Here is a 277596-nt window from a genome sequence, read left to right as displayed (position 1 = left end):
GTTGTCCCCCTATAGACATGTAACCTTAGTTTTAAATTCCTGTGTTCAAATATAGCCAAAAATAATTAAATCCACCATGATTTTTCCTTTATTTTTCCAACTGACATCAGGAAAAAGGACAAAAAGTTCAGGCACCCATGTAAATTCCTCTTCCTCTATAAAACCATGTATAATTCAGATTATTTTAAAGAATAATCCACATAGAGTAATTCTTTTTATGGTTTGAAAGAGTTAGCATCAGCTCAAATGCTAAGCAGCAAAATCTCTTCATGAACACCGGAGAACTGAAGCATATGTATTTATAGGCTCCACACCACTGCTTTCATGGACAGGCCTGATGTAAGTAACCTCACTAGAAAATGTCAAATGTATGGACTGGGAGTAGATAAATTCAACAAAGCTGAGCCAACAGTTTGTTCATCAGCTTACAAGAAGAGTGACATCCTTCTCTCTGTCATGGAGGAATATTGTCTCAAAAAGCAGTCAACTGTATTTGAACTGAGAAGGAGTAATGTGATATATTTTGAAAAGTTTACGTTTGAGCAGAAATATTAAAAACACTCACCAAACCAACCTTCAAGTGATGCATATTGTATTGTAAGAACAGGATGAATACAGTATAAAACTACCTCCTGCTGTCAGCTTTATGTATCTATGATAAAGATTAGTGGCATTTGTTCCAGACTTAGAACACCTTTACTTTTGTCCCCTACCATTTCTTCCAGTACTTCTCTTTCTTTTCTGTCCTTAATCTCACTTCTTTGTCTACTTATCCTCAGTCCCTCTTGGCCATCACAAAGAAGAAAGATGTGAACAAACTGTATAGGTTGATGGAACATGTGTCCTCATAGTCATGGCATAAAGGAATTCTGGTCTGCTAGTGTTTGCTCAACACAACTTCAAGAAATAGTTGTGGATGGAAAAGAAATTAAAAAGACAAAATCAAACAAAACAAAAGAAAGTAGAATCTTAAAACACCTATCATCAGTAACAACTTCATCATTTTGGTTTCATTATATAGTACTTCCTCTACCGGTGTTCTGATTTTTGAGTTTCACTAGGCATAGCAGCTATTCTTTGTAGACTAAAGCTCTTAATAAAAAGATACTTAGGAAAAAACTCTTCACTGTGAGGGTGGCGAAGCACTGGAACAGGTTGCCCAGGGAAGCTGTGGATGCCCCATCTCTGGCCATGTTCAAGGCCGGGTTCGATGGGGTTCTGAGCAGCCTGGTCTAGTGGAAGGTGTCCCTACCCATGCTACAGGAGTTGGAACCAGATGGTCTTCACGGTCCCCTTCCAACCCAAATCAATCTGTGATTCTATGATACCATATGTGTGTGTTTGTACTCTACATAACAGAACCCATAGAATTTGTAAAAATTAAAAAAAAAATGCTTTGTATGGAACATTACCTGTGGTTTTCGTTATGGTTGTTGAACTACATATACATTTCATAGTATTTATAAACAAATCAATATATATCTATAAGCAGATTGCATGCAGCTGTTTAATTTGCAGTTTATTTAACCAAAAGTGATCTTTCTAAAGGTCAGATAAGGAGACAATATATCCTATCCTATAAGATAATTATTCATTGCATAATATAATATGCCTTCAAATTACCTTTATGCCACATCCCATATTTAAGTTTTGGAACAGTAAATAACAACTTATGTTCTGAACCAGGCAACTTCCCCACAGAAGACATTCCAATACTGTAAAGACTTAAGAATGCAGTACCCAACAAATTGTTCTTCTGAAATAATTTTAAGGGGGTTTACAATAATCAACATAATCTTTACTTGCAAAGTAATTTTTATTAATTTTTAAACATTTGAGGGTTTTAGATAACTTTCTTGTATTAGTGGAGAAATTATATTGCAAAACAGAATGTAGGATCTTCAAACTGGAAGACATTTGCTAGGTCACGGAGTCCACTATCTTGCTATTACAGGAAACTCTATCTTATAATCCCTTGCAGAAACTTTTCAAGCTCCATCTTAGTGGTAGCTTGATATGTTTACCCCCTACTTCTCTCACAAATCTGTTCCAGAACTTCATTGTTTTGGTGGTTACAAACCTCCTTCTAATTTTCAGACTAAACTTATTCAAGAATCCATTTGTTTTTGTGCCAGTGTTCATCCTTTAGCTTAAATAGCTCTTCTCCCTCCCTGGTGTTTAGCCCTGATATATTTATAGACAGTCATCATATTCCCTCTCAGCCTTCCTTTTGCTAGACTAAATACAGATTTTTTAGTCTCTTCTTGCTCAATGGATCTTCATTCCACTGGTCATTCTACTAGGCTTTATTGCTAGCCATCCCAGTCTGAACTCATGTCTGAATGTGAGCTCAAATTCCCATAATAATCCATTTTAGACTAAATTACTACATTGTACAGTAGATCAATATTTCCATGTCTCCATGAAATATTGCAGTCTTGGGTGTGTACTTGACTTTTTGCATAAGTACATTAGATAACCACCATCTCTTCTAGTGCTATCTATGTTCTTTTCTACCACTCAGTTACTGGGAAAGTTTTCTGGTAATAGCAAAATTTTTTTAGCCTCCAAGTGCGTGACCTTGCATTTTGTATTATAGCAGTTTGTTTCCATTAGTTCACTCATCATGGTCATTCATTGTTTTTCCATATGACATCCCACTGCAGCTATGTTGATGATGCTGCCTAGTTTTGTGAAACCAGCCACTGCAATAAACTTATTTGCTCTTCTTCACCAAACAATAAGATAAATCCCAAGAATAACTCCCAAGGAAATCTACTAGAAGACACTATTCATTTGGGTACTCTCCTGTTTGGTACTACTTGCTGCCATTTCCCTCTTTATGCTCTGGAAAATATCACCTTATCTCTGTGATTCTCAGTGTGTACCCAAACTCTTCTGCTACTCAGTCCCTCTTTCCTTGAAAGCTCTCTACTTAATTATCCTTTTTATGGACTATCTTAGCACCTGCCCCTTTAAGAAAGGGCAAATAATTTTAATTTCAAACTTCTGAGCTCCTCCGTTCGATTGACTTGATTAACTAGGTCTTATTTTACCAAATTTGCCTTATGAAATCAAGGGGTTTAGATACAGACTTGCTTTTGTTTTCTTCCCATGCAATTTACACAACATCAACTTTAGGATCATTTTCTACAACCAGTTTTTCTATACTGTCCTGTTCTCAAACTGTAAGCCCAAGTCTAAAATAGCATGATTTCATGTTGGTTTAGTGACATTTTCCTGAGAAAAGCTGTCAGCTATGACATTCATCTATATTTGGGGCCCTGCCACCATTAATAACATTTGTTCTCCAACCTACTAAATCAATTAAGTAAAAAAAAAGGCGAATAGCTTTTTTGCCACTTTAGTGAGTTGAAGTGACTTATGTGTCAGCCGGGTACCAAAGCCCCCACAAAGACAGCACAGAAGAGTGTGCAGCCTGAAGGAGGAGAGAATGACTCCATTTCAGCAGAGGGAGTTGTTGCATGAACCTAGCTTCTCATCTTACCATAACCTATCTTTGGAGCAGCATCTGTGTATATATTCCTATATATAAAGAAAATCCCCTATTCTTTCTAAATCCTATTTCTTTCTAGGTTTTCACTAGTGGATCTGCTAGTCGATCTCAAGAACTGTTTGATCCCAAGTATTAATCAAGTACTGGATTTGGTAATTTAAACCTTTTCTGGTTTGCTAAACAAGATCTTTCTGCTTAAGAGGTTGAAGACCTCCTGTGGGTTGTGTAAGAACAGTGCTGAACGAAGGAGCTTCTGTGTACCTTCACCTTCGTTTCTTTCCATTAAATCTGGCATACAATATTCCTGTTTTTATCCTGGTATTTCTCATACTGAAGAACTTGATCAGGCTCCGTGGTTTCACCACAGGGAAGTTGCTGCATGATAAAGCTGCTGCCAAAAGTAGCAGTCCTATCCTCTCCTCAGTGACTGGCTATAAATTGATGTCACCTTTCTGTGGTGACATGAGCATTCATGCAGCTAAAAATTGGCCAATTTTCAATTGGGCCAACACATTGATCTCTCTGCATGTGCAATCAGATGAGTGATAGTGCCTGATAAGGGGGTGCAATGGGAAGCACAGGGGAATGATGTATATCCCATTTTTGAAACAGCACTACTAGCCTGCAGAAATTGAAGTGATGCTACATATATATAAAGGAATGAGTAGATTTTGGCTGGTGACCTGGCTTTTGCTTTATACCAGTAAGATCCACAATGTAGTTTTTAACTGGTTCTTAGCAGTGTTTAGAGCTGTCTGAGAGAAAAAAACAAACTTGCAAAATAAGAAATTGTGAAGTGAATTTTATTTCATAATGCTTAAATTTGGTCAGTTTTTAAAACATTCTGTAATATGTTTCTTGTAGTAAATCTAATTTAAAAATCAAATTATTAAAAATCGTAATAAGATTCTCTTACTGCAAATCACTGTGATGATAGTTTGGCACTATTTTGATGTGTGCTTCATAGACAAAAACTGGAAAAAAAAGTAATTTTTTGGTGAACTTTTTCATTTTCAAAGCAAAGCCATTTTTCTTCAGTTTCATTTAGTGTCTGAGCCTGTTCTAGCAATGAACAAAGTTGCTTTTTTAGGCAACTTGTCCTTTCCTGTTGGATGAGGACTGTGCCATAGTCAACAGTACCTTCAGGTTGGATTAATGCACTGCTCTTTTATATTCTAAAAGGCCATTTGGAAAAATGAGTTAGGGCAGAACACAGTCAGGGCATTTACTAGAGCACCTTTCCACCACAGCTTTGTTAGACTATAATGTAGATGGGTGAATATTCTAAACAGAATATTGCCAGGAGACTCAGAATATGTCCTGCACAGAGCCTCACAAAATGAGAAGACTCCAGCCCTACCTTCCACAAATACAAGATTTTGAGATGACACTCACATAAGACTCCTGACTGACCTGACCATTTCTTCCTTTAAAAAGACTACGGACTTGGACTTTGTCTTGTGACCAGAAAACCAAAATTCTCACTCTTTAAACATCTGTCATCATGGTGCAGCCTCTTTTTCACATACAGAGGTTTTTTCTTCCTTCTTTTTATTAAAAGTGCTTTATCCTCAAATTTAGACCCCTCATTAGTGCACTGCCACCCCCAGTGCTAAATCTATTGTGGTCTTTTCATTTTTGTCATCTTTCAAAAGTCCATCAATTCCTTTTAACTTTCTAGTGTCTCTTAAGGTACCTTCCCTTCAATCTCTTGCTCTTACTCTAAAACTATAATTTCTTCACAAACTTTTCTTCATTTAGTTCTAAACCATTCTTGTTCATCATAAAGAAATGTGTTATACATGAAAAAGAAATTGAAGCAATAGAGACTTTGCAAAGTCTAATGCTTGCAGGTTAGGAAGTGCAACATTCCCATGCAAATTCAGTTCTAAAAAGCCAGCTGTGAAAATCACAAGGAATTTGTGACATGGCTGTTAAGAACTGCCTTCCATACTCTCAGCTCTCTGAAGCTGCTTTCTCCTCCTATCCTTGAGTCCCACTGCCTGTGTTCAGCTCAACAGGCAGCTCCTTGTCCCACTTTGTCAGCTTATGATGATTCAGACTCAAAAATCCCCACCCTGTGATCCCACCTTTAAATCTGCTCCTATGCTTTCTACCCCTTGAACTAATTATTAATTGACAATGCGCATTTGAGCATATGCATTATGTCACATTCCTAAATTGCACTACTACTTCTTTTTCACATTACCTCTGTCTCAGTCAGTATATAAGGTGAATGACATTCACAAATATCCTCCTGCATTTTGTTTATACCCATCTTAGGGTATTAACTTCGTGCTTTTTTTGAGAAACGCCATTCCATGGTGTAAATAATTTTCTTGGGATGGTGCAATGCTTGATGCATGTATGTGCTAGGGAACAAGAGCGTGGAGTGAAAGTGCAGCCCTGCAGAAAGGGACATGGGGGTTTTGCTTGAGTCAATAATGTGCTCCAGAGCCAAAAGGGCCAGCTGTATCCTGGGGTGCATTAGGCACAGTATGCTAACAGGTCAAAAGAAGTGATTATCCCACTCTGTGCTGGTGTGGCCTCACCCTGTGTACTGTGTGCATTTTTGGGCTCCATGACATAGGAGGGATATAAAAATATTGCAGTGTATTCAAAGCAGGGCATCAAAGACGGTGAAGGGTCTAGAGGGTAGGACTTAAGAGGTGCAGTGGAGGGTTTGTTCAGCTTAGAGGAGACTGAGGGGTAACCTCATTGCTATCTACAACTTCCTAAAGAGTGGGAGCAGAGAGGGAGGTGCTACCTCTGGTGTCTGGTAATAGGACATAAGGGAATGGCTTCAAGCTGCATCAGGATAAATTTAGATTGGATATTAAAAAGTTATTCACTGAGAGCGTGGTCAAGCACTGGAACAAGCTCATGGCCCCAAGCCTGTAGGTGTTCAAGAAGGGTTTGAACAATACTCTCAGATAACTTTTAAGTTGTTGTGTGTGGAGTCAGGAGTTGAACTTTATGATCCTCATGGGTCCCTTCCAACTCAGGATATTCTATGATTCCATGGTTCCTTTGACATCTATCACTAGCACATGACAGCTTCACAAACATTAATGCATTTATCCCCATTTTATACACAGAGAGCATACAATTAGTGTCAAAAATATGTGTTATTTTGGCTGCCTGTTTTGGATGGCTATGTTTGTCAAGGATATAGCATTTATTTCTACACTTTATTTGGCAATCACATCTGACGTCAACTTTGTTTGCAGTTGAGAAGTCTTCACAGCATGAGGCTGGCTGCCCAGAAAATGAAAAATAATTATTTCTCATCGCCTGTCCCAAAACTGAATTAATGAGCTTCAGCCTCACACAGGATCTATTGAAACAAGACAAGGAGATAATCCAGTTGTTCAGGAGATATTCTTCTGTCCAAAGAACACAACTTTTTCTTCATGAAATCAGGTGCCTCAGTCAGTGTACTCTGTAGCTTTTGTACTAGAAAAGATAAATACAGAGAGTCATACAATCAGCAGGCTACTTCACATCTTCTTACTCTGAACACTAGATGTCCTGTGTACTGAAATAAGTGAGGAATGGCCTGTGGTACAAACAGAATGTGATCTCGCAGATAAGAGACTGTGTTTTCCAGGAGTTTGAATTAAGTTTTCACAAGTAACATGAGTTTGAGTGCTCTCTATTTTTTGAATGTTTTAATGTCTGTATTCTTAAAACTTTCCAAATTACTTTTAGGAGTTAACTAATCCAGAAAAACAACCATCAGAAATTCTGTCTTGTTGAAGCAAATTTATATCTCTGGGGCTCCTCCAAAAAGTTCAAAACTCACAAGTGTGTAGAACAAATTCTGGTGACATAAGCTAATAGCAAATGAAAGCAGGAGAAAAATATAATCCATAAATTCTGTGCAGCTCAATCATTTGGGAGAGGTTGTCTCTTTACCAGGTAACTCAGGAATCCTGGATCCTGAGCTGCATTCAAAAGGACCATACATTCCTTTTTCTTCTCCATCACTACCTGCCCTGCAGCCCATGTCTCAGTCTTCCATTTTCTCACGTCTTAACTTCCAGTTTGAAGATGCACATCCTGGCACATTTGAGGCTTATATAATAGTCTCCTATCTCTTTGAAATGTTGTTCCAGCTCCCACTCTTTCCTTATCTCAGTAATCATTCAGTCGCTTCGAGCATATCTTCTGACATTTATGTGTTCCAGTGCCGTTTCACTGCTCTCAGTTCTTGGCATTGTGGCAAGCTGTTCAGGAATAATGACAGAGTTTGGACCTCAGACTGGAGCATATCAGTATGTATGTAATCTAAGAATTTATCAGTCATAAGCTAACTTGTGCAAACAGAGACTTTTCAAACTTACGGGAACATAAAAACATAAAAGCAGTCAAACCAAAGGTTTGTTTAGCCCAAAATCCCATCTCTCACAGTGGCCAATGGTGGACATCTAGAGAACAGCAGAAGACAGCAATAGAGTGATACCTCCCAAATATTCTCTCAGCCTCCATCTTATCACTTTTGCAAATATAGGTCAGCAAATAGAAATCAGGAGGGAGAGAGGTAGGAAACAACAGGTTGCGTAATTGCCATGGATCATAGTCATTAAATACATTGGTTTCAAGGTTTCTTTTGGAACAAACAGGACATTTTTGTGGATTTCTATGAGCTCTGTCCCATGGCTTTTGGTTAACATTATGTTACATTTTAAAGATTTGGGATTTCAAGATGCCCAACCTTGACCATATTATCAAAACAACCCACCCAGCCCAAAGTCACTGTTCTGCAGGAGAACAGTTGATCCACTGAAGTAGGTGGCTTGCTTCTCAATTAGATACCAATTAACTGCTAGACAAGGAATCACAGAACCACAGAATAGAATCATAGAATATCTTGAGTTGGAAGGGACCCACAAGAATCATCAAGTCCAACTCCTGGCCTTTGTGGAAAATGGACTGGCTGGTTATGTCAGAATAGAGAGATGCTGTGAGATGGTGGAGAATTGATGAGGCTTATTCAGCAAAACCACAAGCTAAGCCACTTGTTCATCTTGCACCTGAGCTTGAGCAAGGATTAACAACTGAATGGTGTCTGGGCTGAAGCAGAGGGCCCACAGCCCAGTGTTGTCTCAGTGAGGTGCAGAAAAGCACCCACGTCTCTGTGCCAGCCCTCAGCCTCACTGCCCCTTCACCGTGCACAGCAAGCCTTGGTTCAGATCTGTTCCTCTGAGGAGACAATAACGGGAATAAAGACCTGGTGAAGGTCTGATGGCTGCCACTGCTGCCCCAGACGTGTGGAGGAGCATACTGAAGTTCCACAGTGCTGCCTTTTTTCAGCCACAAGTTAGGTAGCTCAGTTTGATGAAGGTAATCAACGACCCTCATTATCCTTGTTTACATATTAAAAACCACACCTACCAATACAAAGATAAGAAAACAGATGTCCCCCTACCCCACATCTATGATGGCAGCAACAGGCAGCCAATGATTTTTGACTACAGTCATTCACCCATTTGTCCAAGTATAAAATTGATATTTGAACTCCTCCACTATGGAAGGACAAGAACACAACCCCACGCTGCAGACAAATCGATGGGCTTGCTCATCTCCCCTCCCCAAGGCAGGCATAACTCTGCATTAAGATTTGTGTCTCTGTGTTGGAGCTTACCTGGGAACACTTGTACACAGAGTTATGCACTTATATTTTGCAGGTCTAGTGCAGTTATCAGCAATCTAACTAGAATCTATAACCTATTACTTCAGTAAACTATGCTATTTGTGAAGCTGTGATTTTGAAAGTTCTTATTCAATGTGACCAGACTTATAGTGTTGAATTGGTAAACTACATTATTCCTGAATCTGTGATTTGTGAATGTTCTTACTGAATGCAACCAGACTTTAGTGCCTAATTGGTCATAAATGAGAAATTAAGCTCAGCTGCACCAAGCCTCTCTGATCTCTAAGGGCTAGTTGGAATGCAAGGGGGTTTATTTTCTGCCAAATTTCATATACTTACTGCAGTAACTCTGCACAGGACAACCCCAAGAATCATGCTATGTGCCTGGGAGCATTGTTCAAACAATTATTTGACTGTGTCAGGCTTGGCGCTGTGACCACTTCCATGGAGAACCTCTAGCGCCCAACCACACTCTGGGTGAAGAACCTTTTCCTTATGTCCAGCCCAAACCTTCCCTGACACAGCTTCATGCTGTGCCCTTCAGTTCTATCACTGATCACCAGAGAGAAGAGATCGGCACCATGAGAAGGTCTCCCCTCAGTCTCAGGAGGAGGTAGAACCTTGATGTAGCACATGAAAGAGGAAGCTTACAAGCTTACAACCTACAGGAGAAAGTTTCATCTGAACTTAAAATATTGTTTCTGATAAATCCCTTTATAACAATGCCAAATGCCACAGATTTTAACTCTCTGCAGTATAGAGACCTTTATATAGTATATAGACCTTTAATTTAATTTAATTTAATTTAATGGATAAGTGTCAACAGACACATTTTACTGATTGAAGAAATTGGGTATGAAACTCACTCTCTAGTTATGTTGGTAAAACAGAAGTAAAAGCGTGGAACAAGTAGAACTGTGAACACACCTATGAGGAAAGATCCTAGGCTGGAAATTGCTCTACAAAGATACTCTTCAACACACACAATGTAAAATGGCTGGAGATAATTAGTGGAAAATCTCCATTATGAAGAGCTATTCATCAGGAGATTACTAGGGAATCAGAGAGCAAAAATTAATGTAATCATGTATTTCATACAATCTGGGAATGGGAAAGAAATGAGTTTCAGAGTTTTCTTGCGCTATACATGATTGGCCACTGATAATAGCAGCAAAATTTATGATGGCATAATTTACAGAAACTCTTGCTTTAACTTTTGTGGGGACCCAAACGTAAGAGATGAGAAGTCACTTTCCACTGTATACAAGAGTAGCACATGTGATCCAGTAAGACATTTATAAAATGCAACTGGAGGTCTTCCTTGGTTTTGACTGTAGGCCACTTAGTTAATGCTGTTAATCTGTGAACATGTCCTTCACATAAAATGATATAATCATTTAGTAAGAGAGTGCAAGGAATAAATAGACATTTTAATATTTCTACATGCAAACTCATCAGCTGGAAGAAATTTTACCATCTTTAGAGTCCAGGTGCTCTATTCTGGCTAGTCCCAACTGGGTCACAGTGAAATATGATGCTTCAGCACTGTCTTGTAGGCAAGAGGATCATTACAATCCTTAAATTTAAAAAGAATAAAATATTAAGAGGTGGTAGGAAGTTATATTACAGCTGTACTTGGCAAAGTTGTGGACTAATATTGAAGTGACCACTGGCTGTTCAGGGTAGTTGATGCTTACTAATTCTAAACACCCAATGTCATGAAGCCAATCTGTAGTGACACCGTGGTACTGAGAAGCTCAGGTGATTTTAGCTTTCTACAAATCCTGACTTTACTTAACATTTCTCCTACAGGAAACTTATATTTGGTAGTACCAGAGTACCTTGCTCCTTGCCTAAATGTGGAGGTCAGATGTAATAGAACAAAAAAAAAAAAAAAGACGCAGGCTGCACTGGAACTACTTTTCAAGACTTGGTATGGATTCTTCATCACTACAAATGTTTTAAGATTTTTTTTCCCCCTATAAGTTGTACTATTACTCACATGAGAATTAGTTCAGAGAAAGTCTTCATTCTATGTTGTTTAGGCACCCAAGGGTCTATACTAGAATCAGCAGAGGAGAGACAACAGCCCTTCCTGGCCTTCTGTAAGTAAAGCCATCCTGGATATCCTTTTTTCAATAATAGGGCCCAGGTAGTTTAGCTAGAATTAAGAAGACAAATGGAAAAATGTCCTGTGACACTTGAAATACATATGGTCTAATCAGTTCTTCAGAGGAAGACTGATGAGTATCATGTTACTTTTTATTTAGATATGATTATCATAAGTAGATGGCACATCAAGGAATAGTAGAAAAATTCAGAATGTAGAACTGCTAAAGAAGACTTACCATCACTTTCTTGTTCTTCTGCTATAAAAGAAAAATTAAATTTTTTGTATATTCCTTAGAATATGTATCTTTTTATTTCTTTGGAAGTAAGTAGGATTGTGTCAAGAAATAACTGACTTCATTACCAGTTTTTGTTCTGGAGGAAACAAATCAACACCCAAAATTGTAGGGAAACCCACTGACTAAACAGAGGTATTGTATTTTCCTCTAAGCAGCTTTGTGTTGTTTGTTTTGTTGTTTGTAGCAATTACTAATTTTGGAGCTTTTCAAGCATGATTAAATTCTAATATAAACATAGCAGGAAAAACTTGTGGTTTATTTACAAAGAGCAGTTAAACAGTTGACCAGTTATTTCTCCTGAACTGGGTTGCATTTCTTAATTCTAATTTTCCTCCAACAACAAACAGCAAGAGGCTTAATTTTCTTTACAGTTACCTAGATGCAAATTCAAACAGATATTTTAACTTAATTACATTGTTGTCAATGTCTAAATTTGCTAGACAAAATAATCTGATTCAGACATTTTTGTATGGATTAATGGGTGCATTAAGAATTCACTGCAGTTCTGTATGAAGTCTGCCACTACTGTGAATATCATAATCACAGTAAATGTATAAATACAATGTGGTGATTTCGGAATTAAAATGAAACTATTTTACTAGAACTAGAAGCAGAGAGGTAAACAGGAATTTATATGACGCAAATGAAATTAATGTCAAAACCTTTTTTTTTTATTGTAAGATGTGCACTTCTGTAATAAACATTTCTTGGTGTATGGAATAGAAGTTCAAAGTGGTTTAATTTTCTTTCTTTCACTGACTCAGAGGTGGGTTCAGAAGCTTCACAGAATTGCTACCCCTCCCAATTCCCTCAGTTCTAAAAACTCTAAAGTAGGTGCTTCTCAAGTAATGATCACTTTTAAATTTCAGACTAAATGTGATTCATGTAAAAAAAAATAGAGAGAAATTACAGCATTTTCCTGTTTTAGTGTTCTCACTTTCCAATTGTCACTTAGAAGCTGATGTACTGAATATTCTCAGTTGTATACCAGCTGAGGTAGTGATTTTCTTGTACGCTTGGCATTGGCCAAGGAAACCATGATTACTCTTTGATTACTCTTCTTTGCTATAAAATGAAGGAATTATTTGATAATAAGTGATCGTGAAATATTCAACCATGTTCATAATTTTAAAAAATACTCCAGAGAAAAATGGAATTAGCTAACCTTTTAGAAAACATCAGTATGAAATTTCTGCATAGCACAGGACTTTTGTGCAGGAACGCAATATTGCTAATCCAGTGTATTTTGCATTATAGAGAAAGAAACATAGAAGTTAAGTGCTTGGACAGTACTCATTTTATATGCAAAGTTAATAATACGGTCCTGAGATCAACTTCCTTTGCCTGAAATACTGCATATTTTTCCTTATTGGCTATTCATAAGCATTGTTCCAAGTTGAGTCTAGCCAAAGTCAATGGATACTGAAAGCAGAATTTTGAAATTAAAACACTTAAAATCGTATGTATATTAACAGCTGAAAATATTTCCATCTACTATTTCCCAACAAGCAATAGAACATGCAAACAGGTCACAGCAAAACCCACAGGTTTTCATTTTAAATAAGATGCTGAACTCAGGAAGACAGAACTGTCAAAGGATTTAACACATTAAGTAGTCAGTCAAGTGTATGTCCACTGACAAAGCTAAAAAGAACCAAAGAAAGTTCTCGTGCATGCAGAGGGCTGGCGTGATTTGGTCAAGAACAAGTGCCACTAATGGCATGGCAGGGGAAACAATACAGGAGCAGAAAGCAAATCTCAAGAATACCAGTAAGGACTCAATAAGAAAAGCCAGCAGCATGATTACAACTAAAATGCAAAGAGCAGCAAAGAATTGCAATGCTCATGAAATGTATGGGCTAGATGTCCTTAAAAGCAGAGGCAAAGCTCTAGGATCAGCTGCTAAGTTGTCCACTTGTCAGGACTTGATGCAACCAGCTACGGAGCTGTTTAGCCCAGAAAGTAACTCCCGGGGCAATTTCACTGGAGGATACAATAGGATGTGAGCCTTAGCACATTGATGCTACTTGGATTTCTCAGTGGCACAAGTGAGCAACAGCACCTCTCAGCTCCACAATGTATTTTGCAGCTGAGCATGGTTTTAGAGGGAACAGAGTAAAGAGTTTAAAACCAAACAAAGTAGAAATTCTGCTGTGGACTTATGGCAATATTTCCACCTGAATATGAGGAAGAACTTTTTTACTGTGCACGTGGCCAAGCCCTGGAACAGATTGCTCAGAGCAGTTGCGAAGCCTCCCTCACTGCAGATATTCAAGAACAATCCTGTGCCACGCGCTCTAGGATGACCCTGCTTGAGCAGAGAGGTTGCCCCAGATGACCCACTGTGGTCCCTTTCAACGTTACCTATTTTGTGATTCTGTGAATACCACTTGAAAGCTTAATTCCATAATGAAAATCTGGTTTTAGACACTTTGACTATATAGTATGATTTGCTAAAGTTTGTTTCTGGGAATTTTAGTCATTGAAGCAGCTCCATTACTTAACACTGGGTCAGAACAGCTACATTCAAATGAAACATTATACAGTAGAGAAAAACTGAGTTGGTTGCAGCAGACCAAAGTTTTCAGTTGCCCTTACATTTTTGTAATCTGAAATGATGCTTTAATATCATAGTACATATTTGCATATAACTTGTCATCCTCCTCTAGAGACAAGAAAAGTAATATTTTAAAATATCTTAAGACGATATTGAAGGCTTTTATATTTTTAACTCTTACCTGTGTAGAACACAACCATGTTTACATTGAGAAGTTCTGAGAACAGAAGTGTCACCAGTATCACCAGGCGTCACCAGGAAAGCATCTTACTTCACCTATACCTAACATCTACAAATTTTAATTTTCAGTGTTGGAGACAGCTCCTTTGTAGAGTGACAGCTGCATCCAGATGGGCTCTTTTATCCACCACTTCATAAAAAGAGTCCACCTCAGCAGGGGTGCTAATGTGAGACTGGGTGAGAAGTTGGGAGGGGTTCAACACAGACTTTCTACCCTTCTTTGTAATTGCAAAAAGGAATACCTAAAATAGCAAGTGTCCCATTAGAGAAACAAATGTTTTCAAACACTTGATAATAAAGAGATAAAAAGTAATGAGCAGCGGAGAGTGGACTTCTCACCTTTGTATCAGTGATGGCAGGTGAGATTATCAAGATACACAACTAGAAGTGATTCATCTGTTGTGTATGGCACAAATGGAATCCTGTGGAAACAAAGAGGTGCAATATGAAATCAAAAGTGTGATAGTGCTGGCTAACATAGATGTTATTATGTTGAGGAAAAAAAACCAAACCGTACTCCATCTTTATTTGCTTAAAATTACAGTTTAGAATGTACCAAAGATAGTGTGAAGTACCAGAACAGTTATTCCTGGCAAATTTACCTCTGTGAGTAGTAAAAATGACACTCATTACAGAGGTAGTGTAGTATCTTCTGCAAATAGAAATTATAAAGTCAAGGAGAATGACAACAGCAATGCGTGTAAAAGAAACTGTCTCGCACCTTTGGGAATGGCTAATTACTCTGCAGCAGGCTGTTCACATTGAGTGACCAGAATGGGTCAGCATGTGACAGTATGCCATACCAGCTCTGTTTAGAACATCAGACAAATATTCTGGCACTTTTCAGATACTGATCAGAGAATGAATAATTAATTCCATTTCAACTACTGTGCTGTATCTTTAGGTGCAAAAGGTCTAAAATAATGTTTAAGTATTCTATGGAATGAACTGTAAATTGTGAAAGTAATAAGGCCCACAAAGAAGAATTTCCTGAACAGACAATAAGTTGCAATGGCTCAGTTCACATATGAATAGTTCCAGCTGCTTTTTGAGGAAATGGTATCAAAGTGACACATCAGCCTCTTACCCTCCTGCCATGAATGGATTAGTGAAATGATTCATTCAGCCATTTGAGAAAGCAATCTGTGCTCCATTCCTGCATGGTATTAAGCTAGCTAGCTCAAGCTAGTTACCAACACAATAATCTTCTGTCTGTAGAAAGGCACTCTGGCACTACCCTTTGTAGGACTTAAATTAAGACCTCACCGGGATGTCCTAATCCTTAATGTACAGAAGGATACTGAAAATAAATGTTATGACTGAATAGTTACAGCTAAATCATCAGAACAAGCAGCTTTCATGTTGCAAAAAAACCCAAAAAAAACCCCAAAAAAAGATATTTTGGAAGCATTTGGAAAGGTGGAGTAATTAGGACAGAGACTGATCCCATCCTCTGCTTCACTAAGCTGAAATCTCATAGAACTAATTAGGTTGTGAAGAAGATATGGAATGTTAAGGCTGAAAGAGATCTCTCAAGGTCATGTAGCCCATTGCTGTAACCCAATGCAAAATGAATTATATCTTTATCATTCCCAACCTGCTCTTTAAAACTTAAGTTAGCTTGGTTTTAAACAAACTCTACAGCCTCATTAATTGCAACACCTTCAACATTCAAAAGTGAAAAGAATAAGAGAGATTTGTCTTTACAAACAAACCATGGGTCTGCTGATAGGTAAAAGCTAGATACTGAGAGGTCAAAGAAACAATGGGAGGAATTCCACTTGATGCCTTGAGAGGCTATCTATAAACAGAGACTAGACAAGAATAAGGGAATAAAGGTAAGTATTTATTTGAAGGGCCTTCAAAGGTACACCCTGGGGAGCCAGAGGCTACTGCCAAAATGGACCCCAAGATGGATGACGGGTCACGAGTTCTTCACACTTTTATAAGTTTGGTTTATTTGCATATCAGGGTTAATTCTCCAATTAAAGCTTCAGTTAATGATGTAATTTCCCCAAGCTTGCCCCCCCTTTTTTGAAGCTTTTGGTTTATACTTTTGGGCCTAGGATGGTCTGAGTGTCCTTGGAGAGCAGGCCTGGGGAGGCTTTGTTATGTCTACCTAGCATGAGAGAGCAGAAGTTAACAGGCTACAAGGAACTTCAGAGCAACACACTAGGCAGTACAGGATTTGAAAAATATGAAAGTTAAAATCTAAGGCATCACACTGATTGATGAAAGGAGTGAGAGGGATTTGTCTTTACAAACAAACTGTGGGTTTGCTGATAGGTAAAGATGGATGCTGAGAGATGAAAGAAGCAATGGAAGGAGCCATAAATTCCATAGGAAAAGAAAAATGGGGGGGGTATACATTAGAAGGGAGTCTGTATTAAGCAAATCGGGAAGCCTGTACCTCTCAAGTACCTCAGCCAATGGGGAAAGAGAGAGGGAAATGCAGTCGGGAAATTAGGATAAATAGGAGGCTGCGCCCTCCAAAAATTTGAGAGACCCCAGGGGAATGCCCCATGGCCTCTCCCTTTATTCGAATTAAGTAACAGGACTCCTCTGTCTCTTTTTTGGACATAAACCTCTGGTGTTTGTGGATTAATTTTCCTGAAAAAAATTTTCTCTATCATCCAATTTGAATATTTCTTGCTTTTTCAGAACAAATATAAACAGACTATATTCCTAATTTCTTTCAGTCCTTACTTTCTACAGCTCTAGTCATTCTTTTGGTTTTCTCTGGACTCTTTCTAGTTGATACATGATCTTGTTCAGAGCCACGAATTGAACATGGCATTGCATTAGATGAGTCTCCAGATAATTTCTCTGATTTACTTTTTTGAATTTTAATCCTGACTAAACACAGCTAAAATCTCTTCCATTTCTGTGCAAAGTTGAAGTTTCTATTTAACTACTCAGGTAGTTTTTGAAATAGTGAAGAATACTGAACCCTGGCCCTGCAGGAGTCCAGTGTGTATGCTGTCCAGACAGTCAATAACAACTCTATTAGTACAGTTTTGCATTATAGTAGTTTCATTCAGGTCGTCTTTCTCCAGGTTATTTATTAGGCTCTCACATACAGGAATATCAAACCCATTACTTAAGTCAGTATACAAAACATCAACCAGTTCTTCATCTGTAAAACCAGTTAATCTGGCACAGAAAATAATTGAGCTACCTTGCTATGATTTGTTTTATGCTGGCTGTAACTTTTGTTCTTTCTGATTCTTACAAGTTGTTTGTTCCAGTATTTTTACAGGAAAAGACTGGTTTATCATTTCCTGATTTATCTTTCCCCATTTTAAATGTTTTCCCTTTTCTAATCTCTCATTACTTTTTAGAATTTGTCAAAGCTAGCTGCTAACTACTTCACCTATACCCTAGACAGAGGTTTCTTAGGTGCAGACAGTTTGAGAGTTCACAATTCAAAGTATTTTCTAATCTACTCGTGCTTATTCTTGGCTGAATACTTGGTCCTTTAGCTATGGGTCTTGTGCTACCATCTGATTGCAACTGATCTTGATGGTAGAAGCTGATGCAAAAAAAAGGCATTGAACTCTCAGATCTGTTAATAACTTTCTTGTGTATTGATCAGTGGGCTAATTATTTTCTTAGCTTGGTATTGCTAATGTATTTAAATTTTTTTGGTGTGTCTTGGCCTCTCTGATTTTTGTACCTTTATATTTATGCTATATATTTTTCTTTCTTCCTTGGTAATTTGACCTATTTTGCACTTTCTCTGTGTTTCCTTGTTTAAGAAGAGCTAATGGTTTAACCAGGTTGGTCTCTTTGTACAGTTACTGTCTTTCCTACACAATGAAACAGTTCACATTTGTGTACATACATTATTGAGGAACTGGTAGCTTGCCCACAATTTCTGCCTGCTTTTACTTCCCAAAGATCTTGAATTCCTATTTTCTATTTCCTCCTTCCTAGGTTTTCTCCTAATCTCACATTTTAAACCAGTTCCTCAGTTGGTTAAAAATGTATATTGTAGAAGATTCCTTCAAGGTGCTTTCTCCTGCTGCATGAAAAACTGGACAGTCTGTGTCCCATTGTGTTCTTTTCCCAACAAATAACAAGCCTAATTAATAATCTACATTATTATCAAATAGTTGCTCTTAACCACTTGCCTACATGCCCACAATTAGTTACAACTTTCGGGTTGCTGGTCTGTGATAGGTTCCCACAGTGGTAACACCCATACATATTTCCTTTATTCTTTGTCCTGAGATCTTCAGCATAAGATGTCCCTCTACCATCTGCAGCTCATAGGAAAAATAAGCCTTTGCTTGTTTCCTTATCTATGTCATTTAACAACAGGTTTTATCCCATTCTAGTTCCCTGAAAAATAACACGATCTGTTACTCCAATTTTATGATAATTTGAATTATGTTTTGGGATTTAAAGGTCTTTAGACACAGTCATATTTAAGTGGAGAAGTGAGGAAAGGGGGTGTTCATCTTCTAAACATCAGGTGAAGACTGAAGATTCATGAGTGCTTATACTAAGCATGAATTGTCAGGGGTTCTGTTTATTTTAAGATATCCTCATCATCCTGTAAATTTTTATACTGCAAAGACTCAGCAGATTCCCTAATCCTTCTTATGCTACAGTGGGGGTCAGCAAGTTCTCAGCCGAAAAGACCTGTCTGATAAATCCCAGTGCAACATCCGTAAATTTCTGGGGCATCATCTCCTAGCCCTTGAAGCAGTCTATGGACTCAGATATATCATGACAGGGGATTCCAGCTTTGCTGTGGGTTCTCTGCTGGCGTAGTGGTGACAGGAGCTGCCTTCTAGAACATCCTGAATTGGAAGGGACTAAAAAGAATCATTGAAGTCTAACTCCTGGCCCCAAAAGGTCACACCCAAGAATCACACATGTGCCTGAGCACCCTGTTTTCTACTCCCAGACAGGCCTCAGGGGATGACTCCACTCAGGAACAATGAAGTGACTATAGGAATCCCCATCTCCCTTCAGAGCAGAAGCAGGAGCAGGAAGGGGTATGCATAGATAGTACTCCTCTGTAGCCAAGCTATTCATGTGCTTTAGTCTGAAAGAAGTAATCTGTGAATTCTTTTGTTCACACAGCTCTTTCACTAAGTGGTTGTTTCCTCTCACAGCTCACATTTCTTATTTAGGCTTAGAAACTACACACCCTCAGTCAGTTACACCTAATTTATGATTGCAGTATTTCCTTCAGAACCACATGACTGGAAATTTGCTTTTTAAGTTTTAAATACACATCCAAGGGTTTTTTTAGAACATTTTTGCAGGAGGTATACAGCAGGCACTGGGATATAATATCTATGCTTTAATCATACCCTAGATAAAGTTAGCTCTCAATGTCCCAGAAGAACTCTAGAATGCTTTATTCGGATCAGGTAGATTTTCTATCACGTTATTTGTTGGGCTAAGAATTGAATAATCAACTGATTTTTAAATGTGACACCTGATAGTTCCTAATGAACTTACTGGCAGCTGTTAATTACTGTTGCCCAAAATCAAAGTATGCATTTAGAAAAATAAATATGGATAAAAGACACTAATTTAAATTTCCATTAGAAAACCGACAGTTTTAAAGGAGCTATAATATAACTATACAATGAGTTACCACACCAAACTTCCCTTGCACCCTAAGAATAAATAATGAACTTTCCATGTAACACATTCTATTATGAGAAGGAAAATTTACTTGAAACTGTCCTTATTTAAGTAATTTTCACAGTGGACTTGCTCAGAAGCATTCTGGTTTCTTTAATCTTTCTCAATCTTTATACAGTACAGCCAAAATTGTTACTCGGGTGCTTTAATTAAAACCAAACCAAACCGTCCAAATTAAATCCAGCAGGTGAATTTTGAAGACATGCTTCCACTGCTTGACTGCCAATGGACACAGAGAGCCCAGACTCACCTTCTGACCTTTAAAGACATTCTGCACAGAAAGAGGTGCTAGGCTTCCTGAAGTTGGCACCTCCGGAGAGTTTGCAGGCTTTTATACAAGTTACAGCAAAAAAAAAGTTGCACAAAACTTGCTCATTGGTCAGCTTGACCAATGCGTTTCTGCACATGCTCCAACTGTTCACTATAGAGGCAATCTGACATTATCATGTCAGGTTCCTCTCATGGGTGTAATTTTAAACAAGGTATTAATCTTTAGTTATCTTTGGACAACCTTCCCCTCTTATTCCCAGTCTCACTAGACAGGAGGTGATCCATCCTTGGCTTGTCATTCTTGTGGTATCTTGTCGTGATTCTCCACTTTGAGGACCAGAGTATTGGATCACAAACATTGAAGCCAGGTGATGCAAACTCCTGAGCTCACACAAACCCACTCCAAAACTTCAAGTGTGTGTAAAAATGTGAAGGTTGACTCTGTCCTAGAAGATTTGATGTTGGATCAGGTTATTATCAAGCTACTTTTGACTCCTTGCAGAATGAAGCATACTTTGGCCTCCTATAGACAGTATGAAAAATGACAGCCATTATAAAAGAGGTTGTATCAAGTGCTATAGTAGTGTGATGGAAATTCAGTGTTTTATTCATGCTTGATCTGTATTAAATCCGAAGTGAAAAGTGATCCACTATGCACAAATTTGGAACAAGATCTAAGGCTTCTCCTGGTTCAGGGAAATACTTCAATGAATGACCAGGATGCTTCTTGCACTCATTATAATTACATATAGTTTTATTTAATTACACCTCTGTTTAGGTAAAACATCCCTTTCATTATTTTTCCCAGGACTTTTAAGGGTAGAAGACAAGCTAGAAATAGGTCCTTCTGAACTAGTGGATCTAGATACTACTAGGTATTTGGCTATTACACTTGTGGCTATATAACTTGAATATTTTGGGTTGAAGCAATTTTAAAACACATATCAGTGCTGCACAGCATTAGGATTTTTTCTCCATCATCTGGAATTCAGAACTAGTCTGCCCAACTTTTCAAGTCAAACAAATTTACTAAAATAAAAAATACAGGAATAAAACCAGAAGTTTTAAGATGAAAGCTTAATTGTTCTGACAATACAGTACATTTTCTATAGGTAAGATTGAACCAATTAGATTGCATATTTAACTACAGTAAAAAAACAGGATTCTAGAGAAATAATCACAAAATTGGGAGACATGCACCAGCTTCAGCTGAGTAAATGAAACTATAATATTCTGCCACTTAGCAGTCAATTAAGTAACCACAGTTACTTTTTACTTTACAGTTACTCACAGTCAGTATCTGGAAGGTGAGTAGAAATGGATTTGTAATTGTTTAACTAAGAAGAAATGTATCACTTTAAAAAATACATTGTCTGGAACACCTGGTATTTGGGATACTAGGTACGTGTACCAGGGTGTCTTTGTAGGTAGGTAGACAGTTGTGACCAGTTCCATACAGATCTTTAAACTTGCTGAATCAAGACAAATGCAAAGGCAGGACACATACTCCTACAAAAACATCAACAGTAGCTCCAGTCTCCAAGAAAAAGCAGGCTGATGAATGTTCTTCCTTCATCATTATTTCACTGTGCAGCACAACTAGCTGACTGCGTAGTGATGATTTCCAAACCACTTTTTACTGTAATTCCTGTCATTCTACATCAAATAACTTTGCATATCAAGAAGGCTTCTGTAATCTCTGAAGGTATTTTTTCACTGAAGACTTCATTCAAGCTTGATCTCTCTATGCCATTCACCCATTCATTTAAAGCTACCCAGAGAGCAAGTTTTGCAGTTCTATTGCTTTCCACAAGTTTAGAGAAAGAATAAGAGCTACCTTTGATGTCCTTACTGCACTCCTTTGTATAATGTAACCTTTTTCCACATTTCTACAATGTGCTCAGTTTTCCTTTTTGTACCATTTATTCCTCTGATCCTCAAACATATCTGTTGGAAGAAGTAGCAGATTCATACCAGAATATGGAATATATATTTTTAATTCTTGATTAACCAAAACCTTTATCACACTCTCAAAATGATTTGCATCTGAGGATGCTGGGATAGGCTTCCCTGGAGTGATTTTGAAATACAAAAAGAATGTTTTATAACAGTAAATACAGTGCTTCTTGCAGGCAACTCCTCTCTAGGTTAAACATTCACACTGTCTGGACAGACTGCAGTCTATGTTCACAGATTTATGTGTATTTTTCACCCATTTTGCACAGTATGGTCTTCTGAAAGTTCACTTGGCAAGAAACAGTTTTTGCTAAGTATAAAGTGTGAAATCTGGCAATAAAGTTTTAAATTAAACCCAGCATTTTTCAGCCTACGTATTCTGGCAACTGCTGTCTTACTAAACAATATAAATTTCTAGCCAGTATCATGTGTAGTCTTACAGCCATGTCCACCACCAATTTTTCAGAGTAACATACTCATAGCTACTGAGATACCAGGTATCACAAGGCAACAATGGATGGGCAGGGATGACAACTCCTCTGTTGAAGATATGGAGAATATGACCCAGAAGAAAGAATAAATTGAAAAAGAATGTACTCATTCTTATGACATTATTATCTTTCAAATGTATTTCCCGTTGGATAAGTGTCTTGTGAGAGTAAATACACCAGGGGGAATCCTGGCCAAGTCACCATTAAGGTAAGCGATGCTCAGTCCTGTTGGCAGAAGAGGGCCAAGATGTCTTGGGAGACAGTTCTCAGCCCTGACACTTCCAGGCATGAACAGATGGATCAGTGTAGACTGAACCTCTTTACTATATATATAAAGAAGATAATATGTGTCTGAGTACTTAAATGCTTTTTGAGTATGAATCAGTTACAGGATTGTGTAAATCGATTACTTAGTCTACAAGTTAAAACTGATTGTGTTGGAACTTATCTATACAATGTGTAGCCTTAGACTCCTGACTTTTGTCCTAATATGGAAACGAGGTGGATCGTTCAGACTCCTGCACTGTTGAAAACCACTGGGACCTCCAGCACTGCATTCTTCCCGCATCCCGTACGGGGCTGTGCTCCCTCAAGGACCGTTTCCCAGTACTCCCAGAGGCGAAGCAGCGCCCTCTGCAGAGGACAAAGCCACAGTGCACCAGCCCTCTCTAAAAATAGCATCCAATTCCCATACTTCTCAAAGGGAATGAAGCCACTGTTGCCCCCAGGCCTCTATTTTGACAGTTCTGTGGCCGGTGGGTGGGCTGGGCCTGCCCATGTGCCAGGGCAGTGACCTCAGTCCATCAGGAACAACAGCACGGGCCTAGAAAATGGCAGAACAAATCAGCCCGCACTCTCAGGAAGAACAGGATGTGCTGGCATTGTGGAAGGAATTAATTATTCATTAGGTTCCTCACTGGTGACTTTATCTACCGCCTCTGCTAAGCCTTCAGTTACAGCAGAAAATAGAGTAATTCAGCAGGGAGGTTGACTATTGGCGCTAAGTAAGTATTTTAAAAGGCAACCTCTAGTAGCATATTTGCTAAAAGATGAGGGATGAGGATAAGAGATATGCAATGGTATGTGAGGCTATAGGGATGTAGTATAAAGGAGAGAATTGCCATATACATAACAAAAAATGTGTGGTTTTCACACATGAAAGAAATTTCCACTTCAACCTGGCAAGTGTAGCTAGATCTCTTGCGGTTTGCATAACCCAGCTCCTTCTCCCAGCTCGCTCTGCTGCTCACTCACAGCCAATTTTTGTGCTGATTGAAGCATTTTTTCCTTTTAACACTGTTCATCCTTCTGTCTTTTATGGGAACATTCACTGAAGTGAATGGTGTGGAGGGTACTAGTGTGTAACCCATGCCAGAGATAATAGCTTCAGCCCTCAGTGTATTTTGATATTTTGACCAGCCATCTCCCCACCATCCAAGCACTCTCTCTCAGGCATCTCCCATGAACAGCAGAAGCATGAAGCAGTGATGGTGATGTTTCCATGCTGTTGAATGAAGACTTTCATCCTGTCAATGCACTTATTCTGTCATTTGGCACATCCTGGTTCCTCACATTGCTCACACATCTTCTTTCTTCTTTCCTTCCACATAAAGGCAGATTATGTTGCATTTGGTTTTCTATTGTCTGTGTTCTAGACTTGGCTTTATTTGTCTTGATGGGTGGGCTGGATGTCACTGTTCTCCAGTTATTTTCCTTTTTGTTCCTATTATTGACCTGTATCTGTAGCTTCCTTATATTACCCGTATAACAATGCAGCTTGGAAAGGTTGCTATTTTTCAGTGTAAGAAAGAGATGGTTGTACTCACCAAATGCTTAATTGTGTGTACCTAATACCAGGTCTTTTTGTCTTATTATAGCAGGAAGTCTCCTTTGCCTTATCTTCTATAAATTCAAACATAATCTTCGTTGTTCTTTTTCTATTCTTAATTGAAAATAGGGAATCTGTTTTCTAGTCAGTCAACTGGTTACCAAACCAAAGCTAATCAAAGCTAGTCAGTTTAGTCCCTGATGGTTCAAAATTGATTAACAGCATTCCAGGTCTCAACTTCTCATATTCTGTCTTGCAGCTGTCTGTATGGCCAATTTTGCCTGTGCTCAAATTCTTCCCAGTGCAAAACCACTTACATTCCACTGCAATGCACGGTAGTACCTTGCCTAAGTGTGGCCACCAGCCAAGTTTAGGTGACCTAGTTCAGGACTAAATCATATAAAGATCCCACCTGGTTAAATAAGAAAGCAAAAGTAAAAATAAACACAAGGAGGTGATTATTTCTTAATATTTTTTTGAGCCATGAGAAATACTGAGAAAGAATACATTTTTTGACCCAGAGAGCTGAGGCAAAAGTAATCAAGTTATTGAGATATTATAAGCAACCCTCTCTGACCAGACCTATTTTCTATACACAGGCTCAGAGATAGCTCAGAGATCCCTTCACACTTGGACCCCAGGCAGTCTATTCTCTCTTCCCATCAAACTGGCCTCTCCATTTTAGGGCTTCGCTGAAGCCTGACATGTCTTAGAAAGTGTGTGCACATGTCTGAGGATGCTCTCCTCACTGTGTTCTGCATTCATCACACTCAGCATAGTGTGTCAGAACTGGGCTAGTTTAAGAAAAAGTATCTCAAGTGTTCTGGCTGCAGTTCTCCATTGAGTATCCAACAAATAAGTTCATCTGCAAAAAGCTGAATTAGTGACTTTTTGTGACCTTATAGTTCCAGGTCTGATTATATCTAGAGGAATTGGACACAGGACATTCCAAGACCCTGGGTTCCAGGTGCTTCTGCATCATCACAGTTTTTTCAAATGTCATGCCATTTCCCATATATACAACAGAGGCATTCATTCCTAGCCTAGCTAGGCTCAGGCACATGGGTCCCACTGTGCAAACACTGTGGGCTGCTGGGTTTGCATGTGGTCTGCTTTGTACATGGCAAAGTAGGTTACATGGAGGATGCCTCTGTGAGCACCAGATGATCGTGTGAGCAGATTTGCAGAGTCAACGTATGGGTATCTGGCTTTGAGGTTGTTTATTTTTTTCTTTCTGGTCCTGTTCCTACATTTGGTCCTTTGCCTTATAAAAAAAATGACCACAGTGTCCCAATTTTTCTCAGAATTGGAACATCTAATGAACATCACTTGCTTTGGGGATTTGTCCTACTCACATTTCTGCCATAGCATAACTGGGATTCTGTGTGTGATAATACACTAATAATCTTGGGAATTTATACTTGAAGAATTTCTTTCATTTGAGATTTCAGAGTGCTTAAAAGTTAATTCATATTACATTACATTACCCATGTGAACTAAGTAAATATTTTCCTCGGTGGATATGATGAGGATCATATCTCAGATATGAGATGTCTCAGCCTACAGATTGGTAGGCTGTATGTCTTGTGGCCTTATTTTGGAAGGTAGTACGTACTTAAGGCTTCTACTGATTTTAGCCTCTAGCTTTTTAAAATACTGACTTAAATAAATTGACCTATCATCACACGATGATGTGTTAAATGTGTTCACATCAAGTATCTGCCTTTGGTCTGACATTCAAACAGAAACCCTTCTTTAATTCCCTTTACAGTCCTTAATATTGGGAAAAAATATACCAGGAAAAAAAAAACAACCCACCACAACCCAAACCAAACAGGATCTCACATATGTGTCTCATCTAGAAACTGGTAAGGTGTGTTGTTATGTTTTAAATTTCTATATGGGAAAGTACAATTTCTAACAGATTTCTTCATTGCTGAGCAACAAAGCAATCTTGCAACGCTACAGATTTAACCAGTGCAGGAACTGTCATACATTGTGAGGAGCACCACCAGGACCTGTGGGAGCAGCTTATTCCAGCCTGTAACTAATCAGTCACTAGTGCAGGGAAGCACTCATGGCAGCAGTTCCCTGCTACTAGGCTTAAAGGAGATTCCAACAGGAATAGTAGCTGTCTGGTTGGAGGAGAGTTGTCTTTAAGTGCAAGAGGTTTTCTTTGAGACCACTGTATCACTGCAAGGCTGCCTGACCTTCCAGCATGTACAGCAGTTTACTCTATTTGTTTGCTGAATGAGCTAAACTGTCCTTGAATTTACTCTGGGATTAGAGCTTGTTTGAGAGATTAACTGGGGAGCCTGTGGCCTTCTTTATTGCGGTCTGAAAAGATATATATATAGATATCAGGACTATACCACACAACTTTGGACTACAACTTTGGGCAAAAAAAGTGGGTCTATATTTAAAAATTTTGCTAAAATTTTATTGTTAATTTTACTATCGTGATTCAGTGCGTTACATTCATCAACTCCCTGCTTGGTAGCTGAGCTACTTCCTTGACCAAAGGAAGCTCATCCAAAGATGAGCTGGGAGCACGAAATACATGCTCAGGTCTCATTTACTCCAGCCTACAATTTCAGCTCAAGTTCACTTTGATGAACAGTGTACTGGAAAGCTGTTTTGAAACTTACCTGAAAGATGACTGGCATCGGGATAGAAAAACTTTAGGCTGTAGCAGGATCTCCTCAAATGCCTCAGGCAAGGCTTTTACACAAACAGACTCTGTCATGTTCATGAAGGTGGATACCTCCAAATTCCAGACATGGAAAGAGCTAGTACTTTAGGGAGTGCTTCTTCCCTCCCTCAGGTAACAGGAAGCCTCCAACAGGTGCTGTTTGAGATGAGGCTGGAATGGTAATGCCACATTTATTAAGCACCAATGCTTGCTTAAACATCCTTTCTGTTGCTCCTCTTCTCCCCCTCCTTTTATTCTTTCAGATGGATTAGTTCCCCCATCCCATTCACATGTGGCTGTATAAGCAGCAGTGTAATGTGTCAAAAAAACCCTGCAGTAAGAAACAAGACAGGGACAGTAAAAAATGTCAGGTGAAAAAATGGAATGGAGACTACAGAGCAGTGTAAGTGGTGCTGCTGGGCATGGCCACACTCACAAAAACTAGATACCCAGAGTTTTGGGGGGGAAAAAATCTAAAAATGTTTGACATCTGATCTATGTGTGGTATAATTTTACACATGCACCTGAATTGACAAATACTGGATAGCAACTATTAGCAAGTTCAAAACATCTTAATGCCATGTTATGCAATGTGAAATTAGACTTAATTTTCTGATACCAATTTTAATTAATCAACTTTGAGATTATATATTTTGCATTACTTTTGTTGTTGTTTTTTTTTTAAACAGTAAAACTGTACATCTGCTTCCTACATTTACTTCCTAGACAGGTCAACACTTTTCTCTTAAACATTTGGCACGAAATACCTGTCAAAAATAGTACAATGAATAAGACAGGCCTTGAGGTTTCTCTAATATGGCAGTTCCTGAATTCCTGCGTGCTACACTACAGACAAACCACATTCCATCTTAAAAAAATTTTTTTTAAATTTAAAAATTAAAAAAAAATTAAAAATTAAAAAATCAAAGTTAAATATTTTTTAAAAGTGTCAAAACAATACTCCAATTCATTTTTTGTTTCCTAATTTTTTGTTAGGTAAAAATTTTAAGTTATTGAGTTTTCAGGATGGTAAAATATTTTGACCTGTAGAAAATGCTCAAAGATTATAAATACTATTTCTTCTCTAGCTGTAAGAGTGATTGACAGATATGAGTGAAATCCAAGAGGTTTAGTTAAAAGTATTAGATAAACTCCTGAAACTGAGTTCACACATTCCTAATTCAGTTTAAATTTCTTCCCTTGACAAGTACAAAATTCAATCCTGGAACTGGAAAGCAAAAATAAAGACCACAGAGAAATGTCTCATACCTTTTCAGATCATAGTCACTGTACAGACTATGTACAGTAACATTTTCAGCCCCAGTGGCATTGTGTACGTCAATGTACGTCAATTCACAGAGAAATAGCCTTATGTCCCAATTTGAAAGGAAAACCAAAAGAAAAAATTACTGCACAAATAAGAATCATGTAAGAAAATTTACAGAATGCATTAACTTAATTGGAGAGGATACAAATAATCAAATGCAAGAAATATATTTTGCTACGGATTGTAAAAGAGATGATTTGGAGTAAAAGAGAACAAAAACCCCAACCATTGGCCATCTACTGTATTCTACGGGATCTCCAAGTGAAGCTCTACTGCCTGATGTGCTGACAGGACATGAAACAATCATTTAGAGATAAATTAAGGGCTGAATATATTTGGGGAATACTTCCTTAAGTCTCTGACTTCCTGCTTGCCTTAGTACTTTACTGTCACTCTTCTACAGAAAAGGTAAAGACAATATGCTAAAAATATTCAAAAAGGAGTGCATTGTATGCATTGATTATATTAGTGGAGAAAGTCAGGTAACTTTTGTTGAGCCTAAATGTCCATCTGACAAGTACCTTCACAGACAAATATATTTTCATATATTTTCTGTCCTTGTTTCCTTGAGACCAATGTTGTTTCAAAGAATACTACTGCCTAGCCAAACATGGATAATTCCAAAATACAGGTCTTCAGTCACATTAAAAAATCTATTAATACGGCATGAATTTAGGTGACTACTAATCATATTAGGTTAGGTTGTACAGATTTTATAAATGTGATTCATGTACATTTCAATCAAAGTAAAAATAATGAAAGGATGCTGCTGAATTCTGCTAGTGTTAAGAAAAGAGAACAGAGAAAGGCGGCTTTCCCACCAGGTTTAAAAATAGGAAATCCAAGTCGTGCTGTCCATCTGGAACCAGAGACATGTTATTATTGTAAGTTTGTGATGTTTATTTCCACTTGAATTGTTCTATTAAAGTGATAATTCCAGTATTTGTCACCAGATGGCACTGCAACGACATGATCCCGTAATCACTCCTCGTACTCCATTAGTGGCATAATGAGGTCATCCCCAGGCAATCACAAAGAATGCATGACTGTTTCAGATTGCATTAAGCCCCTCTTCCTCCACTCCGTTATGTTTGCACCATCAGGCTTGCTGGCACAGCTATGACAGTTTTTAATATTCTTAGCCAACTGGCGTTCGTAAGAAAAGCTCGGTAGTGGAGAACCAATACCTACCTTAAAGTTAATTTGCCCGGATATTGCCATGAGCAACACTGAAGGCAAACGCTGTCTTTAACGGCAAGAGATTAAGCTCCCACCTGTGTCAGGTCATGCACAGAGGTTTGCCTCAGTTCCCTGGCCTTGCAATTCTGGATAGGATCCCAGCCTCAGGCTGTCAACCTATCTGCCTATCTCATTCCCTATTTCTTCAGTGCAGTATTTTGTGTTTTCCCTTGGTTTCTCGAACAGAGCATCCTCTTCCATGCCCTAATTTGCCTCTCAGTTCTAGTGCTCCCTGATACATTCTGTCATGACCTACCACTGCAGTTTGAATTACAAGTACTGATCCTAACTGTGACTCATTGCAGATTATAGGAAGTAAAAGGAAATAAACCTGGGAGTCCGGAGCTGTGTTGAGCACTAAGCTACAGTTGCCTTTTGAGAAGAGTTTCAGCACAGGAGTGCTGGCATCTGAGCAATCACATTGAAGTTGTGCAAGGGTAACTACAAATAGTTTCAGATTTTTCTTTGCAGATCAAGATGTGTACCATTTTCAATTTTGCAGCATTAAAAGCTCTCATGGCTTCCTTTTAGAGGTCTGATGCATTCCTGGTATTCAACAGGATGCAGATATTTGGTAGGAAAGTAATGCTATGATATAGAATATTAAAGGCTAGGAGAGTTCCTTCTGACTATCTCACATGGCACATGACTGGATGGTGTGTGACAGCCAAAACTCCTGATAGCATGAGCATGTTAGCATACACCAAACATAACCAGTCTCTGTAGCAGACAAAATGAAAAATACTGCTGATTTTCACAATTCTGTTCTCTTTTTTTGCCAATAAATGTTCTTATCAATAAGGGAATAGTGATTGTACTATAGGTACTCATGCATATGCAGAATATTGTATTTATGCTAGTAAATTTAAATACAAAACCATCTGTGAGGTGATAATCCAAAACAATACACGAGTAAGAAAGGAGAGTCTGGCAGTACATGTAAAGACAGAAATAAAATAAAATGAAATGAAATGAAATGAAATGACAGGAAGGGAAATGAAATGACAGGAAGGGAAATATGATGACATGAAATGAAATTGTAAAAACCCAAAATTCTTAAATGAAGTGAAAACAATTAAATGGAATTGGGATGACAGGAGGTGCATTGAAATGAGCTGAAACTTCACAGAATGATTTTCATTGAAATCTTGAGATTTCATTTCCTTTCATGAAATGAAGGATTTTCATCATGGCAGGGTACCAAGATTACTCACTCTTCACTTCTTGAATCAGCTGTGGTGGTGGGGATCTCAGCAGCAGCAATTAGCCGCCCTTAGGGTTCAGGTTAAGGTTCAGAGAACTGCAGAGCCTACAGCTCCAGGGACACTGGCACTCGAAAAGGCAGTGCCGACTCAACACTTTTTAGTCTGTGCCACCTATGGAGAGGAGGACCTCTGCAACAGTGCCAAGCTGCCACTAGGGTTAGGGCTAGGGTTAGGGTTGACAGAGTAAAGAGCCTCCAGCTCCAGGAACACAGGGGCTGGAAAACACATGCCAAGAGGATCATGGCAGGGCCACATCATTTCTGCCTCAACACCTTTCACCTCAGGGCCATGCACAGAGATGGCCACATCAGCTGCAGCCCCAAGCTTGTTAAAAGCTTAGTGTGAAAAAAAAAGAAAATTCTGAAATGAAGTGAAAACAAATAAATGGAATACAGTGAAATGCAGTGAAACGAACCAAAACTTCATGGAATGATATTGCTTGAAATCTTGATATTTCATTTCATTTCATGAAATGAGGGATTTTCATTTCATGAAAGGAAATTAAATGAGAAATCAAGGAATTAAGTGAAATGAAAAGACAGGAAAGGAAATATAATGACATGAAATGAAATTGAAAAAAACAAAAATTCTGAAATTAAGTGAAAACAATGAAATGGAATGGAAAGAAGTGCAGTGAAATGGGCTGTAACTTCATGAAATTATTTTCATTGAAATCTCGAGATTGCATTTCATGAAATGAAGAAGTCATGACTGTTTTAAGATCTTTAACTAAATTCCAAGTCAAACTAAACTTTGTTAGTCAAAATCAATGCTGTCTGTTGTGGCCTTTTGAATGCCAAGTTGAATAAATTCAGGCTTCCATATAACCCCTCAAGAATTACAGAATGACTGCAAATTACCCTGTGATTATAACTGTTTCTCCCCCACACTTCTGAAATTATTCATGTAGCTCAACTGCATTCAAAATATTAAATATAACAATACCAAACTTATGGAGAGTGTCTGGAACAGCCTAGGATATCTCTTTCCATGATATAACTTTGATTTAGTAAGCCATAAAGATTTCAGTGGATGTTTATAGCAGAAGGAAAACATTGGAACAAGAATTTTAAGGGACCCTCTTTTCTCCTTTGAAAATATTTATTGGTTAACTGGTGTCAGTGGCAAGGTGTAGCAGTCACCAAGCCACTAAGACTCTGGGCACTTAGGGAGATAAACTGTCTGGGGCTCTTCTGATGACTGAGTAAATTGTGAAGGGATGTGTAAATGAAGGTGAGGAAGTGACTGAACACAGCAGATACCAGGTTCTTTTTGTATGTTACCCTTAAATGTTTGACTGTAGGGCATGTGCAAATAGCTCCTTCTCAAAAATGCTAAAAGAACTGCAAGCATTATGGTTGTACTGTGAATCTGACTAATTAAGATAATGTATGGATCCATGAGCACATTAAGTATATATATACTTTCAGATATATTTCCTTCTTTCTGGAAGGTGGAATTTTATTGTTCTATTTTACTGAACTATCATTTTTTATTGAGATATTGAGATATTGCTACAGTTAAGGAGAAGTAAGAATAGCATGGACTTTGTAAACACTCCTTGCTCTTCCTACTGACCTTTTTATAGTACACACGAAATCGTGGTCATGTATTTCAATGGTTGCAGCTCATACTACTAACCTGATTTGGAAATCTCTGTTTGAAAACCATGACAGTTTTATTAAACTACATTAGTAAAAATTTAACAACCAGACTATTTTGTATCTCCTTTTTCCCATCTACTGATGAGTACACATCTACAGTGTATAGTCGCATCATTTCTAACATATATTTCACTCCCTTTTCATGCTTACCCATTTTAGAAAGTTATTGGTTTGCTGTAAGTTGCTTCCTTTTTTAACACTTGTGTCTTAACACTTGTTATTGAATCCTAAGTATACTAAAGAACATTGTTCTTTGGACAGTCAAGATGATTAAGCTTTAGGGATCCAATACTGCTACTCTAACGCTTCCATCATGTTCCTACACTGCCTAACTTCCTGCCTTTGCTGTGAGTAGATATCCTTCCCTTATCATCTGTATTTTCTGAATTTCAGGGGTTGAAATCTGTGTTTAGCTTGATGCCCTACACCCACAAGTCTGCTTCAGAAAGAGAAGAACTTGTGTCTTCTCAAGGTCCTTGAGCAAGCTCAGAGATAGGAAGAAAGGGACTGAGATCTTTGTTGTACCTCAAGTGGTACAACAAGACAGAGGAACTTAAAATATTCCTCAATAGACAAAGAAACCCCCAAGCAACACATTCATACCTGTTGTAGAATTAATTTGTTCTTGAATATCATGCTTGATATTGCTTTTTCCAAATAACAGTATATGCCACACACTAGCTGAAGTAACTACTAACCTCGTAAGATGGTCTGGACTTTTTCAGTGCTAGAGTTGTATTAATGAAACGAATAATTCTGAGAAATCATGCACTAGTTGTACTACTGGTTGAAGCACACAAATCAAACCAAGCAGCTGGGCATCTGGCAGGAGAGCAAACCACAGTCTTGTGCTGCACATGAGGGAGATCCACAGTCTTTGCTACAAGAAGGGGTGCCCGAGGAAGGAAATGTTTGACTTCACTTCTCTCAGAAGAAAGTAATTCCCTTTATAATGAAAGCTCTTGCTCTGTAATTGTCCTGGAAGCAGTGTAATAAGGCCTCTCTTCACTCATTATCTGTCTCCCACATCTGCCTTGGTGAATGCTTTTGCTGCCCTCTCTGTCCACAGGTCCTCCCACGCTGCGCCGCAGTGCCCGGACAGTCTTCCCTGGCTTGCATCAGCAGTGGTGTGGCCAGCAGGACCAGGGCAGTGACCGTGCCCCTGTACTCGGCACTGCTGAGGCCATGCCTCGAGTGCTGTGCCAGGTTCTGGGTCCTCGAATTCAGAAATGACACTGAGAAGCTGGAGCGTGTCCAGAGAAGGGCAACGGAGCTCGGGGAGGGTCTGGAGCACCAGGGTCTGTGAGGAGCGGCTGAGGCATCTGGGGGTGTTTAGCCTGGGGAAAAGGAGACTCAGGGGAGACCTTCTCACCCTCTACAAATGCCTGAAAGGAGGCTGTAGCCAGGTTGGGGTTGGCCTGTTCTCCCAAGCAACAGGTGATAGGGTAAGAGGACATAGCCTCAGGTTGCAGCAGGGCATGTTTAGGTAGGACATCAGGAAAAATCTCTTCACAGAAAGGGTAATTAGACACTGGAATGGGCTGTCCAGGGTGGTGGTGGAGTCACTGTCTGTGGAGGTGTGTGAAGAAAGACTGGACGTGGCACTCAGTGCCATGCTCTGCTTGACATGGCGGTGTTCAGCCACAGGTTGGAGTCGATGATCTCAAGAGGTGTTTTCCTACCTGATTGATTCTGTGGTTCTATGAGTCCCCCGGCTATCCCCGCCGCCGCTTCAGTGTCTCTTATGTCACGCCTGCCTCCCTCTCCTGCAGCGACCAGACACCCCCCAGGGTATCCCACCCGGCTGCCTTTCCCTCGGGAGACGCCCCAGCGAGGGGCTCCTCTGCCTGGGGAGGGGCTGAGGAGACCACTGCTCTAATACAAGACGGCTGCCCCCTCAGGCAGGAGGGAAGGACGGATCTCCACGGGCCCGGGGCAGGTTAGCCCGTGCGCCGGTGCTGAGGCGGAGCGGCGGAGGCGCGGCCGTGAGCGGGAGCGGAGCCGGGGGGCGGGGCTTCCCGCGGGGCCGGCACAAATCGCCGGGGTTAGGGGCGGCGCCATTTTGAACTGGCTGAGGGTCGGAGGCGGCGGCTGCTGAGCACGGTTCCGCGTCCCCTGAGGGAGAACCCACGAGGAAGGAGCGGATATGGCCGCGAATAGGAACTTGAAGCAAGTGCGGATCGAAAACAGCTCCCCAGCGGCGCCGCTGGGCATGGTGGGGGGTGGCGGCGGCGGCGGCAACCTGAAAGGGTTGCGCGGCCTAGAAGCGGAGAGTGAGGCGGCGGCGGCGGCCATGGCTCTGGCGCCGAGCAAAGAAGGTGGCGGAGATGAGGAGCAGGAGGTTGGGTTCACCATCGATATCAAGAGCTTTCTCAAACCTGGCGAGAAGAGCTACACGCAGCGTTGCCGGCTGTTCGTGGGGAATCTGCCTACTGATATAACCGAGGAGGATTTCAAGCGCCTTTTCGAGCGCTACGGGGAGCCCAGCGAGGTCTTCATCAATCGGGACCGTGGCTTCGGCTTCATCCGCCTGGTGAGGACCCGGGCCGGCCCCTGGGGCTGCCCTGTCACCCTGGGGCTGTCTCTGAAAGCGGGTGGCTTCGGTCCCTTGTCCCCCGCCCCTTCCTCTCGTTTTCGGCGGGTGTAAAAAAAAAGCAACATCTGCCTCTCATTCTCTTCCTCCTCGCTGCTAGCGGTGGTTCCCCCGCCTCTTCTTCCTTCTCCCCCCTCCCCTGTTCGCCTGTACACATCCAAGCCAGACCCCTGCGTCCAGAGTAGCCCTCCCAGCCCTTGGCGTTTCGGTCCCCGCCTCACCCCATGGCACTTAATGCAGCTAATTTTAAAGACTGGACGGGATTGTTTCCAAATACCGCTGCTCGCACATCGTGAGCACAGAACATAAAATCACAGATTTTCAAAGGTTGCGGACCGCGGGTTGTTTAAAGTACTTGTGCCCAGATAAGACTGGATTTTTAGGGGTAATACAGTATTTGGTTAAACATTCAAAAAAAGGAATCATCCGAAAAGTTTATGATACTGTATTTAAATGTTAATTTAGTGTGCGCGCTCAGTTTTCATGATTGCTCTGTTTAGAATGCACCGATTTGTATCATTCTGGGAATAGCTTTAGAATGCTTTTAGGTGTCTAGTTATGATTTTTACATATATTTTACTGGTTAGGGTGTTTTTCTCTTTTTGGTTGTCGTCTTAAAATATTTATGGCATTCTGCCGTGCATCTTTTACCCTGAGAATTCCCCAGCCTGAAATAGCAATTTTCTGGAGGAAGTGCGATATATTTACATCTCGTTACTCAGTTTGTATGGAATAGAGATTAGGTAGAGTTTTTTTTATGTGAACTTCCCTCTTCCATTACGTGTAGGGAAAATATATATATATATATTTAACAGCTTGCCTAGCCGGTTGAACTGTGATGAAAGATATAAAGAAGAATTTCTTTAAATGTCAGGGATTGCAGGTATCAAACCTGGTGAAGATTTTTGAAGTGAGAAAAAAGGTAGTTGTTGATTTACACTGTCTCATGGATGGGGGTGCAGAAAGCCCAGAAATGTGAGAAGAATGAATACATGAGCAAAGAAGGTAATTTCATTATTTGTTGATGAAATTTGAAGTGGACATCCATGGAGAGCAAGTGCGATATTTTCACTTATTTAAAAGCAAAACAAAAACCCAACCCAAAACACCTTAGATCCTGTAGTGTAATCTTTGAATACCATTTCCTGCTGCGTGGAGTTAGGGATGAAGAATTGAGTAGGTAAACGTGAAAAGCATCAAGTTTTCAACTCAAGACCTTTACAGAGCAGCACCATCATAATGAGAATTTGTTAAGTCCTCTAATGCACAACAAAAAATTTGCGCCTATGTTGTTTTTTAGAATAAACCATAAAGGGTAATGAATGTTTTTTTTTTTTTCAATCAGAGGGCAGAGACTTCGTTGGTTTGTTGGGTTTTTTGTTGTTGTTGGTTTGGTTTTTTGATTGGGGGAAAAAAAAGTTGAATGATCCTGATGCCAATGTGCACAGGTGAAGGAAAACAACTTTGCTACTTTTCGAGGGGGGGGCACTCAAAAGTGATATTTGTTGTATTTGAAAATAAAAGATAATAAATATTTTATATCTTGATAAAGGAATCTAGGACCCTGGCTGAAATAGCAAAGGCAGAACTTGATGGTACTATTTTGAAGAGCAGACCACTTCGAATTCGATTTGCTACCCATGGAGCTGCTTTAACTGTGAAGAATCTGTCACCTGTGGTTTCCAATGAGCTGCTGGAACAAGCATTCTCGCAATTCGGGCCGGTGGAAAGAGCAGTCGTTGTAGTAGATGATCGTGGCAGAGCTACAGGGAAAGGTTTCGTAGAATTTGCAGCAAAGCCTCCAGCACGGAAAGCTCTGGAAAGATGCAGTGATGGGGCATTCTTGCTTACAACGTAAGTTCACAGGTGTTTGTTTGAACCAATGAATGCTGTATAGGGCTCTAATGGCCCCTGCTTTGCTGATGTGTAAGTCCCTTCTGGGGTCCCCACCAGTTGTGTCAATAATTTTTGCTTTTCCTAATGTGAGCAGAAATTGCATTCATGGTATTCCCCATTTCTTACTTTGTTTTCAAGATCTGAAAGCCATGAGGTTAGAAATTCAGGTGTTTTACATGAATACCACAAATATGCTTGATTTTTTTTTTTGTTTTTTTTTAAGGAAAACCATCTTTCTCTGCTTACTGTTTATAAGATTACCATATGAGAATCTGAGAGTAAAGTTCTGGGTTTTTTCTTTATATGCAATATTACTTTTCCTTCTCTGTATAGTAAGGCATTTTCTATTGAGATTTTATTTTCATTGGTTGCACTCTTCCTGATCCCAGTAACAAAGTGACAAAATAATATTCCTTTGTTTCTTAACAAAACAGTGCATGACATTGCTGATATTTCTGTAAACTAAAGAAAGTGTTTCTATCTCAAAAATTTATGTGGCTTGTAAGGCTAGGATTTTCTCCTTGCTTTAAAATGAAGACTGAGATTCGGAAAAGGTTTATATTAGTGATGTTTGGAAAACAATCTATTTCAAGGACAAGCAAGCTTGCAAATAGCAGCACTTCTCTTGCATCTCATATTTCTCTACTTGCCAAAGAGGGTTGTTAACTGCTGTACTGTAACACAGTTACAAGTGACATTTTCGAATGCTTTCTTAAAAGCTGCATGAAATGATACATATTTATGGTTATTTTTATTTTTCTGATTCTCACTGGGAAAATAAGGCTGTGGTTCCACAGCATGGAAGCTCGCTGCCATTGAACGGGGTAACTTGGAGTTCTTTTCCTGCCCTGACTGTGCTGTTCTTCTATCTGCTTGAGAACTTCATGATACTTCCATAAGCCACTTGTGCTTGCTAAAACAACAGAAAAGCATTAATTCGTATGGGGGTCCATTGCAGTCTGTTTAAGCACAGGAAGGTGCTTTCTAATGTCAGGTCCACCAGAGAATAAGTCAGGAGAAAATGCTGACAGGAGCAGATGGCAGGTGAATAAGGTGTCTGGAATTCAAATTTCTTGTGATAATTTCTTAAATCTTGTGTGCTACTGAACTGATTTGGTGGCTACATAGTAAATTCAATCTCAATACATCTTTACTGTTATCAGGAGGTGCCAGCCATTTGTTCTTATTCCCTGGCTTTCTTGGCATTAGTAATTGAGTGGAAGTGTGAGCCAAACAAGGGAAGTAATGTAGTTCAGTGTTACATGGGTGCTATTCTTGGCATGAGAGATGTGGCAGGGAAAAAGAAGCTGGGATATGAGGGAAGGTTTTTCTTGTTTTACGAGCTGGATAGATCAGTTGAATTGAAATGACCATCTAACAATGGCCTGAGTGAATAAAAAGCACTTGATGATTTTCTTGCTTAGGTGACATGTTCCCTAATGCAAAGTTGCATAAATCTGCCGCCATCTACTTTCATATTTTCCTTCAGAGTCTAAAGTTTTACCATTTTTAACTGAAAACTCTTTGCCTGATCAGAATCAATTCCTGTATAAATGTATCAAAACTAGACATTCAAAACATTAGCGTTTTGACATTGTTGTTTTACATCATAGCTTGTTAGCACCACAGTTCAGTTGTATTTAAATAGCAGAACTGTCAGCAATTGCCATGCAGATAGCATCAGAAAAAATAGCTGCTGTGTTGTGCCCTGTGATTCCAGACTTCATCTTTTTAATCTAAACTTGATGCCCAGAGTAAAATATATTGGGGGGTCATTTGTTTGTTTGGTTTGGTTTTGGTGGGGTTTTTTGTTTGTGTTTTTGGTTTTTGTTTGTGTGTTTTGGTTTGTTTTGGTTTTTGTTTTTTTTTTTTTCAGAGGGCGACTGGGGCAGTAGGGGAACATCTGCAAAGTGAAATAAAGGCATGGAATATAATAAATGAGTGCTGGTGTTTTGAAAATCGTGTCTCTAGTGCTCTGCGTTTTGTAAGCTCTGCTCCCAAGACTGATGCAGAGAGCTTTTTACACAATTCAGAGTTGTTACACTGCTCTCTTTGGCAGTACTGGCTCATGCTTGCCTCTGCTTACTACATTTCAAGGAAACTGTTTTCAGAGATAAATTAGGATTCTGATTTGTGAGCCTATGGTTGTTCAAAGAATGGGTTTTAAATAACTTAAGCAGAAATGTTTTTCTAATTATCACTGTAATATTAATACCAAATTATCAAGCTGTTTTCAGTTGTAGATTAACTTGCAAAACTAAGTTGTTAAAGTCAGTAGAAATATGAATAGGTTGTCCTGTTCTGTTTTGGATTTGTTGCTTTCCCAGTACAGTCATGGCCTCTGGTGCCTCACTGATGAAAACAAAAAGGTAGTTCCTTCCTCAGTATTTTGTAATTATTGGTAGATGGTTTTGGTATTTAAAAAAACCAAACAGAACTGTATCAAGTAAGTTGTAGTTTCTAGGCGGAATAGCTGGATTTGGGCATAGAAACAATTATTTTTCGAAGGTAAGTCTTAAAATCGGGATTCATTGGAATTCTGTGATTTAAGACAAGGCACAGGAATTGCATGTTAGCTTTCTGGAGTGTTTCTTTATAATGCTAAAATAAGTTGTAATTGCTTCATTAATGATTCAGTTATTAAATTGAAAATGTTTTCCAGAACACCTCGACCAGTTGTTGTAGAACCAATGGAGCAATTTGATGATGAGGATGGACTCCCAGAGAAACTAATGCAAAAAACACAACAATACCACAAGTAAGTTTTGGTTAGCTTTATTTTATAAAACGTGTTTTATGTACTTAGTTACCTTTGTAAATATACACTGATTTTTACTTTTGAGTTTGTGTAGCAGGAAGTAGTGCTTTGTATGTTGTGCTGTTTTGTGTCAAAGGATTAAACAGGACTTTCTCAAATTTCCTAATCACAATAAAATTCAGACTTGGCTTGTTGGTTTAACATTCTGTGCATTTACTGTAGTAGAGAGATTCTTGGCCTACACTGCAGTCAGTGAGAGCTTGTTGCCAGCAAACTATAGTCTTTTATGGATTAGGGGTGTGGTCTAATCCTGCAGAGATTTTGAATACCCACAGATCTTTATGTTCTCTGAATAGCCCCTTAACTGTTCACAGCCTCCCTGGCCTGTAAATCTTTGCAGCTTCCACAGTTCAGGTAAAACTTTGAGCATGACATGAGAAAGTGAATCTCGATCATGAGATACAAGTCCCCTAATCTGAAAATACTAATTTTAATATTATAATTCGTCATTCATTTTGCTTGAATCTAAAGTGTTTATTCTGGTAAGACTGTAGAAGACCACTTCTTAAAAATTTGTCACTGTTAGGTACAATATTAGTGTTAGAATGGGAAATGCAGGCTCATTTTAGTGTTTACAGGTTCTGGCTGATATTCTGTGCTGTCTAGTAAAGTTTGATATTTATTTAAATAACTGGTTTTATGAATTGAGTACTTGCTTTAGAAGGCTGAACACAGATAATCTAGTGTTGCAGCTTAGTATTTTGTACTGATGTCAATACAAATTTTTATCTTAAAATTAAATAGAATCTTTTTTTGGACAATTTTTGGAAAATAGTCTTTTTACTTGTCTTAATGTCTGATTTAAGCTTTGTCTGGTTAAGAACGTAGTCATCTGACAGGTTGATAAAAAGTCAGATCTACACTTGAAGTGATTGTTTATACATTCTCTGGCTGCTACAGCTGTTGATCTAAATGTGTCCTTTTGTACATTTTTACCGCAAAATTTTTATTAGGGAAAGAGAACAGCCTCCACGCTTTGCTCAGCCTGGAACATTTGAGTTTGAGTATGCTTCACGGTGGAAGGCTCTTGATGAGATGGAAAAGCAGCAGCGTGAACAGGTTGACAGGAACATTAGAGAAGCCAAAGAGAAGCTAGAGGCAGAAATGGAAGCAGCTAGACACGAGCATCAGCTAATGCTGATGAGGCAAGGTAAAACCAGATAATCTACTAGTATAAAATTTGTTTTGTCACAGACTTTTTTTTTTTTGTGTAGCGTATTGAGCTGTTTACTTGGGCAATTTGCTGGCCACTATTTAATTAAATGTATGTAACTGAGAAAAAGGAAGGAATACTTTTCTGTGCACATATTCCTTGATGATTTGCAGAAATTATTTAAGAAACTAAAAAAGAGGTGATTGTCTAAGTCTGTTTTCTTCACTTCCTAAATTTGTCTTTAGGAAAAAGTTTACTTAGCCTGTTTTTCTTGAATAGGCACATGTGCTTCCAGTGTAGAGCTGTTTTTATAAGGTCTTGTACAGAGTATCAAGTCTTATGCAGAAGATAATAATGTGAAAACATAACTATGTAATAATATAAAAAGCATAAAGTCTTAGAAAGAGTGTAATAACATAGAAAACTGTTCTGAAATGCTTGATAGTTGTTGCAGCACCTGAAATGACAACTGTTTCTTGATTTATTTTCCAAGAAAAAATGTTGACACATTAAGTTTCCTTGTAAGCTTAAGAGGTGTATGTTACAGGTGAGGAATGTGCATGTTAATATGATGCAAGAATACTGCTGTCAATACACAGTACTGCCCTCCCTTGGCAGTTAGACACACATTATAGTTTTGTGTGTATGCGTGACTGAGATTTGTAATGATGGTTAAGATACAGTGCTTAAGATACAGGTTGGATAACTCTCCTGTTGACTTATCTAATTATTAATATTTAACAGTGCTAATGATCCAGTTCCAGAAATCATGCTCTCTAATTTCCTTCAAATTTATTCACCTGTTGCCTGTAGTTGAGGGCAAGATTAGAGATTACTTTTTCTTAAATTCATGTCTTAATTACATGTTAAACTGAGACTAGGTGACTGTGGTGTCTTAATTGAGATAGAAAAGCTCTTGATGGTAAAACATGGGAAAAATCTTAGGTATGTTTTTGGATATTAGGGTTTCTTTTAAGGAGAACATGAAGGAAAATGTATTCTTCTTTTTGAATATTTGTTAAATGCCAGCTTTATATGAAAAAAGAGAGAATTATTCCTTCCATTAAAGAGCCACTAAAACATTTGGTGCTGCTATTCCAGTGGGGAAATGTGGGGTTTTTTTAGTGTAGGAGGAGTTTTTTTCCCCCTAACAGTTTGGTTAACAGAGTACCTCTTTGGTAGCAGATAACTTAGAATTTTGTTAAGATAGTTACGTTTCTTCTTAGTCACCTGCCGACATTTAATTTTCCAAGCTCTAGAGATAAGCAAGTATTCGTTCTGTTTTAGTCTTCTCAATTCTTCAGTATGTATGAAAATACGGTGGTTTTTTTCATTTGTATGTATTTTCAAAGATTAGCTGCCTTTTGTTGCTCTGAGCAGTGTGGGTCTAAGTTCATGCCATGCCAAGAATATTGATTATATTAATGAGATTGCATCACAGGATTCTGTAGAAAGATGCAATGAAGATTCTAAAGCATCAGAACCTAGAATTATTGTTTTTGTATCCCTGGTGCACAAAGTCAAACTTAGATGTATTGAAGCAGTCATTAGGAAATAAAATATCATGTTTTAATTGTGTAGGAGTTAGAAAGAAGGCAGGAAGGATGAGCTTACTGGTCCATATACTCTTGCAGGTGAAGGTTGTGTTGAAACTGCTTTACAAGAGCTAGTAGGACTTGAACTCTAGAACATGTTGGTTTGAGTACTCAGGTTCTTGTTGTGTGGTATTAATTCTGAAGGTAGATTTAATTCTTTGATATGTGTAATTTTTCACTTTTAAGTGTCATATTTTGACAGACTGAGTCAGAAGTAATTTGTAAAGCAGAATACGTGTTTCCATGTGTAAGTAAATTGCATGGTATTTCTGATCTATGTACTGGTGGTATGCATCAAACATTTGTGAATACTCTCTCATAATGATGGTTAAATAGATTATGTAAATGCTGGAAAACGTGACTGAATTTCACCAGAAGCTTAATTTTTTTATCAATTATATGGAAATTTGGCATTTATTTTTCATCTTTAGAACCTAAAAAAGCAGCAGCTAAAACTGCTTACAAGTCTTTGTGGAATTGATATTCCAGTTTGTAGGATTAACTTCTGAGGTGAGAAAACCTTCACCTTCTGCTCTCTCCTATGTAGAAGGTTGAAGGTAAAAGTATAAGCACAAGGAAGTGCAGAGGCTAATAATAATGCTCTCTGTTTTCTTTTTTTCCCACAGCTGCTTTAGTGCAGATTTTTTCTGTTCAGAGAAATGGCCTGTCAGTCAAGAATACCATCACTGCAGGTCTTTTAATATGAATGGCTCTTGTTTGGCAGAGTTTGAACTTCTATATCTGTATTTTCACACGGCCTGCTAAGGCTTTCTGTCAAGATTTTGCAGTTGTCAAATGATACTGAATCATAATTTGCTATGTTGAACTTTAAAAATACTACCAGTTTCAGGAAAGGCAGTAATCACAACTATGCTATGGAGAAAAATTAAAAGAACACTGAGGAAAGTAGAGTGCTATGCCTTAAGAACAAAGGACAGGAAATGATAAATTTGTAGTAATTAGTGGTAGAGAGAAAGTAGGAAATTTTGTGCCTGTGTGCACAAGAAATAGGGAATGCTGCATAAATTTGAAAGAACAAAGAACTGAAAAGGAAACATCTTTTCCCACAGTGGACAGTGTTGCATACAGAATGGGTTAGTTTTTGATCTCAGTAATACTCTGAAGCAACCCAAAGGTTTATTTTAAAAGGAAAGTACATTTGTACTCTTGAAATAACTTAAAAGCAAAAAGAAGTGTGCTCATGACACTGCCCAACGATCAGGATACCAGTGGCCAGGGCTTCTGTGGCAAGCATAGCTGGAAAGAAGCAGCCCTCAGACTCTGTGATTTGAGTGATTCTTCAGTGTAGTCATATTCCATTGAAGTGTGAAATGTGTTAATTTTGCAGAAGAGAATAGAAAAGCAGTCCTGTAAAATGTGATTGAGAAAGGACTTCTAATGTCAACAGAGATGTTGTGAGAGTAAAAATCTGATAATCTTCTTTGTTCAAAAAGAAAACAAATACATGATATTTTGGCAAAATATACTGGCCGTTGTAGTTTTTGGATATTAAAGTAAAATTTTAAGTTGTAATAATTTATGCTGATGCAAGTTTGAGGAAAGTGATTTGCATAATTAAAAAGGTATTTTAATTAATATAGTGAAGAAATGTGTAGAGAAAATCTGCAGAATAGTTGAACTAAAGCATAAAAGGCATGTAATGGGCGGTATGGTAAAATGTTACTTGTGGTTTCTATAAATAATATGCGGCCAATATCCTATGAAGTTAAAAAATAAAGAACTGCTTTCTAACAAATGATAAAATTAATATTCATTGAAGAAAGCATAAATTTCCAGGCAGAAATCAATAATGTGACTGGTCAGCAAAAGTAATTACTATGAGTTATGCCCTGCTTTTTAAGATCATTTTAAGTGCTTCTTAAGAGGCTATGGCTGGGCCTTTTTTGTGGGGTTAAAAGCCCAGTCATTGGTAAGTTGCAGTAAGCAGAGTCCTGATAGATGTCCATGGAGGTTCAGACTTCATGCACCTGAAGTTCATACCACTTCTCTTTTTCTGTTGTGTGCCACGTAGTGGTCCGCAATAGGTAGCGGAGAGTATGAAAGTCCATAAATATTGCGATGGTTTTCTTAGTAGTGTGATTTTAGCAGTATACAGCATTGTGAGAAAATTGATGCCCTGTCCTAGATGTAAAACCAGGATGTGATTTAATGGATCAAGAGAGCTTTTTTCCTTTTCTTTGAGAATTTAAGATTTCTGTTTCTGTAATCTGCTCTGGAGGCTTTGCCCATTTTGTACCTTTTCTGTGTTTGTAAGCCATGGATCCAGTGTTTTTTTCAAGTACTAGACTTAGCTTTATGGAAAGAGATGAGTTAAATGCATTGAAAATTTTGTTTGAAAAATGGAATGTTAGAACTGTAATCTGACAGTAATAACAAGTCTTGTGTTGCCACGTTATTGATTGACAGCTTTTATATTTAAATACACTTTTAATCCTGTTAGATCTCATGCGTCGTCAGGAAGAATTGAGGCGTTTGGAAGAACTTCGAAACCAAGAACTTCAAAAACGCAAGCAGATACAATTGAGGTATTTCGTCTTCTACTGCGCGGAGGTGTGGCATGCAGCCACTGTAGGCCCGCGTGAATTTAGATGTGTTGGCTAAACTTGCTTTTCAAAAGCATAATGTGTGATGTTTCTGATAATGTTAATATAATGCTAATATAAAAGAGTGGTTTCAAGTGCTGCTTGATTTCTTTCACTTATTTCAGCACTGCTAGTTTTGTTGTAAATTTCTTAGATTTCTAACTAGCATAGAAATGTCTTAGCCTATTTCTTTTGTTTCATATTTATTTTAACGTGACGGAAGCATAGCTGTAGTAGATAGGAACATGCTTCTAAATTTTATGGGCAGTGATCTGCATTATAGAGTCATAGCATTGCAATCTTAAGGTCTGACAAGGGATTTTGAAAGGTATTTTCACTTGATATTCTAGTATGTTGCAAACAATTTTTCTTTTGAGATCTAATTTATGCAAATAATTGTTTTAATGCCTCTTCTAAAGTTTAAGAAAATAGACATAGTGTCATCGTATTGATTTATACTTTCTGTGTTAAATATCACAATAAATAAGAAAGAGCACAAACACATGTCAGAATTAAAAATGTGTCTTTTGGCAGTATTGAAATGTTTTAATCCATAGTGGCTTTTTAAAAACTGGAATATTTAACCTGTTTACCAATATATAGCTGGAAGAGAAGGTATAGAATGTATTGGTATTGAAATTACTTGTATTCCAGTTTAAAAAACCCCCATGAAACTTCGAAAGTACTCAAACTCCTGAAGTTGAGTAGATTAGTGCCTTACACTATGTAAAAAATAATTAACGACCAACTCTGTTCGTGTACTTGATCTTACCTCTTGAGACTGAGTGCAAGCCTGAACAGGTCAAGAGACTAAGCTGACATAATTTTGAAAAATATCCTAGACATGAAGAAGAGCACAGACGTCGTGAAGAAGAGATGCTACGCCAGAGGGAACAGGAGGAATTACGACGACAGCAGGAGGGAGGATTTAAGCCAAATTTCATGGACAATGTAAGTACAATTCTATGGTGAAAGATGCAAAAGAATTTTATTATATTATTTTTATACTAGTTATTGAACTGCCATCTTCTTGTTGGCTGTTTTCTCTTCAGTATTTCATCGTTCTCCTGAGTGAATTGCTACATATTCAGTAGTGTAGTTACTCTCTTGTATGATGACATCACTGCTATTTTTCCTACAAGCTGGTGATGTAACACTTCCGTTAAGTGAAGATGTTCAGATACTAATTCTTTTTACTTGGGAATTGAAATGTTTCAGTAAAATAATTTTTCTAAGTGGGAGGTGATGGGAATCACCATCCTGATGTTTCCATCAGGAAGTGTGCTACTCTGCCTGAAGGTGTAAATTTTAAACCAGTTCAGGCTGTTAAGCTTGTTTGAATTACTGGTTTTGGTTTATACTTCACTTACTAAGAATAATATACTTCAGAACAAAAAGGGCAGTGTTAATTTCATATGGAGCCTAAAATCACTCTCCCTTTTTGACCCTGTGTAAAACTAGATGTGGAGAACATCCAAATCATTATTAAAGGAGACTGAAAGATTATGAAGGTGGGGGAAAATTTGTCCTCCTGCTACAATCTGTAAATTATTTATATTAGTAATTTAGGTATGCTCTGCCTCTGAAGACTCATCCTGCAGGACTGACAAAATGGTGCTATCAGAGGAGTCAGCTTCTAAATTATGTTGGTCAAAGGGTATGACTTTTTTTTCTACCGACGAGATCAGTTAAATGAATGCAAACCATGTTACAAATGCTTTTACTTTCTCATGAGTAGGATACCTTTTACTGTTACAGTTATTCCTAGTGAGGAAACAATGAATAAGCAATTCACACAATGCTCTTTTACATTATTAAAACAACTGTAGTCTGCAGGAGGGGATTTTGCTCCCCTTCACAGGTGCAACTCCATACATCAATCAGAAATGACCTGCTGGTTTCTCAGCTACTTCCTGTGAAAGAAAAACCTGTTTTATATTTTATACCATAAAATTTTCTGTAGGGTTGCAAAGAATTTATTATGTATGTTCTGAGGCATCCTAAGAGATGTTAGAAAATAAATGTTTTCCTGTTCTCAGCAGGACATTTCCCCCCTCCTCTGCCCCTTAGTGTTTTTAGTAAAGATGGGGAGGAAGCAAAATAGTTCCTTTGATTTTACTAACAGGTACCAGTTGTTTCTGCTCACTGTGTTTTGAGGGACTTGCTTTCAAAAGCAGATGGTAATTTATTTCCCTGTGTTCTCATTCTAAAAGAAAACTGCTTTCAGCACATCTTTTCTTCAGGCTGATGAAGACCAAGTATTCAGAACTCATACTGTCCTGTAGTGTGTTCCAAATACTATTAAGCATACTTGGGTAAATAGTATGTAACAGTCATCTGATGTAATTTAGAAATAGTGCTTACTGATAGTGACTTCTGTAGTGCCAAATGTGAAATTTCGTTTCAATATCTTAATGTAGCATCTTTTGGGGTTGCCTGACTTTCTGACCCTGTAAGCTACTTGTCAAAATTTCCTAGCTCATCTGTGAGATTCACACTTCTTGCTGCAGAGAGGTGCAGTAATAGGAAGCTGGGGAGCCAACCCACAGCCCTGGGATGGCAGTAGCTCCCTCAGATTTACTGCTGTTAGGACACTGTGGCCTATGTTCTGCAACTTGGAATGGGGAAAACTAGATAATGTTGGCCGCCATAGCCTTTACTGGTTTTCTTCTTACAGGTGTCTTGAGATAATAGTATTTAGTCTCTGTGCTTAAATTGCTTGCCACAGTTTGTCCATCCTTGTTGCTTATCTACATTTTTAAATTCCAAACCCTATATGAGTAGAAACTGTTAAAGTCGGTGTGCTGGACTTGGCAAAAATGTAGAATAAAAAAGGAAGAGGAGTGGTTCAAATGGAAAGCACTTCAATCACTATACATAACTTTTATGATTTCTATACATCAAATTTTTTGGAGGGGAAAGGTAAAAGGTGGAAGACTGCTTTTGCACTCTCATGCATTATTGAAATTGTGTGTTCATCTGGACCTAATTAATACACTGCAAGAATATATAGATGCAGTTTTGCAGTAACAGCTCTACCAAAAGCGTTTTAAGTTATATATAAAGGAATATAGAGTACAGGTGGTGTTGTTTAAACATCATATGAAATTAAAGTGGCATATACAATAATACATGAAAAAAATATTCTCTAGACTAGTAATTAGTATTCTAGTTGTGTCTTGCCTTAGGTTTTACTTCTAATGCTCTTTAAACTTTAAAAGAGGAAAATTGAAACAAAATTGCAAGTGATGTGTTTACTTTCTTTAGCAACAGTTTCTCATCAGGGCAGCTGTGCGACTAAGCATGCCTATCATTTTATAGATGCTTGTTGTTATATGTTTTTAGATAACTGCAGTTATGTAGTGTGAATGGGAATTGAAAAAGCCTTTGCATTTTGCAGCAGACAAAAACTGTAAACCTTTTCTGGAGATTGCAAAATGACACATCAAATCTGATTTCCACTTATAATTTCTTATACAACTAATTTGTTTTTATTTGTTCTTACTAATACTTGTTTGCCATGAACAGATTCCATCTTGCACTTACTTCTACTCTCAGATTACCACTATACATGTACTGAGAAAGTTATTGTCTATTTTCAGAGGTTAAAAGTTGACTCTTGGTGAGAATTAAATTTTTTGATACTGTTGGATAGTTTTTTACCATTCGGGTCTTGATAAGCTTTTTTGGCATAATACTGACAACATATTGAAGTCTTCTGACAACATTTTATTTAGTAGGACAATAATAATTGTTTCTAATCCTTGTTTTTGTTTCTTAAAAGCTTTGAAAAGTAAGCTTCTTTCAATTATATCCTATCACTTTTTACTGGTCAGTCTAAAACAGGAAGATAAATGGTAAGTGTGATGGCAACCAGAATTGGACCCTCTTATATAAGGCTGCAGGATTAGGCTTTCCCATTGAAAGTTTTTTTCTGTCTCTTTTCCCTAACTAACTAAACTTGGATTTTTAAAAAATATAGCTACTTTAGAAAAACATCTTGTAGTCAAGTTTAGTGCAGCTACCAGTTATTTGATTTTGTTACAGATGATAAAAATATTTTCAGTGAGAAGATTTCTTTTCCTGAAGTATTCTTGTTGCTGCTGATGATGTACATTACAAATTTGATTGCATTGATTGTTAATCTCATGGGCAGCCTGGTGATGCCTAAACAATTTATTAATCTAGTTGTGTGATCTCTACTAGATAAATTATTAATAAACACTTTCATACTGGATAGGGTTTTTCCCTTCCTTTCTAAAAGTCAGTTAGTTGAAATGTGCTGTTGTAGCTCAATAATTTATATGCATTCTGATTTCACAGTGGCTTAATTGGGAAACTTGTTTTCCAGTAGTATTTTGCTAATTTTTATTTTGCATACATTCTTCTGGCTGAAAGAGGAACTTGCTGATGGTGATTTATTTTTCAACAGCACAAATATTTTTTAAAAAGAAAATACTTCTGAGTGCCAGTAATACATTAATTATTTGAACATGCAATGGTTATTATCCAGTTATGGATGGCTTGCTTAGATTTACATTGTTGAATCTCAATCAGAGCTGTTTTACAAAACAATTCCAGTTCCAAGACATGCTTTTATTCATGTCACCAACTTAGTGGCTTGGATTTGGTATACTAAAGTAGTTTCCATGTGTCTAAAACAGAGACCAAAATATATAGGAGTCGTAGTCCTAGTTTTGGTGTGCATGGATTTAATTCTGTAGTAACACTGTGAAATAGTGTTGGGTGGGTATTGCACTTAGTGAAACAATAGCTGCAATACCAGCCTAAAATTTACAGCTCTTCTAACTGATGGTTTAAAGAGGGAATTGAGACTTCTGGATGTCCTTGCCCACCTCCCTCCAAGGAAAACCCCTTTTTGAATGTGTAAGGGACTGTTCCTTGAGAATTCATCAGTTTCAACTTCTGAATGCTTGCTGTTTTTTCATGTAAGACTTTGTATATTAAATACTTTTCTTTTTAATCTCATAGTCTTTTCAGGAATTATTTCTAGATGTTATTTTGCTTTCCTTTAGTTTTTCTTGCAGAGGCACTGTTCTCAAGTATGTTGAGTAATTATCAGCATAAAGTGTCAGCTGCTAAAGCAGTGGAGGTGCTCCAACAGCAGTGGCTGTAGTGGACTTGGATCAAACGCTGTAAGACAGATGAGAGCAAGAAAGTAAAAAAGCACATTGCAAAACAGCAATGAAGTTTATAGCTTTAGGAATGCCATCCCAACATCATTTTTGTTCTAAGAATTTGGTCCTTTGGAGCAGTTTATAAATGCAGTTTTCCATTTCTTACTGTTTGGAGCCCTATTGAGGCATGTCTTATCCCTCACTTCTATGTTCACTTGCAGGTTAAGCATTAGATGTGTTTGAAACAAGATTATCAGTTAGATTTCTTTGAACTTCACTAATTCAGGAGTAGATTTCTGCACTTCTTGCCTCTTTAAGTAAATAGAACTGTGTTTTCATCCCATCTTCTCATAGCATTGTGCCCAAAAGCTCCAGTAATGTAAGCAGTTGGAATTTTCACTGAATGGTGAATTGTTTCCTACCTTACTCAAAACTAAACTAAGGCAGATGCCCAATAAAAAAATTAATAAAACTTTTCTAAGAATCTTTTCAAATTTGATATGTTTTCTAACAATAAATGTTGGTTATTTTATCCTGACAGCCTCATATACATAATGAAGCTAATGGTGGTGAAGTTTTTTGAGTTTGTATGAATAAAATCTCAATTTCTTACTCCTTTATAGAAGCTCTTTTATAGAGCGTGATTGGGTGAGATGAATTGCATCCTTACTGTAGTCCAGCATACATAGCTCCTGTGTGACGCCTGAAAGGCTTTTTAAGGTAAAACTAGCTTGGAAAAAGACAAATCATTAAATGTAGAACGAAAAGACACCACCCTGACAAAATACTCCTGCTTTTCTTGGCAGTGGTTTTACTTAAGCAATCAAGTTTCTTCCTATGCGTAAATCAACATAGGATAGGCCTTTGAGCAAGCAGTTTATAAATATGCAGTTTGTGTTTTTGTGGGCAGTCCTAGTTTTGGCAGTAGCACTAAACTATTTTTATTTTTTCAGGAGTGATATGCATCAGTAGACAGATTCATGCATTTCTTCTGTTCCTTGGTGTTTCAGATACTAAAGTTGTTGCTTTGGGCAAGAATAAAACTTCCTTAACAAGCCTTAAAATACTCAATTTATATTATTTTCAGAAACTAAATAAATTATTTTCAGTCTTTAATTACATTGTCTGTCAGGTAGAAAAAACTATTTAACTGTCATATCTGCTTTTAGTATGAAAAAGCATTTTACATGAAAATCAATCCAGAACTTCAGGTATCTTTTTGTAACATATTATGTGCTTATATACATTAAATGAAGGTATTTGTGGAATAAGGTCTTTTGCTTGTAAGTATTTCATGATCATTTTAGGATGGTTCATAATTGGTTTTGTAGGTCATGTTTTTATGTATGTCAAGGATGCTACTTAAAGTAATTTTTCAGTAACGGAGCAAATAATTGTTACAATATTATGTTTCATTTGTAACTTTATGTTTCTGTATGTGTGAACTGTGAGTATTTAGGCAATGTGATATTTTCGTGTTACGTTTAGGAGACTAATCTTTTGCTCTGTTGCAGTCATCTTCTAATGTTTGCACAAAGTGCTTTGGAAAATACTAATATGTACTTTATGTGAACTTGCTAATAGAACAAGCGACTATTCACAATTAATTTTTATACTTTAATGTGCTGTCAAGTGTGCATAAACCTCCAGTATGAATTTAGGTGCTGTGGTACTGCTTTTAAGCTTTCCCAAATTTGTTCTTTTCTACAGTAATTGATAAAGAATTTTCTGTTAATATTCTTTAGAATATCTGGTTTTGTTTATAACCTTACTTTCTCTCAGTAAGTTGATGATGAAGAAACTAAAATAACACTTTCCAGATGCTGCTTATGGAATGGCAAAATGACATTAGTCTTTGTCAGTCTTGGTGTTTCATGAGGCCTCAGCTGTAGCAGATGCCATTTTTGTTCAATTATTGATAGAGGGACCTCCAATGCATCTGTGCTTGTTTATAGAATACTCCATCTGCATACTTAACTTTTGCTGTTTCATGGATTTTACAGATAAAAATGAAAAAATTTAATCAAGAGCAGATTTAATAAGTCTATATTCTGTATTTTAATATAATTTTTGAAAATTGTTGCTGCTCACAATTTAAACAAAATCTACTTATTCAACTTAAGTTACTTGAATAGAGTTCTTCAGTTTTTCATATTCTGACAAGTAAGAATAAGGCTTTTATAAATAACTTAGAAAAATTCTTTGATGTGTTTGATAAATGCCGTATATATTTGAAGAAGCTAAAATTAATGTTTGCCTTAATAATTTTCATTTTTTCTTCCTCAGCTACTGGAGTTAAGTTTGACTTGGAGTTTGTACACGTATTTACCCAGACTAAGAAGAAACTAACTTTCAGTTTCAGTTGTCTGCTTGGTACCTATTTCAGACTCATCTACCTCTCTAAATCCTATGATCTTGCTTGGTGGCCCTGAGACTTGTAACCAAAATAAGTTCCTCTGCTTAGAAAAGTTTGTCTTTGCTCAAGGGATCTGTGTTTAAAGAAAGAATAAAATGCCCAAGAAGCAATAAATGAAACTTCTGTAGAAATACTATTTTTGGATGTGAGGAAACCTGTTAATGCGTATGTAGCATAGTGTGAGGGAAGCCTGTTTAGCGACCTGGTTTCTCTCTCAAGCTAGTGCCTTCCAAGTTGTTTTTTTTCTTAATGTGACCTTTTGCTTAGCCTCTAACATTTTGCTTCAGTTGCTCTCACAGAGCAGAAAATTTTAATAGTGATAGTGCAGTAAACCGATAGAAATAGAAGCAAATAGAAATTAACTTAGTGCTGTTGCCTGTCTACTGATACCAGGCTGTTATTTTTAAAATTAAAATATTTATGACTTTTCTCATGAATATTTCACAAGCCTCCTTGTCAAAGTAGTTTTTCTCTTGTTATTGGAGGTAGTGCTTGTTTTGGGTTATTAAATCTTCCATGAGGAAAATGGAGTTTAAATCTGATACTTCTGTCTTCCTTCAAGTACACTTTAATTGTGCAGAGGTTGGGTATTACTTTCCAATTAATTAGCACTTTTAATAAATAGTGGGTTCTGGTAAGATGACGAGTTTCGGTAGAGCTGGTTTGTAACTGTAATGATGGGGAGTTCAATAGAAACTAAAGCTTGAAGAGTCAATTAAATATGGCTAAGGTTTGCCATTCAAAGATGTTTCTGCCTGAACATAATCTTAAAATCATAGCATGGTTTGGTTTGGAAGGGACCATTAAAGGCCATTTAGTTCATTGCCTCCTGCAATGAGCAGGGGCATCTTAAGCTACTTAAGGTTGCTCAGAGCCCCATCCAATCCACTCCTTAATGTTTCCAGGGATGGGGGATCCACCACCTGTCTGGGCAACCTCTTCCAGTATTTCATTGCCCTCACTGTAAAAAATTTCTGCCTTGGATCTAGTGGGGGGTCTATCCACTATTAGTTTAAAACCATTACCCCATGTCCTATCACAACGGGCCCTACTTAAATATTTGTCACCATTACGATTTCCTACAGTGGCTTCTGGCTCATTAGTTTAGGCTTAGAATTGTGTGGGATGAAAGAGTGTTTGTATTAGTTTTGTTCTATATGTGATATGAAGCACACTGCTCTTACTACAGGTCCCAAATGCAGTTTGGGTTATCTGCTTGTGACAGGAGAGCTGGTAGTTTTCTGTTCCAAATGCAGTTACATGAAAGATCCAAAAAAGACAGTATGATGTTGAAATTAGGTTCTTCAGGCTTTGTTTATCTTCTTACATGCTTCTGGTTTTTATAATACATTTTAAATGTTATTTACTTACAGAGTCTTCATGTTTGTTTCTCCCAGCATGTCTGAATTATTAAACATTTCTTTTAACTACAGGGGAACTTCTGAGTTTAGGTGAGAACCAGCTATTCATGTTTGTCCCTATTGTTTGGGTGGTCCCCATTGTGTCCCTAACATTAATTCTGACCTTTGGGTCTATTGTACATAAATAAAATACTAGTTTTTGTTGGATATTTTTGATGAAACCAGATACTGTAGCTTAAGAGTGTGTGGACTTGGGTTAGGGTATTTAGCTAGAAAGCAATGTTTTTTAATCTGTTTGGATTTATTCTGATGACCAGTTTCTTAAATTTTTGATGCAAACGCTAGAATTGCCTGGTAGAATGTATTATTTTCATCAGTCAGAACTTTGTTTATGTAAATGACAAGCATCTTCCTCATTCAAGTCTGCCTCATATTGTTCCAGTTTTACCGGAAATGGCCTACAAGTTGTATAAAATAACTGTGCAGCTTGGCTTCATGCAGAAAGTTTCTCTGATGCTTCTCTGTTTATATTTCCGTATGTTTTAGTGTGCTGTATGTGTGGACAGGCCATAAGTTAATTGGAGAAATCTTAAACATTGTACTATTCTGGTTGTAAGCAACATCCATAACATGTATAAAAGACACTGTATGGGTGCTAGAAGTTTCTCCTACAGGACTTCTTTGTAGCATTGCAAGACTTTGGCTTTCAGTTTCTTTTTGACAAATACTTGCATATTCTAATTACTTGGCTACTTAAATTAGTTATGAGATAGCAACTACAATTGGACTGGTTTTTATGTTATAATTTAGTTGGCATATATAATATCTACTTGGTGAGGAAAAATTGTTAGTACAGAAGTCTGGCAAAGAGTCACATTTAGTGCACTGTGGCTATAACTAGTGGTGCTTTTAAGTTGATTTTGCAGTCTTATAGTTGACACTTCAATTAAGAAGTAGATTTTCACATAAACATTCCATGATAAAGGGTGTTCTTGGCTGATTAATTCTTCTACGTAAAGATCGATGACTTTCACTACGTCTTATCTTGAATCTTGCATTTGGGGAAAACTCTTCTTTTGACTCAATCCAGTGTTCACTCTTTTTAATATTTGTATAGATTTGGGTTTTGGGCAAGGAAAATGTAACAATTTGGGAAATCTAAAATGCAGCATTGTTCTATAAAACCTGATTTTCAATTTAATATTTTAGTGCATTTCTGCGTGAGGGTACAGTTAGCCCAGTCTTTGTTGCCAGTTAAGCAGTACTTCAAGTCAACACCCACCATGGTAAATAGTGGAGTGTATCTTGAATAATTTGTAACCTGCCAGGTTGTCTGTTTTGATATTTATCCATTCTTGACATTTCTTCAGCTCATATAAAACCAGAATAATTCTAAGATGCCACATGAAATTATCTAATATGCCTCCGAAGATATGAATGTATTGTGAATGTAGTGTAATTGTTACATGTCTCGGTTGTGAACTTGGTCATTTGATGTATATTTCTTCCAGAAAGTACTTTTGTGGGTAAGTAAACAGTAAAGTGCCTTTGAAAAATCATTTGTATTGTGTTAAGCCATTGATCTGTATTTAATTTATATTTTTAATTTCTTTACTGTTACTGAAAAGAGGAGGCTAATAGAAATGGGAGAAATGTTTTTTATGTGTTGGTTCCATGAATCTAAGGTGGCTCTTAAGTCCAGCAGAAGCAGATTAGTTGGCAGAATTGAGAAGGTTGCTATTAAGGGAAGTGATGTAATCTTACTTTTCAAAGGATTTCCAAATCTGTTGAAGGTGGTTACCTTCTCTAAGCACCTTTGTCTTGTGAAAAATTATTTCTGAATTTTAGCTTAAAATATTTGAGATGCAGATTTTTACCTTTCTTATGAGCCTTAGTTGTTAAATAAAGGGGAAAATCTGCCAGAATACCTTTATACTTGTTTTCTCTTAATCATCAACAGCAAAGACATTTGGGAAAAGTATCCTTCTTTGCAGTTACATCCTCAGAGAGTGCTTCATATACAGTGAAGGGATATGGTAGGATTTTTCTTTACCTGAACAGATGATACAATGATGATTGGAGGCATGGCATTAAAATGTTTGGATTTTGTTCCTAGCAACTGTGTGTATATATATATATATATATATATATATGCAGTTTGTTTAGGGCCTGATTTTACCTTCTGTGTACATTATTTTTTTGGGATGATGAATAACTTTTACAGCAGAGAAAACGAAATACATTTTTAGTCAGTTTTATAGATATTGTATATACAATGTTTTACTGTATTTTAACAAATGGAAATAAGAGAGGTGGGAGAAAAACTCACAATTATATTAATACAGTGGCTTAAATGCAATATTAAAATTGTGAAGGAGCAAGTAACTGCAAGACAAAATAATGAAGCAGAAAAGATGTGAATTGCAATATGGAACCAAGTTCTATAATCAACAGGATAGGTTCCATGGCATATCCTGGCTTCTTTTAGACTATCTTCTTTTTTGTTAACAAGTTAGATTGTAATTTGAGTTTTTGACGTGGAATACATTCCAGAAGTATGAGTTCTTATGTAAAACAAAGCTGTTGCATTGGTGTGTGTTAAATAGTATTGTCTTTAACCTTTAGGATTAACCATTTCTTTAATCTTTAGGACTATTAAATGTTGCTGGTTAGAGATGTATCTCCTAAAGGTCTTTGTATTGAGAGTCATATTAGTGCAATTAAACTGCTTTCTTTTCCAAAACTGTCAGTGTAGACCTGACTTAAACATCATGTGAGGATTGATGCATTAAAAGGAAGCTAACTTTAGTTGAGGTTGGGTTTTGCATCCAGCTGTAAGAGAATGACAAAACCAAAACATTCTGGGAGGTTCACAGTTGTTTAACACTTTACTGTCAAAAAGCCCTCCCAAAACCAGCAAGTTGTGTATTTTGCAAAGTAGAAGCTAATTCGGCCTTAACAAAGACAGATCTTGAACTGTATTCCATTTTGTGAAGATCAGAAATGGCTGGTATTAAAATAAAGGTGAATGTGAGACAATATGTAACTGTGTAACTTTCTGAAAACCATTTCTCCTAAATCTGTGAAAACAGAGTATGTGTGCTCTTTCTGTCACAGACAAAAGTGCAATCCATTTCTGTCTTTTACAGTGTTAGGGTTAGGTGATGCACTGAAAGGCTTTTCAGTACTTAGTTAATGAAGTTGGATAATGGAGTACTCTCCTACCCAATGTTTTATTAATCTGTGTAAAATATACGGGGATATGTTACAGGGTGTATTAAGACAGATGTTTTTATTATGTTGTGGTAGCTGTCTTGCACATGAATATAAATTTAGTATTAGATTTTATTACAGTATACCTGTGATTTTAAGACATTGTTCAAGGTAATACAAGGTTCTTTTGTATTTTTAAAGAATAACTTCAACTTACAATAGTAAATACTTTGGAGTAGTTTTAATTACATTTGTTTAATGTTGGATGTTTTTTCTCTGTGGGGTTTAGCTGCTGAGGACTATCCTCAGCAACTGATGCAGAAGGAAAATGAGACCCTACAGAAGTTGAAAACTGTTTGTTCTCAGAACTAAAAGAAGAGAGCAAAGATGTAGTGCAGAGAGGTTTTCCACAAATACATTGCTATACTTTTGCTGATAGTTTTAAAAGAAATTCCCCTATTCTAGTAAAACTCATACTTCCTTTGCAACCTTACTGAAATAAGGGAAATACTTACAAAATGCACTGGATTAGTAATAATTTTTTTTTCTGTAATTATAGTTTTTACTACCATTAGGAGTGTTTTCCCAATTTGTAGCATTTACTGGAATATGTGTATCTGATTTTATTTCATGCAATGTGTATTCCTGATTTTGCTGATGTGATACTTTTTTACTTTTTTTACTTTTTAGGGTTTTTTAGTGTTGTAACTTAGTGAGTCATCTCCATCAGCTTTATTCCTGACTTGAATCAGAAAGCAGTAAATTGCCTTTACCTCCTCTAGCTGTCTTAGTGTGTTTTCATTTGGCTTCCTATTTAAAAAAAGGACTCTATAGTTTACTGCATGCTGTATGCTTTATAGCTACATTTACTTTCGTTGTTATCTAGTTTAAAGTATTTGTGTAGCTGTGAAGTAAGAGAGCGTATATTTTTCTAGACTCTAGGGTGAGTGCTATCACTCAGTTCATAGTTTTGAGTTTAGGCTGGAAGACATTTCTGGAATCATGTAGTATGATGCCCAGCTCAGAGTAGGGATCAGCTCTGAATACAGACTTCAGTGCTCAGGAACGCATACAAATTGTGTATTTTGAAAGGTCTTTTTTTTTTTTTTCATTTAAAATTACTTACTGCTATTATATGAACTGTGTGGGGATAATGCAACTTCAGGATCTTGCATAGAGATCTTAATTGAGGAACAAATCAAAGAGGGAAGGGTGACTAGAAGGGGTGGATGGAAGAGAAGCCTTTTATTACTTTAACTTCTTGCCAGCAGCTTGACTTCCAGTGAACTTGTTACTGGAGTGAAATAGTAGATTATTCTGAGGAAAAGACAAATAATGCAGAATCAAAAGTATCCCCCAAATTCTAGTTTTGATTGCTAACTATCAGCTTTAATAACTTGTATGATTTATGTCATTAAAATATAGATGTCTTTCAGTGAGTTACAATTTATGTAAGGTTTAAGGGCCTTATGCCACCTCAAGAGGTTTTTGGAAATAATTTTTCTTTTCTAGAAGGAACTTAATGAAATAAACTACACTAGAAGGGAGTAATGAATTCTGGTAAGAGGTACAGAAATATCATACCTGTTTTGACAAAGATACAGTCCATTACAGAATAAAATTCGTTTTTTGTGTTAATGACAAGTGAGAATCAACAGCACTCTTGATTGCATTTTGCACTACACACACAACCTAGATAAAGTGCTAATTAAACTATTGATTTTAATTTTCAAGTTTATGAGGCAAGTGTTCTTTTCTTGCTAAGGCATTTTTTGGATCCCGTGTCTTAGCATTATTGAGGTTACTATATTATGAAATGTGAGTAAATAGTTGCATGTTAATTGGAAAGTGCATCTTCTGGCCACCAAACCCTTGAAAACTGTCGTCTTAACATTTCTGTTGATAGCGTGCTTTTTGCTGTTCTAAAATTTTCCATGCTATGTTTAGTTCATACCATAATTTTTGACAGCTTTGTTACCATGAATATTGCATCACTTGGAGACAAGATTAATTTTCTCTGGGCTGCTGCAATTGCAAGGCCTATTTTTAAGGAAAATAGTAGCACTGGTTTGTCAGTTAAAAAAAATCAGATTTATGACTATTTGTATTTTTACTTGCAGTGTGAGAAGGAATTTTCATCTGATACATTGTCCTGTATCAATTCTTAGGTGTTTTTCAAAACATTTAGTTTCATGGTTTTGTAGAACAAATTAAAATATAGTGTAATATATTTAACAAACTCAGAAGAATCATCTTGGCCGTTCTCTGTATATTTAGACTTCTCTGTCAGTGGTGATTGAGTTGTAAGAACATAGCACATGATAACGCCTCAAATACTTTGGAAATCTGGTTTCAAATACTTGGTAAAAAGGGGAGAATCCATACTATATTAAATGCAAAATACATATTTTGAAAACGGAGTGTATTCAATATTTTGGTGTAGATCTACTTTTTACATTTGACATTAAAATTAGTTAGAATTGTGAGAAATACAATCTTTAATGCTTCTCTCTAAAATAATTAGCAAGTATAATCCTATAGTTGCCATTGTAGCAGTTTTTCTAAAAAGATTACTCAGATGAATTGGACCTTTTTGAAGGTTGTCTGCATTAGTAAATTCTGAAGTATTTTACAAGAATCCTGGCAACAAATAACTTGGAAAGGTTTGAGTTGTGTTTTTTGGTTTTGAGTTGAGAGATGTTTTTTGTTTGCTGACTTTGTTTTTTTGATAATGTTTTTTTCGGGTCTTCAGAAAGTTTAACTTACTCTTTCCTACATATTCTTTGTCTTATGGCTTTCTTTTCCCCCTATAATAGCATATCATTTGTTTTTCTTGTTCTCTTCCTGTTAAGATTGTTTTCCTAGGTACGGGTGACTTCAGAGGTTCTTAATCACCCCACGTATTTCTCTCTTAAGAGTTTAGCCCTGTTCTCGTGCTGCTCAGTTTTAACTCCCTGTTATGGGTAGTTATGGGTGGCTTTGGGGAAGGGGCTGAAGCAGGTTGCTACTGAACAGAAGAATGGGAAGTCATATAGTGAGGAGAAGCAGCTCTGAGAAGGTAACACTATCATCTGCAAAAGGCTTGAGTATCCGAAAATGAACCTCTCAGGAGGGCTGGAATTACCAACCAGCACTGGTTCAGCTCTTCTGTCAAACTGCCTGTGTATTCCTTTCTGTTATATTTTGGGCAAAACCCATGGACTAGTTGACCTACCTTACCTGTAGTAACATGGTTATGCTCACATAGTAAAGAGCTGTCTAGGACACGATTTGTGTGTGACAGGACTGAATTTTTATTACCACCCAGGTCTCCTCCAGATAGATGTTTGAATATCTGATTCTAATGACATTAATGATATGTACTGCTGGTTAACATTTGAAATTGACTATTTTCTCTGACAGGAAGTGTAAATTTGCTAATTCTGTGTTAGGAGTACAGGAGAATTTCCCTGTGCTGAAAAATCAAGGGAACATGATATATTTTGAACATGGAACAGTAAGAATAGTTAGAAGTAGCAGCAGCATCTTAATCTTGCAGGTGTGTTGATAAAGTAGTAGGCAGCAGAGACCTTAAGGCACATTTAGGGATCTTGATTCTACAGCTGAAATGTTTTTTATACTGTATTAATTCAACACTGAAGTTAAAGCTAAAAAAAATGGCAAATAATGACTTCATGGTTTTTCTTACAAATGTTAAACTAGACCAAAAAAAGGGAGGTTCTACCCGTCTTTTTCTGTACTTCAGTGAACTGAAGAGTGGTAGCATTTCAAGGTAGCATTTAAAGATTGGTAGGAGGAAGACTAGTGTGTTTTTTAAAAAAAGTGTACATCAGAGCTTGCATATACTTCTGTCCTTTACAAAGAAAAGAAATTCTAGTAACTAGTGCAGCTTTACAGTTCCATACTTAACATCCTTATCTAGCCAGTATTGTACTTGGCCTTGCCTAATGGCACTTGTCACATTAAAAAAACCCCAAATACCAATCAACTTGCAGTTGAACCTGAGATGAATCAAGTAAATTATGTGCCTACTGTAGAGTCTGGTACTTAGCTTTGTAGCTGAGTTTCTCACAACTGTTCACGACGTGTCTGGTTTTCACACAAGGATACAGGTGTGCATGTGTGCTCACACTGTCTAGTGTAAACTGGTAGCCATGGTGTTCCTTTTGGTCTAGGGATTGACAGTAGGGATGATACACCACTTTCCTTTCTACTTTCTTATGTCAAGACTGAGGTGTCCAAGCAGACTAATAATCAGTAAGGTTGTATGCTGATTTTTGACTAACTCATGGCAGTTTATGGGTATGATTGATCCCAGCAGGGCTGCTGATTTTACTTAAAATGCCAATTACTGTTACTGTGAAAGGTCTGTCAAAGTAGCTGCATGTTCTCTAATAAATTTCTAGCATGGGTTCTAGGTTGAGAGGAAGAGATCCTCCTTAGTGTTCCATCAATGGCCTTTTTTAGCTAGATCTTAAAACCTGCCTGTGTCTTTTAGTTACGAGGCCTTGTTTTTCCTCTCCACATTAAGCCATATTCTTTTGAAAATAGTGTGTGCTCTTCTGATGTTAAGTACTTTTTCTAGGTTAATTTGAGTTACTACAAACAAAACTGTTGACCTGAGAGCTCTTTATCATATATCTTGTGGCAGTTTCCTATAGCAGGATATTTTTGTAAACCTATTGGTTCTGTTCTGTCATATAGTGGTGTCTGCTGCTTCAAGTGGCTGAAGATAGAAGACTCATTTTTGGTATCCCAAATATGATTGACCAAACCAGACTTTTGTGAACCTGTACAAATACTATGAATGTATTTTGATTTATTAATATTTCCATGTAAAAGTCACTTATAGACTGATTTAGTTGCCTAGTATGTGGATTTGTTTTCAAAGTACATCCGAATGTAGGCTCTTAAATCTTAAGTGGAATGGTTTTTCAGAATGAGGTAAATTTTTTTGTGTTTTCTTATTCTCAGCATATGTGTGTTTACTCAAGAGCAGAATACTTGTTCACATTCCTGTAAAAAATTAAGGAGAATTTTTAAAAATAAATTTCCTTAGTTTTTGTTTTGAACTGTGATTCTTTTTCTATTTAATCTTTTTGATGTAAACAGTAATCCTAAAATCCCTTGGAATTGTCTCTGATAGAGCATTTTGTTTTCCCATAAGTGATTATTTGGGTGATACTCTGGGTACTATTCTTTGAGTATTGTTTAACAGCACGCCTTGGTTTATGTTTAGTAATGTCAGAAATCTTTTGCTGTTGGGTGACTGAGCATCAATTGAATCTGGATCAATTTGATGTGTTATTTGTCTGTTTAGTGTAAATGCATGTTACAGTTTCTGGTGATACTACAGTTTTATGCTGCTTTAAAAGGATGGTTAGTATCTGAACTAACATCAATAGCAAAGTATAATTCATTAAAAAAATATGCCACCACCAAGTTAACTCACAACTATTGGAAAAATAATGAATTGGTAGGTTGAATTTATGTACCCCAACATAATATATCCAGGCTTGGTTTTCAATCAACGCAAGTGTTTTTGTGTCATGAAATCAGAGTATTATTGAACCACAGCCTTTAAGCAAGTACTGTAGTAAGACCTGTTTATTTACAGGTAAAATAGAAACATATTTATTAATTAAAAACACTGTGTGAAGATGGATTCATTTGCAGTTGTTCACGTATCTGGGAGCTTTAGACTGCTGCATCTGATAAATGAAACTTGGGATATTTAATCTTTAATATGCAAAAATGTACGGCATTGTTATATTGAACTTATTAATCCATTTGGTATTATAGAAACCAGGAGTATAATTAGCTTCATTCCTTGTACTATTTTTAATCAATGGAAACTTTTGAAACTTTAACATTTTTATTTTCATGGAGTGAATGGGAATGTTTTAAGTTCTAAGAATGATAGGTTGACCATGAAAACTATGTTTACTTTCAGAGAGAACAGGAAATGAGAATGGGTGATATGGGTCCTCGTGGAGCAATAAACATGGGAGGTAGGGATCTGAAGGAAAAAGGCTTCTGTAATGTAAATTTTTTTTTCTTTGGGACTGTACATGTTACTCAAACACTCTTAATTAAGTAATTAAGGAGTAAGCAATATTAGGAAATAAAAAAACCCCACCTCCTACCCCCGGTGTATCTTAATTGCTTTGACTATACATGGCAAAAAATGATGTGCAAGTTGAACAAAAATCAGGGAAAGGTGATGCTCTGGGAGTTACCTGATACAAAAGAGGAATTTTATGTTAAAAAAATATTTGGCATTATTTTGGAGTGACTACCTATTCAGAGAAATTGTGACTGTCATTGCATGCAGTGAAATGATGTAGAGGTTAAAATTGGCAAGTTCTTCTTGACATACTTTGTGAGATAAATGGATAACGTGCTTAATGTTCTACCAGTTTGCTCCAAGTCTCTATTTGCAAGTATTCTCAGTTAGCTCTTGCAACTTAAAATACTGTCACTGCTAAAAACTATTACTGTGTAATCTAGAAGAGTATAATAACTAGTGCTTGCTCCATATATGCAGACTGAAACAATTTGGAATCTTACTTACCCAGAATATCTGCTTTTAAACAAGAGTGAAGATATTTCTTCAAAATCACCAAATCTAACTAAACTGTGTGAATTGTTAATCTATTGGAAGCTTCCTAATGGTAATTTAAAATAAAGGTATAATTAAAAGAAAAGTAATAAAACTATTTCCCCCTATATTTTAAACTTGAGAGTACATGTAAAACTTAGTAAACATTTCACTTGACCTTTTGAGTATTGTGAATTTATAGAGTAATGAATCTGCTTTTCAGATTTTAAAACGGATTATTCACAATGTCCTTGCATTTATTGAGACTTATTTATGGCTGAAAAATAAAAATAGGCTTGTGCATTCAGGGATGATGAAAATTATTAAAAAAAAAATCTGAAGAAAGACATTGTGCAGTTATTTACAAATATTAAACTGAATCATAAATTAAAGCTTAATTTTTTTATTTTATAGTTGTACTTTTGCATATTATTGCAGCATACTTGAAAATTTCGTTTAATTAGAAGACTTCATAAATATTGATACTGTGCCAGTTGTCCAGATCCACAAGATAACACTTTTTACATGCAGATTTTAAATGTGTATTTACTGCAGTTCTTAACAATGATGTTATTGGTCTTGCTTTCTAAGTTTTATGTTAAGACTTGATTTTAAACTTAATACTTTTAGAAATAAATTGTATAATTCCAAAAATGTTATAGTAACACTGAACTGCTATTTTAAAGTATCCATAGCAAATAAGTGTAGCATTTATTTCTGTAGAGCCTGGATTTTAAGTTCATTTCTCCAGCATATTAACTCCACTGGTACAACCAAAATAGTTGCTCCCAAAACCTTGCAGTAGACCTTTAAATAGTATGTCTTTTGTTGTTGACAGTAGCATCCTTTGTCAACATTTCTGTTGGAATTATAACTTTATTTTTAACTGACCTTACCTGTGCCATTTGTGACTTTTTATAACGTGGGACTGAGGGAGCTCATGATAATTTCCTTAGAAAGCAGAGTACCTCTGTGGCAGATTTAATAAGTTTTGGGCTGACTTGTGCAGAACTGCTCGTTTTTACAGCTTTCTGTGACAAACAAGTTCTGAGAGAATATGTATGCCTCATCAGAGCACTTAACTGGATCCGTAGTGCTAAGTACAGAGTATAAACTTTAATATAGAAAAGGCTTTTTTGGGGAACTGTCTCTGCATTGATGAGGATTAATGACTGGCATGTTGGTGCATTTCAGACATTTAGAGTGGACTTTTTCAGCCCTTCAGTTTGCAGGAAAAAGCTTTTTTTTTAAGTGTCTGCATTGTGGCACGAACACTAATGACTGTTAGTCACTAATTTCCATCTGTTGCTGAACATGGTCCTGTAAATTAACTCCTCACATCAGTGTCCCACCAAAAAGAAAGGACAATCAAGTGGTTAGCTCTTAGGGTCTGCTTTGGAGATAGGAGGATTTTGGAGGACCTCTGACTTGCAGCTAATATATAATATACAGCTAATTGTAGTGGCCTCTCGCTGCAAGTATGCAGGGCCCCACTCTCTCTTTGCATTATACTCCATAGTTTTCCTCCTTTCAGATCTGCTTCTGCCTGAAACAGGATCAGTATTCTAGAGGTTTGACAGTATAGGTTGCTATATGCCACCTGGGTGCATTTGTATGATATGGAGCATGAGAACTTTGTTGCAGCTGACAGATAAGTGACAGTACCTGTGAGTGGCCAGCTGGCTCAGTTTAATTAGGCTGATAAACAAGCCAATAACAAGTAATTTAGCACTTAGTTAATGGTGCTACTGCCTGCACTAAGTGCTGCTACTGTCATGATAGTCCTGCAGAGTGCCTCTAGCCTCTGAGAATAAAGGTTTCTCCTTACACTGGCAGTTTACACTTCTTTTCCTTCTATACTAACTGAATGGGTGACAGTAAAAAACCATTTTAGAGCATATGCTGCTGTAATTTTCTTGAATTGTAGCACGGTCTTCCACCTGCTACATGAACTGATCATGTGTATGGGTAGGTGAGAAGCATCCAACCTGAGTGTACCTTTGCTTTGACTTAGTGTTATGGGGAGAGGTTTGGGAGTTATTCATTACTAAGCTCAAAGACTTCTGCTTTTCAAAATTAGAGGATTTCTGTCACTTGTAATAAACTTGCTCAGCACTTCTCATGTGCTACTGTGTAGCATGCATTGTTTTTGCTAAGGAGTTTGTGGTTGGCATAATGTATATGATCAAACCCAGGTCTTCAATTTTAGCAGCAATATCTTGATGCCATGATTTCACTGGCTGCTGTGACATGGTGTACTCAAGGCAAGTAATACAGATGTAATTTTGCATACCTGCAGATAGTCGTAGTGCTGTATCTGTGCCAAGTAGCCTCCTTTCAATGATGTGTATTTATATATTCGTTACTAAAAAAGTGCAGTTGTGCTGAGAAGTGAGAGGGTTTATTTTTAAAATATAAACAACAGGCTTATTAGTTTAACAACATGTCAGATTTCTTTATATTATTAAAGTGTGTACTTAAAGTGTACACTAAATTCAAAAGGTATGCTTTCTTCCATTATCAAATTTTGAATGCATACTTTGGGCTGAAAAGGATGGATTATTATGGGGGGGAGGGGAATGCATCACCACCAGCCTTGAAGTTGATATTTCATAATAGTAAGATGTGAGGTAGATAATCAGACCTTTTTCTTTCTTATAGCAACATGTGAAAATGCTGTGAAGGCATTTTTACCTATGTGTTATGATGTTAGTGAGGACTGGCAGAGTGATGCTTCTTAGTGTGATATTACAGCTAATGATCTCCTCAGAATATGTTTTCAAGATTTTCTTCGGCCTCTTGGATTCAGAATTTTGGAGAAGATCGTTCTGTTATTTCAAGTTCTAACAAAACTACTTAGTTTTCTGGTACCTATACCATAAGTAATTACAGCTAAATGCAAGATTTTATTTATGCTATATTACTAATAGTTGGTTGTGAAGTTGAGTACCATCCCTGTTATTGCTTAGGCTAATATACTGTACACTATATCAATTAGCATACTACTGGTAGAAGACTTCTTGCAAATGTACATTTCATCTGTTAAGATCCTGAAATAGCCAAGTTTTCTTATAGCTGCCAATATATGTAAAATCACTTGAGATTTTTGCTAATTTGTGGTGTGCATACTGCATATAGATGCAATATGAACACTTTGGTTCCTGCACCGGAACTGTACAGCTATATTTAGCTGTAAAGGTTGGGATTTTCACATGAGGCAAATTATGCAGAATAATAGAGATTATTTAAAATCTGTTTAAAAGCAGATGATTGAGATAAATGTACAGTCTCAAAGAATATGTATATTTTTTTCCAGTATTTGAATCTTGTACATTTGGCTTTTTAAGTATTGTAAATTGTTTGTTTGTTCTTGTAAAATTAAGATAGGACAGCTCTAAGTATAGATTGTTTTGCATAGATGCGTTTAGCCCAGCACCTGCTGGTAACCAAGGCCCTCCTCCAATGATGGGTATGAATATGAACAACAGAGGAACTTTACCTGGCCCTGCAATGGGTCCTGGTCCTTCCATGGGACCAGAAGGAGCTGCAAATATGGGAACACCAATGATGCCAGATAATGGAACAGTGGTAACGTATCACATATTTAATTACTTTGAATAGCTGTCATGTCTCATGGCCCATTTTTGTTACCAAAGGTATTTTCACGCTGAGTAAGAATATATTATGATCTGTTTAAAGTATTTGATAAAACCTTGTCATGAAAATAATTTGCAACCCATACGGGAAATATTTTTTTTGCTATTACTGTGAAAACCCTACTTCCCTTAGGAAAGGTAGTCTGTAAATTTAGACTTTTGCTCTTCTTTTCCTTAGTAAAACTAAATTCTGTGAATTAGCTTGTTGGGGTTTTTGATGAACAGTTAAATGTTGGAAGGTACAAAGTGTGAAGATATCTTTGTGTAAACTATTTAATTTTTTAAAGCAACTTTAGTGTTCTTTGTATTTCTTTTCTAACACTGTTAAACGCATGAGATTGACAGTAATTATGCTACTTAGAAAATCAGTAGCCAACAGCTATTGATAACTGTCATATCAATACAGGAAAAAGAATATTGCGCAATTGCCACGGGTAATAGGGAATGTCTTCTATACATCTGGAGTTTTTAATCAAGGGCAGATAGGCGATTGGGATGCAGTTAAAGCACTAGCCATTCTTGCTTTGTTCTCATAGGCAGTCATTTTTCCTAGCTGTAATGTCTTATGTAGAGAAACAACTATATAATTTAAAATCTGACTTTTACATATTTTTTCAGTACTGTTCTGTTACTAGATACTTGGATTAGTGGTGGTGTGACCTAAAGGAGAATGTAGTATTAACAGTTACTCTGTTACAGTTTTATTGGAACACAGAAGCATTTTGTAGCTGTGGTTTTTTTACATATAGCTTCTCATCAGTATCTGTCTGTGATTGAGAAATCTGTATAATGAAGTTAGAACAAAATCCTTTGTTCCACAGAGGAAAATGAGATTTCGATTTTGCACAAAATATATTGTAGGTCTGGTCTTTACCAGTTAAAAAGGAGAGGATCTTACTTCACATCATAGGAGCCAGCTCATTTTATCAGTTGTGTCATTTCTCACAAAGTGGGGAGGATGCTATCCACAAAATACTGGATTTGGAAATGCTTTTGCTGGAGACCACTGGTCACCTGAAAACATTCTCTTGTGATTATATACACTGAAAAAGAGCTGTATGGAAAAGAACATGGTATCATAAATCACGGTATCTAGCTTAAACTGTTGTTTTTCTACAAAAAGTCATTCCAGGTATGGAAATGTAGGAAATATACTGACACTTCAAAATGCATGTTTTAAAAAAAATCCTTTTTCATTCCATTTTTTTATGCATGCTTCTGAAGGACAAATTAGATTTTAGCTTTTTTCTTCATTTTGGACTTTGAAGGTTTTTAACTTGGGGGTCAGGCCCCTACAGAAAGGCATAGCCTTATTGTATTGTTGCTGTTGTTAGACACTTTAAAGAGCCTTTGAGGGCTATCTACTAAAACACTGTAACAGTTATTTTCCACCGAGGGAAATGAAGAATATGCTTTATAGATCAGAAATACAAATTTAATGTTTTTAATTGGATGTTTGTCTGAAGACTTGAAGGGAAAGTCGTAGCAATCTTCCTTTTGTTTCACTGCAGTCTTTTGAAACATGAATTGTCTTTGCACATAACGTTTTAAAAGTAGCTTCCCCCACTTACATTAGTGTAGTCAGTTCATTACAGCAGTTTTCTTGTTAGCTAGAAAGAGGGGTCCTTATTGGAAAGAGGACTTGACTTTTTGTCCAAAAATAATATGGTAAAGGGATCAGGAATATGTGATAAGTTACTTGTTGAAATTCATATCCATGGCTAACCAGCTGGCATGCATTAAGATAATTTCATAACAGTTTTTACCCAGTGCTACAGATTTAAAGGTACTTTGGCTCAGTAGGAGATCTTTATGCAGCTCTTGAAGTAACCTTTCTCTTATATAATGTTAAACTTGAAACAATGCACATACATACAACCATGATCTAGGTTGCATGTATTTTTATCTATATAGATAGAATGCTGGGGTTTTAGTTACATATACATATATATATGAATTAGCAGACTCCAGAACTGCTGAGCTCTACTGCTGTTACTGGAGTTAGGCTTTCAGAAGAATTATTTTCTGGTTCAAGCATATAAATAAAGTGCTGGTCTTGAATGTTCTTGTTGAACTTTGAATACCTGGGGAGTTAGTGTAGATCTCCGTACAGAAGGAATTTCTTCTGAAAGCGTAACTGCCCTTAACTGGTGAATGAGGAGTTGTTTCCACATCTGATTATACCATGGATCTATGCTTTTAATGGTTTATGTTGAGTTTAAATTTCACCATGTGGGGTTCTATTTTTAAACACTTGCATAAATACTGAACTGTAAGTGCTCAGATGCATGTTTTCTGTTTCGGGTCTTAATTTCTAAGTAAATAAATCTGTGTAAGCAAATAAATATCCTGTGTAGGGATATATACCTTTACTAATATTAAGCATAGAGCTAAGGAAAGTAAATATGGAATATTAAATGGATTTTTACCTCACACTGATATTTCAGAATGAGCCTTAGTTACATAACAAGTTTTTTATAAACTAGGTGTAGTCCAGTTACGCATTTTGTCACTATGTACTTTTGTTTGGACAGAATTTTAAAAGCCTTAACTAAAGATTTCTGAAGTGCCATACAAAAGGCTAACTCCAGGTGGAATGGACTTGAAATATCCATAGATATGTGGGTATAGTAGTCTTAAGGCTATTAAAAGAATAAATATTCAGTGTCTAGAAATACAAAAGCTGATTTCCTCCCCGCCTAGTTTGATAATGTTTCTCTGTCTAATTTATTTAAGGGAGAAGCTTTGTAGTTGGTATGTGAGGCACAGTAGGGCTTAGATATAAAACTGTTTGCTGTCTCCTCTGTTACGTAGAGAATATACATTGCTTGAGATGTGCTTGTAAGGATGAAGTTACATTCAGCACCAGAGTTGGTCTTAAGTATTGTTTTGAAGTTTCAATTTACTTACAAAGTTGGAGCATAACATTAGCACTCTTTAATTTCCAGCTCTTTTTCCATAATAACTAATTGAATTGCTCCTTTCTTCCTTCTATGTGTGATCCTGATTCTGCTGGACTATCTGCTGAACTCCATGACAACATCACTTGTGGTTTTTGTTGTAACTCATATTTGGCATGTTCCAAATGGACTTGTGTTAGCATAATGAGAGATTCCCTCAAGGAGGCCCATCCCAGATGGGTTCACCTCTGGTTAGTAGAACGGGCTCTGAAACTCCTCAGCCACCAATGAGTGGTGTAGGTGCCGTGAGTGGTGGACCTGGTGGCTTTGGTAGAGGAAACCCAGGGGGCAACTTTGAAGGACCTAACAAGCGTCGCAGATACTAAATCTCAATTAATTCCTTACTGTTTTAGAAATTCCAGTAAAATTATACAGTGATATGCCTTTATAATTTTAACTGTTATCTGGAAACGGTTCTATTGTTATTGTAGTCTTTAAAACAGTTTCTTTTGTAAAACTCTTTTTGTATTCAGTCATAGGCTTTGTAGTATAGAGCAGAAATGATGCGGATCATTATATAAGGCAATGTGTTTGTGACTCTAGCAAAATACAATGTGTGACTATGCTGTAAAACATGCAGTTATCTGATTACAATAAAACAAAAATCACTGGAAAGGATTTTGGGAATGTTATTACTGAGTAAAAATAATTCTATGCTTAATTATAAGTGGCATAATTTTCATTTTTTCATAGATTCTACTATGTGTCAAGAAAGTTCCATTCTTAATAGTGATTGTTTAGCTAAACTGCATGGTGCAGTACATACTATGAGAAACTTAAAACACAACTGCTTTTGTTTTGACTTTCAAAGAGCATAAAATTTTATGCAAAGTATTCTCAAAGATACTGTGTCCTTGCTTCTCAATCCACCATAGCAAACTTAGTCACAGTAGGCTTTACAACAGAGGTTATCTGTTAGACAAATTATTAGAAAATTTACCTTGGGGGGGAAAAAAAAAACTTTGGAAAGGAATCTGTATGTATGCTTTATTCACAACAGTATGAGTGAATTTACCTAAACCGTATTTATAGAGGAGAAAATTGGTTGTGATCTCTTTGTGTTCTGCTGATGGTTAAAGTATCTTCCCATTGCAAGGAAGGAGACATTTCTGCAAGCTGGTCAAAAGCTTTCCACTGTGTTTGCACATCATTATTAATAAGAGTACATTTTCCCCAGTGGTTGGTTTGACTAGAACCACGTCTGTTATCAATGAGTAACTGTTTAATTAGGAAGCAAATACATGTTTTCCAGTGAAAGTAAGTGTTCGCTTATAGTTGAGTAATACACAATTAGAAGGGTTGCACATGAGTATTCCTCAGAATGATGAATTTGGAAAATGCCCATTTACAGCACAACTCATGGTACATTTGCTGATGGAGTTTTAAGATAAAACTAATAGTAAAGCTATTGGGAAGCTTATTCTGATTCTGCTTTTGTCAGTCTTGGAAGATGATGGAAAAGACCTATTGGTTCTATTCCTACAATGGCAATATGTAGGGATATTGGTTGGTTACTGTTACTCTTTTTCCTGTGCAAAATGCTTGTAAAATAGTAGTGTTCTTTTTTATCAGTTCACTCACATTTTCAGAGGTAGAAATTACTAAATTTTTTCTGCATGAATAGTTATATTAAATTGGTTAAAAGCTGATTTGAAATAACCTGGTGTCCTAATAACATCCAAATGGTATATACATAGCTCAGCATGGGATGCAAGCAACAGAGAGGTCATGTGTGTGTTACTTGTTAATGTAGCAGTGATAGTCTCAGTGGATGGAATTTTGAGCAAACAGTTAACAAGAAAATTGCAGCATTGCTGGCATTTTGGAAATACACTGTTATTTAAATTGCCAGTTTTATATGGCTTAAGATACTGTTTTCAGACAATTCAGGAGTTACCTTGTGTGTAGGTCCTCACTTGTGACATCTGTACTTGCTAAGCATTTGCCTTTAGATTGTCTTTAATGTTGCCATTTTTTGCTTGACTTGATACACGCCACACTTTATAGTTTGTAATACAATACTGAGTTACCTTTAGAGTCTGACATACTCTTTCTCCTTGGTATATGTATCACATTATAGCACTCATTCTTAAAATAAACCTCAACCAAACTGCAAATGGTTTTACTTGACACACTGGTCCTAAACCTCAAGATTTGGGAAAATTGCTGGTTTTTCACTGCTATAAACTAGAGTTTACATATAGCAACCACTTAAGCTCTCTGCTCTAGTGTCCTTCATTCAATTGAAAATGCAGTATGCATTGGTATCTAGTAAGGTGTCTAAATATGAGATTACATTTTTCTTGTCTTTTCTGCCCTTGTACATGATTTTTTTAGGGGATTGAGAAAGTACTGGTGTGAATTGGTAGTTCTAAACTGTAAAGCTGTACAGGGAACATGTTTTAAATACAAACTGAACTAGCTTCAAAAAGTTGGTTCATTTTCTTCAAAGGAAAAGGCTGTGTCGTTCAGGCCTTTTAGCTAGCTCCTGTATATTTGTTTAGCTGTGTAAACCCTCCTCCTTGTAGTATTTGAGTATGTTTCAGAAGAACATTAAATATACTGAATCTGCAAAAGTGGTTCATTCTTTCCATGCCAGCTTCATGCTATTTTAAGTGCATGTTTGCTGGACTGTGGTTTTGGTAGCAAGTGGAGGTATGCATGTATTTGAAAGTTATTAGAGGTTTTATTTAACTTTTGTGATTATCATTCCACAGTTGTGACCTGCCCTTCCTGTAAACCTCTGATTTGGATGGCTCTGCTGCATTGTAGCAGTGGATTTGTCAGCTGTCCTTACTGCAGAAAATCATTCAATCTATTTTTAAATGTCCATGAACCAAGTCCTAACAAATAAATACTGAAATGTTGACTTTGGGCACGTTGTAAAGATTTCATGAAGAATGCCTTTTGTAGCTGATGACACGCTGCTAAGTTCAGCTCTTAAAAGCTTTCTTTGGGCTGCCTGGCTCAACTGTGAAGGCAGTGCTTCTTGTTTTGCCAAATGTGGTAGTAACTGATCCTAGCTGTACAATAAACACCTAATTTTGTTAAAAAAGGAATGGTCCTAAATTGTTTCCTAAAGATGTGGAGATGTGGCCAGCCAGTGTTTTTGCTTGAAGGTTCTGCCCTTTTGCTAAAGTGATTGATTTTTCTTGTTCCTCGTCTGGTTGATCAGTTTATCATTTTTTCTGTGTACACGTCCTCAACTACCTTTGCACTGTTTCACTGGAAAGCACAGTGAAGTCCTGACTCTCTGCTGTATGCTATGCTGAAACAAATAGGCTTGGAATATATATGAATCTGCCAATTACAGTGCACTTACTTTTGTAATGTACTTACTGAGTTTTTACATTATTCCTGAAATTTCATATTCCTAATCTACCTAATTTTCCTGTGAGATACAATTTTAGTACTTAAAGATAACAAAGCTTTACTATACCATTTAAGTTAAACATGCCAGTACAAGCTTGTCTAACTACATTTGTGTTTGTCACCTCAGTCACTTGAAGGGGAGCTACTGGATGTTTAAGAAATAAAAAAAAATTCATTTTGGTTGTCCTGACCAGTGTTCTCATTAGATAAAGGATGTTGATATCTTGGGAAACTTCATGGTGATCCTAATATACTTTACTGTATTTATTTCCTAAGGAAATCATGAATTACTGTGGATTACCTAGAAAGAAAATTCCTGACCTGCAGTTGTTTTATTTATTGTCCACATAATTTTTATCCAGTTGTACATAAAGATATAATAAGCTGGAGATTCTTACTAGAACAAGAAGTTAAAATAGATGGCAAGAAGATAATATGAACTAAATACTGCATTAATTTAACTGTAATCCAGAAGGATTTTATACTATGCATTCTTTTAAGGAGCATTCTGATCTAAGGTATGCTGCCACATGTTAAAATGTTATACCCAACTCATTTCTCTCTTTTCCACTCTTGATTTCAGCTATAGAATAATTTGTTATTACAAATTCTTTGCAAGGTACTAAGCACAAACACAGTGACATTCATGAGCCATGTGTTGCTAAACAGTTGCAATCTACCTTGAGATAACTTGGCTCAAAAATTCTGAAATAACCAATCTAAAGGCAGATTCTCAAGTGAAAACCAAAACCCTGTAGGCCTTTTGAAGGGAGAAAATATACTTGAAAGAGAGATGTTCAGCAAATTAATGGTGTGCTCTGGTGACATGAAGTTCATTTTATTTAAGCATGTTGCAGAAACAAATTTTTTGCATACTTCTTAATTTATATATTTCTTATAACAGCTTGTATCATGATTTTTCCCTTCACAAGTCAAACTGAAGTGTAATCAAACTACTAAAATTGCGTGGAAGGCAGGGTAGTAACTAAAGTCAGTTTATGTTGGACCACAAATGTGAAGGGATTCTAAATGCCATTCCCAAGACTTGAAGTGTTGCATATCCACAGGTGGTTTTAGAGTCTGCATCCAGCATCTTTTGTTAGCTTGTGCTTGTGGCCAAGAGTGGGGGACTTCAGAGAGCACATACTTCCAATGCAATTTAATTGTCTTCTCAGGAGCCCTGAAATTACTAACATGGGCACTGTGCTGTCATCAAGATGCAGAATAATCTTGAAGTTTGGTGCTTTCCTTGGGCTGTTACCTCGCTCCTAGAGTGAGGGAGTATCAGTCCAAACTTCCCTGATTCATGAACAGTAAGGAGGGAGTGAATGTGGCCTGTGGGAAATGCAGAGGTTGGACATTACTACTTTAGATTGTTGGCTATTCAGTGCTAGTTTGGTGGCAAATGTTGAACTTGTAGTAACCCGAAAGCATTTGTTTTCTTATAAATTCACCTATTGAAATGTAAGAACTTAATAAAAGGATTCACTAAAAACTTGGAATACCTAATGTTCCCATTGGACGTTTTTATGTTACCTTTCGTTACCTTTTCAGATACACTGTGAAGTAGTCTTAGCAATCTCACCAGTTTAGTGTGTTTTCTTAATAGTTTTGGGTGTTTTCCCATAAAGTATTTTAAAAATCATAGCTGTAGGCCTTTCAGGTGTGTTTTCTCAGTAATCCATGAAATACTGAAGTTAGTTATAAAATTGTCTAAAATGTTACTTGTAGAATAAATAAATGGAACATTAAATTTTCATGAAAACAGTACTTTTTATGTTTTTAAATGCGTGGAAACAAACCCTCAATTGTTCATTTCCAGTGGGATAGATTTAATAGGTCTTTTCCATCTTGAACTTCCTTAAGATACTATGAAAATTAATATAGCTGAAATTTGGAGGCATTCTTATTAATGACCTCAGCCTTTTAAAAGCAGCACAAGACAAGTTTCTTCAGAAAAGAGTTTGGAACATCAGCCCTTCTTTCCTAATTGAAGGAACTATTCGGAAAACCATTCAGAGATAAGCATAGCGTACTTACAGGTAAAACTATTAAAAAGCCCCTCTGCTCTAATGTAGTGATTATTATACACACAAATCACATTGAAAGAATGAAAGCAACTTTGTAAATGTGTGTAAAAACTCAAGTGATTTGTATGTGGTCTCTTGAGTGGAGAATAAAATACTTTATAATAAGAGGTATGAGATTCAAAAGGAACTGGACTGTGTTACTACATACACGTGTGGATAAGGTTTTTCCATTTGTGTTGGTAAATGCTTTGTCTAGAGCTTCCATTGTTCCTAGATTTATTAGTGTGCTTTTATATCTCAGTTTCTGTAGAGTAAAGCATAGCTGTATAATTTGATTGAATTTACATGCTAATTGTATGCGGGACGTTAAGTGCTCGACTTGAAAGAATTGCAGTGAGAATAAAGATACTGTTCTTGACTTTAAGTAAAAACTGCGTGGATCCTTGAACAGGAAAAAGTGTGGAGGGTCCTGTATGGAAATTGAACAAAAAAATGGGAGAGAGGGAATAAAGTAACATAATAAAAGTGAGAAAAGTGTGGTTTAATTTTATATCTACAGCAGATTCACAAAAATAACTTTGAGTCTTGTTCTACATGAAAACCACAAACCAACTAATTTTTAATAGAAGAGGTGGAAATACCAGTTACATTCATGTCTTGGATTTTTTGAACTGAATTTAGTTTTGTGCAGATGGCCAAGGAATAGCAGGAAAACTGAAATGAATCAATGTTCTAAAACAATTTTAATATTCTTGGGTTGTAGGGTGGGATCACTGCAGTTGGTTGTATCTCTTCTGTGTTGTTTTATGTAGGACTTGATTTTGTCGCTGAATACAGCAACTGTATAGAGCATGTACACACCATGTAAGTATGAAACAGCTGGTATTAAGGTCATTAGCCTCTCATCAAACCAGTGAGAATCCAGTCTTACACCTGTGTGCATCATAGACAGAGAAGCGCCAAACAGAAGACCATGGTAAAGAAAAATTAAATAGTACATATCTATTAGCAGTGATGGGATGGGATGAAGGTATTTTCATTAATTTTTTGCTTTAATTCACTGTAATCAATTTCTTGTATGACAGGGAAACTAATTTTATTATCAGTTAGTACTTGAAAGAAAAAAATCCCCACTAAAACAGAACACCTCTCCCAAAGAAATCCCCAAGCCCAAAATACCTCAGTGTACAACCCAACCCCAAGCAAAACATGTTTTCCCACTTTAAATAACCGTATATACTTAAGCAAGGTGGAAGACAAAATAAATCTAAAAAGATGTAAAAAACACAAGGGTTTACTGTATTTATTTTTGCATCTGTTAGCTCTTGATGATCTGTTCATTTTAATGTGTTGCTTTTTAAAAAAACATGTTCCATAACTGTTCATTATTTGCTATAAAAGGATTTATTTTACTAAATTTATTTATTGTTACTGAATTTTAAATATTTTTATATAGTGTAAAATTGCACAAAAAACCACTGCATAAACCAGCTATTGCAGTACTATAGAATGCAGTCTTTGAACTGCTAGCTGAATTGATTTTTCAGGCTGCATACAAATGTTTTAAATATTTGTATGCTAATGGGAATTAGAAATATTTGTGTGCATATTTAAAATAATCCAGTATATGCATTGCTGCAGATATGAATAGCCTTTTGCCCTCCTTGCTGCTTGGTCCTGCTTCCTCTGTGTCCTCCTTGCATCCCTGTGCCCAAGCAGTGAGCAGGTAAAGGAGACTCAGTGAGAATAATCAATTCTGCTCATTTCAGTGTGGAAGGAGAGAAGAGCAAGGAGGGGCAGTAGGGCAAGACTCTTCATAACTGTGCATACATAGGGCATAGGGTAATTGGCGGTGTAGACACAGAACGTAGTTTTATCTACGTTCTCATTAAGTGAGTTTGGAAGAAATACATAACCTAGAACAAATGGGTAAGAAGCATGTTGAGGGCTCTGGATGTCTGAATAACACGGTTATGGTTTACATTCTTGGTGATAGCTGGTCCAAGAGGGGCGAGTATTTCAAGTCATGAAGAAAAAAATGTACACTAAAATGTTGAGCCAAATTTTATGTGAGCTTGATCTGTCTGTTCACTTTCTGCAGTTACCAAGAAGGTTACATGCAAGCCAGTAAAATATGGAAAATAGTGTTCTTCGTGATTTCTCCAGGAGAGATGATATACACAGTTGCTTTAAAGAAGCAAGACTATTCACATGTACTTTTCCTTGGAAGAAAATATATAAACTGCCATTACAAAGATGGGAAATACTGTCTTTTAAAGTGCTAACATTCTTCATTCTTTGACATAATAGCGCTGTGTCGTTCCATATATTATGTTCTGCTTTTAAGGGGGAGAGCATGTGAAAGGTAAGCCCCAGCTCCAGTTTTAATCAACTTCAAATAGAAAGCTTTTTCCAGAAGGCACAGAAGGGAACCTGTAATAATGAAACAGTAGTTCATCTTCAGTTTTGTTCCGGTGTGGAACATTGTGTTTCTAGAACTTCCAGCATTGTACCGGTAGCAGTTCCACATCTAACATTTTCAGAACCAGAGCTGTGCCAAATCATACAAATAAAGTTTTTGCCTTAGTGTGTGAAGAGTGCAATTACTGCAATTCAAAAATGGAATGTTCAGACTTTTGAAAGAAAATGTATGAAAGAATTGTCATATATTAAAGTGATGGTTTAAAGGTGAAAATTGTAAACTTGGCAGCAGGGATGGCTATGCTTCTAAAATTATTTTGGGATATGTGTCAGTTGATCATTGCCATGTTATACTTTGTGTAGTTTTTTGTAATACCACTTAATGCATGTTTGGCATCATTCTTCCATCACACTTGTGTAGTTTCATATATTATTAACACTGATGAATGCAACTGTCTATAGATGGGGGGTACCAGAGCATTTGTTTCGTATTATGTAACTTGTTTAGGAGGGGTTTTCATTGCTAAACTTGTTTTCTGTCTTGTGTTTACTCTGCATGTTCTGAGCAAAATACACTTTTTCTACTTATATGGGGAAAAAGTAGCAAGTCATGAAAAAGTGTTTTTTTAGGAATGTAAATGGAAGTCCTGGATGCTTCTTACTGCTTCTAAAATGACAGCTGTCTAGGAGAATGAAATCACTTGGTATACTTTCTGCTTTATTATTCTAGACTTCGTCCTGCTTACAGCACACACTTCAGAATCATTATTCAAGGTTAAAATACCCCGAAGTTGAATTTCTGTCTGGTTTTAATCCTGTGTGTGTACAAGACAGTAAATGAAACACAAATGTCTTGATGTTTGCTCTGAATAGTACTCTTAATTACCCACATAAAGAAAAATAATTAGTTTGAGTTTCATAATTTTAAAATATTTAATTAGCCAGTCCTCTGGTGGTGGGCTGGGGAAAGCACAGATTTGTGGAGAAATCATGCTCTTGTTTTCAGTTGCATTATGTTCCTGGGCATGCATTTTTTACTCTTTACATTGGGAGCATTTGTTACAAAGATTAAACAAGAAATATAATTTGTTGTATTTTATCCAATTATAAGTATTAGTTCATTGTTACATTGTAAAAATAGAATAAGTTAGTTTAGGCAATTTTGCTTTACTGGAGGTCATGGCATGTAGCATAAGTATCAGAAATAGGGTAGTTCAAGTGTTAGTAGTTACTGATAATATGTTGTGCCTTTAAGCCTGGTTGGATAAAACCTGATACATATTGAGCATAACGATGTTTTAAAACTCAGTGCCCAGAACCCTGATGCTGCACTTGCATTTCTGCTTTATTGCTGTGGTAGTCGCAAAAGTACTCACAGGTTTGAAAGAGTTCATCTAGATATATGGGAGAGGGTAAAGGATTGATTATTGTATGTTGCTTGATTCTTGAGGTCTTGCGTGGGAAAACTGGTATTGTAGAATCTTCTTTATATGATTGCTTAAAAATCTACTGTATTTTTTTAAACTGCCTTGTATATTTAAAACTGTCCAGTGTGAAGGAAGCCAAATGGTGTATCTTTAAAGAATGTGGGAAAACTATTTTACTAGACGTCTTGAGCTCTAAATCTTTTACCAGTTTGACACTGAGGACATGGTGTCTTAACTGTAACCTTATGCTACAATTATGGTGGAAATTGTGCAAGCTTCTGCCAAGCTTTAGAAGTGAAGTGAGGATTTAAGGTGCCATACTGACTGTAGGATTGGGCCAAATCATTTGTATTTGACGCTTGTCACTGGCTTGCTCTGGTTACCCTAATCCATTCCTTTTAGGATTTTGTTTCCTTTTCTGTATTCTAGGTTTTCTTTTGTTGTAAAAGGCTTTTAAGTTTTCCTGATGATGTAGAAGATATGAGCTGTATGAAACTTTATTTGGGGGTTCTAACACTAAATATGATGGAAATGGTTTAAAGGAAAGGAAAGATGTTAGATGCACAGTAAAAACCGGTTCTTTCTATGATGTGACAAGTTGTTACATACCTTTTCATATGTGTTTTGTTAGCATGTATCATGTATGTATGCTTAACCCGTTGTGTCTTTAAAAAGAATTTTTTGTCTCTCTAAGCAGGGGGGGAAAGAATCTGTTCTGGATTAATTCAATTTCATAGTTTCACTTTTGTTTAAGTACACAATAATTAAGTGACAGAGAGTACACGAGAGCTTAATAGATAGTTAACCTTTCTGAACTCACAGATGTGTGCAAATACTAATGCAGAAAAGTAAAAGTAGATAAGTGCTCTTCATGGATTTACAGAGGGGGGAGATACTATTGTGGAAAAGCAGGAAGATGTGGTTTGATCTCATGTTTCAATTTGCAGCTTTTAAGAATTTGGGAACTACCATAGAATTAAAACCCCCAAATATGACTCTTATAAACTTCATCTAAAATTCTTAAATGTTGTTTCAGAGTTCTGCTATAAACAAAACTAGTTCAATGTAAACATTCAAATAAAATACATGCTTTAATGGAAAAAGTAATTCTGAAAGCCTGTGTTTTATTAAGATGACTAGTGTTATTTGGAAAGTTAGGTGTATTTTCTTGTATCTTTACTTTTAACTGCATAACCTTAAAGGAACAGAGGTGAAATTAATGACATGCAGGGAAAGGCTAAATATGCAGGACAAAATTTCCTGGGAAAGGACTGAAGTTCAAATATGTATAACTTACATAGCAGTGCTTCCAGTAAAGAACTTCTGTTATGAGTTTAGAGAGCTCCTGCTTAGAAACAGGTGCTGCCCAAATCTGGTCCTGCTCTTATTGCAGGAAGATGTCATCTTTGCCTTGATTGTGACAAACCAAGAACAGGATTATCAGGATGTAAGTTTATGAAGAACATAATTATCTTGCCACAGTCATAAATCTGAATGGTTGAAGAGTCAGCCAGCATCTTCAGATAAGCTTGTTTGCTGAGTGGGTATGTGTACAGCTGCATGATTGTTACAGCCTTTCCAGGACTTGGAATATGCCTTTGGTTGTTTCAGCAGTTGCTTCATGTGCCTCAGTTAATGAAGTTCATTTATGGCTACAAGGATGCTTTTCAAAGTCTTCATCTTTTCTGCTTAGCAAATTCTCTTGGACAGTGACATCCACCGCAGTTGTGGGTTGAGAGTGGTGCCGTCATGGGGTGCTTAAATCAGCATTTGCTCCTATCAGCTGCAGTTGCCTTAGTTTATACCTGTTCAGTCATTACAGTGCACTTCCAAACATTACTTTTCATTAATTGAATTTGTATTCTCAGTGAGGTATTGATCTGAGCAAGTTTGAGTAGAAACTTAAGAAAATACAGTCTAGTTACATTTGTACTGTCAATGACACAAATTCCTTTAATAATTCCAGGTGTGTTACAGAAAATTAATCTCTTGGATGGTTCTGATTCCCTAATTTTGTAATAAAGATACTCAGATTTTGTTCTGCTTCCATTTTCTGAGGTTCATCTTTAAACTGTTTGGACATCTGCATTTATTTTAGCTTTCACAGCTTGATGTAAACTAGAGTCACTCAAACTTTATGCATAAATGTGTCCTGTCAGAGCATACTGATCAGTCAGGTGCTGATCAGATGTAAGATTTTGCAGAGCCCAGAATGAAAGTAAGTTGACCAAAATAAGTTGTTAAATAAGATGGAAGTAAAGTTACAAGAAGACAAGAACAAGATTGATTAGAATAGGAGAGGAAACAGCTCTGAAGGTAGTCTGTAAAAAGTAGTGCAAAAGAATCTGATAACGAGTACATGTTCTGTTAACCTTTTAAAGAAATGGATGCATCAGGATGTAGAACTTCAGTTTGAAATGCAGATTTCTTTGGAGAAGCTACTGCTTGCTTAAGTGGAGTTTGTTTTTCAAGACATTGCAAGTAATGTTTGTAGTGTATTAGAACGGATGTTTTTTACTTGTGTACATCAAAGGTCACAAACAGGTAACTGAAGTAACAGCTTTTATGTTTGTAGCCATTTTCTCATTAATGTGTTGATATTTACAAATTTGGCACCTGAGATAATTTTGATAGCTTGTTTGTAAATTAGTGGTTTTAATGTGAGAGTTACAGTGCGAGCTTGCACTTCAAAATCTGAATGAGCCATGATGAAAAACAGTACCAACAATCAATCTCTTTAATTAAAAATATTTAGTTTTGAATATGATTCCAAGTTACTGCCTTTGTATATAAGATGATATCAAAAGGGAGTTCCCCACTTCTCACGATGTGGTCTTGGCCTAGTCCTGTGCAAAGAAGTGTCACCGCTGAGGCCTTTACTTTGCTCTCAAGTGAAGAAAATGATAACCAACTAGAGTGTCTTTATGGGAGGGTATATGGTGGAATGGTTAATAGTGTTCCTAACACTCACTAAGATGCCTGATCTGTTATTCAGACTTGAAATTATTTCTAATATAGAGCTTTTCAGTCCTCTTTGTTACATGTTAGTAGGTATTTCTTTTGCTCTACATATGACTGCTGAGCTTAAAGCTTTTTAAAAAATGTTTGATATTAACTTAGAAAGCTGTTTCACTTTGGGTAGGAAGAATAGCTTTATCTTGCAGGTAGTAGTGACTTTACTAAAATAAGGAATGCTGTACATAGAATTTACAGCATTCTATGGTACTATAAAGCTGAAATAAATCCCGATAGTGCAGCTTTAGCAATATGTCCAGTTGTGCAAGGAAAGGACAAAAAGCCAAGTTTGAGTCCCAGCTTGCCAAGCAATGAAGCTTGTACAACAGTTGCAAATAGAGAAATTGTTCCTTTATTCAACATTGCTTTGTGGGTTTTTTGATAAACAGGTAAGTCTATGTCAGTATAGCAGTATGTGGTAGAGCATTTGCAGGTTACCCTGCAGTTTATTAATGCTGTTTGTTGTCTTTGTCTTGAAATACAGGTTCTGTTTCCTGTGTATTTCAAATCTAATGTAAGATTTTCTGTTCTCTACCAAATACAGTTTTATTATGGTGGAAGCCAGAAGTTGGTATTCTGCATTTGTTATAAAGTAATCTGAGATGGAAGTTGTCACCCAGTAGAGTTAGTACAGGAAGGAAATTACTTAATTGCACAAAGAATCACAGATCTTTTGACAGGACCAGAGACAACAGGTACAAACAGAAACACAGGGTATTCCTTCTGAGCATCAGGAAACACAGTTTTACTGTGAGGGTGACCGAGAACTAGCACAGGCTGCCCGGAGAGGTTATGGAGTCTCCATTCTTGGAGATGCCACAAGCCATCTGGATGTGATCCTGGGCACTGGCTCTACGTGGCCCTACCGAGCCAAGAAGTTGGACCAGATGTTCTCTAGAGGTCCGTTCTGACATTAACACGTCCATGATTCTGTCTTCTAAGCAAAGCTTTGAATTTATTAAACTTTATATGAATGAACGAACAGTTAAACTGTATTACATGCTTAGGTACTTGAATCCTTCCTTACTAGGTTTCATTTCAATGTAGATGTATGTATTTGGTAGTATTGTTAAATTTTACATTTTCAAATGAAGCATGTCAAAGATGAAAGCGCTCTAAGTGAATCTTGAGTTGTTGTTAATAAGGACTGTGTGATGTCTTGCCCTGCCCTTCCCCCAGCACAGTCTTATGGCTTCAGAGATTTTAGCCCCACAAAGATAATCAGTTCTGCTGTCATTATTTTGGAAGAGGAGGTTAGGACACTGGCCTAACTTGGCAACCTGCTGCAAAAATGACAGGTAAGGAACTTTACAGGAGGGAATGGGGAGCATTGTGTGACGTTCTGTCAAGCCGAATTGCAATCACTTCAGAAGCTGTGTATTAGTGAGTTTCACAATTCTTTAGGAATACTGGGGTTTTTTTAAATTGAAGAAAATTGGATTATGCACAGTATAGGAAGTTTTGCATGAAACTAGATTCCCCTTTAGTTTTTGGAAGATCCGAAATGTCCTCAAACTAGAGAGGTCATCACTACTATATATAAGTATTTTTCTATAATACAAAGCTTATGCTGATTTTCTGTAGTCTTAAAACTAAGATATGAGAAAATTGTCTCTTAGGCTTTGCATATACATATTTTTGATACTTTAAAACAATTTTAAATTATTTTAAAATAAAAAATCAGTCTTAATAGAAGTATGCCTATTTAAACATCCCTAAAATCTTAGTGGCTCTCTTAACTCCTTGTCTAAGTGTAGACTTGTTTGCATAGTATGTAGCACAATGGTATCCTGACTTCTGTTGAAGTTGTAGAGCTGTACTGATCCTACTTAACTCTGTGCTAGCTGTGCTGGTTTAACTATATCTTGTTTAGCAGACTTTTCTAAGTCTGTTTCTGTGATAGGTAACCTCAGAGTTTCTAGAACCTGGCAAAACTATCTCATGAAATTTTAACTGTAGCTTCCAGTGCAAGTGCAGCATTTTCAGATGCTTTTCATCTGTCAGGTTTCTTAAGTTTTCTTTGTGAATTCACATCTATACATCATTATTTCTAATGATGGGGGTTAAAGGTTATTCCTTTCTTCCTTTAACAGTTTTGTATGTTTTAGCTAAAGTATCACAAAATGCTCAGAACTTCACATCCGTGTAACATGTCATGTGAGTTCTGAATGGAGAAAGTTATATCGTTACTTGGACATTTTTCCAAGTTGCTCAGCATGAACTCAGTCATTGAAAGTAAAATTCTGAACATTGAAAGATATTTCTGCTGCATCAGTGACAACATCTGTAAAATGGATAATTATGAAAATCACTGATGAGCCAGCTATTCTGGTGCTGCAAGTTCAACTTGAAATGGGAGTGTCATATATGGGAGGGGGCTGTATCAAAAAAATACAGGATTTTGTTGCTGTTTCATACAGGATTATCTTAATGACTCACAGTGCACAAAATTTTGCAAAAAGTATAATAAGTGTGTATATATATATATAAACCCCACTTTGATTATATTATCTTGCATCTAGGAATATAATGACTTGCAAACAAACAATTTTTATTGATTTTATAAAGTGCTTACAAATTTCAGTATCTTCGAATTCAGACCTTGCTAAAGCTGTACAGATGAAAACTTTTGTGTCTTCTGTTTAAATACTTTCAGACATGCTCATCATTCCCTAAATACTGAAGAAATTATCTGATTTCTGTATGGTGAAGATTTGCAATACAAGCAAAACAGAAACAAATGTCCCTTGATCACAGATTGTCACTGGCATGGGTTCATTGTCTTACCACTAGTAACTGCCACCATTTGTTCTTTTTCAAAATCTGATCCCAGAAGAGGAATATTACTGCATTCACATTCCTCATTCTGTGTAACATGCTAACTTCAGGTACCCTACACCTTATAACTTGAAAGTTGTGGAATAGATGTAAAATACTTTTAATAATCTTGCAAAGGAAATTGAATGCCTAGTTGGCTTAGCTTAAGTAGTATTTGCCCTTTTGTTTCTAGGAACTTAATTCTCCTTTTGAGTCCTAATTTGGTAATAGTATTTTTTTTTCCCATAAATGTTTACTTGCTTCTACTTCTCTGCAAGTATGTGCACTTAAGAGAATTTGACAAACACAAGATTGGGAAAAACTGTGTTGCAGTTTGTCTTCTATAATCCCTGGCAGTGATGCCAGGTAACAATTGATTTAGTCTCTGATGGTTTTATTGTCCTCAGCAGGGACTACTCATAATTAAGATGAGCAGGTTTGGCCAGACTAAAGTTAAAACTAAGAGAAGAATGGGGAGGATAAGATTGCTTGACCATTTAAGAATGTCTAGCACTGTGCCTTCTGTTAGTGTATCAGCAGCCAACATTGTTATCTGTTACCTTTTGATAGGTAAGCCTGAACAAATGCAAACATGAACACAGCTCTGCGGATCAACTCGGGTTCCCTTTGGAAACCCCAAATAAGTGGCCACAAGGGATTGTGTGTTTTCCTGAGAACAGCTCGGCATTGGAGTTCTTCTTTCTGTGTGCTGGATAGTGGTTCTGCTACTCTCAAAATGATACCTGTGCCTGCTGGTGCAAAATGCCATATTTGTCACTTCAGTGGAAGTCAAAATTTACCTGTACTGCTGTTGTGTGTTGCTAGGTAAATTTTAAAGTAGACCTAAAATAAAGGGGGAAACTTACGGGGGAAGCTCTTTGTTACAGTAGCCACCAGAAATCTTATTAATTAAAAAAACTGAAACAAAAAAATCCCCTCAACCAAATCACAAAACCTGTTCTGTCAGTCAAGCTGGTGAAGCTGCCGAGCATCCGTGTGCAAGGTAAATGTGAAGTGTCCTTCGGTGTTGTAGTGTCACAGCTGTCCCTGCTCAGAATTAGCACTGGTGGCCTGGAGCCTGTCCCACACAGCTGGTCTCTACTGGAGATACCCTGTTACGCTGAATATGTGTTACTTGAGATAGGTGCACTTAAGAGCTGGTTTTCAATTTTCCTTCATAATGGCACAATATATGCACAGTATATCACTCAGTTTGTGTGTGATGCCTCTCTTCTCTTCAGAACAGGCATGTTTATCATGCTGTTAGCATTGGAGACTATTTCAGATTCATTTTGCTTGGCACCATACCCACTTCGAGCTTTAATTTAAAGAAGAGCTTTATCATATGAATGAAAATGCAGCCTCTTACTTTGAAAACAACTTTCTGTTGTGTTCCAACTTACTCTCAGAAATCACATTTTTCATCACTGGCTGCTTGGATACATTCAGCTCTAACAAAGAAATTACTGCTAATCATAAACAGTGGAGTTTGTATAGGTTTATACAGGGTAGAGAGGTCAGAATGATTTTAATTTTTTGAAGAGAGAGAATACTGAATAAATAGTGCAGAGGCACATTTCTAGTAAAAACCATACACATTTAAACACTCTCAGCAGTCTTACTGGCTGGTTTTAGAGCTTGTCATCAAAAATATACCATATTTATTTGGCTACAACTTTGTTACTAATATCTACTGGTTGCCAAGAATATGTCTCACTGCTTTCTCTTCAGTAAATCTGGGTGGCCAAGAAAGAGAAAGTAATATACACTGGCAGTTAAAGAAACTGGAGAGACTGTGTTAGGCCTTGATGTTTCTTGATCGGGGGGAAAAAGGGGGAGAAACTAATCACTGGGTTTTTCATATTAAAATACAGACTGAAAGATGTGCTGTTTGTAATTTTTCCCTTCCTGTTAGATGGGTACATACCTATCAATAGCTACATTAATTTCACCACATCAAGGTAATGTCTCAGGACACTAACACTCGTCCAGATGACAGTTCCAGCCGGGTCCCTATGACTGACAGTTCATTACTATAGCTATTACTGCATTTGATCTGCTAAATGATTGTAATATCAACACTTGCAAAATTATAGCTCTAGGTAGAAAGGGTTAGTGGGCTGTGCTCTGTCATTTGTGCTTTAGGAAGAAAGTATCTATCTTGCTGCATGTCTGGTACAGAATAGATAACAAAACTTTTGATCTGATAGCAAGCTGCACCATGGGGTGGGAGGGGAGATAGAAAGGAACCAAATGGGAGGACTGACAAATTAACAGCACATTTAATAGGTCTCAGACATTAAATCATGCCAACTTAAAAGCGGTATTTATTCTGAGCTGCAAGTATTGGCCTGTTTTCAATGGTGTCTGATAAGGTAAATGTTACCTTTATTGTAAATGTTTGTGGTTGTGTGTTGTAATTTACACGTATGTCACTTCTTGAGTTGCTTTTTGGGACCGTTCCTGAAGTGAAGCCAGCCTGAAAGGTGGAACCTGTGTGTGGCTTTCCGAAGGAATTCTCTCTGTAGCAAATACTTTGCAGGGTGTGCTAAGTTTTATGATCATCAAGCAGGACCTCAAAATGTTGGAAATTTGTTTTAACAAGTCTTTACATGAGAGTATGGGGAGTTCTTCACCCCTTTGTGCTGCTGTAATCAGGATCTTTCCAGGCAGTCTTCTCCGTAGACATTTCATTAGGGTTCTCAGGCTCTGCAACACGTTTCTGTGCCTGAGTAAGGGATTATGCTAAGCCTATCAAATATTGCAGTGCTCACATCTTATTTTAAGTTGGAGACATTTATGGAGAAGAGGTGATTTTAATTCTAGGAGGAGGGAATGTGTCTACAGGTGAGAGCTGTTTTGAAGCCTGAATGGCTGAGGCATAGAGCTGTTGAATTTTAAACACTTTGGATAGTTGTTTTGCATGTGTACTCTTATGAGAAGACACACAGCATGCAAGATGGATACCCTTATTAACACTTTCATTTAGGCATTTTAATAGAATTCCAATAATTTTAATTATTAATTAGTAAAAGTAATAGGAGTAATATTGACTAGCTGTTCTTCCAACTGCACTTACTGCAAATACAAGCAGATCTGTTGCAGAAGTTGTAGAATTATGGAAGTCCTACACTTTTGCATCAATTTCTAATGCTTTTAGTATTAAAATGTTATTTTAATGATACTTGTATGCAGTTCTGTTGTGAGATGTTATTATAAAGTGGGACAACATTTTACTCCAGCTCAGTTTAGTTGTATTATTTTGATAGATAACTTCACCCCTAATAAATAATGTCTGTACAACAAGAGGCTGCAGAAAGAGGAGGAGACTGTAGTGAGACCTGTTAGTTCTCAAGTGTAACTAATAACTCGGTGTTGTGTGCAGGGATCCTGATCATTTTAGTGGCACTAATATTAGAAGGATGAAATGTCACTTTGGCCACGTGCCTTGGCAGGCCTAGAAGACAACATGTAGTATGTCTTCTGTCACATGAAGTATGCATGTTTTAGAAAACCTCCAAAGAGAAATGACTTGGGGCTCTTTGGAGCAGAACTGCACTTAAATCTACTCCAAGCAGAAATCTGAAAATCTAGGAACTTGTTAATGTTCTTGGAGCAGCTGTTTAACTGCTGAGGTAGTAAAAATTTAAATAAAATCTGGGGACAGATGTGTGGAGAAACAATTAAGTGGTAAGAATGGGTAGAGAATAAATGAATTTTTTCTGGTAAACGGAAGTTTTATTATGGTTTATTACTCCATATATAATGGGTTTTTAAAAGAAAAGCTACTGCATTTTCTCTTTTAAATGTCAGTTATTTATTGTCTCTTTATTTTTTAGGTTACTATTAAAATCATAAAATGCAGATGAAGACTGGCTTGTGCAGAATCCTTCTGCTATCTTATGCAGACAAAGGGAATCCTAAACCAGGTTTTAGTACAAGGTACGTATTAAGGTACGTGGCTTTATCCAGCAATTACTGAAACCGGTACCCCATTTTTTATTCAGATTTGCGATTTGATGTAGTTGTTCTTCTACGCTTCAACTAATACTTGATTTCAGATAATGTAATTCCTGGCATAATTCCTGCCATGTTTTTAAAGGACTTGAAGCATAATGTACACAGACAACTCAAACTCTGGCCAGCCACGTGTCTTGCATCCAAACCCCATAGTGCCACATTAATATGATGCCATGTCTGAGCTGCTGGATGTTCCTGATACATTGCATTCAGAATCCCATTTGTTCGTACTACCAACACAGCAGTTACTGATTCTGAACCGTCTTTGGCATTAATCAGAGGGCTCTGGTCTGAAAGGCTGTGTCCATGCACTCTGGGAAGCCTGGGGCACAGTTTGGTTTGCATGCACACAGGTGTGTAGTGCCATCTGCCCTAGCTGTGGGCAGCATCTCAGTGGGGCTGATAGACAGCAAGGTTTTAAAGGGAGTCCTATGCAGCTAAGTTCAATAGTTCTGGTGGTTCCAAAATTCCAAAATATCAGTTGTTTTCATAAAGTAAAAGTAAATTTAAACACTGGTGGGATTTGACCAAGATGGTAAAGCAAGAGAAATTTGTGTTAATTCTCCTGTATTTGTTTGGCTTAGTAAAAGGACTGAGAGCTGTCTCTGTAGTTGTGTTAACAGTAAATAAGAGAACTGGATATATAAAGGACAAGAACAATTTATCTATTTTGTAATCACATGTAAAAGGTGCCCCTGTCCATGGCAGGGGTTCAGACCAGGTGATCATCCCTCTCCATGTGCTGGCAACTTTCTTTGTAAAGCAGGATACCTTTGGCTGCCTTTGTGGCCAGGTTGCACTCTTTGCTCAAGGTGGTTCTTGGACTTGGTGTTCACCAGGACCATCATGTCCTTACCTGCAAAGGGACTTTCCAGCCAGTTGGCCTCCAGCCTGTCCTGGTGTCTGGGATTATGTCTCCACAGGTGCAGGATTTGTCATTTCCTTCTGTGGAATTTCATGAGATCCTGTGAGCCCATTTCTCCAGCCTGTCAAGGGATCACTGGATGGTGGCATGACACTATAGCCTTAGCAGCCACTCCTCTCAGCGTTGTGTCACCTGCAGACTTGCTGAGGATGTGCTGTCCCATCAGCCAGGGCAGAAATGAAGATCTTGAAAAGGACTGGCCTCAGTACAGGGATACTCTGCTAGTCACTGGCGTCCAAGAGAACTTCATGCCACTGACAACCTTCTAGGCCCATCTGTTCAGCCAGTTTTCAGTCCACCTCATGGTCCACTAGTCTCTCAGTATTATGGCAAGGTCAAAATGGTAATTGGAGACATTATGGTAGTGCCAAAAGATTTCCTAAGCCAAGGTAGACAATATCCACTGCTCTTCCCATGTCTACTGAACTGGTCACCTCATCAGAGAGGCTCTCAGGTCGGGATCCTTAAGAATTTGCAAATGACCTTATTTGTAAATCCATGTTGACTGCTGCGCACTTACCTTCTTGCCCTTCTTGGTCTGGAAATGGTTTCCTAGAGCAGTTGGTCCATCACCTTCCCAGGGCCTGTAGTTCCCCAGGTCCTCTTTCCTGCCCTTCTCAAAGACAGGAGTGACTTTCACTTTCCCCTGGTCCTTGCACACCTCTCCCAGTCACCATGCTCGGTCAGCAATGGAGAGTGGCCTCGCAAGGCCAGCAGCCAGATCCCTTAGCACTCATGGGAGCATCCCATCAGGCTCAGCACGTGTGACTTGCCCAGTTTGTGTTCCCTAACCTGGATCCTGTCACCTTCTTGATACTGGGAGGGGCACTGAGGAGGTGGAAAAATGGTTGCATACCTTGTTTTGTGGTCTTGCCTTGCGCTTTACTAAGGAGTCCTGTTATTTTCTAGCTGTAGTAAAATCACAGTATAAAAGTTATCACACAATAATGTGTAATATAAACCAGACTATGGAAATAAGCAAGCTACAAGCATTTACTCACAAAATCTAAAAAAGAGAAGCTGCTAAAGCTCTTCATCAGAAAAGTAGGAGTAACAGAGAATTAATTTTTTCAGAATTTGATTCAAATGGGATGTTTTTTATCCAGAGGACATTTGGGAATTCAGTCTTGCTTGTCACTACACATGAGAGTGCCACTGTGCAGTTGGGAATCTCAGTGTTTGGCAAGTTTCCCAGGCATCTCAGAATTTTTCTGTCAAATTACAGTTTCCTTCCTGTGATGGTCAAGGTTCCTCAGAGATACAAGTGTTCCTTTCACTGGCTAAATAACAACTCCTTGTCTCAATGAAGTGATAAAAACCTTTCTTCCTCTTTCCACATTCCTCACTTGTGTGTGGACTTCAGACTGCAGTGTGAACCTGGCTGACAAAGTGTAATGGCCTGATAAAATTGTGTTAAGTGTTGTGCCAGGCTGCCTGTTCCTGGGGTTCCTGAACAGAGGGAGCTCCAGGTAACCTTGGGGAGGGCTCTTTGAAAAATTGCTGACATTTCTCAGCTCTTTATTCGACTGTATTTGCTGATGTGTTGCTCTGTTATTTGCCATTTGAGTCTTCTGAAGTGCTCTACTTTGATGACAAAAGTACACTTTCAAGGAAGTTATCATTTAAGTGTCTCTTGTAACTCCTCAGCCTGAATCATACTGACTTCTTGGATATGTTCCTCTCCACTGACTGCATTAGGTTTCAATGAAAGCCGCTGGTGGCTGGACACCCTCAGAACTGAAGACGGCGGTTACATTTTGATGATGTGCAAAATGCTGCTCTGCACCTTGGGAGTTACAAGGACCAGACCATCGGGTGAGAATGTAATTGTGTACCTGTTAGAACTTCTGTAATGGTACATTTTGTGCTCAGTTTTCAGTTTGTTAGTACTATTTTTGTGCTTGACACATGTATCTTTTTTTCTTTGGTATCTCTCTGTGCTCTTGGGCACACAAATAATGCTATTATATAACAAAATAGTAACTAAATCTGTCACACCTGGCTGAAGGTTGGAGAAGGGTGAACTGATCATTCTCACTTAAGCTGTTTTCTCTCTGCTTGCAGCCAGGCCGGACCTGTGAGACCTGAGGGCAAAGGGCTGTTTGAAATGATAGAAAGGGACCCAGCCTGGAGGTGACGTGTCCCCCACCAATACCTCAGCTTGGAAAAGACATGAGAAGAATGTGAATACAACATCTGCTTGTGAGCTCCAAGACCTCTTCCTGCATGAGGAGACAAGTTACAGCTTTTGTGATGTTACTGTCTTCAGCCTCTGACACAGAAGGTGGTGCCAGTCCAGCATTTCATAGTAAAGCTGATGTTGGCCTACTTTGATGTAACCGAGGTACTGATGTCCTTTTTGTCTAGACTACACTCAAAGCAGATTTTCTTTCTAGAAACAGCAGTGTTAAGGGAAATAAATGGGTGTCAGTAAAAGGATTAAAGTTTGTACATGCTACAAGAATAATAAGAGTAAATGATATATTAAATGACTGCTCCTTGGTTTAAATGATTGCTGTTGGACTTAAAAAATGCCTTTAAATAAGTACAAAAATATTTTCAAGCCATACAATATATGACAAAAAATAGGAAAGTGGTAGGGTTTAAAGAACAAACAGTAATGTGGATTGTGTTTATGCTGCAGTAGTTCAGAACACAAAAATATTAATTACCTAGAGAAAAATTATATGAGCCAGTGACAACTGAACAGAACTCGAAGGAAATGTTAATCCAAGGGGAGATTACAGCTGCAGCAAGCTGTCTGTACAGTTGAGTAGGAAGTTACGCTACAAGTACCTGCTGTCTTAATGTAACCCAATAAAAAGATGAAAAAACATGAACGAATAATGAAAAATTACCTTTATGTGGTGTGATTTGAACATTGGCCTGTAATGTATCACCAGGGGTTTTTTTCAGTGTTTCTACAGCTATTGTAAAACTGTTTCAAAGTAAATGAGTAACAGGATATTTGTTTTCTGTTTCTGGAAATCATCAAGGCAGTGGACATGAACTGAAGGCTTGACAGGAACCTCACCCAGTTAAGTCCTGCAGTGGGAACTGAATTAAGTTGATGCAGTTGTAGATCCTGGGCACACACTGGTGGTGAAGCAGCTTTGTGGAGGCTGATCTGGGGCCCTGAGGGACAAGTGAAGATTAAGGTGTCCAACCACATGCTGGGCTCCATTAAAAGATCACGGCTGAGCAGGGGCCAGAAGAGCAATCTCTCCTCTCTGTTCAGCACTTCCGAGACTGCAGCTGAAACACTGTGCCCAGTTCTGGGCTCTTGAAGACAAGACAGATGTGGGAACAAGTCCCATGGAAGCCACTGGGTGATCACTGTTTCAGTGCACAAGTGTGGCACCATACCACTAATAAACACAGTGCAAGTCAGTACTCTGTGGCTGTACTTACCTGGACTCCCTGCACCGTGGAACCACTGGTAATCATTTGGTTTCAGGAAGGGTGGATGCAGGGGACTCGGTCTGGGGGATTCACTTGTGCTTTTAGGGATCTTAACCCTGCTATTCACAGAAAGAACTATTCTGATACTGACACAGCAGAGCTGACAGATCCAGGAAGGTGAGGGAGCTTTCAAAGCCTTTAAATCTCCTGTGCAAGCTTTTCCAGATGGGAAAGTCTCACCCAACCTCATAAAGGCTTTTTGAGAAAAACAAACTGTCAGCACAGCCTTTACAGGTGGGAGGGGCTGGGACAGCACTCTTCCCCACCCCACGCCCACTGGATGATTGTATTCAGTGTAAGACATGCTGCTGCTGTAACAGGGCTTTCTTCCCCTAATTCATCGTCTCTGTTCTTGGCTAGGGAAAGTCTGTACAAGTAACAGCTCCAGGACCCAAGACTTCTCATGAGAAAGTTGGAGTCTGTGATACAGATGATGTCAGCACATGGGTAATCATGTCCCCTCAAGCTCTGGTGGCCCATGCCCACACAGTTGCAATGAATCCAGTTTTGGAGCGGGTACTCATCTCCCTGTGTATGTGACAATGTCTTAAGTTCCCATGCACATGATTTGGGTCATCTCAGCAGCAGAGCTGTGTCTTCCCTTAAGAGCAACAGGCACACCAGAGGAAGGAGGCAATGGGAAGGTCTGACACCGCTACTATAATTGCACCAGTGCCACCAGTAGCTGATCAGAGGAGTTCCTGACACTTCAGATCATACAGGAAGTATTACAGAAATTCTTGGAAAAAGATTCATTTGTAGCTATCATGCATGACAGGTGAGACTTTGCTGTGGAAAAAAGGTGACTTGAAATCAAAAAGAACCATCTTTTGCCTGGTCCCTTCCTCCTGGCTGCTATACTTGAGGTATCTGAGATTTGAGAGACCGCTTTTAAACCTTAATTTTTCCTGCTGCCTGTTCTCAAATTTGTAGTGTGTGGTGTCTTTTTCAGGTATTTTTTTCCAAACTTCTCTTTGTCCCTCACTCAAACATTTTAAGACACATTCAGAAGATGAAAAATACTGTCCTTGTTTACATGGGACACAGAAAACCAGGAATTCTGAAGTGTTAGGATTCAGTGATGGGCTTGCAGTGCATGCCCCTGCTGCAGTGGCTTAGAAACATTGCCTTTATAGTTCTCTTGCCTTTTTAAAAGACAAGACTCCATTATGGACTCCAGCAAAACTAAACACACTGCTCCAGGAATGCATCCTGCAGGGTTGTCAGTGCTCCCATGATCCTGGGCAGCCACCAGTCTGACAGACTGACCGAAGGAAAGACATGTTATACTGGCTGTTTTCCAGTACCATATGGAAAGGCACATGGTGGTAACAAAACTACAGCAGGGACAGACAAGCAGAACATTTTGGGACAGCTCCTGTGTACTTGGAGCAGTCCTGGGGGCTAAGAAGGCAGCTGAATGCTGTGCTGTCTCTTTCCCATATTGGAACAGCTTTCTTAAATTCAGACTGATCAAAACCCATCTTGTTTTTGCACATGGGTGCAGAAAGCACAGAAGACCTGTGACAAGGTCGGCTATATCACCCACCAACCTTCAGTACCTGTGAAAGAAGCCAGGAACAGCAGTACTGGTGATGGAGCACTGGAGGTAAGGACCGCGAGCCTTCAGAACCATTTGCTACCACTGCAGTTCATAGGAACTGCAGCTGCAGCCCTTGCTGGTGGCAGCAAGAAGAAACTGAGCAAGTACTTCACAGGTATTTCTCCACAGTGCCTAAAGAATTGTTTTTTATTGTAGCTACTTTCTCTCCATCCTTTGTCCACCAAAACCTTTTTCAGCAATTGAATTAAAACCATACAATAAAAATGGACAAAACCCAGCTTCAAACAGCTTTTCATACACTTCTTAAGCATCTTCAATGGGGATTCTGAATTTATATTGCCAACTAAAAGAGGAAGACGGCTGCAAAATATCCATCCCTTAATAAAGCATCATGAAAGCCAGATTTCATTCCCATGTTCTGTAGAACTCCTCTCTCTCTCCCAAGTGCCTCAAGATAAAAAACAATACAATCCCCCAAATCAGCAGCCTTTGACAAACTACTTGCTCTATCAACTCTTGGAGCATTACTAGACATTTTTAGGTTAGACTGTACAACAGTTTCTAAATAGCATCTCTAGCATTTGGACATTTGTTCAAAACACCTTTTATCCCCGCCTGGAGCAGCTCCAGCATTTCCCACTGGCAGGTGCTGTACAGAGCTTGTCCCACACGCACTGTGCTGCCACACGTCCTACACCGGAGTAACTGCAAGGAGCAGCCACGTACATGAAAACTGGCACTCCAATGTAAGGAAACACGAGTGTCCCCTTTCCTTATGCATCATCCAGGGTTACGCACAGTGACTAAAATTTCAGCTACACAAAGTCCCAAGTGCTGGCAGTGACATACCTGATTCTCAGCCAGTGCCTTTCATGCATCTCAGGTGTTCACACTTAGCAAAGTGAGGTATCTAACATATTTCAGAGAGGTGGAGGTATCAAGTCTGTTCAAAACCCAAACTTGTTAAGATTTCATCAATACTGTGCAAAAACATAAGCAACTATTCTAAATGAAAACAGAAATGAGGATTTGTATGTCATGCTGCTGTTCTAGTTTTATATAGCTTAATGTGACATTCCACAAAATTGGTGTCCTTTGCTACTCATTTGGCATCTCTTAAATATGGAAGATTTAAACTTCCAAGAACAAAAAATTAAAAACTGGTTAATTGAACTTTGTATTAAAAAGTCACAGTTCTTAAAAGGATACTTCATACATCTGCACCATTTTGATGGTGAGCCGTCAAAATCATCAAGAATTTATCCACAATAGTTTTGCTAATAATATAGGCACATAGTGGCATGTAAACTACACATGACAACTAGAACAGCAAAGGCACGATCTGGTTTGGTTTTTCCTACCTTTCAAGATGTTGGTTAATTTACAAAGAAAAATATTCTATACTCCATGCGGAAGTATTACATTTATATTTTACAGCACAGGACCATTACAAAACTGCTGTCATCTGATAAAATGGGTCACTTAAATAAAATAATAATAATAATAATAAAATAAAAATATAGCAGCTTTTTGCACTGAGGAGCTGAATTTCTGAATTAAAGGACAACACGTGTTCTCTCATCTGTCAGGTTGAGAACATCTGAAATTCTCTATGTATCTTCTTGTCTACAGAAAGCACTGCCTGCACACTGAAGGTAGTTAAAAGTTTTCTGGTTTGCTATTTTCAGCTTTTGTTTGTTTTTCAGATGTCACCTAAGACTGCAAAAGTTAAGATGTCTGATAAACTACCAGTTACTTCTCTACTACCAAAGCAGGTTTAACCAGTGATTTAACTGGGAACCTGACTGCAACCCTCTATGAACTGAGCCTGTTCAGATGTCTTTGTTCACGCCTGCAGACTGAACTCTGTTAGTTCAAAGGGAATCACTCTAAGCATAACTGCTGTCTCATTGAGAGAAAGGAACAGCAGCAGTTTTAAACCAGAACACAGCCCTCAGCAACTTAAAAGTTAAACCTAATGCAGTCATTTTAAAGTGTAATTTCTGCCCATGACTCCAATAATATGACAGTTCTGCATTTCACATAGAAACGTTAGAGTAAGTAGAAAACTTTAGTTTACAAATGAAGATGATCTTTAAAAAAGACATTTCATGTAATTACCTTAAATAGTTCTTATATGCACCATTCCACATTGTGGAAAAGCTGAAATATGCAGTCTGGACTCCACAAGTTAAAGAAAAACAGAATTATATGTATTGGCACAAATACTTACATCTACATCTGTACAAAGTAAAAAAAGCTGACAACCCTGTCCCACCAGTGCAGCATATTCAACTGCTCTCCAACACACACTTCCTGTGACTGCCAACAAGCAACAGTGAGCTGGGAACTGAGTCCTCACAGTGTGGTGCCAAAAAGTTCCAAACTGCTTTGTCAGTCTCTGAACAGAGGAATCAGAAGAATATCCAAAAAAGTGTCAGTCCACTCAGCATGCTCAGAGGTCACTGTAGCTGCACTCTGTAAGCTCCTATGAGCAGCTTTACCTGCAAAAGCAAACAAAGGTTTCCATATCAACGCTGGTCACCGGTAATTTCTGTGTTAAACACTCCTAATGTAGGAATGGCACAAGAAAAGGCACACAATTGCTACTGAGTGAGAAAGGAAAAAGGGAATTACAAAGTCCTTAATAAAATCAGTTTATAGTAGCCCTACTGAAATATGGATGGCTTGTTAAAGGACTCCAGTAGAATACTGCAGCATCAGGTGGTGTTTGAACAAGTTAGCCCCAAATCTGAACCAGACAAACATACTTCCATCTGAATACACCTTTTTCCACTTAAAAAAAATTAAAGGAAAGTACAATAAAAGATGTAAGAGTATAACTTCAGTGCAACTTTTAAATCTAGAGATCTAGAAAATTTACTGGTGTGTCTTCCTAGGATAAAATAAATGCTACCAGAACAGGATTCATCTTGCAACATGTAGTGGGGAGTATTGCCCAAACCACCTGTAAAATGCAACAGACTATTTAAAAAGCAGAGTGCATACCCTAGTAAGTATTTCCAACACACAAGCAAAAACATCTGTATGAAAAAAAAAGAAGAAAGGTGGACACTCCACATATCTTTCATTAATTCATTATTAAACCATTAAGTCATTAAATTCACAACATAGATGGAGAAAATGAATGTTTAGCTGGAACATTAGTTTACCCTAGTGCATGAATTACTCTGACTGCAGCATAAAAACATACAATTATGACAGAACTAACCCTTGGCAATGCTCCTAAGTTCTGGCAATGTCACAGGATGGAACTGTAACTGATGGAAACTGGGATAAGGAGACAGTGGAAAATCCTTAGTTTTACATTTGCAACATACAGCTAGAAGCATTCAGACTATGGAAGAGTTACTGTACAACAAATGAACATGCACATTTAATTTTGAGAACCTTTTGTACCTTGGCAGTAGGAGCTTCTGTCAACCGTATGAAAAGCTTGTTAAGGCCTGCAGTAGGGCTGAAGGAATAAATAAAGTGACTATCCTACAAGGAAAAAGAAAATGGACAGAGTTAATGGTAGGCTATGGCTTAGAGAGCTGTGTAAGAGGACTAACAGAACACAACATTTTCACTTACGCTTTTTTTGAAAGAACATTGTGTATGATGCAATCACCGAGAAAACAAGAGGACTTCAAAATTGTGCACAGTGATGCATTTAATAAATTTAAAAAAACCCCCAGAAATTAATTATTAGAACTCTGAGGTAGGTTGGTAAGAAAATATTTAAGAACTTACTTGGGTCAAAAATGTGAGAGGCTTGGTCAATAAGAGAAGAAGCCTCAGTCCCAGAATCACAGAAGGGTGGAGGCTGGAGGAAACCGCTCCAGGGCATCTAATCCAACCCCCTGCTCAAGCAGGGCCACCTAGAAGCAGGCTGTCCAGCACTATGCCCCTGACTTTTAAGTCATAAATTTTTACAGAATCTAGCACAAGCAAACTTTATAGTTCTCTCCATATACAAAGAAAATTAAGTTTCATTTTAAGAAAAACCTTATCATGATAAAAAATATGCTTCATCACAATACTGTAAATTCAAATTACGGCACTGAGATTTCCCAAGCTGCTCCAGGAAGACTTAATGAAGCAGTTTTACAGTCAATCAGTTATATGAAAAGATTTACCAAAAATACAGGGAGCTGGAATTTGTCGTTTAAAACCACAGCTTGTACACTGCATGGTCCACAGAGCCGAGCAACAACTTCTTTACCAAAGAAATTTGAATGGAAAATAAAGAGAAGAATTCCAGATCCTGAAAGGGAAGGCAGTTCAGTCACATGAATTTGAAATGAGATACAGTATTTAGAACTGCCTACACTGGACCTTTGAAGACAGGCACACATACATATACATAAAAACCGTTACATGGTGTATATATATATATATATATAAACAAACGAACATGCAAAAATCCCATTTCCCAAGGCAGTGGATCCAGAAAACTTGGCTTGGCCACCAAGTTAAGGACTTTTGGCAGCAGAAATAATTTAATGTGGCTATTAGAAAGGACTGCAAAATAGAAACAGCAATCCTCAGCACAGTTCACTTCTGTGGTCTCGGATTTACCCAAAGAGAGTTACGGAATTTAGTGTGGTTTGGGTCTAGTCAAGAGAATAGACAACTGAGACAAGTCAATTACAGATCTTTATGAAATGCACTGAAATTCAATAAGCAGCAACTTTAACTACCCACAAATGCTTCATTTTAATACGTAAACTTACATGAAGTTTCTTAATTCTGTAAGATGAGATACCTATAATCAAGAACTGGAAGACTTACCCAAAAACTCTGAAAAACCAGAAAACTGAGCAGACATAACCACTTTCAATCTTAGTTTAAGTGGATTCTAATAGTCACACTGATTTATCACTTCAAGAAAGATCAGTATCAGTAGGTATTTCCCTGACATACTCATCAAAAATGACTTTTAGCTAAGCCAAGCAGCAGAGAATAGCATCTGAATTCCTGGAAGAATAAAGAAACATTCCCAAATACCTTGGGAATTTGATTCCCAGCCTTTTCAAAGGGTTTGTGGGCAAAACTAAGTTGATTGCAGCTGCTTCCTTTTCCTATTATTTCTAGGCTGCATTTGTCTCAGGGCAGTGCTGGAGCTACATTCCAAGCCTCCAGGACATGACCTACTGTCTACAAAACAAAAGGGTCCACAACAAGATTTTCTCTATTCATCTAGTAAGCCTAGATTTTCCTGAATCATTAATTCTAAGGTAAAGGTAAAGCACTCCTTTCCTGTAATGCCTGTCACTGAGCTAATGTAACCCATGAACAGAAAGAAGCTGACACTCTGTACATGGCAATTAAAAAAAAGTTTAAAAAAAAATACACACAAACCCTACCCATAATACATCAAAATACAATTGCTCTCCCTATGCTCCAAAATTAGGCATTCTTAATGTCATGTACTGCAAACTCATACAAAAATAATTTTGCATAGGAGATAATTTAAGACAGGCTTTAAATATATTGTTCTACCTCTTTTAAACAAACAAAACCCCCACCACCACAACAAACCCTTCCCTACCTTCTGGCACGTTTTGTGGAGGTTTATAGTTAAAATCCATAGAAAAGTCTGGCCCTTCACAGAGACGATGACACGCAATTGGGAACACTGGCTCCAGCAAAGCAAGGCGGGCTTCAAAATAACTCCTGATGGTATCTTCTGCTACTTTTAAGAGTCTGAAAGACCAAACAAGTGAGGCCTGTGGTTCACACAGTAAATTGTTTTACCAGACATAGGCTTGGTGAGAGCTCACACACACACATAAAAAAAGGATTCCAGATGACCCTTTTAGATTCCTGATTTTCAGGAATGAATGTCTTCATCACTAGCATTGATGCATAGATGAACCAGAGGTCCCAATATTTTGTTAATAAAATAATTTATCAACAATCTGTTTGTGAAATTCAACTACTGGGTCCAAAAAAATAAAATATTAATACAAATGCACTACAGTAGATTAAAAAAAAGAATCTAACTAGCCACATATTTTGAAGGCTTTTTATAAGGAAAGATATCCCAGAAACATCAATATATACCTGGTGGGTGAACAAACATCACCACTTTCCCAGCCTGACTGAATTATCAATCTGCCTGCAAGTACAACATAAAAATAAAGAAGTACATCCCTGTATAATTTTACTGGCAATACTACTGGAAAAATGCAGTTCCCAGTTAAATTCTGTGAATAACACGGTGAAAAAGTAGCAATACTACCAACTAAAACAGGCGAAGTGGGGGGTTTGTTTGTTTTTTGGGGGGGTTAGGGAGGCAGGGGAAACAAGCAGCCCAGCCTTCAAAGAGAGACCACATTTCCCACTGGGGTCTGGCACCTTTGCAGGCAGGTTACTCAGTAATCCTCTTCAGAAAGCTGTTTTGTCAGAAATGGGTTTTACATGTTTTAGCACAGCAAAGGTCCCGCCTGTGGCAGCTTTGTAGCTTTTTCAGTTCTTATTCAGAGCACACCTCCCTGCCCTGCTAACTGAGACTATCATCTGCAGAATCTAAAACTTTGGTGTTTCACTGGAAAGAAACAGCAAGAACTGCCATGCCAAAGCAAGCCCCAAAGCCCACAGAGCCTATTTTCCAGATGCTTGACAAAGCCCTATTAAAGATGAGAAATTAAACAGTCCTTTTTTGGTACACTGTCCTATTTTCCAGCAATCTGATTAAGAGCCATCCAAAACTAGAAACTGCAGCCAAATCACATCTCCTTAGATCTACTTAATCCCTTCTAAAATCCCATGTATTTGTGACCACAGCATTCTGCAACGAGACCCATGATTCAGTTTTGCTGTGCAAAAATATTCCTCCACTTCAAACCTATCACTAGATCATTTAGTAGAATGTCCTGCAGAACCTGTCTCATGGCTTTGGGTTATTTTCTGTTGTTGTTTTCTGATTTTAGATTTTGATCTTTTAAGCATTTTATTTTCAGTTCCACTACTACTATATTGTCCTCCTTTCCAACTGACAAAAAGCACTAAACTGGTATGCTCAGGTAATGAGTCTAAAAGCTTCCTGAATTAGCAAGAGCTGTGTTACTCCCTGTATAGTTCACATCAGCACAGTGGTACCCCCTGGACATCAATTTGCATTCATCAATATTTAATTTCAACTGCCACTTCACTGGCAAAATTACATGGTCAAGATCTTCTGAAACCTCATTATTTGGATTAGCCAAAACTAAAGGTGGCAGATGTCACATAGGAAACAAACCAGAAAAGGCATCAAATAGTGAATGAGTGACAAAGTCTCACTACACTGAACAGCAGACACCAGATCACTTATCTGAATGCTTGCTGTTACCTTCAACATCTTAACTAACAAGTCGTGATTTGCTTCCCTGAGCAAGAATGAGCATACTCCATTCACCCACTTCAGCTGCCCCTGCTCACTTTAAGAAGTTTCCTGTGTCTGAAAAGTAATTATTAGGCTTTATGCTTTTAGCACTTTTGTTTTTCCTTTTAGCCTTCTACAAGAGAAAAACATTCCTTAAGTGTTCATCTGCTCATGACAGAAGTTTGATACAGTGATCTACAGTATCAACAAACCTTACATGGCACTAAAAACACTGGCATCATAATACTTTCCTCCTGGTATGAAACTGGATCCAAACATGTTACTTCAGCAAAAATCAGCAGCACAAAATCTAGCTGGAAGCCAATCGCTGCTGGTGCACCCCCACGATCAATGCTGGGTCTGGTCCTGTTTAACACCTTAATTAATGACCTGGAAGATGGTGCAGCGAACCCTCAGCACACTGGCAGATCAGACAAAACTGGGAGGGGTGGCTGAGACCCTCTGGTGTATTTCTGTCATCCACAACATACCTTGACAGGTGTGACAAGTGGGCTAACAGAAACCTCATGATGTCCAGATATCTTTAAAAAGTTTCCAAGGACCTGACAACCTCTCTGAGCAGCCTGTGCCAGTGCTCCATCACCCTCAACAGGGTATTGTATTTCCTGACACTCAGAATGTAGCCTCCTGTGTTCCAGTTTGTGTCCATTGCCCCTTGTCCAATCACTGGGAACCACTAAAAACAACCTGACTCCATCCCCTTCACCCTGTCGCTTCAGGTGTTTTTTGACTGATACACATTGACCATTACAAGGCAGTTTCTGTAAAGACAGATTTAAGAAGTCAGCTCATGGGAAGCACAGGAGATCTGAGGTAGAAAACAGCCAGGGCTTTCTATACACTGGAAGAGAATAAGCTTGGACTACAAACTACTTCATAGATTGTCTTAGATTACATAGATGAATCATTAGGACTAAATTATGATGAAACAAGAAAGAAATCTTGCACTGAGACAGTGTTCTTCCAGCATTAACTATGCATTCATGGCAGAATCTCACCTGCCCCTGAGACCCTCCCTGAGTCTTCTCCAAATTTCAAGATTGCTGGTTATCATTTTCTGCCCATATACATTAACTATCAGTATTCCTCCAAATGGATATCTGAAGAGCTTGCTCCTTCTCTGTATGTCTTAGTTTAGCTCAGTGTATTTTCACATGACCATATGACATGAACACTTCACATGTCACATACCATGCACTGCTCTTCAGCCATTCTGCATGATGATGATGATGGTGATTTCCATCATCTACTGGTATGGAAGCTTTATCCCTAGCACTTTCAGCTCACAGTTGACGTTTAAAGGTCCAACGACATCACAACCGCCTGCACAGACTTTTCATGGTGTTTGTACTTGGTGTTCTTTTGTTTGATTTTTTTCCTATGCTTTCTAGCAAGGTATTTTATTTGGCATGCCCTACTAAGAGCTTACATTCAATGGTCCAGTGTTTATACACTTGTAAGTTTTCATGACTGCTGTACCTTTAGTTAAAGGAATCTTTCACTTCTAGGAATTACCTTTTTCTCCTTTCCATACTATTACTCAGTGGTTGAGCACGTGTATGCCAATTCTGTTAGCTCACATGATTTTGATTTCACATGATTTGTTAGTTAGCTTTCTGCCCAAATCAGATCTGTTTTCTTTCCTGACATTTTCCCCTCTTTTCCTTGACTTAAACCAAAATTATGACATGCCTAGTATTGCAAACTTCAGCAGAACAAACTTCCAAGTACAGTTTACTCACGTTTCCAAGTGGCTCTTGAGCTGCTCATATACCAGTACGTTATTGCACTGTTTAGCAAAATGCATGGCACTGTTCTGATGCTTGGACAAAATGTTGCAGTCAGCTCCGCTTTCAATCATGAGCCGCACTATATCAGAATTCCCTCTTTTACAGGCCTGTGTGGAAAGGGAGAAGGTGCAAGGACAGAAAACAGTGATAAACCCATCAGAACAGAGCATAACGTGAGAGTAAGAAGAACTGCAGAAGTGAATTAAAATTCAAACTTTGTTACAATTCAGAACTATTAACTATTTGCTCTGTGAATGGTAACACAACTTGAAACTCAGGAACACACTCCATAAATATTTTATCTTTATCCAGGCAATACTACAGACCCAATCCTACAGAAGCAGCAACACTCAGGATTACCAAGCAGACATAATTAGAAAAAAAAAAATTACAAAGCAAACCCCAAAGTTGTGTGAAAACATCTGATCTGCTGGAGTTCAGTAACTGTACATTTTCTTGCAATTGTTTACCTGAGTAAGTATGTTTTTGTAGAACTATTTAGAAATTACTAAAGTAACATTTCCAAGTGTCTGTTTTTCTATGCATCTCAGTTTAAAATGGTACTCTGGGTATGCAGTATATTTACAGAATCTGTCCCAGACTGGTGTGTAGCTATGTCAGACAGCCACTGTTATCCTCTGTGCAAATGTTCAAGGCTGTTCCCTGTTACTTACAGCAAGAATTTCAGGGCACATCAACCAAAGACTTACAAAAGCCCAGGAAAATCTAAAAAAAGTTTTACTTTGAAGAATGCAAACACACTCTTGGTCACTTGTTTTCAAATACTTCATGCAGACAAATTAGGGAAAGGCACAAGAGATACAACATTTTTATCTTTGTGAGGCCTTTCAAAAGTCAGCTTCTGAAATTTATCTCTGCTCTGAACTTTGATCTGTGCCTTCAATCCATAAGCTTCCATAAATAGAACAACCCACCTGTTGTCCTCAAACCAAAAAACCCAGAAAAATCTCACACCACCTGACAAAAAGGAATTGAGTGTTAAGATTTTTTTTTCTCTGGTAAGAAAAGTATGAGAAAACTCCTAAGGTTAAATAAGAGTGACTTGATAAACACACTGATATGTTTATCCACAGAGAGCTAACCTTCTACTTGGTGTTCTTTTGTTTGGTTTTTTTTCCTATGCTTTCTAGCAAGGTATTTTATTTGGCATGCCCTACTAAGAGCTTACATTCAATGGTCCAGTGTTTATACACTTCTAAGTTTTCACAATTGCTGTACCTTTAGTTACTGGACATGAAGATCCTATTCTCTGTATCTACATCACAAAACAAACACCTGGAATAAGTCACTGTAGGCTGCTAGTCAGTTTGTATAACTGTGCATCAAAGACTATTAAAAACTTTAAAAACAATGAAGGTCAAGACTGAAGTTCATGGAAGTAGTCAAACTATGAAGAGATTTTGGATTGAAGTGGCTGAGGAAACCACAAGTGAGTTCTTGTCTTCAGAGAAAATGCAAAATCCCCACACTTGTTAAGCCTTACAGAAGGCAGAACAGAAACAATACCACATTGTCTGGGCAGGAAAGCTTCTGTAACCTCTTTGGCAAACAAACTACACTAACAGCCTACAAATAAATACAGCAAGTTTATCCAAAGGGGAACTTTGGTGAAATTCATTGACATAAAGAAAAAAATATTAAAAGCACAGACTGTTTTAAGAGTATTAGAATTTTCCTGTTACAACAAAATTTAAAAACAAAAAAATCAAAATTTCCTTTGTGACTGGGGGAGTAATGGTGCAGAACAGGCACTGGGAATTAGACTGCAAATTGGCTATTTTATTTTTGGCCTGCAATAAAACAGCAAGTGTCAATCACAGTAACACACAAGTGAAAGATTTTCCTTTCTGGAATTTCTCTCTTCCTACTGACAATCTCATTATCTCAGCTGGAAGACCACATCTGCATTTCTCTGAGCCAAACAACGGAACAGGATGATGAGCCACTGCATGCTGAAGGCATCTGTGTTTATTGTTTAGATATTACAGTACCTTAAAGGAATGGATTAAAACTCTGCTTAGAGTAACTATGAATAGTATTTTTATTTCAAATATGGTACGTGTTCCTGAAATGAATTCTACAAAGACGTTTTTAGTTTGGCAAAAGTATTACTGTTAAACCATGTAAGGACAAACACGGAATTTACCTTCATTAAGGCAGTTTCACCACTGCTCTGCTGCATGTTCACATATGCTCCAGCTTCCAGAAGAATAGCTACCGTTGTTAGAAAATTCTGGGGAAAAAAACAAACCAAAACCACAACACAAGTAAATAAAAAATATTCTGATTTTGTTTCAGAATGTAAAATGACATTTACTTAAAATTCATCCATAGAATGCAAAACATGAGTCATGACACAATTAACACTGTTCTCTCCCATGGCTAATAAGAGCAGTTCAGACTTAGGCAAGTGGATGGCCGTAATTGTTTACAATTCTTACTTTTTTTCTAAATCTTGCAATAACAAACATCACAAGAAGGAAGCAGTGTATTTGCACCTGCCACCAAACTGGAATGAGGCTCCCTTCTGGCCTTCTATCTCCTGTACATGGGGAAGCACATGGACCAACCTGAACAGAAGAGTGCTCTCATGAAACCCTGACTTGCTCTAACTTACTGGTTTAGCTGGTCTTAGTTTGGGAAGAGATTGCACTCTGTGGGATCCACTGCCCAATTGCTTTAAAATAGCAAACCCTGTTTAATCAGAGATTTTCTTTCTAAGTCTATCCAGTTTGGATTCTGTATAGCCAGATACCATAACACGCAATTCTAGCACAAGAACAAACAGACAAAAAATTCAGAGATACCCTCTGCCTCCACTTTTCCTCCTATGATATTCTCCGCTCAGGGCATGGTTTGTGATCAGAACTTATTTACACTACAATAACCACAGCTGCTGAAATTATGCCATTTAAGGTCACCCTGTTGTATGTTGCTAACTACTTTTTAGGCATCATCCAAAGGTAAAAAACTGTGTACCACCTTTAAACGTAAGTAAAAGACCCCAGAACCCCAAATACAACAATAACCAAGCCAACCTTTTCAGCTGCATGTATCAATGCAGTTGTTCCATTTTTCTGTCTACCATTAACTTTAGCTCCTTTCCTGATTAGCACCCGCAGAAGGTCATCGTGCCCTCCAGCAGCAGCAAGCATTACCAGGGTCATTCCACTTGCATCCTGGAACAAGAATCATTGCCATGAAAAAAAGCAAATACGTCAAGATAAATCAAAGCTGCAAGACAAAAACTATAAGCGCATCAAAAGGTTTCACAAAGATTTCCCTCCCTGGCAGAAGAATTCACACATACATGGCTGCCAGATACGAGCAAACTATCACCTCCCACTTCTCTGGTCTGCAGGTCTCACACTCCGAGCTCCATTATCTGCAAAATCTGTAACATTTGGAGGACCAGAACAAGAAGCAGGAAACCCAGAATGAAGCAGGAAGAAAAGCTGTAAGGTATTTGAGGGTGGGGAAGACAGCAAGACCATGGAAAATAGAAGTCAGCACCCCTGCAGAAAAACCACTATGGCTCAAGTCAGCTGCTCCCACAACACTGCTTTTTGATTTTCTCAGTGTAAGTGCAAAGACAGTTTGTGCAGCCAGTCTCCTCACTCATTCCTGCATTTTTCACCAGACCTTACAACTCACAGAACACATGCTAGCCTCAGTAGTTCCTTTGGCATTTTCCCTACTATGCTACATAAGTCTTAGCACAATGTGGAGTTCTCAAAACACTACGTAATACAACTACCCAAGATCACCAGTGAAAATACTGCTACTGGAGATTTTAAAACTCAAAAATGGAACTAGAGTACTATTTAACAGGAAAATAGATCCTTGAAAGTAAACCCAGTAAGAACACAGCTGATGACAAATTGGCAGAAAACTAATTATAAAGTGAAGTGGTCCCTGTGTGTCAAACAACTTCCAGGTTTTTGGGGGTTTTTAGAGTTTTGTTTCCCATGTATAATGTTTTATGCAATTCAGCCACTTGAACTGATGTTCACTGTTCCTTATAGCATGCATAGTTCCACATTTAGTCAGTTAAATACACCAGGCAAGATACCTGGAAAGCTACTCGGATGGTTCTATCAAATTTCATTTTTTCTTGGAAGAAATGTATAACAAATACTGAAACTTCCAAGTCTCTACTACTTTTTGACACCTTGTGCTTTTTTACCTAGGTGAGATGGAATTCTGCTACAACAGAAGAGGGGAAAGCTTTTCAAACAAATCAAAATTTGTATTCTTCCCTCCTACTGTCTTCCAATACTTCTACTGCAGAAAAATTACCTCTTGATCCAGATTATATTCTTTATTTGAAGAAAGCGCCATTTTCACTGTCATGTAGTCTCCACTTTTAACAGCATCTCTCAGGAGAGCTAGAAAATAAATTCAATGCTATTATAGGATATTTCCCTTTGAAATGTCAGCTAAGAAATACCCCCTCTTCCCAGAAAATACTCACTACTTGATATTGGTTCTGTTGATACATGATTCTCATCTTCTCCATCAAGATGCTTCTGGAATTCTTCTAGTGTCAGCCATTCTAACTGCATGTCCATACCCAAACTTAGGACTTGCTGCTTGCCATCTATTATGTATTAGATTTTGTGGAAGAAAAAAAATGTAAAATAAGTAACAAATTGCAAATTTTCAAGCTTGCCCTTGCTTCAATGATCAGCAGCTTAACATATTACTGCTGCTACTTTTCATTCAAAAGAACTCTGGCAGCCAGCATGGAATGGTTCTCAGCAACAAAGGCTATATTACAAACAAACATAAAATGCTTTTACTTGAAAGAAACTGTTCATTTGTTGTAATAAATAAGGCTGAAGTGATTAAGGGAAGGTGAACACTCCATCACTGTAGTAGCATAAACACCAGAAACACACTGAAAAGGTATCAGTGAGTTTCAAAAGAAAACTTCATTTCACCCCCTGCAGAGGCAAGAACTGGAGCACTAGAGATGCAAGAAGGAATGCAGAAAATCTCAACTACCAGTGTTCTCCATTTGACACAAATCCACTACTTCTCAATCACCTTCTGCAGTAATGCAACTCCATGTGTCTGTTTCATCTCTTTTATTTCTCCTTCCTTGTACACCTTGCTCTTTTAATTCTTCTATGAATTTATATTCTAGCAAAGAGTCTTCTCTTTTGCAGTTATTCTCAAAATATTCACTTTTTTTTTCTGAAACTACATTAAACAACTCAAGTGTACTTCTGATGTCCTTAATTCCTAGAATATTAAGACAGTTACCAAGAGTGATTACTTGAGCCACTAACAACTATTACATAACAAAATTTAAGTAAATGACCAGCATCCATCTAAAAGAGATCAGTTCTCCTTCTGTAAGTATTGGAGCACAGGAGCAAGCTTAACATAAGACAAAAGTCAGGGAGAGTTAGTCCACCTCCACCTAGCCTGGCAAATCTGAGTTCTGACTGCTTTCAACACGGTACCATCTTCCTTTTAAGAAATGCAGCCTAGAATTATGCATAAATTACTACTTCTAAAAAATGGTTCAGTGTATCTGTGATGACCACACAAAGGACAAGTGCTGCAGAGAACCAATCATTAACAACAATGATTAATAAACAATCTATGCCACTTTCAGAGAAAGGTGTTTCTCTAGCAATAGCTGTTTGAAGTATCATAGCACCTTCTATATCCATTCATAATTATCAAAGGTGCAGCTACCTAGTTTTCCTCAGCTCATCCTCATCAAACTAGTGAAGGAATTTATCCTGAAGAAAGTAATCCAGATTTGTTCTGAGATCAAGAGCAGTAATGCTAACAATCCATTATACTATCAGGGATAGAAACAGAACGTAGACATTTTTCACTGTGTATCAAATAATCCAGTTCTGGTGATATTTTACAGGTTGTATAATATAACTCATCCTTGTGGCTAGAGCAGGAGGCAAGAAGTTTGTCTGATGGGAACCTCTCCAGTTTTCCTGAACAGAAACACTAGATATGCATAATATTGTCAGCACACTTCTGAAAATAGTCAATAGTTGGACGAATTCCTCTAAAAAAAAAAAAAAAGGGTTACTATTACATGCCAGAGAAGCACAGTTGTCAATATTAATTTAGAAAGGGTGAAATCTTGACTTGTCTACAAAAATGTCAGACTTCTATATACTTCCATACTTCATACATGAAGCATATATTAACATTCTCATGAAGCATATATTAGCAAAGCCATTAACCAGAAGACTTTTGCTTCCTAAAATAAAAGCACAAGTCCTTATTTCAGGGGGTGGGTGTGTGTGGGTGTGTGTGTGTATGTGTTACAAACCTATACAATACCCTGTAGAAATAGGAAGAGAATGCCCTGAAGAGTCATTCCCTGCTCCGTTTTAAGCAGTTAACACTTACTTTTTAGGCCCTTCTGTTCTTTTCTGCTTTTTTCTTCTTTTTCAGATTCTTTTTTTTGAGATTTTTCTTTCATTTCAGTTTTCTTTACTTCTTTTTCCTAAAATTGAGAACAAAGATCAAATTTCAGTGGTAGAGAAAAAATGGAAAATAAACTCCTTTCACCACTCTAACAACAAAGTATATTTACAATGAATAACTACTATCAATACAATTACTACTACTGTATGTAACAGACTTGTAGACATTCCTGAGAATTAAACAGGTGAGTCAGGAGTTAAGTCTGTGAAGGCTTCTTCCCTAACAGAAGAGGTATTATTTCCTGAACACAGTTACTTCAATTCATATTTTTACTGCATCCCAGCCATTCAAGTTGCTTTATGGAAGAGCTGCAGATATGCCAAAAACAGCACTTTTGAAGGAAATTCAAAATGATGAACTTCTCATTTGTTCCAAATACTGAACCTGAATAAGAAGAATGTAATTATTTCAAAGTATTTAACAATTTTGTGGCACCATATTTGAAGCATTATGACAGCATTGACTTGAACCTCAACTGAAAAAACTTGACATTTGGACACAAAAGGTTCCAAGCTTTCCAACTTACAAAGAACACCATGGCAACAGTAATTTGTGAAAAACAGACATTCAGCAAAATCCACCCAAACTCATGATATCCATGCAGAAGTCAAAGCTTAGCAATATCTAGTATCACAGAAGAACTTTACTGTAGATGTAGATATATAATCAAATTTGCCAAAATGGAATTCAACTGTCTCTACCAAAGTCTACCCTTCTCCTCCTGTAATCTTCTCTCTCCACTCAGACAGCAAATTTACTGCCGAGTAGGTTGGACACTAACCTGGCACAGGGAACAGCACTGGCTCTCTGAAAAACCGCCCCAAAAGAAGTCCTCACAAAAATTTACATATATGCTACCATCTCTCTGACACAGGAAAAACCTTAATTAAAACAGATTAATTGGGTGTATCATTAGGTTTTAGCAGAGCTGAGACATTTCATTGTTTTCCTCACCGCCTCCCTTTCCTCCACAAACCTCGGCTTTTGATAGCTGACGTGATTAATGCTAACACAGACAGCTGTCAATCCTGGCAGATGCTCAGTATTTAAGAGGAAATCCATAACTGATTAAAGGGACTACCAGGTATTTGCTACAGTGGGCTGTTAAAATCAGTAATCCTGAATTCTATTTCAGATTTCTAATACAGATCAGATGCACAATGTACGCATTTATTTTTTGGGGTAAATGAAATGGAAGGAATGGTTCAGCATGCAAACTGACCCCAAACAGAAAAGACTGTGTTATAAATTGACATGGTTGCTGCTCTATAAGCAGCGTTGCATAAGGAAAGACAACTACCTGAAATATACATGACGACTTTCTTTGAAAGATATCATCTGCTTGGGCCAACAATTCAGTGAACAAAGAAACCCCTGCTGAACTCTCCACCAAACCCACCATGTAAGTCCACAGCTGCTCCAGAGAATAACTAACCAGTTACAGAAAACACTGTTTAAGCCTTCTACACTCAAAAGAAGCGAGGAGCAGAATGCCTTCTACACTTCCCTGGTACCTCAGAGCACGACCTTCCATGGAGCACAACCATAAAAAAAGCATAGAGACACATTACTGAGAATGCTGACTGAAGAGCCATAAGCAAACCCCCTTTCTTCTGCTGTTGATTTATTCATGGTCAAGGTGGCAGGATTTTTTTATACCACTGGTAAACAGAACAGAATTCCAAAGATTTTTCCTATTCTTCTCTCTCTCTCTTACAAACACTATAGCCTCAAACTATAAGTAAAATATTTGGGTAATAAAGGACCATACCACTTCAACTAATTAAATAGCCTCTGACACTGGCCTGTGCCTCAGAGTAATTCCTTGTTTTCCAGAGCTTTCACCACTAAGATCCTCCAAAAACACTCTTTTGTGTAGCTCTACTCTGAGATTAAGCCATGTAATACTCTATCCCCAAAATAACTTATTTAAGGTGACCTACTCCACACACACAACAATCATAAGCAGAGGACCACTGCTGAACCTGCAGAAGAAACTTTCTACCATGGAATTATGGTTTCAGAAGTGGGATATAGGCCAGTAAGTATCAAGGTGTTTTGGCTGCAATTCTGTTAAATCAGAACATGGTTGCTCTGAGCAAGCAATGTTTTACGAACTGCAAACTGTATTAGAACAGTCTGAAGCAGCTGAAAGAAATTATATTCCCAGAAACATTACAAAAAATGTTTATTTTTGTCATAATTTTTTTCTTTTGCCTTTATAGTACTGCTTTTCTTAAAACACTACTGCATTAAAGAAGGAAAAATAAATATGCTGGTATTTGCTTACCTCATTTCTTACAACAGATACAGCATTTCTATTTAATATGAAACCATGTCATGAAACTAAGCATTTTCTATAAGCTCTCCAGGAATTCTAACAAGGCAAGCCTGCTGCACAATTATCTGGGAGACCTGGGCTTAGAAGTGGTTTCAGCACTCCAGTTCTCAGGTAGGTGCTACCACATGTAGGCCCTAATGGACTGGCTGCCATCTGAGAGAGCAAGTTTTGCAAGAGCAATGCTGTTCTGTCTTACTACACAAGCAGAAAAAAGCCAAATGAGGAAACTCCTGAAGGTGGGCATGAACAGAGCTAAAACCAACAGCATGCCTTGGAAGAACAAGAAATTTCATTCCAAGATGGCATAGTAAACAGAAGAAATTTATCCTTTCCCATTTAAATATGCCCTCCTCTCTAAAGGGGGGAATGCTTTAGGAATGTTCAGAATCCAGAAATTTTCCAGTCTCTGTTATACACTGTGCAGTGGGTTAAGATCATGCACCTCAGTACCTTTCCAATTTTTACTTTTCTCTTTACCATCATGAACAGTCAGGGTTTGAGGTATCTGTACCTCGAAGATGACTGATTTTATCCCCAGCCCCAACCCTAACACCCTGTGCTTACCTCTCCAGGTGAATCAATGGGCTTACACACCCTTTCATCAGTGCTCAATTTCAAACCCTTCTGCACTGGTGAAGGAGCAGGTGACACCTTCTCCAACTCTCCTGGTACTTTTTCTTGACCTGTTTGCTTTTTGTGCATGCTCCTCTTCTCTAAATAACTACCCTGAATTTCTGCTTTTCCACCTTCTTCTCTATAGTCTTCTGCTTTCTGAACTTTTTTCTTCTTTCTTTTAACCCTAGCATCAACACTATCATCTTCATTACTTGCTGATCCATCAAGACATTTATCAGTAATGGGATCTTTTTCATCAATTTCTTGTTCTAATCTCTCTTCTCCACTTACTACCTTTTGTTTCTCATCTTTATTTTCAGAATTTAAGTTTGAATTTTCATTATCAGTTCCTTGATAAAATGTATCATCTACAGTGCTTGATTCTGAGTCAAACTGAACATCTCCATGCTTCTCCTTCTGTGTTTTTTTATTTTCTTTAGAATCTTCTTTAGGTTTTATTTTTACATCTTTAACTTCTCCCTTCTTTTTCTTGTTTTCTTTAGCATCTTCTTTCCTTTGCTTCTTTGGGTCCTTTGAATCCTCCTTGGTTTCTAAAGTCCTTTTTTTTGGCTTTGAATCTAAAACCAAAGTATCTGAGGCATTTTCACATTCTGTTCTAGGTTTTTCCTTGAGTTTTGCAGACTTAGATTTCTTCTTCTTCAGGTCATCTGAACCTTTATCCTCTCCATCTTTTGACTTCTTCTTTTTCTTCTTTGGTGAAACATCATCTTTTGTTTCACTTTGCCAGTCACTGTCAGACTCTGCTTCAAATATATCATCATTTAGAGATAGTTTCTAAAAGATAAAGAAAAAAAATTAAAGTTTTTCCTTCCCCAATAAACTATCACTTTGATACAAAGTATACAAAAATGGTAGTGGTCATGCTTGGGAAAGTAAATTTTTAAGCACTTTAATATTTTGATCCCTGCCAAGGTCATTCATCATTGCCAAATTGCAGAATGGGATAATACAATTCTAGCTTACTTACCTAAATTACATTACTAACTGCTTGGATGAGAATCAGTACACAAACAATTCAACTAAACCAATTATACATCCAACAACCAGATTCCAGAACAGAACTAAATCTTAGCAATTTTACATCAAAAATAATTGATCTGATTTTGTAGTATTTATCTACAGGTTTCCCAGAAGCAAAGTATCAGTTTTCAAAAAGGATCCTTACACTGCTTTTTTCAAACTAACTGAGCAGTTAAAAAGAAGAAAAGAAAAAGCCATATTCTGCCCTCTGGCAACTAATCTTTCTGCATGCCTCTCTTATCAAACTTAACATGTAAAACCTCACTGATCTCCTACAGAAAGCAGGAGGGTGATTAGAACAGTGTGCCCAGCTTCAGTGACAAGACAATATGCATGTGGGTAGGGAAAGGGGGTTATTTATGTTGTCAAAAACAAACTAAAATGACCATACTTTACTTATACAGTCCCATTAAAAATGGAAATGAAGTTTAAATAGATTAAGTCTACAAGCAAACTTGTCAACAAAAAAATCCCTACCAGAGAACCACAACAAAATTAAGTTTCCCAAGAAACAAAACAGTTTTAGATGAGACTCCTTAAGTCTTCTTAATTCCACATTTCAAATGCCTTCCCTTCTCCCCTCCTCTCATTAGCGGAGTCTAGATAATGATTATGTCTTCAGTGTAAGATACTGAAAGTTGAAACACACCTGTATGTCTTTTTTAACAGGTTTAGGCTTATTATCCACAATCTTTTTTCTGAATTCAAGCAGCACTTCTTTGCAGTCTTCCAAGTGAACCTCTGGTTCCCACGTATCATCATCAGAGGTGTATCCTTTCCACCGCACTTTATAGAGAATTTTACCCTGTAAGAAAAACCCACAACATTTAATACAATACAGCATAGTATTGCATCAGCTAGTCAGTTCTTGAGGATCTCAGGGGATATACAGTTTTGTGTATATTGAAATTAGTATCTCTGTAGTTGGAGTAGTTTTATCCAAAATAGTTGCAGTATGTAACATTTGTTCAAAACCACAGCTGCAATGTACATATCATAAATTCCCAGTCATTTTATCAAAATTGATTTTCTGACACTTGTGAAACTATTTTTTAAAAAGTTTTGGTATTTCTTCCATAAAAATTTCAAGCTTGATTTTTTTCTCTTTACTGAATAACTTGATATAAACCCTTAAGACTTCTAATGAATTAACACCATTCACCAAGCTTTATACTGGAATTCATAATTTATGCTTTATTTGTAATCAATTCTATTTTTGATAAACTGAAATACCAACAATTAGGAAAAAACCCCGGCAATGAGATCAAGTTAAACCTAGACAAAAATCTGCGTGTGCATCTCAGTGGAGTTACAAAGATCTTGGTAGAAGATTACATACAAAAATCTGAGACCAATTGTTTCAACAGTGTTTAACTTCACTGAGGGACAAAATTGCACCTTGTAGCTTCTATCTAGTTTTTTCTACTAGATTAGGAAGTTCTTTACCATTAAAAAATTATTTTTTTTAAGCAAATGTACTAAGGAAAGCACCTCTGGAGAGGCAAAATAGTACCACGTTCTTTCAAACATGGACTGATAATGCTCTGAAAGACCTTACAGTGCTAACCAAGCCTGGAGAAAGAAAGCTTCAGAAGAACTGCATTTGGCACTTACTGTTAAATGTACATGCATAAATTTTTTGCCTGAGCATAATTAACCTTTGACCAAGTGTATATACATGCCACTAAACTTTAGCAACCAACTAACCAACTCTATTTACAATCTTCTGTATTTTGCTTCACAGACATCTAAATAAATAAATAGCCTATATTCAAACACATTAGTTTAACAGTTCTCTTAAAATTTAGCTTAGCCCTACTCTCTTGATTTAGGAATTAAGTTTTCAAAATCATATTTGCCTGTCTCCTCTTTCTTTCTTCTAAAGGGGTTACTTACGAAATAAGCAACTAGTAACTTTCTTATTACAGTCACAGAGTGTGTTAGGTTATAAGAGATCTCCAGAACTAACAAGTAAAACGCCCTCCCGAAGCAGGACTGCCTGCATCAGGCTGCTCACATACCTGCCAGTCAGTGTATCTATGCAGGTTTCCCTGTGTTCCACCTTGTGTCCACTGTCTGTCTCACCTTTTCCCTGTGCACCCCTGAGAAGGATGTAACTCTGTCCTCTCTACATCCTCCTGTTAAATAGATACAGCTATTACAATGATCTCCCCTGATTCTTCTCTTCTTATGGCAAAGCAAATCCAGCTCTCAGCTCCCTAACTGTTTTCATTATCCTTCTCTCTGGTATGTGCATGTCTCTTCTGTCCTGGGGAGCTCAGAACTTCACACACTACGCTGGATGCATCTCAGCAGTCTGAGAAGAGAGGAAGAAGCATCTCCCTCGATCTTCTGGCTACGCTCTTGGATGCTGCTGGTCTTCTTTGCTCAAGAACTGCTGACTCATGTTCAACTTACTTGTCTGTAGGGACTCCCGGCTCCTTTCCTGCAAATCTACTTCCTAGCCAGCTGGACTCTCACCTGTCTGGTGGCACAGGATTATTCCATTTCAGCTGCAGGACTTCTCCTAGCTGCAGTTAGGTGCACCCTTGTAACTCAGGCAAAAAATGAGCTACAAATCCTTTTTTCATTAACTGAGAAAGCTGCATAAAATAAAGTGTAATGCTAATGCAAGACCATTTGGCTGTTGAATGAATACATCCCATACATGGAGAGTGACAGAAAGATGCAGCTTAGGAGAGTTATACAAACTTCAGCTTAAGTGAAAACAGAAAATACTGATTTGCACACTGAAGAGACACAGCCTTCCACTCACCTATCAACACTTTTACTCAGTATTGTTATTTTTTTCCTCTGTTATCCCTTAGAAAAAATACAATGCTTCCCAGCATTTTTATACTGCTCTAGCTTCTGTGAAAACTAGTGATGGGCTAGATCCAGTTTGTATCAAAAGCAGTACTACCACATCATTAAACATCAGAGTTAAGGTTTCCCACTTCCACTGGGGAACATCACAATTTGCACCAGAGCCTGTTGCTTTATTATAACTGAGGTGCAGTACAAAAGGCTTTTGAGATACACTGAGAGACTACATTTCCAAACTTTCACTGCTTGTTCTCTTAAGTAGGACGCATTAATGTTTTATTTATCCACAGGTCTAACTCCCCAGCCCAATCCCAACCCAGGAGTGCTGTCTCTCCTCCTACCGCTACTATCAGACCCAGCAACACCAGTACTGTGAGTGAGAAGAGCTTCCCTGTGCGAGGACTGTCACTTCTGTTGTGTAACACAGAACACCCGACCCGCCTCATGCCACGCTGGACAGTGGCTGACTCAGTCTGTGGTGCCACATGGCTTTTCCCAGCCATTTTGGAAGTTAGAACTCGGTACAAGTTCCTGCCTTGCCCTGCACTTGTGAAGCCCAGGAGCACAGGCCCTGCTGCAGAGCAACCGAGAGGGCACCTGATGCATTTGGAGCTCACCCACAAAGCCACAATCAACATGTGGTGGTACACCCACGTGCTGAAGCTCATTGCACTGGAGAACTCAAGCACATAGAGCTCAGAACGTGCTGCAGAACAGGCTGCTTGGAGGAGGATGGAAAAGGGACACCCTGTTACCAGCATGTGCCAATGACATTTTTAAGAGATGGTACTTGATGTATTCCAGTACTCTTTATTGGTATGTCTCACCACCACGACCACTACCACCTAAACCTACAGATTTTAGGTTCCATCACTTGGCGGGGGGGAGGGGAGGGGGGGGTTGGTGGAAAAAGAAACTAAACGAAACAAAACGAAATTAAACAAGAAGAAATCCTCTTGTTTTCAAGTCTGACTTATGTTGACCAACACTTCACACAAGCAAAGCTATAAATACGGTATTACCCTGAGAGCATAACATAATTTTAAGACATCAACATATTTCAGCTAAAGTGCAATTTAATAACATCACAAATATCGAAGACAGTGCTGATCTGAAGGTTCTCCAGCCTAAGGGTTTCAAGACTCTCATGTTTTACATGGAATTGACAGAACTTTATAATGTCATGTACCAGAATGAAGCCTAAAATGAAAAACATAAAACAGTTAAAATAAAAATCTTTCAGGCACAACATCATAAAAACTCCCTATAATGATTATTTTTTCTATTTGAGGTTTAGGAAAATTTTTCAAGAACTTCAACTAGTCTAAGTTGCTTTCAAATAAACAAATTAAGGTTTGGTATTTCAGTATAAACAATACAAGATCACTAGAGCTTATTATTTTAATTAGAAGAAGACTCTTATTTTAGGAGGTCTTCCCCTGTTTTGTAACCCAGTGAACAGTCTCTGGCAACATACCTTGAAAACAGCTCTAAGTTCTCAGTTATAGTCAACCCTGCCCATCTCTGCACTAAAACATTTCACATCAAAACAGCAGCGCAGTTCAGCCCTAAGAGCCAAGAGTAGTTTAACAATGCAGACAAACCCCAACAACTTAGTAAAGAGATATCTTTGGCTGACGAGATTGAATCTGGAGTAAGGGACAAAAAGCGTCCTTGCACCACTGTGCACAGCCTATTTTAGATTGCAATTGTAACGGGATTACTCTTTACGCGTGGTCCTCGCCCAGTGTAAGAGACCCGCGCACTCACCCCCTCGGTCTTCACGTCAAGGATCTTCTCCACCTCGAACACGTCCTCCCCCTCCTCCTCCTCGTCCTCCTCGCTCTCGCCGCCGCCAGCCTCCCCGCCGGCTGCTACCGCAGCACCCGCCGCTTTGCCCGCCCCGCCGCCGTCTCCCTCCCCGTCCTCCCCATCCTCCGCCGCAGCGGCCGCCGCCGTCTCCTCCTCTCCCTCCGCCCCCTCCGGCCTGGCCGCCGCCGCCGCCTCGGCCCCGCTACCGCCCGCCGCCGCCATCTTGGGCCGAGTTTCAAACGACAATGGCGCAAAGCGGCTGCGACATCCGCGGCCGGGCGCGGGGGGCGGGGCAGGGCCGCCCCAGCCAATCGCCGCGCCGGCAGCCCGTGACGCACGGGGCCTCGTGCCTTCCGCGCGCGGGGCGGGGCTCGGAGGGGGCCGCAGGGACCGTCACGGTGCGGCTCCCGGCCGTGGGCGGGGACAGCTCCCTCGGGAGCGGGCTGCTCCCTTGGGAGGGGGCTGCTCCCTCGGGGGGGGGCTGCTCCCTCGGGAGCGGGCTGCTCCCTCGGGGGGGGGCTGCTCCCTCGGGAGCGGGCTGCTCTCTCGGGGGGGGGCTGCTCGGAGCCTCTGCGACCTGGCCTTGGACACCTCCAGGGATGGGGCAGCCGCAGCTTCTCTGTGGCCTTGGACACTTCCAGCCGTGCGGCATCCGCAGCTTCTCTGGGCAGCCTGTGCCAGTGCCTCACCACCCTCACAGTGAAGAATTCCTTCCTAACATCGAGTCTAAATCTCTCCTCTGTAGTTTAAAAGCATTCCCCCTTGCCCTATCACTATCTGCCTGTCACTCCTCCTCTTTTTTACAATCCCTCTCTAGGAACAGGAAGGTGCTATAAGCTCTCCCTGAAGCCTTTTCCAGGCTGAACAACCCCAACTCTCTCAGCCTGTCTTCATAGGAGAGGTTTGCTCCAACCCTCTAACCATCCTGGTGTCCCTCCTCTGGACTTGCTCCAACAGCTCCGTGTCCTCCCTGTGCTGGGACCCCAGAGCTGGATGCAGCGCTGCAGGTGGGGTCTCACCAGAGCAGAGCAGAGGGGCAGAATCCCCTCTCTGGCCCTGCTGCCCCACGCTGCTTTGGATGCAGCCCAGGACACCTCTGGCTCTCTGGGCTGTGAGTGCACATTGGCAGCTCATGTCCAGCCTCTCATCCACCAGCACTACCAAGTCCTTGCAGGGCTGCTCTAAAAGAGTTCTTCTCCCAGTCTGTACTCATGCCTGGGATTGCCCCAACCCAAATGCAGCATCTTCCACTTGGACTTGTTGAATCAAAGGTATTCTTTGCCCTCAGCTAGATGAGGTTTTGGGGAAATGCACAAGGAAGATGTACATGGCCACCTCAGGACAAGGTCCTGCTGTGGCATTGATAGGGTTTCTTACTAAGGAAAAAGAACTGCTTTTAATTTCATAGTATTTTGCATGTAAAAGTAATTGGCAAGTGTAGCTTTTTTTAATGTAACATGTAGGAGTGAGAAAAAAAGTCTTGTAAGAAAAAGCAAATAAACCATACACTATTTGCTTATTCCACTGCCTTTTGCTAGAGCCAGAGTGTGTTAATACATTGTATCTCAGAAACAGGTCCTTAGAGAACGCACATCACTGAACCAAAACTTGGGTTTTAGCATGAATATGTACCTTCCACACATACATACCCATGCGGGATATATTGTTGCAAGAGTGACAGCTGTACTGAAGAAAAAAAAAAAGTCTTCATATTTTTGCCAGCACTTGCTTTCTAAGGTAACTCTAGTAATGGAGCAATTGACCATGAAAAGACTAAACAGCAGATTTGGAAGCTAGTTTATCATTGTCTGTATGAGGGAGTCTTTCTAGTTCTTAAGAAACCCATATCCAGCTCTTCTCAAAGTGTAATACAAATATTTCCTTTGTATTTTTACTAAAAGAGCCAATCTCTTCCATCTTGAGAACAAGGATTCAGATCACCTTAGAAACAGAAGGACATCAGGATATCCCTCTTGGCAATGTCCTCTACATGATCAAGTGTATCTACTACATCCTTAGCACATTTGCTTAAATTCTCATGAAAACCCCTATGAAAAAGATTCTGCAGTTGTCCTTAGTAACCTCTTACTTCTGTGTAACTGCTAGGGAGCATTCTTCATTTGCAAGGGCAGTATAAGGCATTACCTATGGTACTGTGGAATCTCCTGCGTCTGAATATTTTCAAGAGATGGACAAACAAGTGTGGAGTATGTTCCATACACACTTGATTGCTGCTGTCTGCCCCGGAGGTGCAGCACCGCCCCGGGACTGGCCAGACAAATCCAGACTTGTTTTAACCATGTGCTCTGAACCCCTTTGTTCCAAGCGCGGGTAAAACTGAAAGTAACTCGGACTCCCCCGAAACAGAGTCCGATTGGCTGGTTATCCCGGGTCCACCCCTAGTTCTGCCCTTTCCCTTCCCCCGAATAAAAGACGGGCCGAGCAGGCTCCGCCCTCTCTAGCCTTGGCTCTCTTTCTGTTAACAACTGCTCCTGTTTCTTTCTCGGGACGGGAGGGGTAAGACAAACAGGACTGAAGCACAAGCTTGAGCTGTATTTCTACCTCTTTGCTTCTGCTATTGACATTGGCTTTACAGCTATCACTTGCTGCATTTCGGAGCCACCGAGTCGCTGGATTGCCCGTGCCGTCTCTCTGGGCAGCTCGGGGCTGTCTAAGGCGCGTAAGGGTGAGCTGAACGACTGAGCAGGCTGAGAACATTTGTCACTTGATCCCTCAGTGCAAGCCATTGTGCTGTCTCCAACTACATTTCCTCAGATCACAAAGTACCAAAGTGTTGCTCTGTGCAGCTCCTTAATTTAGAAGATGTAGTGTCCACCCTAGGACAAGTGTGTTCATTGAACACCTGTGAAAAGCCCATTAAATTAAAATTAGTCTGGTTTTGTTATTAGGCTTTAGTGTTTGGTCTAGTATAAAACACAATTAATTTGTTTGCTTTTCATCAGCATAAAATCAGAATACAGTGTTAACAGCAGGAAGAAAAGAGAACTCTTTCCTCCTAACAAAACTGACCTATGAATTCACAAATTGACCTATGATCAATAAGAAAAGCAGTGCAGTAGAAAAATATCTGTTCTGCTGTTTGCATTGCAAGGCACACTGTAGGAATTACAAAACCACCCAATTAAAAACACTGATATGTTATAAAGATATTTATTAGTTCCTTGTTTATCACACTCTTGTATCTATCAAAACATCTCCTGCCATATTAACTGAATTGTCACATTATGCTTTCTTTACTGTGCCATTGAAGTACATGAGAGTTTTGCAGAAATCGAAACAAAGATGTTATCAAAGTACTTTACGATGTGCAACAAACCAGAATTTAGAATAAAAAAATTAAATATTAAGGTATTTTAAACAGTTACAGGTAAGTAAAATATGACATATATGTAAAAACAACACTTACTAACTGTAAGACCCTTTGTTTCCATACCTTAAAGTGTGTGACTGTGAAAATTTTTATTTAGTAACTATAAGATCAAATGTCCTCAACTTAAACATTGTTTGTAAAACTGCAAGGAAAGCTAACTCTGTTATTAGCTTAAAGAAAGATATCATTAAATATTTTATGTAGAAGGATAATTTATGTTAGATAAACTTGATACCCAATATCTTCTTGGTAGCAGAATCACAGTCTTTCCTAAGTTCAAGTTGATAGCAAATAGATGGAAATTGCCTTCTTACCAACTCTATTGCTTTCTTGATCAATGCAAAAGCACAATGAACACCACTGTGAAATGAAGTTTCATTAGAATAAAATCTTCTAAGTCCACCAAAGGAGCAGGAAAAAAATAAATTCTTCTAATGATAATTATTTGAAAGACAAAATTTTCTACAGTATGATGATCCAGCATGTATAAAATATTATCAGATGCAGATGAATAATATAATTCCTCAAAAGAGGAAGGAAAATTTCCATGGCTCTCCTGACTTGTTTCTGTATCCTTTGCCTACATGCCCTGTAAAGTACGAAGTGTGTAAAGCTTCCCCTTTTAGCCCAAGGAATCTATTATATATTGGTTATAATATCCTTTAGTATAGCTATTGAACCTCTATAACGATATTAGTCTTTGTATGTTGAGAAGATTTATATAAAAGTTTTTTTTAAAAGCGCACCTTCAATTAGGTGAATCTTCCAATTTCATTAGTGTTTTGAAAACTATCCCTTTCAATTCCTTTGTGCATCGTATGAACTGTAGCACAAGAACAGTAGCAATCAATGACAGTATCTTTTTTTTTCCATTTGGAACCAAGGAAGAAGAAAAAAGAAGCAACATTACCATTTAAATTATTTCTTGACAACAAAAATGGTACTTTCTGCAAAGTACTTTAAAGCAGCATTTGCCTAATGCCAGTTAATTGCTTCACCATGGAACCACTACTGGGGAGGGAATTCACTTTAGTGGTTTGTCAAACATGCGCCTGGGTTTCACACTTTAACTTGGTAATGGGTTATTGGGAATTTTGCAGTTTGTGTTTGGTTGGGTTCTAATCTACTTCTGGCACTGATTAAATACAGCACTAACCAAAACCTCTTGCCCTAAGTAATTACAGCTGATCCTTTGGTGCCAAAAGCATTTTCCTTTTCACTGAATGTTCTTTGGTCTAAGTGCAGCCTTCACTTACAAATTACAGATTTCCAGAAGGAAGGAAGTAATTTCTGCTGTGAGCAAGCAATAAGAGGTATGAGACTCCAAAAGGTATATCTAGGGGGAAATAATATTCAGATGTGATTGTGCTTGTTATTAGGGCAAATTTAAAAATAGACTAAATAACAGAAAAATCTTGAAAGCTGGCCTAAAGGAAAAAAAAAGGAAAAGTTGCATGTTAGAGTTTTGCAATGATAAGCATTCCACACAGAAAGCATTCTTTAGAATACAACCAAAGTGATTTACTTACTGTAGTAAACCCCTTCAGTGTTGCCAAATCATGTATGATGTTCATTGAAAATGAAGAAAATTCTGTGAAATCTGTCAGTAAAGATTGATTTTAAGAGCACTAAAATGTTAAGCATGGAGCAACAATATGGAAACACAAGCTTAAGATTTATGACTTATCAGAATAGAAGTATTACATACTGCCACACATTCTTGGTCGTGGTTCAGTGTGTTATGCTGGCTTGATAATAAAGATGTGCGTAAAATTAAGCCATGACAAGTAGGTAACAGCTGGCTTGGGTGAAAAGGAAATAGAGGAACTCATCAGTGCCAAATTTGAATATTCATTCTTTCTCTGAAAAAAAAAAATTTCCAAGACATGTAAAGCAATTGGCTTTCCTTGGTGCAGAGCTGAGCCTGCCATAGAATTTGAGCAATCTATTAAAATAATAATTTCATTGGACAGCTGCTCTTCAAATGCTGTTTCAAACTCTGGTTGAAACAGAAGCATGCAAGCTTACAGGAGGAGAAGCAAGATCGTCAGGGGAGTGGACAAATACTATTTCATTACACGTGTACCCAAACATCTTCATTATTCTTCTTTTGGAATAAAAGCAGAATATAGCCGTAATTTAGAGTTTTAACAAATATATGTGTCATTTATTTTTAATGCCTGAAAAGTGAAATTTCCCTGTCCTTTACCTATAACCCAGGTATCACATGAAAAACTGAAAAGGGAATTTGATGGTTTCATGTTCTTATTCAATTTACTCTTCTGCAAACAGCACTGATTCCAAATAAAAAAAAAAAAATCACAGATATAATCTTTTAGAGTCATCAATGCCACCATCAGTTTGTGAGAAGTACTAGAATTAAAAAGAATATGTAAACCAGAAGTACACACTGTCCTTGCTAAGAACAGAGATGCTATAAAAAACAAAGGTTTTCAAAAATGGAACAATGAAACGCCTGAAGAAGTTAAAGTGTTTCCACTAGGGAAAGAAAGGTTTGCACAAATAAGAAGCACTTTCCTTCTTTCCTTGAGGGAGGTGCTGTATCATTGCAGTCATCAGAAAGAAATCCCCAAACGAATACATTAAAACTAAGCAGCACTGATGAAAAGGAAGAATAAGAAAAGACATCATTGCTGGAAAGAAAATATTATCTGTCATCTTACTTATTTTAATCAATTTCAACATTGGATGGACAGATGAGTCATGTGAAGGCTTTGCATTTCACCTCTGCAGCATTTTATCTTACCTAAGAAAAAATATAAAAAGGAGCTGAAAATAACTAAAAGTGCCAGGGACTTCACAAAACATGTGGGATAGTAAAAACCTGGAATCACATATTTTAAGATATTCTCTTGAGTTTTAAGTGTATTTCTCAGGCAAGGAGTTCCTGTGAGTGAAAGTAAAAGGGGTTGGAATTGATCTTTCCTTTCCTACCTAACCTTTTACTAATGTTTTCCAGTGGTGATAATGAGCTTTTCTGTGACACAGCCATACCTGGATTCTGTTTGTGGGTGCTTCAGAGTGCTAGAAGTGCCAGCTATGTTTTTTTCACTTTTTAGTGAAAAAGATTCAAATACCTTTGAGAAAAATCACTGCAGCAGCAACAGCTACAGGAGAACGCAAAATCTTCTAGGAAGGCCAGATGCCTTAGAATAAAATACTGACAGATTCTGTAAATATTTGTGTGTAAATTGTAAATACAGTCCTAAAAATGTAACGGTTTAATAATTTGTTTATATTTAAGTAATATAGCAATTACATGACTCATAGATGCTACTTAGTTCCAGCCTCAGCTGTGACTTGTTTGTTCACATCCACTGCTCCAAATGTAACATCTGTAGTGAACGCTCTAGTCACATTTCTAGGAAATAAAAACAGGAACACAACAGTTAGGAAAAAACTGGGATTTAACAGAAATGATTAGACACTGTTAAAACATTTTATGTGTATGAAGCAAAGGATAAAAAAAACCCAAAACATTCTGTGCAACTGAAAACAAAATTTATTTCTGGAGAATGCTCAGCTTAAGAAAAAGGATCAAAATGCATTGCCTTCCATGGTGTGAAATACTCATCAAAACTGAACCGTTCCTGTTTATGATGTTTTAGCATATTCATTATTATGTCATGAACGGTACAAGTTATGCATGATGTCTCTCATTTTGTTGGGATGCTTCTCTACCTGGTTTTGAGGTAGGTAGTCCTGAGAAAATGAGATATTTAGAACAAAACCTTGTTAACTAATTTAATTGCAGCCTGGCAGTTTTTTTCTAGAAGAGGAAAAAAAAATCACTTAAATATTTATTTAATAACAATATAGTGAATATTAATTATTTTGTAAGGACAGAGAATGACAACAATAGATTTAATAGAGGTAGTCCCAAGGCCTATTCCCAAAGAGGTTAAAGAAAGTCTACAAGGTTTCCATTTATATATTACATTCTTTAAAATATCATTGACTTTCCCTAATGCATTTTTAGATAAGAAGACAAACCAGAAAGGCTGCAAGCACAACAGAAATTTTCAGCTGAGAAGAACAGAGAACCAAGCTGTTTGCAGAATGAACCGTGCACAAAGCGAGAGATGAGGCACAAGTATTTCCTAGGATAAAACTTCCATTTTAAATACACCACAGAACTGTCAAGGCAGAGGCATAGCTACAGTGAAATTCATTTATCTTTATCTGTACAACTGTTTAATACTAGATGGTATCTCAATACACATATCCATGGAAAATCCACTAAATGAAGAGAAAAGAAAAAAACATGAATGGCACTCCAGGGAAATTGATATTTAATCTGCATGCCATGATATATCCATGAGAAGGAGCTATGTTTTCTCTCCTTTTAAACTCTTTAGATGGAAGTGGGGAATACCAAACTAGTTAGACAAATTTTTGTTCCTAGGCTACCCAAAGAATAACCACATTGATTCATTATGGGTATTCATAGCTTAAAAGGTTAGAAAGGATCAAGAGGCCATTTAGCATGATCTCCTCTATAACACATTACATTTATTTTCTAAAGCAAAGCTTGATAACAGCCAGCCAGACTGGATTTCAGAGAAGGTGAGTTCATAATTTTCCCTGGCTAACTGTTCCAAACCTCACTTGGTAAAACTGCATGTATTTTTTTCTCTTTTTTAGCTTTCATTTGCAGACCTTGCTTCTTAGTTTATTTCTGCAATGACATTAAAAAAGCAATTTGATAGGTCTAATAATACAAACAAGGTACAGAAATGACCCAAGATACACATGATGTGGAATCACCTCCCATTTTGCAGACAGAGGTCAATATGTGCAGGCCAAAGCACAGACAGAGATAACTCAAAATAGGAGATGTGCCAACTCAGGTCAACTTTCTAAGTCCTACAGGAGCAAATACATCCTCAGAGATAGTTACAAGGCCTTCTACCAATCACAGCAAGCCTAAGTTTATGGTTTAGTTGCTTTATGACAAGAATGATTACAAACAATTATCCTCTAACAAAAGGGGAGAAATTAAAAGGAAAACAATCATAAGCTTACTGAAGTCTCTTGTGTAACTACATTTCCTCCAGGCACAGAACTTTTGCTTCCTAACAAGATGTTATTTTAAGATTGTGCTTTAACAAATCTGCATGTTTTCATTCAGTGCTTTTTCCTGTTGCCATAGTGAAACAGAAGCTGGCATATGAAAGGAGATACAGCCATTCTGAAAACTCAGTGCAGTGACATAGGTGATTTCGATCACCACTGCAGAAGATGGAGATTAATTTCCAACACTTATTACAAAAATATCCTAAGAAAACCCCAAAACAAAAACCAGAAACTAGCTTTAATTATCTCATTAAATCCTATGTTTTCCAAAACGATAATTTAATTAGTGTACAGAGGGACTGAAACGAAATGCTAAGACAGAAACTACTATTTGTTTTTGATGCAGCATAAGGAAAAATGAAACTATAATATGAAATGTCAAACTTTTAATAATTCCTTAATTTCTGGCAAAACTTGATGAATGGTATCAAATGTATGGTCCAAATGAGTTCTAGTAAAAAGAAGTTTCCCAACAAAGACATGAGCAAGGAGTCTGTAACTGGACAATTGTAAATTTTCTGGCAGGCACTAAGCCACGATATTTAACATACTGGTGCATCTCGGTCCATTTGTTAAGCTCCATCACTCTGACTGATAGCTTTTTGGTATTACCCATTCTTTTGATTCAACACTTTTCTTTAACCTATGAAAGATTTTCCCAAGCTAAGTAATTTAATCTCTACAGACTGAAAGCTTAGCCAATATTCTCTTAAATGACATGACTACATTGAAATACTGCTAAGTGGCACAACAAAAGACATGAGAGAAACTAAGATTAGTGTTGCACATCTTCATTGCTAATTAAGTGGTTTCAGATTCTGAGATCGAAGGAGCTACATCAAAGGCAAAGTACAATAGTATTTTATAGCTCCAGTGATGAGTTTTCCATTGATAAAAGCTTCAAATCCACAAACAGCAGCTTTATTATCCAAAGAAAAGATATATTTAGTTTCAATTGATTTACTGTTTTAATTGGTGTAAGGCTGTAACATCACTACCTGAAATTAGTATTTTTTGTGCAATATTTAAATTGTGATTAAAACATCAACACTTTCAATGTAACATTGCTTTTCACTACAAAATGTCAATCAGCATGCCACACTTAGAACTTCTGGTTGTACTTGAGAAATGAAGGTATAATATTCATCAGTGCTTGACAAATAGACATCTCCAGAAATATATAAGGAGGTGTAGAACTTGTAATCTCTAAATCATTAATCAAATTTCTTCCAGAAGAAGAGGAAAACATGACCTAAAGGTTGTTTGATACACTGGCAGAGCTGGAGGTTTCAAGCTATTGCCTACAAAAGACGTTACCACTGCAGTATGTCTATAATAGCACAAAAACCAGTATGTGCTTTGTGAAGCTACTTTGGCACTGAAATCCCTGGAATACAAATTCTTGTGCAGAGACACATGTGACAGATTTGTTGAAGCCATAGCTCCAGCATGATCAAGACTGCTTGGGGCAGGATGTAGTTGAAAGGGGAGGAGATTGTGGAATTATGTTGCAGGATTGGAAAAGACTTGTGACTTGACAGAATGTGTTCTTAGGGAATATGTACTAAAAAACAAGTTAGCCTGCTTGGCTAACTTTTATTAGCTTATTTTCAGGTTAGAATAGCAACTTCTTCTGGAGTCATTGATATTTTCCTTGTAACAGCTAACTTAAGTTGTCTAACCAAAGTCAAAAACAAAACATGAATACATTTCCAGAAACCTTCTATCATCCTAGGTATTTCTTATGGTTTACGGTTCAGCCAAGGAGGTCTTTCAAAGGGCACAGAATGCATATGCTGCTGCAGAAAGTTTCTCTACAACAGTCACTTGATTCCACATAGGCAGAAAACAGACTTAAAATAAAGCCAAGCCCTTCACTGACCAAAGAGCTTTAGGTATTTGTTTGACTATAAATCTCTAAAAATAAAAACTATTTCTACTCAGTTTCAGGACTTGCCTTCATTTAGAGATTGAATTCCCCCCCTGTCCCCCCCCCCCCCCCCCCCTTTTTCTTTCTTTTTAATTTTTATTTAACCAAATAATAGCATTTTGACTAAAAAATAGCTTAACAAATGGATTATTTTTTCAGGGCTGAGTTATGAAAAAGGACAACAAATAGTATACTCTACCTGGGCTACAAAACCTATTTATCCTTGCCATGATAAACACCTTCCAGAGGGAATGGATTTCCCAGTCTCTCCTGAAGACCATTTTTTTACAGGATTCAATAGATTTGCACTTGGTAATGCATAGGCTAAATAAAAAGTTTCTGAAATATTAGAAAGCTATTTTTTGAAATATACACTAGGGAAGGATGATTGAAACTAATCCTATATCAATGGCTCACATTCATTTATGCAGTTCAGGACACAAAAGTAACAGTTTCTATAATGAAAACCTGTGCTGTGCACTGCTGAGCTGTGGGCTGTCTGCCTAAGGGACCATGAGCTCAGGATAGTTCTTTAAGCTCTTACAAGGTCTTTGTTTAGAATGTTTCATTTGAATTATTTAAAGACCATCTGATGATTTATGTAAAAGTACTTCCTTTGCTTCTCTTGAAACATGCTGTGGCAGGAGTTGCAACTGTTGTTGGTAATTATGCCTGTAGGAAATCTGTTAAACAGATGCTACACAGATGCCACATGGTAACCACTAATTTGGTAACATCCCCAAACAAACGACAAATTATTTTTTATTATGTTAGCTTCAAACAAGTACCCAAAAAAGAGTTCTGATAAGCATTTATGAAACTCAAGGAGCAAGTCAATATACAAACAGAAAAAAATTCTTACTAGCATACTGTAAATTACATTATAAATGTAAAATGATGACGACTGTGTCCATCCTAATTGCAGGCTGAAATGGTTTTATTTGATCTTCAGCAAGGCAAAACTTCTGGATATCCTTTGCCAAAAGGAAGAGGTATCTCTGCCAGAATCTATGGAATTTATATTACAATTGCAATAAAAGAGGGAAATTTGTGTTTGCTCTGTACTTACAAGAATGATGTAGCTGTCAAAGTTCTGACTGTCTCTCACCTCTCCAGAGGGCCTGGCAGCGTGGGCTCAGTGCCAGCCTTGTCAGCACAGCTGTGGAGCCTTGAAAGATTGCTGTGAGAGGACTGCAAATTCCTGCCCCTCATTTGTTCACGTGCCTTTGAGCTTAGGCTCTTACCCATGCTTTCTCAGCTGAACTATGTTGCCAGTATGTCTGCATCCAGCCTTCCACCTCCCTGGTTCTGTCCCAGATCCTCATGGACTCAAGTTCCTGGTTTGATCTTGGACCTGCAGACGAGCCACCATGAGGAGGCCAAACAGACTGACCCTGGCTACTATCACTAGCACTCACAGCCACCTGCTCTTCCTATTTGAGTACTGCACGATCAGAGCCACTGCCAGTCCTCCCCAGCAGACTGAACGTTTCCTCGCTAGTTTCTGCAAAGACAAGGCAATGGAATGATTTGCAGCACAGTAACTCTGTGATCTCCTGACTGACTGAACTCCTACCCACCTTAAAAATGAAGGAATGGACACAGGAGCTGAGGGGGAGCTGTGGGGCAGTCCCTTGGAGACTGCCCTAGGCAGACCAGCTGTGCTTAGGCCAACTGGAAGGTGTTACCTGTTTAGATATGCTGGGTAACTTCTTGCTCTGGCAATCCAGGAAGCCCAGGGAACTCCCCTGAGCAGTTTATGCTGTAGGCAAAGGAGGAGACCAAACTGTACATGGATTGGTAATTTTAAATAATCTCTGGAAACTGTTCTGGCGTATGCAGGAAAGGAAAAGGTACACAGAACAGCCTATGCATGTAGGTACAACAGCTCAGATATATTTTGCATATAGTTTAAGATAATAAACAGAAATTGATGATGTATGTGCTGGAGTATTTGCTAGGGCCAGCTGGAGGATGATTATAACAGTTCCCTGATTCTCCTTTGATCCAGCTGAGGATGCCCTCATAATGACTGCATTGGAAGCTCTTGTCACCATTTGGAGAGCAAATGGTCCTCCTGATGAAAGCACTGAATTCCCCCCATGAGTGTTACTCTATTAAGATTCCAATAAATTTTTTTTTTTTCAAACTTACAGCCTGTGACTAGTTATGCAAAACATCCTGTCAATTTATCTAGTGAGTATGTTCAAAACTGGTGTACCACAGGGGTTTCAAGCAATATGGAAGCTACCTGCCACAGGTCCTATTTTCTAGATAACAACTTTTCGGAAACGATGTAATCTATGTCAGTTTGGTGATGTCTAACTTGATAGAATTCCATCAGCATCTTTTATAGTGCCTCATCACCAGTTCCCTCATCCAGGTGCATTTTTAACTTGGATTTAACTTTTAACTTCATTTTTTAAACTTCATTTAACATTTTTAACTTATTAACTTCTTCTTTGCTCACCTTTAAGAGATTGTTAAACTGAAAGCTATTGCAAAATTGCAGAAAGAGCACAAAACAATAAATACTGAAAATGGATCATTTAATTCCACACTGAAATAAAACTTTAAGTCTTATTAGTGCAATATCCATGAAATATATTATTGCAGCTAGAATATGAAAACACTATTTAACAGTTGGATATTATTCTGCCCTCATACTGGGCTACTTGCAAAGTATCTCAAGCAGAGCTAAGAGACGGTAAAATAACCTCCCTGAAATAAAGTGGAATATAAATCAGATTGAAAGATAGTAGCATGGTGTTGATTCATATGGTCAGCTTCAATGTATTGATGAAATAACATAAGGAAGATAATAAATTTCTTACTAAATATTTAAGTGCACCAGATAATCCTAAAACACACATAAAGTGCAACCTACAGGTGAAATGAAAGAAATGAATACTCTATTATTTTGCCCTCTCAAGGCAAGAGGAAAAAGGCAAAATGCTCTTTAATTTACATGAACCACAGGCAGCAGCTAGTAAAATGCTGACATAAGAGACTGCATAGCAATGTCTTACTGCAGTTCAGTATTTATCCAAGAACTAGTCTCTGTCTCTCAAATGCCTTTGGGACAAAACGAAAGGTTAATCTAACTGAACAACATCCTACTTCTTAATTATTGTGTAAATTTTGGTTTTTTACTGAGATTTTTTTTCCTTCAATACAAATGCTATTTCTCTTGTAAATTATTTATATAGTGAAAACTGTTTTATTGTATTCTTACAGATTGATGCATTGAGAATCAGAATCTTTTATGTCTCTACGGTTCAGTTCTTGTAAAAGCTACCAATGATTGAATGTTATTTACCAAATATTTATCAAATTGCACCTACCTGAAATATGTTTGGAATCTTATTATACAAACAATGCACATCATAAGAAACATTTACCACAAATAGCATTTCCTTGTGTCTTTGCTGATTTATGCAAAGTAGACATTACGGTTTCTTAGTACATTTATACACTATTGCTCATGTACTCCTTACTCACCAGAACCCATATAAATATGTATTATTTCCACATCTAAAAGTGAAAGGAATACTCTTCTGCCATAGCAATTGAGGAACAGCATCAAAAGTGAGTTTCATATAATAAGATTTAGGTGAAGTCATTCCAGAATTGGGGACACTCTACTGGCAAAGCTCTTCCAATTTAAGACTAACATAATTTTGCCTTCAGTTATAACAGAGATCAACAACATTCTTGCCTGAAACAGTGATTTTCTTCTTCTTGTTAAGTCATAGCTGTTTGTTAGGTCACAGGAACTCAAATTACATGAATAAAGATTATCCTCTTCAATGTTTAGATAGCAGAGTAAAAGAATTGAGGTATGTGGGAAAGGTGGATAGGCAGTTACTCTTAATAACAGCTGTAATAGCCAAAGGCCTTCAGCAGTAGCTGTGTGTTAGTTACATGTCATCTGATAATGCAACTATAATTAAAGGACTATAACTAAAACTATTTTTCCATTACAAGAGAATGGCTGACTGAAGGATGGTTGAAACCTGCTGCATGCACTGCCTTCTGTGATTATCTTCTTATGTGACTTGATTTATCTCATGAAAGGGAGCCTAAGAATTGTGTAAATTGCTGAAAAACAAAAAAGAGAGTCATCTTCCCTAGGGAGGTACAGCATGGTTTTAATGTCATTACTCTAAAGCAAAATTTGAGATAAAAGTCTCTGAAGCAAGGATTGGAACAGACTGCATGGGAAGTGGTTGAGTCAACATCCCTGGAAGTATTTAGAAGATGTGTAGATGTCACACTTAGTGACACGGTTTAGCAGTACACTTGGCAGAGTTGGGATGGTTGGACTTGATGATCTCAAAGGTCTCCTCCAACCTAAACAATTCTATGATTCTATGGATTTGCTGAAGTACAGAAGTAACAAAAGTGTAATTATGAATCCCAATCTGAAACAGAATATACATGTTTGCTGGGAAAAAATTACTTCTAACAGCATTTACATATTCACTCTCACAGAGTAACAAGAATTAACTTACATCATTTAGGCTTATGTTATTTACTGATTCAATTAGTAAACTATCCAGGCCCTTCACTGAACTATCAGGTACATGGACATAACAGTCTGCAGACCCCAAATTCTTAAATTAACAATAACATAACTAAAAGCTAATTCAGGGGTGTGTTTCTTTATTCAGAGTTTCCCCTCTCCAACAAAGAGAGAAGAACAACAGCATGGCAATTTTAGCCAGAGGAAAAAACCCTTCCGGTTCTTTTGTGGAGAGAGAATACTGTTCTTCATTTCTTTATATGACATTTAAGTACTAGAGCGTCACACGCATTAAAAATGTAAATGGACTATTTTCATTTAAATATTAAATCAAGATATGATCTCTACAGTTCTTGTTTCTCTACATGAAGGTAAAACTCTACAACACTTGCATCACTTGGTATTTTCCTTCTGAAATCTCAGAAATAAGTATGGCACTTACTTTGTGATTAGGCACAAAATTGACTACCGTTTTCTTTTATGGATGCTTTCAGCCTACTCTTCTCCGGAATATGTAAGAATTTCACTATAATAAAGAACACACAGTTTGCAAAGATTGCCACTGCCATCCTGTTAAAAGAAAAAAGATATTTTTTTTTGGCTGAGGAAACTTCTGTTCCTTGTTCCCACTATCTACCTAAGTAGTCGCTCATATTCTTGCAATTTAAGGGAGTTCCAAAACAAATCCCATTTTATCAGCACGGTAATCAAACCCACTCCAAACATATCTTAATCAGTTTTATTCATTCTGTTTAATTATGTGGAAAATTTAGTGTGACCTACATTTTCAGTAAAAACATGGCTTGAACTAAGTGCAAACTCCTGTCTTAATCTCTTGCTGCTAATACATGCTCTTAGTAATGTGGAATTACCTTAATTTGAACTGGAACAACCTTGCCTTCAGTTCTCCTTTCACACAGAACCATTATAAAATACCTCTGTTTCAAGAATGCAAATAGCATTTCATGTTTCCACTCACTGATTTATAATCTGCAACTATTTAAAAAAAACCCCAAACCTACTGCACAACATCTAAAATGAACTTTGGAAAACTGATTGAGACTAAACCCAACGCAGCAAGCACACAACACATGTCCCAACTAAAACAAAACCCCCAGACCCAAGAAGCCAGTATTAATCCAGATCTGTTTTCTGATAGAATTCACCTCTGATCTACAGCAAAAATTTACAGAAATTACTAGTGTAGCAGTGGAAGTGAGGGTGAGGCAGGGGAGAGATGGAAGTAGGAGGAGTGCTGCTCTTCTCAGCAGTGTCAATCTAAATCACCTGTAAAACAACTTGAATGACAATTGGCTGCATGCTGTTTGTGACAAGCTATGCTAAGATACGAGGGACTGGGAATGTTTCATTTAAACAGGAGCAGAATTTATGACAACAAAATGTCAGTATTTGGTTAAAGTGATTAAAATATATCATCAATGTATATTTGTTTTCCTGGACATTTATGGGTGTCAAGTTATTTTAAAAGCTGATTTTAAAAGAATGATAAACGTTGCGTAAATGAGCACACTGCACAGAGCACTGACCTCTTTAAATAGCATATGAGCTCCTCAGCATGTCACGGGGCTCTCTAGGGTTTCAGAGCCCATCAGTGGTAAATAAGTCTTGAGTGCAAGCTAGCTGGTCTTATGACTGGGTGGGTTCAGACAGAACAAAGCCAAAAACAATGCCCCCATTCAACTTATTTGAAGCACAGTGCACTGTTTAGTTTTCTCTGAAAGGCATGCAGAGGGTATACTTCAAAACTACTCTGAGAACTTAATCAACCTTAGGCAGCTCTTCCTTTGGCTTAGAATTGCATTGCTGCTCCAAGCCAAACAAATGCAGACACACTGCTAATGCTGCAGCAGCTAGTGCGAGGAGAACATACGCTTGCAAAACAAAACATTCAAGTCATAAATTTTTTTCTCCAAGGAATGTCTGGATCCCAGTACACCGTGTCCATATCTCTTCCAGAGGGTTTGTATCAGTGTCATGGGTAGAGACTTTTACTCTATTTATATTTCTGAAAAGTCTACCTGATGATGTAGATTTTCCAGAGTGACCTAAGGCCAAGTAATTTTATTTGTGAGATAACTGGACAGAGCTGACACTCTAGAATACTTGGCCCCTCTAAATTCATCCTGGACCTGCAGGATGAGGCAGAAGAAATCAGAAACTACTTGTTCAAAGGTAATGTGAAAGGAATGCAGTTCTTGTGCTTTGCAAAAACATCTGATGTTAAACTTCCCTCTCTGTTGGAGAGGCCATTTGGAACAAAAATGCCTTTTCTCTATCTCAATGAGAGTTCCACATAGACTGCAAATTCTGATTAAGCTTCTATCCTTCTATAAATAAACAACACCTACACTAAAGACTGCAAAAAAAAAAAAAAGGAAAGCAGATACTGTTTGAAGTACTCGTGTTAATTTCCTAATTCACATTTTTCTGCCCTATGTATGTGCAAATGGGGAAACATTTATTAGAACATTTTCTTTAGACTAAACCAAATAACTTAATTACCCAATAGGTCCTTCTGGCTTTAAAATTATTGGTAAAATTGTGCCAAAGCCTTTACAAGGTCAATAAAAAAAACCCTTTGCATCAAGCCTGCAGAAAGATTCTGCTGTAGTGCAGAAAGAGAATAAATTAAGAGACAGTGACAATGCAGGGGAAATGTTTAAATGGCACTGACATCAGCACTTCACAATCTGATATAAGGTTATGGTTGGATTAATTTATCAAGGGCTAGGTTGAGAGGAGATGATTAGGATAAGGTTTCAGATTAAAAAAAACAACTCCAAAAAAAAAATTACCCTGAGGTAGTTTTAGGCTAAGATTGAAAGCATGTTAGCTACACTGCATTTAAGGAATATGTTTATTTTCTTACTCTCTGACCTATTTGATTTTCAATGTATGCACTGTTTCTTCAATGCAGTAAAAAGGAAATCAGATGGCCAGCTACTGTGGAATAACATAAATTATTAGGTAAAAAATAAGAAGTACTTAGTCAAGGAGAGAGAGCAACATAATCCATTTGAATTTGGGGTTTCATTAAAACCTGGAAAATTAACACCATGAGACACAATTTTACCTATGTCTACACTTGATGGAACTGGCAACTCTGTAATGGTAGTTATGTGCATTTATGTCAGGTAGATAACAGATCAAAGGGCACGTCAGGTCATTATATACCTATATATTGTGGCTCTTGGTTTTGGTTGGGTTTTTGTGCATTAGCAGTGCTTCTAGCATAAAAGTACTCTCTGCTCACACACACACACACACACACACACACACAAAATGGGATAATGCAGTCTCAATCACAGCCAGCATGGGTTCATGAGGGGAAAGTCCTGCTTGACAAATTTAATTTCTTTTTATGACAAGGTAACCCACCTAGTTGATCGAAGGAAGCCAGCTGATGTAATGTTTTTGGATTTCAGTAAAGCTTTTAAAATTGTCTCTCACAGTGTTCTCCGGCTGAGGGAGGGGATTGTCCCTGCTCTGCTTTTTTTTCTCAAGGTGTGGTCTTACCTTGAGTTCCATGTGCAGTTTTGGGTGCCACAATATAAGAAAGACATTAAACTATTAGAGAGCATCCAAAGGAGGGCCACAAGGATGGTGAAGGGCCTTGTAGAGAAGCCGTATGAGAAGCAGCTGAGGTCACTTGGTGTGTTCAGCCTGGAGAAGAGAAGACTGAGGGGAGACCCCATTGCAGTCTGCAGCTTCCTCATGAGGGGAAGAGGAGGGGCAGGCACTGATCTCTTGTCTGTGGTGCCCAGTGACAGGACCCGAGGGAATGGCCTGAAGCTGTGTCAGGGGGGGTTTAGGTTGGGTATTAGAAAAAGGTTCTTCACCCAGAGGGTGGTTGGGCACTGGAACAGGCTCCCCAGGGAAGTGGTCACTGCACCAGCCTGACAGAGTTCAAGGAGCATTTGGTCAATGCGCTCAGGCACAGGGTGTGACTCTTGGGCATGGTCCTGATGAAACACAGGCCTCACTTGACGTAAGTGACATAAGCACTTCAGCATAGGTATGAATTAGCAAAAGATTTAAGCATGACTGCTGTGTCTGACTGCAAGCAGGGAGCTAGCCCTAGCAGGCTCAAGTGGTAAGAAGGGAGAGGCATGTTAGCTGTCACAAAAGGCTGGAACAATGCAAAGTCATAGGGTTTGTTTTAATAGATAGAAAATAGAAGAATGTAATCAATAAAGTACAGTTATAGAAAAGCATAACAGCAGTTAGGTGAATGTGAGGAATATGTTAGATAGGAACTATGTACTGTGTTTGTAGGCCTAGGATAAAGAAACCACAACTTATGTGCACTCCAACCCTTAAAACTGTAGCTTTTAGATAAGCAAACAAACAAGGGCAGATGCCAGAATTGTAAAGTATAAAAGCCTGTGTAAAATGAACCACAGTGAGACATGCACAGGTGCTAATCCCTGCAGGTTCTCTGGACACCAATAAAGGTAGATACTAGCCCCTTTTTTCCTATTTCCCTGGAGAATAAAAATTCTTAAGGAATTTTAGCAGTGTTTGGCTTTACTGGTTTTGAATGTCAAAATTTCCAAAATTCAAAATCAGAATTTGTATTTGAATTAAAACTATTATATTTAATGTGTGTGTTCAGAATTGATTAACTGCTAATAAACACTTTTATAACTGGAATACTGTGTTGTTGCAGCATCTAATAAGAAAGTTATGCAAAGTGTAACTGTTGACAATTTTCACTGGTTTAATTCTTATAATTTTATGTTGCTGGAGATCTGTAAGGTCCCAATAGCCTCAAAAGGATTTCACACAAGCACTCAAGCTTGTACTTCATGATCAAACCACAAAGTCAACACCTCTGCCAGTAATGGATTCTATTTTTAGCACATGGAGGGAGCAAAAAAAAAAAAAATTATCACCCAACAATAGATCATCAATAATCTGTAGTTGTGTAAGACCATAAATGTGCAAGTAAATCGGAGAAAACCCCAAATCCCTCTACTAGTATTTTCTTACTAAAGATGTCAAAGGGACTGAATGTGATGCTGTGGTTTAGAAAGCCACAAGTACAAATCCTTCTGTATTCTAGCACATTACCTCATCACTGTTAATGCAGAATCCAGTCTGAGGACTACCCTTTAGACAGTATATTTGTAACTTTGTAAATTTGTAAACCGAAGTCCAGGAAAAATGGTGGGAATATAGCAGAAAGAGGCCTACAGGACTAGAGAAACAAACGGCGAAAATGAAAACTAGTAGTAGGCACCTGAAAAGGCTGTCCTGGCCTTATACAACCCAGAGCTCGGTGTTGTACCTGCCCACAAGAGCTGCAGGACCAGGACACAGCCGGCGACGCTCCCCAAGACTTTGGAGCGCGATGCTCTATCGCCTTCTGGAGTTCAGAGGAAAACACTGATTTCGCTCAGTAAGAGCACGCCTAAAGCACAAAACGTCAGAAAGCCTGGGGGTGCCTTTTGCCCATTTATCTTTGCGTTCCTCCCGCCAAGCTGCTATTTAAAGTTTAAAAGGGTGTGAGTAGCCGCAGCTTAAGCACGCTGGAAGCCTTCAGCCTCGCCCCAGCAGCAGAGCGGCGCCCACCCAGGAGATCTCTGCAAAGGACCACCAGCGGGGAGGCCCCGGGACCCACCCCGAGCTGCGGGGCGCCTTCGGGAGCCAGGAGCAATCCCGGCTCCAGAGCAGATCCCGCCGCCGCTTCCCGCCCGGACAGCCCCGGCACGAACCACGGCACAGCCGCCCCTGTGGATGCCCGTCAACGGCCTTCCCGCCGCAGAGGCTCTTGGGAGCTGTAGTCCTAATCCGCCGCATTCCCCGGCTAGCTGCGAGGAGGCCTGACGGCTATCGAACTAGAGCTCCCAGCATGCAGAGCGCCGGGGCGGGGCGCGCCTGTGGCGCCGGGAGGCTGTGCGATGGCGGCAGGTTTGTAATAGAAGGAGAAGGCTGTGGAAGTCGGAGCCGGGCGCGGCTGAGGGAGCGGCCTGAGGAGTGGGACCGGGGCTGATGCCTCGCTATGTGCGAGGGCCCGCGGGTCGGAGCTGTCGTGCTGCGAGTGCTTCGGGACCGGGGGAGCGCTTGGGGCGTGCTCTGTGAGGGCGGTGTCCGTGTCGGTGAGGGAAGGAGGGCGCTGGGCCCGACGCCTCGGCTGGGCTGAGGAGCGTGGCTGTGCTCGTCTCCCCACGGTCGACATCTGTGGGGATCCGTTTGTCCCTCCTCCCCTTCCCAGATCCCTGCTGGGCGCTCCGGTTGGCACGAAAGTGCTGCTGCCGTAAATTTCATGGGGAGGTTTAGACTGGCAGGCGGCCTCCAGAGGGTCTCCGAAAGGTGACGGGTAAAACAGACCGCGAACCTTGAATTTGCCTCTCAGGGGAATCTGCACCTCGCTGGGAAACTTCGCCTAGCGTCTCAAAACAGAAGGCAGCCGGAAAACATTTCTATAATGTAATTTCGCTGTTTCTCCCCGTCGCGGTTTCAAACTCTGGTTGGAAGCATAAGCCTTTTTACTGCGGGAAAATTAAGTAAGAGCTGGCATGAACTGATCTCTTGGGAATGAGGAAGCTTTAAGAAGTTATTTCCTGATTAGCAGGACTGTTGAACCGGAGCTGCTGTGGTTGTCTGTCCTTGGTCCCTTGGCCCCTTCTCTCCTCCGTAGTCCCCCTGACACACCTCATGCACAGGGATTAATTTGAGGAAGCTGTGTGGTCCGGCTCCTGCTGCCACACTGCCATCAGCAGCAGTTTTGTCTCTTTTTCTTCCTAAGTGAGGCAATCACTTTGGGTCTCCTTCCTACATGAATTCTTTCATGGTTTGTGGCACTTGTAGGATTTGATGCAGTATTTAAACTTTCCTTTGGATGGATTTTAAAGAAGCTTTTTGGGAGAAAGAAGATGACAGGCAGCACAGTTGTGGAGTTTCTGTGAGGAACTAAGGAAGACATGAAAATGATAAGCATTGCATTGAAATATGTGCAGTAAAATGTTTGTATTTAGATGGACATATCTGAAACTTTGCATTAATATGAAGGTCATGTGGTGGAGATCTCTCAGCTCATCAAATCACTTCTTTTGTTGCAAGTGTTTAAAAAAATTCTGAATCCCTCTCAGTACTACTGAAGAAAATATTATGTACAGCTTTATGATATTTGAGATGATATTAACTGCACTCAAATAAATAAGACAATTCAGAATTGGATTATGTTGATTTTCTGCACAGAAAGTGTTTGTTTCTTGTTGTCCAAATTGTTTCTGTTGGTTGTGGGTTATTTTTATAAATGTGCTAGGTTGGTTATAAGAGAGTAACTTTCTTTTGCTAGGAATCTGTTATTGGAGATTTCTTATTTCATTTATCTGCTTAATTTCTAGGTGCTAAAAGTAGATAGATAACTGTCCATACCAGCTACCTGGAGCTTTGAAAGTTATACTGTCTTAACCCTACAGGACGTAAGATTGTTGTGTTAATGCTGACCAGCAAAGAAATTGGAATACAATTTGCAAGATGCCAACTGTTGAAAATCTGAGTGGTGAGCAAAACTTCAGTGCACGTTGGATATTCGATAGCTCCCGTGCTGGAGTCATATTAGATGCTAGTTTTACTGGTTTGAACTTCAAGAAAGAAAATTTGTTACCTGGACCTGAAAACATCACAGCTTTACCTGAAGAAGTGTTGCATCTTTCAGACAGCTGTTCTGTAAGTGATGACTCCCTGTGTGAAGAGTCTGGCAGCCCTCAGACACTTCAGCAATGTACCACTGGAACACTTTTTCCAGCAGCAGCTGGAAATGTAGAAAGCTCTAAACCAGACGTAGTCCATGGTGAAGTGGATGTTCAGAAAAAATCCAATCACAGTGATCCACTCTTACAAAAGCTTGAACAGGTAGTAGTTCTAGAATTACTTGACATGAATCCATTAAGATTTATCTTGTTCTTGCATTTGATTTGTCATGCCTGCAAGTAAGCAAACTCCTTGTAACGTATAGGCCACAGCAAGCTTAAAGAGCAAATCCTAAATTACAGTTACATAAACGTTGGTGTCCTCCTCATGATGTGAATTTACTGAGAGTCTAACTGTTGTTGTTTGCAGGTGGCACAAGTTCCAGTTTAAAATGAAATTGTTCTCAAAATCATTTTACCTGGAAGGGTGCACACAGTTTTACAATGTTTCTTTGCTTGAGGCTGTGGAAATGGGGTGCTGGTCACTACAGTGGTGATTCACAACACAGTGGAGTTGAATGTTCTTGTATCTATAGAAACACCTTTGTTAGTTCTCAAAGTAGGTGTGACCATTCACATACCTGGTTCTGTTTAGATGAAGAGAGATGTTACTGTTGAATCTGGTAAAGTGTCCAAGTCATCAGGACAAAAAGGCCTGGAATCGTAATGCTGTTATGTTACTTGCTGGTTTTTTTCTAATGCAAGTGTGTCAGTCAATCCACTGTAAGTGGCTGTGTGTTCACTAGTAGCTGTTCCCAATTACTGGATAAAAATTGTGTTAGCTGAAAGTGTTCAGCAGCACTTTAACAGACCTTGCTCTTAAGGACTAAGAAGTCCTTGCCTGCTCTGCCAGCAGCTACATCAGCATAAATCCCCATGTCTGTTCACTCGAGTGGAGAGAGGGAATGCGTTTGTCTCCAGACTAGAATTCCACGAATTACCAGGTGCTATGAAAGTTTTCTCCTGTATTTTACATGATAGGAGAATGCTTACCCACTTTTAAAATATTGTCAGTAGTATCAATCAGTGGCTAAATAAATATTAGCTACTTTATTGGTATCTTAAGAGGAATTATTAAGTGTTCTTAGGAATTTATTGACAGTCTGTAACAAAATAATTCTGTGGTATGTTCTAAATAAATCTAGCCTCTAATACATTTATTTTTTTGTTTGAAAAGCTGAAGGAATTGCAACAACAGAAACAGGAGCAGTTAAAGAAACAACAGATGGAACAACTTCAAAGGCTAATGGAAGAGCAGCAGAAGCTACTTATCATGGTGTCTGGCCAGCCAGCAGCTCATGGTGAGTTGATAAAGAAAGCACATGATGTACTTTCTATAAACTGAAAAATTTAATCTCATTTTCCAGTTAAAATCTGACAGTGTCTTTTGTGTTCTTCATTTTAAGATTACTTGATTAGTCAAAGATAAATGCTGCATTGCTTCAGTGCCTGGAAGTTGAGTGCTACTGAAGAAGGAATACTGTCCTGTTTTTATAAAATGCCAACTGTAATTGTGACTTGATCAATATGTGCTATGATGGGAGCCCTTGCTTCAAAGTACATGTATTAAAGTGTAAAACAATTATTTTCCTTTCTGATTAGCTGCTTCTCACAGTACTTTTGACTGCTTTAAGCTTTCAGTGTAGCCAAATGAAGTGGTCCCTCCTTGTTTGTGCTGACACATATCACATTCAGATGATGAACTGAACTAGAATGGGGACCTGATCTGATTTAAAAACAAAGACCTGTAACCTGTATCAGTTTTCCAGTCTTGTTTGCTGGGTGCAAGGAGAGGGGACAGCTCTTGGCTGGGAAAAGCTTTTAGAGTTGAGCCAGGGGTACTTTCTGCTTTTGGCAGTGTCGGTCCAACCTGACTGAAATGATTGTCTTTCTTTCACTTTGTCTACCTGAGAAGATTGAATTAGGGCTTATTTTAGGAGAAGAAAATCAAGATTGCCTAATCACTTGTTCTTGAGCAGTAACATAAGGATGGAGGCTGGGTGATCAATCTTGCCTGTCAGTGCCATTTCTTTTCTCCTATGGAGCAGTATTTTTGTAATAGAAATACAATGACACGACCATTGTGTTCCTTCTCATTTCAAGGTTATACTGTAATGGCTGAAAGTCAAAAGCTAAGACCTGGGCATTCAGCAGGCTTAGCAACTTCACCTCAATTGCCATCATCTGGATATCAGAATATCTTTGAAGATGGAGCTCGTGCTCCGATTGTTTCTTCCCATACACAAGACAACGATTCTTTACAAAAGCTGAACAACAGAGAATGCACCTCATCTTTGAAGAACAGTCTTTCAGAAGTGTCTGCTTGTGAAAAGCAAGGTCTGTGTGTGCCTCTGAAAAGGCCTAATTGTTTGAAAAACAAGGAAGACAAATATGTTACTACTTAGTCATTTACAGAAAGATAACTTGATGTGTGGTACTTTTTCCTCCCTTGTTACTGAGAAAAATTTTCTGCTACTTATTTTGAAGGTTTTATGATTTTTTGTTGGTTTACTTGGTATGTTGGTTGGTTTACTGACAGCTTACAGACCTCAGAGTGTTCCAGTTGTTGTCCATTTGAGTTTGGTTAAAATCAGCATGAGCCAAAAATCAAATTCTTCTCAATTTATGCGTATATATGACGGAAACAGAAGCTTGATAAGAAAGCTCGTCAGTACAGCAGATGTCAAAATTTGTTCAGTTATTTTTTTAAGCCATAGATTAACAACAGCAAAGATGAACAATCAGAATGGATTATTTAAGGTCTGTGGAAATTTTTTAATGCATAGTTGCATGTTCCTGTACAAAGAAAGTGCAAATTCAAATAAGAATTAATTTGGGGAAATCTTATGGCTATTTTATGTACAAATTCACATCACATGGCCCTGAAACTCCCTTCTGGTTTTAATCTGACCTGAATGCTGCTTAAAGTATCTGCTGAGAACTGATTTGTTGTTGGGATGAAAAAACCCACTTCTCTTGCTTTTACAGGAAAAAACATGTGGTGTCCAGAAAAAAAGATGGAATTATTAATGGAGAGTGAACATAATCACATTGATCCTTTAGGTGTGGGAAGTGCAGATGTCTCTGAAAATTCCAGTGGAGGTGAACAGTTATGGACTAATACAGAAGAAAGGTAATTCAGACCATGATTATGCAGTTTTTATCAAATAACAGGAGTTTGGTTGAATTCTGAGTCTTGATTGAAAGAGTCTGATACTCTGAATTTGTGCAATTTCTGAATAAAGGATTTGATTTTTTTAGGTACTGTGGAGACCTGTGGTAAGAGAGGCTCTTGCTTGGAATTGCTTGTGCTGTAAAAGATGAGATGTTGTGTGTTGGATGAAGAGGTGTGTGTGCAGCCTGGGGTAATGACAGCTCAGAAGCACCTTCCAGTATAGCTGGGTATATAAGCAGTTACGGTTGCTGTTCCCGGTTTGATTTATTACAACCTCCTATCCAGCGTTGTGTGCTGAAAGTAGTAACGTGAGGCAGGAGGACAAGGCTGTGACTTTAGTTTACTACCAGGAGTTATGATTATTTGAAATGTCCGAGGCCAGGTTGGACGGGGCTCTGAGCAGCCTGGGCTAGTGAAAGGTGTCTCTGCCCATGGCAGGGGGATGCAGGTTGGAACAGGATGATCTTTAAATTTGTTTCCAACCCAAACCATTCTGTGGTTATAAGATTCTATGAAATGTCTGTATATGGCTAAGGCTAATCATAGTGCTTGTGGCTGAAGCCTTCTCATGTATGGCAAAAGATTTGTAGATGCAGTTGATAGAATGGCAGTAGTGGTTGGCTTTGTTTCAGAGCTCTGCCTTCTCTGATGGGTCATCACAGAAACAAGAAGTGCTTGTTGCAGGCTGTGGTGAGTTGAGCCCAGCCAGCAACTGAGCACCCACCCAGTTGCCTGCTCACTGTTCCCAGAGCAGAAAGCAAGAGGGTATCAGAGGAGGAAACTTGGGAGTTCAGGTAAAAACAGTTTAATAAGTAGAGGAAAGAGGGGAAAGGCCCCAGGTGATACACAGGCAGTCATGCTCTGTGTCCCACAAGCAGACCGGTGCCCACTTGGTCTCTGAGCAACAGCTGCTTTTGGAAGATGAAGCCCCCAGTTTTTACTGATGAACTTGATGTTGCATGGCATGGAATAGCCCTGGGGTCAGTTTGACTCAGTTGTTCTGGCTGTGTCTCCCCTGTGGTTGGTCTTGCCCATCCCCAGCCTGCTTCCTGGGGTGGGCAGCAGCATGAAAAAGCAAAGAAAGCCTTGATGCTGTACAAGCAGGGTTTAGTAATAGCTAAAATATTATGTTACCAATGCTGTTGTAGTCACAAAGCCAAAAGAGAGCTCTGAAAAAAGCTCACTCCATGCCAGCCAGACCCAGCACTCCTGTGAAGGAGGAGGAGTATCAAAGGGGGAGTCAGGGAACGTATAATCTCAGTAGCATTCCTGAGTGGAAAGGTGATACTGTAGGAATTGGCGGCGTGACTAAACTATGAGTGGAAGTTTGGTGATTTGTCCGAAAGAAAGGGTCATTAAGAAAAGCAGTGAAAGAAAAAGCAACAAAACTTGCATATAGTGTCTTTTATGTTAACTATTGCAGGGATTAGATAAACATGTAGTGTTAAAATGCATTTCTCAGATTACCTTAATGCCTGAAGCACCTCAGAATTTGCCATCTTTTATGCAATTACACCTTAGGACTTTGAATACCAGTGATGTTAAACATAGTTATTTTATACAGAATTGTAAGAGTTATTTTTGTAATTACTCTAGACCTATTAAAGCTGCAATACATGAGAAGAAACAGACTTTTGAAGAATTCTTGGAAGAACAGATACAACTAGAGGAACAGCGTCTGGAGCAACACCAGAAGTTACAGGTTATTTATTATTACGTTAAAAATCTTCTTTATATATTGTACTGAGATGTGGTAGGTGCTTTAGAAGTGTACAAGGAAGATGCTAGCAGGGAAAGCTAACACTGAATGCAACATTCGCATTCTTAAAAATAATAAACCCCAAGTACTCCACTTACTTAAGTCTTCAGAAATCCAGTAGAAATGTACCATCTAAATTCCTACTCGTATGTGGGATTTAACTGAAGAAATCTTCAAACTGTGTAAGGAGCTTTTTAACATTTTATGGTTTGCTTTTCTTTACTCATTTTCAGGAGACAAGTGGATCAGGTGTTCAAAAACCGGTGATCAAGAGACCCTTCCTGAAAAGAGGAGAAGGTTTAACAAGATTTACTAATGCCAAGTCTAAAATGACAAAACTTGGAGAAAGCACCTCAAAACTTCAGCAAAGGGCTTCAGATGACAGAAATGTTATTAAAGTGGACAGATCCCAAATACAGAAGAAAACTGTGCCTCCTGGCAAAGAACTGGTTTCTGAAAATCCTTTCGCACCATGTAAAAAATACGACCACCCCAATAAAGTAAAACGTTGTCCCATTCAGAAGACAGTGGTTCTCAAGAATCACAATGGAGAAAATATCTTGCCATTAGAAACAAGAATGCAATCAGGAAGAAATCATGTTGGACAGATGAGAGATTCTTACCCATCAGAAATTAACAATAAAATAGAAAATAAAGAGAACAGAGTAGAATTTGCTAAGTCTAACACTGGCAAAATCAAAACCAAATTACCTGGCACAGAAAAGTCTCAGTTGTCTCAAGAACTGGCCAGTGCCTTTTCTAATCCTAAATGTCCCATAGGTCACCCTGTAAAAGATTCAGAACTGTCTTTTGAACTTTCATTTCAGAATAAACTGGAGAACTGGGAAAAAGAAAAAGAAAAAGAGAACCTAGAATTAGACGAATTTTTGTTCCTGGAACAAGCTGCAGATGAAATATCTTTCTCAAGTAATTCCTCATTTGTGCAAAGGATCTTGGAACGAGACCAGCAGACTTTAAAAGGCCGTAGGATGTCATCTACTCCTATCAAGGCAAAGCAGCAGCAAGTCAAGGCGCTGGCCATCGAACTTACAAATGAGAGAAATAAAAGGGCAGGCTGTGTGGCACGGGAAAATATAAATGGTAGCCCAGTTATGCATACAGCCTCAAATTCAGGAACAGATTTTAGAATGAAGGATCCATTGAATAAAACAGATGGTGTAATATTCTCAGCTTCTTCCCTGAAAGCAGCGCCTGCTTTAAAAAGTAATCATTGGATTGTAAATGAAGATAAGAGTGAGGGCAATGATGGTACTTCTACAGATTCTGAGAGTGAATTTGAGGCCACATTAAAGCATGACAACAAAGATGCTAAGACAGACTTTGTAAGCCACAGAGAAAGTGATCCAGAATGTTTTGATTGTGGAAGTTCTGTTACAGACATTAGCAAAGAGAGCAAAAATGGAGATGCTGACCTTGGCTTGTCAGACAAAGATTGCAGTGTACTGTCAAAGCAAAAGATTAGAAAAGCTATAGATGATCACAGAAGCATGTTGTGTATTAGTAGGAGTAAGTTTGAGTTTGATGATGAAAGAACATGGAGTGATCTTGATGAAAATTATGTTAGCAGTGATTTACCTGAAAAATATACTAAAATACCTTTGCAGATGGACTTTTCCTTTAAGAATGATACTACTGTCCCAGATAAAGCAATAAAGAGAAAAGTTGCCTCAAAGAAAGGAGATGAAACGTCCAAAGAGTCTGCAGTGGACGTTGATTCAAATGGACCTCCTGTATCAAACTTGATGATGAAACTGTTTCCTTCACTGAAGCCAAAGCAGAAGGCAGGCTGCCATCCAGAGCGTGAAACCAAATCAAATGCGGAACCGGAGCTAGGAGGTGAGAGAACAGCAACTGGTAGGAAGTGGTGAAGAAGGCATATCATACAAGTCTTCCCTACTAGTGCTTAAGCTCCAACCTGAAATTACACCAAAGGGTTTAAGTACAGACTTCTTCTGCAAGAAATGGCCCTGTTCTCCCCCTACATCTCCTCTGGTTGCATGTCTGATGCCGGATCTAACAATTACACAGCTTGCAGAATGACTCTAATTGGTGAAAACTTCTTTTTAAAAATGTATTTATTTAATTGGCGTGTTTTTTTTTTTCCTTCCCTCTGGAGGCTTCAGCTCATTGAAGTAACTTGATCTGGAGCTGCTTGATTGTTGTTTCTGAATGAAGGAAAATACCAAAGGCAAGCTGAAAATGAAGTGGTACCTTCCTTTCCACCACAGTGGATTTACACCACAGAAGAGTAATGCTATTCACTGCTAGGTTAACATTTTCCTCTTATGAAATACAAGGGAGTGGCAGACTTGTCTGTGTTTTCTGAGAGTAGTATAGTGTCTACAGAGTTCATGTGGAATATGGGAAATGGGGATTCATTTTTCTGCTTCGCCCAAGTTGATTTTGTCTGTATGGTTGCAGTCTGTGGAGGACTGCCTCTAAAACCCCCTGCTGCAGCTGTTGCACTTCTGCTGTGATTAAAATTGGAGTTGTTCAGTGAAAGCATGATGGCAAGACCTAGTATTTAAACCTTTTGTCCCTAAGGTTGTGATCTTGGTTTCAGACTCCATTCCAATGCATGTTTTAGGATTTTGTTCAGGTTTTTGTGGTAAGCCAGTTGATGTAATCTTTCTGGATTTCAGTAAAGCCTTTGATTTCATCTCTCTTAGTGCCCTTCTGGACAGAATGTCCAGCATTCAGCTGGATAAACACATTGTGTGATGAGTGAGCAACTGACTCACAGGTCAGGCACAGAGGGTTACAGGGAATGGGGTGACATCAGACTAGAGATCTGTCACTAGTGGGGTTTCACAGGGCTCCATCTTAGGACCTGTGCTCTTCAGCATCTTCGTAAATGACTTGGACACAGGACTGGAAGGAATACTAAGTAAGTTTGCCAACTTGAGTTGGGAGGAGCTGCTGACTCCCTTGAAATCAGGGAGGCCCTGCAGAGAGACCTGGACAAATCAGAGGGCTGGGCAATCGCCAACCAGATGAAGTTTAACAAGGACAGCTGCCAGATTCTGCACCTGGTATGGGGCAACCCTGGATATATGGACAGATGGGGAATGAGATGCTGGAGAGCAGAGCTGTGGAAAGGGACCTGGGGGTCCTGGTCAGTGGCAAGTTGGACATGAGTCAGCAGTGCCCTGGCAGCCAGGAGGGCCAACCCTGTCCTGGGGGGCACCAGGCACAGCATCACCAGCTGGGCAAGAGAGGGGATTGTCCCGCTCTGCTCTGCACTGGGGCGGCCTCACCTCGAGTGCTGGGGGCAGATTTGGGTGCCACAATATAAGGCAGACATTAAACTATTGGAGAGTGTCCAAAGGAGGGCAACGAAGATGGGGAAGGGCCCTGAGGGGAAGCCATACAAGGAGTGGCTGAGGTCACTTGGTATGTTCAGCCTGGAGAAGAGGAGGCTGAGGAGAGACCTCATTGCAGTTACAGCTTCCTTGTGAGGGGAAGAGGAGGGGCAGGCACTGATCTCTTGTCTGTGGTGCCCAGTGACAGGACCCGAGGGTGAAACACAGACCTCACTTAACATAAGCACCTTAGCATAAATACCAATTAACAAAAACTTAAATGTGACTGCTGCATCTAACTATAACCACTTCTGCAAGCAGGGAACTACCGCTCGTGGGCTCAAGTGGTAAGAAGGGAGAGGCATGTTAGCTGTCACAAAAGGCTGGAACAATGCAAAGTCATAGGGTTTGTTTTAATAGATAGAAAATAGAAGAATGTAATCAGTAAAGTACAGTTATAGAAAAGCATAACAGCAGTTAGGTGAATGTGAGGAATATGTTAGATAGGAACTATGTACTGTGTTTGTAGGCCTAGGATAAAGAAACCACAACTTATGTGCACTCCAACCCTTAAAACTGTAGCTTTTAGATAAGCAAACAAACAAGGGCAGATGCCAGAATTGTAAAGTATAAAAGCCTGTGTAAAATGAACCACAGCGACACATGCACATGGAGGTGCTAATCCCTGCAGGTTCTCTGGACACCAATAAAGGTGTGCTTTACTTTACAGTACCTGCTGTGGAGTACATGCCTTTGAATCAAGGGAATGGCCTGAAGTTGAGTCAGGGAAGGTTTAGGCTGGATATTATAAAAAGGTTCTTCACCCAGAGGGTGGTTGGGCACTAGAACAGGCTCCCCAGGGAAGTGGTCACTGCACCAGCCTGACAGAGTTCAAGAAGTGTTTGGACAATGCTCTCAAGCACATGGTGTGACTTTTGGGGATATACTCTGCAGGGCCAGGAGTTGAACTCGATCCTTTTGGGTCCCTTCCAACTCAGGATATTCTATGATTCATATGAAAGCTGCAGTTTGGAGAATTGATTGTGTAGGGTTGTCTAAAAATGGATGCTAAAAGTTTGCAGGAAGAGGGGTAGGGTTGGGGTGTTTTTTCCAGCATTTCAGAGTATGTAAGGATGAGCAAGGCAACCACTTACACAGCAACATCAGTATTTAGTCTATTCTGTTGCATACTCAGACTCTGAAACCCTGGGGATTCTTAAGTAGTGACTGAACAGCAAACTGGGATGGAAGAAAAGCCCACAAAACCCCTCCCTATTGTCAGCCTCTGCAATAGATTTCCCATCAGGGATGGGTCTAAACAGACTTTGTTGTGACCAAAACTTGAAAAAACTTAAAACTTTAAACTTTCCTGTTTCATATACCTTATACCATCATACCATCATACTGTATACATATACCTGGCACATATATATGGTATGTACCTATACATGTACTATATGCACTCATTATACCCTTATACCATCATTTTATTTCGCTGGTTTGATGTGAAGCCCCTCACATTCCATTTCCAGATATAGCTTTAGTTCCACCAGGATGGAAGATGCATTCAGTACTTAAAAGTACTCCGAAAGTGATAGATCTTCTCTGTATTTGAAGTACTTGAGTAAACAGTGCAGAGCTTTTTAAAACATAACTTCTGTGTTATTTGGATAGTAGAAGTTCTTGGCAATATTACTACTGTCTAAAATAGTATTACTTGGTTTGTCTTTTTTTTTTTTTTAACAATTTCTTATGCTGGTGTGTGATAATTGTTTACTTCAGTCTTATGGATGCCATTTAGATAATGTGCCTGTGGCTGTGCTTTGACAGGAAACACTGTTCCATCCCAGCTACTGAGAGAGAGACTCACTGAGTTGGAAACTGAAATTGAGAGATTCCGAGCTGAAAACACAACTCTGACTAAACTCCGTGAAGAAAGAGAGCACGCCTTGGCAAGTATCAGGTAATTTTCAATTGCAGCATTTTGCTGCGTTGACTTACATGGTGTGTTGCAGACTCTCCTGAAGTCCAGTTACCAACAGCACAGGTAAACAATTCATGTGCTTCAGTTACAGTGGAGATAGGTCTAGAAACAAGTTGTTGCTCTGTGTGTAAGTTAAACTGTAATTATTACACAGAAATTATAGTATTAAGAACCCTTGCCCAGTTAATATGATGTCCCTAAAGGCTGTGTCTGGGAGAACGTGTATGCTTTTGTTCTGAAGGGTAACACAATCCTAAACTGGCCTTGCAGAACTGGTCTTCATGCTAACATGATTGATGCTTTTGCTTTGGATTGTGTATTTGTGTGTACACACTGAGAATATTTTAATTTGAACTGGGGCATTTGTAAGTGGCATATAGAACAGAATAATTACCTCTGATGACTTAAATGGTGCACATCTGTTCCTACCACAGCCACTTTTGTTTTGTTTGGGAACAGCGTTGTGTCTTTGGCTAATGTTTAATTTTTGATCGCCTATTAGCAGATTCTTTTCTCTGGTGCTTTTGGGGGACGGTGTTCTAATGTTTTGAAGAATGCAGCAAGATTTTAACCAAAGTTTTTCTAAATTTGGGATAATGTTTGTGGCTAGAAGATATAAAAATATAAATTGTTGGACTTCAAACATCCACTGTGTGACAATTCTTACTTGTTAAATAAGTAATACCATTTATATGTAAGTCTTCCTGAGGGCAAGAGATGCTAAACTGCAATCTGTGACCACAAAATACTCAGTTTTCACTTTGTTTCTTAACATGAGATGTGAAGGGGATTTGGGATAAAACAACAACTTTGTTTCATAATTATAGGAAAGAAATTGCAGACTTTGAACAGAAGAAAGCCCAAGAACTGGCTGAAATAGAAGAATATAAAAAAAAGGAAATTAAAAAACTGCAAAAGGAGCGTAAAGTTTTTGAAAAATACACCACAGAGGCTAGAGCAATTCCAGATAAAAAAGAACGTGATGAAATTCAGGTATAAGAATGTATTATTATTCTTGTCCACATAGGAACATGTAAGTTCACTTAAAGGCAGTCAAGAGCTAAATTCTAATTTCGTTGAAAGATTACAAGTGATTTCAAGATGGGAACTGTTAGCAGACATGGGTTAGTGGTGAACTTGGCAGTGCTGGATTAACAGTTGGACTCCATGATCTTGAAGTTTTTTTCCAATCTGAATTATTCTAATTGAGGAAGGGAACTACAACCTTCACAAAGCTGTTTGTTGGTTTTACGGCAAAAACTCGTAATGAACAAATCTTTTTGTCACATTTCTGTACTAAAAATGTGACTTGTGACTGATAGAATGATCTTCAACTTGGAAACAAAATTACTGAAGTTAAAATACTAAGTTGTAAGTTTTTGTTCATGGTAGTGGATCAAAGTGCAAACTAGAACTCCACAAGGGTTTTATTGTGTCTATAACTCTTGTACAGTCTATGTAGTAATCTTTTACAATTTTCAAAGTTACATTCTATTATCACTTGTAGGTCTTTAGGTTGTCAGGGATGTAAGGAACGCAATCTGTTTGTTCCTGCATTGTCAGGATGTATGGTATATGAGGTGTATAAACAAGCCATATTAAACACCACACAGGGATTTCTCTATTCTTTCCCTATGAACTTACTTCAAAAAACTGAATTGGCATTTGCTAAACTGTCTAGGCAGATTTATGTGTGTTTTGTGTGATTGTGTCCTCCCTGTTTTCCCGTGCCAAGATTTTTGAAGGGCCCTCCAGGGGTAGCATTACTGATTTTGTATTTCTGTCCCAAGTGTGTTTGTAGTGGCCAATCTATGAAGTGTAAAGGATGCCAAGAAAGCAAGAAAAACAATTTTGCTGTGATTGGAGTAGAGCTTATAAAAATGGTAGTCTAAAGTAAATAATCACTCTTTCAGGGAGGAAAACCGTTCCTACCTTTCACCCCCTGCACTATTAAGCTGATCTGACTTTTTTGCCACTTGTGCCTTTTTTGCTTGTACTTGTATTTCTATTAGAAACTAAAATATATTTTAATATATTAAAAATGAAAACTCTTTATAAACATGCATTTTTCTAAGGCTTTAAAACAGCAGATTGCAGAATTACAGGAAGATTTAAAACGAAAAGAGGCAAAATGGTCAACCACCCATCGACGCCTGAAAGATCAAATAGAGGCTTTAGTAAATGAGAATTTGGAGCTAAAAGAAGAAATCAAAATTATGGAGAAGTTTCGTCTAGAAGCCTGGAAGAAAGTAGAAGCTGCTGGAAGCAAGAAGAAAATAGAAAATTCTGGGATGACCCTAAATAGAGCAGAATCTGTAAGTTATTAAACTCGGTGCTTTAAATACATTTGTGTGAATACTTGTGAATTTTGTGTTACATACTTTGAGTGTAATAGCTACAATTTAGCTGTTTACTTTTAATGTACTGATTAGTACACTAGTGACAGACACAGAATTTTGTTAATGTCACATTCTCTCCAAATGTCAATGCTCACAATGTGCAGCATCCCTTTTGTAGAGGAGCTCATCTTGGAAATTAAAAATGGTGCAATTATGAAAGAAAAATCATTGATGGGGTCTAAGCTGTGAACCTCGGCACCTCCAGGATCAACCAGGCAAACCAGGCAGTTCATGATCGTCTAAAGCAGTTATATTAAGTTTTGAAACTGTAACTATTATTCTGGATTGCTTGCACCAAATTAACATTCTAGAGTTGTTGGTAGTGAGGGAACAGATGGAGGAAGAGCTCCAAAGTGCAGCTTGGGCTACATCACACAAATCCTTCTGCTCACCAAGTCTCAAAATTGTATAGTTTGTGAAGAAAGCTTCCAGTAAATTTCATGTCATGTGGTGTATAAATTTTGTTGACTCTGTATGAACAGTTATGATTACATGTCACATGAATGGCAAGTACTTCCTTTCTTTTAGTGTCTTCCAAACAGAGGCCCAAAAAGTCGAACTGCATCTCCCCTTCTTCCAGTACAGAAGTGCAGCAAGACAAATGGCAAAAGTTATTCACAGGCAAAAGGTAAAAATACTTGTCTAGACTCTGTTAAGTCTTTAAAATAAAACGAGCATGAAGTTTTGCTTTGTGGAGCGCATCACCACCTTAAAAGGAGATAGAGTGGGAGCTGTCATGGACTTGAGCATATGGATAAATACCTCACAGGGTGGAATTGTGGAGAAAGCTGTGATGAGACCAGTTTTGGAGTGAAAATGCTTCTGGTCATACTTGATGGTCTGGAGCACAGCAGAACCTGCTTTCTGTAATCAAAACAGGTGTTCATCACTGGTGTTCTCCAAGCTGCAGATGTTGGTTAGATCATGGAATAATAGAAGGGTTTGGTTTGGAGGGGACCTCAAAGATCATCCAGTTCCAACCCCTCTGCCAGGAGCAGGGACACCTTCCACTAGATGAGGGTGCTCAGAGCCCCATCCAGCCTGGCCTTGGACAGTTCCAGCAATGGAGCATCCACAGCTTCTCTGGGCAACCTGTTCCAGTGCCTCACCCCCCTGACAGTGAAGAATTTCTTCCAAGTGTCTAGATGACTGTGTTGATAGCATCAGAGCTGCTGTGTCTGTTCAGAACCTTCTGTTACCAGGATCTGTAATCATATGGGCAATGCTGTAGCAGGTGTTCCTTGTTCACAGTTAGGAGCAAAGGCTGTCTGCATTCCTAAGGGATAATCACATATGGAAAGTAACTGCAGGATACTTTTTTGATACCTCTGACAGCTCACGCAACCATCATGTTATCTGTTAGAGGAGTGTGTTCCAGAATGGAAGGTGGTTTTATTTTGGTAATTTGATAGGAGAGACATGGAAAAAATATGCTGATCAGTTCCTGTTAAAAGCTTATATTAATCTTCCTTTGTTCATTTTAAGGTGTAACTAATAATGTTGTCTAAAATCCTAGGAGGGGAAAATCCTTTGTAAATCTACAGAGATGAAATAGGAGAGAAAGAGCATTAAATGCCTGTTGCAATGATTCTTCAGTTGTAGCTTCTTGCTGACACACAAAGCACTAGCAGTGATTGATTCTTTTCTTGGCATGTGCCTATTCTTTTAATAAATACCCTGCTTTCAGTTTCTACTGCAGTTAAGAAATGTAGGTGTCCTGTACAGCCTGACCTCCTATGTAATTGTAACATTTAAACCATACTTTAATTTCTCTGTCTAATTTAACTATTACATGTATCTCAGTAGGAAAACTTCCTAGAACACCTGCATCAGGACCTGCTTACGACAGAAACAACTCTGAGACAATGATAGCACCAGAAGATTCTTATAAGACTTTTATGGTAGTAAGGCCTGTGTCTTGATTTTGTTTTCAAAGGGGGAGGAAAAAGCCTAAAATAGAAAAGTTAACGAGTATCTAGAGGGTGACTGATGAGGCTGTTGACTCATCTTTTTATCTTTGTCTAGTAGTTGCATTATTCTTTGGCTCAGGAGAAAAGATACAGTAATAATCTCCTGCTCTTTTGAATTTTGCAAGATGTTTTACCTTTTGGGAGGGCTAAAGAAAGATGGATGTTCATATGCTCCATGGAGGGCAACTGTGCAAGGATCTTTTAAATAGTTCAATTAAATCTTACATTAATTGCTGTAGGTTATACTTAGGCTTTAGAGAACGTGATTGTTTCATACCATGATGTGATGTCTTAAGGGAATTGAGCACCATGCTAAAGCACATCACTGAATTCCTCTTCAGTCCAGACTACAACTGACCACAGACAACCAATGATTGCTCAGTCTCCCTCTCTTGTACCACTTGAATTATACTTGGAATTGCTTAAACCCCTGATCGTGTTTATGCCTTGCCATACTCATCTTCCTTCTGGTGCTGCTCCTTGTTTCCTAAAGTATCTGTCAGCCTAGGGAACACAAGTGTATAAAGACAAAGCTTGATTTGAGTTTTTGCTTGTCGTCTCAGGACCCCTCTCCTGATGAAGCTCACATGTCACTATCATCTGCTCCTGCATATACAGGCAGTGAAGAGATACAGAGAGAAACTGCTTATCCTGATGGAAAGGTAAGATGAGAACTTGGCACTCGGAAATTCTGGAAGACAGCTGTTGGGAAAGATGAGTGAGAATGTGAGTGTGAGGGCTCGATAGTGACATCTCTCATGTTTTCATTAGGTTGAGAAGGTTTTGAAAAATGGCTGTCACCTTGTATTTTTCCCAAATGGAACATGGAAAAAAGTGGGTTCTGATGGGAAGACTGTAACTATAACCTTCTTCAATGGGGATGTGAAGCAGATTATGCCTGATCAAACAGTGGTGGGTATCCTACATGTGCATTTTTCAATAAATACTTATTTATCTGCATGTGTACACTCATTTAAAATTTCTCACTAGTTACACTAAATATGAACTGTTGTCTGCAGATTTATTACTATGCTGATGCCAAAACTACTCACACGACATACTCTGATGGCTTAGAGGTCTTGCAGTTTTCAAATGGACAAATAGGTAAAGAAATCATCCAACCCAACCATCAGAATTATTCCCCATGTATCTGTATTTATGTAATAAGCATATTGTCTCAAAATACATTTCAGAAAAGCATTATCCTGATGGCAAGAAGGAAATAACCTTCCCTGATCAAACAATTAAGAATTTATTTACGGATGGCCAAGAAGAAAGTATCTTTCCTGATGGCACCATTGTTCGTGTGCAGCGGTGAGCTTTTCCTTCTCAGCTCCCCTGGCCTGGGCAGGGGATGGGAACAGCTGGGGCTCAGTGACAGGGGCACTATATGGTGACAGATCCATTTCTACAGCTCCTGAAAGTTTGTTTCATTATACTGTGAACATATATTTACTGCTTGAGCTTTGAGTTTGGTTGTTTGGTTTTTGGTTTTTTTTGGAAGAGGCATAAAAACTGTGTATTGTCTTATACCCTAACCTAAGACACTTCTCAGATTTGTACATTATACAAGACATATCTAGGAAGGTGGTTGGCATGGGAAGCAGGTGTTAGTGACAGCTGATAACTGATAGTGCTCAAAATACCACGCTAACCTCCCTTGGACTCCAGCAGTGATTTAGTGCAGATAAAGTGCAGTAGAGGCTCTGAAGTACAAAGAAGTCAGATCAGTTTTGCAGAACCAGGTTTTTGAGTATGAACCAGCTGAGATATTTAACAGATTTTCCACAAATACTGGGTTTTTTTTTTAAAGTCTTCCTTTATTTAGGCTTACATATTTGATATTTGTTATGAGACTAATCTTACACTAGTGCATAATCCTTTCTTGTTTTTTTCCCCTTTAATGCAGAGATGGAAGCAAAACTATAGAGTTCAATAATGGCCAGAGAGAACTCCACACATCACAGTTCAAGAGACGGGAGTATCCAGATGGGACTGTCAAGACTGTGTACATGAATGGACAGCAGGAAACCAAGTATGTCTCTGGAAGAGTCAGAGTAAAGGACAAGGATGGTAATATTATCATGGACACGAAGGTATAGACCATGTCAAAACTGCTGAAGTGTTAGCACATCAGCAAAAATAATGTACATTTCTGTAAACAAGTGAACATGCTTAAAGCTTGTTGTGTATATATTATTTATAGTTTTCTCTAAATAAATTTATTTTTCAGAGGGTGCTACTACATCAGAGCTTTTGCTAATTCTTTTTTCCCATTTTAGTTCATTGATTCAGTATTCAGTCATGTGGGGTTAAAAAGGTGTTTTTTAAATCAGCTGTCAGTGAACACTCAAACAGCTGTAGACTAGACCTTATTTTAGACATCAGTTTACTTACTGCTTGACTTTAAAGGAATGGCAGGCTTGGGCTATTTTTTTCCCTTCATTGTCCTATTTTCTTTGTCTCAGTTGGGAGGCAACAGCATTAGCAGACTGCACTGTCTGTTCTAGCAACTGCTCTTCTATACTCATAGGGCTAATACAGGTGAGAGTGGAGACAGGTTCATTCTCTAAGCTACTCAGAAACACCAGGAAATTAACAAAGGTCATCTCATCCAGTTCTCCCACCTAACAGGTTTTTTAAACTGACTTGCCTATTACAATTCTGCAGTACCTACTACCAAAAGGTTGCTGCTGGGCTGGCTGCTCTCTCTCCATTCTTGTGCATGCTGAAAAATTTGTTTCCTTCTCTCACACAGTAGCAGACTCACTTTCTTCTTGTCTCCTCTGCCCCCTTGCCTTTTTCTCCTCAGTGAAGGCAAGCTCTGTCCTTACTCTATGCTCTTTTTTACTCTCAGGGTGGCAATGAGAACTGTGCTCACTCACACCCCAAAGTTACCTGGTTGGTCCTGGCCTTTTGGGGAATCTCAAAGCAGCAGCTCTGATGTAATTCAGGGCTAAGTCGCTTCTACAATGGGTGATAAACAATGGGGTTTTGGTCTTTTTTTAAATGAAAGTATTTTGAAAATGAGTATGAACTACCTAAGCTATCTGCAACAGCACCAAGGACATGTCTGCTTAGTACCAGAATATGCACTGAAACTGACACGATCCTTCCACTGCTTGTCCCATTTTGCCTGGGCAGTGAGGTCAGCTTTGGACCCTTGTGTTCATGGGAGCTTGAGGGAGGAGAATGGGTGCCAGGGGATGTGTATGAGCACAGACTGAAGCACAGGAGGTTCCCTCTGAACAGCAAGAGGCTTGCTTTACTGGGAGGGTGACTGAGCCCTGGAACTGGCTGCCTGGAGAGCTTGTGGAGTCTTCATCACACAAGTGTGTTCCTTGATAATCTAGACAACGCTCTCCTCGGAGACATGTAAAGGATTTAGTACAAGACAGACACCCCAAGAAACCTCACAGACTACAGCAGTAAAGGAAAACAACCTCTCAGGTACATGCTGACCAAACTGTTTATTCTCGAACTCTGAAGTGAAAGAGGTGTAGCAACACCTGAACGTGAAAACAGAAACCAGCAACAATGCAAACATGTTTCACAACAAAGACGGTAATGCATCCCCAACTGCTTGCTCCCTATCTGGTGCTGGATGGAGATGTCTGTCACCAAATAAACCTGAAACACAAACAAGAGTTATGTCACAATAATAAAACTATCATCTTCCCTTCAAGTTTTCTAACAAGATACTAGAAAAAGTGTCCCAGCATCAGCTTTTGATCTAATTCTTTACCTCTCTGCATTAGTTCCATCTACTCCTATGAGAAGGGTATCACAGAACAATACTCAAGGCTCCAAGGCCAGAAAAGATTGAGATGTGGATATATAGTTTCACTATTTCAAGATCAGAAAGTGTTAGGAACATCATCTGTTCACATCTGCTAGGAGAGTGCTTATTAAACGGGAAGGAAAAATACAACATAACAGCCTTGTCCAAGAAATCTGAAAATCCAAGTCTCTGGTATTCCCCATAGATAACACACAGTATAAAGCTCTTCATTAAAAACGTTCCATGTTTGTCTAGACACGTGGACATCAATATGTTATCATGGATGTTTGCCTGAGAAACCACCAAGAACCAGATTAAAAGCAGAAAATAAAGAAGATTAATTTTGATTGTTTGGGCAGAGTACACTGCCACACATCTGCAACTTGCCTTCTACAGTTACTGGCAGCAGAAGCTCTTTATGTTGTACCACCTCTAGGACTCTTTGTTTCAGTACCTGTAAGTTCTTAAAACTGGGGCTTTCAGTAATGGTATGTAAAGAAGTTAAAATTTAACAGCTATTTTTGATATTTAACACTTCATTAACAGAATGAAGTGTGGACACAAGGGATTTTTTTTTTTTTTGAAATAAACTCTGGTTGTCCACATTACTGGCAGTTTGTTTAAAACTTCTGAAATCATCCCTCCCCAATGGTATGAATTTGTAGTTCATGGTCACTGTACTTACATGTCACTCATCCAACTCTGCAAGTCCCATTTCTATCAGCTTCAGATGAACCAGGTTTTTGTCATCTCCATACAAAGAAATGGTGACCTCTGGTGACACAGTCTGAAAGTTGACAATTTTGACAGTTACAAATTTACTCCTCAAGCTGATACTGAAAGATTTTACTGGCTGCACTCACTGGCCAAGCAGAACTGTGAATATACAAAGAATACTTCTGTTTTTAAGCAAAGAAAACTGCTTTTAAAGTAACAGGAATGCTCAGACACTTTGTGTTTGCAGGATTAAGAACAACACTGCATCATTTTCTCTTAGTATTCCTTCATGGTAAATGGTTTTTAATTTTGAACTATTTAAACTACTGAGGGTTCACAGTAAAACAAAGACTTAGAGTGCTAGTAAGAATTTTAGGCTCAGCAAGAACTAGGAGGAAAAAACCCAAAAGCACATTTCTTACAAGTACGGAAGCAGAGAGACGCTTTCCTTCAACACAGTCCATCACGGTCCACAATGCTTTCAGGCTCCATTCTGGGGAATAAGGAATTCTTTCCACATTTTTGTCATCTGAAGTAGGTTTAAATCCAGCCAGCAGAACTCGTACTGCTTGAACTGGATACTCCAGCAGATGACAAGGAATGTGACGCAATCTGAAACAGAAATGAGAAGCATTTGCCCACAGCAGTCCACCTGCCCTAAGGACATCAGGATGGCCGAATGGCTCACACAGTACATTTATGGTGTGGGAACTGGGACTGGACTCCCTGCTTGATGGGAACATGCCACCATCAGACCCAACAACTCAGGCAGGGCTAGGCCCTCTGAAGGACTTTGCACAGGAACTATTAAAAAGCAGACCAGCATCAGAGACCCTCCCCCAGTACCCTGCCTGGGGAGGAGTCAGAGAGCTGAACACAGAGCTGAGCACAGGAATCCAAGTGCAAATCACAATGCAGCTCCACAAACCTTTGTGGTCCCAAGTGCTTCACGCCTCAATGTGCTCTAGACACACTACTGGGAATAGATACGTGGGGTTTACATTATCATCTCCCCATTCTTCTACCTTTCTATCCCAGAAGCAAGGGAATGGGGAAGCAGAACAGGAAATGCAACTCTGAAATAGAAGACACTGTCTCTCCCAAGACCCTAACAGACTGGGAAGCACAAAATCTATTCAAATCCCCATTTTTGCACCATCTTCAGCAACAAAGTGTGCATTCCCAACAGGCTTGAGAGCAAGCCTATATAGAAAGTACCTATTATTACAGACACACATATGTACTGCATATACAGGTACTATGTATGTACTGTAGCACTCTGTACCATCCAAACACATATAAATGTGTATGTATGAGAAATTCAGACAAGCTCAGGGAACCCTAGAAGCCTGGGATATTTGAGACACTCAGCTGACATCTCTGTTCTTAGAGCATCTCAGAACTGCACAAACAGGGATTTGAACTTCCACTTCCCACACAGGCAGAGCAGGGTGTCCCACTCAGATGCTCCCTTATCCATTAGTTTATTCCCCAGCTGCCTTCTGTGCAGACTGCAGTCACACAAACTGTATAGCCTAGTTTGGAGTAAGGTTCTTGGGTGCAGCAGCAGATTAACCTGAGCCCACTCACAGGTTAAGTAACTGGAGATAATGGAGAAATCTGGTATTACAATAATGGGCTTCTCAGAACAACCTGAAACAGAGAAGGAGGTGCAAAACCCCACACGCTGCAGACAGGTTTAACCAGCCACCCCACTTTAACTGAAATCCAGTGGTAAATTATGATAAACAATACATATATGCAGTTAGATATAAATTAATAGTAAATATAAATAAATGTATGTATTTTTACAAGTGCATATTTTATAATCCAAGTGTATACATACATACACACAGACATTTTACATGCATTTTCTTCTTATTTATTTACCTGCTTGTTGGGACAACTAGGTAAGTACCATAGTCAACAAACTGAACCAGAATCTGAACAGGGACAAGCTGTGTAATAGAGAGGAGCTTTGCTCTATACCATAAACCATCCACATACTCTGCAAGGCAAGGCAGGTCTACAAAAGAAAGAAAAAAAACCCCATCACATAACGCCCCACAGTCCTCAGTGCAGTGCAAACTGACCTTAAAAATCCACTTCACTTTGTGAGCAAGATTAAGTCTCCTGTTCCTTATCAAATTCATGCTATGATTTTGTTCCATGCATCCTCCAATTCTCTCTGAATTCCAATCCCATCACTAGTATACAATTTAAGTCAAGTTTCTCTACCTCACATGGCAATGGTGAGAAGTAATAGCAAACTGCTCAGTGAAAAGATAGTGATCCAGTTTAAACTTTTCTACTTGGACTAATTTGCACAATCCAGTCAGTAAACAGATTGATCTCCAAGAGACTAGATACCAGTCTGGAAGACAGGAGGCAGATGCTGCCTAAAACCTCACCCAGAGTTTTACTAGTTGGTAGAATGAAGTACAAGTGAGAACTGTTTTCTTCACCAAGTTTTAGACAGCCATACTTGTGTTAGTTTAGTCTCAACAGCTGTGGACATGGAAGTGGTGCTCTTTAGGGCTCACACAACTTCCAAACCCTTATAACATGATTTTCTGTACATAACTTTTGTCTTTTGAATATTTAAAAAGATTTTCACAGTTACAGCTTCAGTGACAGGTGCTTTTAGGGAAAAGTTTTATTACTGCCAAATGCAATCTGAAGTTAGTTCGTAACTCTAACAGTCATCAGGAATGAGTTCTGTCCATCATTTTCCAGAGGAGCAGAATGACACAAGAGCCTCAGTTTAATGAATAGTAAAAACATATTACAGTGTATCATGTAATTATAGTGTGATGTTACTCCTTACTCTCTTACTGACTCTAAACTTATTTAAAGAGACATAGAAATAGAAATAATAGTATTCTTCAAAAGGAAATTCAGGCTTTTGGAATATCCACATGAAAAAACAGGGAAAATAAACACACAGTGTACCTTTTTTGAAGTTTGTTAGATGAGGAAGAGTCTTTACAATTTTATTGCACCACTTCAGGGCTTTATTAAGGCTCTCTGAGTCACGGCTGGCAGCTCTCTCTGTGGCAGACTGCTTTGTAACGTTCCCAGAAGAATCAAGACAAATATAAACCTATTTAAAGAAAGGCTCTGATGTTACTATTTTTGCAGTTAATTTAGAAACCAGGAATTCTAACTGTGATCAACCATTATTAAAAGATTACTCGATCCCATCTTTGAAAGGTTCGGCACCTCCTTGCTCCCCTTTCTTCTCTATTTCATCATTCAACATTCAAAGTCCACACAGGAATCTTTTATTCTCAACGCACATGACATTCTGCCTTTTGCCTGGGAGACCACCAGAACTCCAGGAAGCTGTGTGGGCTTACACAGAATTTGTTATTGTTCTGCCACATTAAAATCCAATGACCTCTTTTCTTATTAAAAAAGCTAAGTACCAGACCGCAACATTGTAATTCTTTAATTTTTCTAGAGAAATGATTAGTGTTTCACTACCCCCACCTATGAGGTTATTTCAACTAAGAGTTCATTCAGAGAGCTGCCCCGCACCACCCCCTGCACCAATAGCTCAGGACCATTCTGCAGCCTCTGATGCTCTAAGATTGCCAGCTGTGATTTCCTCTTCACCAGCCCAATGGGACTGCAGCATATGAGATGCTGACAAGATGACTTACCTCCTTAGGGGACACCAAGTGGGTAACTATGACAGGAAAGGTTTCTCCTGGAAAAGGTAGTGGTGGCAACAGGTACGAAGACAAAAGCTCTCCTTCAAATATCCCCTAGACCAAGACAGACTTCAGCTGAACATCATAATGAGTAACAAAATGGAAACTAACTTAGGTGTGACTTCTGGTGCAAAGGAGTTACCTAAGAAGGTGTATAATAATAAACACATTTTGTTTATTATTAAAAATAAACAGAAGCGTGTCCTTGATGAAAAAAACAGACATTGCAAAGTACAGAGATGTTCTCAGCAGCACAGCACTGTCCAGTGTATCTTCTTTTAGAGCCATGTATTTTACAGTTTCAATTCTACATGCCATTACTGCATTTGGTTCATCACAAAATAAACCCTGGTGCATTAAATTATACTTTTAGAAACACAGATAGCACACAGCTCAGCTAGATCATAGGTCATGAAGAGAGCTCCTATTATCTCTTGTACTGAAAACATGACATGTAACAAAATGTACAATTTCTCCAAAACACATTTTTACACATTTACTTGACCAACACTTTTCATTATGCCTCAAGCAAAGAGAAAAGCAGAAGCAGCATATGTAACTAGAAAATGAAACAAATTATGACCCTTTCTTCCCCCTGCAGAATCTGACAGAGGATGCAGTATAAAAAATCATTATGTTCCTCAGACTTAACTAGGAAAAAAGAATTTTTTCCATTCAAAGTAGGTACTCCTGCATGTAAAGAAAGGATGTCTAACTGAATCATAGATATATATAAACTGAATGCCTGATTTCTGCAAAACTGTCAGGAGCACTGTGAGTCAGGAGCCACCTGACTACACCTGGACACACACACCTGGAATGAGAGTCACTGCTGTAAAGCTCAGCACACTTGGAGGTTCTGATGCATTCTCTCACATCCTACTGCCTACCAGGAATTTTTCAGGCTAATGCCTGAGCTAGGATTGTCATATGCTAATGAAGACCAGCTCCCAAACTCATCAGTGCAGCTCAACAGAACTGCATCTCAAAGACAGTGACACACTGCAGCAATGGGTGCAGTGAGCTCTGCATAAGCCACCGTTAGCAGTTGCAAGGCTCACAAAATAGAATAAAGTCCTTATCAGCTTAACTTAATCACAGATTTGAAGCTGTGAAATGAAGTTACAAAACTATAGAATAAAACAATACATCATGGTTATGTAAAAACAATGTACTTCAGGTGGCTTGTGAGCATGGCTGCTTAGTCTCTACAGCTAAAACCAGAGTTGATTATATTTCAACATGTTCAGAGCTGCTTGTTTCCCACTTCTGCTGTTCCTGAGGTTCAGCTCAAGTTCTGGATGCCTTGCCTCTTTTCTGGTCTGCAACTGAACACTTCTGATGTCCATTTTCCTACAGATTTTTCTGAGTCACTTATTCCTGGAATGAACCTACTTAATGCTATTTTTCCTCAAGGAAAGCACTTCAGGCTTTCTGAACTGAAGCTTCTTGCTTGCAACCTTCTTACAGAGCTTTATTTTTGTTTCCCAAATTTAATTTTTATGTTAAAGGTACAAATCTCATTTCCAGATCCATATTTAGTTTGCTGAAAGCTGTGTGTCATGTGCTGAACTTTATGACAATGCAACAAGAGACTGATTTACAATTAGGTTTTCCATGGTTACTCAGTTCTAATATACACCAAGAGATTTTTTCTAACTGCATCACGAGCCCACTGGCATACAATTTGAGCCTTACACCAGCAGTGACAGCAGCAGACTCTGTACTGGAAAATTATTTTCTGAAGCAATGATGTATGTTGGAAAGAAAAGTACACTGGCAGACTTAAACAGAATTAAGAGAAAAATGCAGTAACAGTCTTAGCAATTTAAATAAACCTGATCTTCAGATTTCAAGGAACAAGTAGATTAAAACAAACACAGAGAAATTACTTATGTAGAGGGTTTTTGTGTTAAGACAATGAAGTTAGGTAGAAATGTTAATCCTCCCCTCAGGAACATCAGGTAAGTGTCCCAGACTGTTGGAATAAAGAACCTAAGTAATTCCCCTAGAAATCACTGGGTTTATGATGAAATACTTGACTTAATTTACTCCATCCTTGGATGTATTTCTGTGGGTAACTAATACCTTGAAGTGATAAAAATATTACCTTTTTCCTAGTGTTTTAGGTTTTAGAGGAACACAAAAACTAATTGGACTTCAAAGAGAAGTGCAAAAATCTCTTTTCATTACAGTGTCCACGAACAAACTCTTGGCAATTCGCTATTCCACAGAGCCTTATTAGCACATTGCAGCTCCCCATGCTGTGCTGCAGACCTGTGTGCTCAGTCCTGCGGCTGCTTAACGCACAAAACCACACAAATATTAAAAAAGGAACAACAAATCCTCCGAGGTCACAACAAGCAACTGAATAATCTCTCCAGTGTTAGAACAGCAACAGCAAAAGGCACACACACACACGTGTCTCACCAGCTTTTGTATGTCCTGGCAATCTTCAGCAACACAATACTTCTGGTATGCCATGAAGGACGAAAGTGACATCCCCCCAAAATACAGGTTGATGGACAACTTGCCCCATGGGTTATCTGGTAATTCCTATTTATACAGGACAAAACAGGATTGTAATAGTAGTAGTGGGACTGAAGTTTTAGAAATAGTGGTCAAGATTTCAAACTTCTCATGCTGATGTGCACAACACTCAAAGATACAAGACCAGGATGCCTATTAACATCAGTTATAACACAAATGGGAATATCTCGCTTTCTGAAATGGCAGCACCAGTTGCTCATTATCCCATGTTTGCTCACTCAAACCCTTCTCCTTCTCAATTTACCATTAAACTGTCTGAAATGCCTTGTTTTCAGACAATTCAGATGATGTGTTTCCCTATAATTTTAATAAATATTCAAGCACATCCACACTTAGTTACGTCAGAATTTTATCACTTAAAATAGAACAATTTATGCTGTTGATAGGTAGGTTACTTGTCCAAATGACAACTCAATATGAGCAGGGTGTAAAAGCAGCACTAACTCTAATGGACATATTTGAGGCCTGAGAACTATAATAAAGGTAAAGTCGCAGGAGAAATAAGTTTAGTTGCGATTTTTGTTTTGTCTAAGAAATACACTTACTGCTATACTCCATCTACCATTCTTAATGACAGTTAAAAGCAAAAAGACAACAAAAAGTTTGCTTCATTCCACATCTATGAATAAATTAGGCTACCTCGACATGAATTTCAACCTCTTCATTTTTGAGGAGTTCTTGAAGGTAATCTACTGCATCCTGCTGCCAAAAATTTCCAATCTATTTGGAGAAAAGCAAGAAACCCACACATTAAGATGTTAACAAGTAATATTCTTCCTATTCTTAGGGCAGATAGAAATACTTCACTACCATTAAAGAAAAAAATCTGACTTGAAAACACACATCATTAATTTGATTTGTCTACAATCACTTAAATATGATCTGCTATTTGGTGCACTAAAATTTATGTGACAATGCAACCCACAATTTTCAGATCCTGAAATGGCTTAGAAAGAGATGCTGCTTGCCAAATTTAATTGATACTATGTGCTCAGTAATGTATGTGTACAAAATTATCTGAAGCATAAACCAAAGAATTACACAATCTAAGATAACACACAACAAAACACAGAATACCTTAAATACTTCTTTTATTCTTTGCTCTGTTTACTTTCCAACCTGTAGGCTTACAAGCCTTTCATAGAATCATAGAATGGTTTGGGTTGGAAAGGACTTTTAAAGATTGAGTTTCAACCCTCCTGCTTGTAGGCAGGGACACCTTCCACTAGTCCAGGTTGCTCCAAGCCCCCTCCAACCTGGCCCTGAACACTTTAGCAATGGGGCATCAACAACATCCCTGGGCAGCCTGTTCTCATGTCTCACCACCCTTGTAGTGAAGAGTTTCTTCCTAGTATCAAATGTAAACCTGCCCTCTTGTCAGTTTGAAGATATTCCCCCTTGTCCTATCGCTCCATGACCTTGCAAGGAGTCCCTACCCAGCTCTCTTGCAGTCCCCTTCAGGTACTGAAAGGTGCTGAAGGATCTCCATGGAGCCTTCTCTTCTGAAGGATGAACAGCCCTAACTCTCTCAGCCTGTCTTCTTCACAGGAGAGGTGCTCCAGCTCCCTGATCTTCATTGCCCTCCTCTGGACTAGCTCCCGCAGGTGCTGTTCTTCAGGTGTTCTCCTGCTGACTTGCGATCCCTCTCCAGGCTTGGCCTGTCTACGGACCAAAGACGCTCTCCCTCTTTTGAGAGGTGGGCCCTGCAGGACGCCCGCAGACCAGGTTCCTCAAAGTGAGTGCCACTGCCCAAGCAGCCAAACCACTGGCTGTGGCAACAGTCCTGTAATGACTTCTTAACTCACCAGACTGGACTGAACCTCTCAAACCCCTTCCCTCTGACAGGCAGGACTGATGAAAAGACTACTGGCAGTCCACAGATCCTTACAAACACTCTTGAATCTGCAACACCTGCAGACACAGCCAGAACAGCCTGAGGAGTCTCACTGGTGCTAAGAGGAGTGGATAACTCATGCAGTGGTTAACAGTGGCTGCACTGTATGAGGCCTGGCAGCCTCTCAGTGATGTCCCTGACACAAGCAGGCAGCAGCACCACTTAGGTGACACTAGGGAGTGTCAGGTCAGCACATGGATTCCTCTGAACCTCTCAGAAGAGAGCAGCCACTGTCACCTGCTGCCTTTTGTCAGCTGCAGTGGGGGTTCCATGGGGAGCAGACGGTGCTGCCCTCCTCAGCCTCGGCTCTCTCCTGATGTTGATGGCTCTGTCCTCATCAGCCTGCAGAGTGACAAAGCAGTGCTGCAAGTGCACCTCACACTCTGGGGAGAATCTCTTCTTCTTGCAGGTCCCTGCCATTGCAAACTTCCATTCTTCTGCACTATTGCCCCTTCTCTCTTCTACAAGTGCTTCTGGGACAGCTTCTGGCTGTTTGGCTGTGGGTCCACTGCAGACTGCACTTGGAATCAGCTCCTTCTCAGCCTCCCTGATGCTACACAGCCCTCTCACCTGCTGCAGGAGGTTTCCTATCTTTTGCTAGCAAGTCTGCTGCCTGTCCCTGCCCCACATATTGCAGACACCCCCCACCCCTACTGGAGCTGCTTCCTTACTCTATCAGTTTAGCTGTTTCCAGTAATAAAAGTAAGCTGGTAATTTCAGTAATTCACTTTTACTAAGTGCACCATTCAAAGTAAGCAAGGTGTGATGGTATGTGAAGATGTTATTTACACACCAATTACTTACTGACAAAAACCCCTATAACAATTCACCTGTATTAGTTTAGATTGTTTCCTACACAGCCAAGTTCAGAACATTAGAAGCACAGTTTTGCAGGACTTGAAGAGGTCAGATTGTCTGGCCATTCTACATTAAGAAACCCAGGCCTTACTTTCTATTGCTGCTATACGAATTAGCATTTCAGAGTATGGCCCTGCTACCCGTGCAGTGCCCTGTCTCACGAAGGTTTAACTCCACTGACAGCTGCCTTTGAAGCATGCTCCCCTCATAAAGCAGATCTGCTGGGTCCTGATAAGGACTTGCTGCAACAATCCTCATCAGCTCCTCTCTGAATCCTTTCAGGCGAGAGAAGATGCCAGCAACTACTCTCAACCTTTCTGACTAAGCAGTGTATTCATTTGGGTAACTCCCTACTAACACACAAGTGTGCCATTACTCACCGGCAGCATCTTGTAGAGCTGACAGGGGATGCAAAATGGAGGAATGCCAGTGTAAAATGTAGTTGGATACAGGTGACACTGAGGAATGCTCTCTATGTAACCATGATCTATGTACCGTACCTATGGGAAATGCAAAGATTTCCTGAAATAATTCCTGGTTTCTATGTTAGGTTTAGTAACAGAATGCGTTCATTTACAGTGTTACTTTTATGGAGGAAAAAACAATGGTTTGATGGTAAGTAGGTGATGTGAAAAAGTGGAAAAAAGGGAAGGATTAAAAAAGCGGTAATGGCAGATTAGAAGTTCAGTTCATAAACTTCTTTTGCAAGAATTCCTACTTTTGTGGAATAACCAATATCAGCTTAAAATTGAAAGAAAAAAATTTTGTGAACTAGGATAGGGTCAGATTTTGCAAATCTGCACTCAAAAATCATGAGTAGACTCAAGACCTTAGGTAAGATTAACTGTTAATGAGAATAAGCTCTATACCCGTGCAGCTTTTTACTTAAAGAAAACTTATGACTATGAAAACTACAGGAAAAACTGTGACAACTGGAATAGGTAGACAGATTTGATCTTTAAAATAAATGTAAAAATGAGGACAGTAATCAACACTTAAGCAGAATGAACATCTGCATAGTCAGGTCAGCTGAGTTAAAAAATGTGAAATCCATTATTTTAGAGGATTGGCTTATTTGCCTTTTTTAAAAACATACGTATGCAGATATACATACACCCTCCCTCCCCCATACAATCAAACTTACCTGGAGAGTACTACCACTGACTTCTACAATCTTGGCTCGATACCACACAGTATCTGGTCCTCTTACAACACAAGCTTCTCCCTTCTTCCAGCAGTAGGGTATCAGGAGACCAAGGCCTCTGAAGGTATTTTGTATTTCAGCCATCAATTTATTTAGTGCAGGTTCTTGGGGGAGAAGCCAAAAAAAAAAAAAAAAAAAGATTAAAAATAGTCTCTAACATTCATGCAAAATATTTCAATCACTAAACCTCATCAGATTCAGATGAAGACATGTATGAACATAAAACATGTGCTACTCCAAAATCTATTTTCCAACACTGATACAATAGTATCAGTTCAATATCTAGTATATGCAAAAGAGTTACTACTGGACACAAACAGTAAACTGCATTTCCAATTCTAAAGCCATTAGTAATTCTGAACTCTAATCTCAAAAGAACTTATAGCGGAGTCTATGAGTTTTTTAACTGACACCCAGGCAGCACTAATACCAGAGCCAAACAAAGCATGAAGAAGACACCAACTCCCAAGACCACTGTTTCAGTGGCAGGACACCATGAAACAACACAGAAAAGGTGTCCAGAAGAACCTCTTCTGCTACAGGTACCACCTACAGCAATAACTGCAGGAAAAATACACAGTCTTGTGTAAGTGGGGTTACTGTGCCTTGAATTTTAAAGTTTTATGAATAAAAATAGTTCCATAATCTAGTAGTTAAATGTACTTGTGGAGCAAAAAAGAAAACTAGTGTTCTCATATGTAAATACTTCTCTAAAGCACAATACACTAACAAGGAACTGAGGAGTGACACTGCATCTGTCAGAAGAAAATGAACCTCTTTCAAACAGGAAACGTTGTGAGATACAGAATGTAACACAATGCAAACAAAGAGCCTGAAGCAATCTGAGCTTAAACTGAAGGAAAAAAATACAGTAGTATCAGAGAACCAAGCTAACTTCCAAGAATCTTTATTACTATCTTCATCACTTTGAAGTAAATTATTTCATTTACTTTATCAGTCAACATTACAAAATAAAGCACTTGCTACTTTACCCACTACAGCCTAGAGAAGAAAGGCAAGTAATCTGTCCATCCAAGTGCTTTGGGTTTTCGGATTTCTTGGGAGGGTGGAAGGACAGGAAAGTTGATTTAAGGACAGAGAATCCTTGCCCCTCACACCAAAGGATATCATCTCCCAATAGGAATCTCTCAGAACAGGGAACATATACCAGATAGGTTTCTAGCATACATTCTGATACCCCAGAGCACTCAGATTCATAAATGTATTTTCTTCTATGTAAACTCACCAAATGATTTTGGTATTACATAAATAGTTCCATCACCTCCAATACAACTCACTACAGCCTGGAAAATTTTTGCTTCAGGAATAATGGGAGATTTATATACTTCATCCATTCCTGAATGAGGCAGTGGCTTGTACGTTTTGAGTGATTTTTGTTTGCTCTCTGAAATAGTGGTATTTTCCTCTGGAACAGCCCTGTTTCTTGCACATGTGATTTTGGAATTGCAATCATCCAGATGTGTGTTCTCCTGCTCAAAATGTACTTCAAGATGTTCCCTGGAGACTGAGCAAGCCCCTTCAGCTTTACCAGTTCTAGAAAATTCAATCAAATATCAATATATTAATCGACAAAGAACTTGCAAAGTACAAAACCGTAAAATAATACAACTAAGAAAACCAAACACACAAAAGTGGCAAAGGCTTCTCAAAATACTGTCAAGCATCTTGTCTACAAACTTAGAGAACTGAAGTGTGCCATGGATACAACGAATAATGTTATACTCAAGTTCACTGAAGACGGAGTTCTGTTGCCAGAACTGTAGAACACAATCCAAATTTTTTAATTTACTTATTAGTTTGATAATAAGAACACCAGAGTCTGAGAGAACATAAAAGGAAAGTATCCAAACCTTCTGTTTCTAAGAGCCAAGCCCTGTGCAATAAGGTATTCAGAAGTATCAGTCATTTTTCCTGTTTCATCTTTGCAAAAAATTTTCACAGGCAACGCACAACCCGCATCATTTTCCTGGAAAAAATGGGAGAGCTGAACAACATATTACAAATATGCATTTCCACTAAACTACAGGCATATTTTTCATTTTATTGCTACTGTCAATCAGACATCCCTGAACAACTGATGCCCACATGAGAAGACACAAATTTATTTAATCCATATGACAATTCCCATCATTTTACCAACTGTTCTTCACACGACATCAAAAAAAGTTGCAGAATAAAAACTTGCTTTTCCCCTCAACTTTTAAAATAGAATCAAGTGCCAAACACTTGTCTTCCAGCAGGAGCTTTAAACCCATGCATAAATAACTTCACTCATCGCTGCTTTTATTTCCACACACACTGTAGAATACCACTGGCAGCTGCCAACAGATACTGAACAAATCAAACCCTTCTAATAATCCTGGTTTGGTTTTTTTTTTTAAACCATGCAAGAGGTCAATTACTAATGATATTCATACAGCACTGGATTAATTCTTTCAGTCTCTGAGGCTTGAAAACTAATAGTGTAGCTGCTGAAATCATTCTCATCAAGAACCTGAGCAGCTTGCTTATCTGTCCATAAAGGCTGTCAGCATCTGGTGATCCCAAAGATACAGCTACTATGCTTAGTAACTAAATATATCAAAGATGAAGTTCTCTCCAAACTGGTGGAGTCAACTGCCTTAATGCTCCAGTGAATAACAAAAGTAAAGCAGAAAGAAGAAAAAGCACCTTTTTCCCTAGAGCAGACAGCTATCCAATCAAAGTTCTACTCAGGACTTTTTGAAAGGTAAAATATTCAGGAAAAACCCCTAAATTAATAGACAGCCTAACAGAAATTTTATAAATACCACTGGTTTTGATTACCAACCTGTACGACTATTTTCACTTGTGCTCCAGTTAGGTAATAGGATAAGCATTCACACACTGTTGCTGTCCACTGCGTGCTTCCACCTGTTGGTCTAACATAGAACAAATTATAATCTTTAGGTACAAGAGAAGTTGGCATCTCCTGAGTGTAACCACCAACTCTTCCTTCTACTAAAAATTTGTTGGGTTTTTTTAACTGCTAAACTGTTACAGAAAAAAGAGACAATCTCTATTGCAGGCAAGAGTAAAGTGAAATCACTATTAATTTCTGGATCTCTATGACAGGAAAAATTAAAAACTACAACCCCAGAACTTCAAAATGAGGAGGATTATGAGTTCTAGAAGTTATGACACCTGTCACAACAGTCTAGAAGAGACCTTCTGTACAGTTTCATGTGATCCGATTCATGTCAAATTCTGAGCCAAGGAAAAAAGAATTCAGAGAAATAAATCTGTTCACTATTTTATAACTCATCCTGCAAATCTTATTTATTTCTATAGCACAGTTTTTGCTTACTACTATGCAGTATAATCCTTAGAAAAAACTCCAAACCTTTATAAAATAAATTACAGCCACCACCCCATTTCTTTATTCAAAAAGCAAACCAAATCCAAATATTGGATAATCAGTGCTAACAAAGGTATGTCATTACTAGTTTCTAATGCTGCTACTCAGTATAAAGGAAAGGCTACCTTATTTCTGTCAGCGAACATTCTATAGCTAGCATCCTAATATTCTTGATACTTTCCTCAAGTTTTCTTAGACAGCTGACCTCCACTGTTTTTTCAGCTCCAGAATCATAGAGTAGTACCTGTTACATGCAAGAAACAATGGAACAGAAATAAACCCCCTCTCTTACTGTTATCTACAAGAAATGATAATTCAAAGCATTCCTGAGGAGGTTAAAAAACATTTCAAACATTACCAGGATTCAACAAATGCCTTTTGCACTGAAATACTTCATCACAATACAAGCAATTACCACAGCATCACAACGGGAAAAACCACACAAATGTACTCAAAGGGGGTTAAACAACTTTACTGAATTCAGTAAACCAAAAAAAAGCTGAAATAGCTCCCCTCCACCCCTTGCTTTTTATTCTGATGGGGTTAAATAGCTGTTTGAAAGCTCTTAGGCTCAGGAGGCAGATGATGCAAACTTGAAGTACACAAAGTCCCATTTCTGCTTCTTACTAAAAAGACCCCTGAGCAAAACCTGATGATGGTGGAGAAGAATCAATGGCAATCCAGTCCTGGATTACCTGTATGACCAAAAAGCTATTCTTACTTTTGAGACACATAAGTATCTAGTCTCAAAATGCTTTTTCTGGTCCCAATTATTTTCAATTTGGTAGAACAAAATGCATGTTTCAAGCATGTGTGAGGCTACCGGGGAAAATGTTATAGCCTCATGGCACAGTGCATCACCATCAGTTTAGGGTTCATGCAACTGCATGACTACATGGGTTCCTGTGGTGTTGCACTGGGTTCAACTGGCTCCATCTTTTAACAAGGATCATTAAGTTTGAATTACTGTGACCCTCAGTTTCACACACCTTCTGGAACCTAAAAAGAATTGTTAAACTATAGCTTGAGAATCTCTGCCATGTTCCAAAGGGCAGTGTAAATAGAGAGGAAGTCAACCTCATGAGCCTTCCTCAACTACCAGACACATGCTAAAGGAACCTGAGCTTTGAGGAGGCAGTCAACTAATTTGCAGCAATGTACAATGCAACTTAAACTCTCAACAAAAGACTGTGCGAGAATATTAACACAGAAGTAAGAAACAAAGATTTGACCTTATTTTAATCAGTGAATGCTTACAAGTTTAGAAATAAAAAGTATGAACCCCATTATGATAAGAGCTCTACCTCTGCACTTGTTTCAGAGACAATCCTGCTTATCTGACCTCTTTGCCACTGTCCCACATCAGGTACATAAACAGCACAGTGCATCTTACTCTTCCACTTCACAGACTGTGGCTGGGATTCTTTGTAGATGGAAGCCATGTCCTCCTGCAAACTACAATTCAAAAAACTGCTTTTCTAGTGATAAACTTTAATGCAGTAAATAAAGCGCTTATTCAGTCAATCATTGTTTAACTAGCACACAGTGAAGTTTCACTGTTTCAACAGATGCACAGTACTGCAGTTTTTCCTCATGACATGTTAGAAATACATGAAGCAGGAGTTACAATACACGTGCATCCTGATTAAAACCACAAACCTGCCACGTTAACTTAGACACTGGAATTAACGTGAGCAATCCTGAGTGCTTTGTATGGCACTATTTGAAAGCTTCACTGTTTTCTCTTGACAACTTGAGAGTGTGGTACTCAATGTCATGACTATGTAACCAGGTAGTTACAGCCAAAGACGATGGAAAGATAAACTAAAAAATAAGCAGCTTGCACTAAACCATGACATATTCTTTTAACCATCTTCAGAGAGTAGGCACAAGTACCTAAATGTTACCTAAATATCTACCAAAGGCAGGCTGATACACTATGTCTAAAAACTGCCTTCAAACTTCCTAACGGTACTGGAAGCATCCTGAAAAAACCCCCTGCAACTACGACTAATAGTAAGTTCTACGACTTGGGGTACAGGTTTTATTTAACCAGATTTCTAATGAAGGAATGGGAAGGAGAGAAGAAAAAGCAGAAAGGCCTAATCTTTTTGGACAGTGTTGCATTCATCAGATGCCAATACTTACTACAATAAAATTAATTTGAAATATGAGTGAGATCATGTCCTTAATTTGGAATCAGAACTACTTAATAAGCCACAACGTAGTGCCAACCTCTCTTCTATGCTTTCCTCAACAAAGGCAAGTAAGTCAGCAGCCTTTGAGAAGTACACAGTGTCAAATGCAACTCTAATCAGAGTTTGCTCTAACTATACTTCACCACTTTGTAATAAGAACACCTAAACTGAAGAAAAGTTATTTGAATTTTAGTACCTTTTCTGTATACTTTCTGATGACAGCAATTGGACAAAAATTTTACTAGGAGACACAACATGACTAATTCTCCCATGTAACTCCTTGTTACAAAGTGATCTGAAATCTCCTTCATCCACAGGTTCCATGTCTATAGGAATTAAAGATTCTGAGGTTTTAGAAATTTCTTCTAAAGGATCATCCCATATTTCATTGGGCCTTACTTCAGTTCTTTCAGTGTACCTGTAAAGAGCCCAAAATAATTAGAATGCGAAGTTTAAACAGATTTTAAACAAAGTGAAAAAGCTCAATAACAAAATGACAGAATTATTCAACATGGAAGTGAGTAGTAGCTTAGACAAAAACATTTATAAACGCTACTTCGGAAACACTCATGATATTAACGTTCTTATTCTCCTTCATAAAGTATCCCTGCACATTCTTCTCTCATCTTGCCCTTATGCAGGCATTCATGAGAAAGTGTGACATATGAGCTCTAAAGAGCTAGAATAAAGCAAGCCAAAGCCCCCCAAAGAGCCTTTTGCCTCTACTCCCCAAAAGAAACACCATTCCAACTAAAAGCCACAGTGTGCCAGGCGTAATGTTGGTAGCTGGGGTCAGAGGCTGCAGGGGTGACCTGCGACAGCAGAGCCCAGGTGCTGCCCCACGGCAGACACTGCTCTGCAACACCCCCCCCACCCCCAGGACAGGGCTGGGCTCCTCCTTCAGTGAAGCTGATGGCACCTCTCATTTAAGGAAGGGCAGAAAACTTCAGGGAGAGAGAAGAGGGAACAGAAGAAACAGCATAGGCAACACCAAGATCATAAAAACAGAAGATCTGGAGTGAGCCTCTTGCCCCACAAAATAAGGGACAAAGGCCTGTGGAGGGTCCACTCTAAAGCACAGGAAGAAAAGAAGTGTCCTAACCCCAACTCCCTGCACTACTCACTGCCTCCCTGAATGGACTGAGTGCAACTCAAGGGCAGGAGAGGAAAGAGAGGTGTTTGGAATAAATGTGACCCTGGGAAACAGGGAGGGTAGGTGCTATAAATGTTTGTCTTCTGTGTACCAATGCCTGAATTAGTAATTAAATGTTTATGCTAATTAGTAATAACTAAGTAAAATCAAGTCTGTTTTGCCTGCAACAGTACTTGGTAAGTGATTTCTCTGCCTTTATTTTGACCCATGAGTTTCCTTGCTCATGTTTATTTTCTCCCCAGTCCAACTAAAGAAGGGGCAGTGAGGAAGTGACCATAAAATCCACCTTAGTCAAGTGATCAGTGTCACACACCAACTTATGTTAAAGGAATATACCCTACTGATTGAAGGCTGGAAGCAGGCATCTAAGTACAGATGGAACACAACAGAATACCTTTTGTGACAGGGAAAAAACAACCTGGCTGTTCAGGTTGCTTAACTTACAAAATCTTACTAAAAATTGTGCCTGTGACAGTATAAGAGTGTTACTAAGATTTAATTACATTTCTGAGCTAAGAGAGGAAATCCACTGACATGCTTCCTCCTGAAAAAAGCAAATTCAGGAATTTCCTTCTGGAATGAAAACTTCCCATCTAATGATCTATTTCCACCAGTATTCAAAAACTATTAATCAGAGAGTAACTACAGATTTTCATGAATACAGCCCATGGATTATCTTGGTAAAAAGCCAGCAAATTAAGAGCAGCAGTGTTACATCCTCATCAGCCTCATCTCCACCACCACACTTCCCGAGACTGCTGTCCTCCCAATTCTCCTGTTGCTGTCATAGCTGGTTACCCAAGTGTTTTCTAGTAAGAGACCTTCCAAAGAGATGACTTACCTTAGGTGCAGGTTAAATACACAAATTCTTTTTCTTACTACCTGGGAATGGGAACCTTGTAATCACTTTGGGAAGATGTGGCACTTAGGGACACCAAAATTACGACGCAAATATTTGATCTCCAATTTTTTCACAGGTACAACTTCATTACATTAGTCAAGATTTAATTTGAGAATTCAGCTGTCAAACTGCAGAGTTACATTCTAAATTACACCAGCTGATGAATGTGATTTGAAAATTAATTTATTGCAGACATGGCAAATTCCAGCCACTGGAGGTGACATACCAGCACCAGTAATTTCAATACACAAACTCTGTATTTCCAAATACTTTAAAAGTTATGCACGGTGTATTTACCCAGGTATGTAGGATGCTAGGTCTTCCTCAACTAGCTGGCAGTTAATACTAAATTCTCTCCCATTATCAGCAGAGGCACTGAAGAGCTCAACAGATAAGATGTTATTATCTAAAATTTCTGTGAATGAATAATATCAATATAATTAGTGCCAATCAGTAACAGTATGAAGGTTATGGTTTTAGAGGAACGAAAAACGGTACTGAAAGAGAATACTGCAACATTACATTTGATGTACAAAAATGAACATCAACAGTATGTAGAGGCTTAGCTTTGCACATATCTATAAAATTAACTTAAAACACACCAATAATCACAAAATATTTTCGTACAATACCCCCAACTGCTACACAATTCCATTTGTTAGATAGGTTCCAAACCTCCATTCCACAGGGAAAAATAAGTAGCTACATATGAACAATAGATGGTATTGAGCAAAATCCTACTACTGCAAGTGTTATCTGAAATTTTTATTTTTTTAAGCAGTATTTTAGAGCAGCACCCATCACACTCCCAGCTACCAATAAAGTCAGTAAACATCAAGGACACCTAGTACTTTTGGAAACAAGCCCATCTGAATAACCATAAAACACTTGTATCATGTAACACTGGTGTCGTCTGTAAGAGAAGACATGAACAGAGCTTTTGTAACAAGTTTTATCTGTTTTGTCTTCTCCAATTAGAGGACAGAATTTAGATACTCTCACTCCAGGCTATCTCTAGCAGGTATGAACATAACCATTTCAAATAAATACTATTTTAAATATCGAAGTGATTGTTTCTACATTTGAGTCAACTTAATAATACGTAAATAGAAATCAATACGCTCTTGATAGCTTACCAATAACTGAACACAACATAAGCTTATCTTCAGTCATTTCTTCAAATCTTTCCTTGGCTTTTCTGTTCCATTCATTTGCCCCATTAAATGGCTCAATGCAAGCCAGCCTACACCTGACTGCCTGAAAAATAATTCAAGATTATGCAACTAACATCACATACAGATCCAGATAATCTCATTATGACTGAGTCACAGGCTTGGCTTTGCACTCATGCAAGACAGCACGACCTTGGCTTCTGGTTCCACATTACCACAACCTGATTTAGTTTAAAATGATCCCTCCCTTCCCCATAGCTGAGCATGAACCTCAAATTCAGATATCTTGATGAAATACAAAGAGCTTAAAATCTCTTTGCCTCCCTGACTTTAAAGCACAGAACTGGTACAGAGATCAGTAAATATTATTGCACAGACATGATAAAGAAAGTCTACTGGTGCCTACAACTAATTTTTAAAACCCTATCAACAAATAAAGTTTCAAATAAAGTTTCAAAATCTAGCATAATTATGACTGGTAACTAAAACTATCAAACAATGACAAAAAAAAAAATCCATTTATGTGTGTTATTTATTTGACAGAAATACTTTGCCATTTTCTTTCCCAGTCAGTTTTCCTCCTTGTCAAAAAGGGGAAACTCCAACCATTCCTCAAGCCAGGAAAACACACAACTTTAAATTATAAAAACCATACAAAAATATAATTAAAACACACCCTATTATCAGATTATCATTTAAAAAGGAAAATGCAAAAATTCATTTGGCTTATTATGGAAATAAATTTAATTTAAGTGAATTAAATACACATGTATATATAAATTGTATAAATACCTTCTCTGCAGGGCAACATTAAATTTAATTTACACCTGAATGATATTAAAAAAATTAAGGAGTTTTCAATATGGACCCAAAACACATTAAGTGAGACACATCCTAATGGTGGGCAAAAAGGAAGTTCCTTAATATTTTATTTATTTTATGTATTTCAGGAAGTGAACAACCCTCTCTTTCCCCTCTCATTCACTGAGATGCTGTTAATTTTGAGTGTTTAATCCAGGCATTTACCTTTTCTGGAAAGCTCAGAAACTCCTCTTTTACTCTGCGTATGTCTTTATTAGTTAAGTTAGCAACGTTGCCATAGTCAACGTATTTTACCAGAACTTCTTGACAACTCGGCAGCCCTTCAAGGAAAACAACCCAAGTTATTGTAACAAAAAATTAGTATCTGATACAGGTTAAAGCACCAGAATTTCAGAGCAAAACCCACATTCATGCCATATGATAACCAGTATTAATTTTTTCTGCATTTTTATAACACAATTCAAAACGTGTGCTCTTTAGAAGGCAGCTCTTTCAGGTTCCTGAAATGACAGCACTGGCATTTTGGCCCCCTAGCACGTGAGCACTTAGTGAGACACTGGCACACTGAATACACACCAATTAAATGTGTAAGCACACAACCATGCTACACTGCCCAAATATAGGCAACACAGACTCAGCACAAGCACAACCCCCCTCCCCCCAGTCCCTTTAGAATTACTATGGAGAATTATTAACCAACACCAAATACACTCACAGCTTGGCTGGAAGAGCCAAAGCTGCAGTTCAAACCGTAATAGTAAGAGAAGTACTACTTTAAATAGTTATGTAATAGAATTTCAATAACCTCTAGAAAATGGACTACATTGCATCTCTGTTTAAAAAAGGACAGGTGTATAAACCAGTCTATTAATAGCAGAAGAATATGAATTAGTACTACTGACTTTATGAAGCTACCTGGTAGCATCAGACTTCCTAGTAAAAATACTGGTTGTATGTTACTGCTCATATCCAGCATGTGACTCTGACCTACCAGCACATCTGATTCTGCAACTTAGCATTAGAGCAAAATAATCAATACTTCACCTATAATCTGTGCTCTGTACCAATTCCCATCCTCGTGTTTTGCAATGCAGGCTTGGCCTTCAACAGGGCAGAAAATTTCCAAGTTTTTACCATTCTCATGTTTATATATCTCCTGAATTTTCTCTGGAAGAGCTAAAGATTCCACACTCTCTCTCTGAAGTAAAAGCAACAAACCACATAAACACAGCAGATGTTCTTTTTTAATGTCATTTTTTCCTCTCTAAAGGGATAATTGTTTCCTAGTAGTGTACTTTCCAGTCTTCCCTCCAAAATTAAAGTGGTCACGAATACATAAAGTGAATTAAAGAGCCTAACAATTATTGAATATTGCCCTGTTCAATCACCATTCTAAACAGTAAAATACTGCACACCCACAAAGGAATTAATCATGTAACATAACTGACAAAACTTTCTGTGATTTTAAGAACTCCCAGAATTTAACTGGGATGACTGCTGGAGTTAATCTCAGCTATTAATTCTAGGAATCCTACCACTGGTAACAAGTGACAGAACTTAACAGAAGTTGTAGCTTATTTAGTGCGGACTACAAACAGCTCAACATTAAAATGTTTATTCATAGTTTTACCTAAACAGACTTTATTTCTAAACTTACCAAGCAGAGATAGAAATCACTTGGACTATTAATGTGACAAACCACAACAAAGACCTCTTCTCCTTCTTGTGGAATATTCGGCGGACTGTAGTGTGAGACGGTGCAGTTTTCTAACTGATTGGGAAACTGTAATTTAAACCTAAGGTGAACAAAATACAATTTTGAATAAAGTCAGTCAACATTAACTAAAAAGGAACCCTTTTATATTCAAATGTCAAATTTCCCATAAAAAACCCACAAAATGATCTTATAAAAAGAACTTGATTCATGTTTACATGTACAGCTTAAACTTTCCTTCTTGCAGCTGGTGCAGCCAATTATCTGTAGTGCTTCTCCCACCACCTACCGCCAAAATCAAACAGATACCAGGCTCATTTCTGTGTGGTATTCTGTCTGTGATAGACACCAAGGGCTTCTCCTTTAGCCCCGTTATTTAATATTTGTACAGAAATATAAATTTTGCCGTTTTCTAAAATAAAGCTCCCTACCTAAATGAAGCCTGACTAGTGCAAATGAGTATGGCATGGTGCTTATTGGTGAAGGTGAAAAAAGGAAATCAACAGATACTGCTGAAGATTAATACATCATACATTAATATATGGAACACAGCAAAAGCAACCTGCTTGATAAAATTCAGTTGGTAAGCATTATTCTGTTATCAGTTACGGCATACAGGAGCATGAACTAAAGGAAGACACGTACCTTGCCAAATCTAAGAAAACTAATGCATCCTTGACAGACAGTGGTATGTTACCACTTATTTCATTAAATGGAGGTTTTCTCAAATCCACAATGAGAACACCATCCTCTTCTCTAAACACCATCATTGAAACAACTTTATTATTTACCATTTCTAAAAATTTTGTCTTTGCTTCCTCTCCCCAACCTTCATCCTGTATTAGAAAGAAAGAGTTACTGAGAATGTCAGAGAACATTACAACAAAAAATACAAATGGTAATTAAATAGAAGAAAGGAAGAAAGCACAGATGCATCTGAACAGATTAAATACTGAACATGGTCAGACTTGTCTAGTCCGTAGCCAGGACAGCACTGAATACAATTTCTGTTATGGACTACTACGTGTATTTAACTGTACAAAACTAAGTCAGATCGAAGGATTGCAGTTTCCACCATTTGTCACCTGAAGATCTCCTCAGACTGTTCTGAGGAGAACCAGAACATAAACCAGAATTGTCTTACCTGTTTCATTTCATGACTTTCACATGAATTGAGAGAGCAGAAATGGAAGCTTGTCTTCTTGTGCCTTTACACAAATGCACAACATAATTTGATCAATTTCCACATTCCTGCTCTCCATGGCATCCTGCTGTATGACATTTTATCTACCCTGAAAAAGCCTGTCTGGATTTATTTCTCTGGGATCAAATTAATGCATTCCTCATTTGATACTGCAAATATATGCCTTTTAGACACAGAAAAAAATGAAAGCACAAATAAGGAAGGCATTTTATCTACACTTGTGAAAACTGTTCCAGAAATCTCCTGAAGTTATTTCAGTCAACATCACACTGATAAAAACCTCTAAAAACTGACCAACAGTTAATACTGTCAGAAATGCACAGCTGTATTGGACTTAGTTCATTCCCATGTGATATGCATCAAGAACAAAGCAAGCCCAAATGAAAAGTGAATACTGAAGAAAATAATACTGCAATATATATCCTTACTTTTGTAATGGAATAAAGGCTGACAGTACTTTATTTGTTGTTATACTGAAAGAGAATAAATAACATTTTTCAATAGGTAGCAAAAATTTTTAAGTAACAAGTACAATCCATGAAGAGATTCGCTTAATAATTTTGAAGCCCTTTATTCTTTGTTAGGATGATTTCTGAAAGTTACTACTTGCATAGTTATCAGACAGACATGAAATAAGAGGATCAGTTTTGTGATCTGTTTTTGAACTTCACAAAAGAGCATGCCTGAAGTATGAGCAGTGAGATGTAAGCCTGAAATATGCGTCTGTAATCCCACAGGCTTTTTTAGACAGACTGCTATAAGCTCTTGTTTTCTTTCCAATGAAAGCAATGCAACAGATCTTTTTACAAAAGAATTTAACCTTAAAAAAAAAATACCCCCTGTACTCTTGAGTTTCCTTCTGTTTATACTGGAATAAGATAATTTTAAATGACATATTTAAGTTCTTTAATATAAATCTTATGAAGAAAGAAGTTCCTGAAATACTTCAAGCAGTTTGTACTTACTTCATTTTTGGGAACAACATCCTTCAGTGAGCACTGTACTGCTAAAGGGGGAACGGCTGCAAGCTCAGCATCAATGTGCTGGTCAGGCTTCCTCACAAACAGACAAATGTCATGTGTTTCAATAGTCTGCAGAGTAGCAGGATCAGGCCTTTCAGTGGGATCACATCTAATGTCAGTAGGAATAAATCCAGCATGAGCTTAAAAATCAAAAACCAAAACCCAATGCCTAAACCCCCCCAAACCAAACCCCAGACTTTTATTTTAAGTCATTATTGCAGTAATCGGCATAATGTCACATCAATAAAACAGAATTTTAAAGTCTCACTGAAATGCATTTTCTTTAAGCATTTAGTACTCACACGCTCTCTTTTACAATGCAAGTCTCAGTTAAATATTTTAATGTATGCAGACTTGTACACTTGTGAACTTAAATATAATGCCACTTTTTCCGTGGGGAATATGCACAAAAAGAAAACCAGAGTCATTTTGTATCTGGTTATTTGCCTGTGTGAAGGCAAGGAAGGACTTGTTTCTCAGTAGAGAACTTGAATAACAACACACAACAAATGCAGACAAAAAATCCTCTCTCCGTAAACATACCCTGAGAAAATCAGAACTACAGAGCTTCCAAAATCAATCAGAAACACTTTCAGCAATGCAACATCACACACTTTGTATCTTATTGGACCACAAGGCTTCTTCCTCTGATTTTTACTTTCTACAGGAATTAGTTCAGTGATAGTTCCACGGCACCACATTCCACTTTCCTTACTCTTAATGAAAGTTCTAGCACCTATATGGAAGCAAATACAAAAGGACTAAATTCAGTATTTTAAAGTATTTCACACTGAAACTACTATTACAGTTCTGCATTATGTTCCCATCCTCCACACAGGGTAACAGTGCTACTGCTACAATAAAGACACAAAGACAGTAAAAACCTTGTCACCGTAGCCACCAGAAGTTCCCCCCACATTCCTTTACACAGTGTCTTTAATTAAGGCTAGCAGCTGTTTGGCTTGTATCAAGAAGTCATTTCTGGCAAATTTTTCTATACTTCTGAGTCAAGTGGCAAAAAAACCCCACTGATGTATAAAGTTTACATACTTTCCATCAGTTTTCTAAACTGATTATGGGTAAGATTATCAACATGTGGGTTAGGAAATAATTGTAATGATTTAGGAATGTATTACTATCTTTCATTTTGATTTCTAGAATGGTTTCTATTCAGTCAGTGAACATTATAATGATTGCTTTACTATGTAAAGGAGTGGGGGGAGGAGAGAAAAAAGAAAGAATATGATACTAAGGAATATATATTGCAAGCTAGTATTTTAAGCTGTGTAGACCTTTGGAAATTAACCATTTACCTAGTTCCAAAACGTCTGAAGGCAAGAGACAGGAACGCTTATTACAACAGAAGTTTTCCAATTTCTTCTGCAAAGCAAATGCTTCTTCTTTCTGTGAGTATCTCCGAATATAGAAATGGCATGGATTTATAACATGGCTTACAAACACCAATTCTGTCAAACCTGAGTAAGACATAACACAAATTCTCAAACACCCTCCAAGTGACTCCAACAAATATTATCAGATTGAGTTTATGTTGCATTAATCATGATAACATTACCTCAAATAGATTTTAATCTCACAAGTCTGTTCATACTTGTTTCAAACTATTACCATGTTTGCTTCCTGATGAAATTGCTCTTTTGAACTACCTCCCTTATGCTACCCTCCAAACAAAAAGGCTTGAATTTAAGTGGGTAATTCAGAGTTTTTATTCCCTCTAACAAAGACATAAAAAGCTTCTAGAAAGCAAATTAGAGATTAAGGCTCCTATCTTGAAGAACAGGTAAGCTAAGCACTTTCCTACAGTTATTCAGTGTTAGTGCATGAAGATTGAGGCACTAGCCAAGAGATGACCCTATGTAAGACAGGACTTGTGACTAAGCATCCAAATCCTTTGTGCTGCAGGTACTTCCCTCCATTAGGGATACAAAAAACAGGTTTCTCTTTCTGAAGCTACTCAACAAAGGTTGTTAATAGGCCGGAGGGTTTTAGAAGCCCCACAACCCAATTCTTACAAGAGTATTTTATACCACAGAGCTACTGCAAAGGGTGAACATCATCTAGATTCCGTGTCACCTGCATGACTGACCAGGGCCCACTAAACAGGCAAATTTGCAACATCCTCGAGCACTGCCATCTCTGAACTGTAACACATCACAGGCAAAAGACAAAACACAATCTGGCATCTGAAACAATCTGAGCAGGTACGCAGCACTGTGCTTCCAAGTCCAGGAAATGCCACATCCAGAACAGAGGCAAGCTTTCCCTTGGCCATTTCCAGTGTATAAAATGGCATCTGAATAAAAAGTCTGACTTGAAAGATTTTACCTATAAGAGGGACACAGCCTCTTCTGGATCACCCCTGGCCACCACCCCCAATGACTGATGAGTCAGTTACTTTATCTTACATACCAAATCATAGAATCATTAAGGCTGGAAAGCACCTCTAAGACCCTGAGCACCCCCTGGACACCAACTCAGCAGGCTCTGCTGGACTCCTGCATGACAGTGACTTTCAGTACCACAGGGCCCAATACTGGATACGGTACTCCAGATTCAGACTTCCAACAGAGGGGAAGGATCCCTTTATGGACCTGTCAGCTACACTCTTACTACTATGATCCAGGGAGAATCTGACAAGCTGAGGAACCTAACTGGTACTGCCAAATATCGCAGGACAATGGCCTGGGAGAAGATTCGAGAAGCTGAGCTAACTGACAGGAAAGAATTCTCCAGGAGCCAATGTCAAACTCTGAAGGGGACTGCAGTAACCACAAGTCAAAGTAAGTCATCAAAGCAGATAGTGCTTTTGACCCTCTCTGAGAGTAAGCTAGAGAACAAAAAAATATCCAAAAGGAACTGAAAGAGACACCATTAAAGAATTCATATGAGCCGAACACACAGCATAATACAAGACTCAAAAATAAGATCCCACCTGACAGTGGAACACTGAAAGTATGAGGTATTAAGAAACTTGCCTTCCAAGTCATCTTCAAGTATTTCTTCTATTATGACATCAGGTGTTTCTTCCTGGTCATCAAGGATGAGAGTGTCTTGTCCATTATCTTCACTATATTTGGGAAAAATTTTATTTGGAGACAAATTAATATAATTCAGTCTGTTTCCAGAAAAGCACGAGTTAAAGCTCATGTTTTATTAAGAATGTATCACTATGTTAAAAGAACACCTCATAAGAGCTGCTAGAAATAAAATGAATCAAGTTTTTTAATACCAAGACAACATAAAACAGTAACATGACTCCTGAATCCTACAAAGAATTGTCACAGACACAGCACATATGCCTGGGCACAGTTCCATGCAAGAGCTAGCCCCCACCTAGATGATCAGAGACCACAAGTACAAACAATTTGAAAAAAATGTCCATAACATGGTAAGATAGTTCATGTGAAAAACAAAAGGCATATCAGATGCTTTTGTACTAACAGATACTATGCACTCTTGTATGTAGGATTTTCAAATATTACAGTATGCAATAAGCCTTTTTTAGCATAATCAGTACTAACCACAACAGCCTAATAGCAACTCCATTCCATTTTCTCAAGTATTAGTTGAAGACCACAGCAAAAAAAAAAAAAAAAAAGTGACTAATAAAATAAAAGCAATTGTAATTTTAAAAGGGTTTTTTCTGTTAATCTTAAATTTCTTTTGGCATTTGACACAATCAGTATTTAGACTGTGAACTGGAAATACTACAATTGCAGTATCTGCTGTTCATTTTAGAGATTTATTTACACTTACATGCATTTTCATGTGCTGAAATGACTAACATCTCTACTACATGTACTACATAGTAGAGACAGCACTCAGGGACATGGTTTAGTCGTTGCCTTGGCAGTGTTAAGTTTATGACTGGACTCAGTCATCTTTTCCAGCCTAACAAGTTCCTTGATTGAATCATTAAATGCCAACTGAAGTTGAAAAGTACACAGCATAAATAAAATCTGGATAACTTAAGCGATTCAGCAAAATATACTTGGACAAAACCCAAGTAAAACCAAAACATCAGAACTGAAACACAAACTGGTCTAACTGGAATGCTGACTGAAATACCAGCATGTAAAGATCTGCCTTGCTTCAATATACTCTTAGAATTCCATAAGCAACTAGAGTTTTTTTAATTTAATCTCCAATAAATACTTAACCACTAGAACAGGTAAATTACTGTACCTATTCTCTTTCATAGAAAAATACTTACTTCCCTGTCATGCCCCATTTAATCTTGCCCAAATTTTCTAATGAAGATGTAATCTCGAAAGTGTTCAGGAACAATCTCAAGAGAAGAGAACAAGTATTACAGAAGGTGACATGAATACCTAAATCACTTTGACAGTTTGAGAGCTATGGTGTTTTTCAGCACAATATTCATGGAGGCGCAGAGTAAGAGATTAATTATCTACTCCAGTTTATTTCTTCCTATAAAAAACAGATTTGGCTGCTCATTTATCTTCATGTTCATACTTAAAGACTCTTGTCTCTTGCTTTCTCCCTCATGCACAGAGTACTGTAACATTCACTTACTCATTTTTCACATCCATACTCAGTTTAGTTGAATGTATTATTCTGCACAGAGAACGAGAATTTTCTTTTCTTTGTAAAGAACAAAAGTATAACTCAAGCCCAAAATATATACTTCTGTTTATTGATCACTATTAACTATTTTCTTTACCAATGAAAACCAGCAGAAACTGTTAAGCATTTTTACATTAGGCTAATGGAACTGTGAATATAACTAAAATAAATACCTTTAGCTTTTCTATCCAGTTTTAATTAATGAAAACTGAAATGTAAACAGTATTGAACAGTTGTCTGTGCTTCTTTCCCACTGCCACTTCAGGAACGCATCCACTCTTTCTTCTACAACATTTATGTCTACAGCACATGCCTTAACTTCTGTGCACCTCCTAGTTGTGATTTTTTTCACTTTTGGTGTGGCACAAGGCATGTAACACTTTCATATCTATCCTTCATCAAGTCTCCTTTGTCCCCCGTTCAGCTGAAGTTCTTAAAAAATTTTCCAATACAAAAAAATTGGCTTTTGTTATGTTTCAGCTTTAAGATGGGGGAGAGTTTCAACAGGTTTCTCTGAAACTGTCATTCATCACTGACAGTATCTTCAAATAATGACTTGGTAGGTAGGGCCTAAGTTTTCTAAAAGAGGATTTTATAGATTGCTTTATCCATATTCTAACTCAATAACTCAATTAATATTACAGGAGAGATCCTAATTTTTGTCTAGCATTGGAAAAACCCTCCCAGGGACTGGCTGAGTCACCATCCCTGGATGCATATGGCTAAGAGAGCTACAGCTTGATCCACCTGGAGAAGGCAAGGCACCAGGGCGACCTTACAGTACCTTCCAGAAAGCCAGGCACAAGTTTTCTGGTACAGCCTCCTGCAATAATTTAAAATCATTACCCCTTGTCCTAAGAGAATGTAGATTCAGACTAGATAAAAGGAATTTTTTACAGCAAGAGTGGTGAAACAGCAAAACAGGTGGCCTGGAGAGGTGGTAAATGCCCCACCCCTGGAAAGGTTTAAGGTCAGATTGGATGGGGCTCTGAGCAACCTGATCTAGTTGAGAATGCATTTTCTCGCTGGAGGACACTTGGACTACACAACATATAAAGGTCCCTTTCAAACCAAACCATTCTATGACTGTGATTTAAAAGACATGCAGACATTACACTTAAATACACAGTAAAGGTGGACTTAGTAGAGTTCAGCTGATGGCTGGACTCAGTGATCCTAATGGTCTTTTCCAACCTGAATGATTCTATGATCCTATAAAAACTGTTCACACTTTGCATGCAAATCAACTTGCTAAGCTTCATTTCTCCATGACAGTCAGAATCTGATGACACACCCCAACTCTATTCCCAGAGTGGTTCCACATCCTGAAATATAACGGGATCCCCAATATGTTCCAAAGTAGCACCATCTTTGTTCCATCCCTTCATCATTTTTGAGTGTGGCCTTTATACACCAGGAACTGCAGCACTCTTGACCAGCCTTATGACTAAGTTGCATAGGGTCAGCTGTATTTCAGCTACGACCCCCTTTTTTACTCATTTCTGCTACAGAAATCATCAGTCACTTCCAGTGAGGATAGCACAGCAATTGGTATTTTCCACAACTTTTTTTAGACATCAGCACTCCAAAAAGCATTTAATGTTTCCTGAAGGTCAGAAATTGATTCACTAAGAAAATAATTAAGCCCTTATTCTCCCAATTTATTTCTACTTATAAGGGAAGGAGAAGTTTAGAAGTGGCAGAAGTCTGTCAAGAATTTTTTAAATGCATGTGTATTTGTCTACATAGCAGCAAATTGTATGTGCTTTCTTCCTGATGCCTCACATGAAGGCTATTGCCTATTTTTAGTGAGTTTATACTTATGTCTGAAGTAGTAGTTTTTCAGTCAACTGAAAGTGAAGAAGCTCAATTTCTGCTGTTTAACTGTTACATGAACAGTTTTTGTAATTAAGATAACCAGTGCCTCCTTTTACCTCCCTGTATATCTCCCGCTCCAGTAATTTACCTTGAAAGTATTTTTTCCTTTAAATTCTTCACTCTTGAGAGCTCAGCCTCAACTGGCAACTTCAAGTCATAAAGAATCTGAAATTAAGAAGTACAATCTTAGCTTCCATTATACAGAAGGTAGATTATACAGACACCCATTATCTATAGCATGACACGTTTTATGGTAAAAACCCAAAGAGTTCAGCCAACAGCTAATTCTCATATATGTCTTCTTCCCCTGCTAAGACCTAATGGTTGGGATTCTGTAATCTAAGCATATAAACAGAAGTCAAGATATTCCTTTTGTTTCAAGATCTAATGAGAAAGTGCCTCTAAGTAAAGAGGCAGGCCTATGTGAGGAGAGTGGTGGCTGCCAGTTCCCAAAAAATCACACTGGTAAGATGGAAGTACACAGCAGAAAAAAGGGGAGGATTCAACTCTTGTGGGTCAGAAGACCCAGTTTCTTCATATAGAAAGTAACAAAAGGATGCAGGGTGGATGATTCTGCAAAGCACCTTTCTTCAAAGAATGAAGAGACCAATTCTTTATTCTTTTTCTCAACACAAGGACTACAAAGGCCCCAAATGAAATAATTGGGTAGCACATTTTGAAAGAACAGAGCACAGTACTTTATATAAACCTCATTTTAAATGGTAAAAGGTGGAACTCACTGACACTACCTATGCCTATGTACATATAATGCACCTACAATGCACATTTGTACACACACATGCACACTGCCACAAGCTTTACACTGACATTAAAGGTGTTACACAAGCTTATGACAGAATCAGGAAATGTTTATTCAGTGTAACGAGCCTGATGTATCCTACTGAGACTAAAAGCCTTAACCTTCAACTTCCTATACTCACTAAATACCCAGTTTCTTGGATGCTTCCTCCAAGCATCTTTCCCTCTCTGTTGCCAGAGACAGACTTCACAGGATGGACCTCTGGTCTGATACAGCACGGCAGATACCATGGGTTTCTACAAACAGCAGATATGATGAGGAGGAAGAACAAAAGTAAAGGCCTGGGCCCAGGAGGATCAAGTGAGTGTGGCTATGAATTCTGGAGTAGTTCAGTGAGAAGGCTGGAGAGCTCTGGAATGGAAAAGGTTTGAGAAACTGAACTGATCCAAACACCACCTTTTCACTGATCACTACTGTGTCACAGTTTTCCCATCCTCCATCCCTCCATCTCCTGTTTCAGATGCTGAGCTCTTCAAGGCAAGAACCACCTTTTATGCTTCACATCAGTCACCAGACTGTAACTTGTGACCAAGACCAAATACAAGTTCTGTGTCTGTGAAGAGGCAGGGTAAGAATACAATGCCCCAAAAATGCCACTACTGAAGTCAGCAAACTGGGATCACGAACTTTCAATCCAAATTTGAACTTATTCCTTAAAAATAAATTATTTCACAGTGCAAGAATGTAACTACCTTAGCAAGATCACAAGAGTTTCTTAGAGAACGTGAAAATTTTAATTCCTTTGCTGTCCTAATGGCACCAATCAAGTGCTTTTTCTTCTCTTCGATGACTTCCTTAGCTTTTGCAATAGTAGTACTGCAGTTGTTGATGTTCTCCTTTAATTCTGCAAACAATTTCCTTTTCCTGTATTAAAAACATTACTTCTCAGAATTCAATATGCACTTGGGTACACACAGTCAAACTGGAACTGTAACACACAGCTGCCAGCCACACAATACAAAGTGACTACATCTCACACACAAGGACCATCTTCCCCCAACAGTGCAAAGTAGAAGCATGGGAAATGCACTCTGTAATAGGAGGAACCACAAAAGTTAAAGAGTTCACACTGAAAAGACATTTATTAATTAAATATTGGGAGCACTCTTCCATTTAAACCTCCTGATATTTCCAAACACATCCAACTGAAAAATAAACAGTTGGATTCTACAATTCATTCTACTAAAATAAGATCTTAAGACTGCCCTCTCAGAGGCTCTTCTGGAAACCTGAGCTTTAACACCTCTCTCCCTCCAATCTGAAGATATGTTTGTGAAAATCAAGAAATGCAGTGTCCTTGGGCTTCTACCAGCTTGAAAATGTGCAGAAAGTCAATTAAAAAAACCCTGCTATTCCTGCTGTTAAAATTTATCATCCACTAGTAACAGTATTAAAAAACCTCAAAATTGAGCTTTTTCAGAAAACTAACATTATGACTAGTTTTTCTTATTTTTTAAGAGCAGAGGCAGCAAAGCTAGTGTTTTCCAACCATGCACATCAGCTCCAAGATGCCACAATGAAAGGGCAAAAATGACAGGTACTATAAAACAATGCTATGAGAAAATTCTAAACAAAATTTTAATCTTCCACCTGAATTAGAAAGATGTTCTTGATAAAAGTAACTCACCCATGCCATACTACAAAACTATATTACTACCTTGACAGAAGAGTAATAAGTTCGTCAAGTGTTCTATCTGCAGCTTCTGTAACTTTGTCTTTTTTATGCTTTATTTTCAACTCCAAGCAGTCCAGCACCTATTTTGTTCAGTATGAAATAACATGCATTATTTCATTATTATTATTCTCACAATACTACTACTTCTAAAATTCACAACAGAAGCAACAAACAGTAAGATAGTGATGGATACTCTAGCAGACAGAAGGACACTAAACCACTTACATAAGCTCATTATAACCCTTTATTTTCTCTAACTTAAAGTCAGCTGGCACTGTTTGAACCCTCCTCACCTGAAGCCTTTAGGTCTATGAGTCAAGAAACAGGTCTCAGGCCCACTCTATCACTTTCCTTATTTGACATTCAAACACAGCACCATACACACATAACCCAGCATGCTGAGATTTCCATCGTTTTTTAAAACTCACTGTGAGCATAAACTGAAAATACAAAAAAATTCTTCCTCTGGCTAAGCATCTGTTTTGTCACTATAGCTACATTTAATAAAAAGACTATGGAAAAAATCTCAATAGTACAATATTGTTTTGGCAATTCTCAGTCTTAGCTGAAAAGCTGTTTTAAGACCACAATTGTACCCATGAGTTATTACGTTATAGCTGCTGAAATGAGAGGTTTTTACAAGATGCTATTAGTTTAGGAATTAGGAATTTAACACAACTTTGCTTAACAGAAAGACTGGCCACTGCAACAGAACAAGTTAGAAAGGGAATGGAAAACAGGCCTTAATGACCCTTCATGCCATACTCAAAAGAACAAAGCTTCTGAAATATTAAATACTTCTGTACTGTGTATCTTACAAGTAAAAGGCAAATAGACGGCAAAGACAGAATTGCAAGCTTTTCTACAGCACATTTAAGAAGTGTTAATAAGTTTAAATAATTATCACTGATAAAAAGTTCCTCAATAAAACCTATTAACAGTCCTATCCAGTATTTTAGGATTCTTCCAATGTTGTATGGTTTGCATATAAATGTATTACTTGATTTACAGTTTTCTGCATATTCTGTTGCATTTTTTACTTCTGTTGCCCACGTAACATCTTTTCTACCTTTAAATGCAGAGGCACATCAGAATTAAAAAGTTAGAGTACTTGCTACAGCAAAATCAAGTTTGCTTGTTTCAGCTAGAGCTGAATTTTACCCTGATCTAAGGCAACACAAACATAGTACTTAAAACCTGGCTTGCATATGGTTCTGCTAAACGTATGCATTGACCTATTAACTTTAAGTTATGCAAAAGCTCACATACTCCTTTGCAGACTACTTCTCAGGCTGTACCTAGACTTTAAAGCTCTATATTCACAGAAGTAACATGACCAGCTGAAGAACAGGTATCAAAACAAAGGTAGGAAAAGCACATTTAAATAGTGTGTTAACGTGTGACTACTCATAATAAAAACCTTCAGTTCTAGGAGAGGACTTAATATTTCATGATTTAACTGATTTTCACCCACCTTGCTTGCCTCATGGAAGTGGCCAAGATTACTAACAGCTATGCCCAAAGCTTCATCAATATCTTGCCCAGTGCTGTTCTCCTGAGGAAAGGTTTGCCAAAGAACATAAAAGTTGCTTGCACAACTACAAAAGAAGATGGTCTATAATCATTAGCCATTTTGACAGAGGCATTTGATGTGAGTGACTGATGAGCCATGTGAAGACTCTGAGCAGCTCCATAGTGGCCATCAGGCACAAAATACTTGGCTCACGTGAATTTCACGGAGAACATTTACACTGTAGTATTTCTGAAACAGATTCTAAATTTGGTTTTTTAAACAATTTAATTGCATACTCACACATACAAAAGCCGTATCAAAACAGTACATGAGAAAGCAAAATAAAGTTACTGATACAGAGAAAAGAAAACATGGAAGATTGAAGAATGGGAACACTGCAGCCTAGAACAAAAGTAAAATATTTAGGAATATCACTTGGGGAACCCCCGCACCCCCAATGTAGCTAGCTCCCAGAATTACACCGATACAAGAAAACCACTTTCAAACTTTAATGGGCACTGTAACAAAACTACCTAAGAAATCACATCAGACATTTGCAAGTTCTGATTTTTTCATGGTCAGTATACAGGGCAATCTCCACAGAAGAAAACACAACTGGCATTGGATGTATAGTTCCTTTCCAGTCACTTTAAGATATCCACAACTTACATCTCCTGGTCTAAAACTTCACAAACCTCATGCAGAAAGACGAGGTTAGCAAACTTAATAGAAGGTTTAAAGAGAGATCCATTTATCCAACAACCTTGTTGCTCTGAATTACTGCTTCAAGGAGGTAAGCATGAGCCTTGCAGATGCCCCAAATTTAAAAACAAAGAAGTCCCCAACTCAAATGTTGTGAAGGGGTATCTTTTAAGAAAAGCTAAATTCAAAATACATAGTTTCACAGCAGCTGAACAGAACTAACAGTCTTCAGCTACGACCTCATTGGGGGGTCTAAGCTGCACTCATTTTGTCAAGTTATTTTATGAACACTGTAGCTGCACATCAGTTCTGTGATGAGACAGAACAACAGCACAACTATTAAGGCTGCAGGGTTTAGTGTTTTACAAAGCGTACTATTAACTATGCATATACAAACCCAAGTGAGAATTTAAGCAAATTTCATGTTAACACACCATGTCAGCTGATGGAGCTAGAGCTGATCCATCACTCAGCCCATTGTTGGAAGAAAACGGGTGCTGAACATTTTTTCCTTTGGTATTGTGATCGAAGGGCCTGCAAACAAAAAAATTTTAAAGACAAGACCAATGCATTTTAAATAAAGTATCCAACTTCCTACAAATACTTTACACACAAATATTTCAAAATCTATCATTAAGTACATACACACCTATTTTTGTAGCAGTTGAATTCACACATACAGCAGAAACCCCATTTAAAAAAAAAAAAATCTTTTACTATAATCCCCTTAAAAGTAGCTATTTTTCATTTGACAGTTTTGGCAAGGCTGAACAAAACCTTGGTAGCTGGTAGTGATTCTTATCCTCAGTGAGAGTAAATGTGCAACTATGAATATTCCAGGATTCATTTGTTGCTGTTAAAATCTTTAGAATACATGACAAATGATACCAAAACCATTTAGTTAAGAAGGCTCTTAAATTCTACTGTATGATCACCCACAGCTGCTCTTCTGCAACAGCTGACAAGACTCTCACAAAACCACTCTGCAAAAACCAGACTTATTCCAGGAAAGAAGCCTTGTGTTGTTCTTCCTTGGCTCAGTTTGTTGCATCTGACCAACCAGGAGAGGATCTGGAGAACACTGCTGCAGAGACTGACAGGCATACATGAAATCTTGAGTTTCTATTTCACTTTGGGCAAGGTTAGCAGTGCACATTACATGCACCAAACTTGTAAGATAAATTTCCTACATCTTCCTTTCTGAACAGGTTCCTTATAAAACAGATCTGAAAGAATTATCTGTGACTATCCTTATTTGCATGGACATTAATCTCCACAGCAGTAACACTGCAGGGGGAAAGACACCCAGTCGAACACTTCCTGCAGGTTCACACTGCCTAGGCAAATAAACAAGTGAACATAATTTAGATTTGACAGTACCACAATACTCCTGGCATCTAATCTTTAGATAGTTGTGACTGGTTATCGAAACAGAAGGTGCAGTGGGATCAGCAGGTGGTGGTGGGAAGGAGGCACAGTCCTCCTTACTACAGCCTGGCATTTCAGCAGATCTCTCTCCCTCTGAGCCCTTATCAGCCATCTACTACAGTGCTTAAAACTTTCAGTTTCATACATTTTCAAGCCAAACCAATTTGTTTTTTGCTGCCTCTCAATGAAACAGTATTTGTACTCAATGTGTTCCCACAGTACCAGACATGCATACCAACAACATGTTAGTAAAGGTTAAAGAACACACTAAAAAAACAACAGCCCAAGGAAAATGTCTGGAATCACTTACTTGGTCAAGTCTTCCCCCAGGCTGGCATTTAAAGACATGAAAAGATTTAATAAAGGTTTACCTTGCTTGTCTTTCTGAGCTGCTGCCACACAGCCCAAGCTTAAAGTCTGTCCTGGTCTAAATTCAGAAGTGAAAAGGAAAGCAAGTTCAAACACAGGGTTACAACCAAGTCCCAGGAAAAGGTGTTCTATAAACCTGTTTTCACCTTCAGCACCCACCCATGCCCATCATTTCAACGAGACCAAGCTTCAAAGTAAGTGCTGTCAAATTGTACAAGAGGAGGTCCAAGGAAAGAGCTTCCAAGTAGAGTATCTATAGCCATAAGTGCACCTTGGTGATAAATAAAACACATTCCAAGTAAAAGGAATCCTGATTTCCTGTTTGCACTTAGTATTTTCCACATTATTATGCAAAACTTGTAACATACTGGATTGCTGAACTGGATTCTACAGTGTACCTTTTCAACACAGCTTAACTGCAGGGCTTAAATGCCAAAGATCTGACTCATTTGTGTTTTGTGACAAAGGCTGAATCTGAATTTTATAACAGAGAAAAAGGCATTTCATGCTTGTCCAAAATACTAGTTTCTGTGAAACAATGGCATTAATGTGTCACATGCCAGAAAGCACAGAAAAGTCACATGGAAGGCATTTTTTTAAAATGCAGAAACAAAAAAACTCGTAACTTATGCACTACTGGGCAAAGTGAAGTTGGTTTTTTTGGTATCTTTTAGTCTTCATGTGGGAGCTGACAGAAAATGTATGTATTTATGAGATGCTTTCTTGCACACTGTGTGCACACAAGAGGGTGGAACAGATCTGGCAACATGGGGCACTAATGAGAATTGTGAAAATACACCTTCCTAACTGAGGCTTTGGAGATCTGACATGCACTACACAGCAACACTGTGTAATGAGAAATGCTAGCAAGCACTTGCTGGGGATGTACGTGGTCATAAAGCGTAGGCCTGGAGCTCAGAGGGGACCTGAGCCTGCTTTAATCACTCTCACTGAAAATGCACAACATCCTGTAATATTGCTACTTCAACCACCACAGTGACTATTGAACTGAAAGCTTTAGATCAACTTACTTCTGGAGAAGAGAAACAAAACAAATCAGTGTCTTCATCTTTCCCATCACCATGCAACACTGTAAAAGCAAGCAAAGAAAAAAACCACTCCTGTAGGGCCCTCCTAATCCATGAGACAATAGGAATACACGATCACCAGTGTAGTCTTCTAAACAGTATTCATTGAATCAACAGGAATTAGAACCCTGACTTTTTTTAATGAGAGAATTTAAGAGCTAGGAACAGAAGTCCAGATAAACAGATAGAAGACTTAGCTGAGAATTACAAAGACTGACTTGTGTGTGCTGATTAGGGCATTATCTGTTATCATTAGCTATACTATGCTGCTGCTATATTCAGTACAGGATAAACATACAAAAGGCAAAAAGGCAAAATCCCCCACACATTCAAAAAGCATAGTTAAGTACAGGAGAAAATTGCTTCATAAACACCCATAAATACTGTGCATCCCATGCAATTTTTCAACTCCTAGAAAAAGTTACTCATGCAGAAAAACACAGAAAAATAAGGTTTCTTTTAGAACAAACTTGTCAATCACTTTGTCAAGAAAAACAGCAGGAAAGGAATCAAAAGGTACTGATTATTCTTGCTAACTACTGGGTAAGTAGTAAATAAACAATGTATTAATCAAATCTAGGAGTCCATCTACTGTCCTTAACAGACAATATAAAATAAAAATTAACAGTGGCTAGTGCACACAATAAAACTGCTGGTAAAAAGATCCCAAAGCCTTACCTTCTGCACTAAGAGCTTTTGACATACAACACAAATCACCATTTCTCTGATGTGGTTCTGTAAAATGCTCTTCTAGTACCTTAGGAGATTGCCTTCAGAAGTAAAAGCAAAGTTTTAGAATCATAAGGAATATTAGTAGGAAACTGATTCTTATTTCCAGCTCTCTTAGAATGAAGCTCATCCACTTTTACCAAATGACATTATGAAGAAGCTGCAATTAACAAAACACACCACAAAAAATTTGTTACCTTCTCTTAACTGGAAAAGTGGTTTAGCTCTGTGACACTGAATTCATCATACATAAAAGTGATACTACAACTGTTAGGTATGCCGTATTTCAGCTAACTAAATCGTTATGTAATTAGTTTTAATCACATTCATGTTATTTAAAATATATTGTATAAATTGACAGTGCCAGCTCGTAAAAAATACATACAGACCAATATGATACAGTATCTGACAGCATACCAAATTGCATTTAAAATTTCTCTTTCCAAGATCCTACTCTAAATACTGAAACTTTTCACAAACTGCGTGTTTTACTCACATATGTAACACATAAAAACAGAGTCACTTGCAACCCTGCAGAATACAAACATTACTTTCTACATTTTCTCACTTCTATTTCCTGGCAATTGCACTACCAGAGCTTAAAAATATTAACATCAAAATTCACACACCTGACGTGTTTCATTCTACTTCTGGGAAGCTCTTTATTACTACCAGCCAACAAGGAGAACTCTTCATTCCCACTCATGGTGCCTGACCTTAAAAAAAAAAAAAAAAGACAAATTCTTTACAACACAGTCCAGTTCATCCCTTGAGCCAATACTACAGGTTCACACCACTTTGCGAATAGCAAAATGAAAGCGGCAGACACAAATATCATATAAAGTATGCATTTTCTTCCCTGAAAAGCAAATCTCCTAAATGCAAGAGACCAGCAGCGTGCTCTGCACTGCTCAGCTGCTCCCCCCCGACCCACCTGCCACTACTGCTCCTCAAGCCTCCTTCCTGATCACGTATCCCCAGTACGGTGGTATCTCCATACTGTAGGATCACGCCCTGTCTGCAATCCCCCACATATCCCGACCCCGACTCCATTCCTTGAGGACTGCTACCGACCTCACCACCTTCCGTGGGTTGCGTTTTGGTTTTTTTTGGCCACTGTCCGAGAGGTGCCCTTTCCCCGCTGCGCTGCGGGCGGGCGCAGGGACGCGCGGCTCCCGCGGGCCCGAGGCGCGCCTGCCGCTCGCGCACCGCGCCCGCTCCTCGCGCCGCCTCACGGAGCCCCTCGCGCGCCAAAATGGCCGCCGGCTCGGGGCGCCTGCGGGGGCGGCCGCAGCCAATGGCGGCCAGGAGCGAGGGGCGGGGCGGCCGCGCCCGGCCGGGTTCCTCCGCCGTGGGCCGTGGGAGGAGCGGCCGTGCGGTGGCGGGAGTGTGTTTTTTGGGTCCTGTAGTGCAACCCCAGCCAGCTGTCAAGCCCTACGCAGACCCTCACTCGCTACCCCACCAGTGGGATCGGGGAGAAAATCGGGAGAGTAAAAGGTAGAAAAACCATGGATTGAGGTGAAGACGGTTTAATAGAGAAAGCAAAAGCCACGCATGTAAGCAAAGTAAAGCAAGGGATTAATTCGCTGCTTCCCTTGTGCAGGCAGGTGTTCAGCCATCCCCAGGAGAGCAGGGACCCATCGCATGCAATGGTGACTTGGGAAGACAAACGCCATCACTGCAAACATCCCCCCTTCCTCCTTCTCCCCCCAGTTTCTACACTGAGCATGATGTCACATGGTCTGGAACATCCCTTGGGTCAGTTGGGGTCACCTGTCCTGGCTGTGTCTCCTCCCAACCTCCCGTGCATCCCCAGCCCCCTCCCCAGCCCAGCAGTACAGAAGCAGAAAAGGCCTTGGCTCTGTGCAAGCCCTGCTCAGCAACAACAAAAACATCTCTGTATTATCAGCACTCTGCTCAGCACAAATCCAAAACACAGCCCAGTACCAGCCACTGTCAAGGAAATTAGCTCTGCCCAAGCCAAAACCAGAATACTGGACTAGAAGCCATTAAGTCCGTGCTTTGGGGTTACTTTATTCTGCATGCATTCTCGCTACTCTCTGAAGAAGTAAGAGATGTTTTTGCAGTGTTTTGCCACTCGTGTTTTGGCTGTCACAAATGTAGCATGATACTCTCCAGCTTGTGTTTAAGCATCTCTAGTGAAATACGGTTACGTTTTAAAATTAAAAATACATTGATTTTCCCCTACTGATGTCCAGGTGTTAAAAAGATAAGATACTTGTTGGTAGAATTGCCCTGTTAAGGTTTTGGGCTCGATATGCTCAGACCCAGGGGGAGGCTACCAAAGCTTATCAAGAAGGATGTACCACTGATAGGGGGCACAGGGAATGCTGAAACACAAACCTTACTCAAGGTTTTCTTAATAACAGGGTGTACTGCAGTTGGTGTGGCCAAGGCAAACAGAAAAGAGTCAAAAGAGGAGAGACTACAGTCCTGTCTGCTGAAAGGGCAGGAGAAGAATTTCAGGGGTAATGAAGAAGAAAGCATGCAGAAAGGAGCAGTGAAATTCAAAAATTATGCAATTCTATGGAGTAGGGCCTCATCTACTTTTTGATAAAACACCCAAATCAAACAAGTTTGCTTTGGTTTTGTTTACCTCCACTTGAATGAGCCTGATGAGTGTGTGAGGGGTGGAATTTCCAGAAATTATCCTCAAACTGACCTGCCTTGTAAATAATTTCCCTCAGAAGGGAACAAATTAATAATCTCTCTCTCTCTCTGTGTCCCATAAGAGCTAAATGCCCTTCTCCTGCTCTATGAATACCCATCATCTTTCCTCTCCTATTCTCCAACTACTTTTTGCAATGAAGCTAAAATCTCAGGTGTTTCCTCAACATGTATTTAGCTGTGGAAATTGCTTCCTCTGCTTCAAATGTGAGGACAGGGTTGTGCACCCAAAATTTTGTCTTAACCTTCCTTATTCTGTGTTAGCTCCCACTTAAAATTTAACTCATAAACAGCTTCTTAAGAACATAATGAATAACAGCTGAGGAGTAAAATGTAGGATTGGTGATGGCAGACCTGCTGTGGATGTAGCAGAGAAAGGGAAATGATAGGAAGGTTTGTCTTGAATAGAGGTCTGAATGCAATTTTAAACCAGGAGAACATGATTGTCTAAAAAGCAGTCTAGAAACCTAAATTGTCTAAACCAGCAGAATATGATTGTCCAACTAGCTATGAGAGGGCTAATTAGGCCTAATTAGCTCTTTGGTAGGAAGACAGCTCATCATTGCTTATATTTAAGTTTTAGTTCCATTTAATAAATAAGTGACCAACAGCAACAAATGCTCGAGTTATAATTTTCTGCTTATGAATTGCGCCAAAATTTAAAAAAACAGCTTCACATTCTGCTCTCTAAGCCTTTAAAAAGAATTAAAAAGATATAAATAAAAGTTATGTTATATATCATGGATGTATTATGGGATTTTATAGCTCTGTCAGCCTATATCTGAGAGAATAAACAAACATACACATCATCCCTTCAGTTTTGCACTCACACCACTCTGAAAATCTGAAGACAAAACCGGCAGCTCGGTTAATCATTCCTGAAAAAGCAGCAGGTTTCCTGCAAGGAAGGAACGCCTTGTGTCCGTGCCATTAGCTGCTCAGAGAGCATCACCGATGTTCCCTAGTCATACGCGGCGGTGTGTCAGCAGGAGGGCCGGTGTGTCCCGCGTGTGTCCCCACGAGGTGGCAGCATGGGCTAACCCTGGCCGCGCTCGCCCGCCCGCCCGCCGGCGGCAGCGGCACCTCGGCCGCGGCACCCGCTCTCGGCGTGGTGAGAAGCACGCTGCGATTGAAGGATGCTGCTGGACAGACTGGCGGCTTGGGTGTGAACTCTGCAGTTGTATTCTAAAGTCATAGTCAAATGCAGCTTGACAAGATGTATTAGGTCGAAACGACGCCGTGTAGCGCTACAGGCTGGGGGAAGACTGGAAAGCTGCCCAGCAGAAAAGGACCTGGGGGTGCTGGTCAAGAGTAGCTGAACATGATCCAGCTGTGCCCAGGTGGCCAAGAAGGCCAATGGCATCCTGGCCTGGATCAGCAGTGGTGTGGCCAGCAGGACCAGGGCAGTGACCGTCCCCCCGTACTCGGCACTGCTGAGGCCACACCTCCAATCCTGTGTTCAGTTCTGGGCCCCTCACTGCCAGAAAGACATTGAGGGGCTGGAGCGTGTCCAGAGAAGGGCACCGGAGCTGGGGAAGGGTCTGGAGCACAAGTCCTGTGAGGAGCAGCTGAGGGAGCTGGGGGTGTTTAGCCTGGAGAAAAGGAGGCTTGGAGAGACCTTATCACTCTCTACAAGTGCCTGAAAGGGGGCTGTAGCCAGGTGGGGGCTCTTCTCCCAGGTAACAAGTGACAGAACAAAAGAACACAGCCTCAAGTTGCACTGGGGAGGTTGAGGTTGGACATAAGGAAGAATTCCTGCATCAAAAGGGTGGTCAAACATTAGAACACACTGCCCAGGGAGGTGGTGGAGTCACCATCCGTAGATGTGGAGACCGAATGTGACACATAGTGCTGTGGTCTAGTTGACAAGGTGGTGATTAGTCTGAGGCTGGAGTCAATGTTGGAAGTCCTTTCCAACCTAAATGATTCTATGATTCTATTCTATGATTCTATGTTTTCTTGATAATCTTTCCAGCCATCTGTTATTTCTTCAAATGCGTAATTGCATCTTCCTTTCTCATTGTCTGTGTCATGCCTTTTCTCAGCAAAAATTTCTGCTTTCAAAATTTAATTAGTAAATGCACCAAAACTGTCCTGTTTTAATTTTTTTTAAAAAATTGTGGTTTAGATGATAGGTTCTGCAAGTGTGTATCTTGGTTATTTGGTATGTAATTGCTATTAGACTTTTTTCGGTACTATGGCTATGCGATTAAGTGTTAAGCAGAAAGAGTCTTCCTCTAGATACTATGTGAGGGGTTCCATGTGTGTTTGGAAAAGGAAGGATACCTGTTACATTACTGCAGGCAGGGGCAAATGACACAATTCAGTAAAGTTTGTAGGTAGGGGTTATGCAGGTGTATTGCAAGTATGATTTCATAAATTGCGTAACATTAACAATTGAAGGTTTACACTTTAGATGAGTAACTTTAAAACATTGTGGTGGCCTAACATAGACATACTGATACCTGAGGGAACTGTACTTAATCTTAACTCCTTGCCCACAGTTACTGGCTCACAGTACTTATAATTATCTTTCTGAAGTATCACAGATTTAAGTAATTTATACTGTGAAAGAGATTTGACTTTCCATGATCATCAGTTTTTTCGTTGCCAGTATGTACTTTCTTGATTTCTATATCTACTCAATGTGCAAAATTTCTGCTCTAATAGTACAGCTGGTATTTTCTTCAGTGAAGTTTATATCATGATAAATAGTTAATTTTTACAGCTCTAGTGTCTGGCAGCAGTCACTCAAGTAAAAGAGTTATTGCTTACTTATCTTCATTTACTACATTGCTTTTATCGCTGTGCCTAAAATTACTTTTTATGACCAGTTAGTGTTGATCTAAACCTGTTCTGCTGCTGAAAGGAATGGTCTTGCATTTTTCTTGTCCCAGATGTGTGTTCACCCTGTCCTTGTGGTACCACTAGTGTTTCTGGCACCACACTGGATGGATCAGTGAGCTGGATGTATAGGTTGCTGTTGAGTAAGCATTTCGTTCCCTCATAATTCTTACCAAGAGCCTTGGAGCCTTGCACTTAACAATGCAGTCAGTGGCTGTTCTTACATGGGCTTAGTAGTACCTCTACCCAATAACCACTTAGTAGTGGTGCTTATATTCAGTAGCTATTATTTATCTAATTTTCTATGAATGAAATTAATTGCAGAGTATGCCAGATATATTTTTCTCATCCACCCTGTTGGTTAAAACCAACAAACTATCTGTAAGTGTAATGGTGGACAGTTTGGTCCTAGGCACTTCTGTGGCATTGGTGCTGAAATGACACTGCCTCTTTTCTCTAGAGAATCTTTCTGTCTGTCTGAAACACAGTGTAGGAAATCTGCTTGCTCTGTCTTCAGATATATTAGTAGTAAAAATATGACAAAATTCATAGGGATAAGAGTGTTTAATTTAAAGGGTTATTGTGATTTTTACCACACTTCTAGTGCATGAATCAAGCTTTCATCCTTAAAAATTCCTCTTACAAACTTTTTACTGTAAGCATAACACAGTACTATTTGTTTAAATTCCGTGCTTTTTTAGCATGTAGGGAAGTAGCAGCCAGACACGGAATTGTGAATTAACCTGGTCCATTGTATTCAGCTGCTGGGTCTGGTAGCCTGACAGAAGTGAGACTATTGATGCTCCATCTCTCCAGGTCCAGCCAGTAGTGAGATTTGAGTGTGCATTCCCAATTTTGATTTACTGTTGAAAAGACTACAATGCACCTTGACCACACAGTATAAGGAGGGGTATCTGTAAATAAAGACTTGTTAAACAAGCAGAAAATCTTTTTTTGACCTCAGTTTTCCGTCTCTGAAATTCAGTATGTCTGTAGCAATGCACAGATTTGGGTCCCATGCAGACATGAATATCAAATAGAGAGATTGCTGTATCCCATGGGATCTGACTGAAGCCTCTGTGTGGGCACTGAAGTTGGTTTGGGGGTCTTGCAATTGCATTTGTTTGCATGGAGAGGTATAAGAGATGTTGAAATCTTTCTGCAGATCACCACTGTTAGGCTCATTGAAGATTAAATTCTGTCTCTAGGCAAACCAAGCTTTCTCTTTTGTTCTTAAAATCTTTAAGAGATTTGATTTCACAACAAAAATTCTGCCTGGTCATATGGTAAAGTGTACTCCTGACAAATTATGTTCTCTTGTTAAGAAACAAATTCATTAGAAGATTTTTTGGAATCACCTATGCAAAATGAAAGTGTAAAGATCAGCAGTATTTTTTCAGTGCCTGTGCACAAAGTTTCAGCAGTTCAAGGTGTAAATATGCAACAGTATTCCCTTCACAGCAGATTGTTGCAATGTTTACCTCATGCACCTGTATAAACGTCTCAGCATCCCCCCTGAGCTGCTCATGTTTGGTGTCCCTTACTCGATCTCCCCATAAGACAAAACCATTCGTTTCTTTGTCTTTTATAACCAACACATAGACAATTGTTGGTCGTAAGAAGGCATTTAGAGAATTTACTAGCTAGATTTCTTCATAATGCATTGAAAATGGGTAGTGATGAGGGAAGAGTATAGATTATTTCTATGGTTAATAAGGCTCTATGATAGTTATGAGCTTGAATATTGAAACTGCTGAAATGACAGTTTAGTGCAATATTCCTCCACTAACTCCTTGCTGGACCTTGAGCTAGTTAGTTAGTGATTATCATGATGATTATCATGATGATTATCATTTCCCCTTGTTTATTTTGGTTTCTTTGTGATGTTTCTCCAAAAAGTATAAACAAAGGAGTTGGATGGCTGTTAGGATTGGTTCTGAATTCTGTTGCTTTGCTGATAAAAGTGATGTTGTTTAGAAAGAACAGGATTACTACCCTGTGGCACATCCATTCCAATCCCTGTCATTGTAATTACTATCAAATTAATTCTGGCTATTCTAGGAAAGATAAAATATTTTACTAGAAGGTACCCTGTGTCTTAAGGTTTTTGTGTTATTCATGCATAAAAAAAGAAGGAATTAAATCAATGACAAATGGAGAATCTGAGTTTAAAATGACTGCTAAGCAAGTGGGGCACATTCACAGGATTGTGAGGGTTTTGCTTTTCAGTCTACACAAGGCATAATATTAAAAATCCAAGAAACAGTATGTTTGTGGGCCCAGAGAAATATATGGATATATGCCTCTTGTACCGACTGTTCCCAGAAATTATCTTTGTATTGTTCATTTTTTGGGGTGCACATCTGCTGTTTGAAAGAGTGTAAAGCATTGCTGCTATGTATACAGCACATGAGAATTAATAAGCCCAGAGCTTTTGTGGAATTAAAAAAAAAAAAAGAAAAAGACCTGTATTTTAAATTTCACTTCCTTTAAAAACACAAGAAAATATCATGAGCAGAAAGTATTTTTTGTTTATTTTGGCTGGTATAGCTGTCTGCCTCATCTTTCATTTTTTTCTGGAATAATAACTGAAATGTGTGGTTAATAACTTCTATTGGTGTAAAAGCTATCTTTTAGTACATTCATATGATGCTGAGCATAAAATTGAAGTTGATAATTATACATGAGGAAAAATTACTCCAAATTACAGGAGTATTCACTTTTATCCTTTGTATTTAAAGGTAAAAATTGCTGTGAATTATTAGAAATACACAGAGATTGCTGTAGAAGAAGGCTTACATGGGCTATAACTCTTAGGATGGATGTTGCTGAAGAATGGAGTATAGGATAAAGTATTTTGTAAGAACTTGAGCAGACATGGTTGTTCATTCCTTCTAAGTAATGTAAGAACTAGAAGGCACCTGATGAAACCATAAACTGACAGGCTTACATTAAGCAAAAACCACTTTTTTAAACAATCCATAATTAAACATTAAAAATTATTTCCTGCAGAATTATAAATCTAATAAGATATGATCAGTCAATTTTATAGCCTGTGAATCAGACCAGTAGAACTGTTAAAAGGTATGGTGCACATATGATCTTCTAATTCTGTTAGTCTCTCAGTGCTCACAGCAAAAGAGTTTACTGAGGGAAGCACCATTCCATACTGGTCTATTTTTATATGTTTGCTCTAAACACCCACTTATGGCCACAGAAGAAATAAGGCCACTTTTCCCTAATTGTCTTTTTGTATGGACCAGTATGTATTTGCTTGTGTTTCCATGCTAATACATTCTGATCCCAAGAATCTAACAGAGATCTAATAAAAAAAATTAATATTACAGAATGATACTGTGATTTAGGAGAACTAAATTCAGGCATAGCACAAGAGTATTAAGTATACATACAGTAAAATGTTAACACGTATACTTACTTCAGATGTTTGATTTGTTTTTTATACATGGTCTAAATGCACTTTTAACAAGTGCATTTGTGCATTTGTATTAGCAGTAATAAATAGTTACCTCATCTCTTTGTCATCATCACTAAAATGTATTTAGTGATATTTAGTGTATTCCATGGTTGGGTAAACATTCCAATTAACATATTGGCTAATACATTGACTTTAGCAAAAATGACACTATTTGAGTTGAGAATGGGAAGAAGGTTTCTTCACATGAAGATACAATCCTTCCAATATAGGCTGACTGCCTGCTGTTGGAATGCATTGGGGAGTCATTAAGAGCAGTTAAAGCACAGGATTACATTTCTTATGGTAGTTGTTCTAGCACCTTATTTCATGTAGACAAGACCTTTTTTGTAAATACTTATAAGGTGCCTGAGGTTCATAGCATTTTAGAGAATATACTGAGAAAATTTATGACATATTCTTAATCAAGGGCTAAAAAAACTTGAGCATTTTCCAGTGTCTGCCTTCTGTGAAGGAAACACTTTGCTGGATTTTCTCTCTATGTTATTTTCTCCATTTTTTCAGTCAAACTTGTCAGGCTGAAACAATGCATGGAAGCTCTTCGCTGTAACTCACCCATGTTCCAGGAATCACTGGAGTTCTAAATGGAAAATGTGAAACCTGTTCTTCTAAACTGAACAACATACACAGCCAGATTAGAGTGGTAGAGCAGTGGCTGGAACAATGAGAAAAAGAAATCCAAAATTTTCAAGCAGACTTCAGTTAAAATAATGGAAAATACTAGAGTATAATCAGAAATGCTAGAAATTCTTAAGAGTATATTTCCATGTATTTACAAAGCAGTGCTCAGTTGCATTCCAGGCAAAGTTGCTCAGTTGCTCTGGTCAGTTGTTTTCAGTCTTTCCAAGCAGGTCATAGGTCTAAGAGTCCTGGACACATGTTCAGAAGTTCAAATCAAGTTGTTCTCCTGGAGTTGCTAATAACTCTGGGAAAGAGCCTCCACCTTGGTTTGAAAGTGTAGTTTTGTGTGTGGGTTTGTTGGGTTTTTTTTCCAGGTGCTTTTAAAAACATCCATCTCAGACATGGTTCTCCATGGAGTTTGCAGTTGAGGAATGCCATTAGGTAAGACAGGTTGTTTCAGCAGCTTCTGGATGTGGGCTTGAGGGAGATTACTTGAGAATGTAGAGAAGAGATGTGGTGTTCGTGAAAATGTAGGTGGCAGGACGGGACTTAGGGAAAGAAAGCTTGACAAAAAGTGTATTCATCCCTGCACAAAATAGTATGCTGCAAATATTACGTGGTTTTACTTACCTTTTTTGTATTCTGCTGATGTAGCCATAGAAGCTCTTCCTAGGACTGATAAGATCCCCGAAGTTTTAAGAGTTCTTGAGGCTAGTGAGAGCAGTGTGTTTTTCGGGCTTCCTGTAGTATTATTTAAAGGTACAGTTTCAAAAAGAGTTCCAAAGCGTACACAGAACACTGTTAAGCTAATGTTGCCCTCCATTACAATAGTTATTTTGGTACGGCTGCGAAGAAATGAAGTTAGCAAAACATCAGTATGACTTCACAGAGGTAACTTAGAGAGACCAGCTGAGACTGGGACATCTGCCTTACAGCCTTTCTCTGATATGAATTCTGCCCAAATGATTCTGCTGTCTAATAATGTGTCTGGAAGAGACACACTCTTCTCTCCAACATGTACAGGTTCTTTTGCATTCTGTCTGTGCACATTATGTCCTGGGTTTGGGATTTATTAATGCTTTCAAGCATAACTGAGAAAAGACCAAAGTACAGTTGGTTACTGCAAATGAAATTTTGAAGGAGTGTGCAGAAGGTGCTGAACATACCTGAAATCACAGTCCTTAGGAAAAAAAGCAAAGCTTTCATTTTATGCCTATCCGCAACTGACTTTCCAAAGTCAAATTAATTCAACCCAAATGGTAAAATAATCTGACCACAGGGAGCACACTTATAGGGTGTCTTTCTTTTAGCAGAGTTGACAAAAGAGCATTTTTCATGCTGCGGTATTAAAGAGACCATCTTTATGCTCCACAAGTCATGTGTTTTTATCCACTCTGATGGCAGATTTCAGAACTCTCCTTCTGGTACGAGAATTTACAGAACATTATTTTTTGATATATTCACATAATAGCTTTATAAGAAAGAGATGGGATTGTGATGCTGTTACTGATTTTTATCCTTTGAGTCTAAAATCCTATACTGTAAATTTATTTGCAAATTGCTGTGAATTGGATTACTATAATTGCAGTTCTAGAATCATTCAATTAAATTAATAACATTATCTGAAATTACATGTTAACTTTTTGCCAGGTTTTTCAAAGATAGTAAAAATTAATTCAGTCAGCTTGGCTTTTAGTTATTTTCTTTGTTTCTTTGGGTCATTGTGTTTTCTGTTAGTAATTATTACTCTAATTAGTCGATAAAGATTTATGGCAAAGAATTAATTAAAAGCCATGCTCAAGAAAAGCTTGTTTGTGTTTTTCTAATAAGATATAGCATTTGCTTTCTCATGATCCAAGTGGCAGGTTATGTAAACATTTCTATTTCTGATCCTTCTGTGGCTTTTGTCTCTTGTCTATTAAGAATTTTCTGGGGGAAAACATGATCATCAAGTCGGCAATCTGCCTAGGATTTCAGAATGGCATGAAAATAAATAATTACACATGATGAAAATATTTAGGATATTACATTGTGATCATTTCATGTCACTGGCAGACCCATTTCAGGAAGAAAAACAGCATTACATAAAGTCTAGTGGTACAGTAAACAAGGGGATTTAAAGACTGATGGATATCACTGTCTTTTCTCTCCCTAAAGTATCAACTGTAATACTTTAAAAATTAAGTCTTTTCTTTTCTTTTCTTTTCTTTTCTTTTCTTTTCTTTTCTTTTCTTTTCTTTTCTTTTCTTTTCTTTTCTTTTCTTTTCTTTTCTTTTCTTTTCTTTTCTTTTCTTTTCTTCTCTTCTCTTCTCTTCTCTTCTCTTCTCTTCTCTTCTCTTCTCTTCTCTCTTTTCTCCTCTTCTTTCTTCTTTCTTCTTTCTTCTTTCTTCTTTCTTCTTTCTTCTTTCTTCTTTCTTCTTTCTTCTTTCTTCTTTTCTCCATAACAGACAAATCTGCCGGTGGCTGATAAATAACTTGGCTTTGGCAATCTGTAATAGCTCTTATTGGAACAGAGGACCTAATTACATAGAAGGATTTCCCTTCAAGATAACTTGAATTTGTAAACATCTTACTTTGGTCACCTACCTAATCATCAGGAGGAACAGAGCTACTCAGTTCCATACTCCAGGCCTGAATACTACAGTCTCGTTGTAATATTCATAATTCTCTTTAGAATCCAAATATATCTGTTATTCCCCTTTATTTATGTCTTTTATCCTTGCTCTGACTATAATTCTAAAGCTCATCTGAGCTTCTGCTCAGAAGGAAAGTTTTACTTATGTGCCGCATCAAAGGAGAACGTGAAAATGATCATTAAAAGACAAGGTGACCTAATTTAATGTAATTAATCTACTGTATTAAAAATAGCTTGGATATGTCTGGTTTTCAGAAGTATTGCACTTCCAGAGGACTAGTAGAAGACAGTGCATTAGCATGCTCATGAAATGATTCCTATGCCCATATGCCTATGGAAGCAGAAGCTTTTGGCAACTCCTATGGAGCTATGTATTTATCTACACTTTAAAATATTTATCTTGACCTCTGATCTTATAAACTGGGTCTACTTAATAAAAAAAGCAACTTGAAAACCTTTTTAACCTATGTTCAAGAAATGTTGTTACATCATTGGTTTTTATCAGCCTTTGTCCTTGGAAACCCTTGGAGTCAGGAGAGCAACTTCCATCCATCTTCTTGTGTGAACCTGCTTTAGTACCAGTGGAGTTGCCTTGGCTTCTCCCATTTGGGAAACTGCATACCACCGATCGAGTGATACAGGATCTCTGCTTCATATTGCTCTTAGCCTGAATTAGTGGGAGTTTGGGCCAGTGAAAGTAGCCTGACTGAACACATTTTCTCTTTGAAAGAAACAGAGGAACTGTAAGTTCTGTCAGTAAGGAGTCATGGAAAAAACCCAGGTTATTCATAATGAGAAATCACTTGCTCTAATTTCTGACAAACACGAGATGACATACAGATTTTATTTAGAGGGGTGGTTCTTGTGGGCTTTTTTTTCAACAATAGCATAGAAGATATCAGATATTGTACACTATGTTCATGCAAGATGATACAGTTAGATTCACTTCAGAGAAAGGCAGGAATTCTTTGGGGCTGAGTGCTTCATGATGCAATAGGTTTTTGGGAAAGAGAAATGTTTTGCTGTATAGAAGGAACATGTCCTCTCCTGCCTGTGCCATATCTCCTCTGTGACCCACCTGTTTTCTGAGTGACAGATGTTTTTCAGATGTTTTTCTGTCCCAAGACCATTCATACCACTTTCCTCCATCAGACATTGCACTGTGGATGTCCTCAAGTAAGATGTAAACTGGACCTATAAATATTCTGTGAAAGATTTTGCAATCATGTAGTTTAGAAGTCACAGAGTAAATGGGAATACATAATAGTATGTTGTTGTGAACAAGGCAAGTGTCATCTGAAAGATCCTTAATGTACTTTTTCTGTCTGGCAGGCCTCGCTGCTCTATTATGTCAGTTTTTGGGGAAGCACATGAAGAAAAAGATGGCCTGGTTGGATAGAGTCCCAGGGAAAGCAGCCAGACTTGTCAGGGGACGGGAAAGCACAGCCAATGAAAAGAAAATTAAAGGAATGAGAATAACAGTGAAAATTTTTACTTTAGCTGAAGCAAAGACTAATGATGTTAAATGGTATAAAGAAGTTCAAATGTTAAGGAGAGATAAACACTTAGTGGGATAATTAATACTTGAAACTACTGCACACCTTAAGACTATATTAAAAAACATCTCTCAGGAACAGTATTTGACCCTAGTTTAGAGCAAGGTGTTGGACCATGACCTTATAATATTTCTTCCCTGCCTATTGCCAGTGATTTTTTGATAACTACCTGCAACATTGACCTGGAAAAGGCAAAACCTCAGAGTACCACTTTATAAGAGTAGCTGTGCTGATCTTGGCTGGGATAGAGTTAAATTTGATAGAGTTAAATTTCTTCATAGTAGCTGTTATGTGGCTGTGTTTTGGATTTATGCTGGAAACAGTGTTGATAACACAGGGATGTTTTTGTTATTGCTGAGCAGGGCTTACAAAGAGCCAAGGCCTTTTCTGTTCCTCACCCCACCCTACCAGCAAGTGGGCTGGGGCTGTGCAAGGAGTTGAGACAGGGCACAGGCCAGACAATTGACTCCAACTGACCAAAAGGATGTCAAAGTATTACAGTCCATATGGTGTCATGCTCAGCAATAAAGTTAGGGGAGAAGCCACTCCCTAACCAATGGCCAGGGGGCAGACTTTTCTCAAGGACTGGCAGGGCATTGGTCAGTTGGTGGTGAGCAACTCTTTCCATTTGCCTCAGTTATCTTTCTTGGGATTCACTTTATTCTTCGTTATTTTTTCCTCACAATTACAATTACTATTATTATTAAATTTTAACTATTAAACTGTCTTTATCTCAACTCACACATTTTCTCGCTTTTACTCTTCTGTTTACCCCTATTCCACCTGCAGGCCAGAATGAGTGAGCATCTGGATCAATCCACAACAGCATCCTTACAGGATCAGACCAAAGATTGAACAAGCCACTAAATCAGCATGACCAAATACCTCTCTGGAGTGCCTGTATGCTGCTGCATGCTCCATGGGGAGCAAACAGGAGGAGTTACAGCACTGCATCTAGCTGCAGGGTTAAATCTCATGGTGATCACAGCAACAGGGTGGGATAGCTGCATTGGAAGATCAAGCTAGGAAGACAAGAAGGAGTGTAAGAATATAATGCACAAACCAGACCAAGTCCACAAAGGGCCATGTAGATGATTAAGCACTTGAAGCATCTTCCTTATGAGGAGAGGCTTAGAGAGTTAAAACCCTTTATCCTGGAGAAGACTCAGGGGTCCTAATCAGTGTTTATACCTCATGGGAGGGAATAAAAAACCAGAGTCTTCTCAGTGGTATCCAGTGAGAGGACAAGAGGAGGTGGCACAAGTGGAAAAGTGGGGAATTCTGTTTAAACATAAGAAAAAGCTTTCTAGCTGTAAAGGTGGTCAAACATTGGAAAAGGTCACCCAGAGACTGTAGAGTCACCTTTCTCGAAGATACTCAAAACTGACATGAGAACAACCTGTTCATCCTGCTTTGAGCAGATATGTTGGCATAGATGATCTCCAAAGGTCCCTCCCAATGTTAGTGAATCTGGGACTCTATCAAGCAGTGGTAAATAGCGAGTGCAGAGAGAAACATTAGAGGTACACATTGCTCCTTTCAGCTTCTGGAATCAGTAGAGCAAATATTAGTCATGTTTAATAGTCATTGATAGATCTTCTCTGCATAGATTTGTTTAATTAAATGTATTTATGCATATAATGTCGCTGGCATGTTGTGATAACGAATGCCACAATTTGATTATGCAAAACATAATTCGTGCAGTCAGAGCTATAAAATCAGGCCAGTGAATTCCCCAAAGCACAAAGTTCTTAGCCATTGATATTGGTAGGAATGTTGCATGGGAGTCAGAGGGAGAGTGTGACATTCTGTACTAACTAAACACATCCCTATAATGTTCAGTGCCTTTTGTTTACAGTTGCAGATCACTGAGAAAATCTGGTCTGCTGCTGTGTTTTCTTTCCTTTGATCTCTCTGCTCCTTCTTTCCCTTCACTGTCTTTGAAAGGCTTCTCTCTCATTTCTGTAACTCGCAGCTGCTAATGGAGCTATTTTCACTCTGGTGCCCACCCTGTCTGAACCATGAACATGGCTGCTTCTTGATGAGAGAGTTTTGACTCCAGATGACTTTCATGTACTTTAAAGAAAATAGTCCAGCAAAGAAGGAGCTAGGATTGTGGGAAAATAGTGTTGGATGAACTTGCCTCTCTGCAACTATAATGGAAGTTAACATCTAAAATAAGTTAATAGCTGGATTTCTAGAGATCTTTATATACACTTATCTATGGCTACCTAAATTTATTGTGCCATCTCACACATTTGAAAGCCTTTCTGTAAAGCCATGTGAATTACAAGAATACAGTGCAAAGTCTAGTATTAGAATATATTTATACTTTGACAACACTATCTAATTCATATATTGAGTTACAGTCTTAGAAAACTACTCTTAGAGCTTTCCTCAAGCAATACAAAATGAATAACTAATGAATTTTCAATAATGTAAAAAATAAATGCTGCTTTTAAAAATGCTTGAAATGCCATTTAAATTACTAAAGCTGTTTTTTTACTGCTACGGTTACTATGATCACTACCAAAAATAACAAAGCTTTGTAACTGGTCCTGATCCAGTTGAAGTAAAGATCGTTTTTGTGTGAAAGAACCTGGTTAAGGATTAACTGGAGTTATATTGGATGAAACTCATATTGTTTTTTTAAAACTAGCTATCATTATGGACTTTAATTTTTTGCATTTCTCTTCGCTAGTGTGGAAAATTATTGTTTTGTTTTAACTTAATGTACTAGGAAGTACTCCAGCTCTTTTTGTGCAATTTTAAAAATTACTTGAATTTTAGGAAAAAATTAGAAAAATAAGAAACAAAAGTGTGAAATAGAGCAGGACAGAGAAATGATGTTAGAGAGGCTGGATTATTAGTAAGCTCCGTGCATTATGTGAGGGGAGCATGGCTGGCTGTGGAAGGTAAATCTACTCATTTGGCCTTTAGCTGGGGCATGGCTTTGTAGCCACAGCTCTTGTGGGCATGTGTAGTTTAAGCAATTTTGCTCTGTATCAAATTGTAGGTTTCCCTGCCTGTCCCCACATGACTGTAGTAGCTGGCTGTCTATGGTGCCACAAGTTGGGCTGCAGGTGTGCTACCCAATCTGATTCACTCCCATCCTTGTTACACCCAGATCTGCTTGTTCTGCTCACACTGAGGCCAATGGAGAGAAAGGCAGAAGGGCCTGTGTGTGAGAATTCGTGTGTGAGGGCCTGTGATGGAGCATTTGTTTCAAAGACTGCACTTCAACATTAATATAGTCCATTCAATGAAACTAAAATGTCCATAGAGGCAGCTTTGGAGAAAGAAGTTTAACTAGGATAAACCACAAAATAAGAGAGACTGGGATTAGGAATATTTCCTGTGAAAATCTTTCCCTGTGTTGCCCTGACAAGGGGGTGAGGCACACACACAACAGCCAAAACCAGACACAGAGGTGATAACCCAGCATCCTGCAGAGCCACAGAGCATTAACAGCATTGCCTTCACATGCATTTCTCTTCCCCTGGCCCTTCATGAGTCTGCTGATCTGTAAATTACAAGATGACAAGCGTGCAGGGAGCACAGCTTTCCCACATGTGGCAGAGTCCAAGCAGATGGATATTTTCAGCATAAGATATGCAGGAGGGCTGGAGTCTGCTGTGTCTATATGGAGAGGGCCAAAAAGCATCTCTCAGCATCTCCACCACGACAACCTTCCCAGCTGAGCATTAAGGCTGGCCTGCTGTGCTGGAAGGGTGAAGGAGAATGCACAGGTCCAACAACACTCTAGCACTGGCTGTCTGAGCTGGTAGGGCTTGCATAGGAGCTGCTGGGAATGCTCTTATAGTTCAGACCAGTGCCCTGCATACCCCAAGAATATTACTGTGCACAAGGCCTTGGAGAAAACCTTTGTGAAGAAACAGGGAGGTAGAATAGGTTAAGAGGGACAAACACTGATAATTAACCCACTTTTTTCTTTAATAGCTTTATTTAAAAAAACTGTGAAAAAAGGCATTTCACTGCATTTTGTGGAGAAACAAAAGTCAGAATCTTTTGAAGTGATTGCCCCTTTGACAGTCTTTCCTCTCAATTTAAACTCTGCTGTGTTGCTGTATACTGTGGCAGAGGGCTTCCAGCACTCAGCTCATTGCAGGAGAGGGAACTAATGCAGAAGAGGATGGATTTTCATAAATGCATTCTCCAAATTATAAATACACATAAAAAATATAGCAGCTAGCAAAATCAAATAACATCTAATATAATGTTAAGCATGGATTTTTCAGTAGAAAAAAAATAGGAAGAAGAAAATTACCTTTGCTTTGAAAATATCAAGCATGCAAATGTGAACTGGATAAGGAGAATATCACTGTTATTGCCCAAAAGTTTTGGATTACTTTATCTTGTTCTTCTAAGAGATTTCCTATATTTTTATCTCTGATATATTTTTTCATCTTATGTAACTCTTGTGAAACTGTTTTTTTCATGGTGAAGAATGAATACAAGGATGAGAGAGAAGGTTCTGGAAGAAAAGTAAATAAATAGAAGATTCAGTATAAATCCTTGTAATATCAGGCAGGCCAAATTATGTAGTAACTATAGAATCATAAAGAAATTAATTCCAAATGGAGTATAATACTTCTTACTGCATGAAGGTGAAAAAGTTCTTGAAATACTGAGTCTGCCAGAGGCTACCAGCCAGTCAGGAACTAACAACTGCCCTTTTGAAAAGTGAGCAATGCAGAAAGACACAAAATGTTGTCAGATCAAGCCTCTAGCACAGACAATCCATTGGGAGCAGATTCTTGTCCTATTGATGTAAAATTGTCTGTCTGTAAGCCAGCAGGGGATCTGCCTCCAGCAGCTTAGCTATAGCTGTCCCCAGCAGACTTGGGAAGAGCACTGGATTTGTGTGCACAGTTAGGTATCTTACAGCAGCCTTCTCAGTGGGCTACTGTCTGTGGTCTCACTACTCCTACAGTTTTAATATGCAACATCTTGAAAGTGTTCCCCATATACTTGAGAATTTAAAACAAAATGATCAAAATGATAAATTTGGTAGTAAGCTGGTTGAGTGTTAGCATCAGCAATGAAGACAGTCTAACAAGTGAGTTTTACTCAATACTTATACAATTATATGTAGTCAAGAGTTTATTGTTAGCTGTGTGATGGTCAGACACTGAACTGGATCTGCAGTTTTGCCAGTTGGTATGAGTGATGGTTCCTCCCAGGGTGCTGGAACAGATATCTTACAAATTATTAGAGGAATGAAATGTGTGGGAAATAGAAAGTGCATGAGCAAAGGCAAACCTTCATCCAGAGATGTTCTCTTTATAATTTAAAATGTTTTAAAAGCTGTGCTCCTTTTTACTGACAAGAGACGAAGAAGGGATTTCTGAAGAGAATGCTAGAACTGTATGAGGATGCTTACTAGCCAGTGATCCAAACACTTCAAAATAATACCATTAACATGTAATGGCTATGTTAGAAAACATGTATTAAAGCATTTTAATAAATATTGTACTTATCAGGCCTTTGTATTTTTATTCCCATGTCCATCACTGTTAATTGCAGATATGAGTAACTTAATATTTGTAAACAAGAGAATTTGAAGGTCAAAGATGATGATATTTTACAAGATAAAGAGCAGGTAACGCTTGTATCTTGATACTATGCTAATATAAGGCATCGTCTATCAGAACTACAGTTTGTTCCAAGCAGAACTAAATTGAACAGGTCAGACTCATTGTACAAGAAAAATGCATATTATTTAAGGAAGCTATGAGAAGTTACTGCTCACAGGTTTTACTTTCCTGGTAGTGAGATCTCAGTGTGCCTGAACCCTGATATCCATGCATCCTACTGAGCTGTGTCCAGCTGTTGGATAGGTGAAGTTTTGTATTGGACCAAGATTAACTTTGTTAAAGTTTATTCCTCTTCTACTTCGCTCCATTTGTCTCATCTGAAAATGGACATTTTCTCATTACTTGTTCTCTGTACATAATGTGACTGCTTATATTCTACTGCTAGTGATTAACATCAACAGAGAAAACACATTTGAGTAGTTGCATGTGGAAAACACACTTGCAATGTGTGATTTTCTTGAAGTGGTGAGAAGCCACTGGCTTTGGGAGAGCAGTCAGCTGGAAGTCAAACTGTCCCAAATATGTTCTAGGTCAATACATTTAGTCGTAATGCTATAGTTTTGAAATTCCTTGTAATAATTTTTACATCTTGTAACTTCTGCTATCAGTTATGGTAGGCATGATTTAGGCATGATGAATTAAATAAAACAGTTACTTAAAAAACCCCAACTCTTACTAGTCCTCACTGTCTTTTGTGCTAGTTGCTAATGGCTATGAGTGTTAATAACCTTTAGAACTGCATCTAGGTTTGCTTTAATTACTGCAAATTTAAAAGAAAATGCATCACATTTATAAGAAAGGTTTTAAATTCCTTGTTAACAGTTTTCACCTATTTTTAGGCCAAAGTCTCCAGTTTCCATATTAGATATTAGATTTCCATATTAGATATTATTAGATATCGAATCTCATAATGTCTTTGCTAGCTTAAAGATTAATCTATTTTCAGAAATATCCCTTGCTGTTTAGATATCTAGAGACTGATCAGGCTCTGTTTGCCTTCCATTAGAGAAACTGCTTTCAATTCTTTGATAGCAAAGCTGTATCTGGATGTGCTACTGTCATTTGAACAGCTTTCTGAACTCTGACATGAGTACCAGAAAAAAAGCTATGTACTGACTTATTAGCCCTTCACCACTTCAAATGTTTAGTGGCTGTTAATGCACTGTGAGGTTGCCTTTTTGCTCTCAGCTAAAATTAGGTTGCTCTCAACTAAAATGAAATCACTCTCAGCTCATACTCAGTTGGTTACTCTGTCACATCCATGCCATTTTCTCTGCTTTCTGAAGCTTTCATCTGCCAAATTAAACAAATTCGTTTTTCCACTCAAGTTTACAGACACAAGTTTGTCCAAGTTATGTATTTATTTAGTTAGTTATACCTTTTAAAAGGTACTTAAAAATATCATTATAAGTGTATGAAGATTTTTATGAGAGTATGTGGGGGAAACAAGCAGAGATCTAAAATTCAAGAGCTCTCTTTTTATTCCTAGGTCTTGTACTATAGGTTCTGAATCTAAAAGTGTGATGTGCCAAAGATAAATAGAGATAAGGAGCCAGAGATTTTGTTTCACTAAGAGGTTTTGCATGCGTACCAAAAAGTGTAATGACAGATGGTCGTAGCAGTATAGTTCCTCTAACTGTCCATGTACTCACAGCTGCCTGATATTTTCAACCAAGTATTCTGAGCAAAAAGACTAAAGTTTCTGAATTGATTGTGATGAAGGGAGCTGAATCAATATTTTGGGGGTTGATTCTTTTTTTTCGGTTTGCTCTTTTCATTTTCTGCTTACCAGTTTGTAACTGTCCTTCTGCAAGTCTAGTTCAGATTTTCGGGGTCATTTATGGAGGCACCAAAAACCAGGGAAAGTGTCAGTTTTGGTTTACATCTGAGAACAGCCCCAGGTATTGTACTGTCTGAAATATTAGAGAATGGCTGAGTTGATTTCTTCCTCAAGTATAATCGACTTTACAACTGTTACAAGGTCTAAGATATCTTACTTAGGGAAATGTTCCCCACAGAATTTCAGAAATCGTTATTGGCTCCATCCCTGTGCTGTATTCCTCTTTTAAACGTTTTTTAAAATTTACAGTTCTATTAATGTAAATGGAGTCAAACTGGTAAAATACTGATATGAAGGAATGGAAGACCAGATCCTCTTTGAGTGCACTGATGTATTGTGACTGGAGCACTGTGTTCTGACATTTAGAGAAGATAATGTAACTGTGAAAATGTCATGTTCATTATCAAGATCTGAATGTCATCATCCTTTGACCTCAGAGTTCTGTAAAGATTGTTAACTATAAAAAAAAGCTGTTGTGTTTTCCTTCCCCATTTGTTTTCTGAGTAGAGTTTCTGCTGCTTTGGGAACAGCACTGACATTTGTTTGAGAACTTGGTGGCAGGCACAAAATCACATCCTGAAAACAAACAGAAATGTTGAAACATGCTGACAGCTAGGTACTTTCAACTGTGCTACTTTTGCGATCTCTGTAGACAGATGTTTTGTAGAAAATGGATGTTACAGAAGAGATGTGAACAATATGGGTAATACCGACTTCTTGATGCTCATGAATTTCTTGACTTCTCATAGATTCGCCTCTGAATCTGGGCAGGAGTGAATGTGAGAAAGATGATGGGTTCTTTACATGGTAGCTTGTCTGGCGACTGACTTGCACAGCCTCTAGAAAAAACCTGCTGTATTGCAAATGCTAATGCAGTCTGTGACCTTTGCATAATAAGAACATTGATAACAGATTTTCCAATGGTGCACTCATTAATAAAGTGTAGGAAATGGGACTGGTGTGATGGGTATGAGGCAGATAGAATTAGTCAGGATCTTTAATCATCTCTTCTTGACGACTGAACTGTTTTACACATGTTAGTCTTGGAGGCATGGGCTAGAATTATATATCAGATCTCTACAACGTCACTAATATCCAATAAGGCTAATACGCTTTTCAGGATGATGCTAGGCACCTTTCCACCTCGTCTGATGTCTGAGAGGCCAAAGGCAGTGAAGTCTAACACAGATGAAGACTAACACAAGTAGGATATATGTAGTAAGATACCCAGTTTCCAGTGAGGATGAAAGATTATGCATTGCAGAATATTTTCTAGAGTTGTCCAGTTTTAGAAGTCACTGACAACAACGTCCACTTAGAGCAGGACATGAATTAATTAATTTTCATTGAACTGTTCTGCCAATGATCTCTAATGATCTGCTAATTTGTATTGAATCTTCCTAACAAGAAGCAGAATATTGACCCTCTGTTCACCTGGCAAGGAAGTCACTGCTGCTGGGAACAGTGCTTTGCAGGAAAAAGGTAAAACATGCTCCTACAAGAATGTAGTAGACAGCATGTATTCAGGCAGGACTTAGAAGCTTTAGTGGTGTATTAGTACTGTATGTACTCTGCACAACAAAATCCTTCTGTGGCTGAGTTAACCTGGAGGAGAGCATTAGGCCATACAAGGATTCAGCAGGATCCAAAAAATAAGGCAGTAAATGAAGGAAACACAATCTATGATCATCATGTGTAATTTATCCTTCATTTAGATGGCAATAAGGCCATTGCTAGAGGCATTGCAAATCCAACTGGTATCATAGAAATAGCCCAAGAAGGTAAATATTAACCTGTAAAGCACTGAAGAGTGCTTATTGCAACTGTATAAATGTGGGACAAGGCTGAATGCAGGCCCACTGCTTTTGTTAAAAGTCATTTGACGCTCTTTTTGAAATGTGGATCTGAGATTCTTGGTAGAGTCCTCTGGTCTCATAGTCACTTCATTCTTTACTTCACTACAGACTTACTTTGGTGCCTCTTTAGTGGTACAAGGCTATACATTCACTCAGATGTTTCCTGGAAGAGGTTAGTTTTAGACCGAAAAATTAAGGTCAGGAGTGGACTGAGTAAATTGCTGAGGCTGAGGATGTTGATAGTGATCTCTTTGTTGACAAAGTGGAAAGGTGTAGTTATTATTTTTGGAATTAGTTTAGATACCATCAGTTTGTTGCCAAATGTGTGTGGCATATACAGTATTTTAACAAAATAAATGTTACCATGGACACGTATAAAAAATATGTATTACCTGTCAACCCTCTAAAGACTGAAATGCAATCTGTAATGAGGAAAAATGTCCAAAGTAAAGAACAAAGAACTGCACAAGGGATTTCAGATGGTGTGGAGTCTGCTCTGAATTTCTCCATGTAACACCTTTTACTTCAGCTTCGTGTTTCAATTACCTATAAGAGAGACAGAATTAAAATTACTGTAAATGTGCATTTTTTGGAAATAAAGCTGTAAAAAAGTAAAAAGAGCAAAGTGATGAACAAGAGGCCTGTTTTCAACAAACCATGTTGCTTATGTGCTCACACGGTCCCACTCCCTGAGTGTCCATAGTGCCTCACTCTCCGAGCATACTTGACAACAGCTTTGTCAAGTGCTGGTGACCAAGCTCTGGAATAGATTGCCCAGAGGTTGTGGAGATATTCAAGAACTGTTTGGACACAATCCTATGCCATGTGCTCTAGGAAGACCCTTCTTGAGCAGGGAGGTTGGACTAGATGACCCCACCAGTGGTCCCTTCCAACATGACACATTTGGTGATTCTTTGATTCTATGATCATGAGCTGTTTACTTTGAGCACCAGATCCAAAACACCCAGATTTGCCCTTCAGCCCATGTACACAACCTTCATTCATTATGTATGTATGGCATATTCCCCTGCTCTGAGACCACAGTGGGATATCTGAGCCATATTGGAGCCCAGAGTGGTCCCAGGATGTTTGGCTAGCCTTTCCCAGTACTGTACATACTTAGATAAAGTAGTTTGGTCTTTCAGCTTCTACTGTATATACTTGCAACCAGTGTGTGTACTTAGGTCTTTTGCCCCTTTCTCATCAAACAGCAAAAGTTGTCCCACGCAGCTGCTGTGTTGCAAAGAGACACCAGCACCATCCTTGCTCCATGGTCATGTACAAACATGCACACAGCACGCCAGGAAGAGGAGCCAGAGGAGCTGTTTTCCTCTGGATACAAAGTGTTTTCACTATTCCCCGTTGCTGCAGCCCTGCCTCTTCTGCTCCCTGAGCTACATTTCCAGACGCTGCTGAAGGAAAGGACAGTGCACGGCCCCATGTCACCCAACCAGGCCAATGGGAAGTCCTAGCCTTTGGCCTGGCAGCATATGTTGTGGGGTTTAAGGGCAGCGTGCCCTTGATGGCCATGAGTTATTAATGGGGATGGACAGCATGGGAGTCAGAACTCCCAGAGTCAGTCCAGCTCCTCTCATCATCAGTAACAATATGGAACCCTAAATGCCCTATCCTGGGTCCATTTACATTCACACTTGGCTTTCTCTGTTACAGTGAGAGAAAAAGCCCAGTGTGGGCATTCTTCACGTCAAGACCTTAAAGGTAAGGGAACTCACATTACTCCTGCCATTGTGTTCTTGAAGAGAAGGAGCTAATGAGGTTTTTGGGGGCACCTAGTCAGATCAAAGGAAAAAATTACCAATTCCCTCTCAAACAAAGACTGTACCGCCAAAGTCATCTTCCCATTAGTGCAGTTCTGAGAGGTCTTTGGGACTTGAATCTTACAAGCAGTGCTTGGGCAGTGTGACCGCTGGGAGAAGACCCAGGATCCTCAGGGAAGATTAGGAGATGCTGTTTCATGTTGAAATTTTGAGTATATAGGATGCTAGCCTTCTTTCTGTCTCAGCTGAGTTGCCACAGTAGACATTCTGTTCAGACTTCATCAAGCAGCTTTTTGGTCATATCTGTTCTTTATGAAGTCTATCAAAGGATTCTGAAGGGTCTGAGATGCAGGGTGGTGACCTTCCCTCCATGAGGCAGCCTTTTCAGGGGGACTGACAGAGGTGTCTAAAAGCTGGAATAGATCATGAAATCAAGAAAAAAAGCTGGCCATTTAAATTTTTTATATGCTTACTGCTGGCCTCCACACCTTCTTTCTGTTATTAAACTTATTTAAATCCTCCCTAGCATGAGTGTCTGGGGATAAACCACTTCCCTGCTCCAGTGCAAATTTCAGTCAGCAATATGTCTCACAAATATCTTCTAGTAAGAATGTAGCATTCCCTGATTCTTCAACATGTATCATATGAAAACTTTCCTGAGGTGTCCAGGGAAATAAAAGCTGGAAGTCTCTCTTCACCCTATCAGCAGACTCCCTTCTCCCTGAGGAGAGTCAATTGCTGTTATATCGCCTGAAAGCGCTGGTCTCTGCAGCAGCTCTGTGGTGATCTAGTGATGCTTTCTGTCCTTCATCAAGATATGGTGCTAGGAGGATCTTGTCTAGTCAGGGTTCTGGCAGCCTGTACAATAAACCTATATGAGTCAGATTTTTGTGTTTGTATTTAGTAGCAAAGGGGAAATGTATTTAGTTTCCATTAGACAGACACAAGATAAAATCATACAGTTCATTATGAAACATTCTAATAGTATTTAGGAGAAATCACATGGTTAGGAATGACACCACCTGATTGTTTGTGAAATCATAGAATATACCATGTTCCAGGGGACTGAGTGGATATAATGATCAGATTGCAGCTCTGGTACATAGTATGCTGGAAAACACTTGCTCTTACTTCATTATTTTCTAAAGCAATTCAAGTTCTTCCTCTACTTGCATCTACAGGCCTCTGGCTTATTTTCAAGAAGTGTCATTCCCATTTAACCAAAAGGTAATTTTGCTTGACTTAAGATTGCCATTTCAGGGTTGGTGTTTATAATTCTCACAGATGTTTTCACCACACACAGAGGTTGGAAATCAGAGTGACAAAACCTCTGGGAAGTGACATGAACTACACTAACCGTAGAAAAATATCTCTTAGGAATTAGACAGTTATAATTTCCCTCCTTTCTGTAATTTTATATTTGCCTGTACTGAACTTGATCTTTCATTTTCTCCCTTGATCACGTAGCGATAAGACCCTTCTGCATTTCTGCAGTCTGCTGGCATCTGTATTACCTTGCACACCTTGGTATTGCTAACAAACATTGACAACCCTTATGCATATTATCTATCTCTTTAAAGATATGGTGAACAGTGGGGCCCCAAGCAGGGCTTCACAGCTACTTCCCAGTCATGAAAAATAAGTAAATGTTCTTACCCTTTGTTTTCTAGTCATGTAGCCATGTGAGGATCTTTTCTTTTGTCCATTTTAGCTTGTTTCCATAAAAGTGTCTCATAGTAAACCCTGCCAAGTGTGTTTTGGAAATGAAAGTAGATTATAGTAAATGCATCTTCTTAGTCCACATGCTTATTAAAGTATAATCAGAGAATTCTGGCAGATTTCTGATGCTTGATCTCTGTAAAGATTGTGTTATCTTCCCGACTTTGTACCTGCTAATTCTATTCCTGGGAAGAGTTGCTACCAATTTCCTCAGTGAAATGTTGAGGTTATTTGCTTAGAGTTCCTCAAATCTCTTTTGAAAACCTTTGTAAAAACCATTGCCACTTTTCTGCACATGAAGCGGCTTTAAAGGATTTAGTGGTTTGGCTTTTTTATCCTTGAGAGTACCTTTAGCAATTGCAAGTTCCTATTGTCTTGTCCCATCTGGTTGTTACCAACTCCTTCTTCACTTGGTAACTGCTGCTACTGACACCTTGGGTTGAGACAGATCTTCCACTGGCTTACCATAAAAAGTTTTCTGATGGGTGCCAGCATACCCTCTCCCCACACCCACCCTTTCCCCAACATGTGCTACTACAAAATACACATAGTTTTTCGGCCATGGTTTCATTTTTTTCTGAGTCTTTCTGTTGTAGCTTTATCATCTATTGTCTCTGCAGTGTCTCTGATATATTTTTTGCTCTTATTATTGTGTTTGAAAATTTATGATGTTCTTATTTCTTGCTGTGTTTCAGTTCCAGTTGTTTGACTTCTCCTCTCTATGTACCTGAACTCTGACAAAATATTGCAGCTATCATCACAAGAATTGCTGCTTGTGTAAATGTCTGCTTTTCATCCTTTTCTTGTTTACAACAGGGCAAGCTAAGAACAACACTAAAATCAGTAGAGTTGTTCAATGATCTCTTTAAAGGAAAAGAAGATTTACAAAGCTTGAATTTGCCAAAGCATTTCTGTGACCTCTAGATACAAGAATCTCACATCTATTGGCCTAGCAGCCCCAGGATGTGGTCCTACCTCAGTCTCTGAGAAAGAAGTAGTGATACATAACATTTCAGCCTCATGTCCTTTTTGATCCCCTTTTTGATTCAGAACATAACCAATGTCTGACACACGTTCAAAGATACAATACAAGACTTGGCATCTCTAAGACTTTGTACCTAAATGCTTACTTGCACCTCCCCACCACCCCTGAAGCCAAATGAGGGGACCATGCACCCTTTAGCAGAGAAACTAGGATCCAAGTAGTTGTACCAACTAGAGTCCAATCAGTTCTGTTGTTCTAGACAAGCAATTTTATGAAAAAACCTGCTCTTCAGTTTTTGACTGTCTTGTTTTTTGCTAAGGTTGTCCATATGACTTCCAAAATATGGGGTCCAAAATTAACAGGAGCATTTGAAATTTTAGGCTTGTTATCTTTGCTTTCAGTTAGAGGAATACTGAAAAGAACAATATTACTGAAAACAACACAAACATATCCCAATACATCATGTGATATACATAGAGAAATGTCTTCAGGCAAATCTGGCATTTCAGGCTTTCCCTTTCTAAGGCTCATTCATGAGCATGATATTGAGCTGGCTAATCAACTTTGAAAGGCTGAGGCACCCATTCTTTGCTTATGAGCTTTTACTGGAAGCCCAGCAGTTGAACAGAGTATGTTAAACATCAAATATCAAAATGGAAAGATTTGAGGAATCTTTTTGATCTCTGTCTCACCTTTCAGACCTCTGGCATTATTCCATCTATTCTGGATTACAGATGAAATCATTTAATGAGGAAAATATGAGAATATGTGTGGATAAACGGTTCAGAAATTAAGTTTCTGAAACTTTTCAGGCTCTATCACTGGCAAAATTTACAGTTAGTGAGGCAAAGCAAGCAAAATTTTACCTCTTTTGCGAAGAGTAAAAGAGGTCAGTTTTGAGCAGACTGGTTTCACAGATTGTCTCAGATGAATGACAGTGAGTTCTGATGTCTGAACTACAGGAAAAATAACTAGAAATAAAAAAGACATTCCTCTCCTCCAATTTTAAAAATTAATTCGGGAAAATTTGCTGCATTTGCACCATAGAAAGAAAGTCATTTGAGTAAGAGGTAAGAATACCTGACATATGGCTTTATTAAAATGTAATATCATAATATCGATTTGTAGGAATAATAATTGCCATATATTGTACTAATGCAGCATCTGCTTATAGGACATATTGTCTTTTATTAAGTTCTTCAGAATTATATGCCTGTAAAAGATGGAGAAGGTGATGTATTTAATCTTGGCCCCAAGGAGGTGCATCTTTGCTGCTCTGCATGAGTGTTTTGGAGATACAGTATCTCATCTGCATATCCAGGAGTTTGGCTTTGTTCCCACTTTCCCTTCTAACTCTTCTTCAACAAAACACAATGGAGACCTTTCTTATTCCTTTTATTTAGCTGACAAGTACATGAATATCTCCTTCCCTGAAGGAAACTCATTGTTGCCTTGGGTTATGTAGCTTACTGGAGTCATCTCTTTATGCAGCCAAAGTCCCATGGCTTTTTCTCTCTAACCAGAAGAGCCATTCAAGCAGCCGTACTCAGAACAGCTGGGATGCCGTTCATGATGGGTGAGATGCTCCCACTATGGAAAAGAAACCATTATTAGTGTAGCTCCACACTGGAACCTTGTTTAGAAATACTGCAGAGGCAAGTGCAGAGCCCAGTGTCTGAATAACTTTGGCAACAAAGGAAGGGCTACAGCTTTCCTTCATCTGAGAGTCAGATATATAATACAGAATAGTCAAAACTTCTCTGAAGTAAGCAACAACTGAGATATGTATGTCAAGGGTCACCCTAAATGCTCACGTGACATGAAGAAATGCTTTGTGGGAATGAGAACTGTTAGGTTACGGAATCACTTCTGAAAGGAAGCAGGAGGAACACTGAGATTTGCAACACTGACAACTGGCAGGCTATAAAATATGCCTTAAGTAAGAACATGTATATGCAATCACGTAGTTATAAGGAGGCAGATTGTGTTGTCCACTTGGTGTTCTTCCTCTCTGACTTCATAGAATCATTTAGTCCAACCATTTACCTAGCTCTGCCAAATCCAGATATTCTTGCCTGATATTCATGACCTCAGGATTTGTTCAGAAACTGAAAACAGGTCACATCAACACAGAGGATGAGGATAAATTGATAGCAATATGAAGACAAGATTTTTTTAAAAAGTGGGTCTCATTTGACTGTTAGCAGATGGCAATGCACTCCCCTTCTCAGCAAATTCTTTTAGCAGGCTCTCTGAGCAAATGCATGTGGGGGTGGAAGTTATGATGCATTTCTAAAATAGAAAAATAACTTATAACTCAAGCTTTATATATTTTAAGCTATTATGAGCAGCTGTGAAAACACTTGTTTATTTTGACTATTTGCCTTAGCTTCAAAATTTGTAATTGGAATGAGAAATCACAGGGTGTTCCCCTTCTATTTCCTTTTCTAAGGATTTGTGTTCAGGGCTTCTTTACCCCTGTGGATTCCAGAGCTATAAGTAATGCAATAAAAGCTTGATCTAAATCTCACTGAAATTGGCAAGTGGCTTTCCATGGGCTTTATGGGGCTTTCTGGTGGACTTTCTCTAGCTTTGGACCAAGCCAGATGCTTTACTGCTTTCATATCCACATGAAAAGCTTTGCCTATTTTGAAGGTCTTGTTAAGAAGCTGGGGCAAGACTTGCCTCAGTTTCAGGCTCTGACGTGCCTGCTAAAGTTGCACATCTGCAACTTTGCAGTTACAACTCTGTCTACCAGGGTTTAAGCTGAAGTAGAAATGACAGCATGAGGGGCCTAATGTCTGATCTGAAATAGATTTTAGGAAGATACTGAACTCTTGGACTGTGCTACTCTGAGTATGCATCAAAGCACAGGGTGCAGAGGACTTGTGGTCCCACCCATCCAACTGGGAAGCTTTAGCAATGATAGGATAGAGCCTTCTGACTTGGTTCTTGGATTTGGAGACATAAGTTTCCTCCACAATCCCAGTGTGAACACTTCTGCATCTTTCTATTTTAGTATTTTCCTCATATAGTCTACCATCTGCTTCACCCACTTCATTTAACAACTGAATGAAAAAGTTGTTTAAAATCCAGATTGGGACTGTAGAGTGATTCATGACCAGGTATAACAGGAATAGTTCAAACAAAACGTGTTTGAGAGTTTGTTTAAATTTTGAGAGTACCTTTCCTGAAGGTACAGGAACGTGTAAATTCAGACCACCAGATGAAATTCATTCTATAAATATGAAGGAACCATAGATTGAAATGTAGTGATGAGCAGTTCCATGTAACTGACTTCATTACCTACAAATGAAAAAAGAAAGGTGTTCTTCTGTGGACCTACATAATCCTGTATCTGAACAGAGCTGCTTTGAGAATTACAGGTGTCTCACTAATTTACTTTGTAAGATATTTACTTGTGTTAAATGACAACAGCTCCTCAGAGAAATACATTGATTGAAAAAATGTCATGTTGCCAGTGGTAAAAACATCTAAGAATTTCTAGGCTCTTAGGATTTAATTTTTGATGTTGCCACTTGGTGTTTCAGAAGGAAGAGTTTTTCATTGTTCTCCCATATCAATCCTGTAAAATTGTTACAAAATGAACTCAGCAAATAATTAATCTCCTCCACCTGAACATTTTTTTATAGACAAATGGATAAAAATTCTGTATTTGTAATACTTTAAATTAGCTTTATTGGGGTTCATGAAGTGGATAATTCTAATATTTTGCTCATTTTATGTCTGGTTGGGTTTTTTTTCCAAATAAAATTACGGTTAATCTTCTCATGAAATAATTAAACTGAAAAATTGCTTAATACCTTCTTGTACCAGAATTACTGTCAGCGCTGTCGGGAGAAGTCTCTCTTCTTATCTAAGCATCTTCAGCAGCAGAATGCAATTTAACTTTTCAAATGCAATCCATGAAAACAGTTTCTCTTGAAGTGCAAGCATACTTCACACATTTTTTCTCATGATCTTGAAATAGATAGTTTAATATTTTGAGATCAAGATTAAAAAAGCAGAACACATGAAGCTCGTGGGTTACTGTTGATAACACAGTTATGGATAATTCTGGCCAGTGTAGGCTTGCCATCATGTTACCTTTTCCAAAATCTGAATAAACACGTGCATATGACTAAGTTGTCTCATACTGTTATTCACCAACAACACTGAATACTATGAACTCCCTTTTCCAGAAGTGTATTAAACTAGTGATTTTCAGTGCTTGTAAAACAATCCCCCTTTATATTTTCTTTACAATTTTCAGTCATTTTTTATTTTTTGTAATTTTTGGTTTTAAGTGTCTTGTTTACTCTGAACTGCTTCATGTGTGGCAGTGAAATGGCACATGAATGCCCACTTACTTTTCCACAGGCATAAGAGTCCACAAGTATCTCAGAGTAGGTTCACCAGTTTTAAGGAAATATGTGGGGTTTGATATGAAAAATTAATTTTCAGGCATTGAGTTGACAAACATACTGATTTTATTGTTTGTGGAGCTTAGGTACTCTTTTCATACAGTGTGATAGGGATATTATTTGTAATTGTCAATATTGTCTCAGAACTCTGTCTTCTATAAACACAGTAAAAAGTGTTTTTCTTTGCCCAAATCATCTTTCAGTGGATTTTAATATCATGTCTGAATGGGCTTATTCATCTTTAGCTGTGTCCTGCACCATATTTTGATGCATTTTACCTGTGTTTTCAAGAATGACATAGCAGACAGCAATATAGTTTCTATTATGTGGACTTTGTCAGATAGGAGCTTTCCATATTGAGCAATAGAACAGGGCATTTGGTAATTTATTAAATAGTAAAGTTGGTCTAGTCCTTGTTGTGCATCACTTTATAGTGAATTAGAAGCTTTGGAAAGAATTAGTTTACTAAAAAAATGAACTCGTCCTTCTTCTCAAAATACTGTAATATTACATTACTTCAGTCAAACATTACTTCCTAAGCATGCTGCTCAAGTAATAAAAATTCTTCTTTCTTCCATTTTGAAAATAATTTTTTTCTGATGCCTTTCAAAATGGCATTTAACAATAAGCATTTGACTTTTTTTTTTTAATAATGGTTTGTTCTTTCATTCAATCACTATGTGCTTGAGTATTTATCATCTTTGAAAATTTCTGTCAGCAGTTGGTTTTCCTTTTTCACTTCTAGGATTCACCCTTATGAAGCCAAACAACTTAAGGATCATGGTGTATGTATATCTTATGCCATTCTAGCAGATTCTTCACTCCTTCTCTTCAAAAATTTGCTGTTAGGAAAGCTTTGTATGGATGTGTCATGAAATAAATCCTTTTATAATCAGATGTGCTGTAAGCATTATAACTGGTGCCCATCCAAATCTCTCTCAGGGCCAGTGGTGCTTGTTTTTAACTACTTCTGGCTTCAATGGCATCTGCAGGGGAGATGCTCCTTGGCCTTTTGAACCTCTGAAGTGAGGTGTCCAAAGGAGAAGGACAGAATCTGCCCTGTGCTCTCCAGTTTGTTTCAGTTCCATCTGTCTCATTTTCTTTATAGCCTATTTGGTTCTTGTTTTCCATTTAATTTCTGGTGATGTTCATTCCATCTTTTGAACAGTTCTCGCCTCCATGCCCCCTTAGACATCATCCTAGGTCTACAGTCCTTTTGCCCAACCATCTGCACTTCTCTCAAAATAAACTCTTCAGGTCATTTGAGTAAAACGTTGACAACAACCTTTTTTTTTTATTTGTTCATCTTTAGAAAACTAAAGCCTTTCAGTAAGTATAAAGAAAGAAATCACAATGCAAATAAATGTAGGTTGAGCAAAGTTCCTGGAATTTAATATATGGTACTGAGCTTGCAAATAATTATCCTATAAGCTTTTAAGTTGTTATACTGGTGTAATGCTAGCTAGTTTCTCCTACTTTAAATAGTGAATGATGTAAATCTAACTAACTAGCATGAGGAATTCCTCAGAGATGATGTCAGCAAGGGACTTTCAGTAATTTCAGAGGGGAAATATTTGTAAGCTGAAAAAACGTTTTTTATTGTGTTTATTATTAGGATTAAGATAAATAGACCTTTTATTCCAAAACCTTTTTAAAAATGTAGTTGCACAGTATCAAGACAAAATTGAAGGGAACTTCTGTGAGGTAACAGAAACTCCAAAAGTATCCAGAGACATATTTTATTGTAATACCTAAAGCAGAGCTCCCTTGGACTGTTTTTGATGGTGGCAGCAGAACATTTTTCATTCTTACACCTTGCAGTATACAGATGGCCTGTGTCAATGCAATCACCTTTTTCACTCAGCAGAGAAGAGAACAGATGATAGAATTTAAATTAGAAATGTGAAAGTGCCAAGTAAGAAAGTGTGAGAGAGAGATCTGTTCATTTCTCTCACCTCCAAGTCTGCAGCAGCCTCCGTGTACAAAACGTGGAGGTCTGTGGTCTGCAGGACCATGAGGGGTGGCTGTTGGAGTGGCTGGAAGCCATGAAAAGGCAAGCTGGAAGGCACTGGGGCACTGGCTTCAAACAGACCTTTATATGTCACATAGGAAAAAGAGGACAGTCTTCAAAAGTGCAGTAATAGAAAGGGGGGGGGTGGAGGGGGGGGGAATGGGCAACAATATAAAGCAGAAGTAATTGAAAAGTATCTTCTGCAGTAATGTAGGAATTCAACACTAAGAAAGACCTAACTAGAGAAAAAGAGATGTGTTATTAAGAACTGGATGTAATTAGCAGCCACCATGAGACCAGTGTGAGCAACAACTGTATTACAACTGTGAAACTGACAATTTTGTTCACATGATGAACAAGGCAAGATATTTCCATTGGATATAATTTCACTCTCTGCTTTAGCTGTGAATGCTCAAGGAGGAGTTAATTGCAGAGGAGTAGACTCAGGGAAGGGTTGTTTGCACAATGGAGGAAATAGAGGGGATCTTCTTTGAGAGAAATAAAAAGATCTTAGTTTCTTCTAGTGAACTGAATTTAGAAAGTGGACATTATTGCTTTTCATAATTTAACTGGAGGTGGCAGAAAGGAGAGGAGGACATGAAAGAGAAATGTAATACTGGAGAAGAAATATGATTATTTAAACAGTACAAACAATTTTGGCAAAAAACCTAGTCTTGTCTTGAAAATTCCCAGTCACACAGATAAAATTATTTTGCTGGAAATAGGGCCCTTTGGGCAGTAATTCAGTTTTGCAGTAATGGCAGAGTAGATGCCATGGAAGAGCAGGAAAGGATGGGCACCGGGAATCTTCCTGGGTGGCTCTGGGGTTCTGTGAGTGCATCAGGGAGAGGCTGGGAAGGGCTGGACAGTTCTTGTGGCGCCGTGGGAGGTAGGGTGAAGAAAAGTTTTGGGGGAAGCTTTCGGTCAGATAATAGGCCAGTATCTTTCTAGGAATTTAAGTCGGTCAGCTGGGAGGGTTGGTCATAGTTTGGTGCGGAACTTTGGATATGGATAAGGTGATAGCAGACACCAATTTCTGTGTGCTGGGAAAGGCTCTCTTTGTAGGTGGGGAGTTTTTCATTGTTTTCCTCCTGTGCTCTTCAGGAGAAAGGAAAGCTTAAGCCCACCTACTCACCAAAGTTTAACAGACCCTCCCCTACCTCTTCATTTGCCAGCCTACACCTTATCCTGCTGAAAGAATATTTTTACTTGGGAAATGAGGAGAATATTTTTTGCCATCATGAAAAGGAGGCTCCGGAACAAGAACAGTGGAACCAAAATAAAAAACAAATTTTGAGGTGAAACTAATTCACTTCATAAAGGTCTTTTTGGAACATTACTGCAGAGCAAGGCAAGACCCAGTGACCCTGGACATCCTTTTCGGTGATGTATTTCTATGGAAAAAAAATCTCTTAAGTTATGTCTTCTATTGCCTTAAAGAAGTGTTTTATGCTCAAAGAAGCAAGACAATGAAAGCACTACTAATTTCCATACACATCAGTGGTTTCCACAGAAAAGTCACAAGGCTTGGACAGCCAAAGGGGTGCCCTGGAAATTAAAGCACTTCTATGAGAATATCTGACCCGCTCGGTGCCCCTCTCTTCTGTCTTGCTTTACTACAGATCTGACTTATATCATACTGCACCCTCTCTCTATAAGTTTAAGCAGGAATAGAGGGGCAAAACTGAATGAAGTGATGCTTCCTTGAGCTAGGTTTTCTGTTCACACTGTAGCCTTCACCAAATCACTTCAAAAATCACTAGATTTTATTCCCTTTAAGATGAGGAAATATTGAAAAAAAAATCTTTAAATTCAAATCTCTGTAATTTTCCAAAACAATGAAGTGCTGCAAATGCAGGATTATTTTGTAAAACAAAGGTAAATATTAACAGCATGAAACTGAACGACAACTATCAGTCAAACCTGTCATCTTTATCTGCATCATTACAAAAAATCTTTTTTGTCAGAAAGAAGGCTTTGGCTGAGTGGTCATGCCTAAAGCTTTTGACATCAATTCTGATGAATAGCTACTCTGAATTTTCAAGAGAAAATTCTTTCTGTCAGACATAATTCTTCTAGAAACAACAAATATGCTTTGAGTATATATTGTGGAGGGAGGTCAGCTGTGATGTGAACTAGAAAAGTCTGCTAATGCTGGACTTGACTTCTCTCTGTCATGCCAAAATTAGTGGGTTATCGTCTGCAGCCTTCAGGAAAGGCTGTGAGAGGCTTTCAGGTTATTTTCACAAGGAGGTCTTATCCCATTTCCCAGCAAGATTTCCCACGCCATTTAAAGTACCTGCCCAAATGTAGATTAAACATCTTTTAAGAAAGAAGAGGAAAAGCTGTGATGGATGTTGAAGCATTCAGTGCTTCCTAAGCCAGAAAGCTTTCCACAAGGCAATTGGTGTTGGCAAGGAGTGCAGCCTCCACCCCAAAGCTATTCCTTGGACAGTTAAACAAGCTGTTGGACTGGTTTTGAGGCAAAATATAAGGTTTCACTCAGAAAGAGAAAATCAAGATCAATCCATCAAAACCATTAACAATCAGTAGTAGCTTTTGCAGAAGGAAGATGGGCTGGATGGTTACAGTCATTACCCCAACCCAGAAAACTTACACTGCTGAGGTCAACAGAATTGTTTAAATTTTTTTTTTTTATTTTTTTTTTTTAAGTATGAAGAGGGAGGACAAAGGTCATGCAGAAATCCCTGCTCTTCCTTCTTGTTTATAAATGCAATCAATAGAGCTGCTTTAAATTAAGGAACGAGTTCTTCCTTTCTGCTGTCAAGGATTAATGTCAGTGTTAATGAGGCCAGCTTCTCTTTGGAAGAGAAATTTTTCCCAAATCAACAGCAGAGATGTGAATCAAATCAATGATACTTTGAACTCCAGTGATATTCTTCACCTTTCTTTTTTTGAACACTGGAAAAAACAATTTGATTACTTGCAACACATCAAGGCACACATATTCAGATGCAAATAGAAATGTTTTACGGCCAGTATGGGACTGGTTTTCAGAAAAGTGAAGCATCCATGGCAGTGACTCAGGTCAATGTGAAACAGTAATGCTCAGCACCTCTAAAGAAACCAGGGCCAAGTTATTTTAAACTGAGTGTCTCTTTGCATGAATGAAGCTCATGAAAAGTAGTGTTTAGTCTGAAAATGTGTATGCCATATATGCACTGAACCTAATAAAGTACTTGAAATGGCAGTAACAATTTAGTTCATCATTGTAGTGATTCTTTCTCCCTGTCTTCTTTATTTTCTCTGTTTCTCATGGGTGCAATTTTTACTCAAGAGAAAAATTTAAACACAGAGGCAGTGCCAGGAAGGTATTTTTGCTTTCAAGCCATCTTTGTACATATTAGCAGGGGACACACTGAGTAGCTTTTTAAGCATACAGGACAGCATAGCCTGTGTATACACTCTCATGACCATTTCCAGCCGTGCACAGGATTTTTCTGCTAAACAGTCTAGATTAAATTTATATTGCTAAGGGGAAAATTACAGCATGCAACACAAGGGGCATCCAGCATCAAGGAATGATACATGAAGATTAGCCTTTAAAAGAAAAAGCCAATCACTATTACTGTACCAAATACTACTGTACCCCGCAGCCGTAGGGAGGAGAGAAGATCCAGCTGGCAGGAATTGTGCAGCAAGATTGATGATTATTTATTTAATTATTTTACAAACTCTTTTATAGACTTTTTTCTTCATAGTCTGATTGGACAAAGATCCCCCTGGGTGGATTGGCTAGAAATCCTAAACATCTATTGTCAAAATATTTTTCTACTGTACCATAAACAAAGCTCTGCAAGGCCGCAGGTGTTCATAGTTTATAGAACTTCCACTAATCTCCTCATGAGAGAGAAAAGTATCCCACGGGCTTAGAAAGAAGCAAGAAAATTCTTGCTAGCAGCAATATTGTATCCCCAAATTACGTTCTGTTTTCTTACATTGCAAGGAGCACAGCAAGAGGATGGAGGTAGATGCTCCCTGTCCTGCAAACCTTGTGTTCAGGTTAAGTGGGAAAAAGTAAGCAAAACTGGCAGAACAGCTTGTGCTGCTATATGACAAGGCCCACTGTTGTATGTGGATAGAACAAAAAGACAGTTGTTTCTTTGCATAGCTGCAGAAGTGCTGAAATACAGCCATGAAAATAACCTTACCTTTCTGGACAGCAAAGACTATTGCAAAGATCTGCCCATTATGTGGCACCAGATCTTCTTGTAAACCTTGCTCTCAGTCTCCTCTTCACTGTGGTCTGTACTACACCAGCCACAGCAGCAGGTCAGGAATGTATGCTGATTTTTCACACTCTGGCAACTGAACTGCACCTCGGGTTCAGACTTTCCTGGTGCAAAGTCTTGGTGCAGATCCAGCTTGCTGTACTGCAGAAAGAATCACCCAGTGCTGCCGTGAACCATGCTTACCTGAAAGAATTATACCAGCACAGCTGCACCAGTGGCAAATGTGCCTCCAGACAAGAGGTGGGTTATGGACATGAATGACCTTGATTCAAGGAGCTGCCAGCTTTCAAAACATGGTTTTTGTGCTGGCTGGGACATCTGCAGCATGTGCTTCCTGCACGTTGCACATTAATACCCCATCAGACAGCATTAGCTTCTTTCGTCTTGACGAATGTAGGTATCTGTGGTTATGATTAAGCAATCACATGGCAGAGCCTGTGTTAAGTGTGTTCTCTCCTTCTCCCTGCTCATTCTTCAACCCCCACTGAACCGTGCCCCCATGTCAGCAGTCAGCCTTCCAGGATGCTCAGCTTCCTGGGGTCACGGCTGCTCTCATGTAATTCTGCGTAGGCATCTTTATCTGGCACAGTGAGCTGTGAAGCTCATTTTGCATTAACTTGCACCATACTCCCTCAATCAGCAGTGTGTGAGACAAAGAAACATATGGGCCTTTATTGTTGTCATTACTGTAATGATGATTACCAAGGGAAAAAGGGGAGATAGTTAAGAGCAAAATCTAAACGACAAGATTCTTATATTAACATGCCATTCTAATCAAGTAATCTGGTTTAAGTAATTGCATTATGATTACTCAGAAGGTATTAATTTTAAGACACAGAAATTTAAATGTATGCAAGGCCAAAGCCCTGTAGCATCTGTGTTATTGCTGCAATGCATAGTCATTGTACGGACTAGATATGGGAAGAGCTTTTTGGGAACATTTGCTTTGCAGTGAAAGCAGGTATCTTTGCCACGTATAAATAACTTAAATTAATCCCTTCTTCTAAATTAAGACTTCTCCTTTATTCTTTTGCAATTTTAAGCACAGGTACATTTAAATGTCTATGGTAAATTTCTCTAATTTCTTATGTGTTAAAAGGAAGATAGGAACAACTTCTGTATAAATGTGCAGCAGTTAATGGTATTTTGCCTATTGTATTTATATCTATGTAAATCATAAAGATTAGCTATGGAATTTTCCTATTATGCTTAAAATATACCTAACGTTGCACTGTAGATGAACAAATCTATTTGGTGTTGCTCTGCTGTTTTTGAGATACCTATTTACTAGCAGTTTGTCGTGCATTTCTAATGACAGTCGTAGTAAACGTAAACTGTTTTGTTCTGTTACTATCTCATCTAATTAGTTTAAGCATATGGCAGAGAACAGAACCTGCAGTTAGTACTAGACTCAAAATGCAGTTCTGGCTTCGCTGCTGCATAATTAATTTCTTCTGTTGCTGCAAAAATGCGTGTATGGTTCATCTGCCTCTATTAGTTTATGTTAGATTGATTACTTGAAAAGCTATTTCCCTTTAATTTTGCTCTGCTTCATATGAAACCTTGTCCTCAAGGATGCCCTGCCAGCTTGATCTGCTGAGAGCTTCAGGGCAGCCCTCATTCCCAGTGAAATACCTAGAAGAAGTGATTGGTATGATATAAGGTCAGATTTAGGGTTCTTGCTAAACATCCGTGAGCCTTTTCCTTCACTTTTATGCAGAGGCTCTTCCCTAGCTTTGTCTTTCTGACTGTCATCCTCTGCAGTGACTGCCTCCAAGAATATCTGTATCTGCCTCTTCAGTCTCCAGTGCTGTGCTCTTCTTTTCCACTTTTCTCAGACTCTGCTATTTTCCCCTGTAGCTGTGCTTTTACTTCTGTAAAGCCTTTTGGACGCAATTTACATATAAAATGTTAGACAAAAGAGACCATATTGCATGAAGCTTGCGCTTGCTCTGCATCCACAGCTGTTAGTAATAGAAAAACTGAAACATTATCAAGTTGATTGTGATACTGCTTGAATAAAGAGCTGTGATTTCATCTAAAGTCTCAATTTTTTTTTTTTATTAGAAAGCTCTAACATGTCTTTCTATGCAATTTCATTAGAAAGGCACATACTTCAGTTTTGTTTGGCAGGAAACAATGGGCACTAACAGCCCAGTGACCAGCATTTGGCAAGTATGCTGTCCAGAACACGTATTTGCTGGGTCAACAAGTTATAAGGAGTTAGGAAACTGCTGATTTGATGGTGCAAAGACTGTGAATATCTTCTCATGTAGAAAGCATGCGGTCCCTTTCTCATAAACCCTACAGGTAGAGTATGTGTCATTCTTTAACGCTGCTATGGGGAAAATTGCAAAATGGAAAAAATACTAATAAGCTTTTCCAGACGGCAGTATTAAAACATTATTGCTTCTGCTACCATGTCTGTTATTTATTATATCTCCTGTTACCCAAGCATGGCTTAACTCTATCATAAGTTCTCCTCAGTTCAGTTTTGTTGGAAATGCCTAGGACAGAAATATGGAGACAGTTTTCTGCTGAATGTAGCTTAATTTTCTTTTCTTTTTTTTTTTTTTTTAATTTATTTTGAGACAATTTATCTGGTGCTGAGATTTGCAACCTCTTTTTTCTTAGTTTGATTCTAATTCCTGTATTAGCTATTCCATCAGTTTTTGCATCAATTAGGGAAGGACACAAAATATCAGTACATGGAGATACTATTAATGTCATGGTTTAGCTAAACTGTTAGGCTCAAGTCTTTTGTTGGTGTTACAAGAGGTGATGCTGTGAGCCAGCAGTGCATAAATGCTCTGCAGGACAGTTTCTCAATGCTCAGGGATAAGTCAGGAACTGTAAGGGAAAAGTCACTTGCCCTGGGAAATCACACTGAAAACCATTGCTGAAGAAGAACTGATGGCCGGGGGGTGCCCAGTGAGGGGTTCAAGAGGAAGTAGAGGTCCCCAGGCAGTTGTAGGCTGGATCCGACCTGCAGGAGGCATCACCCCTGTCTCCAGAAGCCTGCAACCTCCTATTGGCTTTCCCAGTACCCCCTCAGTCACATCTTCTGTGGTACCTAGTCATGTATATTTACTACCTGACGTGCCCAGCTGCATGGTAGGGCCTCCATGTTAAGGACTGTGAACACATTACACCTGTCAGCAGTGGCCTAACCAGGCTAATTTTTTCCTCCCGTGACAAGATGCTGACCCAGACCAGTGTTATCCAGAGAAGGGGCATCAGTTTGCTGGAAACTATATGAATGAAATGAATTGCTGGGAGAAGTCAATGAAGTCCTAGAGAGACATTTTAGATTCACACCAAATAATTAAGCTTGAATTGCGATGGGTTTTTTTTTCTAGAGCCTTTTTACCACTGGAAGAGGGATTTACTTGACAGATACTGGCATGGGAACAGCTAAACAAGCACTACATCTATGGTAACTGGCTACTGTTTCAGAAGTCAAGGTTAAAGTCAGAGGTGCCATTTTTGCCAAAAAAGAGATTTATAAGGTGAGCAGCCTAAAAGACTAGATACAATTTTCCATTGTGGACTCTTCCTCAAGAAACAAGTCTTGGAAAGGTTCTGAGGAGTCAAAGACTGGTGCCATGTAGCTCCCCAGCATGGATGAAGTTGTTGCTCATATTGGAAAGAATGAACCAAAGCATGCTATCTGAAATGAATAGCATCAGTAAGGAAAGATTTCTGGACATCAAAAAGACATTTTCCTGTAGGTGTTTAAGTCCTGTAATCTGTGAGATCAATGCTTGTTCCACTTATTTTAGAAGATCTCTGTTACAAACAAGTAGAAACAATATCTTGAGCAGGGTTTGTAAATTTTTCTCCTCTCTGGTATTAGTGAGTTTACGACATTAAAAAAAAAAATGTCTGGAATCCTTTTCCCCAGATTTATGGGGATTTGGTTTTCCTGAGGATGTGCTGATGTTATTTGTATTTGACATAAATAATTTTGAATTGAGTCATTACTGAGTCTGAGAGATGGCTCCTCTGCATGTTGCTGGCTTGCTTGCTCTTTAACTTAATGGATTGCTGGGTCAGATTTTGAGAGAGTTTCTAGGAGAACAGCTTCTAGGAAATCCAGTCCTTGATTTGTCCCAGGGCAGATGAATGTCTGTAATTTCCAACAACCCTCTTCCCTTAGTGGTTTGATGTCTGTGTGCTCCTAGGCCAGTCAATTGCCTCCCTTTGTCTCCTGCTTGCAGCAGTGCTATAATCCCCTGAGATAGCAATCAGATGGTGTAGTAATGGCATGTCTGGTACAGAGGAGTTAGATACTGATATCTAGAAATCTATTAATTAAAGAGTTAAGAGTGAAAAGAATGGAAGCTTTAATTTGATGAGGAGGATGGAAATTAATCTGTGAACGGTGTGTGGCATTTGTGTCCGTATGCATAAAGGAAGCTGGAAGAAACTGATGACCCACCACTGAGCTGTCTGAATTAGTCCTACTTTAGATAAAATGGTAAAAAGTTTTAAAGAGACAGTGTTAGGAATGAAGATGAAGATGACCCCCTTCATCCTACTTCTCAGAAGAAATACCTGGATTAGAGAAGGAGCTAAGTGAGACTGGCTGTGTCTGTGAAGCCCAGACAATTTTCTTACACACCCCTTAAAGATGCCAGGTACAAGCTGCTTTGGATTGGGACCTGGTAATGTTGGATAGACTCTGTCATTTTCTTGGTTTCTTTGCATAGAAAAACAAGCTTATTTAAATAGCTTTTCCTTCCTACCTTATGCTATCTGTCTGAGTAAAATGCTGCAGGACTTTCTCTTAACCTGAACGTGGATTGTCATAAAGCCAAACATTTAGAGAAACCAAAAAAGCAACCTTGAGAGTCTGTTTAGCTTGTCTTTCCTCACTCAGCCAGGATTAATTTATGTCTATATAATTAATGATTCCTAATTATTCAACCTTTTCTTAGAAGTGTTGATTGTAGACTCCACAGTCTTCTCAGCTGTCCTCTTCCAGTGCCTTATGTGCCCCTAAGTATGGAGCTTATTCCAGCCTGCTCACTTTTAGATTCTCAGCAATCACTATTTCTTCATTTATAGTGCCCAAACCTCGACATGGTGTTTGAATCAAAGTTGTCACCAAAACTCGTGATATATCACAAGTTGCATTTCACAGAATCATTTAGGATGTGGAATTTTGGAAATACCTCCAGGATCATTGAGTTTAACCTTTGACTGATCACCACCTTGACAAGTAGACCATGGCACTAAGTGCCACGAGCAGTCATTTCTTGGACACAGCCAGTGATAGTGAGTTCACCACCTCCCTGGGCAGTCAATGCCCACTGTTTGAAAAAACTACATGTTTATATGTTTTCTTTGCATTTCAGATTGAAAAGAACATTTCATCCTTCTGTAGGTTAGTGATTTGCAAATACTCAGTAAAACACTGGAGTTATATTTAGCAGATTCTGAGAAATATTCAGCACATGATGCCTCCAACTGGCTAACCCCAAGGGATATTTTCAAAGCTGGGAAGTTTTGATAGTGGCATTGGGGCAGGCAGGTTGAAAAATCTTTCCTGAGTTGAAGATTAAGAAATCCTTTTGAGGGAAAGGATTTGAATGCAAATAACTCTCTTAGTTTGGCCTGGGTTCTAAAAGCTGGCTCTTCCTCCATGAAAGCAAACTAAGAACATAATAGAAATAAGATCTCTGTTCATTTGATTGCAAAGCCTATGAAAAACACTAAAGAGAATATGGAAGAAGCACGCTGAGCTGTCTATCAAAACTGCTCTGTGTGTATTTTCACGTGATGCTTCTGTAAGTGTGATTTCTCCTAAACTTCTCCTGTTACAATAGTTTCCTTCCTTCTCTGTGAGAATCAGAACTCATGTGGTCCCTAAGCAGATTAACTACTGTGCAATAATGTATATACCAAGAGCCTCATTTCTGTTCCTGATAGCATTGCAGAGCAGTGGGAGCTGGGATGGGATTTGCAGAGAAGACATGAAGGATGTGTACTTTAGGAACGTCTCTGGGTGGTGGTACATGGCCTTTTGTGGGAAATTAACTGATTTTTACTCTTCAAAAAATGTTGTAGGTGGGGAGAAACTTCTATATGGGGATAGACTAGAGACAGTTTCTGCACCATTTTGCCATGTATAACTTCATTTAATATCAAAGAAGCAGCATTCCCTGCAAAGTAGGATTTGTTTTGGCCCAATATTTGTAGTGTTAGGAAAATATTAAGAGGAGATACAAAAATGGCAAACTGAAGGGCAGCAATGATTGGACACCTGTGCACTAACAAACTGCAGGCTGACGGGAGAGATTTGGCTGTGGCACACCCTGCCATGGGATGTATGGATGTACAAGGCTGTCCTACACACTGCCCCCAGCACCGAGGTGGGAGGCTAGAAAGTCCTGTTACCCCTTGCCCCATGCTGAGAATGTGGGGTGCTCTATGGAGGATTTAATGTTCTCTGGCCTTGCCAGCAGTGTCTCATCACTTTGGCAGGCAGGGGCTGGAGATAGTCTTCAGGTGGATTGGCCTGTTCTGACTTCTGCACTTCTAAAACTAGAGACTGTGTCTTGCCCAGCATGTTGGTTTTCTGACTGCTCTGCTTCACGGTGTTGTGACTCCTCATGACACACCAGTGTGGTATGAATAGCAGGAGAAGGTAGGTGAGGTCAAAGATGAGGAGGAAGAAATACAAGCATCCTCTTCTGTACCAGTCTGTCTGGTCCCTTGCAATGGGTCTAAACTAATGCACTGCTGTGGATCTGACTGGGTTTGCTCTCTACACCTTCACAAGATATTGGAAACTTGCTTAGGCTGCTTCTGCCAGTGAGCTGATGTGTTTGTTCTGGTAAAAACTTTTTTATAAAAACTTTTAATTGGAATACATGAAACATTGATATGTGTTGTTCCCAAAGGAATGAATTTAAAGACTGTTACTGTGCTTTGGTTGAAGCAGTATACTCAGTTCTTCAAAGAGAGTCACTCTGAGTGCAGCTTTGTTTGCAGGAAGGTTGGTGTTCTGCCATGGTCCTGCGTACAGGGAGGCCCAGTCACAAGCATAAAAAGATTTACCTCTTCCTATAATCCTTCTTCCTTGTTTAGCTGTTGAGGTCATTGCAGATGCATAACTCTGCTATGTCCCTTCATTGAAAGAAATACTTCTGGGACAGGGTAACCAAAAATAGACAAAAGGTGAAAATAATAGGAAATAAAAGTATTTTTAGGGAATAACATGATACAACTTTTTATCTAGGTTTAATTTCCCACCAACATTAAATCAACTATTTCTTTTGCTTTCTGCCATATTTATGTCTTGAAGCAGGCAAAACGTTCAGAATAATTAAAATAAAGAATGTTGGGAAGCTCAAAACTGGAAAACAAGCTGCTTTTGACTTGCTTTTCCCCCATGGACTTCAGAGTTGCAAATATCAAGTGTGTTTGTTTCTCTTTTGATGTGATTAATGGCCCATTCTTTCAATGTGCTCCATGAACTGGTCAAGAATTGGCAAGTGATAAAATGTTATTCGGTGGCTTATCAGAGCTACTGCCAAAACATATGACTGGCAGCCCTTGAGGTAAATAACCATGTGGCTGTCCCTGCAGCTTGGGGAGGACCTGGGCATTCCTTCCTCCTGAGCTTTGACTTTTCAGAATAAGCTGTCGGCATGGTTCTCACTCAGACTACAACTCTGCAGGATGATCTCTGCCTCTTTCCAGACACTTTATTGAAATTATCTGAGACAAGGAAACTGCCTGAACACTGGCTGTCACTGTTGCTGCCCTGCTGGCTTTGCTAGATGCTGATCTGTACCATGGCAACAGTAATGTTGTCTCTATTGCTTTCAACCTTTTCAAATTCTTGCTGTGCTTTCTTTTGTTTTTCTGACACATGCTGTCACTTATTAATAATAAAGCTGTCAATGGTATTCACAGCTGATCTTTTAAGATGGGATCAAGAAGACTGACAAGAGCAAAGAAAACGCCAGATTTCTCGTGGCACGTTAATTTAGTCAAAGTACTCTGAAAATTATTTCCCTCCCTGTTATACACAGGTGATGCCCAGCAAGGCCAAGCCCTGCAAGATGAGATGCAGGCTGCAGAAGGATTCAGTGTGTAGGAATTCTGTCAAGTAAATGATTTAGCTACAAGCCAAGCTAATAACTGAAAGCTGTTTGCTAAATATCCTGAGGCAGAGCCTGTAGGAATAAGTTGGAATTGCTATTTATTTGAATAGGCTATGAATCAAATTTTCAATTCCCCATCCATATTCCTAGGTGGTCTCAGCGAATAGATAAGCTGTTTCAGAAGAGCTCAGCACAGTGGCAAGCTTTCCTGGGAAGAATAATTTCCAGAGGATGCTGGGTGCTGCTTTATGCTGAAGCACATGACACAGCTTGTTTTAAGGAGTATTTTTCAGATCTCCTACAAGCAGATCTGTTAGTAAGTGATACCCAGGAAACAGTACACTGGAGAGAAATAATTTGCCTCCGTACATTAGAATTATAGCTGTAAATTTTTTTGTTTGTTTTGTTTGTTTTGGTTTATTTATTTATTTTTAAATTTTGTTTTTATTTTAAAGTTTTCAGTGATTTTAAGACTGTCTTTTGTGTTCAGACAGCACCTAGTTTACAGAGGGGAGAAGTCATTGCTTTCTGAAAAGGAGGCATCTTCAGATATCTCCAAAATGAGAAATTAATCAAGTCCATTTAAACCCACTCTTAAAATATCTGGAAAAGCATGCTTATGGGATGCCACACAAATTGAAAACATTGTAGATATCATTTGAAGATTAACAGGGGATTTTTTCTGATACTGGATTGCAGTCATCAGAAAAATAAAGTAGTTACCTGGAATTTGCAGAGAATGACCTGAGTAGCCTCACTGATATTTTAGCATTCCTTTGCTGAGTTTTCTTTGTCACCAAGGAGGGCAAACACGATAGACAGCAATGGTTTTGAACTGAAGTGAAAGGCAAAACATAGATTACATTTTGAAATATAGTGGATTTTGTTTATTTCTTTGAATTTTTTTAGAGCCAAGAGGGAACAAGAGATCAAGAATATTATAGAAAAGTAGGCCATCCACAAATTAATTGGACAAGTTTAAAAAAAAGCTAGTAATCTTTATGCTTCAATGCATAGGCCAGTGAAAAGGCATAAGAAGACTATTTCACCATTCTGTTTTTTGTGAAGCATCAAGTAATTAATTAAATTGGACTGATTTGTTCCACTGTGCCAATCTCCATATTCATGTGACAGATAAAGACTATGCACAGCAAATCATGCATTTCAAGATCAACTTCATGATTTAAAATAAATTATTTTCACCTTTTAGTCTCTTCTACCGTCTCATGACTCTCCTAATACAGGCATTCTTAACAACGTCAAGCACTTCCCAGGATTTTCCCCATGGCCTAGTCCCTTCCAGATGTGTTTCAGTGTCTTGGCTCAGGGATGTGCTGTGTCTCAGGAGCACAGCTGGAGATCAGGTGCTGCAGCTGCTCTGGTGAGCCCGGCTCCAGCTCTGCTCATCCTGACCATTCTTTGTGCTGTGTCTTGCCAGGCAGAATGACTGCTTCTTTCTGGTCCCTCCTAGTGCCCTGTGGCATTCAGAGGGCATGGGCAGGGTGTGCAGCCACAGAGCTCAGGCTGTGCTGTCTGACCCTGTACATTTCTCAGTACGCTTTTCCCATCTCCCCACCAGCCTGTTCCACATGTCCTAGCTCTTATTCTACCAAATGCCAGCTGACGTTGGTTTGCATGCCTGCTGGCATGGACATGGTTATTTTTGTTCTGTTTACAACAGTGAACAGTTCTGCCTTTGATTACATTATTTTTTTGAGGATATTCACAGTTAACTTCTCTTTTCACTTTAGGTTGAAAGCTGAGTTAAAACATTAGTACCAGGAGAAGATGCAGATCCATGTTCTTTTTTACCAGGGGAAATACTCCAGCTGGTAACACACCTTCTCCCAGCAACCTGCTGTCAGTTTACTTCTCTGAGCATACTTATTAGAGGACCAGCATTCCTCTTGGTGTGACAAAACATTTTTCTTTCATAAATCCTGTAACTTCTGACTGGTTGCAACAGGATATTGCAAGCTTCTTCTCTGCACCCTTTCTGCTTCCATTGTCAAAAACTCGCAATTTGCAATCCACAGGTCTGTGGATTGTTCCATGAAAAAGAGTTACAGAGGAGTTAAAAAAATTACAAACCCAACCCACAAAAGCTCAGGTTTTCCAAGGGTGTCAAGGGTATGTGTTACATTTGACTGATACTTTTGATGATGATCATCAGAACTATAAGGGAACATGACTTGACAGGTGTTTTGCTATGAGCAATATTTTTTTGCTTTGTACTTAGCTTCTATTTTGTTGTTTAAGAACTGGCAGATGGCAGTACCTCAGGAAGAAAAAGTCCTTTGAACAAACATGAAGAAGATGATAGAAGTCCCATAGTCAAATAATCATAGAAGGCAATAATATTGGTGTAGCGGGTTGGGTTTGTAACTGGGCAGAAACACCAATTTAGTGTAGTGGTTTGGTCCAAAATACTCATTACTCTTTATCTGCTGTGAGATAAGAATTAGGAGAAATGCAAAGCAGGCACCAAACTTGAAAGAATATAAAGAAGTTTATTAACAGACCTAAAAGAAGAAAAAAAGAAAAAAAGAAAAAAAAAATTATACCACCTTCAGAACTCTCCTCCTCCCCCCACCTTCCTCCCTTCTCCCACTGACAATGTAAAAAGACAACCCTTCAGATGTTCAGGCTGTTACCACTGCCAAAATAACCTTGTTCAGTCCATTTAGAAAGAGAAGTCTCTTCTTGCTTGTGCTATGAAAACATTATCACAACGAGACAGCCGCCCACTTCCAAATATTGTTCAGTCCATTTAGGAAGAGGAGTCTCTCTGCCTGCGTGTGAGTCCTTTCCCCCCGACTTGCAGCTTTTCCCACAACTGCTTTCGAGGGTCCACTCTTGGAAGTTTTTTGGGGTACAATATTAAGGTTGAGCCGTTCAGAAACAAAAAGACAGAGGCCCTTCTCCTTCCCTGGGAGCAAAGGGTCTTCCTCATCTTCATCGTTAGGACTATCTCTAGGAGCATCTCTAGGAACTGAGGTTTTCTCCTTTCCCGTTTGGAGCAAAAGTCCTCATCTGGTCCATCTCTCCCTGTCCAAACTTCTCATGGAATTACAGCTGCGTCAGCATCTGCCTATCTGAGCGCAGGTGCTTTTGCTCACAAGCTGAACACTCCACCCCCCATATCTTCATGAAATTACAACGGGTACTCTGATATATCATAGCTTCACAACAGAATTTCAGCTTTAAGCATCTCCTCTCTCTCTTCCCTCAGGTTTTCAGCTCTTCACAGCAATAAAAGGGTTAATCTCACCTTGGCCTTGCAGCTTTGCAGCTGGAATGTTGAATTTTTCTTATCGAAGTGGAGAGGGGGGAGAGCCGAGCCGCTCCGGCTGCCCACGGCAAGGCAGTGGGGGGGGTTCCACGGCTGGAACAGGTCCATGGCTCCAGGATGGCCGTGGCCCTCCCTGCTTGGGCCAGGCCGGGCCCGCTGGCCCCCACACGGGGCCTGGAGCCACCTGTCCCAGCGCCGGAAACGAGAGAGAGCTTGGGGGGGGAGTTTGTCTATTCTTAAATGTGGATCACAGAGGCGGTCACAACTTTAAGCGGCTTAAAGAATTGTCCATATTCAAACTGGCCAGCTGATAGGTTCTATCAGGTCCCAGAGGAAGCTGTAAGCACCCCTTAGCAAGGACATCCCTTCCGGGACTATGCTTGCTAACCTATGACAATTGGTTAGTTAACTAAGGCGTTAAATGGTTTTAACTGGTAGATATTTCAAGCTTTACCCCAGGACTTGTGTTGTTCAAAGCACACATATTAAAATCTACTAGATTCAGCGATAATTCCCGAAGCTATAATGAGACAGGCAGAAATTTATCATGAAGTTTTGGTGACCTGTATGGTTTCTCCTGATGATATGCAGAGACTTTGATAGAAAAATCTTTTTCAGAAGAGTAGCATACAAAGGTGGGGCTTCTGGGAACTGGTATTTAATTTGTTTTTTCAAGACCAGATTTTCATGCTGGATATGAGCAAAGTGCTATTAAAATAGAGTAATCTGTAATTGCAGAAACTTATTAAACTTTAGTGAAAAATTATGCTTTATTTACTGCTCCTATGAGGTTTATCCTATGAGGTTCATTCAAGGTTCTTTTCCACCATCTCCTTCATCCAGTAAAAGATCTCTCCGAAATAGGAGGATAGTTAATCTGAAAGAGCAGTGATCAAAGCATTCCTTTTAATTGCTTTAAATGCATATGAGGAAACATTGATGTCCGTTTCTCCTCTACCTTATTCTTTTCATCTGTCATTTTAAGAACTTTTGTACACTGTTTTCCAGCTGATATGAGCCTGCAAATCCAGTTCAGAATTATATTAAGAGTTGGCAATCATGAGGAGAATAGACCTCTGTATTGGATAGATACTGTTGGGTACATCTCTGCTATCATCTAGCCATCTAAAAGGTATTATATCGTTTAAGCAAGTCATCAAGGCTTCCTTGTTCCCTGTTTTGGAGAGAGGTAGGGTCCTCCAAGGCGTGACTCATCCCATTTTAAGGCAGGTCTGTGATTTCACCTAGTCTCATTTTTCCTTTAGTTTTCCACAAAAGGTAATGGCACTTCAGCAGATGTATCAGGTCAGTTGTCTCAGAGGAGCTCCTACCTCAAAATGCAGGAGGCTCTGTAAGGGTCATGGACCCCGGTTTCCTGGGATCCTAAATCAGAATCTGCCTTTGGAGCAGGACGGATGAACTGTGGCAAATTTAAATAGGTATCTAGCTTGGAACAGAACTGAAATCTAGCCATCCTTGGGGTTGTTTTTGCTTCAACACACTGAAAAAACCTGAAGGAAATTTTTCCACCAAGTTTTTTATGCCTAGCTTCAAAGACACGAATAGATTTGAATTTGAGAGATTGGAATTGAGCTTCCAGTTTTGTGGCTGTGTGACTCGATGAGTAACATTGCCTCTGTGTTTTGTTGATCCTTTGGTTCTCTATCTGTTGTCCTTCTCTCCAGTGACCTCCTTCACTGTACTTACATGAGGTACCATCACAGTAAAACCAGTAATAATATGTATTTTATAAGCCAGTCTGCTTATACATTGTGTCATTTGTTATGCAGGCTGATAAATATGTCTCCATTTCACACCTAATGAAGTATTCATTTAAAATAAACTTCAGTGTAATTCAACACATTATTTCTTCATTAAAGAAAATCTATCCTTTTTATCTGATCAGTGTTGATGATGTCTGAATACTTAATCTAGTCTTGCTTCTCCTGCAGTAGATGTGCATTTGCATGAGCAACATTACGATACCTAGAGATGATTATGCATCCTCTCTAAATTAAAAATATAGCCAAACTCTAAAGCACTGTAGGTGCCAGTCAGGTAAGTTGATCTGTGTTTATCTATTAACAGCAGACAAAGAATTAACTCAGTGGCCAGCTGGCTGGAAAGCAACTTGGCAGGGAACTCGGACTGGCCATGGACCTGAGCAACCTGCTCTAGGTGGCCCTGCTCTGAGCAGGGGCTTGAATGAGGTGGTCAACAGGTGTTCCTTCCATCCTCAGCTATTCTGTGATTCTTAGGAACTCATCCACTATAAATACAGCAGAAAAATGGTGTGCAGGCATTATTCTATGGTTATTATGTTCACCTTGGGATATTTTACCTAAAGCTAGGCATAAGAATCCTAAAGTATCTGCCCACATTGGTTTTACTTCAGTGACAGAATACTTTTCAGAAGAAGTTTTTATTTTGAGGTTTTTCTCCAGGCCAAGGCTCAGTAGCAACCTAAAAGGGACAGGCAGAAGCAATGAAATCTAATTATTTATTTGTAGTTAATATTGCCTGTTCCCATTAATCCTGTGAAGCAAATAAAAACCCAGTTAGTGATGGAATTCCCCTGCTACAGGAGAGGCCGTGGAACATAACCTCTAGTTGTAAAAACAGACGTCAGTGTTAGCACAGTGCTGTGGAGATAATAATTGTTCTTAATTCTTTTTCTCATCTTTTACTTGCCTTGTACATGATTATTTAACTAAAACAGGCTAATTCTGTCTTCTCACTGCTTTCCTCCACTACTTCACACTGGAATTATTCCACTGCTAATATGGATTCATAAAGACAAAAGGAAGGATAGGCCCCCCTTCTGAACATCAGGCAATACTCATGAAACTGTTCTTTCCTTCAGCTTTAAGAGACAATTTCTTTTCAGAAGTCAAAACTCCATGCTTTGTTTCATTGCAGCTCTCACTGCAATGATGGGGCTTTCAGTCACATAATTCAGCTCAAGGTGTGTTCTGCCACCAGGAGATTACGTCTTTTCTTTTTCACACTAGCATGCCACCTGCTGAAAGATGAAATATTTCTGAGAATTTTTTTTAATGAAGCAAGGATATATTTTGAATACATTTTAGCACTGGTCTTAGCATTTCTTCTATCCCATTTGTGGTTCAAATAAACTTAAAAGAAAGAATAGATTTTGCATAACTTTGGACACAAGGGTAAATTTCATATGGCCTGACTGTCTTTCAAATCAGCTTTTTTCCTGGATGATTCCTTTATTCAAGCAGAAGTCATTTCTCTTCATGCCTTTTTGAGAATCCTCCCTGTTAATATAATTACCTGACTTGTAAGTGAGGATGTGCCCTTTTGACAATGACTTTGTTCATGCTCCCTTAATGCTCTATTTGTGTAAAAATACATGTATTTATCTGCATATACCTTTTATAACTTAAAAATTGCAAGCCAGTCCCATAGTTCTGTTGCAAATTAAAGAAAGATAAAAGTAACATTAATAGAATCACAGAATGGTTTGGGTTGGAAGGGACCTTAAAGATCATCTTAGTTCCAACTCCCCTGCCATGGCTAGAGACACCTCCCGCTAAACCAGGCTGCTCAGAGCCCCATCCAGCCTGGCTTTCAACACTTCCAGGGATGGGGCATCCACAGCTTCTCTGGGCAGCCTCTTCTAGTAATTGCTAGCAATTTCTGCTGTCTGAGCCAACCTGTTGCTTTGTGAAAGTGTCTCTGCCCTCTCGGAGAGCCCAGTGGACAGCAGGGACTCTGCGCCAATGCATGAAGCTGTCTGATGAATCCACACCTTTGCTTGCTGGAACTAATGGCAATGCAGCAAACCTGCCAATTAGAGCAGATAGATTCTCAGCTGCTTAATCTTGCCTCCACTGAAGCCAGAACCAAAATTGATTTAGATAGAAATTATTTTTCCCTAGCCTGTGTTTCTGCCTAGGAATTCGCACAGACTGTTCAGGTTTACCCAGGCACATGCTGTGATACCAACAATATATAAATTAAGGCCAGGTAGGACCATCCTTTAGTCCAGCCTTTTCATACCACAAGTCATAGGATTTTGCTGACTTCATGTATGTCTGATCTAGAGAGACATTTGTGAAATCTTCAAATATTAATAGAGGAGGGCTCCACTGTAACACCTAGGAAGCCTTTCCTATGGGTAATTGCTCACTCATTTAACTTCAGCTTCCACCTAGTGGGTCCGTATTACTTGTGGTTTTTCAGTATAATGAAAAGAAATAGAAGTAACTGTCAAAAGAACCCCATTATGATATTTTCTGAGATATTAAAAAGTGATGATCAAATCTCTCTAAAACATCCTTCTTAGAAAATTGAGAGATTTTATCCGTTTGGCAGCTTTCAGTCCACATAATACCTGCCATGTTGATATTGTGTGGTTATATTTTGTTTAAAATATCATACAGTCTTAAGCCAACTTGCTTACTTAAGCCTGCTGTTATTATATTAACACTAGTCTTTTCATCATCTAAATATATAAAGCCATGAAAAAAAATTCATTCAGCTGCTTCACCAAATCTGTTTTCTGTAAATCCACATTGATATTCAAAGATTACATTAACTTCTGTCGTTCTGAGTTAACTGAGTGTATGTCACACGCATTCTTACTTTCCTGGGGTCAGTGCCAAGCTAACAAGCTTGTAAGTACACAGGTCACGCTAGCCAAACACTATTCCTCTTCATGCCAGGGCATTTCAAAAGGCCCCAGGTGTTTTAACGTCCACATTCCTTAAGGAGTGAACAAATAAGCTCAGCATGAATAAGCCAGAAAAATCCTGGGCTGGCTCCTTCAGACTCTCATGTGCCGTTTAGACCAAAATTCTTAAATGAATGTTTAACTTTATTTACTTATTAAATAATTAATTAGCCAACTCATTAAAGTTAATTAAAAGAAATTAATAATTAATTTATTCATTTGTTAAAAAATTAAATAACTTATTTACTTACTAACTCTATTTATTATAACTGCTGATTGACATTGTCACTTGTTGCTCTGTTGACATAAAAGTATTTTGGCATCAATTTGATAGCAATATATTTTTTTAACCAAAGAAGAATGGTTAACATTTCTTGAACACTTCTGCCTACTTTTCATAATTGCCCAAGACTAACGTTTATATACAGCACAAGAATTTAATTGTTATTAAAGTTGGTATTATACCTGAGATGCTTAAAACCCTTCATAAGCCTGAAGGCCATGGAAGTGTATTTGCAGCTTTGTTTTCCTTTTCATTCTTCTTAAATTTCTGGGGGTTAATGTGAATATTCTTATTTGCATAACCATTGTCCCTGTGTTACTTTCTCTTTTCTTTCTTTTTCTCCAGCTGATTTGTTAATTAGCCCTATTTTTCAATAGGATGTTGGCCATGTGGGCACCTTGGGAAGTGTTCTAAACTTCTCTCAATGATCATTTATGTCTTTTTACTTCAATTCATTCCCATAACGGATTTAGTGAATAAAAGTCTTTGGCTTTGTGCCACTTTTAGTGGTCAAGACATTTGCTATATGACCTGTAACCAATGCACAAGCACTTCTTCTGGAGCAGCCACTCCAATTGAAGCAACCTTTTCTATAATCTGCTTTATTTTCTGTGTCAAGATGAAGCCTAATATAGATTTTTTCCCACAAGTTAGGAAAGTGAAAGACATATCTTAAAAAATTGTAGGCATCACTTAGTACTGTCAGCATAAGAAAATTGAGTGCATATCACTTAAATCAAAGGGTCTATCAGAACACTTTTCTTCCAGCTGTGTGAATGATAATATTTTTTAACGAGCTGCTATGTAACAGATATCAGCTATTGTCTTGACAGTAGTAGTTGAATCCTCACCCCCTACCCTCATTTCTGGGAAATGGACTTCAATAGAATTAATTTACTAGCTCTAGCTGAAATTTCTGTGCAGAGAAGTCAATTTGCACTTTTTCTTTGTTAACCAAGTTGAGACAAAGAGTTTGCCGCTTCTAATTGTATTCCATGGTAAAGGTATTTACTCGTTAGGCAAGGTCCCTGTGTGCAGCAAGCTGGTTTTCAGAGCAGAGAGCTGGGTGGGATGTGTCTGCTTTCTCCACTAAAAATAGTGACAGGGAGATGTCACTATCATTAGGAAAAGAAACCCTGGATATAAGGTGTCAGTAAAACTGACAGAGGATCCTTTCATTTGATGAGCGTTGTAGGGTTCAAAAGGCCCCCAAAATCTGTATCTTGAGTTCCTATTATTGAGAGGTTTTCTGTTCTCTATATCTGAGTGAATCTATTAAATCTACTATCCAGAGACACACAGTACCTTTTACACAATGCTCCATTTGGTGTGGTTAAAATCTGTACTTGTTTTCATACCCATTGCTTTCCTTCTGCTCAATTGGCTATCCAATGGTACAAGGCTGTGATTCTGCTTCCTGAGTCACTACAGAGCCTTTCCTTTGCTCAAAGAGCATTTTCTTTTCCAAATGCTTTTGTGTGTTGTTCTTTTCAGTGCATTGTGTTGCTGTCTGTAGCGCTCTTGCTGCAAAGCACAGAAGCCATAAAAGTGAAAAAGCCCTGCTGTTAATTCTTAAAACCAAAATTAATATTTCAGCTTCCCATATTGGTTTTTACCAGACAATAAAATCCCTCTTGTTCCTTTCACCTACTCTGACAAAGCAGGCTTTCATGCAATACCCAGAGCAGTAAGTGGGTTATACTTGCCTTCCAAAATCCGCAGCCCTGTAGGTGGATTCTTTCTAAAGACTTTGATCTTTGTGGAGCACCACTATGAGATGGTACAGTCTGTTCCTTGCAGACTATTAGAGACAATAAATAACCCAAGGAGACCTCAGGGCCTACTGCTAGACCAACTCTATAAATCCCATCGAAAAAAGTGGGGCTGCTGACTGGAGGAAAGTTTGCTTCCTTTTGCCAGCTATGCTGACTTTAAATTGATGAAGCATTGCTTCCTTTAGATTAAATTTCTGCCCTGCCATGTTCCTAGTCTCCATTTCCAGCTGGCTTATTCTGATGCTTGTAGTATGATCCTCATGCCCTGTGCTGTAATTGCTGCCTTATTTATTTTTGCTTCATTTCCTCTGTGCCCCGTAATTTGAATTTTCCTGCTGGGGCCCTTGCTGTGATGGTCAGCTAGATATCTGCCTCTCCTTGCCTTGTGCAAGGAGCCTGACCTGTAATGGAGCTGGGAGAGACACATTATGTGACTGTGATGCAGAGATGGGGCCAAAGGGGACAAGAGGAACTGACAAAAAATGACACATCTAAGACGTGAGCATGTAACTCTTAAAATTGGACCCAGCAGGTAAATGTTTCACTCAGCACCTGTGTCTGCTGTGTAGAAAAGCACGACAGTGTGCAGTGCAGGAAGAGCCAAAGAAGCCTACATCTCTCATCTACTAAGTTGTGGTGGTGGGAATGAGAGACCTTGATGTGTAGGAATTAGTCATTGGGATGTTCCTGGGAATGCCTTACATGGCCAATCCAGCCTATTTTCTGATAAAGAGAAATGATTTTTTACCTGCTTTCACGGTCAGCTTGGCAGCAACTGCCAGTATTGTCTCAAGAAACACATGCAGATTGAATCACAAATTTGCTGTGGATGAGTAATAACTTACTAATGTCTAGTTCTTACATAATTTTGTTTCTTCTTGGGTTAAAAGTGTTTTAGAGAAATGGTCACTTAAATCCATTGACCAAGAAGAGGTCCATGACACAGGGGAGTGAAGTGACTTGTTGAGTCCACAAGCTGTCCCAGAGGAAAGCCACATCTTTAGGCTCTCAGCCCAGCATCCTGCCCACATTTCCCTCCCCTACAGCTCATCGTTATTTCTGTGGCAGTCTTAGCAGACATTTTTATGTTTTCCTGTACATTACCATAAATAATGGGGTTTTTCATGCCTTATCTTTATTGCTGCCCATGGAGTCCAATTAAAACAGATCTGAAAGCAACTTCTTGTGGCTTTCTAGACCATTGTCATCACTTCCCTGCGTTCCCCAACAGGGAACTGGAGGACATGGCTTTAGATGTCCTATTCTTAGCAGCTATTGAAAAATGTCAGGAGCACCACTGAGCTGTCTGTGGAAACAGGCTTCTTACACCAGCCCACGTACAGGGAAATATTCAGTGCTGTGATTTCTCTAAGAGTATAGCTGCTTAAAGCAAATATCTCAGCTGGCATGAAACTAACCTGGCCTGTGCAAAATGACATTTTACAAATGTACTAGCTGCAGTGATAACCGATTTCAGATTTCATCTGAAAGCCTTCATTTTTCTAGAATTCAAGGTTGATGCATTTGGACAGGTAAAATAAAAACCTTCCCTCATATAAACAAGGAATCTGTTCTTAATGTAGGTGTATTTGTATTTTACCAGCACTTGAATTTTAAAAAATAGTCAGTACTTCATAAATAGAGCATTAAAACTCATGCCATTGCCCCTGACATAGGCAAGGCATAGTAACAAAAGCATTTTATTTCCTTAATGAAGTTGCTTTTCAGGCAGAACTCTCCTGTTGTAGCTAGTGCATCACAGTTTAAGATAAGAAGTGAAAATAAGGAGATTGTAAGTATATGAAGGGAGGGTCTGAGCTGGATAATTTCTCTTATTTGAGTTGAAATTGACTAAACTAACTTGCCTTGCCTTCTTCGCTATGCTATGCAATGCTGTGATATGCTGTGCTATGCTTATTTCTCAACATCACAGCACCTTCTGGCAGTGAATTCTTTAATGTGACTAATATGTAGTATGCTCTTTCTGTCCCTTTCTGTTGAAGAGGATTTTCCAGCTGGTTGTTTAATTTTGAATGCCAAAAGAAGATGTATCAATATGCACAGGTGTGGGTCTTTTTAGAGGAGACAGGGTCAAAGAAATGTGCTCTACCCTGGGAGCAGCAGGCAGGGAGGCTGGGGACTTTCTGGTTTCAATACAAGTGCACCTCAGTGTTCAGTGCTGTCTTCCGAGAAAGTCTGGGAGCTTTTCCCTCCTGTACAGAGAAGTTTTTATTCTTGCCTTAGTAAGTTTTATTGTGCTGAAGACATGAATTGTCAGCTGAGGACTTCATGTAGAGGTACGTGCAGTCTGCAGTGTGCCTTAGAGACCTGTGTGGGATCTTGATTACAGATTTATTGCTCGGGAAACCTGGGAGAGGTACTGTGTGAGAATGAAAGTAATTTGGAGTTGTTTGTTAGAGCTAGTGTGGCTGAGGATGTCTTGGATATGTAGATGGTGTACTAACTGGAATATTCCAAGTCCTAAAAGAGTCACATCAAGTGCATTATTTATTTAACATGTCTATTAACAGTATTGCTGACATCATTAGTATTATCTCACAGTGCAACAAGGAGATAACAAAGCTGTGGAAGCCAATGGCCAGACCACAGTTTTCAGGGAATGGAATCTTCAAGCCAACTACAGAAAATTAAGTGGTTTGGGGCCTCGGACACTTTCTTGTTTGCAGAAAGTCAATTTTTCATTTCTTGCAGTACAATGTGATCACACGGAGTTCCTGGAAAATTGAGAGTGGAATATATTTTAACTTTGGCAAGGAATTTACTATTGATATCACATGGCTTTCGCCGTAGAAACTGGAAAAAATGAACTGGATGGAACAAAACAATGAATGATCATCCTTAAAATTGCATCCTGAAAATACTTTATGTGTATCAAATAACTTTGCTACTTGGATGGAGGTAAACAACTGCTTAAAGAAGTGTTAGAAACCAAAAATCCAGAACAGCAGTCATGCCATTTGTACCGGTACAAGTGCTGCATTTCCAGTGCATGGGAGGACTGGACAATTGGAACACACTGTGTCTGTGAAAAAGCATGTATGGAAGCATACCTCACAGAGTAATGTTTCAAGGATCACACCTAGTTTACTTTAAAAATTTCACATTTCCACTTACTACAGTGAGTTCCAGCCTCAAAGCTGAAAATACTCCACATGCAGTGCTCAGAATCATTTCCTCTGAAAGATGAAAGGCAAGGTTCAGGTTTGGGAAATTTCTTGAGTTAGCTTAAGTATTTCTGAAAGCTGAAATTATGAATTTATGGCTCTGCAGCAGTTAGATCAAAGTCTCCTTGATAAAACTCAGCATCTACTGTTCACTGACAGGGACAGATAGCAGAGACGGAAATGTTTTGCTGGGATGGATTAATCTATCAGATTGTCTTCTTGTCTGTAGCAGAGCTTTCGAAGTGTTTAGGTCCATCTGTGTATTCAGTGCTACAAGAGAAAGATCTTCCGTAAGTTCCTCTGACATGCTGTTCCAGTGTAATGAGCTTCCTAATTAGCTAATAGTTGCTAATATTCGGGCTCCATTTTTCTTTCAAGTTCCATATGAAGATAATCCTAACTTTATGGCCTACAGCCCAAGCTTAATGGGAATTTAGGGCTATTAATAGACCTGGTCAAAATGCAGAATTCCCTCCCATGGGGCTTTTCTCAGTGTAGTATTTGTTTTTGTTCTCAGCTTGGAACTGCAGAAATTTTGAACATACCTTATTATACAGAATAGAATATATTATATAAAATAATCTATTAAAATAATTCTGCGTGGTTTTGAAACATCTCATTTTTTTTTTGCTGTAAGTCACATAATTTTCCCTTTGTGTTTGAATGAAATGATGCATTAATTAAAGAGAAAAAAAAGATAAGGACTGTGTAATATCCAGGGATGCAGCTGTTTACAGTAACAATGTCTTCAAGCATTTTCCTCTATATTGAAGACATTTGATCCTCGCACAGAATATGGTGTTAAATGAATGTGATTACAAACAAATTTTGTTGCTTCAAAACCATTTTTTTCTGGGAGATGACTGTCCCATGAGGTTTTGATCAGAACTTATCATGGTCAGATTTAGGATTCAGATCTCTCCACTAAGCAGGCCAAAGAATCATTATCCCGGTTTTTTCACCAGAAATTGTGAGTTTGAAGACACTTCAGAAGCACTGATTCTGCTCATATTTTTCTGTCTGTAGCTCTGAATCTGTAGATAGTCATAGCAGAAAATTGAAACTAGCTCTGATTCCTCTCTGACTTATGCTGCTGTTAATGATTAATAACTTAAATCGATGTAGTTACAAACAGAAGTGATTAGTGAAGTGAGTCTGAGTTCTGAAAGCCAGAAGCTAAGTTAAGGACACACAAGTCTGATATCTACAGCTGTGAAAGGCTGCTGGGGATGATGGAAGTGTAAGAGTCGATTTCAGCTGAAAGGAAAACTCTGTTACATCGAAATTCTATATGTATATATTCTAGTGTGTATATAAATATATACTGTCTTTTTTTCTTAGATATCTTCTGTTGTGTTGACAGCACATAGTTAATCCCTTTTCACTAAATTCCAGTAGGTCAAACTATCTGCTAACATTGTCTCTAGAGTGTCTGATTACAGTTAAAGCCTGATTGGTCCTAATGGGTGACCAAAGGGAGAATCATTTCCAGTTCAGCAGCTAGCATATTAGTCAGCATTTTAAGATCCAGAAAGAAATATGGGATGAGCAGAATGAATACCACCTATCTCACATCTTTGCTCTTCTGCTGTCTGAGAGCTACCCACTGATGGTTGGTGTAGCAGCTCAGAAGCTGTATATTCTGTCTGTGAAGTGAGAGAAACAGCATCAATGTTCAAGTACTGATACACGATATTTAAAGATTTTTAAAATCTCAAAGAAAATTATCAGTATCTAGTACCTCACTGGCCTAATAATATTTCTGTAGTTATGCTCATATTGAAGGGAAAAGGGAATACTTACAGTCATTCCTCTGAGGAGAGAACCAAATCTGTCTCCCACTGCATTCAGTGACATTTTCACAATGGATGTTAGTAAGACCAGGATTGATACCCATAGTCATTTGTATGGAAAACATCTACCTGTGAGGCCAGGCTGACGTAGTGTGTAATAAATTCCCTAAGTCCCCTTTTAATTAATGAGTCCAACATTCATATGGAGGTAATTGCATGTAACACATTATTTGTGTTCCATCAAATTAGATGGAGCCATTTCCATCTGAGAACAGGTTCCAAACATCTGCTTCTAGAGAGCATTATTATTGTTTGTTTGTACAGGACTAACCATGTGCCAGCTGCTTTACCAGCAGAGAGGAGCCAGGTCCTGGCTTCAAAAAGTTTGCAAACTGAATAGACTGCTTGAGCACTAAGGGGGAGGAAGGGGAATGAAAGAGGGCAGTGCTGTTGAGACAAAGAGATTCCCTTGATCCCATCAGAGCTCTGGCTTTTGCAGTGCTAGTAAAAAACTTCATTCACTGAATATATACTACCCCTACACAGGCTGAAGAATCCTCATCCTCATCTGAATTTATCCACTTGAAGGAGGACCTAAGCACGTTTGGTCTCCTTGAATTACTGGAGAGAGACAGGCACTTGCAAGGGATGACCCATCCTATCCTGAAGAAGGGCAGGAACAATAAGTTTGGGTTCCTTCTGTGGTCTTCTCTCTCCATTAGCATAGCAGGATCCTAATGGCTTAAATTAAACTCCCAACTTTCATATGGCTGACATTGGATGAAATAAGCCCTACCCTGAAACCTCATCCTCTGAGCAGTCCTCTTGCTCAGTCCAGTTGCTGCTGTGTGTGCTTAAAATGACTCCTCTACTCTGAACCAAAGGCTAGAATAGATCCTGTTGGGAATGGCCAGCAGATCACATACCAGCACACACGACTTGTATTGTTGATACTCTATTCACTGTCTTCTCATGGTGCTCCTATGCTCATCCTGGCCAGAGAGGCAGCTCCTGGAGAGGGGTTCCATTCGCAGTGTGCTTCCAGCAGTAAGGATCTCTGGCACCTCCTGTATCTCCGCGGGCAGCTGCCTCTGATGCTTCTGGTGTGTGAGCTTCTCCTTGGGCATGAGCATGCAGTGGAAGTGTGCCCTCTGGCACCCACTGGCATCCAGAGAGGAGGCACAGCTCTCACTGCACCACAGCATATGGCAGAAAACATCACTTGGAGAGAACATCAGAATGAACACATTTGATATGAATAAACACATGTTGATATGAAATCAACATGTTGGAGTGCAGCCATACTCCAGTGGGAAAGAGGATTTTGGATGGAACACAGAATAGGCTCCTAAATAAAAAACATGTATAAAATAATATGCATCTCTTGAGAAGACAGGTATCGACCCCTGCAGGGGCTGCCTGGATGTGCATTTCTGTTGAGTTTGCAGATGACAACAAATTGGGGGACCTGTTGGTTCACTGGCAGGTAAGAGTGTAACTCAGAGGGACCTAGGCAGGCTGGAGCAATGGACTGACAGATACTTCATGAAATTCAGCAAGAAATAGTGCCAAGTCCTGCCCCATGGATGGATGAGCCCTGCACAACAACACAGGCTGGGGCCAAGTGCCTGGGGAACAGCTTGTGGGGAAGGTCCTGGAGGTTCTCATAGTCAGTAAGAGGGACATGAGTTAGCAGCAAGTCCCAGCAACAACAAGGGCCAAGAGCAAACCGGGCTGTATGAACAGAGACAGAGCCAGAGGTCGAGGGGAGTCATTATTCTCCCCCACTTGCTAGCTGTTAGACCACATCTGCACGTCCAATATAAGACAGACACCATTAAACCAGTTGTTGTTCAGGAGAGGCCCCTAAGGTGGTGGGGCTGGAGCACAGACCCTGTGAGGAGAAGCTGGAAGAGCCAGGCTTGTTCAGTCTGAGGTAAAGATGGCTTTGGGGAGGGGATGGACCTTACAGGAGACACCTGGGGAGGGGCATCACTGAGGAGAGCAGAAGACTGTGTCCCCATGAGGACAGTCAGTCAGGTTTCCCAGAGAAGCTGTACAGTCTCTGTCCTTGAATGATTTCAAGACTCAACCGGTTGAAGCCCTGAGCAGCCTGATCTGACCTCAGAGCTGACCAGCTGGATGCAGGAGGCTGGACCAGGGGCTGACCAGCCAGAGCTGTGGTCATTCTATGTCAGACTTGATGGCCTTGAGTGACTGTTGAGCACAGAACCATGATCTGTCCCCATGAGACACCAGCACGCTGGGCAGGCTGCTCACCCTGACCCATGATGGCCACATGAGTCTGACTGAGACTCAGGAGGTTTGTGTGGGACACCGGGGGACTGAGATCCATGTGCACTGTGTGGGTATCTTCTGGTAAAGGAGAGCTTCCCAACTGGAAGTTGACTTTGGTTGGTACAATTAGATTTTTGAACAGTTGAAGCAAAACTGAATGATACCAGATACCATCATGGGAAGCCTTTGTTCTGCCCCGCCAGCTTTCTCCCTGAGAAGCTGAAGCTCATTCCTGGGTAACACCACAGCTGGTGAGAAGGAAATTAAACCTTTCCAAGTTTGGTAATTCTATTTTTCCAAATATGCTGACCACTACACTAGGGAAGCTTAGAGACATGACCTGACCCCGGTTGAGGGTGATCACAAAAATCTTCCATTGCTAGTCCATCAACACATCCCCTGCATTGACTGTGGCTGCCTGTAGCATCTCTTCTGCAGATTGTCACAAGACATGCTGGCCAGGGTGGTGCTCTCCTGTGCTTGATTCACTGCATCACACACCTTTCTATCAGGGCACCTTTCTGCTAAGAGGCCAATTTCCCTCCTGAGGAGGGAAGAAGCTCCTGAGGAGGGATAGAAGCTCTTCAGCTTCTATATCCATGTCTGTAGGAAGCCTGAGGAAGGAGATTTGACCTTTAAGAATCCTTGCGGTGCAAGGAATATGCACAATCTTTTTCTAAAGTGTGAAAAGCCAAGAGAGTTTGAATTTTCTTTCCATGAACAGGTCAGTAATAATTTACTGCATTTATTCAATACAAAAGACCATTTTCCTCACATCTTGGCTGACATATACCTTGACAGATTTCTTGAGCCTGTTACTGGAATACACGGCAAATACCAAACATGTATTTGCAGGACAGGAGCAGTGACGGACCAGCACACTGTTTTTTGAAGTCTAGTTTTTTGCCAAGGACTGATGATACTCCTGTCTGAAGTCAGATCATGGGGTTGGTGGCAGAAGTAGCCATACATTAGTGACAAAAGGCATTTTTGAATTGGAGTTTAAAACCATTTTGCAGTTCAGTGTAACATCCAGAGACACCCTGCAGATCTGCCTGAGAAAGACCTTTAATTCCTGGGTCCATTATTCTCTAGGCAATACTGGTGGACATTTTCCTGGCTCATGTGAAGAGGGGTCAGCAGTCGTACCTTGACACCTTGTCAGATAGCAGGACACATAACCCAGGCCAGGTATTGCTAATGGAGGAAGGGAAAGTTACATAGTCCATGGTGAAGAAATGTAGTTCCTTCTGAATTCTTTATTCTGAAAACTTAATGTGTATTGAAATTTGATGCTGCTGCTTTGGTATGAAAAGATGCAAACCCAGCTTGTTATGAAGAGTAGCTATGACAACTGAGTGATGAATAAAGGTGGTGGCGAGTAAAGGCAATTCTTGTATGAGACTGTCCAATTATTTTTTTTGTGTACCCTTTCTCCATCAATTGTATTTTTTTTCTACTAATAGATTCTAATATCTTTGCCTCTTTGCTTTGTTCTGTTTTCTATGGAGCCCAGCCCAGCATATTTTGCTCCAATATCTTAAACTAGTGATTACTATTTTTGCTGCTGTAACTCAGAATATAATCTCATATCTGTACACATTTTAGGACAAGAGGAAATGGCCTAAAGTTTCATCAGGGAGGGTTAGATTCAGTATTAGGAAAAATTTCTTCACTGAAAGGTTGGTCAAGCATTGGAACAGTCTGCCCAGAGAAGTGGTGGAATCCCTGTCCCTGAAAGTATTCAAATGATTTGTGGATGTGGTTCTTAGGGACATGGTTTAGTGGTGGACATGGAAGTGTTAGGTTAATGGTTGAACGCGATGATCTTAGAGGTCTCTTCCAACATTAATGATTCTGTGATGCTTTGGTTTGACTTTAATATTGCTTTTCAATATTAAACACAGTGCAGCTTATTTAACGTTAATGCCATGCACTGTAGAACCCCTAATTAGCTCACTGATACATTACAGAAAATAATCAAACTGAAATGTATCAAAACAACTCACGTGGAAGAAAAATCTCACAGTGGGATGTTTGCCTGTCTAAATAAAACCTGCAGCTATTTTTCTGTTGAAAGATCTCATGGGAATGGACATATTTAATTGAAATGCCTCACTTCCAGGTTGCAGCTTTGAGAAGAAAACAACCCAAAACCAATCAAAAATGTTTTGAGCAGATTCTCATGAAATATTAAAGGATCTTGCTGACATGTACAGTGGAACCTGGGTTAAAAACCCATGCGCTAGACACCACTGAGAAGGTCTGGCCTTATGCAGAACTGACTTAAGAGACCACACACACTGTCCTAACAGTGATAGGTTTGTCTAATTCCAGGATGGGAAATGGCCTTCCAAGTCAGGCAGTGAAATGCTGACAAACTGCTGTGCCCTGTGACAAACAATGGCTTTGTTTGTCCTGCTGTGTCCCAGAGGCAAGCTTAAACTCTCCATGGACTGGCACAGAAATTAAGTGAGAAGAGATTTCAGATTTTAAGAGATTCCAATCTAGACTTAAATAAAATGTAAGGCATCAAGTGAAATAAAGAGTGCTGGAGCAATTGAACTGGACTCCTACTTCAAGGCAAGATGCATTTGCCAGTTCAGGCTGGGACTGAGATTTTCTCCCTGTGACACAGCTTGGCACAGCAGTCCAGGTGCACTATGAGGTGTGTTTTTACACCTCCTGATGCCAGAAGCAGGCAGCTGAACCAGATGAAGCTCTGGTCCTTCTTGGTAGAGCAATTTACATGTAAGCATGTGATTTGAAAAACAATGTGTTGTGTCTTTAAGGCTCCCTACTAAATGAAATAATTTACTGTTCATGATGTACTTCTGTATTTTGTTGGAAGGGTATTTTTTTGCCAAATTATAATTGTACAAATGCTAACAATTCTGTCTTTGTAAGTGTCCCTGCTATAATAGATCTATGATTAAGAAGTTGCTAAATTATTTTAACGTTTATTTATGCTTTCTATCAATCATCTCTGGTCTTTCTGGTATTTCCAGTCCATTCTTTCTTATGTTCAAACTAATCCTAGATGACATAATTTGCATACACAACTTCAGTTATTATCTCTATTTTGGTGACTCCCAATATCCTTTCAATGGCCACATAAATTGAATTCTGTATGCTTGTAAATAATTGGTCCCAGTGGAAGTTGTTTGTTGAAATTCTGAATCAGTAGGAACTTTAAATTTATTTCTGACCTTAAAATCAATGAAGCACCTCACATGTAGCTGGCATTTCATCAGCTATTGCTGACCTTCTGTCCTCTGTGCAGGCTCTTGTAGCTGTGCTCCGCTTGAGCTATTCTGGATTTCTGCTGCCACTCAAATGTAGGCTTAAAATAGAATGACTGTGACTCTCAGTACTCTTCAGTGCCTCTGATGGGATACCAAATCAGCCAAAGCTTTGAAGTGAATTTGCATAGGCATTTCCATAAGGTAAGCATTGCATGAAAACCAGCTAGGACTTACCAACTAAAATGAGTGACCGATATGCCCTTAGGCAGGTTTCCTTTCATTTTGTTCCACTTATGCTTTTTTTTTTCAGTGTTTCTTCCTCAAAGGATTGTGCTAATAACACCAAAGTCATGGGTTTGATCCCAGTATGGGCCATGCACTTAAGAGTTGGACTCAGTGATCCTTGTGGGTCCCTTCCAACTCAGAGTATTCTTTAACTCTGTAATTTTACCAGATGTTAAAAGTCTAGGCCTCTCCTCCTCACCTTCCACCTGCAGCTGAGCTACAGCCATGCTGTCCACAGCTGCTCTCTTACTTATCTGGGGAAAGTGTGTGGGGACTCTGATTACCTTCACTGACTCTGATTACCTTCACTGACATTAAGGTTTTCAGGGCAGTACTGTGTGTCAAGTGCAATAAAATGCTATGACGTTGCAATAAAAAATTGCAATGATATAATAGTGGTGAATTTAAGTTCAGCAGGCTATCCTACCTATTAGTTTTGGTTCATTTATATTCTTGGGGCCAGTTCTAGAGATCTTTGAAAATAGCTGAAGCTTGTGATGGAGTATAGGTTACGGTTTAAGTGTTGGCATTCCAAAGGACATTAAGAAGGTGCTAATTGTCAGTCTTTTTCTTGCCTGAGTGGAACAGAAGAAACATGTCACTATCTTTGTCAGATCTGCTATTTTTTGTAGCTCCTTGAAAATGTTTCTATACCACCACTATGAAGCCTACCAGCACTTACTAAAAACTTGCATGATGAGAGGTTGAAATATATTTTGTATTTTTTTCTTTCCTTAGTAATTTTGGAACAAAACTCTTAAGCTTTCCTTCTGCTCAACTTCTAGATGCCGTAAAATTTATTATAAAGCCAACTGATGCTGACACCTTTTTCATTCAGCTTTTACAAGTAGAAAGGTTACATTTGCATGAAAGTACATTTGCATTTTCTTATTTACAGAACAAATATAACTATATATGAAGCAGAAATAAAAATGCTTTGTTGATTAGTAACCTCTTCTATAGGTGATATTTGAGGCTTTAATAAACATGGTGCTGTTTTTAATATGACTCTTAGAATTAAAGCTCTGTGGAACGCTTGAAAAACATGAAGGTAGAATGCAGAAACATGGGCTGAAGAATACCTAACAGCAGAGTAAGAGTAAGAAGACACTTGTTTTCTAAGTTTCGTAAAACATTATTTGCCTTTCTGTCTGCAGGGATCTGGATCTGACCCTTAAATCTCAGCAGTGGAGCTCTAGCATGGAATTAAGTTCATTATATTTGTGTGCCTATTGCTGATTTACATGCTATGAGGTATTCAACAGTTTCATGGGCCCAGTAGGTATTACAGAGGACCTGTAGAAGACACTTTTCTGCTGGGAATGCTGCTGGAGATGGGATAATTAAGAGCTTTTCAGTGGAGTCAAGCCCTGCAATAGTCAGTGGAGTCCACACAGCCATACATGTCCCTCTGTTTTATGGCGAGCTGAATATCTCTCTGGGTTCTGCGAGCAACTTGATTGTATCTCCACTGACAACAAAGGGAGCAGAGTTACTGCGTGCACATGTACACTTCTAAATTTAGCCATGTTAGTCTTTGAGTCCTACCTGAACAGTTCAAAACATAGCTGTGCCAGAGCTGGTATACTGAAATTTCTGTTGTCAGTTTTCATCAGCCAGCACTGGAATATCTTTCTTTGATGTATGATTTTATCCAGAGCAGCAGGTGAAATATGTACTGTGGGTGTCTACCAACTCCTGTCAATTCCTCATTTGTTCTCAGCAGGGATACAGCTGCTGCTGTTTGCTCTTTATTCCAGGAATCTGCAGATATATTGTTTTTCTTCTTTCTCTCTCTCTTCCCCCTGCCTTAGCTCCAAACAGAGTCACAAAATCATAAAAACACATTGGTTAGAAAAGACCTTTAAGATCATTGAGTCCAATCATTACCCCAGCCCTGCCAGGTCCCCTGCTGAACCATGTCCCTGAGTGCCACATCTAAATGTCTTCCAAATATCTCCTGGGATGGTGACTCCACCACCACTCTGGACAACCTGTTCCAGGGCTTTTACAAAATTTCCCTAGTATTGAATCTAGACCTCCCCTGCTGCAACTTGAGGCTGTTTCCTCTTGTCCTGTCACTTGTTGCCTGAGAGAAGACACCGACCCCCACCGTGCTACACCCTCCTTTCAGGCAGCTGTAGAGAGCAATAAAGTTCCCCCTAAGCCTCCTTTTCTCCAGGCTAAACACCCCCAGTTCCCTCAGCTGCTCCTCACAGGACTTGTGCTCCAGACCCTTCCCCAGCTCCGGTGCCCTTCTCTGGACACGCTCCAGCCCCTCAATGTCTTTCTGGCAGTGAGGGGCCCAGAACTGAACACAGGATTGGAGGTGTGGCCTCAGCAGTGCCGAGTACAGGGGGACGGTCACTGCCCTGGTCCTGCTGGCCACACCACTGCTGATCCAGGCCAGGATGCCATTGGCCTTCTTGGCCACCTGGGCACAGCTGGATCATGTTCAGTTGCTGTTGACCAGCACTCCCAGGTCCTTCCCAGCCACTGCCCCCAGCCTGTAGCACTGCCTGGGGTTGTTGTTACCCAAGGGCAGCACTTGGCACTTGGCCTCGTTGAACCTCACACAATTGGCTCTGGCCCTTTGATCCAGCCTGTCCAGATCCCTCTGCAGAGCCTCCCTGCCCTTCAGCAGACCAGCACTCCCATCCAACTTGGTGTCACCTGCAAACTGATTGAGGGGCTCTCAATTCCCTCACAACAAAACCAGAAACTCTTATTCAGCAGCTTGTTTCATGGAGTTTTTGTTTGCAAGGTCTAAAGATGCTCTTGATATCCTGGGAAGCATTTCAAGGTATTAAACAGAACTGGCTCCAGTACTGAGTCCTGGGAAAGACCACCTGTGATGCATCCTTCTCTTCGACTCTTATTAGACCTTCTATTTATTATATACATATATGGATGGTATTTTTTAAAAATTACACTATATGTTAGTAATTATCAAGTGCTCTTATTGATGTGGGCTATTGTTTACCACCCCAAGCAGAGTGGCATACAGTTAAAATACCACTGGGCTGTGAGAGGAAGATGCTTGCTGAAAAAGACAAGCTTTGCTAAAGAAAAGTGCATTGCAATATCTGACAGATATCTGTGGGGACCATTAATCCACATCCATTTTACTCTAAGACTCTTATTTCAATATATGCACTGTTCAGAGGAGCACGAGGACAGATGGAGAAGAAAGGTTAGAAAAGCCTGGGGTATTTATTGTAGCACTGTAGACACAGTCTCCTACCTGGTAATATTGTTCTTGCTCTAAATGTATTTTTCAGCTTAGTGGTTGTTGAACAAAAACAGAGGCTCTTTTATTTAGCAGCTCATTCCATGGAGCTTTTTGTTCTGAAGGTCTAGGTATGCTGTTGATGTCCTGGGCAGTATTTTCTCTGCTTCAGGGAAAATGGCTCTAATGTAAAAGGCGGGGTACAAGCCATTCCAGAGATTGTAACAGCTGTTGTGCTGGCTCACACAGGCAGAGCACTGTCACTTTAATAGTCCTGAAAACTTCTTAATTGATAAAGGCAACCAAACTCAAATGTGTTAGGTATCCCTGCATTATCATTACAGAACACTCTGGCATCAAAACGTCGATTGCAACAAGTGAGAATGGGATCAAATACTACATTTTGTGCATCTATGCTCTGACAGATTTTTTTTGCCTTTGTGGAAAACAGTTTCCTTTGAATGTCATCTAGGCACATAAATATTGTGGATTTCATGCAGATTAATGAAGGTTTGATTCATTTCTATATAATTCAATTTCTTCCCAGCTGCTAATGGGAGGGGGGAACTGTGTTTGTGTGCATAGACTCTGCTCAGCATATGGTCCATAGCTAGCAGCGGATCACATCACCCAGCTGTTGCATCCTCCAGGACTGCTCCAACAGATTCTTCAGACTCTTCAGAGTCAATTTTCCACAAAGCTCACCCATTAAGGGGTGAAAAAACTGTCCAATTGCAAGGGACCAAGCAGTAGGTAGCAAGATTAAAATAAATTAAATCTTTGTAACATAACATACAATAGTTGCATGTCAGTACCTTCTGTTTACCCTGGTGTGAACGTGGAGAAACTCTGTTGATTCACTAGCACCTATTTTTATCTTACTCCTGGTTAGGGATGGCAGGAAGAATTGTATGTTTGGTAATGAATTTGGGACTTGAAAAACAGGGTCCTTAGTCCAACGTGAGCAGCAGGAATAGATTATCTTATTCCTCCCTGCCTTGTCCAGTGTAATCCAATTTTGACCTGTGTGAGAGGTGAGAGCGCAAATCAATTTTCCAGTGTCACCCCTTTTCCCAGTTCATGATAACAGCTACCACTGACCAACTTTGCTGTTTCTTTTCTGCATGCCTGTACCAGCTGAAAAACAAAATGAAGACATGGCACAGTGACTCCTGTGTTACTGCCTGGCCATTGCATCATGACCAGGCAGTAACACAAGTTGCAGTCGCTACAGATCAGATTCAAAGTGGTGACTTGAATTCATATTTTCTTTCCCAGTATCTTCCTTCCAAGTTCTAGCATATGATATTATATGTCACTTACAAGTTCAGCAAAACATGTTTGCCCTTCTTATTTATAAAACTTTTCATGGTCACTAGGGGTTGGGTAAATCTTCTGGCATCCCATGTTCTGCAGCTGCCTATTATGACTAACACAAGTTTGGTATGGCTCTTGCTGGCTTCCTTTGCGCATTACTTTGTTTAAATTGGAGAGTTATGTTACTTCTTATTGGCATATGTTTACATCTTCAGAACACCATACGCTGTCTGAGACTAATCCAATTTATTCCTTGTTGACAGGAATATAGGAGGGACTGTCACTTGCTAGGCTCAGTATGAAATGTGATTTCATACTGACTCTCCCCTGAAAATGAAAAGCCAACCAAGTGTTACAGAATGGAGATATTTTAAAGATCATGACAGCTGGGAAAGTTTTGCATTTTGCTCAGCCTTTTCCAGACTTTGATGGTTTTGTTGTCTTTAGATTCTTAGTACAGCCTTGTTGGCTTACGAATCTTGTTGAATTTAACTTTCTAAGCTTGAATATTTGCAAGCTTGGAAAGCCCATATGCTTCAGTAGTTGTTTTAATTGAAGGAGATTCAGCATGTTGTAACACTGAAGTAGACTTTTTGTGGATCAAAAGTTAGGTCAGGATGTAAGTGGAAATTTAACTTGAAATCTTCCCCCTTATCACCAGTACACAGTGACACCCTTCCTAAGAAGGGGACTTTCTAGATGAACATCTCTTGCATGGTCCTTGCTTCCTTCTGGAGTTCAAAGCTCTTCTGTGGGACAAACCTGGATGCAAAAGCTGAAAGCTGTGCTGGAAGCTGCCTAGGCAGGAACTTTCTTGAGGAGTCAGTACTGGTGAAAGTTCATCTGTGCAGACACCTCCAGGGCACCTCTATCAGAGCTGGTCATTCTCTGCTCTCAGCATAGTCAGTGTAGACACACAGACTTTTCTGAGAGCTTCCTAAGGGGGGGAACTGCCATGGAGATCTGATGGGAATAAGATGCCTCTGTCTTGCATCTGATTTGCAGAGGGGCTTTGGTGGGAGAGAGATGCTCTCCTAGAATATACCAGGAAGTTGTACTTGAGCATAGAGGGAGTGCTGCTCTGCAAAATAGAAAATGAAATGCCTCCAGGAGCCTTATAAATTTATTTATTCTTAATTTCTTTGCAGTCTAAGGTGCAGAGATCACTGTGCTGGGCTTTGTTGGACTGTGTCCTATATTTTTTATGGATTTAAATTAGGGTACATGTACACCACCAGTAGACTTGCTTTGTGCTTTTCTCCAGAGCTTTGCTCTCCTGTTTGTCCAAAATGCATACATGTTAAGTTGTGCCTGACAGTGTTGCCTGGAGTGATGGATTTGTACTCTCTGGGAGGAAATCAACACACAGGTAAATCACCTGGAAGGCACTTTAGGAGATTGCCTAGTCCAATCTGTTGCTGAAAGCAAGTTCCTCAGGACTGTGTCCAGTCCAGAGACTACATAACCTCTTTGGGCAACCTATGCCATCTTCTGTTTACCATCTTCGTGGTAAAAAAATGCTTTCTTAAGCACAGTGTCCTGTATTTTACCTTGAGCCTATTGCCTGCTGTCCTCTCACTGGGCACTACTGAGAACACACTGTCTCTGTCTCCATTTCATCCTCTCACTGGATGCACACTGGTAAGTTACCCCTCAGCATCCTCTTCTGCAGGCTGAACTCTCCCTATCTGTACACAAAACCTGTCCATCATGTCCTTGTCCACCAAGATCTTAATGTCCTTCTCTGCCAAGTTGCTTTCCAATCAATACTAGTGTCTGGAGTCATTCTTCCCCAGGACTTTTTCTTCCCTTTGCTTCTCCTTTGTTGAACTTCACAAGATTTCCACTTACCCATTTCTCCAGACTGTCAAGGTCCCTCTGAATGGCAGCACAACTATCCTGTGCATCAACCCCTCCTCCCAATTTCCTATCTGCCAACTTGCTGAGGTTGTGCTCTGTGCCATCATCCAGGTCGTTACTGAAGCTGTTAAACAGTGTTGGCCCCAGTGTCAGTCCCTGGGGTACACAGATAGTTACTGGCCTCCAGATGGACTTCATGCTTCTGATCACAACCCTTCCAGAGCAGTAGTCCAGCCAGTTTGAATTCACTGTCCAGTCCACTTATGTTGTCCATAATTGATCAGTTTGTCTACAAGGATGTTATGGGACATAGCACTGAATGCCTTGTTGAGGTCCAGAAAAACAACACCAATTGCTCTCACCTCTTTCTCTGAACCAGCCATCTCCTTTTAAGTATAAATATATGAGCACTGTTGTGTATACTTGGTTAAGTAGATGATGTGCCTCCTTTTTAAATGCACACCTCCTAGAGATTAGATAAAAGAAATAAGTAGGAACATATCCAATTTATCTTAAAAAAACCAGAGGAAAACTGAGTTCCAATTGCAAACTGAGGGGGTGGCTTTTAATTTCTACATTTCTTTTCATTTCCTGGGTGTTGCTGGAATAGATACAGGAAAGCTCAAATGTTTTCTCCTGTGGCATATTACCTAGACAGCTGAAGTTCTGCATAAGGAGTGTAGTAAAGTATTAGAACAGATTTCCCCCCCACCTCTATTTTCAGTCCAAGAGCAGAAATTACAAGAAAGCTCATGAAAAAAGCAGTTTGGTAGGGTTTCTGTGACAACATTGAGAATGAATAAAACCAGAGGTGTTTAGGAGAGAATTTGCAGCTTTTGAAGATTTTTTTTTCATATCTGAACTCAGCCTAAATTATCTTCCTGTTTTTTCCTAATATCTAGGTATAGGCAAGGGAGATTATTTTCTACCAGGAGTTCCATGTTAGATAGAAAAGGATAAAATGGTTCCTTTTATTTTCTAGCATCTTGCAGGACTGTAAAATCACATCTAAATTGAGAAAATAGCTCTCAAAGAGGAAACTGGTGCTACTGCCAGTTTTTAATCCACCAGTGTGACAAGCCAACAAAAGCTTTGCATAAAAATTCTTTTCATATTTACATTTACTGAATTGAGTATATCCAACCACTGACATACCAGATCCTCTCCTAGCAGCCTTTATAAAAGGAAATCAATGTAATTGTATTAGAACAAGGCTGGATTTATTTGCAATCTGAAGAGTTTGGGTAACTGGAGACTAATTTTTCTTGAAACAGTTAATTTCACAATAATTTCTGATATCCCATTTTGCACATGGTTGGAGAGAGTGTGTTAGAGTGCTTTGGACCTTAGAGAGCAATAACTTTCGACACACTACAGAATGAAAAGTGTACCCATTGGAATATAAAATCATACTTGCCCCATAATTTGTAGAAATACCAGTATGTTAATATGTGTTATGTGAAGTTGTATTAATCCTACCATTCAGAGAATATTTCTTGCTTTCAAAGTACAAATATGAATTTCAGATCTTCAAAACAATGATTGTACTAGTCTTGATAGTTGCCTAACAAAGGCACATAGACAAAAAGTCAGAGTCCCTTGACCTTTATAAACATTGTAGATTGTGACACAGCCAGTGTGGTTTGTTGTGTTTCAGAAGACCATAGTTCACCAACTCCCCTCTGACTGTGTATACACTATATGTACAAGGAAAATGTGGCTTTCCAGTGTTTTCAGGCTAAAGCCAGTCCTGCATATTGTTGTAGAATGATCAAAACAGTTTTGTACATCGAAAGTCTCAAAATTACAATTCTGTGAAATGAATAATCTACGTTCATGTATTGATAATTGTTTCCTGAATTATTGTCAAAGGTCACTTAAAAATGGGCCAAATCCCAATATGTACCTTCAACCTAAAGTCACCTCATAACAGATTCTACTTCAATGAATTTAGAGATTTTTTTCCCTGTAACAGGGTTTGAAAATTAGGTGGGAATTTGACCGACATAATGAAATACAGTGCATCCTATCATGCAAAGGGTTTACGGATGAAATCAGACCTATATTTTGAAGAAATGGCGAAGTTGGGATTTAAATAGTTTGATCCACCAAAAAGGGAATATTTTATGACAAAATACTTGGAAAAACCAGTGGAAGAGGACTAAGTTGAACATACTGTTTTTATAAGCCCTGGACTTCTCCTGGTGTGTGCTTGGAATTGATAGAGTACAAGACTGAATCAAAAAAATCTAAGTAGCTCAAGATCTGACATGTGGATTTGCAAAGACATGAGGCCAGATAAAGACACATATTATAAAGACATTTACAGCATTGGGTACACTAGGGACAGTCTCAGATAACATCATAACATCAGCATCCAAAACTTGTCACTTCTGGAGTCCTGGAATCAAGTTTGTCTGGGAATTTTCTGGCAGTTTGTGCTGCCAGAGGACCTTGTCCTTGTGGTAGGCATTGTTGGAAGTCAGCAGGATTTCTTAACAATGCTTTCATTAAGGAGACATCAAATATTATTCAGCAGACATTTACAGATTGTACATAGGACACTGAGAGAATTTAATCTGCTGCAGCCGTCTGCTTGCATTGCCAGTGTAATGCTGGTAGTGGGCTTTGGTTATCTCAGTTCATTCCTGGCATACCCCTGCACATCCCATTCAGCAGGAATGTGAAACATCCTCCTTCTACCACAAGCCCGTAACCCAGGAGGTAAAGGGAAAGTGCCGCTGCCTGTTGGATAGAGAAAGCCTGTGACACAAAGCTGAGCAGCTCTGGCCTCACCCCGTGGACAGTGATGGCACCAGATCACTGCAAGACACACCAGACAATTGCAAGGCAGCTTACCTTTGCTGGGAGGAGGGAAGGTGTCTCTTACTGCGCTGGTGCCATTCAGGTTGCAGAGTCATGCTGTGAAAGGGAATGAATTAATGAGCAGGTGGTCTGAAACTGTGTCCCTCAGCTATTCCCCTTCTCTGGAGACTTCAGGGGTTGGATTTGAGAAAGCATTGCTTAATTAGCTCATCAGACTCTTAGAACCTGGAAGCGATTGGGTTTTATTTCACTTTTCATAATATGCTTTGTTTTTATGAACCTTGTGTGGATGGAGCATTCACTATGTAAATAAATTATATTTTCACTTATTCCTCTTCTCTCCGCACTGGGCTCATTTAATACTCACTTGGCTTGTTTCTTAGAAGAAAACAATCACAAACCGGAAAGACCAGAGCTCTTTAATTTAAACAAATCCATTATTCTGGAGCTGAAAATTTAGTTTAGTCTCAGCAAAATAACAAGTATATGCAGTCCTTGGAGTAATTTTTATTTATATATTTAAAAGCTCATTTAACTGTTA

At 38.8% G+C, this 277596-nt stretch overlaps 4 protein-coding genes and 1 long non-coding RNA gene across 19 annotated transcripts; 2 read left to right on the top strand and 3 right to left on the bottom strand.

Annotated features, from left to right (window-relative positions):
• The first annotated feature begins 34831 nt into the window (after window positions 1-34831).
• On the top strand, window positions 34832-99338 carry PSPC1 (paraspeckle component 1). Of its 12 annotated transcripts, none has more exons than XR_007201620.1 (12): window positions 34832-35310; window positions 36923-37224; window positions 39929-40024; window positions 41038-41234; window positions 45294-45378; window positions 46278-46386; window positions 63517-63574; window positions 67583-67752; window positions 89702-89816; window positions 92506-92622; window positions 92872-93151; window positions 93804-99338. XR_007201620.1 is itself a non-coding variant. In XM_048294779.1 (10 exons), exons 1-9 carry the CDS (start codon window positions 34924-34926, stop codon window positions 77028-77030), a joined length of 1440 nt encoding a protein of 479 aa, XP_048150736.1. In that variant the 5' UTR covers window positions 34832-34923; the 3' UTR covers window positions 77031-77046; window positions 78284-83743. The 12 variants fall into 12 exon arrangements, 7 of the variants coding, with proteins under 7 accessions (XP_048150736.1, XP_048150735.1, XP_048150739.1 ...); XR_007201621.1 differs by having other exon boundaries at window positions 34833-35310; window positions 89702-89804; window positions 92876-93151; XR_007201619.1 differs by having other exon boundaries at window positions 34833-35310; window positions 89702-89804.
• On the bottom strand, window positions 95989-122893 carry MPHOSPH8 (M-phase phosphoprotein 8). The gene is made up of 14 exons (XM_048293549.1): window positions 122709-122893; window positions 120105-120516; window positions 116158-116313; window positions 114417-115262; window positions 111434-111530; window positions 109515-109640; window positions 109340-109428; window positions 108079-108219; window positions 107187-107273; window positions 104972-105126; window positions 101391-101545; window positions 99976-100103; window positions 99254-99337; window positions 95989-98337 (listed from the first exon to the last, which is right to left on the bottom strand). Exons 1-14 carry the CDS (start codon window positions 122891-122893, stop codon window positions 98296-98298), a joined length of 2703 nt encoding a protein of 900 aa, XP_048149506.1. The 3' UTR covers window positions 95989-98295.
• A 1518-nt stretch (window positions 122894-124411) lies between these two features.
• Window positions 124412-140832, bottom strand: LOC125322256. The gene is made up of 3 exons (XR_007201909.1): window positions 140734-140832; window positions 135532-135659; window positions 124412-126919 (listed from the first exon to the last, which is right to left on the bottom strand). It is a non-coding gene; the product is annotated as an uncharacterized LOC125322256 (long non-coding RNA).
• A 147-nt stretch (window positions 140833-140979) lies between these two features.
• CENPJ (centromere protein J) lies at window positions 140980-159665 on the top strand. Of its 3 annotated transcripts, none has more exons than XM_048295721.1 (17): window positions 140980-141023; window positions 142463-142973; window positions 143988-144111; window positions 144914-145147; window positions 145799-145943; window positions 147582-147687; window positions 147978-149601; window positions 152898-153030; window positions 153879-154044; window positions 155127-155366; window positions 155979-156078; window positions 157257-157351; window positions 157984-158082; window positions 158192-158332; window positions 158440-158524; window positions 158614-158734; window positions 159330-159665. In XM_048295721.1, the coding sequence occupies exons 2-17, from the start codon at window positions 142596-142598 to the stop codon at window positions 159520-159522; spliced, it is 3984 nt and encodes a 1327-aa protein (XP_048151678.1). In that variant the 5' UTR covers window positions 140980-141023; window positions 142463-142595; the 3' UTR covers window positions 159523-159665. The 3 variants fall into 3 exon arrangements, with proteins under 3 accessions (XP_048151678.1, XP_048151677.1, XP_048151676.1); XM_048295720.1 differs by having other exon boundaries at window positions 157254-157351; XM_048295719.1 differs by having other exon boundaries at window positions 157254-157354.
• Window positions 159666-160871: 1206 nt separating this feature from the next.
• On the bottom strand, window positions 160872-201716 carry RNF17 (ring finger protein 17). Of its 2 annotated transcripts, XM_048295757.1 has the most exons (37): window positions 201605-201716; window positions 201160-201246; window positions 200480-200571; window positions 199745-199803; window positions 198716-198771; window positions 197351-197450; window positions 196176-196256; window positions 194684-194781; window positions 193719-193890; window positions 192295-192371; window positions 189955-190029; window positions 188717-188808; window positions 187037-187198; window positions 186267-186459; window positions 185667-185832; window positions 184143-184333; window positions 183441-183579; window positions 182828-182981; window positions 181988-182103; window positions 180926-181046; window positions 180087-180204; window positions 177932-178153; window positions 176842-176992; window positions 175663-175781; window positions 174971-175061; window positions 174012-174127; window positions 173387-173694; window positions 172081-172244; window positions 171317-171436; window positions 168824-168904; window positions 168065-168190; window positions 165584-165688; window positions 164871-165021; window positions 163809-163944; window positions 162341-162530; window positions 161887-161988; window positions 160872-161050 (listed from the first exon to the last, which is right to left on the bottom strand). In XM_048295757.1, the coding sequence occupies exons 2-36, from the start codon at window positions 201234-201236 to the stop codon at window positions 161890-161892; spliced, it is 4518 nt and encodes a 1505-aa protein (XP_048151714.1). In that variant the 5' UTR covers window positions 201237-201246; window positions 201605-201716; the 3' UTR covers window positions 160872-161050; window positions 161887-161889. The 2 variants fall into 2 exon arrangements, with proteins under 2 accessions (XP_048151714.1, XP_048151715.1); XM_048295758.1 differs by lacking the exon at window positions 189955-190029.
• Between the last annotated feature and the right edge of the window lie 75880 nt (window positions 201717-277596).

Source organism: Corvus hawaiiensis, chromosome 2 (genome assembly GCF_020740725.1).
Source record: "Corvus hawaiiensis isolate bCorHaw1 chromosome 2, bCorHaw1.pri.cur, whole genome shotgun sequence".
NCBI classification, from domain to species: Eukaryota; Metazoa; Chordata; class Aves; order Passeriformes; family Corvidae; genus Corvus; species Corvus hawaiiensis.
This window is presented reverse-complemented; position numbering and strand designations above follow the sequence as displayed.

What these genes read in the sequence shown, in the direction of transcription:
- PSPC1 (XM_048294777.1), top strand. Translation starts at nt 34,924, where the DNA reads ATGGCCGCGAATAGGAACTTGAAGCAAGTGCGGATCGAAAACAGCTCC. An exon ending in GGGGCATTCTTGCTTACAAC is followed by an intron (nt 37,225 to 39,928) that starts GTAAGTTCACAG and finishes AATGTTTTCCAG; the next exon opens with AACACCTCGACCAGTTGTTG. An exon ending in CGCAAGCAGATACAATTGAG is followed by an intron (nt 45,379 to 46,277) that starts GTATTTCGTCTT and finishes AAAATATCCTAG; the next exon opens with ACATGAAGAAGAGCACAGAC.
- MPHOSPH8 (XM_048293549.1), bottom strand. Translation starts at nt 122,893, where the DNA reads ATGGCTTGCACTGAGGGATCAAGTGACAAATGTTCTCAGCCTGCTCAG. An exon ending in TTGACGTGAAGACCGAGGGG is followed by an intron (nt 116,314 to 120,104) that starts GTGAGTGCGCGG and finishes TTTTTCTTACAG; the next exon opens with GGTAAAATTCTCTATAAAGT. An exon ending in TCCAGCTCCCTGTATTTTTG is followed by an intron (nt 99,338 to 99,975) that starts GTAAATCTTTTC and finishes TTTTCCTTGTAG; the next exon opens with GATAGTCACTTTATTTATTC.
- CENPJ (XM_048295719.1), top strand. Translation starts at nt 142,596, where the DNA reads ATGCCAACTGTTGAAAATCTGAGTGGTGAGCAAAACTTCAGTGCACGT. An exon ending in CCCTAAATAGAGCAGAATCT is followed by an intron (nt 155,367 to 155,978) that starts GTAAGTTATTAA and finishes CCTTTCTTTTAG; the next exon opens with TGTCTTCCAAACAGAGGCCC. An exon ending in TTATGCCTGATCAAACAGTG is followed by an intron (nt 158,333 to 158,439) that starts GTGGGTATCCTA and finishes TGTTGTCTGCAG; the next exon opens with ATTTATTACTATGCTGATGC.
- RNF17 (XM_048295757.1), bottom strand. Translation starts at nt 201,236, where the DNA reads ATGAGTGGGAATGAAGAGTTCTCCTTGTTGGCTGGTAGTAATAAAGAG. An exon ending in TCAGAAAGTATACAGAAAAG is followed by an intron (nt 176,993 to 177,931) that starts GTACTAAAATTC and finishes TTTGAATTGTAG; the next exon opens with TTTGCAGGAGGACATGGCTT. An exon ending in TGTAATACCAAAATCATTTG is followed by an intron (nt 172,245 to 173,386) that starts GTGAGTTTACAT and finishes TTCTCCCCCAAG; the next exon opens with AACCTGCACTAAATAAATTG.